The sequence below is a fragment of the Centroberyx affinis genome, unplaced genomic scaffold (genome assembly GCF_046629955.1).
Source record: "Centroberyx affinis isolate AG114_WGS23_722 - 3 ecotype Tasmania unplaced genomic scaffold, CSIRO-AGI_Caff_v1 ptg005445l_1, whole genome shotgun sequence".
In the NCBI taxonomy this organism is placed as follows: Eukaryota; Metazoa; Chordata; class Actinopteri; order Beryciformes; family Berycidae; genus Centroberyx; species Centroberyx affinis.
In genome coordinates this window covers 24139-312496 of record NW_027282725.1, presented here as the reverse complement: position 1 = coordinate 312496, position 288358 = coordinate 24139, and the positions used below count along the sequence as shown (strand labels likewise).

At 41.2% G+C, this 288358-nt stretch overlaps 10 protein-coding genes across 19 annotated transcripts in view; 3 read left to right on the top strand and 7 right to left on the bottom strand.

Annotated features, from left to right (window-relative positions):
• ctnnd2a (catenin (cadherin-associated protein), delta 2a) overlaps nucleotides 1–37622 on the bottom strand; it is a 241785-nt gene extending 204163 nt beyond the window's left edge. Inside the window, exon 1 of the mRNA XM_071546768.1 lies at nucleotides 37494–37622. Coding sequence (XP_071402869.1) covers nucleotides 37494–37622 — 129 coding nt within the window. The remainder of the gene's footprint in view (nucleotides 1–37493) is intronic.
• A 75528-nt stretch (nucleotides 37623–113150) lies between these two features.
• On the bottom strand, nucleotides 113151–125282 carry zc2hc1a (zinc finger, C2HC-type containing 1A). The gene is made up of 10 exons (XM_071546788.1): nucleotides 125190–125282; nucleotides 124317–124390; nucleotides 122996–123112; nucleotides 122325–122351; nucleotides 120202–120343; nucleotides 119776–119918; nucleotides 118659–118764; nucleotides 116778–116853; nucleotides 116309–116413; nucleotides 113151–115092 (listed from the first exon to the last, which is right to left on the bottom strand). The coding sequence occupies exons 1-10, from the start codon at nucleotides 125209–125211 to the stop codon at nucleotides 114957–114959; spliced, it is 948 nt and encodes a 315-aa protein (XP_071402889.1). The 5' UTR covers nucleotides 125212–125282; the 3' UTR covers nucleotides 113151–114956.
• A 3012-nt stretch (nucleotides 125283–128294) lies between these two features.
• pkia (cAMP-dependent protein kinase inhibitor alpha) lies at nucleotides 128295–134549 on the top strand. Its single transcript, XM_071546767.1, has 3 exons — nucleotides 128295–128392; nucleotides 131321–131498; nucleotides 134349–134549. The coding sequence occupies exons 2-3, from the start codon at nucleotides 131348–131350 to the stop codon at nucleotides 134423–134425; spliced, it is 228 nt and encodes a 75-aa protein (XP_071402868.1). The 5' UTR covers nucleotides 128295–128392; nucleotides 131321–131347; the 3' UTR covers nucleotides 134426–134549.
• Nucleotides 134550–140250: 5701 nt separating this feature from the next.
• On the bottom strand, nucleotides 140251–147023 carry bco1 (beta-carotene oxygenase 1). The gene is made up of 11 exons (XM_071546787.1): nucleotides 146960–147023; nucleotides 146663–146791; nucleotides 146328–146457; nucleotides 145784–145931; nucleotides 145543–145693; nucleotides 144364–144584; nucleotides 143891–144148; nucleotides 143687–143792; nucleotides 143468–143562; nucleotides 141196–141307; nucleotides 140251–140758 (listed from the first exon to the last, which is right to left on the bottom strand). Exons 1-11 carry the CDS (start codon nucleotides 147021–147023, stop codon nucleotides 140604–140606), a joined length of 1569 nt encoding a protein of 522 aa, XP_071402888.1. The 3' UTR covers nucleotides 140251–140603.
• A 5982-nt stretch (nucleotides 147024–153005) lies between these two features.
• On the bottom strand, nucleotides 153006–174453 carry tlcd4a (TLC domain containing 4a). The gene is made up of 7 exons (XM_071546770.1): nucleotides 174245–174453; nucleotides 166633–166802; nucleotides 164710–164799; nucleotides 164007–164065; nucleotides 163311–163405; nucleotides 158173–158246; nucleotides 153006–157225 (listed from the first exon to the last, which is right to left on the bottom strand). The coding sequence occupies exons 2-7, from the start codon at nucleotides 166785–166787 to the stop codon at nucleotides 156907–156909; spliced, it is 792 nt and encodes a 263-aa protein (XP_071402871.1). The 5' UTR covers nucleotides 166788–166802; nucleotides 174245–174453; the 3' UTR covers nucleotides 153006–156906.
• A 6527-nt stretch (nucleotides 174454–180980) lies between these two features.
• phldb2b (pleckstrin homology-like domain, family B, member 2b) lies at nucleotides 180981–229296 on the bottom strand. The gene is made up of 26 exons (XM_071546781.1): nucleotides 229045–229296; nucleotides 220294–220350; nucleotides 219834–219957; nucleotides 217409–217507; nucleotides 216196–216279; nucleotides 208535–208654; nucleotides 205687–205871; nucleotides 204061–205308; nucleotides 199600–199986; nucleotides 198140–198301; nucleotides 197884–198021; nucleotides 196319–196447; nucleotides 194347–194502; nucleotides 193865–193975; nucleotides 193597–193671; nucleotides 193339–193476; nucleotides 192580–192732; nucleotides 192140–192349; nucleotides 191753–191896; nucleotides 191420–191519; nucleotides 189940–190090; nucleotides 186109–186199; nucleotides 185099–185245; nucleotides 184164–184383; nucleotides 183907–183992; nucleotides 180981–183598 (listed from the first exon to the last, which is right to left on the bottom strand). The coding sequence occupies exons 1-26, from the start codon at nucleotides 229075–229077 to the stop codon at nucleotides 183458–183460; spliced, it is 4689 nt and encodes a 1562-aa protein (XP_071402882.1). The 5' UTR covers nucleotides 229078–229296; the 3' UTR covers nucleotides 180981–183457.
• A 7131-nt stretch (nucleotides 229297–236427) lies between these two features.
• Nucleotides 236428–244011, bottom strand: plcxd2 (phosphatidylinositol-specific phospholipase C, X domain containing 2). Its single transcript, XM_071546789.1, has 8 exons — nucleotides 243909–244011; nucleotides 243387–243523; nucleotides 242386–242505; nucleotides 241568–241621; nucleotides 241265–241420; nucleotides 239162–239272; nucleotides 238263–238393; nucleotides 236428–236578 (listed from the first exon to the last, which is right to left on the bottom strand). The coding sequence occupies exons 1-8, from the start codon at nucleotides 244009–244011 to the stop codon at nucleotides 236428–236430; spliced, it is 963 nt and encodes a 320-aa protein (XP_071402890.1).
• Nucleotides 244012–245889: 1878 nt separating this feature from the next.
• Nucleotides 245890–262369, top strand: mak (male germ cell-associated kinase). Of its 3 annotated transcripts, none has more exons than XM_071546783.1 (15): nucleotides 245890–245906; nucleotides 248359–248721; nucleotides 250009–250063; nucleotides 250412–250533; nucleotides 251191–251270; nucleotides 252525–252657; nucleotides 252762–252933; nucleotides 253955–254122; nucleotides 255370–255612; nucleotides 255912–256117; nucleotides 256759–256898; nucleotides 257808–257954; nucleotides 260151–260270; nucleotides 260707–260802; nucleotides 261150–262369. In XM_071546783.1, the coding sequence occupies exons 2-15, from the start codon at nucleotides 248618–248620 to the stop codon at nucleotides 261308–261310; spliced, it is 1947 nt and encodes a 648-aa protein (XP_071402884.1). In that variant the 5' UTR covers nucleotides 245890–245906; nucleotides 248359–248617; the 3' UTR covers nucleotides 261311–262369. The 3 variants fall into 3 exon arrangements, with proteins under 3 accessions (XP_071402884.1, XP_071402883.1, XP_071402885.1); XM_071546782.1 differs by having other exon boundaries at nucleotides 255909–256117; XM_071546784.1 differs by lacking the exon at nucleotides 260707–260802 and having other exon boundaries at nucleotides 255909–256117.
• Nucleotides 262370–262518: 149 nt separating this feature from the next.
• Nucleotides 262519–271620, bottom strand: tmem14ca (transmembrane protein 14Ca). 4 transcript variants are annotated; one of them, XM_071546777.1, is made up of 5 exons: nucleotides 271522–271620; nucleotides 263996–264080; nucleotides 263405–263506; nucleotides 263144–263231; nucleotides 262519–262765 (listed from the first exon to the last, which is right to left on the bottom strand). In XM_071546777.1, exons 1-5 carry the CDS (start codon nucleotides 271603–271605, stop codon nucleotides 262708–262710), a joined length of 417 nt encoding a protein of 138 aa, XP_071402878.1. In that variant the 5' UTR covers nucleotides 271606–271620; the 3' UTR covers nucleotides 262519–262707. The 4 variants fall into 4 exon arrangements, with proteins under 4 accessions (XP_071402878.1, XP_071402880.1, XP_071402879.1 ...); XM_071546779.1 differs by lacking the exon at nucleotides 271522–271620 and adding an exon at nucleotides 264630–264704; XM_071546778.1 differs by lacking the exon at nucleotides 271522–271620 and adding an exon at nucleotides 264627–264695.
• On the top strand, nucleotides 268833–283298 carry tfap2a (transcription factor AP-2 alpha). 5 transcript variants are annotated; one of them, XM_071546773.1, is made up of 8 exons: nucleotides 271762–271902; nucleotides 272772–272798; nucleotides 273340–273759; nucleotides 275007–275058; nucleotides 276805–277024; nucleotides 278025–278143; nucleotides 279855–279996; nucleotides 281628–283298. In XM_071546773.1, the coding sequence occupies exons 1-8, from the start codon at nucleotides 271789–271791 to the stop codon at nucleotides 281914–281916; spliced, it is 1383 nt and encodes a 460-aa protein (XP_071402874.1). In that variant the 5' UTR covers nucleotides 271762–271788; the 3' UTR covers nucleotides 281917–283298. The 5 variants fall into 5 exon arrangements, with proteins under 5 accessions (XP_071402876.1, XP_071402877.1, XP_071402874.1 ...); XM_071546772.1 differs by having other exon boundaries at nucleotides 276799–277024; XM_071546775.1 differs by lacking the exons at nucleotides 271762–271902; nucleotides 272772–272798 and adding an exon at nucleotides 268833–268867 and having other exon boundaries at nucleotides 276799–277024.
• The last annotated feature ends 5060 nt before the right edge of the window (nucleotides 283299–288358 follow it).

Sequence of the window (288358 nt, the reverse complement as noted above, 5' to 3'; positions counted from 1 at the left end):
CATTCCACCTGGGTGATGTGGCATTTGCAATTAATTATTAGTGTTTTAATTTGCTTAGAGTACAAGATGGGTGGGGTTTACTGCATCAGGACAATTCACATAGTGTTAGGTAACTGCCAAGGTGAGGAAGATATATATATAATGTGATTTTTTACATATTTTCCTGTGATTGTCTAAACTTTCTGGTGCTCAGTGTATTGTATTATGTGGCAAACCCCACCCATCTGGTAGGTAAGTCGTTTAAAAACAAACGATAGAAAATTATTATTATTATTTGCACATGCTATTTCATCCAGGCCTGATATGCAATTATCACGGTCCACACTTGATAAACTTTCTCATTCAGAAATATTCAAATGCATCTCCTCCTAGCTACATGGCCTGCTACTGATCCATTTTGAGCCATTTTCATCTGCAATTTGTTTTTTAATATATACCTTAATTTTGGGGATGAATCCATCAGGTTTCAGTGGTCAGCTTCATATTTTTAACCATCTCTGTAATAAGTCATTAGGTCACTGTGTCATTTGATTTAATGAGTTCTGTAAGTTTGGCTGTAATAACATAGCTCTATCACCCAGGGCCTTTGTTTTAAATATGATTGAGCCCAATTAGTCAGCCTCATTAGAGGAAGTCTCATGCACTGGCTTCACAGATCTTCGCTGCCTTCACCTTGGCAAATTAGCTGAAAATCCTTCGAAAATTATTTTATGGTCTGTCAACACCACTTGTGGTTTAAAAGTCTGATGATTCATTAATTAAGATATATGTGTAGAGGTCTATGTATGGCAAATTATCACATGCCATAAATGACCAGCAGTGAAATCAAGATCTGTACTGTACATCAGGGCTGTGGAAGGGAAAGCATGGTTGACAGGGGGAGTCTTCTCCAATGTCAAGACAGCTTAGAGGATAGAAAAGCAGGATTTTGACTGGTATGGTTGTTAGTTCAAATCCCAAGAATGGCTGGGAAAATCTGACAGGGGGACTGAATGAGTTAAATTAGTGAAGTTAAGTTAGCAAACTGCTCCACGGGGCTGTTCAGCAACCAACAGTAGAAGAATGTGGTTATACTGGCCAGAGAGTGTCTGCCTGAATGAGTTTGAAGCTGAAAAAGAGCATATATGCTCAGCAAATCTCCCTTGGGCAAATGAAGCTGAAAAAAATGTTTAAGGAGACAAATTTCAATGAAAAGTCATGCCTCTGACTGAAAATCCGCTCACCACTACTGCCCTGTTCAACTTTTACTCAGATTATGGATACCTTTTTTTACTTTATATGTTATGAAAAAGAAGTATTCAAAAGATAAGGTTTGAAAACAGAATCTGTTCCTGGGATTTTGTTTCCGTGGACCATCCTAGTAGTCTACGTCAAATATCCTTCTGTGAGAGTGTGTGTGCATGTGTGTGCATGTGTATGTGTGTGTGTGTACATGCGTGCTTGTGCATGCAAGCGTGTGTGTTGGCTGTTAAGTCTCAGGACAGTGGAGGAGACAACATGATTGGGTTCACGCTCAGTGAGTGTGGATTTGGCCACAGACAAAATGTCACTTGGAAAATGTCACCGCCTAAATGCCATTGCAGCTCCATGTCCTTGTGTGTGCATACGTGTGTGTATGCGTGTGCTTGTGCATGCTCACACACATACACACACACAACACACCCAGTGAGCAGGTGTCTACAAGCTATCTACAAACTCAGAGTGTTGTTCAGCTGGCAAGATTGCCTTGTCTGGCAACGTAGCGATGTGCTAATGGTAAAGTGTTTTCCAAATTCACTGATGAATCTGCAGTGCTGTGCATATTGGCAGAGAGGCACAACATCTGGCTTCAATTGACGTCTTGTTGAGCTCGTGCACCAACATTTTGGCACACATTTTACATTTGTACCCAAAAAGACTTGCTAATTTGTTGTCCGTCGTTTCTGAGAGGTGTTTTGATAACTCATAAAAAAGGCTACATTGGCAAACTATGTAATTACTAAATGATTTCTGAGAAAGGCCATCTTGAAAATATTTTAGTGTCTAAAACGAAGGTATTCCATTCCATATTCCAGAGACACAATTTATTCACCCAACTAGGGGTGGTGGTAGCCTAAAGATTAGAGGAGTGGGCTTATGACCAGAAGGTTGCCATTTCAAATTCCCAGACCAGCTGGGAAATTCTGGGCAAGGAAAGTGAATGTGTAAACACTCTGCCCTCCCTCAACAACTACTGGCAATGTGCCCTTGAGCAGGGCACTCCATCCCTATTGGCTCCAGTGGAGCAGCTCAGTGATAAAAAGTAGTAGACTGTGGTTGTACTGGGCAGCTCCCAGGTGAGAATGTGTGCAACTGCATGAATATAAAGCAGGACGGTGTAGAGAAAGAGCAAGCACGCTCAGCAAAACCCTCCCATGAATAACAGTTAAAAAAGCACTTATTCACCCAGGAAGTGTCTTCCCTTCCCTTCTTTGTCAGCTCTCTCCCGCCTCTCCTCAATCTCCACCACATGATGTGACAGGGGGCTCCAGAGAGGCCCCAAAGGTCATCCATCCACTGGCAATCACAAACACTTGTTTTGATAGATTAGCCTGTGCAAGCACACGCAAGCCCTTGCATGCTCACACAGACACACGCAGAAGTACACAGACACACATGCAAGTGCTTGCTCAAACACACACACACACACACACACACACAAGCATGCACGCACAAATACAGTTCATAGGGAGAAAGTGAAAGTTCAGCTGAAATTATAAAGACAACAAAGCATTGTCAGCCTAACTCTGCATTCAACTGAACATAAACATATCGCCATTTTACTGCCTGATGACCAGTTTCAGCTAGCAGTGTGAACACCAGATCATCAACTGTCGAAGCATGTATGGGGAGGGGTGAAGGGGTCGAGTGGTCCGGTTGCCCACATACACACACATGATGTACTCACACCACCAGACACACGCAAACACACACATACAGGGGACACAAGAGGCTATATCAACAGCAGCACTGCATGTTGCAATCCTTTCTAATTCAAAAACTGTCAAGTGTCTGAAGCTTGAAGTCCTACAGTATACCGTATGTTTCTCTCTGTCTTGTAAAAGACAGATAAGACAGCAGTTGACCATCACTCCTTTTCAACTGATTCCAAGGGAGAGCGAGAGAGAGAGCAAGTGAGGCAGAGTAAAGGAGAGATTAGCATGGAAAACATGTTGTGCTTTCTCACAATGTACTCTTTACAAACCTGTGGAGCTGGTGGGAGATGAAGAGTAAGGGCACTCACACATCCATACAGACACACACACACACACACACACACGCATAATGGCCTGTCCTTCACTGTAGTGTTGTTGTCATTTACAGAGGGAGGAAGGAGAGGAAGTCACTGGCTACCCATCAGTGGATAGGTGACTTGAAGTGCATGTGTGTCTACACCTATGTAATTCTATAGGTGTGTGAGCATGAGTGTGTTTATGAGAGAGTCTGGGCCTGAGTGTGTGTGTATCTGTGTTTGTGTGTGAATCTCCTGAAATGTGCTTGTTTTTCTGTTCCAGCGAGTGTCAGTCTCAGTCTGAATGTGGTGTGTGCGTGCGCCTGTGCATGTGTGTATGTGTATGCAGGTACCTGTAAGCATTTAAGTATGTGTGTTTGCGTGTGTGTAAGACAGAGATGCAATTCCCTAAGCCAAACCCAGAGTGACAAGCATGACAATGATAAAATCGCAGACGGGCCCTTCGGCTCCGTTTTCTGTGATGGGTAAAGGGCTTAACAAGCTTCTCTGCCAGCGCCTTTCTTTGGAGTTCATTCACACCGTTAAAATAAAGCATTCACACTTCCAACAAAGCAGGAGTGTGTGGCCCATTAAATGTGAAGCGAATCGTCACAGACACAATGCCACGTGCTGACAGCGACATCGAGCTTGATGCGAGAGAATGGTGTTTGCTTATGTGTTTAGTCTGTGTGAGAGAGAGAGACAGAGTGTGTGTAGACAGTAAACCGGCCTCTTCAGTGAGACGATTAGAAAAAAGGAAACAATTCTTTGTACTTTCTTCTGCACCCCCACCCTCCCGACTGTCTGTGTATGATGATATGATGGCTGGAAGCTGTTATGGCTGTGGCCGTACCCCCGGAAGATTCCCTAGTGTTTCCTTGTGTTTCCCCTTCCCTGTGTTCCCAGTGCTCCCCTGTCTGTCTCTCTCTCTGTCTATGTTTTGTTTGTGTGTGTATTGGTGTGGGTGTGGTCTCTCTTCCTCGTTCTCCTGGATCCCGGCTCTGCTCATCCTGCACACCTGTCTGCAATCGGCTCATCACCTCTCCCAGTCTGCTCACCTGCTTCTCATCAGCTCATCAGCCAGCAGTATATCTACCCCGGCTCTTCAACCATTCGTTGCCAGATTGTTGTTTCAACTACAAGTTACGCTCAAGGCCAAATCTAGTTAAACTCCCAGTGACTTTGTTTCTCCGTGTTTTCTGTGACTAACCAGCCTCTCTTATCCCAGGACCATCACCCGCCTGCCTGTTTTCCTGCTTGTCTCCCTGCCTGCCTGCCTGCCAGCCACCATCACCTGCCTGCCTCTCTTCCTGCTGGTCTCCCTGCCTGCTTGCCAGCCACCTCCTAGCCTCCAAGCTACCCCTGCCTGCCATCAGCTCCTCATCCAGATCCTCCCTTACAATAAACCTTTTCCTTACCCTCACCACCCTGTCCGTGTCCTGCGCTTGGGTCCCACCTGTGTTCATAACGGAAGCGCTACTGATCGTGATTGGAAAATGTCAAGTGCTCCTTTCCATTTTGAAGGTAGCGGCCGTCAGAGGAGCGATCGGTTTTGACGTCAAAATAAATGTCATTTATGTCAAGCTTTAATCCTCCCGTGGGTCCGGCTCAACCGGTTATCTCATTTCTTTTTGATAATGACAAAGGAAGAGCCATCTCACCTGATCTGAGCTTTTGTCGAGCTGCATTTAAAAAAGTACTTTTTTAAGTTGTTTCAGTGTAGGTAGTTTAAATCTTCAGTTCAGTCATGTCTCTGTGACTGCATACAGTTACTACTATTGTATGCGCTACTCAGAAATCTTTAGCACCACTTTGTTTAGCTACTTTTCAAGATCTATATTGCTTGGAGGAAGAATAACATTTCATAATAAAAGATTCACTGATTATTTGCATTCTTTGTCTTTCTATTTTATGTAGTGTTACTGCTGTTTAATAAAAGGAATAAGCCAATTGCTTAAATAGTTCACTATATCTATACATAATAAGATGATCGACAAGATTTTTTTTAAAAATGTGGTTCTGAAGGCATTGGGAGTTTCCACCATCATTCTCGTTCTGATTGTGTTTATCTGTAGTATAGGCTAGTTAAAGAGAAGAGACTGGACCTTATGTATGCAGTACAATGTATTTTATCTGAAACTTTTTCCCTGACATAGACACAACAGCAGCGCTGCTAAGACATTTTTGAGTTTTATAAAACGGGTGGGGAAACCAGATCAACTGCTTTTTTTCAGTGAATTGGAAGTGATGATGATTCACCACTATGAGAGGCGTTATTTTTCTACTGGGACACAGCAATGAACAGATTGCCATTCACCACCACGTGAGCAGGCTCTCATAAATCTGCGACTGGCGGCTGCTGCTGCTGCCCTCACGCATCTCTAAATCAAACAAATTAAACAAATCAAGAGATTTGCTGATGTTATTATACAAACTCAGAAGAGCTGACTAGCAGGCGATGACAGGCGTGCTGGGGACCTTGAGATACATTGAGCAAGTTGTGGGTGTGAGAAAAGGATGCTTAAAAAATTTTGACTGTCTACTCTGGAACTCCAAATTGCTATTCTTCAACTTCCACCAAAACCAGATTACAGGCATCATGAGTCATGCATATGCAGAGCAGCATGTTTTGGTCCACTTTGTAAGAAATGGCCAGATATAAGGTAACATATTGCACAGTAAAATGTAAACACCATATACTGTTTACATTACCCTTATTTCAGCATTATCCCAGCTATTCTATTTTATTCTACACATCAGGATATGAACTTATCCAGGATTTTGAAAACAGAGTATGGCGTTTCCATGCACAACACATTGTGCAGGTAAATGCACTCAGTGTGTTGCATCTGCATTGCAGGCTTTGGCAATGACTGTCCCCTCCTAGATAGCAGCTGCTGACAAATACTGGAAGTCTTCTGCAGGGGTGCATTCATTTAGCTACCACTCTGCACAGCTATGAAGACGACCCTGGAGAGTGTGTGAGCATGTGTGAGTGTGTGTGTGTTTGAGAAAGAGAGAGAGCATGCTTATGTGTATATGTTTTTGTGTATGTTTATTTGCATTCATGTACATTCATTTACAATACAAATAAATGTATAATCTTTTGCTTTTACTTCTTAACAGTCATGTTCCCTGGTTGTATTTATACGTAACTAGTTTCACCAAAGAGTGTGGGAAGTACTCAGTAACTGGAGAATGGAGAATCCGCTTTTTGAATAAAGCAATTGCAGGTTATGTCTGCTCGACCGTTATAGTTCAATTTCTGCTGTTTAAATATACATTTTTTACCAACTGGTCATAAAGGTCAAGTTCAAGGTGGAATATGATTCAATAAAAACAACAGATCAAAACCTCCTTGCTAGACCTGGCTGTAAGCAAGGATGTGTGTCATTGTTAACACGTCTTTAACACACCTAGTGATGAAAGTAACACGTGAAGTGTTGTCCCGTCTAGACATGGAGACGTGTTGAAATGCGGCATGTCCTTTTGAGGAGCGCTCAACTGCTTTAACAAGTGTGATCACAGTGTGGGAGAGTGAGTGATGCGTTTACCTCAACTGCCGCACAATTTCCCCCATGCCAGTTTTGAATGGCGAGAGGCACACAGTAATTCATGTTTTGGGGCCTGCTATTTCTGTCTATTTTTGTCCCATTTTCTCCTCTTTTGATGTAAACACTATGATCAAGGTGGATGAGAGACTATACTGAAAAATGGCATCCAAGGACGCACACGCTCAGATAAACAAACCGGCACACACCCGCAAGGAAAGCCTTCTGCGCTACACACACACAGGCCCGCACACACACACACATATAAACAACACACACAAAGACGCTTGGATAAACACACAAACAAGAGCACACCCACAAGGAATGCCTTCTGTGCTCCCCACCCAACACACACACACATATATATCCACACACACACACCTCCCCATATAGTACATTTGTTGACTAGATCTCCAGCCTTTGAGTGGATTGTCTCATTTGTGGGTTGTGTACACAAACACTGCAGATGTAATCTCCCAAGGCAAACAGAGAGCTGGCGACTCCTCCACTAATTGGCAACAGAGAGGCTGTCACCGAGTGGAGGAAGAACACTGTAGCCATGTCATCTCATTAGAGAGAGAAAGAGGGAGAAAGAGAAGGGGAAGAGAGAAGAGAGAAGGGGAAGAACAAGAAGCGAGAGGGGGAAGAGAGGAGGGAATTAAGCCAGAATGAAAGCTGGGAAAATCTGTATGTAAATTACAGGCACACAAATCACAAGCAAGAACGTAAATACATGCACACATATCCAGGCATGCATGCACACACACACACACACACATAAACACACGTACATGAACGGAAGTCCTATAGAAGTATATAATTAGTCTGTATATCACTGAGTACATTTGCATGTGTTTGAGTCAATCAAAGTCTGAAGCATATGGCAGCCACCAGTGGCATGTGATTTTCTTCTCCATGTTCCATGTAACATCATAGTCTTTCACCTAAACCATTTTACATTTCTTTCTGTCTTCCAGATTTCTTTTTTATTGTTGGCTTTTTAAAGAAAAAGATGACCACACCACAATTTTCAGGTATGACATAATACAACCGATAGAAATCCAATAGGATCCCACCTGCTGAATCCCCCTACCCTTCCCAACGGAACTAGGGGTGCAACGGATCACAAAACTCACGGTTCGGATCGTATCACGGTTTTGAGTCACGGATCAGATCATTTTTCAGATCAGCAAAAAAAAAAAAAGGGTTAAATGCACTTTAAAAGTAGGCAGGTAGCAACACAAAGCAACAAGCACTTTAAAACGAATGTAGCACTTTAGGACTTTATTATATTATGTATGTTTGAATGTATAAATGTGATAACTGTTTTTGCTGTTCTTATTTTATATATTTTATTTACCTATGTATGTGTTTTTAGTATTGACGTATTGAATGCACATTGTAGTATTGAAGTACTGAATTGAATTAATTTAAAAATGTGCTACTTTGGTTCTGATGCAGCCGCCTCTCTCTGTCTGTAGTCTCCACTCTGTAGTCTCGCTCAATGTCCCGCCCACAGCACTCTCTGATTGGTTACACGTCACGAGTAATAGCCTATCAACACTGAAGGCTCTGCCACAGACAGGCAGAGAGACCGGAGTTTCTCTGAGCAGAGCTGTGTGTGAAGGGAAGGCAGCATGTTGCTGAAGTTGAAATAAACATCACAATCTTGCGATCTATTTCAATGATGACAAGCATGTCCAGTTTCCCAGTTCCACCACTGAAAACGCCCGAAGTCAAGTCACAGCCTACGGGATTTCACTCAACGGAGGAGAGAGCAATGGCTTTTAAATCAGTCGCTCGTCCTTTTTTTTTCTTCCCTTACAATATCATTGCGCTTCAGATTAAAACACAGCAGCATCTGTCTGTCTGTATCTTTTCACTGCAACTCTGCATCGAGACTTAGGGAATTATTACTTTAAAAAGTAACAGCGGCAGTAAAACACTATGATGGTTAAACTTTGCAATTAATCCGCGGTTCATATGCTTTCCGAACCGTGGGGGCGGATCCGTACGGATCACGGATCAACTACGGTCCGTTACACCACTAAACGGAACCCTCATGCTGACTTTGACAAGACACTAATTTATTCAACAGGTGAATAAATAAAAATACAGTTTTTGTATTTGCTGAAAAAAACAATTGGACAAACCAGAGGCTCATTGGCATGCTAACCATAAGACCAATCTTTAATTGTATATGAGTGTGACGGATGCAGGGGTTACAAGACTAATGCCGGTTCACGTCATATTGGATTTAACATAAATACAAGCTGCAGACTGGTCAAAATTGTTAACGTCAGCCTCCTGGTGAAAATTACAAGTAGGATATGTGGGAATTGGTTGTACACTCGATATCTCCGACTTGGCATCATGGATTGTGGAAGTGTGTCAACACAGGTGGCAAACATGGCAGCGAATATAACAATGTTGGCAATCAAAATTATGTTATATTCACCCTATAACAGTCAGCTCAACTTGGGAAAAGTGCGCAATATCTGCTGCCGTTTGTTTTCTGGTTGATTTTAAATTCCTAAATAAAAATAACTCTCCCAAGGTGTAGCAACGAGCTGTCATCCCATTCTTCTGCTCCTTCAGATACGATGTGAATGTGGCATTACAGTGTTATTCCGCTTCTATTTGACTCAAGCTCAATTTTATTAAGTATGGGTGATTGCAGAGGGAACTTTATGCTGCACTGCTTGAAGGCACATAGCAATGTTGAATGTTGAATTTATGTATGTATATGAGTGATATGTATAGTCTACGACAGAATGTCTCTTGCTCTTCCCCTTTGTGAGGTCTTGTCTAGTCTTGTACCATATGTGTCAATACATAAACTCAATTAGTTATAAATACTCATAACAATAATTATATATTAACGTCAGTCTTATTTTGTGTGTAAGCCAAAGACCCCATTTACATGTAACTTACATCAGTCTGGTATATACTGTGTTGTTATAATTCATGCACTGAATTTAGATCACATTAAGATCAGTTTAAGAAGGAAAAGGTAATCTCTACTTTCCAAATAAAAATGTGGATAAACTGAAATTCTGTGAGTTTTACCCTCCAGACTAGTTCCACTCCAGCAGCTGAGTGCATAAAGTGCCTTGCTCAGTGGCTGTAAGACTAAAACTACAACTCAAGCCTGCCGATAGGAAAAACACAAATCGCAAACTTTTCTGCATGTTTCGCAGTAAAGTCTGCCTTTTAAGTCGCTGTGAAATCGCCAGTAATTCTGTTGAAGTCGATTCTATTCTGCTGAATCCAAAAGCAGAACGCCAGTTATCATGAAGTTCATTAATCCCTGATCATACAACCCTTCCTCCCCTCATTCTCTGATGTTTCAGATGCAGTTAGCATCCAACACACTCCTTTTTGACAGCTCAGATATTCCCACAGGGGGGAAAGGAGAGTGTGTGTGTGTGCGCGTGTGTCGTTGGTGTGCATACAAATGTGCACCCATGTGTACTTATGTGCGTGCGTATTTGCAGCCATACAGTATGTGCACACTGCCAGCAACTTATGTCAACTGGTCCCCCGAGGCCCATTCATTTCCTATGACATGAGACAAGTTAGTCGATTTGAGAGACGTCATGCAGAGGCTACCGCCAAAAAGCTAGCCGATGCTGACCTTTGGTGCAACACCAGGCTGTGTGACTTTAATGTATCCTTGCCTATATGTGATACATTTGTGTGTATATGTTTAAGTGTGTGTGTGTCCATCTGTGTGTTCGTACGTGCGTGCGTGGGTGCATGCCTGAGAAAAAGCGAGAGGAGGTTGTTAACTGTCAAATTTCCTCTCCTCTCGGCAATGCATCATTAGGTAGAAACATGGCTCGCGGCCCCCCTCTGAGCGAGATGAAGGCTGGGAGGGACTGATGGGAGGAGGGGAGGAGGACGACAGGAAGAGTAGAGGGGAAGAAAAACTGCAGTGGATGACAGCAGGGGGGTTATGTACCCAGATGAGATGCGAGAGAGAAAGGGGAAGAGGGAGAGACGACGAGGGAGAGCCGAGATACAAGAGTAACAGAGAGACAGACAGTGAGAGACAGAGAAATAATTTAAGGGTTTCATTCCAAAAACGCGATATATCCATTTGGAGAAAAAATTGCTACCTGAAATTCAACAGGCAATATTCGAAACACATAAATGATTATGGCCTAAAACAATGAATTACTTTATAATCAAATGTCTTAAGATGACTCCTAACTTCAATACTCACCCATAATGTAATGTATATAACTTGTATGGATATCCAATTTATCCAATTTTGTAACCACACTCTTGATTTATTTCACTTACTTACCAATTTAAACTTTTTATTGTCTCTATAGTTAATAGCAACATAATGCAACTTAGCGTCTATTACCCCCAGGCTTTGAAACCAAGCCAGCCTTTTATATTCTTCCCCTATCGCCCCGTGACCATGCTCGCATCTACTGTATTACCATGCTTGCTGGTTTGCACAACACCCACCACGCCCTCACCATTGCCAAACTGGGTCATGTGTCTCCCGTGTTTGTTAGAACTGACACATTTCAATTTGTCACGCAATTGAATAAAGTGAATAAATCAAAGTGTCACCTCATAAGCACGTGTTGCCTCACGTTGGTTTGTGAGCGCGTGTGTGTGTATGTCTGAAAATATCGCTGCTGTCAGGTAAAACCCTCATGTCTCCAAAATGTCAACTTTTCATAAACTAAGAAATAAAGCCTTGATTTTAGCTTGAACACCATGCATTTTTCAATCTATCCAATGGATTTTTAAAGGTTTTCATAAGCCCAAGGGTCATAGACCTTTCTCAACCCATAAAGGAGCATGTAATCCTTCAATTTAAGTTAAAACTGGAAAATCACAGAAATTGTTGAGGTTATGAGGTTATTGCGAGGTTTTCACAACAACAATACTGTATGTTTGAGTGAGTGTATATGTGGTCTAACTCGTATTTGGGTCTGTATGTATGTACATATATGTATCTGTGCATTTGTGTGTGCGTGTACAGGTGTGTGTGTGCGTATGTGTGCGCACGCACGGGTAAGTGTGTGTGTCCTTCTGTGATGTTGTCCCCCACTGGGAGAGTTGTTCATTCGTGGTGGAGGTTACCCACAGTGCAACGCTCTGTCAGTAATCACAGGGGGTTGATGACTCACTGTCAATGCCTTGATGTGCCGCATCGCTTTCTTTATTTCACTCACTCTCTTTTTATCACTCTGGGAGAAAGAGAAGGGATGAATAAACATGGAAGAGAAGAGAAGAGAAGAGAAGAGAAGAGAAGAGAAGAGAAGAGAAGAGAAGAGAAGAGAAGAGAACCATACTATAAGAACGCTACACATTTCACCACTCAGAATGCTGTACATGTGCAGAGGGGAAGAAGAGATTTGAGAGACAAAGAAGAGAGGAATGGATGGAGCGAGGGGGGGAGGAATGGAGGGAGGGAGGAAAGTTGGAGGGGTGAAGTACCGACTATAAAGGATGTCTGCTTTAGATGCAGTTTGTCCCTTAGATTTGTCAACTGACACCATCCCTCACACTCAGCACTTTTAGGGGAGAGGGACTGCTGAGTGCTTCCCCTCGAGAGGGGGGGAGAGCTCGCACACACACACACACACACACACAAGAATGCACAGGTACCATCTTAAGCATATGCCTCACGTTGAGCTGTATGTTTTGAAAAAGTAATAAAATTGTAAAAATACCTCTTAGGGAATCTTTCCTTTGCTACAGAATCACTTCTGTAATGACATTCTTAAGAAAAGGATGTGTCGTTTCTCTTTTGTCTTTTCTGCTTTAATAAAATATGATACGTTTTATTAGAAACATGTACAGCACATGTAAATAAAACATGAAAACATCACATGATGTGTCATCCCTAACAAGGCAGTCTGAGTTGAGAATGATGCATGTTTTTGAAGAGCGTACAAGCTGCCCATGCTCGGCCAATGACTGACACAAAAAGAGGCCAAGCAGATCCAAACGAGACTCTGGCTTATAGCCAAAGCAGAGCTGAGATCAAGACACTATCTGCCAAAACAAAACACGGAGCATCTGCATGCAAAACAGCAGCCATTACAGGCTTCAACTCCTCAGCTGAGAAATTATCTATTCTCTTTTATGTGAAAAGCAAGAAGTTCCCTCTGCAATCACCCATACTTAATAAAATTGAGCTTGAGTCAAATAGAAGGGGAATAACACTGTAATGCCACACTGAGGCAATAGAGCCTGCCAGAAATGACAAAGGCACACACACACACGTTTGAGAAATGGACTTTGAGGCACACACAGGAGGGAGGACTGAAATACTGCTACACACGTACACACAAAAAAACAAAAAATGACATAATACAAACCAAATACAAGAAAAAGGAGCGAACCAACCGCTAAATATAAACTACTCATCACACACTGTACATTCCTCTCCTCAAGGAAAGACAGTGGGCGAGAGGAACAGTATCAGTGCCAGGACAAACTGTTGACTAATCTATTTGCTTTGTGACTTCTCAGTGTACGCTGTTGGCGATTATGATGTTATTGATCAAAGTTGTCAAACTATACGCACAAATTGCAGTTTGAACACTTCCTGAACCGCCAACCTCTTGTGAGAAGGTGAGCCTCAAAACCATTTCATAGACTTTGGTTCTTTCGCAGTCTCTTTGCAATCTAGTTTGTTCAAACAGTTCAGCCTGTGAGAGGGAGAAATATTTCATAAATCCTCTCTAAATTAAAAACGTGAAGGTGTGGGTATTGACGGAAGCGAGTTAATCCTACTGTGAATAGGGACAGGAGTGGGCTTTGGAAAATATCAATATAGCACAGAATTAAGACACAGTCCACTGTATACACACAGCAGGCTAAACACATGTATACAGTGTTTATAGTCACACACACACTAATACAGTGCAGAGGGATAAATACACACGCACGCATATATGCACATGTATATGCACACATGCACGGACAAACACACACACACACACTTTTAAAGACATCAGTCCAGCACAGCAGTAAGGTACAGTGCTGTGCAGAAGGATAAACAGACTCATATATGCAGATGTATACATACAGACACACACCCATGTTCTCACTGAAAACTGAAAGTATAAGTCTCTCTCCAGTGGTTTTTCTCTGTATATTTCACTCACTTATTCTTCTTTCCAAAATGTCATTTCCTCAAGCCCTAGAAATGCAGTATAACATTCATGAGCCAATGAATGATCTTCAAGAATACTGTAGCTCCACGAGAAAAAAAATGAAAACAAAAGGCAACGCAATAAATCTCTTTTATTCTGAGCAGTCGGCTCATTCTGGTGCTCTGCGCTGGGTTATTGCCTTGCAAAGCCAGGCAGCTGATATATGGAATGGGTGGAGATAGCTGAGGAGTGAGGTCGTTGATAGGCTTATTGAAATGTCACTGTGAGTTGTGTGTGTGTAAGCACATCAGCCTGAAGAGGCCAGCGTGATGAGTCAGCATTAGAGTGTGTGTCTGGACATACCTGCATATGTACCGTGCGCACGCGTGTGTGTGTGTGTTGTGTGTGTGTGTGTGTGTGTGAAAAACCTGGGTTAAATAACATTTGCAAATAATTCATAGTGTTTGTTTTAAATTGCTAGATGACGGCTCTGCCAAATTCTGTAGGACAATACAATGAGTGTCAAGGCAATGGTACACTTGCTGCGTAAGTTAATTTTGGCAGGTTTGTATGGACAACAGGACAAGTTTGCAGAATAAAACGTGATTGGTGATGTTACCTTGTGGAAAGGCCACCTGTGTCGCTCTTTCACCGCCATTGTTGTTGTTGTTGTTCTCAGAGTTATTTTAGCAGCTAATTCCACTTTCCCTAGATCACGGTTACCTGTTTAATCTTCATGTACCCCCATTGGCTTAAACAAACAATGCAAAGCCACAGCGAGAATAGAAGAATTTGTATGCGGCTGCATGTTCGACTGTGTTTCTATTTCAATGCAGTTTGACAGTTGTAAGTAAACCGCCGCCTTCAGAAAGCTTGGACGATCAGTTAACCACTTGAAAGTCATTTTAGTACACTTCTCTCTGAATGTCAACTTACCTGACTGCCTGAATTGCCCTGATGTGGAAAACATGTCTGGTACTCCAGCAAAGTTAACTCAAAATTATTTGAATATACTCTGACCTCTGACTTGCATTCACGTTTAAGCCTACAACGTGCAAAAAAGCCAGACAACATCTATAAAGGCGTTACATTCAGAGAAAATGCCTTGCACCATCCATTTTAGAATATATTTTATGTATTTAGCTTGCTCTAAATAAGAATAAGGTTAAATTCCTTGATCACGTTCCTAGATTAAAGGAATAGTTCACCCAAAAATGAAAATTCAGTCATTATCTACTCACCCCCATGCCGATGGAAAGTCGGGTGAAGTTTCTTAGTCCACAAAACAGTCCTGGAGCTTCACAGCAAAACAGCATTGCAGCATTCTCCTAAACAACCAAAGCTGCTGGGGACCTGTCTTAAAACATAAAAAAACAACCGAAAAAAACGAGAGATCCCGAGATCCCAAGTTGACTTGAAAAGTCGTCATTTACACCCTTTTTTTTTTAGCCGAAATCTTCACTGTACTTCAGTGAAGATTTCGGCTAAAAAAAGGTTGGTTGTTTAGGAGAATGCTGCAACGCTGTTTTGCTGTGAAGCTTCAGGACTAAGAAACTTCACCCGACTTTCCATCGGCATGGGAGTGAGTACATAATGACTGAATTTTCATTTTTGGGTGAACTATTCCTTTGAAAGCAACCAAAATTAAGGAGTTCAAGGGTCAAAGCCACAGTGCCCAGACGATAGATGTAAGAAATATTCCTGCGCCAAATACTACATACTGAAAAGGTGATTAAGGAGGCGGAGGATATGATTACCACCCACCACCCCCCACCTCCCCACTATGTTCCTGGTTTCATGTTAGGTGGGGTTAGGTGCAAAGAGCAGCCTTTTAGGGGCCCTTTTATCTAATTGAGGGCTGGTTAGAAAGCACTTTGGCTTTTAGCATTAGCTCCATAATGGGAAAGGAGGTGAGGGGAGAGGATGAGATTGGAGAGTGCGATTGAGTACGGGTGTATGTATGTGTGTGTGTGTGTGTGTGTGTGTGTGTGTGTGTGTGTGTGGCGCAAACAGCATGGTCAAAATCATTCACACTCCTTCACACCCATCTCACATCTTACCCTCCCTCACTCCCTGTTTCCCTGTGTTTCTTTTCACTCTTAATGTAGTGTCGTACGCTATGCCCTTATGACTTGGTTCCTATGTTCCTCCCCTCTTCCTTGCTCTTTCCTTCCTTCCTTCCCTCTTTCATTCCTTCCAAAACTCATTCCTGCCTTCTTCACACATCATTCACTCTTCTATCTTATGTCTTCAGTTACTTCCTTGTCTCCTTAACTGCTTTCTTTCTCTGTCACACTTCTTTCACCTATCATTTTAAGTCCTAAGCTCCTTCCGTCGTTACTTCCTTCCTTCATCCTTCTAACCATCTTTCTTTCCTTCCTTCCATCAATCCATTCATCTTTTTTTGAGCTTCTGCTTCCTCCCTCTTTCATACTTCTTTCACCCTTCTATCGAACTTATTTCCTTTGCTCTTTTCTTCCCTCAGCAACAGTAGAAAATCCCTTTGGCCTTTTTCCATATTGTTTTTTCAGTACTAAGCTACTACCAGTTTTGTGGGGCCAATTATTGTATGATAAAATATGCTCGAGTCCAGATGTCGCTTTTGCTGCAGTGGATGAGCTACAGTCCCTGGAAGGTTTTCCTCCTAGAGTTTGTGTTGGGGATTATCCATATGTAAACAATGGGGCTAAGCCTAGTAGAGAGAGAGAGAGAGAGAGAGAGAGAGAGAGAGAGAGAGAGAGAGAGAGAGAGAGAGAGAGAGAGAGTGTACATATGTGCATGCTTGTGTTTATGTGTGCAAATGTCTGTAAGTGTGTTTTGGCCAGGGACTCTCAGGAGAGTATGAGCCATAAAAGTCAGAGGCTTCATTAGGGTGTAACAGAGAGAGGAAGAGAGATATGCAACACATTTTATTTTCACACACACAAAATATGTCAACTCATTTGCCTACTGGACACCCACACACATACACACACATGCTTACAGAGCAAATCCAACATTGGATATTGAAAGACAGAGAGACAGAAATGTCAACGAGGCCTTTAGGGAGATACAAATTTCAGCAGGGCATTATGGGTAGCTGAGTGCACCCATGAACAGAGGATAAGTTATTGTCTAGACACACACACGCACACAATAGGAAGCGCTCCTAAGTCGCTAAGGTTGAAGCTCGCCTCCTCCAGAAATAACTTGCCTTCTTGACAAAATGTAGAGTGACACGCTGTGCTGTCTGCTGGCTCACCTCTGGCCAGCCAAACCCACGGGGCAAACACTCAGTCTGCACCTCCACCCCTTCTCTCTGTCTCTGAATCACACTCTGTCACTCTCCTCCTGTTTCCTTCTTCTCAGCCTCCCTCCATTCCTCTCTCTCTCTCTCTCTCTCTCTCCCTTTTTATCCATCTACCTTGCTCTGCCATCTTCCCTTACAGTACTTCATAGCTATCACAACGTTATCTACTCTCTCCTTCTCTCAGCCCACAGCCTTGTTCTCTATTCTATTCTATTCTATTCTATTCTATTCTATTCTATTCCGGCTACAATAAAATACAAAAAGATTAACACCCTTGTCTCTCTTCTATTGTCATTCTCTTCTATTCTACTATGGAATCAAATCTCATCAGGGCCTTTGCTTCCATCTCTGCCGCCGCGTCCCTCTAATTATTCCTGCAGTACCAATGCACTCTCTCTATCTGCACAATGAGCTGGTTGTAATAAAAAATGCTTTATGGCCTTGTCTGTATTTATGGCATGTAACAGCGCTGTGTCTTTCTGTTTGAGCGTGGAAGAAGAGAGGCAGAGAGCGGCGGAGAAGCAGAGAAGAGAGGGAAGGAAGGGAAATGAAGAAGAGGAGAGGTGAGGAGAGCAGAGGCAGAGTCGCGGGCGCAAAGGTGAGGAAATGCAATGGTGAGAGAGGTGAGGAGAGGCGAGGAGGTGCTGACACTGAGCTCAGGTGTTACAGCGCTGTTCTCGCATCCCCGCTGGAAGGAGACATCAGCTCGTTTTAGGATCGAGAGAGTCTTCCGCAAGATGGTCACGCAGCTAACAGGCCTGTACTCCATCCTTTCCATGTGTGTGTTTGTGTGTATGTGGTCAGGGAATGTGAATGCCATTGATTGCTCTACTTCCTCAATGTGCCGTAATTGGCTGTTTCAACAGGCAAATGTCAGCGCAAATTCTAGGTTGGAGTTAATTATCATTGACTGATCAGTGACAGACCGCCAATTACAGCTGGTTCATCAGTGAGGTATGCCATCTGACTAAAAAGCTCCTTTAATCTGCATGATTGCAAAATGCCAACAAAATGTGAGAAAACGCTTGAAATGCAAGCCCACCTGTTAACCGGAGCTATTTGACCTCAAAGCCAGCTGTGTGATGATACAGCCGTAGTTAACAGCTTGTTGAAAATCATCTATCGCGGGGACCACTGACAGCCAATTAACTTGCTCAGAGCTGCTCGTCCTAACCTTAACCAGTTGTACACACAGCACAGCTGTGGTGGGACACTTGTTGAAACCCACCTACTGGAGAACTCTTCTGGAGAGAGTTTGTCCAAAAACACCTGGAGTCTCATTTCTGAAATGTGTACCTTGGCACACAAGAAATATCAACACTAAGAATGATGGCAGTGCGTTATCGAATTTTGTCCAGAAAACCAGTGCTCTCTTCTGCAAGTCTTAATGTGATTTGGTTATGCAGGTGTCTCCTGCTCTCCTTAAATCCCTCATTTCATTCACTTGACTCATCTCTTGCAAATGTAGTCGTGTTATGATTGACTTTGGCAGCAGTGCGTATCAAGCCTCTCTGGCTTAGCATTGGCAATGCTGCATGTTGGCACATTTCTGCCTATTGGATTAAGTCTATTGGCCTATTGGATTAAGTGAAGATTATTAAATGGCCCACTGTTTTTTGGAGGACAGATTTTGGGCTTTATCCATGAAAAGCCAGGGAAAACCCTTTGACAACAAAGCAACAAGTAGCACCTGGGGGATGTATCTCTATTGAATTCTGTTATTGAGAGACTCCACACTAGTCTATTCTTGGTGATTGAGATGGAAAAAATGGCATTGCAACAATACGCGGTCACACCTGTTAGAGATGGGTTGGCTTGGCCCAGAGTAGCAGAAGGGACTATTGTCTCCATTCTGTGTGCCTCCTCTGCCTCCTCTACAGCGATAGCTACTGAGTCTTGTGTCTCACTGTCTCCCAGCGAACGACAGAAAAAGACTTTCTTCTCTCTCACTCTTTATCAGTGTCCCCTGACAGTCTAGCCCTTGTATTCTGTCTTTTCTCTCTGTAGCGGTCTCACAGTTTTCTCTCTCTCCCTCTTCGGTTTCCCTCTGTGTTTCCCAGACTCGAGACTGCTGGCTCCATTGCTATGCTTGGAGGGATTCACAGACAGAGTTTTAAATGTTTAATGCTGCGTTGACAGACCCGGTCCCCAGCCATCCAGCCAGGGGGGCCAAACCAGGCCGGTGTGGGGCGAATGCCTCACCTCTCAAAGGCAGATTACAGATGCACACCGGCCCTGATCAAGAGCTCCAAAAGGTGGGGGAATAAATCTCCCCTGACAGGCAGGTTGTGTTAGCCTTAACACCCCATATCGCACCAGAGGTGAAGGGGCAAAGTTGGTCTGGGCCAGAGCACCCGAGGCAAGAACCGCGAAGCAAAACAGAGAGGTAAATTGACAGAAAAGCACTGCGGTAGGAAAACAGAGTGGGAGAGAAAAAAAGACAGAGAGAGACTGACAAAGGGTAACAAAGGGAGACAAGAAAAGATGACAGGCTAAGACAGATGAAAGGAGAATGAGAAGAACCGAGTTGTGTAGCAAAGAAAGGAAGAGGAAGAGATGAGAAAGAGGAGATGGTGGAAGATGGTTAAGGATATGGAGTCGGATAAGGTCAGGGAAGAGAAAGAACTGTGAGAAAGTGCAGAAAAGTTTCAGGAACTCATTCCACACCATGGGGTAAAATCAAGGGTGGAAAGCAGGAGAAATGGAAATGAGGCTAAGAAATGAAGTTAAAAAAAAAAGGCAACAAAACTGACAGATGACAGACAAGTTACTGGCAGCCCACTCTACCAGAGTTGTACCACAGAGACATAAGACAGATGGAGAGAGATAGACGGGAGGAGAGAGAGGGAGAGAAAGGGAGCAAAGTAAGAGAGGGCAAAAGGAGAGTAGACAAGAGTATGGAGGGAGAGTTGAAGGCTACAAAGCAAAGGAGGGGCAGAGAGGAAGAAACAAAGAGGGAAAGAGATTGAGGGGGGAAAGGAGGGGACAGCCAGGAGTGGGTAAAACAACGAAAAGGGAGGAAAATGGTTGGGAAGGAGGAAGGGGGAGAGGGGGAGTGAGCAGGAGAGAGGGAGAGGGCGTTCTGACAGTCACATCCAGCAACTTTTTTTTTAGAATATCTCGACTGACATTTACATTTAGGCCAGACTGGGTAAAGCTGCTACCTAGGGCATCTCCCACTGACAATATGACATTTCCACCCCAAAGTGCTGGGAAAGAAGAGGAAAAAATAACGAATGAGGTTTCACCCCCTACCACCACTAAAATATTCACCAACCCGTCCAGAAACACAGTTCAAAGGGAATTTCTACGTGATGACACGGCTTGGCAAAATTTGATCGGTCACTCATAGAAGAGAAGACTCTGAAAATAAACCAGACTTTTAAAATGTCCATCTTTGCATTTAATCTTTATTTAATAATTGAATCTCGTTAATCAGTGTTCTTCATCAGAATTTGAATCACTTTATTTGCCAAGTACAATAAATCTGGAATGGACTTGAATATATATATATAAAAAAAATGTAAACACGTGAAATTACATTGGAAATAGTGTATATTATCTTGCACCATCAGAAGATTTTAAGACTGAATATGAGTGTAAATTATTTAACATTGACATTTTTACAGTGCATTATTGTCTTTAGCATAGTGCCTTCAAACAACTTTGATATAAACTAATGGACACAGCAGAGACTTCCAATACACAGTTCCTAGAGAAGTTAATGGAAAAATGATATCAAATCATATTAATCAAATTCCATTTGCCTGCCCGCCTCCAAGCTACTGGCAACGATGGATTTAAGCACAAAGTAATGATGGGCGCATTTAGAAGAGACAATTTCTATGGCAACATCAAATTACTGCTCCGTAAACAACAACAACAACAACAGCGGCAAATGCAACCGAGCTCATTAGAGATGGTTAGATGCACATCTCCAACTGCCGCAAAGCACTATGGGAGAGGGGGGTGATGCATTCGCAACACCAAAACCTCATTTATTCCAGACAGACAGAATGCAATGAGAGAATGAAACACAGGAAGAATGAACGATGGGTGGAGGCGCAATGGAGCAATAAAGGAATAAAGGAAGAGGGAGTGAGAAAACGACAGGAAAGTAAAGAAGACAAAGAGAGGGAGAGAGACGGGGAGAGAGAGAGAGAGAAAGAGAGAGAGAGAGAGAGAGAGAGAGAGAGAGAGAGAGAGAGAGATGGAGTGATCTGCCTTATTTCCGAGACAACTCCAATGACAGAGCCATTCTTCATTAGCCAGTCTCTTTACAGAGTATATGTCAACCCTGGCGGCCAGACAACTGCAGAGGAGTGTGATCATAATTTATCTATTTAGAATGCCAAGGGGGGAAGGCTAGAGTGCCATGCAAAGCTCTTAGCTGAGCTTTCCTGCTGTGCTGTGCATTGCAGTGCAGTGACATATCACACTGAATGTGACTATGGAGATAATTGAAGTCAAAAATAGACTTTGCTGAACAGCATATGGAGATGTAATGTTGCATATATGCCCGACACAAAACCATATATCATATGCTGGGGACATAATGCTATATAATATGCCAGGAATATGGGCATGTGTATGCCTCATAAAAACAACTATACCAGTGCAAGAGATATAGTTTTAGGTGCAGTGTATACCGAAAGACTCTCTTCGTCCAAAGCCACTCACAGCTCAAAGTCATGACTACATCTGCTGGCGAGATTTTTTAAACAACAGCCAGAAATTATGCAATGAATTAATGTAGAACACAGTGAGTAAGATTAAACTCTGTTATCATCAACCTGTCAGTATGACTGCTACATCAGCATTCTGAATAATTACACAGGCTCTATTGCCTACATCATCCCCTTCTCAAGTTGATCCTCTGCAATAAATGCTGTCAATTCCAAGCCTGCACACTAGAAGCCTAAAGGTTAGAAAAACTGGGTAGGCAGGAAAAAACAAATGATTAATGCTCTACCCTCCCTTAACAATTACCGTGGAGGTGCCCTTGAGCAAGGCGCTTAACCCCTAACCGCCCCAGTGGAGCTGCTCAGTGGCCAACAGTAGAGGACTGTTTGTACTGGGCAGCTCCCAGGTGTGACTTTGTGTAACTGTATGAATGTGAAGCGGAGCGCTGCTGAAAAAGAGCATGCACAATCAGCAAGCCTTCCCTGGATAAATAAAGGTTAAAAAATGCCACTGAACTGATAAATACCGGGGCATTTTTTAACCTCTCTGACTCCCCAGCTCTTTAATGGCTCTTTCCATCTCAGAGTAATCTTTCCATTTTCTCATTTTCAGATCGATAGGGACTCAAGGAGAATGAAAGGCCTATTTCCTCTCAATAGGGATAAAGCTTACCCACACGGGGCTGTCTCATGTTTTCTAATCATGCCAGCCAGACTACAGACCCAGATGAAGTGGCACCAAGTGTAAGGAACAAGTCAATCTTTGAACTGTAGTACGCAGACTAAAGCTAAAATGATTCCACTCTGCTAAAAAAAGAAGAACTGTAGTTGTTTCAGGGATATAAATAGCGTTGTATCATCAGCATGGTGCAATTTTAAAGGCAGTGTGGGAGAGACTGTCGACAGAGACGGCAACTTAAGTGAAGTAGAAGCTCACACAAAGTGATGAATATAATGTAGCTAGAAAAGTGGAAGCAGTGAAGAGATCATATGGGAAAGGTACATTCAAACATCCACTCCAACAACATCTGCTATGTCCGAGGTGGGGGTACGTACTGGGGTAGAGGACAATGGAGCAGCTGAAGGATTTAGCAACAATGTTTCTCAATTTCTATCCAACAGGAACATCTCCCCTGGTGCCTGACCCCAACGCTTAGCTTTGCCTGTAAACAAAGGGCCCTGACAGACACGTTCAATTAATCAATGCTTTTCTCACACATCACCCTGCAGTTTTCCAGGCCTCGCTCATAGCCCCGGGGTGCTAGCTAGCTCCAAAATTACCACGGCGCATTACTGTACCGCTTTAGACCTGCTGAGCCCCGGAGAGCTGCTCACGCCATAGACTGCTGGAGTAATAACAAAGGATAAATGGATATCGACCAGAGAAACCGATTTTAAGTCCATCTTACACTGTTCACTACATTGGGCGAGGTTAGGATTTACGGATTCATCTTGGTAAATTCTTGTTTATTGCTTCATGCTGGCCACTATCAAAAAGATCAGTATTGCTTGAGGAACGAGAGCTAACAAACGCTATGTGCAAAATTTGTGTCATTAGTACTGAAGTTACAGTGCTACCTGTAGGTGTTCCTGTTGAAGATGTTATTAGCATTCAGGTTACGCATTAGCCTTTTGGCTATTGCAATATTAGCATTCAAGATATTGCTAACAAGTTCATCAGCATGCAGGAATATGTGCAACCCGGAGTCAGATTTGAGTCTCAGGTAGCATTAGCATGCAGGTAGAGTGGGGGGTGATGGCAGTGGGGATGGAGGGGGGCAGGCTAAGTGATTAGCGGGAAGAGCTCTTACTTCACATGCAGGATCAGCGTTGGGCTCTGACGCAGCGATAAAGGCTAATGAAACAGAGCCCGGGTGAGGGAGAGGGGGAAGGCTGGGGAAGTAAGGGGGGCGTGGAGATGGCACTGATCATACACCAGTGTTTCCCCTACATGCACCTAGCAGCGGCGTTACGCCGCTGCTGAAATATGACCGCCGCTGCTCAGGAGAGGAGAGGAGGAGAGGAGAGGAGAGGAGAGGAGAGGAGAGAGGAGAGGAGAGGAGGGAGAGAGGAGGAGAAGAGAGGAGAGGAGAGGAAACTAACGTTAGGCTATATTATTTTGCGCTACGGACGCTTCATATCCAAGTCAATTTACACACCTGTGAGTGAAGCATATAAACGAGAAACTTCGCGCTTACCTGATAATAGCTGCAGTTACATGAGACTTTTTTTTTCATTCTGAAGGAAGATTGCCATGCAAGTGTTTACATGAGCGAAGCGATACATATAACGATCGCATTAAATGTGCGTTTACATGCTCCACAGTATGTAATCAGAATAAAAGTTTCTGACATGCGCAAAACACAGAATCAGCACTCTAACATGGGCTTACGTTTTTAAGAGATGGATGTCGGTTATTTCTTTACTGCTGTTGTTTCTGATGAAGTGACAGTTTTATCACAACATACGACTCTGTGTCACAAAAAGACGTTTTGTTTTGCCCCCGCAATGATTGGGTCCATTTGTAATTTTCACCGCTGTAAACCGAAACCGGCCCGGAGAGGCGGAGTCAGGACTTGATATAAAAAAAACGGGCTGCACCACCTACATCAAACCCGAGCGCCCCGGGGTTAATAACAAGCACATCCATTCGAATCCTCCCGGAAAAAAGGGTAACGTAATTGACGTTACTTACGTTAAATGCGCAAGCTTGTGCAGAAAGAGGCGAGATAAAGAAAGTGATCGGAATGAGTGTTTACATGACGAAAGTGTATCCATCGACCGGATTATGAAAGAGTTAAACAGCCCTCTCAAACGGAATGAATTTTCATTCGGATCGGCCAGTTTATTCTGATTGAAGCGTTTATATGAGGCATTTTTATTCTGATTGGGCTGCTATTCTGATTAAAAGGCTGCATGTAAACGCATATAATTGAAGCAAGCAATGCTGATGATGGATTCAGGATTACCATTCGCCAAAGGGAAAACATACAAAGATTGTATTCCACATGCACCGATTGTTTTCTTCTTCCTGGAGGCGGGCCTTACTATGCGCGAGGGCCACTGTGACGCGCGAAAGCTGTCAATCTCAAAGACAACTGACAGATTCCCTCCAGAGATATTAACGTTACATATTATTTGGATAGGATTCCCTTAAAGAAACGTCATAAATCTAAGTTATTTTATCATTGAAAATGTCATTACATTTAAGTAAATTAACACTGATAATACAACAGTGTGGTGATGCAAGTTAATTCTGGAAAAAAGGACAGTTAAGAATGAATAATTGGAAGAATGAATGACAGCTAGCTAGCCCCTAGCTAACACCCAATGGATGTAAATGGTCACCCAGTGAGTGATATGGGTCACATAAACTAATAGCTTAGATATCAAATCACGTTTGAATTTTCAGATGAGTTTAAAAGACTGGCTGATCAAAAGAAGAAAGAATTAATAATTGACAATAAATGTCAATTGTTTTAAAGATTATACTTTTATTATGTTCATTAAAAGTGTATTTTCCTAAATCTTGAGACACCTCATATGTAAGCTAGACATACATTTCCCAAATGTACTGTATGTACTTAGGCCTCAAGAGCCCTTCTGGTGCCGGTAGATAGAAACCTCCTGGCAGGGCACACTTTGCAAGCACACAAAAAAAAAATTGTGCAAAAAACATTTTTTAGTGCACAAAACAAAATGTTTCTTTGTGCGCGTGCTTCACCTCCGCTGCTACAACTCCATCCTAGGGGAAACACTGTACACTGATGAGGGGGGGCGCAGAGTTTTCTTCGGGTGAAGTTCAACAACTGTTCACATTTGATATCTGCCAATTAATGTATGTAAAAATAATCACACATTCACAACACAACCACACACAAACCTCATCTCAGGGGGTTATGGTATTTTGGCAGTGAGCAGCTTGTTTATGTGTGGATCTTCCAAGGTCCCAATGATTAAAACAGCTCCAAAGCACTCCTGACACTCCATTACCCAGCATGCCCCGGGTGAGGCAGGATTGTACATATTGATTTCACACCTCATTACACTTCCTGTCTAACGATGTCATTGTTCTTCCTGGTTCTACAGGATTCTGCAACATTCAGAAATGACCAGGTATAATTCTGGGAGGGGACGGCGGACACATAACAAATGAACACATTAATATTGGGTCCAGGCGTATAAGAGCATCATAGGGGAAACCTTTGCAAGCTGCAGACTTTCGACCCAGTTTTCAGTTGTTCATGGTGGTTATAGACATAGCTCAGCATCATAAAACAGGCGGAGCATATATCCCTAAAAACAAACAATCGATATTGAGAAAGTTCTGTTACCCTACTTTGCCTTTAACTTTATTACTGAAGTGGTTGTGCTCCAGCAAAACATCAATAAAAACTGTGGCGGCTAGGTATATCAGAGTAACACAATGGATTTTTTTTTTCCATATAAGTGTGTGTTTTCACACTATTCTGCGTTTGTCAAATTGCTAACACCTCATTTACATGAAAGTCAATGGGAAGCGGCTGCAAGGAAGTCAGAAAGTGTCACTGCGCATGGCATCTTCTTAGGTAGAGCAGAGCGCTTCCTAAAGTTGAGAACAGTTCAGCTTTTTAGAGGACGACGTGGATAGCTTTTTTGTGGGCCGACTAATCTCAAGGTAGAAGAGGACGGGTTTCACAGTACGTAGGCAGCTAACAGTTTACGACAATAACAACCACCACAATGAAAATGGAGAAAGTACTGGTAAATAAGTTGGTTGTAGCTGTTCTAGCTCTTTAGAGTCAGCATGGGGGCACATTGGCTGTGGTACGGGGGTTTCTGCTAAGTGTCTGAGAGTTGTGCCTAAGTTGTGTTTGCTGACAGTGGCAGCTATACTGCAGCTGGTCGTTATAGAAGCAAAGTGCACGTCCTGCAACTCGCTTTTTTCAAATTATCAGCACAAACTGCAGTTGAGGGAGCGCTTCATCTACAAAAAAGCCATATAGTGTGAGTGTACCCTTATTCTTCATCATCTTTGATCGAAAAGTTTTAGTGTTCACTTTATGGTTGTTTTCCCTGAGAACGTTTTTTTTTTTTAGCTTCCCAGCAGTCTTAGCGTGTTGGTATTGGATCATTTATCCCCGCCACAGAGAGTGTACAAACAGCATTGTACTGTGATTCCACTTTCACTGATTGACCTTCAAACGGTAATTGGCAAGTCTGGTTTGTGGTTGTCTCAGAGTGCTGGGTATTGGAAGGCTGCCACTGAAGCTCAGCTCTCTCTCTCTCTCTCTCTCTCTCTCTCTCTTGTTTTTCTCTCAACCCCCTCACCCACCCCTTCCTCCTCTTTCTCATTTCATTTATCCACCTACCAATAACGCTCTCCATTGTCTCCCTCCGTTCCTCTCTCTCTCACCACCTCTCTCCCCCCACCCTTCCATCTCTGTAACTCACAGTGTGCACACTTCCCTCTATCTCTATCTCTCTTCCTCATTCTCTCTCTCCCTACTCCCTCCCTCTCTGGCTCTGACATTCTCTAATGTCTCCCTCTCTTTCTCTGTCTTTTCCCTTTTGCTGCCCTTGTCTCTCTCTCTCTCTCTCTCTCTCTCTCTCTCTCTCTCTCTCTCTCACTCCGGCCCAGAGCGTGGCAGCTGCAGTAGCGTGTAGCCTGCCAGCTGCCAGTACAACAGTGATGATGAGGGTGACAGTACAGTGGGGGTGCTGGCCGGGTGATGTTGACTAAATGGAACATTGCAGCACCGCTGGCAGACACAGACTCAAGCTCAAGCGTGTGCGCACATGCACACTCACACACACACACACACACACACACACACACGCACAGCAACAGTCCCAAAGAGCACAGCAGCCCTCGGGCCAACTTCTAATAATTCTTCCCCAGCCACAACACTTCTGAGCCAGGGTGAGGCAGCTGAACACTTCCCCTCTCTGCCACCGTCTCCTGCAGATGCTCTTTCGGCGAGGAAATGGCAGGGGGATACCATTACCATGACATACCTCCCACTCCCACAAGCTGCATGAAAACCATTACTAGTCACCTCGGCAGCTTTTAGCATCATCTAAAAGCCGCGAATTCATTGGCAGGAATAGGTCTCTTTCATATGAATCCTGCACCTGGCATTTGCGAGTGAATCAGGTGTTTTGAAGGCTGGAGTGACACACTGTAAGAGTGGATGGCACACGGTATTGCTCTCCGCTGAATGAATGATGAATGAAAAAGGCAACCCTGGAAAACTGCTTCACTGCAGTGAGACAGGTTTGGCTACACAGTGTAATCGGATATCTGTGTGTGTGTGTGTGTAAATGGTGTATGTGTATCCCTCTCATCCTCTCCTGCTGGGTGTGTTTACTGGCAGAGCTGGAGGATTTCTCCCCTACCTAACAGACAACCATCTCAAGGATTACACTGTACTTATCCACAGGATACACACACAAACTGAGGTAGGCACGCAAAGGCACATGCACACCCATGTGCACAGATGAACACACACATGTACACATACAAACTGTACAGACACACACACACACAGTATACATGCACACACAGAGTCCAGAATGTATGCCCGCAGGCTAACTGATCTGCTCCCACATTGGCACAGTGAAAGAGGCGGATGTTGAAGGACACTGAGGACACACACAGAGAAAGAGGCACCGAACCCAATTTTCACCCTGAAAACCACTGGCAGAGAGGCTGGCAGATCTTTTCAAAGCACAAAACGCTTTGAACCAGCGCATCCACTCTGAATGTGCTGTCAAAGCGCTAGCTGTAAGGTGGTATGACGGTGTCATTTCAGAGTTAACCGCTGCCACAGCAGAAAAAGTACACTCCCTATTATGCAGGTCAAGAGCAAAGCGCCAGGCACAGGCTTCCTCGATGTTGTTACTGCTGTGAGAAACCTTATAACTTCCAATTTTGGTCCCCCCCCCCCAACATAAATTTATGGTTTACATGGTCCTCTGTGTGTTGAGTAGATTTCGGGACCCGCGGACCTATGAAACCCTTTCAAAACATTGTCGTTAATTTCAAAATTACATGGGTGTCAATTGGAAAATAAAACTTCTACTTTATGAAATATTTCCATTTCAGGAGATACAAGGTTTTCATCAGCTGCCTTATTTGATTGTCATGAGGGAATGGGAGGATTCATTTCTTCCCCCTTCATTCTGACCCTGAGACAGAATTAATTTATACCAGCAGCAAATCAGAGCTGTCATACCTGGCAATAGACAGGGTATTGATAAAGGGGAAAGTAGAGGCAGAAATGGAGGGGGAGACAAGACACACACACACACCTACACAAACTTACTTTCAAAGCAAGTTGTATTAGTATTTGAGAGTGTCGAACCGTTGAGAATATGCATAGTCAATAGCCGGCACAGTAGTCGAGCTTGGTGAAAGCGTATTAGCAGAGGAAAGTTTTCAACTCACTCTAAAGGCCAATGAACTGCACTCAAACTCTAGCGAAGAAAAGGAGTCTGGAGAATAACCCGCGGCCTAGAGTATAGAATACATTACCCCCTCGGCTCTGAAAAAGACCTTGCTGCTTTCAAATACGCAGAATGAAAGCCTCCATCAGTTGTGAACCCTTGATAACTGGAGTGGTTTATGAATAGTTTCAACTCACAGGCAACAACGTTAGAACAGAACCATGAAGGCAGTGTAGAACAATAACATGAGTAGAATGACAAAGGCAATAATGAAGATGAATGATGATGACAATGATGGCAGCAACTACGATTCTTATGACAATGAAAATGTGAAGTTCCTACTGATGACAATGATGATGATATCGCAGAGACTGATGATAACCATGACATGATGATGGAGATTAAGCTGTGGATCACTAGCATACAGCCCCACATTTCCATATGATAGACTTGGGGCCATTGTGAGAAGAGGCTACACACACACATGCACACGCACACACATACACACACTCTCCAGCGTGAGTCATCTCATTATTTGAGTTCATACATCATATGCATGCAGAACACAAGCATACACACACACACACACAAACGCACACACAAGAATATGGTTAAGTTATATATGCTGTGCGTCTCAGGGACATATTGAATCATGTAGCAATTTATCTGTAAAAAGATAGGTTTGAATAGGTTTGAAGAATTTCAAATTCAAAATGTGGTGTGTGTGTGTGTGTGTGTGTGTGTGTATGTGTTTGTATTCTGCATGCATAGGGGTGTGTGAGAAGTAGTTTCCATAATCAATTATTATGTCATCAATGTTCAGAGGTTTAAATGAATGATTAGGATAAATCTAAAAATAAATCACAGAATGCAGCAACAACAATAGGCTAATTCTTTATACATCTGTGCAGATTATGGTATAGTGATAAACTCTGCGGGCATACCATTTAAACAACTAGTCAAATATTTCTACCCTGAATTATGTGAAAATGTCAAAGCAATCAGAATGCTCTTTTCACTCATTTCCAGAGAAAAGCAATGTCTGTTTGTTGGAAGCAATACTGAACACTACAGTCTAACTAAAGACCAAGGTACTAAAATGATGTCTTCCAAAATAAAAATCCCTCCCTGTCTGCGATGACCTCACCCGGGTGATTATCTAACCAATTCCAACAGCCTAAAATGTCACATGACTTAATCCTTCACAGCAATTATGACATTGCCGTCGGCTTCCCAAATGACTCAGCGTCTGATAGCTTAGCGCCATTGTTTCCCACCCTATTACTATATAGCCTTGAAGAATCGTGGAAAAATCTGTGTCCCCGCAAAATGTCTTATCGAAAAAAAATTATGACTTGTTCAAAATTGGTATGGTATTATGGTAAATTTGGTATTTTTTTTAAATTTCACAAAATGCCCCTGTGCCAGGCCCAAAAATGGAATGGAAATGAATCAAACACATGTAAATGGTGCTTTTTCCAGCACAGCCTGCATGTTTTATCACAGCTGGGAGTCTATTGTTTCCGGGTTAGGGAGGGAAAATACACATTTGAAGAGCAGCACTCAAAATGGCAAGGAATGGTAAAAACAGCCAGAGCCCTCTCCAACAATAACTATTAACTACTAATCAAATAACCCACTTGAAAGACAGACCTCATTTCATTCCATTCAAAAGAAATGAGAATGAGCGTCTTACCCCACAAAGCTGCAGTCATGCCTTAGGTCTGCTCCTCCAAGCCACCTAAGGAAACCTCACACACTGGGTCTTAAATAGGCCTAAAAACACTTCTCTACAGAGAGGCATTTTTTGGTAACTGCTCAACAGCTTACCACCGCTTTTACCCCTACTGTTTTCCATTTTCCTGTTGTGTTTTTCTTGCTCTGAAACCGTTTTACTGTCCCATAGCACAAAATAACCATAACATATCAGCGCTGGGTTTGATATGATTGATCAATACTGTGCTGAAATTTCTGGCTGTCAAAAATTCCCCATCCTCATTAACCTCACATACGCCAATTCACATTTTCAACTATCTTTTCAACTCTCAAATGCAGAATTAGTATTATTACAATATTTCTGTAATAATAATACATTTTAAATCAAAGTGCTTAAAGAAAAACACAATTATAGCGCCTATAATTGTGTTTTTCTTTAAGTACTTTGATTTAAAATAAAAATGTGTTATAACAATAATAATAACTGAGCTTTTAGTTGACATCTAAAGCTAAGGATGAGGCTACTTTAAAGAGATAATCCACAAGATTCTTATTTTTCTTCAGTTGGGTTAGGGTTAGGGTGATCATTACTGTGGTGTTTTGCACTGCATTTCCCAGCAACAGTGTGGCCAGTATTCGGCGTTACTGGAGTGACAGCAGCTCCCAAACCCCCAAACAAACAAGCATGGGCTGTTCTACTGAGACTAGTGAAGCAGCTACAAATAACGGAGTGGCAGAATTTCAATATCTACACTATATAGACACATCACAAGTTTTATAATGCAGTGATTAATCTGTTTCTTTTTCCTTGGATCTTCTGTTGATGACATTTGAGTTTCTGTAGGTGGCGCTCTTTGCTTTGTCTGTTAAGTCATGGTGGCTATCACTGCTCATGCTAACCCAGCATGCCCAGTTCTTCTATTTATTTATTCCAAATAAAGCTGTTGCTGCTTCCGTAAACGTGAAATGCATCACTTCCTGAGCACCAGGAAGGTACTACACAGTATAGTGAGTGTTTAGAACAGCAAATGTAAAAGCTTTCCAGAACTGGTTATGAGTTGAATCACTATTTTACAGTATCAATCAGTGGTAAAGAGCAACAAAGTGGACATTTATATGCATAAACAAAGTTGTGGATTATTACTGACAAGAAATTAGGTTAAATAGTCATTACTGATTCCAGGCATCAAAAAAGCAGCCAAATGAAAATATGCAGCACATTGATAGATTGTGGAGCAGATCAGCACTGGTAAAATTGGTCTCTGTGGAGTTTTCTTGAGGCAGGTTGAGGCATGATGCAACATAGTGCAAAGCATCTTGGGCAATTCAAATTAATAGAACTGTAGCAGTAGAAGGTCTATTAAATATGAAACATTAAAATTGCAGAGTTAGCCAGTTGACATTCATCTGAGAGTGTGGAGATTTTGCATGCAGCAGATTTCCTGTCAGGCTCAGTGACTTCTGTTCAATGTGGCCAGAAGCTTCACTCCTGTGGAAGAATTATTGGACTTAAGTGTAACCCACAGAGGACAATCCACAAATATTTGTTGGATACATTTGTATTTTACATTTTTATTTTAAATGACAATGCGTTTACTCAGGGTTAATTGATTTTCTTTTTTTTTTTTAAATAGACAGGAACTCTGGACACAAATAATGTAAAGCTTACATTCCTCCACCATGAAAGGATTATGTGACAAAAGCACAAATTAGACACAGCATTTTTAACTGTTCGTCACGTAAAAAAGGTTAGCTAACGCTTAAGATTTCGCAACTAAAACAGGCTTGAGAAGGATTGAGTTACGGCACAAAGGAGAGGCCTCAACTAAAACAGGACTGTTACGCAAACTGTTACGCAAAGCTCCTTTATTAGCTAAACCTAGTTGTAAATGAAACATTCGCCAGCAAAATATATTTTTTTTTGTCACACATACATTAGCCACTGCACTCGCAAAGCTACGCTACACCTGACTGATCAACTGACTGACCTGAATTTGGCTCCTGATGAACATGTATTGCGCCATGGGAAAAATAACTTCCATCCTTACACAAGTTTATTCCAGTTCCATTATTCAATCTGAGTCAATATTCAATAAGGGACTCAAGGGTTCCATCAAGTTTCAAATTCTATTGGTAGCAGCTTTAAGGTTAGGCAACTAAAACAATTTGGCTAAGGTAAGCATAAGGTTTTGATCATGGTTAAAACTTGTGCAACAACATGAAAACTTCACTAGCAGTAGAAAACTTCCACCACCCTCACTACAACACTTTCACCGTGCTACTGCACCGTCAAACTACTGTCAGTTTCTAGTCATGTCTCCTTCTCATAATCCCTTAATGATGGAAAAACATATTTATCTCCCTTTTCATGCATGGAGCGCAATATTTGCATTTTAAGACATCGTGCTCCTTTCATGAAATTTCAGGAGACCAGGCTCATGCATTTATAGTCTATTAGTGTGTACATACTGTATGTGTGTATGTATGTCTGTATCTTTGCATGCTTGCATAGGTGTGAAGGGACGCGCCAGACAGATATGACAGCTACTGATACGAAAACATATTAACCTCCTGGGCAAACAGTGCTGGGAAATAATTTCACTGATATGAACATATAACATGTCATTGTTACTTCAACCATCGGCCGGCCAAACACACACACACACACACACACACACACACACACACACACACACACAAGCAGACAGATGGCGTTTTCTAAATGGAGGCTAAGCCATGTGTGTATCCTCGCAGGGACAGCCACAGTGGAGAGAGGTGTGTGTTAGGCATGATGATGTGCCGCAGTGGGAGAGTGCCTGCTGGGTTACTGGAGCAACATGCACACGTGCGCCCACACACACACACACACACACACACACACACACACAGGCATACACACCTGGACAGAGACTGTCAGTGTGAAACAGAGACAGGGTGTGACAGTTACATTTAGGCTTACCTTTGATCATACATCTTACATCCATCGATTTACACGCTTGCACATGCAAAACATGCAAATGCAAACACATACACACACACACACACACACACACACACACACACACACACACACCCTGTGGTTCTGGGTAGAGATCAGTTAAGAGTATGTTCTATATTTAAGATATGCTGATAGGAAGCAAACAGATCACAAAATACCACATAACTGAATAGTGCACACCATCCATTATGATTTCTGTGTATGTGTGTGTGTGTATGTGTGTGTGTGTGTGTGTGTGTGTCTCTGTGTGTGTACATGTGTGGCACGTGTGTAAATGTATTATTCATGAAAAACCATGGCGTTGTGCAAGCAGACCTGCTGACAGCGAGTATATCATATACATATAACCTTCCTCATCTACTAGCTGTTGTGTAGGACCACATTCAGAGGGACGATTGGAGGGGGCACAGGCAAGAGATTATTGGGGGAACAAATTGTTAAACGCCTCCTCCTTTGCATCTGTTGTCTTGGTGACATATGACAACAGGACCTCACATACAGTGCAAAGGGAGTGCTGACATACTGTGTGTGAAAAAAACAACAGTTTATCTTCCCATCATCCCCCTTTTCCCATTTATAGAAATCACCCTGCCATATTATAGTGATTATCATTTTCACATTAGTGTTTTTTACACTTAATTTATGCAGAGAAGGGTTTTGCTGAGCATGAATGCTGTTTTTCAGCACTTTCATTCAGCACTCCCTACTTCCTGCTTCTATAGTTACACACATTCATACCTGAGAGCTGCCCGGTACAACCACAGTTTTCTACTGACAGCCACTGATCAGCTCCACTAGAGCAGTTGAGGGTTAAATGTCTTGCTCAAAGATACATCAACAGTAGTTTCTGAGGGAGCAGAGTGTTTCTCATTTACTTTCCCTTCTGCTAAACCTTGAAGCTACTGGTATCATTTTATACTGGATATATACAATAGTAATTCCTCATCTATAAATAATTCTGAATGCAATAGATTCAGGTGGGTGCCTAGAGATGGTGTGTTGGTTGAGACATGTACCTCTGGTTCCACATGTACTCCAGCTGAACTCTCTCTCCTGTGTTTCCCCTTCCTTAACACCCTCTCAGTTTTCCTACTGTCTCAGTAAAGTGAAGAATGAGAATGGACTGTCCAATGTACTTTTTTTTTAACAGTATACATTTACCTTCAACTCCGACAACCCCGATTCAAGAGTTAGTTTTTCTTATTTCACCATGACTCACGCCTTACCCTAACCAAATTGTTTTAGTTGCCTAATCTTAAAGCTGCTACCAGTAGAATTTGAAACTTGAAGACCTTGCGACCACTTGAGTCCTTTAGTGAATATTGAATCAGATTGAATACTGGAACCAGAATACAGCATACAGTGTAACACACCATTCAAATGGCTTCATTAAACTGGTGTTGTTACACTGTTCTAAGTACATTATGTATTTGAGCGATTTTCATCAAGTACCTACACAATACTGTGTACTTACAATATTTTTCCATAGGTTAGTACACAGGTTAATACACTGGAATAAGGCCATTTTAAAGTAAAGTGTTAACAAATCTCCCTTTGTCACAAAACGCTATTGTAGAAGTCTCCCATCGTGCATCTATCCTGCACTAGCACTCCAGCAGCCACTGCAGCCTATTCCTTCCAAAGTGCTGCTATGTACAGCTGATTAGGCTTATTGTAACACAAAACTCATGTCGCTCAAAAAACCTGATCGCCAGAGCACTCCTCATGCTTTCTGATGACCGAACAGAGAACTCATTTTGAATTTTCAAAAAAAAAAAAATTCTTCAGGGGAGAAGTATCAGAGTAGTAGCACTGGAGAAAAAATACATCAAACTTCAACAATGGCTATATTTCTGTGATGTATTCCATGTTGGATAACTTCTGTAGATTTGGTCTCCCACTATGGGGGGCTGCCGGTTCAAATCTGCTCCACTGCATGGATCTGACTAAACCCTGCACGCTTCAATGCCTCAGTAATGTCAGAGCACTGAGAGGTTTTCAGATGGGGAGAAAACCTTCACAAATGAATACCATTTGAAAGAAAAAAAAAAAAGCTTAAATTGCCATCAGCATTTGTCCTTCACCCAGTAAGGGTAAATGGAATATTTTGTGGTATTAAATTAAGGAGAACTTCAGAGTAGATAGGCAAAATGATAAATCTATGTTGTATCTCGCCCCCTGATGAGCTAAATCTAAATGAGACAGTATTCCATTACACAAAGGAATAAGTCCAAGGCTAAACACAAATCACCCAATGCAATTAGTGAGAACTTGAGGGGCTTTTTTTCAGAGGAATTTGGGACTCAAAATGTCTTTTCATCCCAGAGGCAAGCATTGTGTGTGTGGGCGGGGACCTTCACTGAAGTATAAAGTAAAGAAGCTCACAGAAAAATATACTGACTTTATATTGTGCATGCTTCCACACACACACACACACAGACACACACGCCCAACAGTATCTCCAAGGCTATCGATTGTAAATGTGACGTTTCTCTACCAAACTCCCACTCAGACACGTAGAATTGTATTAATCAAACCCACAGCGCTCTCTCTCCCTCTGTCTCTGTTCCTTTTGTTTTATCTCTCTCTCTCTCTCTCTCTATTTCTCAGTATTGCATGCTGTCTCAGCAGCCTCCACTGAAAAATATACTGTTATGAACTGATATGGTCCTGCACCCATCTGGACCCCCTCTACCTCCTCTCCTTACCTCTCCTCACCCACCCACCCTCCCATCCTCCCTTCCTTCTCTCCCCCCTCTCCATCCTTCTTTCCTTCCCATCTTTCCTCTCTGCCATTATCCTCTCCCTCCATCGCTCCTATTCTCTCATCCTCCCTTACCCCTCCCGCTCTTCCATGTCTCCATCCCATTCTCGTATGCTCCCTGCCATGCTGTATCACCTCCGTTTCTCCCCTCCCCCCAGTCATCCAACTAACCTGACAACAGGCAGTATCACGGCCCTGCCTGTCCCCTAGCAGCACTGCAGCTACCTTCCAACGCTCCCCGTTGAGTAATTGCCTTGATTTTAATGACTTTTTCAATTATGTCTACTTGGCTACAGCTCTCGCCCCGTAATCTCCATCATTTCCATCCATTACGCTCTCGCTTTCCCTTGGCACCCATCAATCTCGGGCTTCTTTTAAACACTTTAAAGCGGCGGAGTGCCTGTTCCTCCGAATAACAGTGACAACCTTCTGACCTGCCTCGAAACAAGCTGTTCAAGGGCTACGAGCGATGAGAAGAGGAAAGAACGAGAGAGAGAGAGAGAGAGAGAGAGAGAACAAACTGCCTATGCCTGTGTTTGCTATCAAAGACAAACACAATAGAGGTTGGCCACAGTTAAGTTTGTGAAATATATTTATACACAGACACATACGCAAAAAAACAAAAACAACATAAAAAAACTCACGCGTGTACACACCCACAGGCACATGGGAGAGCACCTACCTGCTCTTTAACAGAAGCGAGGATGGAGGAGGTGGTCTCTGTCTCAGATCCGTCTCCGTTGGAGGCAGGCATCACAGGGGGAACCATGGCCCCCTTCTCCTGCTCCGCAGGCTGCTCTGGCACCGGCATCGCTCCTACACACAGACAATAAACGATTGGTAACCACCTTACAGGTTAAAAAGTACGACGTCAACTATGGAGACAAAGAGGGGACTAAAAGTAGACCAAATCAAAGTACAAACTCCCATCATCCAGTTGGAAATTGAACAAAGCCTACACTTAATTGAAGTGATCTATTTGCTTGTTTAGAGGGAGGCCACTGTAGATCTCCCCTGCAGCCTTGCATCTATGCAGGATTATCCAATCGATTCCACTTGGAGCTGGAGGAATAGAGTAGCAGCAGTTTAACTTGTGACTTCTCCAACGGCATCTGTATCAGCTGGTCCATTTTTGACATGCACCATCAGCCATGTGGGCAGAGCAACATGTGTCAGACATGAAGCTAATTGCATGCTTTTACTCAAATTACCTATTAAAATTAATTCAAAAAAAGTAATCAAAGAATGATACACCAGACTAAACAGTTGCAAGATTTTGCTGGGTGAAAACGATAAAAATAAAACGCTATGCATCCAAGCAGGAGGGAGAGCAATGTTTACCTCTCAGATGTGCAGTCACAGCCACTTGAATCATCATGCATATTAGGTATTGTACACCAAGAAACACCAAAAACAAGCAATCTAAAAAGTTCAGGGACATGCATTTCCTTGGCACAATCCACCACAGTGTGTTGGCTGTGAATTTTCTAATTCAAGTTCTGTTCCAAAATCATAACCTGAATGTCATTCAATTTCATCATCCCATATCTCTAAATTATAGAGAATCCAGTCTGTAAAAGTCAACCATTCATCATTTTGTCATCGACAAGGACTTATAAGTTACCTATTATCCTATAAAAGTACAACACTTTTGTGCTATCAGTCATGCCGTAAGAGAAGTTTCAAATGGGTGATATTTCAATACTCTTCAATTACTGTGTATATAAAGGTTAAATGAATGAATTAAACATTATCATCATCTGTATGTCCTCCCTTCTATTCCCCCGCATCAATGAGTGAGTACTCACTAAACGGCACAGAAAATTCCACTGCCAGTCATGTGCCCAACAACTCAGAACCACCTCAAGACACTGTGGGTAGTTGCTTGTGGCATATGAATGAGCACCTACACTCTATTTACAAACAGCAATTAGCCTGCAACACATACGCACACACACAAACACACACACATATACACCTCTCACCTGTGTTGTGTCAGTGCCAATGTGTCACTACACAAATAGGGGTTCCTTGTAGACTTGTTAAAATGCGACACCCCACTTATCATGATTTTAATTAGTTTAAACAGGATACAGGAAAGCGATGCTCGTCTCTATCTGACAGTGAAGAGGAAAGAGAGTGATGCTCTCTTAACTATTCATTTCAAAAAATAAAAAATAAAAAAAGCCTAACGTTAGGGTCTTCATCAAACGGCACCTCTCCAACTCTAATGAAGTATCAATCTCTCATGGCCAGATCTTTCTTCTCTTTTTGCTGCACTTCATCTTAAAACCTGAATACACTGGAAGCTATAATTGACGCATCATTTGACATTCCTAAAGTGACCCATCTATGACGCACTGCAAGCGGCAAGATTTTAATTGCCAGAAGCACTGGCACCTTTATTTCAACATAACAACATGTAATGTTACTGGATATTTAGACCAGCTAGAGACTATATACAGTAGTCTCCATATTTTGTCCATATATCTTAACAATTAGGCTGTCTTGCTACTAGCTTAATTAACCGCTTAATTTTCAGTCATGTACAGGCTGATTTTAGATTTTACTAATTAGCTTTTCCTAATGCATGACTTGGCTACCTGTATCCAATGAGACTACACTGATAAAAATACACACCATGTCTTTCTGCCTCAAAATACTGTAGGTCATTGGTCACTGCGTTTCCAGATACCTCATAAAAACATACAGTCCTTTTAGTCGTTGCTGAAGCGCCAAATTCGTGGTTTGACATGCCACATGACACTTCAAGTACTAGCTGAAAAGTGTCTGGCCTTTCCAACGTGTTTCTGACTGTCCAGTGGTAATAAAGGTAGAATAAAACTATCCAAAAAAGTATAATTTGTATTTCTTCAAACTATAGTTATCTTAGACAGTATTGAATTACCTGTATACCCATGTGCAATTCAGACATGCTGGGTGAAATGACTGGAAGATATTTACTCCATCACTGACTGTAACATTCATTGTAATTGCTTTTAATCGACATTAAAACCTCCTTTGCCTCTTTCCTGTGTGAGCGCAGAGTACAGACAGAAAAAGAGGAAGAGAGTCAGAGAAATCTGAGGAAATTGGTCTGTGAGTTTAAAAGAGAAGAGACCATGGGGACTGGATTTTGTCAATACAGCGGCCTTGACTTCAGTAAAAGACTAAATAATGAACTGAGGAGAGTGGGACTAGATAATGGAGTCTCTTACTTTACTCTTTACATTTGCTATTCTGTTACTCTCGTCCTCTGACATTTAACACTTGATGTGGAGATCATGTGAGAACCAAATGTGTACTAGACTTGGTTACAGCATGCCTACATGAAAACACCCACTCACTCACTCACTCACTCACACAAACAAACACACACACACTGGTATATGTGCACATCTGCATTGTAGGTTATGAGTTACAAAACATTTAGTCATAGAGTTTATTTATATTTTACCATTTTAGGCAGGTTAATTGAGAACAAGTCTTTATTTACAATGATAATGCGGGCACACAGTCATATTGAGAGCCAATCCGACAGACGCTGAGCGTAAGTGAGCCATTGGCGTCAAATAGCCAGCAAGAGTCAATCAGTTTACAGAGAGACAGTAAACAAGTCAGTCAGGATCCAGACAGCCTGTAAATCAAACATCCAGTCAGTGATTCAGCCAGCTAGCTAGCCAGCAGACAGACAGCGGGCCAGACAGGGTGGTGTCGGTAAATAAAAGATGTTAGCGAGATGGCCTGCAGATGGTTATTTTCACTCTCACTGACAAACACCACTTCTGTGTCTGGCATCTCCCCTCCTGAGTGGAGATGAGTCATCAGAGTTTGGTTCCTGAGCAGCGAGAACCCCAGCAAAGACCATATTACACCAGCTGGCTGGCTGCCGCATTTCTCTTGAATGAGACAGCCAAATGTGCAAGTCAGTGGGCAGAGGAGAGACTCACCTCGCCCGATTTATTGTGGAGCCCAGCAAGTACTTCCTACCTGATTTTGACCGTGATTTTGTGCACTGATATTTGGGCGGAATTTTTGGTTTCAGTTTCATGTCCATCCCAGTTTTGGTTCTAGCAGTAAAACCTACATTATTTTCACAAAAGCACAAATACTGGTGTATACTGTTTTATACTTTTGGTGGAAAAATCAGGTTACAGTGATTTGTTAATTTCACATTTGAACTTTGAATTTGAACTTTACCATCAAAATTTGTGGTGGTAGTTTTATAGTTTTATTACTGTGGTGGCCCATTAATGCTGAATACATATTGAACTTGAAGAAATACTGATTCAATGACACCTTCCAAGAGGCCGTTTTCAATGTAGCACTGAGGGACAGTGCGTTGAGGAAATGACTCACCAGGTTTGGGCTCTTGAGAGCCTGAACTTGAATGTTCAGGACAACAGACATTTACAGGTAGCAAATACAATTACAGTCAGTAAGCAGAGTTTTTCACTTATTTTGAATAGTGCATTTCCAGAATCCAAGGACTGAACCAGAGTCTTGAAAAGTTCCCGACGCAGTAGTAATGCTATTTTTTGAGTCTTTGCATACAGCTACACATCATTGTGTATCATTATGTTCTGAGGAAGCCAGTGATCATCCATGGAGGAGGCACAAAACCTTTGTGATTAGTGCCCAGACAATTCAACTGCAAATAGAAAATTGCAAAGTTGGCTCACAGTATATTGGCTGCTGAAGAGATAAATCCAGTACCAACACATTTGCCATCAAATGTCACAATACTCCACCTCCCCAATATTCTTCCCAGGCTATTGTCGACAGGCACAGTTAAGCTGCTATTGAATAGATGTGTTGTGTCCTGCAGGATACAATGTAACAGGAACCTCAGCTTAGAGGAGGCTTTTGTAGCTCAGGGGACACATTTAATTGCAGCGCATTCTGGCTGATTTGAGTTGTGTGCAGCTTCCTGTTGAACTGGGGAGGAGTGATGGCCTGACATTTCATTTGGCTCAGGTCCAGATAAGACATGAAAAGCTCAGACAAAGCCTCCCGTTTCTGACAGCACAGGAGAGGCCCTGGCGTTTAGCAGAAGTACCCTGGAGAGCCAAAGTGTAAACAACACAAAAGGCCTCCCAACAGAAAGCCTTCTGCACATCACAGTTTTAAAGTTCTACTTCAGTAATCTCTCTCTTCACAAGTTTCAATGGGCAGAGGAGACAGCCAAAAAGGCAGTCAGGAAGTCCAACTATTCAGCTCTTCACACCTTATGGGTACATCTCTTCCATTTAGGTTCAACTACAACTGAACCAGAGAGACCCATGGACATTACAGTGCATCCATATATAGGCTACATTCTATATGGGTAAACCAAGATTATTTCCAAGACCCATATCTCTGCTAGCCTCACTTTAAGCTGTTATGTCTCTGTATTCCTACAATCTACCCATCAATCCATCCATTATGAATCCAACAAATCTAACTTCCATTCATTTGTGTCTGTATCATTCTCTGTGTTGTATTCTGCAGTATTTCAAGAGGAACTTGAAAACAACGTGCGCAAAATTACAGTAGGAATGTGGTGGTAGTTGGACTAGAGGGTTATTTTACTATATATAGGGTATACTGTATTTTAGTTACTATTTCACAGTGGTGTATACTGTTTAATATGTGCTGTTTGAGTGTATCAGTAAGCATTTTCTTTCTGTTGGCCTGTAAAACAACCTTAGGACGACAATGGAAAGAAGTCATGTAAAGTAATGCATCCTGATAATTATAATGTGTGTTGGGAAAATGTATTTTAATTTAGCAAATACATTTGATCAGTCTGTTGATAAAATCAATCTGTTGATAAAATCTGTGAGCAGCAGTAATGTTGGTTGAGGTCTGGAGGGTTTTTGGGTTGAACGTAGGGAAATGCATGAACGTAAGGGAATGCCAGGATGTTTAGTCTGTTTCAAAGTCAATTTCTTTTTCTGTGATTAACAAAACTAACAAATCTGACATTGTCTGAATTGACCTGATCCGGTAAACCCCACCCAACTGGTAGGGCAAGTAGGCTAAAACAGACTGAGAATTATTTGCAAAAACTGTTTGACCTAGGTTTGGTTGACAGTGTCTTGTTGGACATCTCATCTCCCCATTTCCAAGATTTGAGCCAGGTTGTCACTTCACATAAAACTTGGGCATGTTTCCGCTCCTTGGTCTGTTCTCTCAGTTCACAGTCTGAAAAAATAATTCTGCTTTGAACACAAACAAAAACACATGCGCGCTCACACACAAACACTGAGGTTATCCACACCGAGAGTCAAACAGTCAGAGGGTTTGGCAAGAGAGGCATGTTAGTCTCTGATCCGTGTGCTCAGTCTGACCCGACAGGCCTCCACACCTGCTCCCTTCCGACCAAATACACACACGCACACACACACACACATTGTCTTCTGAGGTGCAGTGAGGCGTCGTTTTCTCCCCTTGCCCCATGACCCTTCAGCTGTCTGAGTCTATGCCTTGTTGGCTCTGCTGCATTGCCCTCTTCTACCCTCTACCCTCATCTCCTCTCTTCATCCTCTCTTCTTCTCTCTCTGGGATAAAGGGATAAAGGAAAAACATCCTCCATCTTTCCTCTGCATGGTGGAAACAAAAAATATCTCACTCTCTTTCTCAAATGTAGAGATATCTTCAAAAATCTACAGAAATGTAAGCGACCAGTATTCAAAATGTCAATGTATCTGTTTAATTAGTATTAATAGGTTTCTAATTTTGAGAACTAAAGCGCAGTTTTGCCCCAATCTTTTTCATGATGCCAGTGCTGTGGTCTTCAGGAGGCCCTGACGTCTGTCAGACATCAGACACTTCACTGCTCTATACCTGTGCACTATCAAACTTCATCACGTTACTGAGAAAATAATTTTCTACACATCATACTATCATGTTCTTTGTTGAGCAGTATCTAAATAATAAAAGGGAGTCATTGACTATGAATTGTCACACCTTAGTTGCAAATTCTCACACAGCTCCCACAATGCTCTTCTCATATTCAGAAGGAACTACTCCATCTACTACATATTTGACTTTTTTGTATGCATACTATTGGAGATACATATGTCATCTACCAAAAGGTAGGGCTTTTTGGATACAATTTACAACCTTGTCTGGTGTGGATTCTGGCTGATATTTGTACTTTAAGAATATATTTTGAAATCATTTTTACCTATCCAGCTGTAGCTTGCAAAACCATGAATATGCTGTGGGACTGTACAGAATTTCTACAGGTTTTGTCTCTTTGTTTTTCTCCAATCTCCTGTTCAATCCCCAGGCCAAGTCCAACTATGGCGTGATCACGAAACCATTGTCCTTGGCTTGTTTGAGTGCATGGCTCCTCTGAAGAAGGCAATCAAAAGCATGCTTCTCCCCTCCACGTGGGACGACATCACTAAAATATTAACAAGGCTGACATGGATTTGAAGTGCAATTCAGGTTGGAAGACATGATGGCTGCACAAAAAAAGGAGGTTTTGAAATAGGTGGAGACTGAATGCTCCTGTAGATCTATGGCCAAAAACAAGTTGGCATTAACTGCTTTCAACATGATGCCATGGTTTGTATTTGTGGCCATTTTGTGGTGACCATTCAGCATCAGTCCTAGCAAGAACCAAGAGTTAAATTCAATCAAGGATGCAAAAAAATTGGAAATGTTTCCACAATTACCCATGGATCCATTTTTCAACAGGACAACTGAGGTCATTTTGTTTGTCTGCTGGCCCCGTCTTGTCTATCTGTTTATCTTTCTGTGTACATTTCATTCATTCATTCATTCATTCATTCATCCATCCATCCATCCATCCATTCATCTGCCAATGAATCCATAAATCCATCCACGCATCTACCCATCTGGTGCAGTGGTTCATAAAGTCATAGTAGTTGAATGTCCTGTGTAGCTCAATGGCCGGGGATAGGGAGTTGATTCCCACTGGGGCCACACATTTCACAGCAAGATGGCCTACTGTATAAACATAAAAATACAATAAAATGGAAAATAAAGCATTTTTCAAAAAAGCATCTTTCAGCCTTTAGTCATCTTCCTCATCTACTTCCTCATCATCATCATCATCATCCATAGCCAGATTTTTTAGGGCTTGGTTGATCTGATACTTGTTGCTTTGAACACTGTTTGTTTTTAACTTGGATCCTCCTTAGGCTTTACCGATTTGGGAGGCTTCAACACACAATATGTAATTTTCTGCCGCTAGGGGTCTCTCAATCAAAACAAGCGAGCCGAGCTGTTTGTCCAGACGTCCGATGACTAAAATCCTTCATCCGGTTAAAAGATAGTTAAAAACGACCAAGATCTAAAAAGTGACGGTGACGTGACTTGAAACAGTAAGAAAGTAGTCAGCTGGAAATGTTTTAATGTCCGGCCATCCGGCCGACAGCCAGCGCTTATGGAAAACTCTGCTAAAACCGCATGCAGTAACGGTACTGTAAGGCTTTGGACTAAAGAGCCCACCAAATGGCTTTTGTTACGATTGAATGCCCTTGCTTCTCACTTATTCTGAACAAAATACCATGGATAAATCAATAATGTAATTCATGGCTGGAGGCAAACTGCATTCAGACACAACGATAACTATCTTTGTGTGTCCATCAACAGGGGAGACAAAGCATTCCACCTGCTCACACGGATGATTGCCAACCATTCACTTTTAATTCACTGCACTAATCCTACCCATGATTCTTCTTACCTTCACTCGTGAATAAGACCCCACTAACTCATCCATTTGGAACAGCTGCTCCCCCCTCACCTGGATGGGGCAGGCCACTTTTTTCCGGGAGAGAACCATGGCATCAGACTCAGAGGTGCTGATCCTCATCTCAACCAAATCACACTCCAATGCAAATCACTCTAATGCACATCAGAGATCACGGTCTGATGAAGCCAGAAGGACGACATCATCCGCAAACAGCAGCGATGACACCCTAATGACACCAAACCGGACACTCTCCAGACCTTGACATCCTGTCCTTGAATGTTACAAATGGATGAGGGGACAAGGCACCTACCGATGTCCACCTTGAACAAGCTTGACTTAATGCCAAGAATGCTAACACATCTCCCGCTCTGAGTGTATAGGGACCGAATGGCTCCAGCAGCGACCCCGGCACCCCATACACCTTCAGCACCTCCCACAGGATACCTCGGGGAACACGGCCATAAGCCTTTTCCAAATCCACAAAACACATATACACAGGAGGATTAGCAAATTCCCATGATCCCTCAGTTACCCCGAACATAAAAAGCTGGTCCACTGTTCCACAACCAGGACGGAATCCGTATTCTTTCTCCTGAATCTGAGGTTCTGATCTTTGGCTGGAGTCTCCTCTCTAGTGCCTTGGCATAGGCTTTCCCAAGGATGAAAGAAGGTGTACCTAAGAGCTTTACCATCAATAGACCCAGTTGGGAGCCCACTTGAAATAAAGCCTCACCACAACAGACTATGGGTGAATGTAGGGCTGGGCGATATATCAATATTATATCGATATCGTGATATGAGACTAGATATCGTCTTAGATTTTGGATATCGTAATATCGTGATATGGCATAAGTGTTGTCTTTTCCTGATTTTAAAGGCTGCATTACAATAAAGTGATGTAATTTTCTGAACTTACCAGACTGTTCTAAAACAGGGAAGGAAACCCTGTCTTTGCATTTTATTTTGATCACAGTCTTGTTTTAATAAAAGTGCTTGTGACATCTCACATGTGGCTTTGACTTACAACTGAACATTTAGCCTACTTTGTAGAAAATACTGAGATATATATCGTGTATCGCCATTCAGCCTAAAAATACTGAGATATGATTTTTGGTCCATATCGCCCAGCCCTAGGTGAATGTACACTTCAAGAAACACAACAAAGGAATCGGGCACACCTGAACAAGCTTAATATCCACACCCAATCAATGTCCACAATTAGCAATAAATGGTTGTTGAAACGCCTAATGTTTTCCTGTGTAGTGTTCAATTTCTTACTTATTACTTACTTAGCTTATTCAGTTCTGCCAAGGAATTTGAAATAACACATAGCAGCAAGCCTAAGCTACCAAAGATTGGCCTGCTGTGAAGCTGGTCATTGTGAATGAGATGAGTCCCAAAAAACAGGACAATATTTGTGGGCATTTATTGGCATTACAAATATGAGAAAATATAATATAAGTTTATAAAACACTGTCGCCAAAGTCTATCATAATCTTTCCATAGTGCCAAAGCAAACATTGCTTGTCATTACATGTAAACACAGTGATGTCAATATACAGTAGGTAGACATGTTAGAGCTTATTTGTTATATTTCTTAACAGAGGGTTGCAGTTATGTTGCAGAACAGGAACAATCGTATTAAATATCACCTCAAATAGATTATAGCTTACAGTCAAAGTCAGGGTTTATAAGGTAACAGGGCAACATATAATAAATCCCTCTCTTATTCAATTTTATCACTTAGGCCTGCTGGTTGATATGAATTTAGATTTTAAAAAACAGACAACATAAGATGAAAGTCAAACGATTATACTGAAGCACCACATATATTTCCAGCCACGAATATAATCATCATAAAAGCATTTGAACCTATTAATGTTAAATGAGACTAGATATAAGTAGGCTTCTAGTGGAAAGTAAGGACAGCTGCATTGTACAGTCTGCATTTCTTTTTCGCATCAGACTGACTAACTTTATTGTTCAGCGTAACCATATCATATAACTCAAATCCAAGTGGATGTCGGGATTGCACAGCAGTAGGCATATTTTTGTCAAGTTTGCTTTTTAAAAATCCCAAACTTTGTGTGGACAGCATTCCCTCCTCTTTTTTTTGTTGCATACTTATCATTTATATAAGGCCCCTGGTCGCAAATAATAGCCTGTCCCTTACAGTAGGCTAGGGCATCTTAATGTTTTGACAATTAAATGCCCGGTCAGCACTTTCTTATATTAATGGTGACACAACATACTGCCATGATATCATCACTGCATTGTGTAGTCACTGCAGGCCTTTAAAGGAAAAATACACCCTTGGATACACTGTGATATATATATATATATATATATATATATATATATATATATATATATATATATATATATATATCATCAATCTGTGATGTTCAATGTATTCCAGTTATTTTGTGATTAAATATTTCAATTTACTTTTTTTGGTGCACCCACTTACCCTCAACCTGCCTTGTCTGTCTACCTCTCTACTGCTACTTCAGTTAGTGACTTCCTACATTTCCCAGAATGATTTTCAACAACCCCAGAGAACAGGTGTACACCTATTGCATTCAGCTGTAGGCTATACATGTAGCAGAGCAAGTCATACCTCTTACGCAACATGTCTTGTGGTTGCATTACATTATAGTCTGTTGAGGCCACTGTCGGTGGAGAAATTTGGTCTCCCTGTCAGTAGTTAACAGTGTTAAAGCATTTCTGATATATATTATTCAGCTGTGGCTCCTTTTTACTGTCAGGATAAAACAAAAGACTAGACTCCAAGATATCATAACTCTGATAGATGGCTATTTTAGATGTTGAAAAAAATCCTAACATGTGGGTTAGTATTAGGCTAGAGGTATTACGGCAATCAAGCTCCAACTCGATGCCCCAGACAAATTTTCGCAGTTTAGAAAGCCTCAGAGTTAAATTATGATGTTAGCTTTTTACCCTTGTTTACTAAACTGGTTTGGAATAGCTTAATTGATGTTAAATTTTGTCAAAATGTTCTAATGTGCACTGTGAATACATCTTTAGTCAAAGTCGATATTCAGTTCAATATTCTCTTTGACATGGATGGGTTGGTCTAAGAGGAGCTATTACGCTGTATCACATTTCAAAGACAAATGTTTCTAAAACGGTCCTGTGTGCCATGGGTATTCATGCATATTTTCTGTTGGGGAGACCCCCTGTGGGAAATACATAACATAGAAATAGATAACTTTAGGATAGAATAAGACTGTGTGTATTGTCCTTACCATGTCATACTAAAAAAGCACAAAAGAGTCCTCTACAGCATAGGGCTGGGCGATAATTCAATATTATCGATTATCGTCTTTCAGTGGAATCATATCGTGATGATATGAAGATATTTTGATATCGTGACACACATTTCTGCTGTCTACATTGATGATGGCCAGTAAATTTTACTTAAAAACTGATAAAATGAGGTATGGTAGGAATATTATTTGAAAATTTCAGTTTTGTTTGACACCACACCTAACATTACTATTCAGTTCAATGAGATGAACATTAATTTGATTATTTAACGTGATTTTGCAAACATGAACCATATCGTGATATATATTGATATCAAGTGAACTCCTTATGATTATCATGACATTGATTTCAACCATATCGACCAGCCCTACTACAGCATGTGAAGTGTGTATGGTGTGCAACATGTGAAAGTGGTGATGGGAAGTTACTAGTTTAAGTAATGGCCACAGATGAGAGTGCATCACGAAGTTAAAATGTCAGCTTACTAAAAATTATAACAGTCTAAACCGCAGACTTGTATATATGTGAAGAATCAGTTGAAACCAGTTTATAAAGAGGAACTTAGTCTGGAATATATTATAATCACGCTGTACCCACCTATTTTTATGTTTTTGATTTTTATGTTTGTTACACTGTATAAAAGAAAGTTTTAAGATCCTCTTTCCTTAGAGACTGCTCTACGATTGCATGACTAACATGCTAAAGTCCTCTCTCCATGTACATGTGTAAGGAATAAAGACTTGTATTCCAGGTATTGAGGGGATCATTTTTCCCTGACACCCCCCAACCAGCTAGCAAGGAGGACAAGACATTTGAACAGACATGCATGCGTGCGCACACACACACACAGAAGCACACTGTTGTTAATGACTTATTCTGCTGGGTCTGAGTGCAGGCTGTCCTTCAGTGGTGTGAACCCCCATGCTTTATTAATTGACTTATGCAAATCTTTTCATTTAATTAGAATTTCAAACACAATTGGATGGCTATCAAACCTGCATAGTTTCATAAGAAATTATTTCTCAATCTCATAAGACTCCCGGCTTTAAAAACTGAAAATGAGAAACATTTAAAATAGACTCAATTGAAACATCTGACTTTTTGAGTTTTCAATATGACTCATTAGCAGTGTGTCTTGGTGTACACTTGTGAGCGTCCTCAGGAGCTCATATAACAATCATCCCTAAACATTTGGCTAATAACGCTAATTTCATCAGAATGAGGCAAAGCTTGGAAAATGAAGAAATAATAATTATAATTTCCACACCCAATTTCCCCAGCCAATCACTCCTGATTCCCAGACTGTTTTGCCTTTCAAAAATTATTCCCAAAGTCTGGCACACATGAATGTCTTGGATGATTGATAGCTCCAATTTACCCCCCTGTAATGTCTAATATTAAACTCTGAATAATGCATAATTCAGTTAGCACTGCTGAGAGATGGAGAGAGTGCGTGGGTACACACACACACACACACACACACACACACACACACACACACACACACACACACAGAAATACACACATACACACACACACATATCTCAAAACAAACCTGTCTGAGCAAGCACATAAACATACACCTCTGTGTACAGACAAATAAAAATAGATACTTTTTATTTGCAAGCAGAATTTTCATGAACTCAAATGCTGAACACAAACTAATTTTGTTAACTGCCTATCTACTAAAAAAGAAAATGGCAATGAGAAGTGAGTTAGTATGGGTTAGTAACATCTGGTTCTACATTAGGTTCAGCTCTAGAAGCGAATGAGTCATGGCTACTGCTTAAATGTAAATGAACAGGTAGAAATGTATTTAACACATTCAATGAAAAATAATAATCAAGATGGAAAATCTTGATTATTATTAGTCCCAATGTCACAAAGTCAGTCAATGTTCTTATTTTCAGTGTAAATTTCCACTGATCAGTCAATGTCCCTCCAAGTAGCCTAAATCTGCTTCGGTTCAGTTCACTTTGGTTGGCAAGAATGTTTTGAGCTCAGTCCAGTTTTTTTTTGTGTGTGTGTGTGTGTGTGTGTGTGTTTCAACTACCCAGGTAATGTGTGTGTAAAGTTGGAGATCTCATAAAGCTTATCTGAATCCAAGGGCCTGTCCAAGGGCTCCACTGTTTGGAGGACTTATGAAGAAGCACTGGATGCGGCTCCCACAGGCTCCATGGACAGGAGTCACTGTCAATCATCAGTGGCAGACTTTGCAAAAAAATAAAAATAAACTCTGCACACAGCAGTGTAAAATCTAGTGTTAGTACTGTACAGTAACCTGTTACCATTACTAACATTCCTTTTATAATCACTCTCAGTGTAAATATAATACTGACTCATTTATACCATTTAACAACATAAAATAAATGCAGAGACCAACTATGACTTACAGTCCACAGTCAGTGTGCAAGAAACACCAAGCACCGCATATTTACACTCAAATATAAAACATTAGCCTTCAGAGTTGCGTCTTGGCTGGGAAAATATGTTCTGGCAATTTCCAGGAAAGCACCACTCACTCATTAGCATAACAACATGTACATTACCATAACAACACCTCCTTTGCACAAAGATTTATCTTATAAAACAAAATAAAATATCTTCTGAATTTTTCTCCGATTGGTTTTCAAAACGGTTAACAGAAATACTTCAGCACATCAAAGTTTCTAAATCCACATTTACATAGCAAGTCGAAATGTAGCTAGCTAGCATGCTAGAACCAAGACACTCACCGGGAGATTCACTTCAATTTTGGCCAAACAAAAACTGCAACACGTCGACAGAAAGTCTTCTGGTGATCCTTAGTCACCAAGCTAATGGTAGAAACTAAAAATATAACTCAGCACTTGTTTAAAACAACTTTTATGTGGGTTAGCAAAAAACGTTTTGAGTGGTCATATTCGCTAGCTCTGCAGAGGCTGGCGGCCAAGACGATTAATTCTGCTGAACAAAAAGTAGTGTCAGCTACAAAGTTATATACTGCCCTCTGGTGGAATTGGAGAGGTACAACAAGTTGACTAACAAGTTAACTCTCATGGGGCTGTACAATTTACGTGGGTTACATAACCTTTACATATTTAAGTAGTTTGATAACAATTGCAACTTGTGAGGATCTCATAAATAAAATAATTACAACAAATAAATATGAAACATGAAGATAGAAGGGGCAATTCAGGAATTCAAGCCCTAATGACTTTAAGCCCAACATCAACAATATGTCATTTTTGTGTAGGCCACACCCATATCACCAGCCACAACCAAATTTGACATTTTGACTAATGCTTGTACCTGGAGCATCTACCTGATTAAGAGACACACATTTGTGGCGCCCCCATTGATAGATTTTAAAATCCTTGCAAATATTTGATCCCCAAAGTGCTATGAAATGATGTTTGATGACAGCTGGACAAATGATCATGGAATAATAATATAATTTTGTACCAGACCATGCCATTTTCCAAGTTCATTGGTGTACAGTGGCCATATTATTTTTCCAATTTATCACGTTTATAGTTACGGAGTGTATCTTAGTCCTTTCTTGAAGTGTACCAAGTTTGGTGCTGATATGTCAAAATTAATTATAATGTAAAAATGCAAATTATTAAAAAGAACATCTGGGCAGACTTTCGTGGTCCAATTGGCAAATGTTTAGGGTACACTAAAGAGAATATGTGTAGCAAGTTTCACATCAATCAGACTTACAATGTGGGAGTTATGCCATTTCAAAGGTCTATATTTTAGACCTTTAATTGCAGCACCCCCATCAGGGCAATTTATGACATTTTTGTTGTCAAACTGTGCAAAATTGTAAGTGTCTAGCGTGTAGCATCTCACTGTAAATTGCAAAACGGCAGGCTACAAGCTTGAATTGCTAATAATTAACCAATAAAAAAAAAAATAGGGTTTCAGCCCTGTAGGCTTGAACCCCTAATTACACTTGAAGTCAATCTTATATGCTAATGCTTGACACAATTTACATTTTGAGCTTTTTTACATGTACGTTCATTAAGTCTGGAAGTGTCATCTCTGGAGTGGTTCAAAGCTCAAAGCTCAAGTTCAAAGATGTTACAACAGAGAGAGTGTCAAAGCGAATTTGAAAGTGTGAGGATGCTTCTTAGCCCATCAGTCCTCAACCCTGCGCTGCCTACACTATAAAGACCTTCTCTGTCATTTCCCTTATCAATTTCTAGATTTCAGAAAACAGACCATCTCAAAAACTGCTGTCTGATTACCTCCACCTGTAAATCTCCACCAGATGGTTGTTGAAATGCCCCATAGTCGCCGGTGTAGCGTTCAATTGCTTATTTATTCAGCACATTCAGTGTATAATAACACATAACAGCAAACCTAAACATCTAAAGCTTGTTGGCCAGCTGTGATGTTTATCACAGAGATGACAGTCCCAAACAAAGAGAATATTATTTCAATGCATTTGATCGCAATATACAGTTCAAAGACTCTACAATACAGGGTGAAATGTCAAAGTGAATTTAAAAGCAGGATCTACGTCATAAAGGCCTCCTAATTTCTAATCTTCTATGTGCTTGTTTGGTTGCTCATGCTACTTATTCTCATCTTTTTTTACACTGAATACACATGCACTTAGTAAGTGATACACTGGAGTTTGTTTTTATAGCAAACCAAACATTGCAGTATCAACCACAAATGAAATATCCAGTCTATAGATCTGTCCTTCTTTGGCGTTTTATTTAGTTATGACTCATGTGATGAGAATCATTTATTTTGTTTGTTTTATTTGAAATGAATATATAAGCAATGATACTGCATATATCATCATATATCATCCTCAGGTTTCTGTGCACCCTCCTGACAGACTTCTGCCACTGAACACACACACAAGCGTACACACACACACACACACACACACACACACACACATATGCCATAAATGTAAAGCATTCAATCAATATCCTGACAGTTATATAAAAATTAAATTAGTTACCATTTTCCTAGCCGAGCGAAAGTTATTACTTGCAGCTTTTCCTCTCATATGATCAGTTTTTCTGAAGCTCAGGCACTCCTCCCTTTTTCCCTCAGATAAGGTTAGCAAGATAACATTTTCCCTGATAATTTGCTTAGCACAGATGTATATTGCATTATTGTGTATTATGTTGTTGTCAATGTTGTCAGTGTGTTTGCACTATCAAACAAAAGGGTCTCACGAGTCTCCAAAGGTCTACAGGTTTTCACAGAACATTAACAGAAACAAAGAAAGATGCTTCCACAGGTTAAACACAGTTTATAATGCAGTTTAATCTGCATAAGTGAGGCTAGAAGGCTAAAAGGCCCCAGAATCTAACAGAATACGCGAGCAGGGGAAAATCCAAATCTGACTGGTTAAAGGCTATGTCAAGCAAAAAAAATAAAACCTGCATTTAAAAAAATAGCTGAAATTATTCAATCATAACTGTGAAAGCCTTGGGGAAAGATTTGAGATTGTGTTCTTCACCTTGGGATACCACAGCAAAAAATCTGATTGGATAAGAATACGCTATTTTTGACACAAACATGAGCTCTGAAGGGGAGAGGGAAGCAATGATAATAGACTACCAAGAACAAATACAAAATGCAAAATATACTCATTTTAAGAATCAGAATTAGGAATCTTTCTTGAAAATAAAATTACAATCATTGTATTAAAACAATTAGCAAACAGGAGACCACTTTGCTGGCCTGTCAATCTATAAAAATATACAGTCTCCCCCCTTCTGCTTCCTCTGCCTCTGTTTTTTTGTGTTTGTGAGGGCTGTGCCATGGTGCGTTCAAGACTACTGGGAACTGGGAAACTTCCTACTTGGAATTCCCTTCTTCCCAGCTCAGAGCGTTGAAGGGGTTGAGGTGGGATTACAGTAATATGGATGCCCAAAAGAAAGTTGCGTTTGTTTGGCTGCTTTCAGAGCAGCAAAAGCTTTGGAATAACTATTATACCTGTACATCTCACCCAAAAGCATATTTTATGGTCTTACCATTCACTATGAATGCCGGCATGTTGATTTATGTTTACGGATGTCACAGAACTACATACTCAGAGAAGACTCCCAAGTTCCCAACTGTGAATTACGAGTTGGAGGGCCGTTCAAATGGATTTTTCCTTTTCAGAAGTAGGAAGTTTTCCAGTTCCCCGTTGTCTTGAACGTGGTATAACTGGCGTAGGTATAGCTACCTAACAACGCATTCCTTACAAACAGTGCAGTGTGCTTTTCCAAGAAATGGCAGACTCAGCGAAAAAAAGAATACAGTGAAGCAAACAGTTGCAGACAGGGCTTGTTCAAAAACGAGAGTCAACTTAGGCTTGGCCTTTCCCTGCTGGGGAGAATTAAAAGAAGGAAGGGGATGAAGAGAGATGCACAGTTGGTCTGTAAGGTAACCAAATGGCTATAAGATATCCATCCATGTATTATTATTATGTTGGGTAACATTTTCTGCAAGCCCATATGGCATGAGAAAGTCTCTGTTGCTGTTTCATCCAGCGGAGGCGAGTCCTTCGCACTGGTGGTGGGAGGTGACAGTTTGAATGAACACAGAGACAAAACAACATGTAGCATGGGGGAAATCCTGCATATGCCTTTAAATGACAAATTTATTGAAATATGAACTTTGGGCTTTTGGGGCTCCTGTGGTCTGGGACCCAGGGCTTATAACGGTGCTATAAGGAAAAGAACAGTACCTGACTACCAGTCAAATGTTTGGACACACCTGATTGAATGTACAATGTTTTTCATTCTGTTAAAGTCATTTTGATCTAAAGGCTTATGCTTAAATGCTTGAAATTTGATTTTTAAACAAATCTAAATAGTGAAGTTGATGCCGATGTATGAATTTCTTTGCCTTTCCATCAAGGCAAAGGGTGGCTGCTTTAAACAATCTAAAATATAAGATAGGTTTGATTTGTTTAAAGGAATAGTTCACCCAAAAATGAAAATTCTGTCATCATCTACTCACCCTCATGCCAAATGAAACACAGGTGAAATTTGTTAGTCCATATAACACACAGGGAGGTTGCCAGAACAACTTGGTAGCAGCCTTCTCCAAAACAACTGAAGTCAATGGGGACCAGTTCTTCAGAGTTCCAAAACAAAAACAGCCAAACAATCACACTGTGAATAGAAAGACCATTATTTGTTGCAAATCAATCAGCTGTAGTTAAGATTTGCACTAAAGGATGGTGTAAATATACTGTAGGTCTTTTTGGAACTCTGAAGAACTGGTCCCCACTGACTTCAGTTGTTTTGGAGAAGGCTGCTATGGAGTTGTGCTGGCAACCTCCCTGTGTGTTTTATGGACAAACTTCACCTGTGTTTCAACTGGCATGAGGGGGAGTAGATGATGACAGAATTTTCATTTTTGGGTGAACTATTCCTTTAACACTTTTTTGGTCACTGCGTAATTCCATTTGTGTTATTTCATAGTTTTGATGTCTTTAGTATTATTCTAAAATGTGAAAAATAGTAAAAAAAATAATGCAAATTGTGTGTGTCCAAACTTTTGACTGGTAGTGTATATACAGTCCATTTACTTCGCTTCAAACTGTGTATGATTGGTTTGTCAAACTCATTTCCCCTGGAGGGATCAACAAGCTCAGATAACTTTGCTCAAAGAGAGGCTACACCAGAAAACAGAGACCGAGACTGGAAGTGGGTGTGGTGATTCACTAATCTGATGCCTGAGGCCTGCTTTGCTTGCTTTCAAAAGCACCAATGGAAGCAGTTAGTAGAGACAGCAACATTGATTATTTCAGTCAATATTTCCAGCTATTGCTATTATAGCATTTCTATGATAGACTATACGTGGTTCATCAATTATTTGAAAATCTTCTATAGCGAAAATGAATTTTTAATAGATTTCTCGTAGAGAAAAAAAACATGTTTTCATTTTTTTTTGGTTGTTGTTGCCTGGAGCACTGAAAGAAAGTGCAGCAGGCACATACACACACACACACACACACACACACACACACACACACACACACACACACACACACACACACACACACAGGCAGGCAGGCAGGCAGGCAGGGAGCGGTGAGATGGTTGACCTAGATTGGGCGCTGGGTTTGAAGACATGCAGGAGAAACGATCTGCATACAAAGTCAGGAAACTCTACCCCCACAGTCATAGGGAAATCAGGGTAGAGGCAGAGGAGATAGAGAGACATCATTTCAACTTTTTATGGTACAGGGGAGTGTAAAGTTTACTTTTTTTCTTTATTGAGACAGTAGGAAGGCTGAGAGCGAGAGAAACAGGAGACAGGACACTGACTAGGACAAACACAGGAGAGACAGTGCTGGTGCAACTCAATCCCAGGACAGAAGGGATATACAGAGTGAGGGGTCTTAATCATTATACCATCTTTATGTAGACAGGAGTGCAACTTTTGAATGGTGTGTGTGTAGCCTACATAGAGATGACCTTTCTTGATAAGCTAAGCCACCAGATGCACAACGCACAAACGCACAAACACTCAAATAATTTTGAGGAAAAAGATCAATTTGCAAGTTTGTTTGTTTGATATTAGCAGTTATGTTCTTGAAATGCTGACCTTTAATCATAGCGCTTTCATCAGGCTAATTTGTATAATGTTTTTAAATGTGAGTTAAAAATTTTAACCTTTAATTATGGAGACCCCATTTGGCCAATCAGTGTAATTTTTTAAACACAGTGTGACGTTGCATCATCAAAATGTAATCAAAATCAGACCAGTGACATCTGAGATTTCATCTGAGATATCCATAGTCGCCCCCAACAACTTACTGCAATTCACATAGTAATGATACAGCCTTCATGCTCAAAAAACTTGACTGGATATAAGAACCTTGTTATGCCAGTGTCCAGACGTCCAGCTTTTGAGTTTGGAGGGAAATTCACTTCCCCAAATGACTGAATTGAAAATGAACTGAACTCTGACAGAGACCGAATCTCAGCAGAGAATCAAAGACAATAGACTGGAAAGTGAGATTTTACTTGACCGAATAGCAACAAATGCAACTGGATTACTTGCATTTTAGATCGAAACAATTAAAACTTTCCACTGGTGAGAGAAAAAAAACGAATCAGGTGATTACAAATGCAACATCATGCCCAGCAAAGACAATGGCAGGTCATAAGCAGGTTTCATCACCTTGACTGGCAGACTAATAAATGCTGCAGCTCATTAACACATCTGCAATGATACTGTCACCTCCCGAAGCCAGAACTGTCAACAGAAAGGCGGCGTGTCACAGATCCCACTATCACCTCAGAAAACAAAGCAGCAAGACACAAGCTACCTCAGCCCTCACAGCAACAGCGCACTAAGACAATGAAAGTTAGAGACAAACGGTATGTGAGCAAGAGAGGCTAAGAGATCAAGAGAAGAAGAAGTAAAGAAAGAGCTAAAGACTAGAGGAGGGGAGGGAGGATGAGAAATTGCGATCTTTCGTCTTACACCTCCCCCTGGCTTCCTTCACACCTGTCAGAACAATGTGCACCTGATAATCTGCTTATGATCGGCATGTTGCCAACAGCGCACACGCTCACACACACACACACACACACACACATGCAGGATACAAATAAATATTCTCCTTCCTTCGCAGTTTGACACTCTCCAAACTCTGATTTTCTCAACGTGTAAAAAACCTGACAAGTCTGCGTGCCCGACTGCTTATCCTATTACACACACACACAAGCAAATACACACACACACACACACACACACACACACACACACAAGTATGTACACATGCTTAAAAGTGCTACATGTAGCTTTTTAACATTGACAAATCATTATCACATTAATTTAGAGACATTAGTATAATTACCATAAACAAAAGAGACCATCGCCAAGAACATTGGCAGCCTCTACAATGCATTTTACATTGTGTGCTGCAGGATCGGATTGTGTCTGAAATCTGCTGTACTGCTTTACTGCACAAATAGATGCTGTTTTACAGCACAAAATAGGAAGAGAGCGCTTCCAGCGCAAACGGAGCTAAAGCTTTCAGAGTTTCGTAAAAACAGGTACACATGCCACCTTGAAGTCCACATAATTTTTCTCCCGTTCGCAGTTCATGCCTCATGGTGCAAGTGACTGTGTGATCTGTATGACATGGTTCAGTGGCTGGGTCTACTGCTCCTGGATTAGCCTGGAGTCCTTTGGTCCAACCAATGACTGCCATCAGCCAGGGTCATTTCTCTCAGTCAGTCAGTCAGTCAGTCAGTCATTTATTCTCTCTCTCTCTCTCGCCCTCTCTCAAACATAAAAACATTCACTTACATGTAGAAACACAGCCACCCAACACTCACATATGCACACGTTTCTCTTTCATCCCTCCGCTCTCTCGCTCTCTCTCTCACTCGCTCTCTTGATTGAACAGTACTCCTTCACTTCGGCAGGAGAGCAGTTCACAGGCTTGCTGGTCATTAGCTGTGTTGGTGAGCCACCACTGTAAAGAAAGAATGCATATTGATGTACTGCAGTCCCACTCCTCCCACTCGCTGTCTCGTGTATTAGGAACTGGCCAGATCACATACTGTAGTAATGTGGAGCATTCCCACTGTATTATGTATTGTGCCTTATGTCAGTTCTGGAATTACTGAATTTGTAATGACATATTGCATGAGCAAGTAAAAATAACCCATTTTAAATCATGTTGTACATAGCTTGTGCATTCCAGAAACCACGCAAATGCATGGGTCTGAGCTTGTGCGATATCACCAAATCCATTTACATCTATGGAAATGTGCTCTGTCTTGCAAGAGGGAGAGGGATGAGGGCCTACATCCACAGATGACCATTTCTTACCTAGCAGTGCTAAACAGCTGCTTGGGGTAAGGCTACTCATGGCTCCTACTGTTGCTTTTTAATCACTCAAAGCCAGTTTGAAGTGCAGCAGCTGGAATATTGAGCACTGAGAACATGTTAGGTATATTCAGAAACATGTAACAGTGCATAATTGTCTTTGAAAAATGCAGAAAAACAAACTTCCAATCCTTCAAGGAAACAAGAAGCCTCATATTCATCGCACAGTCTTTACACAGACACCCATAGCCATTTACCAATGCACAGAATCTGTTGTAACTAAACTATTATTCCCTTATTAACTATCCATTCCCAAATTTCCCCTAGGGGATCAATAAAGTGCATCTTTAATTTTATTAGTGGATTGACCTTGGGAAAGACTAACTTTGCAAAAATCACTGGCAGGATATCTGTCAGGATACCTGATACATCATCTAGCCACTGGGATGATGGCAGAAAATCATAGGTTGCTCCAATAATGAATCAAAGTCTAGATGCTCCATATTTCATAATTCTAGCAAGCTAATTGTTGTCCCAGTTCTCCCACTGTCACTGCTAAGTGTGACAATGTTTTCCCTTCCTCCTGATGTGTGTGATCCACGACCAATTTCCTTTTTTCTAACAATGTTGTTGGATTGTGTGATTGTGATTGCTGAACAGCTCCTCCAGAACTTTCCAGTTACACATTGCTTTCCATTTCCACTGCACCAATCAACACTTTTGTGATTCTTTTTACATCCTGCTGCCAGCAGAGATGATCAGTTTCAACTAAACTAACAGTGCGTTTGTCCCTGTGTTCTAAATGTTTTCATTATGCCTCAGGCCCAGCAAGACCCACTTGTCCCTGCTGCAGAAATGTAGCATCATTAGCCCCTTGCCCCACAGCAGAGCCAAGTGGGGCTTGTTAGAGTTGAGACCAACTTAGAAGTTCAAAAGCTTCATTAATGTAATTGAGAGGAGAGTCCAGCTGACAGTTCACTGCTGTAGGCAGTGAGATTCAAAACAAACCTCTGTAATGTTATGTGGGAAATTGAGTGACACTTATAATGAGTAGGCTTTGATTGAGGCCCTGTAGTGGAAATCAGGCTGGTGATTGCCAAAGCTCCTCACATGGATAAACTGACCTAAAATAAACCAACTCCCTACATCAGCTACATTTTCCGTATAGGCAAGCCATAGAACTGTCCATGGTGCTGAAAGCCACTATTCCCTCTATGTCTCTCTCCCTGTGCTTTTGAAACACAGTTGATTCAGTCATATGGGCAAGCACAGGATGCAGGACTTAAGAGATTGAAACAGCAAAGAGGCTCTTCAGGAAAGGAAGCTTCAGTGCTTGATAGAGTGAATGACAACACAAAGTACATGTAAACACTAAACACAGCTCAAACCTCTCTCTTCAGTTACATTCTATTGACTGAGTAAACTAAGTGAGGGGAGTTTTCCCTCTATGAGTAGTACAACACAGTTAGAGGCGTTAAGGGTAGAAATACTGTTAAGAAAACGATGGTATTCCACCTGCAAAAACCTACACAACACTTTGTACATTAGCATACATTAGCACAGTCATCTGTCATGCCTGGAACACCAGGGATGCAAGGAAAATGCCAACATGTTGATCACGTCACTCGATCAAGTCGTCGCTCACCCATGTCTGTGCCGGTGGCTTTTATCAAGCAGTGACCTACTAATGCTGCAGACAGCTGTGTATTCACAGCACCTCTGACAGGTGGAGGGACAGCATGACTGCATTTAAATGAATGTTTTGCACAGCCACACCACCACATCCCACCTTAAACACTTAATGGAGACTTAGAGAGAGAGAAGGAGAAAGTGTGTGACAGAGAACAAGATAGAACACAGACACAGATCAATGAGGGTATACTGGGTTCAGGTGATAACCTTGACCGCCATCGTCATCATACGCTGTCTTGTACGTGAAGATATGATTGGCATTCAAAGGGGATGCGGCCCAACATTTACCTGGTGTTATCTCTGAGACAGCAGGCCTGGGTCGGCCTGTGATCTAATGACAGGGTGCATTCCTCTGTGACAGGACCAAAGAGACAAGCCAGATATAGGACCAAAGAAAAATGGGTGGTCATTTCATATCTGATTGCCTTTTATTGGTTTTACATACTGTAGTAAACATGAGAATGTTAAGATACAAGAGCAGCGGCTTGGTAGTAACCGCTACATACAGACACTTCAATACTTCTGATGCAACTCTCTGTCTGTTCACCTGTCTGCCTCTCAGTCTCCCTGTCTGTCAGATCACAGGAGTCTCAATAATTTAGCCTTTGCTAATTTTCGCCTCCCTCTTTGTTTGTGCTTCCAGTTTTTTTTCCTCGTTTGCATTACCCTCTCCAATCTACGGTATGATGTCATTCTCTTCTCTCTCTCTCTTTCTCTCTCTCACGAAAAAAGTAGGGCAGCTACTTGGAGAACGGGAGATCGAAACTGACAGGTCAGTATTATCAGAGCGCTGGATAGGGAGAAAGAGAGAGAGAGGGAAAGAATAAGAAAGACCAAGAAAGCAAAAGAGCGAGGAGAGCGTGTGAGAAAAGACACGAGAGGACGAGAGAAGGAGAGAAGACTTCACAGACACCCCGCTGCAGTCTTGCTAATCATGTGAGTTTCAAACACAATCTGCTTGCACATGCACACACACACACACACACACACAAACACACACACAGTACATTTAAAGTGGTTTCATAACGTGTTTTGCAAACCATAAAGATACATGCGTGACTGGAGCATAACCAGTTTGAAGTCAAGTCATGGTTACATCTTTGCTTACAAAATAGTCATGTTTTTAAGGATGGCATCATCTGTGGTTTTGAAAAACTGTCTGATGAGTTTTAGAATAGCCATTTTTCTTCCACAATGGATGATATTTTGGAATGAAACCCTTCAAGTTTAAATATAAATACACACACACTCCTAGGGGAAGGGAGATGCCCAAATTGCCACTGTACTTTATCCACAGCAGCTTCTACTTTATTATGTAGCTTATACCACAACATAAAGTATACTTCTATACTGTTCCGTCCATAGCTGTGGCTTCTGCTGCGCTGTATAGCTCACCACAATATGAAGCCTATAAAGCCACAGTATATCGGCGGTGCTATAGCATGACAGGCAGAGTTTTCCTCTGGGAGCTCTCGAGATAAGAGAGGCTGGGAGCTGCTGAGAACATGGCTATATCAACAACCATCCGCATCCATCCCATCCCTCACAGCCCTGACATTTACTACACATACTGTATAATCTACAAGAGGTGACAGCCCACACACACACACACACACACACATGCTGGCATCACCATCGTGTTTTGTGGAAGTAATTCCACATTAACATATGAGTGCAATGAAACCACCTGTAAGCCAAGGCAGACAGAGATAATAACACTGGCTCTCCTCATCAATATATTCATCAAATGCCTGTATAATACTGATAGTTTCATAAAAGGTCAGAAACCTGATTTCTCCACCTGTATTCTTTCTGTAACTGACAGCAGATATCTTCAAAGTCTTGGACAGATCCAAACTTAAAACAGAAAGAGATAGAAAGATATGCTATAAAAAACATGCATGGATGTCAATGGGAAAATCAGTCTGTTCAGGGGGTTGATTCTGCACTTTCTGAATAAGATTTTTTAGACACTAACGAAACATCCCACACTATGGATTGAGGTGTTTTGTGGTCCTGTGTAGCTCACCATAGGAAGGTATTACTGTAATACCAGTATGGTTAAGTGCTAAATTCCCACTGTGGCCTCCAAGTCCAATCAACAGTTAGCATTATGATTGTGGAATGGATGCAGTCTTTCAGTGTATTTTTAGGGATTTCATGCTTTGGAACATCTAACTCCCACTGATTTTTAATGGGAGATTGCTTTTCTCTTGCTATTTGTATTTCTCATTACAAACCTGAGGAGGTCAGTTTTCAAAATGCATTGTATTTCCAGCTGTATCACTATGAAATTGAGACTTGTAGTGTTAATTCATCAAATTCAACTGAGCTTGATGTATGTAAGGCAAGCTACAAGAAAAGAGAATATATGGAAAACATGTTGTGAAGTGAATCTCTGTAGATGGCAATTGTGCTGCTTTTTGTACAGTTAACACACACACACACACACACACACACACACACACACAAAGGCACAAACGCATGCGCACGCAAGACTCGGATGTTATTTTCACACTCCTCGCTGCTCTGAGCTGAAAGTCTTCCTGCCGGTTGTGTTTGATCCCTCCGAGATGCCGTACATCTGTCAAAGGAAGGGGAAATCCCACTGGGACCCTGCTGCCTCTGCCCCATCAGCATGACGTCATCCTCTCCCTCACCTCTCCCTGTCTGTCTCTGTCAACACCCCCCCCCCCATCCCTCCCTCCCTTCCTTCATTTATTGGTCTTCATCGCCCCTCTGCCTCTCTCTCTCTTTCCCTCTTCTCTCTCCCTCCTCTCCCTTTCTTTCGTGTTTTTAAACCTGTTTTCATGTCTCCTCTTTACAGACAAAGACAGTGAACTGTTCTGTTGGAATTGTTCTATTTGGATGCCTTTAGATGTGGTTTTGTAGTGGAAATCAATGGACATCTATCAGACAGACTGTAATTTGTTTCTTAGCTCCATAGCATCCTTTTGTTTGCTGCCACGCCCATCATGCTGAGTCTCTGCCATCATTTAAAATAATAAGAGGATTCTACAGGCCTGAAGTGTGAATGTGTGAGTGTATGTGTGCATGAAGTGTTCAGGTGGGTGTGTGTGTGTGTGTGTGTGTGTGTGTGTGTGTGTGTGTGAAAGAGCTGTCGCTGCACTGGCATTTCTGTTCTAATGCTGTTGTCCCATTCTCCTCCTTATCAGCCGCTGAACACATTCCTCCAGACAAATGCATGGACGCTGTGTGTATGTGTGTCCGTGTGTGTGTGTGTGTGTGTGTGTGCGCGCGCACGCACCGTATCTATTATTCCATAATTGTGACTGTTTGCATGGAAGTGCTTGAATAAGTATGTAACAACATGTGCGAGTATGTGTGTGTTTGTCAGAGAGAGAGAGAGAGAGAGAGAGAGAGAGAGAGAGAGAGAGAGAGAGGGAGAGAGAGAGAGGCTTTCAGTGCTTGCTCTCTCTGGGTCCAAAGCCCTTGGGTGTCACAGAGGAGTTCCACTGTGTTAATCTCTGTGTAATGACTGAATCACAGAGAAAACAAATAGAGCTCTCTGTCCCTTTTCACAAGCCAAAAGGCCTTGGGGCAGCTGGTTAGTCTGTCTAACTGTGTGCGTGTGTGTGTGCGTGTGTGTGCGTGTGTGTGCGTGTGTGTGCGCGTGCGTGTGCCCGAAAATTGAGAGCCAGACACAGACAGAGCGCTCTGTCTGATCTGAATAAAGCGAGCGAGGTTAGGAGCTGTTTCTCCCCGAATCCTGACTCATCCTTTTTAAACGAGTCAAAACAAAGACACACAAACACGGACAGACAGAACATTCAATTCATTATAAAACCAAATAGACTGTGTGAAAAAAAAAGACAAGATCAGAGGAACAGTGTGCGCAATGTGACTTTTCGAGATGCTGTTCAATCCCTGCTACTCCATCGTCACTCTTTAAAAAGCATTCAGGAGATTCTCTCTCTCTCTCTCTCTCTCTCTCTCTCTCTCTCTTCTCTCTCTCTCTCTCACTCTCACACACACACACACACACACACACACACACACACACACACAGTTCTGCCTTCCTCCCTCCATCCCTCCATTCTGCCTCTTTTCCTCAGAGGTGTGATCAGGCTTTTGGTATCTGCTGTTGCTGCAGGAGACATATGGGGCCTCAGTGAGTTGTTAACCTCCTGGCTTGACTCTGCCCTCCACCAGTGTGTGCGTAACGTGTGTGTGTATGTGTGTGTGTGTGTGTGTGTGTGTAAGGGATGCACGGCATGCAATTAAACTGTTGAAAGTGGAGCCAAGAATTAGTAAAAAAAAGAAAAACATAAGTACATAAAGAAGAAGCAAATAAACATGTGAGTACAGGAAGAAGTAGTAAAAAGTAATAGTGTGCAGCTCCTTGTATGGCTCATAACGATAAGCTTCACCTTGGACCTGCTGTCAACAGCCTTACTCCAAGCAGTGCATCCATTACCAACTTCAAAGGAGGTGTTACAGAGCCAGCCAACGGTTAATGACATTGTTTGTGTTTGGCACCATGTGTGTCTTTGCCAGACGAGCCACGCCAGTCAGACTGTGAGGGTGAGAATTGGAGAGCTAGCATGAGAAAGCTGTTTGGGTGTGGGAGAGATCCAAATTGCCTTTCTGCAGTTTGTCCTTGCTCTTTGTCCTTTCTTGTCGACAGGACAAAAACTGCTGCAGCTGGGAAACACTTTCACACAAAGAAGAAGAAGAGGAGGAGGATGGAGAGGAAGACAGTGAAGAAGAAAAAGCAGAGGAAAAACAATGAGACTAACACTGATAGTTCCACTTGAATAGCAGCGTGCATTTGTAGGTGCAATAAAGTGCTTAAAAATCGCTCAATCACCACTTTCTCTTTCATGATCTCTTACCCTTTGTCTCCCTCTGTCCTATTGTTTTCTGTCACCTATCATTTTAATTGATTCTCTCGCTCTCTCTTCCTCCTGTCTCTCTCTCTCTCTCTCACACACACACACACACACACACACACACACACAAACCCAGACATACACAAACATACATGCATTCATGCAATCACAAACATAATGCATTACACTCTCATACACACAGCCATGCGCTCGCTGCCTCACTCTATCACTGTGACTAAATTACTGCTGGCCACTGCGGGCAAACATCTCACAGTCGTAAAGCCAACAACAGTAATCAATAGGAAAAATTAATTCAACAACATGATGAATTAAATACCACACACTAATTTAATTTTAATCAACTCAGCTCCTACCGTGTATACTTCATTTTTATTTTACAGAGTAATGAATATCTAACCATGTACCATGGCCTGCGAGAATAATCAATTGTGATTGGCTGGAGGGTGCCCATTATGTTGGTTTAACATAAAGTATAATTGGACACCTCTAAATGAATGCCATAGCAAGATTTACATCAAGAAGGAGATGGATATTGGCTTTTGCCTGCCTTGTTGTCCTGTTCATAGGATGGCGACAAAGCAGTACTGCACAGCGCCATAATAACGCTGAATATACACATTCCATATATCACACAACACCCATCTACTGTTTTCCCTGATCCAATGCTACTCTACTTCAAGTGAAACCGACTGGGAAACTTCTTTACTGTCGCCGACAAATCAGAGTCAGTACAACGACAAGGTTGATTTTGCTTTGATTGGAGGACTGCCTCTGAGAATAAAGCAATCACAGGTCAGGCTGTTGTATTTACTCTGTCATACCTGCCCCCACTGTGCATGACAAGCAGCCACTATTAAAATTAAAATTTCAAATTCATATCCCCCCCCCCACCCCAACTAGTCATACTGATCCAGCTTTGAATGATAGATCACTCCCCTCCTTGCTAAGCCATGCGCTTAATGAGGTCTAACCTGCTAGGGTAGTCCTGTACCTACGTTTGTCACATGAATTAATACATTTGAAATAAATATGAATATGAAAAATAGATAGCAGCCATGTCATGAGAATAGATACCCAGATAGATAGATAGATAGACAGACAGACAGACAGACAGACAGACAGACAGACAGATAGATAGATAGATAGATAGATAGATGCAGTTGTTCCTTTTCATATCCAAACCCCACTACCCCCCCCCACTAACCCAACATTCTGAAACAATTCTGAACATTTTTTTAGTTACAAAATATACTTTTTTTTTTTATAGTAGGCCTATTAGGAATGAAAATTTGAAAACTACAGCCACTTGCACTCCAATAACAAATATAGTTATTTTAGTCTATTATTGATCAAATAGAATTGTTGCTTTTCTTCTTGTACTTTGATGTATGCTCCACAAAGTCTAATTCCCTCCCTCTACCAGCCCATTATATCACTCTAACCCAACAGTGGGCCAGTGATCTATATGCTGTCATAGCAACCACAGCAACCCGGCTAATAGTTGCCATGGTTTCTCTGCAACTGGACCTCATTGGCACCCTGGGCTCTCGCTGGTAACCCGCTGACCCTCGCTTCGCCCTGTAGTGTATGTGACAGAGACAGAGAACAAGGGTGTCTGTGTGTGTCTCTATGTGTGTGTATGTGTGTGTGTGCGGTCAACTGAACGTGTGCACACTTGGATGCATTCATCCCTGGATATGTTTGATTGTGTGTCTGTGTGTGTGTGTGTGTGTGTATGTGTGTGTGTGTGTGTACATATGGGTGCACCTACAGTGTGTGTGAGCATGTCTCGCAGCACGGAGCCACCTCCACTCTGCCCCCACCAGTTCCCCCGCCAGTCAGCCTAGAAAGGGTGTCTACCGCTGGGCTAGATGCTGAGGGCAGGAGGGGGGGGGGGGGGGGGGAGCCTCCGCTTGGAGAAGCTGGTGCAGACCTTTTTCTCTCTCTGGCCTCCTGCTGCGTTAGTGAATGTACCATAATGGGAGAAACAGTAACAACTGCCTGACTAACCATGAGAGAATGGAAATTCAATTCGTTGCACAGTATGACTGCAAACCAGCCTACGCCGAATACAAAATGTTTGTGTGTGTGTGTGCGAATGTGTACAAGTGAGATTGTGTTCCCACATCCATGCTCACATTTTGTGTGTGTGTGTGTGTGTGTGCATATGTCCTACCTACCTGCGCCTCCTTCACAAAATGAACTTTGCTGCCCCTTCAAAATTACACTAATGATATAGAGGGGGGGAAGGAAGTGAGTCATTTTAAAAGCAGAGTTTGTTGCAATACTTTCCTGGTGGAAGACATGGAAATGATGTAACACTTTGAAACGCTCGACAGGATCTAAAGACCTACCCTCCCGGCTCATCGCCCGTCATAACAGTTTAAGGCTGGCGTGCTGGCGGGCTAAGAACTTCCAAAAGATCAAAGTCGGACACCTCGCTCTGCCTTTGGTTTCATTAGACCTAGTGATCCCAGATTATTCAACAGTTCAGCAAACTTGCCACGCATCAGTAGAGGAGAGGCTGAAATCAGTGTTCCATTTTTTAACTGGAGCAGCACAAAATTGAGTATAACTTTTATTTTTATTTTTTTATTTTTTTAAGTGAGATTTCTCCTCATGAATACACACACTTTCCAAACTATTAGGAACAAATGGGGAGCAGGGTGGCCTAGTGAGTATAGAGTAGGTCTTTCAAATGGAGAGGGTCACTGACACTGACTTCTGACCTTCTTGGACAGCAGTGAAATGATAGTGATAAAAATCTACCATCTGATAGTTATTCCAGACAAGACACACAAATGGGCCTCACAAATGGGTAAATGTCATACAGTAAACGGCATGAAAAGCTGACCTTTTGAATCCGGTAATACTAATATTGACCGTTTACTCAGAATAAGGGTGCAAATAAGGTAACCTGCTCACAGTGGAATGTAGTCCCCAGTCTTGTTTCCTTTGTCAGTGAAATCAATATTATCTTATTTCTGCTGGAGAGACCCATATAGTCCATTTCTCTATTATAAACTCTTTGATCCGTCGCCCAGCTTATTAGTTACTTTGCAGCGACACACTGAGAAAACATCTTCCATCATTTCATATCTATGTTTCAGGTCAAATTAGCTGAATTAATATCACATAAGCAAACTGATATGTACAGTGGGGAGCTGCAAGCTCAAACCCCCCACCCCCATGGTTTTCTGGCAGCGGCTCACTCTTTCCTGCTGTGCGTGTGTGTGTGTGTGTGAGTATATGTGCGTGTGTGTACAATTCCCTGGCTGCAAAGTGGATTTCTGTTGAAACGAGGGCGTATATAATCAATTGTTTCTCGCTGGGTTTTAGAATAAGTGTAGTCTTGTCTATCTGCAGTCCACAGAGAGAGAGAGAGAGAGAGAGAGAGTGAGGGGAAAAGAGAGAGATGAGTGACAGAAAGTGTGTGTGTGTGAGAGAGACAGAGAGAGACATAGACGGCGAGAGAGAGAGAGGGAGAGTTGTGTTGGTTCTATGTATTCCTAAGAATCCCTTTCGAAGGCCTAATGAAACAAAAATTCACTGTCTGAGATATAAAGACTTTCACTCGAAATCTCTGGCACATACCCAAACCCAGCAGATTCTGAGCCTAATTGGCCTAAACAACAGTGAGGGGTATCTTGTCTTTGCAAATGTCTGCAACGTTTTGTAAAAAGCCTGAGAGCCACACTTGTTTGGCCTATTTCAAACTGAAAACCTTCCCCACACAGAATGGTTACTCAACAACGGTAAGTGCAGATATGACACATGAATGCATATATAAGCCAAAAGAAATTATTTGTAATTATAAAATAACTGACAGAACAAATTGAAGACCAGGCAGCAATTTGAAAATACCAAGCCACCATCACTTTGTTAAATTTGAGCAAACTGAACGCCGTCGGTGACCCGCGCCTGACCTGTTTTTTCTAATCAATCCCTTTTGCTCAGCTTGTAGCCAGTTGTTGGTTCAAAAGACCAAACCTCCTCCGCACTGATCTTTTTTTAACAGGCTTCTGGTCAGTGTAGCTTCAATGAAGGCCATACAACCCAACAGTATTGATACAGACACGCCCAGATAGTTCTATTCTTTTTTTTTTATGTTGTTGTTGTTTCTGCCACTGAGAATCTGCTGTTTGTTGGAGATATGCTGGATATATCTCCAACAAACCCAGCAGATTCCAGTCCTAATTGGTATACACAACAGTGAGGGGTAGCTTGGCTTCGCAAAAGGTCTGCAACATTTCGTGAAAAGCCCCTGGGCCACTTTCTTTTTACCCATTTCACAATTGAAAAGATTCCAAAATACAAAATGTTTTTCACTCCATTTCTCACAAGCCAGAGACAGCAGAGTTGATGTACTGTGGTGCCACTGTGTACATACGGCATTGGAAATTCATGAGCTGCACAATATCTAAGTTAATTTATATGCGGATATCAACAGAGAGTTGCTTGATGAATTATACATAGCAGATGCAACCCACAGAAGACAGATGAGTGAAATTAATGTGCACTTGCAGTTCTAGAGCCTGGTTACAGTTGGGATCTGTACAGTATACCCACGCCGTCAATATCACAGAGAATGAACAAGTAACATCAAATGCAATTTATGAGGCAATTTGATCCCGAATGGGTAACCATGGCATTCCCCTTGCTTGCAAAAAATGTCAGAAAACATCCCTATTAAAAACTATACATTTTGGAGAAAAATAGGGATAACAAGGTGGCCATTCCCCCTTTTAGCTAATACCATTTGAATGCAGACACACTGGAAACTAGAGAAAATGGAGGGGTTAGAAAAGGGGTACTGTACTTCCCCATCATCCGCCTTGTTGAATTTGAACAAATTGCCAAGTATCTCCAGCACCTATTACATGCTTACTTGGGGATCTTAACATGAAGGCATTTCTCTCGCAGATGTCTGTGATTTATAATTCATAGCCCACCAGCAGCAACACAACAAAAATAAAACATGTACCTTCATCTTCGCCATTCTTTATTCTTGAATAAGTTTGTGTTTTTGCCGCACTGTGCAGCACAACAGTCCACAGGAGATCCATTTCCAATTTGATCTGAAAATCCCCTCAAGAAGTAACCTCTTCTACATACTGCTAAGTTAAAAAAAAACATTTTGTAGTCAGACATGCTCTACAGCGAAGCACGCCTGGAGAGGCACTGAGCATAAATAAAAATGCTGAATATTGGGATAGACCCTATACAGCTTGCATTGACACATGAGCTTTACTTGGAACAAGTGCAATGTGCAGCTAGACAGAAAAAACGCCTTTGTTAGCTCAGGGACTGTGAAATGAAATCGAATAATGCGGACAGCGGGAGCTGAGGCTACACTGTGGATGTCTAATAAAACGCCCCATGGCCAAAACATTATTTCAGCAGTCGTTCTCCGGCAGTCGCGCCAAAGAGACTCGCAGCTAAAACCTCGCTCACCATCTTCCTTAAAAAATCGTACTGCGTGGACCGCTTCCTACAGGTGGCTGCTGCAACTTCATAGTCAGCATGTGCTGCATTATTCCCATTCTCTCAAGAAGCACCTCTCCCTTTCCATTGTCTTCCCCTCCTCTCTTTTACTGCCTCTGATCTATGATGTCATCCTCTCTCTCTCTCTCTCTCGCCCTCTCTCTCTCTTTCTCTCTCTCTCTCTCTCTCTCTCTCTCTCTCCATCCATTGATGTATACAGCCACAAATTTGCGCACACACATAAACCCTACACACCAAGCCAATAATATAAGATGGCTCGAGCCATAAATGGGCCTTATTTGTCTGACCTCTATCTCTCTCTCTGTGTGTCTTCTTTCCCATCATTCCCATCAAATCGTTTTCTCCAGATGTGAGAGAGCGTTTGATTGACAGGTGGAAGCAGCCACAGCAATACACGGCTGATAAGGATCAGTGTGTGCCGCTGATAGGCTGTCTGCTGATCCGACCACAGGCATCTGGTATGGCGTTTATACCACTTGGCTGGCCTCAAGCTTTTGAGATAGAAATACTGGTGTGTGTGTGTGTGTGTGTGTGTGTGTGTGCGCACGCGCGTGTGTGTGCTGGTTGGGGATCAAGGATTCCCAAGAGGTGCTGAAAAGACAGAGAAAAGTAAAGAAAAGCAAGTGGAGTTTTGGAAAGAAACTAATGAACGGAGGAGATAGGTTATACTCTGTACAGCAGCCCATTCATTATTGACTAATAGTGTTGGAACAGTTCACAAAATTCATGGTTCGGTGCGTACCATGGCCACATTTTCAATACAGTGGGCTAAAAAAAAATGTATTCTGGAGTACTATCCAATTTTAGTACTTTCACATTTTAAATTACCTACATTGACATATTATAAAATAATATGAGAGTAGCATATTTTGGGGGTAATGACATCAAGCTCAAGTTAAAAATGCTGTTATATTAATGTGACATGAAGTTGGCTTTGTAGTTGCAGTTAACAGCCACACTAGTGAAGGAAAAATAAGTTCATGGCAGGGTTTTACATTAATATCGGAAAATGTTATTTGTGGCGCTTCTTAAACATAGTTTAGCTATCATTACTGCTTCACTACTGGGGAGCAGCAACATTCAGGAATTAACTTCTCCCATTTTTAAAAGAGTAAACATTTTGACACACCCACTAGTTTAGTTATTTTGACAGTTCCACTGGTTTATAATGTTAACTACACCTTGCAGAAAATACGATTTTTAGTGGTGTAACAAATAGTTACACAGTTGGTGTAACAATGTTCATTCAGCTCGACAGACAGCCAGGGAGTGGTTTAACGTTTAGCATGTAGTTTTAGAAAGTCCTTCCATGTATCCTGAATCGAGGGTGTTATACCAAATGGGACATTTTTTTAACACGTCCATTCCCTTCCTAAGGTTTAACCTTAGTGGGAAGGTTCAGGATCTTTAGAAACCTATCCTATTGATTACTAATCAGCCCCCCTTAGTGTATTCAAAAACTGTAAGTGAGTGGGCTATGAAGTCATTTACTTATTGCAAGCAATTTAAGCAATTAAAAGTATTTTTTGTTACTTTACAATTATCAGTAATATGAGTTAGGAAAAAAAGAAACCTGTTTGAACACCAACAGTGATAATGGATTATCAGGGCAGGTAATTCCGAATTAATTTAAAAAATGTTCTACTGAAGTGAAATGTCTCTGTATTTCATCAGAAAACATACATTCATTTTGACATCATTCAGAAGAGTCAGACTGCCAATTACAGGTGTCAATTATAATGTAGAATGGCAAAATGAAATTTTGAATTGCTAATATCTAAAATATTTCAACTGCACTGTAAAAACTCATAGTGCATTTTAGTGAAATCAACTCATCTTTATCCATTAACACAATGTATATAGATGTGTTTGCCAATTTCAACTTAAAAGTGCTAGTTATGAGCTTCATGACGTAAAATCATGAGTTCACGTCTTGTGACTTGTGACTGAAAATTATGAGTTGAAGTTGAAGTTGAAGTTTATTAGCAGACTTCCCAGTATGCATTGCATTTGGTTTAACTATCCAGAAACTCTTCCTTCTTCTGGTTTGAATGAAGTTACAGGATAGAGACTTGTTATGCATGTTTGGTGAATCATAGGTCAATTTCTGATTAAAAAATAAAAAATAAAAAACCATGATAAAATCTACTATCTATCTTATCTATGTATCTGGGAATTCACAATTAAGTAAGTTTCTCTCTAATGCACATGGCAAGTACAATCCCCTACAAGTAAGTGTATTGCAGCTGCATACTATATGCTGAACTGTGTATTAATCATATGATACAAGAGGAACCCAAACTCAAACCTTGTGAAAAATTAAATAACACTGGATTTCACTTCATCAATTAATGCATTCAACTTGGAAACATGAATCAGCATGACTAGACATTTGTTGATTGAACTTATTGTCTTAAGTTCACTCAGTTAGCTTTTCTACATTAGAACAACTAACTAATGATCTTTGACCTAACTATTCAGTACTACTTCAGTCAACTCACAATTTTAAGGCAGCAAGGAAACATATGTTTTTAAGTTGAACTGCCTTAATAATTTTTGCAGTGTGCCAAAATAGACAGTAGACCAAGTTTTCTAAGTTTTCAATAGATTTTTTGATAGCCGCATGGAATCATGGAATTCTGAATTAGAAATGCAGTGTACAACTTGAAACATACCGTATGTATATTATTGATGCTGTTTTGAACTGGCCAAGGATTTCAGTGCCTTTTAATCTTTCCAAACATTCTGAAATACTAATAAGCTTGAGCCAACTAATTCTGAATCTTCCCTGGTATTTCCCTGATACTGCCAGTAGTGGGGATTTACAAGGGAACAGGGGCTTCGAGAGCCTTTAGGACCAAACATAGTCCCTTCAGAGACCATATGCAAGGAAAATACACCACTGGACATCATTTGGATGGTTACATAAAAGATGTATGTTAAAATACACCCATTTTATCAGCCCAAATCACTAAGTGGGGCTATAATAGAGAAGAGCGTCCCTTCCCTACTGATTGAGACCCCACAGATTCACCCTACTAGCCCAGATGAAATTCTGGTGTTGGGAATGTATACTTCTCCACCCACAAGAAGTGATGACTTGAAAATGAAGACTGAAATACAAACTGTCCCCTAAACAGCAGTGAGCGAGCGCTCGGTCCTGAGAAAGCTAGACTCATCAATGCTACATCGTTTGTCTCTCTCATCCCTTTGGTATCCCTTGATATAAAGTGATCAAAGACCGGCTGGTTGGTAAACAGGTTGTGTGCAGTTTACTGACATTAACGTGATTTCTGCGTATTAAAATTCAAACAATTCAACAATTACCTCTCACTGCCTTTGGACCCACCAACAAGCATTGCCTAGTGCAGCTTTCAAGGAAAAATCCAACCTAAAGCACTTGAACACGGTTAAAAAACAGATACTGCTGATGTGCCTTTAATTTCTGGGCACAGTTTGTTGTTTGGTGGTGTACTTTCCTTATTCCTGCGGATAACTGGACAAACACAGACGATGTGACATCACATCAAGATATTCTAGCGCAGCTACAATGTTATTTGATGGCAGAAATGTTTTCCGCTATCCAAGAGATCAACAGTAAACATCAGGTTTTGCTGTCAGCCCCTCAGAATCAAACAGCAACACCGACAGGAGCGTCAACAGACCAGAATGCAATGCAGCCACAAGACATGTTGTGTTTTGTTGTGTTTTGAGTAAGAGGTGCAACTCCCATTTTTCTCCACTGGGAAAAATCTCACTCTGCTATCGCTATTGCTCCCTCCACTTACACATGTAACACAGCTGAATGTATCAAGTTCATGTCCATTCTGAGAAATATAGGAAATTACAAACTGAAGGTGAAGTAAACAAGGTAGGTTGAGACAAAGTGAGCATACCCGAAAAGTAAATTACAACACTTCATCACAACATACTGTAACTGCTGGAATGAATTGAACATAACAGATTGATGATATGTACTGTTTGAGTGTCCGGGGGTGAATGTTTCCTTTAAGTTACATTAGATACAATATATTGTGCATGACATTTTTGGGGTTTAAAGTTTCCTTTTGTCAGACACAGAAACCAGTGACATGGAGTGTAACAGACAGAAAAAAACATACATACAAACACACATACACACTCACACACACACACACACACACACACACAAACGCATCCTGGCACAGGTGTTCATATCCCATCCAACACGCTATTTCCTACTTGACCAGCCAGGTAGATAATACCATGTTGCGGTGCAAAGAGATTATATATATACTATGCTGCCTGCCAGGTAACATGTCATTATGCCAAATCTCTTCCTCTCTCTCTTTCACTTCAGCTCTACAATTTTCTCCTGTGAGGCATCTCTCTGATCTGAGAGAGCGGGGTCCTTATTCTTGCAGCACTTATTGTAAATCCTTCTCTAGCATCTTTGGGTATCAGACCACTCAGCCATATTGGAAACTGTGTAATTACCCTTTAAGACACACGTGCACGTATGGATTCTAGTAGCAGGGTCAGAGGTCAGGTTCAGCCAGGAGCAGCACCCTGGGAAAAGGTCAGGGGTCAATGTTTTGGTCAAGGACACTTCAACAGGAATGGACAGGCATCAAGCCTTTTGCTCTCTGCTAGAGACTCTCTCTAATCGCCCCGCCGCCCTACTGCACCACTATGTTAGAAGGGTGGTGAGCGGTAAATGCAGACAATGCTGTTAACAGAGCGACTGACAACAAAGAACTGGAGCCTGACAACAGAGATGCACAGAGATGTGTCTGAGGTAATCGCTCTTGCCGCATCCGCCTTCCCCTCTCGGTTCAGTGTGAGCGCACACACATGCACATGCATTCAAAGAACACACACAGAGACACACACATGCACATTAAGACACACATAGCCGCAAAAAGAAGAAAACACACGTGTTCTCATACATGCACATACAAAGGACACAACCACACACACACACAAACAGATGAACAAACATGCACACTTAACACACTCACTCACACATGCATAAGCCAACTCCGGGCTACACTTTCGCCCGGGGAAATCAAGATGATCTGTGCTCCAGCTATGGCTTTTCTTTGATGCTCAATTAACTCTGGCAGACCTGGCTAGCCGAGCCAATTATTAATTCAGCTTAGCCTAGCAAGTACGGAGTGTGGCAGGCACAGACGTGATGTTGTGGCTAGGCAACCACAGACATATTGCTCTCATGTGCCCTTGTAGGGCCTGAACCAATGCATACCATTAGGTTTGAAAATGTGCTATTTAAAATCTTGACACCGGTAATTTTTTCCCACTGATTACTGTTTTTTGTCTCTTCACACCTTTCCCTCCACTCCTTGCATTTGATGTTTCTTGTTCTCTCTCTCTCTCTCACTCTCACTCCACCTCTTACATCTCTCTCTCTTCCCAACGTATTTCCGTTTAATTTCTCCCTCTTCTCTAGTATTCTCTCCACTCCTTAAGCCTCTCTCACTCCCCAACGCGCTCTGTCACCAGCTCTCCATTTATCACTTCTCTCTCTCTTTCTCTTTACACCCCATCTCCCTTCTCATTCTCACCATTTACCCCTTCCTGCGAATCCCTTTTTCTTGCACCTGTATCCTTAACCCCCTTTCCCTCTCATCAACACCCCCCCCTCCTCTCTCTCTGTGCTTCTTTTCCACCAACCTTTCCCCCTTCTCTCTCTCACGCTTTCTCTCTTCCCTTGTTTGAAAGACTGAGACTAAGGGAAGGGAAGGGTAATGGAGGGGAGGGAGGAGAGGAGGGCAGTGGGCTGACAGAGGGAGTCCCATCTGCAGCGAGCTCATTAGGAGACGGGAGGAGAATCGGCAGCAGATTCTCCCCTCTAGAAACACACTGGTAGGCATCTACGCACTCCCGCTTCCTCTCTCTCACACCCACACACACACACACACCCACACACACACATACATACATATACAGGCCACAGCAGCTTGAGCGCTGACAAGTCCGCTGCTGCTGCTTTGCTGGACACATTCCAACACTGACACATAGCTACCTCCCCCCTCTCCTTGTCTTCTTCCTGCTGTGCCCCTCCAAGACCTCCGCTCATTAATCACGGAAATATACAATACACAGCAAATGGTGGATGCTTTTACCTTTTGCCACCTGGCAGAACGATGAGCCCATATATTTTTAGTATGGGTGGCCTTAGTGGGAATCGAGCCATAAACCCTGGCATTGTTAGTGCCACTACTGTCTAAAAAAGAAACAGAAGAGGTGTGTGATGCTTTACTGATAGGGGAATTTTCCTTTCTGTTGCCCCCCTACACAGGGAGGTCAGAGGTCACCAAAATACCAAGCAGTGGAGTACATGACAGATGTTTAGTGGGAATTACCATCAATCTCGTCCACCTTTTTTATCTATGAAAGCTGCACTAGGTTTAAAAAAAATCTGGTCCAGGCTGCCATGATGTGATGACACTGTCCACTACTTTGACCTCTACACTACAGGTAATTTTCCCCATCTTTTCTGGCTTTCATCCGAAGGTCAGCAGAAGGTGATGATACACTAATGGTGCACAGGGAGGGACGTGAATAAAGGAGGTTGTGTCGTATCAGGAGAAAGCCCGACTCTCCTCTCTTGAAAGGTCCTTTGCAGGGTTCCATCTCCTTCTCCCATAGTGTCAATCAGCTTCATGTGCACTGTATCAAACAACATTTTTTTGTGTGATGCTCAATTGATCCCCCAAAGGGAAAATTTGTCTTTTTGCTTCCCCCTCTTCACAGGGAGGTCAAAGGTCAGGCTCAGCTACAGAATAGCATACCTGGTGCTGGTAGAGATTCAGTGTGCTGCTCAAGGACATTTGAACATGGTGGTGCCTCAAGCATGCCATTAGTTTTCATTCAACAAGAATGAAAATATTTTCTTAGTTTGACATTAATTTCATCAAAATGCAATGAGATCAACCCATGATGTGACTTTCTCAACCGCAATGCAATTGATCATTGTTAAATGTCTGAGCAATCAATAATTATTTACTAGTGCCTTGGAAAGTTGAGCCTCAATATAGTGTGGAATGGCGTTGAAAAAGCAGACAAGTAAACTGTGAATCAGGCTTATTGCTTAATTTATGTGCATGTTTCATGATTTCTATTAGTTTAGTTTATTTTCAAGGGTTTGTAACAAGTTTTCATTTTGTTTTTATTTTTCATAAATGTTCAGCTCTTAATGTCTTCCTTTGAAATGTGTTGCCAGTCCAGTATTTTCCACTGGACTGGACACTGGATATAAAAGAAGTAAAAAGGCAGACTCATCAACCAACTCACTGCAGCATCACTGGCAGGGCTGAATGAACCGCTGATGGCGCAAGGTGCTGATGTATTTCATTGTCACTCTGATAAATAGTAGTAAAGAAAACAGAACAAGCAAACAGCTGTTACTCTATAAAAAGTTAACATTGATAATTAGACTTGGTTCGTGCCTGACTTATGTGCATGCATGCTGGCACAGACTCGTACACACACACACACACACACACACACACACACACACACACACACACACACTGACGCACTATAACAACTATAATATTGCCTTTAGCCATTTGGACATATCCTCATAAGATAGTTTTGTACGGCAGTGTGTAGCACCCTTAAGAGAAAGAAGAGTGATATCACATGTTTAATGGTCCATAACATGTATGTAATCTTGTAACAATCTCACTGTAATGGGGTAACTGTACAATTGACCATTAGCAGTGGCACATCAATGTCTTTTATGTCATTAACCAAGCTCATAAGCATCTAATCACCTACATAAGCATCAACTCAGCTGATTGATGAGCGCACTGTGGCTGTCAATTAGCGCCTCGCTGTGCCCATGAATATGCAATCAATAGGATCGGCAAGTATAGATCAAATGTCAGCCATTTGCCTGAAGCCCATTCAAATTGAGGTTTGATGATCAGTGGAGAACATATAGAAGATAATACGGCCCAAGGACGTCAAAGCGTTAACTCAAACCATTTTCTTCTTTAACCTGTTTTTCATCCTATTTCATTTTGCCTCATATGTTCTACAGTTGTCTCTTTTCTCAGGAAGTTGCTGTTTCACGCCCCCATCGTGTAGTGATCTATCTTATATTTTAGATTCTTTAAAGTAGCCACCCTTTGCCTTGATGGAAAGGCAAAGACTTTGGAAAGAAATTCATAGACATCAACTTCACTATTTATATTTGTCTAAAAAACAAATTTCAAGCATTTAAGCATAAGCTTTTAGATCAAAATGGCTTTAAGATAATGAAAGATATTAAATCAGGTGTGTCCAAACTTTTGACTGGTAGTGTATATATATATAATCACCAAGCACTTTATTAGGAACACCTGTACACCTGCTTATTCATGCAATTATCCATTCAGCCAATCATGTGGCAGCAGTGCAATGCATAAGATCATGCAGATACAGGTCAGCAGCTTCAGTTCATGTTCACATCAAACATCAGAATGGGGAAAACATGTGATCTCAGTGACTTTGACCGTGGCACGGTTGTTGGTGCCAGACAGGCTGGTTTGAGTATTTCTGAAACTGCTGATCTCCTGGGATTTTCACACACAACAGTCTCTAGAGTTTACACAGAATGGTGCGAAAAACAAAAAACATCCAGTGAGCGGCAGTTCTGCGGACGGAAACGCCTTGTTGATGAGAGAGGTCAGAGGAGAATGACCAGACTGGTTGGAGCTGACAGAAAGGCTTCAGTAACTCAGATAACCTCTCCAACTGTGGTGAGCAGAAAAGCATTTCAGAATGCAACACGTCAAACCTTGATGCGGGTGGCACTTTGGTAGCCAGTTGACACTGAGCTGAAAGCTGATACCTACCCACTAAGGTGTTCCTAATAAAGTGCTTGGTGAGTGTATATATAAATGTATATTTAAACGTGACTGATTATATAGGCACTTGCTATGTCAGACCCTCCACTTGATATCACCTCAAATCCTGACAATAACCAGTAAACAGGATCTGATGTTGCCTCTGGCCTTGTGTCTTTCAGAAGTACTTACCACCAGGAGTAATAACTCTGGAGGACCCTGATCCCTGATCATCATTCTTTATGCAAAAATGTCCATTTTCAACAGTCATTTAATCTTGTATTCAGTTTGTACAAAACAAATGAAAATCATCTGCCAGCGGGGTGAGATATTCTCACTTGTTTCTGGAACTTTTTTGAATCAAATGTCATTATCTTGGGACATGTGGAGTGATCTTCCGTAGGCTATTTCAATATAATAAATGCATAATGTGACACTTAATTGATCCCTGTAGGGAATAAACTTTGGTTCTTGCCACCTTTGATGGGAGGTCAGAGGTCAGGCTCAGCTACAGAGCAGCACTCCTGGAACTGGTAGAGAGTCAATGACTTGCTCGAGGACACTTTAGCAGGCTGGCTGCTTGCCAACATGGGGCTTTGAACCTGGGTTCTCCAGTTGAAGGACAGTCTCCCTGCTCACTATGCCACCCTGCTGCCCATAATAATTTTTCTCTTCTTTACAGAAAAATAACATCTTAGACAAAGTATGACTTGTTAAGATGGACATGTTTGCAATGCTCAACATCAATAGGCTACTGAGACAGGTGACACTGCTGGTTTGAAACAACATTTACCACAAAGTAATCCAGATATATTAATTTTTAATTTAATTTAAACTTTATTTGTATAGCACCTTTCATACAAGAAATGCAGCTCAAAGTGCTTAGAAATGCAGCTCAAAGTGCTTGATAGTGCTTATTAGAAATATATATTAATATAGTAAAGGCCTATAGGATACATATTACAGTATACGACCTTGGACGCAGGGGGTGGTGTGTTTACATTGCCTAAGGGGAGATTGGCAACACAAAATATTTTGTATGATATTTTCTTTAAAATATATGCATAACAAGGTGTGGAAGGACTACACTAACTTTTTGGCCCATTGGTCACCTTGCCTTATATCCGACAAGAGGATTGTATAAGATGCCATTGAAAGTGCAACTTCCAAAGAGTGCATTCATTTTACCAATCCCCTAAACACGCGTGGCAGGTTTAGATGTGTGTCATTAAAATGAACTGACCATCCAGCCTTAGAGCTGCTACAACTTCTCATTTTCTCACCTTCAGGATAACAGTCACCTATGATCACTTACCATACCATACTATATGCTAAAGTTTTAGCATACACACACTGGACAGAACTATCTACCAGAGACACAGAAATTATTTTGGTGCTAATCATCTCATCACATATTAGGTAAGGTGACCAATGGGCCAGTGAAACAGTATTTGCAAATACTTTACATGGTTTGTTTTGGCCTGCTTGGGGTGCCAGGTGCATGGAGTTTGTCACATAGGACAACAAAGTTTGACAATTACAGAAAAGTATTTGAAAGTTTATTTAGTATGCTTTTCTATGATTTACAACTTACCTGACACTATTTAGTGCAGGTGATGCAGTAAACCGCACCCATCTTGCACTCTATGATGATAAAGAAAAAAAAACCCAAATGCAATACAGTTATTTCCAAATACTCCCTGACCCTGGCCTGCTGCAGGGAGCACAGCTATAATTCAAACTCTTCACTTCTCATCAGCGCTACAATATAGGGCGACTGCCGGGCCAGCTCATCTCGCCAGCTCTTTGGACTGTCGTCAGCACTCCATCCTGTGGATGTCTGCCAGTAGCCCCTCCGTCCGATCAATAGGCACCGGCGGCTAGCTTTCCCTCTCTACCTCTCTCTCTCTCCCCCTCTCTTTCTCTTCCTCTCTCAGCTCCCACAGTAGAAAGACTGGCCTGTTCTGCCAGCGCAGCATAGTGATTAGGCATTAGGCCCGCGCTGCTGTGTGAATTAGCTTAATCTGTGTCCGCGATGAAGGACAAGGCTTTTCATGCCCACTGGAGACATTCAGTGGACATAAAAGAAGCTAATCTTTAGGAAATTTAGAGAGGGGATGGAGGGTGTGTGTGTGTGCATGTGTGTTTGAGAGAGAGAGACAGAGTGAGAGGGAGAGAAAGAGAGAGACAGAGAGAGAGAGAGAGAGAGAGATAGCACAAGAATTAGCCGATGAAGACAGTTCCCACAGTGATAGGCCTTTGATGATGATGCTTAATCCTCCAACAATAAATCAAAAATCTATTGAAACTCTTGAAAATGTATGGCTCATGGGCAAGGAAGGCACTTGTACTGTCATCACTTAAACTACTGGAAAAGTGGATAACATGGTGGTTGAAATAGACAGAGCAGTGGTCCTCTCTGGAGGAAATGGGAGGGGAAGAAAATCTATATCCCCCGATCCCTGTACGTCTAGGCTTTATACCCAGAGGGCAATTTGAGGGGAATTAGAGGGGATGGTGTTCTCCTTGTTACCCACCATCACCAATAAATTTTAGCAATAAAATGGGGAATGAGGGGGGGGGGGATTACCTGTCCACAGAGGCACCTGCCCATCCCACAGTGGCAAATCTCAAGATAAAGTGTTCGCCGTCTACCAGACATGTTTGACATGACTTGGACACTGCTATCATGTTGACCAGAACAATATCACAATGTGTGGAGTGGAAGCAGATGTACTGCGTGGAAGCAACAGAGACCAAATGGCACATGGTTTATTGCGATATAGACCTAAGCATACAGTGGTACTAATACCATTTCTTTCTTTCTCTCTCTCTCTCTCTCTCTCTCTCTCCAAATGCCTCATTCCACTTTGCTTTCCATCATGCACCTGTCCAAGTGTTAAGATGCAATAGGCTTAACATGTTCCCACAATTTGAGAGCATGCCCTAACAGCATTTCCCATAGTACATGGTCATAAGAATTTTGTAATCGTTTACCATAAGGTAGGCTACTGTTTATGATAGAATTTGGCTGTCCAGTGATAAATCAAGTACCATGGGGAAAACCCATACGCACATTTCCAAGTACCACAGGATATTTTTAGGGTATCCCAACAGCTATCCTGCTGCATGCTGTTGTGAATGGAGTTGGCAAAACAAAATAATTAGTCTATATCTGGCAATGAAGGGCTAGCGTATCTCCTTTGTTTACAAGGGAATGTACTTTTCCCCCCTTTAAGGCACTTTTACGCACAGTCTATAGTGAATTTGGGTCAGCAGTCAGCTGGAGCCAAAGATCTGTCTTGGGTGATCTGATCACAGTCGGGCGCTTGTTTCTGTAAAGAGCTTCGCAGCAAGCTTATTATCAAAACCAGAGCATCATTTTTAAACCAGCAGTTTCCCGAAATCATCCTCGATGCATGAACCAGAAGTCCTAACCACGTTTACATTTCCTGCGCATCTCCAAATTGCACGACCACGTCCCGTTCTAATAAATGATAATGGACAAAAAAAAGCACGGGCGTTTGAAGACTTGTCATCCTCTCGTCCTCCGCACGATCATAATAAGTCAAGAGGAAGAATAAAGCGATGACTTAGTGACTTACCGAAATGAGATCCTGGCCACTGTCAGCGACCGGCTTATCCTCGTTTCCCTTTTCCCCTCGTCCGCCTCTCTTTCAAGTCAATCCGCAGTATGCTCAGATCAGATCAGAACGGAGCGGTGCGCCTTTTCGCTGCGTCCTGCGTCCCGAGTTGCTGGGGATGGAGCGACCATTTGCCGGGATGCTGGGCCGGGGGTGCAAGGCTGAGGCATCCGCAGGGAGGAGAGAAGAAGGAGGTGGAAGAGGTGGAGGAGGAAGAGGAAGAGGCGAAGCGCTGGGTAACAAAAGCGAGAGAGAAAGAAAGAGAGAAAGAGAGAGAGAGAGAAGAGGAGCAAAGCACTGCAGCGACGGGGAGGCAACACCGCCGGAGAGGAGGCAGACAGCAGCTCTCTCTCCCTCGCTCGCTCTCTCTCACTCACACACACACACACGCGCGCGCGCGCGCGCACACACACACACACACGCACACCGCAGCATCCCCATCATTTGAGCGCTCATACAAGAATACAGAGCGCCATCTTCAGGTGTTGTGTGGTGAGGTGAGATTGGGAGTTGCCTCTGATACACCAATGTGATATATATGGTATATTCAGTGTTCAGTGTGTGCATATTCACATTGTGGTTTCTGTGTGTGTGTGTGTGTGTGTGTGTGTGTGTGTGTGTGTGTGTGTGTGTGTGTGTGTGTAATTGAACATGGTTGAATCTGTCATTGAAGTATCTCTTGGGTTTACTGAGGGCTTCACCAATGGCACCAATTTCTCCCCTGTGTTTATCCTTTCATTCTCTCTCTCTCTCTCTCTCTCTGTTGTGTCCCCCCTCTGTCTCTCTCCTTCGCCCACACACACACACACACACACACAATCCATGGTAACCAGATCCCTAGGGGGTCTGATGACATCACCTACAATCCATCTCGCCTGCCTGCCTTTCTCTCTCTCTCTCCCGTTCTCTTTTGCTTACACACACACATACACACAAACACACACACACACCTTTTGAGACTGGTTTCCCAAGGTCAGGAAATGCTGAGTGTTTCAGATATTGTGGCGCTACGTCATATTTGGTCTGTCCTGTCGGCTCAACTGAGATACAGTCTTAAGAGGATTGCATCCTTTTTGCCTCCTTTCTTTCCTTATTTCTATTGTTTACACTGAGTGAACCTCCTTGACTGATGGTAGAAAACATTAGAAACATCTTTCTTATGTTAACTTATGCCCTTTGTTCACAATCTGTGTCTCCATTGTCTCAAGGCTTCCTTCTTTAACTTGCCCTTCATGGGCTTGTTATTGGTATGTGCTATGTGTAGCATTTTTAAACAAATCATCAATACATCATTGTCAAATTAATTGTGGTCCCTTGGTATAACTACTGCAAACAAATGAGACCATGGTCAAGATGATTTGTAGCCTCTGTCTTAACCCAGAAGTGTTGTTAGAGCTAGTGTTTAAAATTAAGAACACATTTCCCATTTGCTTCCTGTCGCAAATGGGATGTTTTCTTCTTCAGTTTTCTGAAGAAGATAATCATGCTGGAAGTGAATCTTCCTTTCACTCCTTCCACCATCTGCCATTGCGAGAAACTCTGAAAGCTTTAGCTCTGCTGCTCTGGAAGAACAGCGCCCTCTTCCTGTTTTGTGCCGTCAAGCGTGCTGCCTTTGTGCTGTGCAGCAGTACAGATGATTTCCCACAAAATTCAATCCGATAGCTTCTCAGCAATGGTATTGTTTGTTTATGATAATTATACTACAGTCTGAAAATTAATGTGGTAATGATTTTTTTATGTTAAAATTCTATGTGTAGCATCTTTAATAGGTGAAATCAACAAGGAATCATTGTTTGTAGCTAGATTATTATTATCAGATCAGTTTGAAACGAAAAAAAAGCAGGTGTAATATTTTGGAATATTTTTTTGAGTTTTAAAAACTCATGTTTTTTGCAACAGTTGATGGACAGTTTGGATTTCTATCTGAACACCAGAAAAAGCATATTTAACTACCCAAATTTCCAAATTAGTTTGTTGTGTTGGATAAAATATTAATATATTGGTGCGATAGCAGAGATGCTGCAGGGGTTGAAAACGTAATGATGAGCCATGGGACACTGGATAAGCAACCAGAACTGGGTCTTTAATGTCCCTTCTTGTAGACTGGAAAGGTTTTAGGAGGAAGCCCCAAAATACTAATGCTGAGAGGGAGAACCTCAAATGGCACTGGTTTGGGCTTGAATTTAGCAACACCAGCCTCCCTGGTCAGAGGGAGTGAATGAGGCAGTGTCATAGGGAGTTAACACAATGGGGAAACTTTATTGATCCAAACATCCACAGATGGAACATATATGGGTTTGTGTGCTACAAAAACAGACGGACATGCAATCATAAATGACTATTATTATAATGAATAATGTGGCATAACATGCATTATCAATAATAACTGGAAACCTTATTGCTCTAACAGCGATATAACAGAGGTAGATTGTGAAATGTAATAAGAGCAAATGGGAAGAACTGTGATAGAAAATAAACTGCTGTAGACTGTCATATGGGCATATGCAACAAGAGTGGCCAACAATGACTGCAGTGATTAAAATGGGGGGTTATAATCAGCTGGGTTTTTTCCAGGACATCATTGATATGTATTTGACAGCGGCCTCATTGCAGAGGAAATCACTAAGTGAAGTAGAAGTAGACGCGACAGGTTGAGACAAAGTGGGTACACCGAAAAAGTAAATTACAACACTTCATCACGAAAGAACTCCTGGAATGCACTGAACATCACAGATTGATGATATATAACAGCGTAAGAGTATCCGAGGGTGGATTTTTCCTTAAATGGGGTCCACTGATAACAAGCAGCCATTTCCACCATCGTTTTCCTGAATTTTAGAATCAATACAGAGCGGTTCCTAAACACAGGAGGGACATTTTAGGAAAATAACCTGATTAATTTGTGCACAGTACACTTATACAGACTTTATATTATAAAGAAATATAGAGACGATTTACACACAGAAAATTGTTGTGTCTAATAAGTAGTGACAGGTACAAATTAAGTGAATCAGATGGGTGAAGTATCAAAGGTGAATCATCTGACTAGTCTGAAATAAACCCAGTTGCAAGAATTCACATTTGGAATATAGAAAACCTGCTGTTTGTCTTGCTGTTTTGGCACACGCATGCCGCTTTTCATGTTTTTACGTTTGCTGATTTGGCATGCTACAGGGGGGAAAGGGCCTAAATATGCCATTCATCAAAGACTGCAGTACAGGCCTATGAACACACACACACACACACACACACACACACTCACAATGAGACCCATATTCGCTTAGGTTGGTGTGCAATGTATGACACACACATTAGCAAGATTTTGATGTTGATTCCATAAGTGTCCTAGGTCTAGGTGTTTCTCTGTCATAGAGACATGCTGTTGTACCAGTATTTCAAAGTAATAATCCACAACCTTTTCACATAAATAAATGTCCACTACTCTCTATTGCTATTGATATTGATAACATACAACCTATACGAAGTTCATGAAAGCTTTTACATTTGCTGTTCTAAACACCTGTTTAGAACACCAGAGAGTGGAGTTGGGATGAAATTCATAAGATGGCTTTTCCTTGGAGTGAGTTTGGCCTTGTGAATAAAATGAAAGTGCCTCACTTGATGATTGGGGTTCTTAGATGCAAAAGATTTCATTTCTTTTTTTCCAATTCAATGAGCAAGCTCCCTAGCCCAAACCTGTGTGATGGGGAGAGGTTTACATGAAGAGAATGAAAAAAAAAAAATTGCTGGTCAGGTCTCTAGTTTGGCCTGGTGTTTCCAGTATAGAGGGCAAGGAGTGTGCAGTAAGTGGTCTGTTCCAAGGAACGCCATATGCTTTCACAGATGACCTTAGTTGGAGATACAGAAATCATCATATGTAGTCTGTAAGTCATTAAAAGAGCGAAGACCATTATCATTAAAGATATCTGCCAAGACATGAGTACCTCAATAACACCTTGCTGGAAATGAAAATGTGACACCTTCAGAGAGCAGTGAGTAATTATGAAAGATTGGGCTGTTAAGATGCCATTTTAGTGTGGTGTTGGTTTGTTTTTCTGCAGTACGCCACACACATAAGAGAAAGGATACATTAAGGCCAAGGCAGAGCTTTGTGTGCCTCAATGGGAGAGCAGAATAAACCAAGTTCTCTTCAGTGGGTTTCCATGAGCTTCAGGTTTGAGCCATGTCGAGAGCGGTCTCTACGCAAATGACCAAAAATAATGTTTGAGGTTTGGATTTGAAAGACCACCTGTCATTTTGTGGCTTTATAATATGAACATTCTGACCCGTGGTTGTTTACCTCCCAAATCAGTCACAACCAAGTCAGGCCAATGTTCAAACCAAAGCAAGATGTTTCCACTGTAAAATGAAAAGAGATTAAAGCTAGATTTTACACAATTGCGGCTTTGCTGGGAGTAACTCGTAATACAGACAGCATTTATCTCAAAATACTTACTTTGAAAAACAGCTAAGAGAGGAAAAATAAATATCTCATAACATGATAAAAGCTCTGGACAGTAAGGGAATGCAGGAAATGATCAAAAACTTCCAATCATGTGAGAATTGTCCTTTAAGAAGCAATGATCTATGGGTACTGGTTTACCAAAATGTTCATGTTTTGGCTGGGTAGAGCAGGAAGGGATCCTAACCTTGTTTCCCAGCCATGGGTTAGGGTTTGGCTTGCGAAAACACCCAGCAACCTTTCACCTAGTTGCGGTCATCAACCAAAAAGCAAATCTCTTTGCTGGGCAACTTGAATGAGGTTGTTCTGGATGCCTTCAGGATGTGGTCTTGATAAGGCAGCATCAGATCAAGGTTAGGGGACGTTCTTGTCCAATGCGATGGGCTCTCATCACCTCCAGCTTATCTTCAGCTAAGCTAGGAAACCACTTTGGAAGTGAAGATGTGATGTTTGTTGTTTCATTTGACAGACAAACCAAACACTACACCAGGGGCCTATACTACGAAGCAAGTTCAACAAAGTCAGGGTATCTTTGAGTTAGTTCACTGAGTTCACTAAACCTAACATTGACGATCCTGATAACCGGTCTCACGTAGCTGATTATCACCATCATCATTTACCTATGAGCGCGTTCATATGAAAGAGGCGGGGTTTGTAACAAATAGCCAATCACATGCAACATGGACAGATCTAGATCAGACAATTCGGATAAGATGAGATGAAACTATTGATCCCCGTGGGGAAATTAGATTGTTGCACAGCAAAAGTAATATGATTCAGCGGGGAAAAGGACATAGAATAGGCCTATAAGCGCAAAACTAATAGTCTAAAAATAGGCGAAAATAATAAAATAGGCTAATCAAACAATAAAAGCCATAGAGAATAGACCTAATTATAGGATGATATAAGCCCTAATATTTCCTGCTGACATTTTCAATCGAAAAGAAATGGATAGCAACTAACATTGGGTTCTTCTCTCAAGAACAACAAATTCTTATAGCCTAGGTGAATAACTGTCAGCATTACAAAACATAACCGCGAAAACCCTAAAAGTTGTTTCTGCTTCCAAGCTAGAGAGGATTACTGGATGAACTGCCCCGTCATTAGGACACAGTGGGCATATTTTTCATTGATAAAATAGTTTGTGGCACACTGAGGCTGTAAAAAGATTTTCTATTGATAAAGTCGGCCTCATGTTCTTCGGGGCTGCGGTAATGGAATATGAAATAGCCTACATTGAACCAAACACTGTCGGGAACCCAGTTAAATAAAGTCAGCGCAATTAATTATGCAACAGTAACTTCCATTAATAATATGGTCAATTAAGTAACCTACCTGCTATATCTCCGAATAAATTATCATGGAAAACAACGTCATTCTACTGGTCTGTAAACACGTCGCCCTGCGAACAGCACTTCTTACTGTCTGTTAATTCGAAAATAGCCTAACAGTTTTCCGTTTTTTATTGTGATTTCCATTTGTATATTTGTCCATATCGGGATCCAGTAGGAATGGTGACTCCCCGTTTCCAGAGAGCTGATTGGTCAGAAGGCGGGCCTTTCATATATTTTGATCCGATACCCTGAACCTAACCTTAGCCGTGCAGCATAAGTTGCCATGGCGATCTACCCCGGTAAGAAGTGAACCACCTTCGTGAGACTGAAAACCCAGGGTTAAACCTGAAGTTACCTCGCTAACCCCAAATCCTGCTTCGTAGTACAGGCCCCAGGTGGTTTCACTGATCAGCACACCTTCAACCAGAGAGGACGGAATTAATCAGGGATATCACCTGCCCTGCGTTCAGCCCCGACAAAGCGTAGCAAAACGTTTATTTAAACGGAAACGGTGGTGCGTTGAACACCCTGTTGTGTTACGCAAGCATAAAAGAAAAAAGCAGAAAAAAGCATCCGTACTATGATAAGTGTATGTGTACGCATGCAACTTGCAGTTAACATATTTACCCAAATACATATTTCATTACGAAAGGGTACAAAGATTTATATCAATTCTAAAAGCATAAAAGGATAAACAAATTTATAAAGATTAGGAAGGCACATTGACCAAATTTCATAACATTATATTTACACTTGCACTGGCAGAGATGACTGTATGAAATCTACTCATCAAGAAACATTGATCCCTCATAATTGGCCATTAAACAGCAGTTGAACCACATTTGGTCTGCGGCCCAGAGGCACACAGTGGTACAGGGACGTCCCAAATGTGATACTCCTCGATGGCAAACCAAATCCAAAGCCTGGCGATGGCTTGTGTTTGCTCAGTCTCCTCCTTTGTGAGCTGAGCACTTCGTGGGATGATCAGCCTGGCTCCAACTGTCATCACCATGTCTTCAATAGTGAAACCCCAGAATAACTTGCTCTTCATAGTCAGTCCAGTCTAAAAGAACAAAGTGTAGAACCTGCACACTATTTAGAGACCCGGTGGGGTTGAAACATCAGTTTCAGATTTGCAAAAGTGTACTGGAGTGTAGTGTGTGGGCTCTTCACTTCATTCTTCTAATCCAACTTCCCACCTTCCTTGCCCAGCAGAATAGATCAATCAACTGGCCAGAAAGTTAATGGTTTGTTTTTATTGAACATAGGAAACATCTAAAAGCTTACCTTATCAGCCATCATAATGATCACATCACCTCCTAGTTGGAGCCTGGCCACAATCCCAGAGTGCCTGGTGATTTCCTGTGTATAGCTCTGAGATGAAGGTGATGATGAGGCCGCATGGAGCAGCGCCAATCAGTGCCTTGGAAGTGGTCTTGTACTTGTATTGAGCGAAGGTCTCAGTCACATCATCCATGTGCCTTAGTGTTGATATGTGAAACTTCAAGCTGTTATTAATTATAATCAATTACAAAAAAAATCCCCCTATGGGAAAAGGAATGGAATGGTGATTTTTTTTTTTTTTGAATGCAGCCAGCAGATGGCGCAAGTTGATGCTTTCCCCCTTTCCTCTCTTTGCTTGTACCAAGTTCAGGTGGATTGAAGACTCTAAATTGCCCCTAGGTGTGAATGTGAGCGTTAATGTGTTTGTCTGTCTATGTGTGTTTGTCTGTCTATGTCTGTGAAGGACTGCCGACCCATCCACAGTGTTTCCCTACCTTCCGCCCAGTGCATGCTGGGATAGGCTCCTGCCCCCCCATTTAAGTTTCACTGATTTACTGTAGCAGGTTTCACAGTCTGCTCTCACTACCTGTTTGAATCTATTTTTTCTGCTATGTGGTGTTGATAAATGTGTCGTATTTCTTCAAATGGAAATGTTTGTGTTTGTTGTTTGGTGGGTTTTTTTTTTGTTTTATCTATATCACCAGTCATATTTCACTTCATTATTTCATGATATCACTCATCCCATATTCTAGCATCATTACAGGTAAACGGAAATTTGAAAAATAAATATGGACATGTTATCAGGCCTGATCCCCCATTATACAAATGAGTGCACCAAACATCTCTGCCATCAATATCACTCTCTTTCATTCAGAGATATTCCTATTTCATCTGCTATTTTCCAACCTGTTTTGATTCAGCGTTGATTTCTTTCAGGCTTGACAGAAGCAAAAGGAAATGAAAGGTGAAATGAAATGAGATCGACTTGAGTTTGCTCCAATAAATATGTTTGCATGTTTCACGGTGCCATTCAGTAATGGTTTTTAATATTTGTAATTTCTGCTTTTGTATACTGTACTAAAAGTACCTTCATTTTCCAATTGTGTGTGTGTATGTGAGTGTGTGTGTGCATGAGTGCATGTTTGAAGAATAACCACTAGATGGTGCCATTGGATTTAGATTGGTTTTGTTATCCCAGTCAGTTGGTAGAGCCATGTAAAACCAAAAGCATCTACATCATTTTGGATTGGAAATTAAAAAAAAACATTGCCAACAAATTTCATGATATTTTCCACACTTTACTGTGATTTCTGTGTGTGCTTTCCAACTCCTGGAAATAGACAAAATATTTCTTCCTTATAAAAGTCTAAAGTCAAATAGACAAATAGCCATTGTTTACAATTGTGTTTTTTTTATTTTTTTTTCTATCATTGTGTGATTGCTGAGTCAGCAGCAATCACAGGTATAATATTCTCACTCTTTATTTTTATTATTCCGTACGTTTTTTGGCACTTAACTACTTCTGCATACTTTCACCTAGAGACTCCATTCAAACTTACTTTTCTCAGTGATCTGACTTTTATTTTTTAAGATATTCTACTTTTTTCTGCTTTTTTTTATAATGGGAGTCTATGGGCGGAATGTTCAAACCATGCCCTCTTTGAAATCTAACTACTCCTTCATACCTTAAGCTAGAAATGCCATTCAAACTTTAAACAGGTCATCACTTTTAGTACTTTATCACTTTAATTCAGCTTTTTGATATCTTTTGTACTTTTTTGAGTAGTCACAGTTTAAGTTTTTTACTTTTTTCAACCTATATAATGGCAGCCTATGGAGCCACGGTAGAGCACGTGATGTCATCACTCTACAGACTGTAGAGGCTGTGATTTTCACTAAATATTCAATTTTCTTAAACTGTTATGACTCCCACAACTTTCACACTACATCCACATATTACATATCAAACTGTTCTGCTACTTCTTGTGCCACTCACAATGTGAATATCTAACTCATAGCTTTTATACTTTTTGAGTTAGGGACGTTTGTTCAACACTATTGCAAAACTGTGTTTTACAGTACTTTTCTCTCCTTTGAACAGCCTTGTCTTCTACACATATTTAAACTGTCACTATTCCCACAATTTTCACACTACAGACATATATTTTACATCAAACTCTTTGGCTATTTCTTCTGTCACTCACAATGTAAATCTAAGTGATACCACTTGTAGTTTTTGAGTTAGGGATGTTTGTTCAACACTACTGCTTTACAGTAATTTTGCCTACACCTGCAGTATTTAAACTGTAGTACTTCCCACAATTTCACACTACATACATATATTATATCAAACTCTTCACATACTTATTATCTCTCTCACAATGTAAATATCTAAGTGATGGGATTTGTAGTTTTTGAGATATGGATGTTTGTTCGACACCAGTGCTATACCGTCTGTGTCTATTTTGAACAGGTTTTTGCTTTTAAACTTCAATCACTTCCACAACTTTAACATTACATACATATATTATATATTAAACTCTTCAGCTACTTCTGCTCTCACCCACAATGTAAATATATAAGCAATATGATGTATAGTTTTTGAGTTATTACCGTTTGTTCGACACTAGTGCTCCACTCTGTCACACTACTTTCTGTTCCACTGCTGCTGTCTTACACATGCAGCTCTTCTCCACTTCTCCTTTTTTCACTCTTCTCCATTTTAACATGTCTTTTACATATTTTCATACTTGTCACTTCCTTACTTTCAGTTTTATTCTACTCAAGATATACCTTATACTCAACATTTGTACTCCCTATACCTCAAGCTTTTACACATAAGCGTTCCTAAATATTTTATTCCTGCTGATCGGCTGCTTACACTGGCTCCACTACCTCTCTCTCTCTGTCTCTGTGTCTCTTCTCTCTCTTTCTCTCTCATGTTGCTGGGAGACTTTACACTTCTAATACTTCAGAATCAGAATCAGAATCAGAAATACTTTATTGATCCCCAAGGGGAAATTGGGTTACATTGCAGTTGCTCACATTGTAGAAGAGAATATATATAAGCATAGAGAAATTATAAGAAATTATAAGAAAAATAGAAATAAGAAAGTAAGAAATATGTAAAATATGTGCATTATACTACAATATATAACAGTGATAATAATAATAATAATAATATAGAAATAAGAGAAATAAGAATTATGTACAATATGTGCATCATACTCCAATATATACACCAGTGTAAATAATTAAATAATTAAATAATTATTGCACAGTTGAATTATTGCACAAAAAATCGGTATTGCACAGTTTAAATATAAGTTATAAGTTATGGGGTTATAAACTGCTGACAGGAGTGAAATAAGTCCAAGAGCCAGTCTATTGACTCAGAGTGTCTGACACTCTGAGGGAGGAGTTGAAAATTTTGATGGCCACAGGCAGGAATGAGTTCCTGTGACGCTCTGTGGTGCATCTCAGTGGAATGAGTCTTGCAGCTTTCTACTGCTACTACTGCTACTACTCCAGCTACTGCTACTACTACAGCTTACTACTACTAAATACTTTTCATTCTCTGTCTCTCTCTCTGTCTGTCTCTCTCTATCTATCTATATCTCTATCTATCTGTATCTGTGTCTCTCTTCTCTCTCTTTCTCTTTCTTTCTCACATTGTTGGGAGACTATACTTCTAATACTTCTGTTGCTACTACAGCTACTTCTACAGCTACTACTATAGCTACTACTACTTCAAATACTTCTGTCTGTCTGTCTGTCTCTCTCTCTCTCTCTCTCTCTCTCTCTCTCACTTATATATTTTCTTATGCTTTTCTTCTCACTATTGTTACATTTTAATACATTTCTAACATTATTAGGCTTGTCACTTCCTTACTTTCATTTTTTTTAAACTCAAAATACACCTACTCTTCATACTATTTATAATCTTGCCACCTCCCAGCTTTTACAAATAAGCCTTCCTACATATTTTAGTACATTTCTCACATTATTACTCATCACTTGGACACTCATTACGGCTCCTTCACAGAAGTGGTTTAAACTGCCACATTTCCCACAGTTTTAACATTAAATTCACATATTACACTGTGTTTCAGCCACTTCAGTTTGTACAGACAATCCACGGTCAGTCATGTTCAGAAACACGCCCACACACACACACCCATAGTTTGCACTCTCAGCAATCACACACATTTTCTCCAGAAAATGCACCTTTCTAGTTACACAATAAAAGTCTCTGTTCCTTCTGGAAACATGTATCTGCGTAACCCAACTAGGAATTTCTCCAGTACCCTCAATACTGTTTTTTGCCAGTTTATTGTTTCATGTAATTCATTACTCCCACCCACTCTGTTCCCACCCGTAATTGTAGACTGTGAGTGTATCTGTGAGTGTGTGTGAGAAGGTCTGTCCGTTGAGATGCCCTTACATAAAGCTTTTGTCCCTTCACCTCGATGTCTGCGCAACCACTTTATTGGCAAGCCTACCAACTGATCATTTCCTCTGCCCCTGTTTTCAACTGAAATGAGAACTGAGTTGTTGTTTTTTTCTCAATAGAAAGATCCCATTAAGCATGAGCAAAGGGAAACTATTATGAACATGGACACTGCCATGCTTTCTGCACCCTCTGTTTAGTATGCTGGCGGAAAAAGTGAGTACTATTGGAAAAGTGGGCTATTTGGAAATGTATTGTTCTTGTCCTGAAGCCATTTGTCATTAGTAACAATAACAATAACAGAGAAAGAAAAGAGACCGCTTTCACTCAGTAAAGGCAGAGTAGTCCTACACCTTCTAGAACCTTCTCTGCAAAATAAAATGTATAGTAAAGTCCATTTGTTGGTGGGAATGATTCGTTATAGCACAGTTGTGTTTGGATGTGTTCAACATTTTTGGCTGGACCGCAACAGCGGGGCCAGCCCTACAAACGCGAATGTCTGTCACTGACTGACTGACTGACTGACTGACTGACTGACTGAGTGATCAAGTTACACCATTGGTCGGCCGTGGCACGTGGCACAACACAGTATCACAGAGCCAGAAATTTAAGTTTCGTTTTCTCCGCCGTCTAGTTTCTCCGCTGAGATCAGGAGCCCGTTTCTCCCACACAGTCAGCAGGCTGACCAATATCATGCATGTAAGCTGAAGCTAAAGTAGAATCTATACAATTATATCATATCACCGTTTATGTCGATGCATATGCGCGAGCTCAGTCCACCTGAAGTCCTCTGTCGGGGGAGAGAGACACACAAACAAGCATGGAGGTTTCATCACGCCGAGGGCTTATTGCCGACCTTCCCGAAGTTTCCCGGGGCCACGGTTCCGGCCAGTGCCACTAGCTGGGCGCCGATTTGTTCCCGATGATCCGGCCGAGATTTCAGCCGGGGTCCCGACGACGATGCCCCGCCAGGGTCCGGCGAACAGCGTTTTCGGCACCGATGGGTAACAGAGCGCCTGGCGCTTGGATCGACAGGATCAATGCGGGCCGTGGGTGCGGTGGAGACGACAGCGGTGGAGAGAGAGACGGGACGCGCTGGAACGATCAGTATAGATGTATGGACTATTATTCTGTATTAGCAGTCTACAGCCAGGGGTTAAAGTGGGCCGGAATGATCTGGAACGGCGTTCCGGCACCTTCGATTAATAAGTAAATAAATCTGATTGGCAGTTTCATATATAATAATGACAAGCGAGTTCACAGGGCTGCCAACTCTCACGCATTGACCGTGAGACTCACGCAATTGACATTTTTCACACGCTCTCACGCCACAAGTCTATTTTCTCACGCAGTGAAAAACAAATTCATAACTGATAACGTTGTGACGTGAAAAAAGGAAACTGACAGCAGGACAGACGAGACAGAGCAGCACCGTGCAGCAGAGAGTTATTCAGACCATCTGAATAGCGAGAAATATACACAAATTATTATATTATATTATTATATATATTATATTATTATAAAATTATTATATTGTAATTTATTCCCATACATGCTGCTCAGAGTAATCTCAGTCAGCGGCTCTTCTGTGTCTCTCCCTCTCCTCTCGCGCCGTGCGCACGCAGGCAGGAGTGAGAGTGAGTTGCTATGGTTACGGGGATGCTCTGTGTCTGTCGCTCTGAAACTTTCTCATGATTCCCAATAATAGGTTTTTAGGTTAGTATGCCTATGCAAAATCATGAATGTAAGCACCTCAATGCTGAAATGTAGTAATATAACATAATCTTTACATTTTTGGTTAACATTATACAGGGTTGCTGTTTCTTGACTTAATCCAAGAGGTTAGGTGGTGTAGAAATGCAAGAAATTTGTTTTAAATTACTATTTTTTTCTGACCCCCCCCCCCCCCCCTCTGAAACAGGGTTCCCCCACCTGCCAAATCCCACTTTAACCCCTGTCAACAGCGGAGTCAGTGACAGTTACATGTCTGTCACTGACTGACTGACTGACTGACTGACTGACTGACTGAGTGATCAAGTTACACCATTGGTCGGCCGTGGCACGTGGCACACTCATACACGGTCCAGCCATATACTAGGTTTTGACCTAGTCTTGTTTACCCAGAGCTTTGACCGCCAGAAGAACTTTGTTTTGGAAGTCATACCATAGTCTATAAAACACACACACACACACACACACACACACACACACACTGGGGTTTGTGAATTTTTACAAAACAAGTCACAGCACATTTCTGTATTTCATTTTAAGTTACACAAGCATGAAAGGATAGATTCACAAAATACATCTTTGTGTCTTTCGCAATATAATTTACAGGAATTCCTCACAGTAACGTGATTTTCTATCAAGGATATGATGCAATGATCTATGCTAGGGTGTGTTTCCCAGTCACGCCCTCCCTTCTGTTTGTCTTGCCGTAAGTGTGTGTGTGGGTGTGTGTGTGTGTGTGTGTGTGTGTGTGTGTGTGAGTTCTGCACACAAAATTTCATTTTGACTGCAACAGCAAAAATGAATGAATAAATGAATTTGTCAGTAAGTCACTACCAGACAGCCAAACCTCCACTCATGTTTCTCATATTAGGCAATCAATTTGAGATCAAGTGATTGATAATTCTGATGTAAGATGAATGGTGCGTTCTGCTGACTGAATAACAGGCATCAGGAACTTTAATATCCACAAATTGTGAAACGTGGGACACAGGCTCCAACACATTTCTCTGAGTTATCTACGCAGTAAAAGAAACAAATGAGGGGAATCTATCAATAAAACTTTACATGCTATACTGAGTGTTTCAATGCTGGTTTCAGTGTGTTTAGTACACACTTCAGAAAATGACGGTTTAACAGGGATTGTGAATAGAGCAACCGAAAAGTTTCATCCCAAAATGAGATATCCACCATTTGACAAGTGTGACGCCTAATCTGATAAAACGATTGCTGGCACGAAGTTAAATATCTATAGGAACATTTTAGAGGACGTAATCATTCGTGTTTTTTAAATATCGGAGTGAACTTCATGCAATATTTTTCCCTCAACAATGGATAAATAGTGTTTTCGAATGAAACCCTTCAAAACTTCCAGAATTTGAACTAACTTCAAGCTACAAAAGCTTTTATTTGGTTGTCTTTAATATAAAAAAAAAAAAAAAACGTAAGATATTTTCATAAATAAAGCTTATAGATGGAAGCGCAACATAGCAATAAGAATCAAACTTAGATTTTATTTTAAATGTTTTCAATGTTCTTCCTTTACTTTGTTTTTATTTACAAAAAAAGCGTTTAGTGCCATAAATGACTATAAAATTAATGCAGGCCTTGAAAAATATGTAATTACAAAATAAACCGCAACCGCAACCGACCTGTCGTGAAGACAAACCATGTGGAAGCCTGTGTTAACCTGCATGCAAATCTGTCGGTTCATGCCACTATCCTGCCCCACCCCCCTTTCCAAAGTGCCACTGGAGTGGACTGGCAGCAAAAAGTTAACTGTTGCTAACTGGTGATTGTAATTGAATGTGTTTTTTATGCTCACAAGCTTCACTAAGTAAATTAGGGTTTTCTAAGCTAAGTTAGAGTACATGTAAATTTGACATGGATTTCCCATGGTTTAGGACCATACACCCAGATCAAGGGTTGTAGCAACTGAGAATGTAATAACTGATGGAAAATGTAAGAACATGTTAGAACGTAATAAAATGTCCTTCTAAATGGGCTGAAAATGTAATAAAACCAGTCGACGTAATCAATTTCTGGATAATGTATCAATATTCCCTACCATGGCTCAATAATGACACTCAGGCCTTAAGGAGAGAATTTTGAAAAGAACAACGGAAATGGAAGACCAACAAAGTCCATTATGACATGATGAAAGATTGAATGTTAAATTACCAAGGAACAGTTAAGGAAGCTTCAGGAAGGAAGAGTGTCATTCTTCTCTGATCATAATTATTTCCAAGAATCATAACTACAGGATACTATTCAATGTCATCAATTCTGTCACTGACCCCTCACCTAGCTTTTATTCAGTCCATCCTCAGTTAGGAGGAGACTGTTTCTCATATGAAATCATCTGCCAGTCCCATAGACATTCTTGCCACAACATTTTTAAAGACGTTTTTGACATTGTTAGCCCTTGTATTCCCTCATATATCATCAACAGCCCACTGACCACTGGCTTCTTTCCATCTGTTTAAGACAGTCCTGCCTCTCCTGAAGAAACCCAACCTAGATTCCATATGCCTCAGTAACTACAGGCCTGTTTCAAAACTGCCATTCCAATCAAATGTTTTAGAGGAAGGTGTTTCAACTCAGCTGCTTTTTAAAAAAAAATTTTTTAACCACAACATTTTTGAGTAATTTCTCAGCACAGAGACTGCTCTGATCAAAGTAACTCATGACCTTCTATTAGTAGCAGATGCAGGTGATTGCGCAATTGTAATTGTTTCAGACGCAAGCACTGCCTTTGAAACAGTTGATCATGCAACTTCAATGGACCGTCTGAGGCACTGAGCTAGTATCACAGTGCTGAACTGGTTCAACTCCTGCCTCACCAGCAGAACTTTCTCTGCCAGGTAACTCATCATCATAATCAGCTCATTTTACCTGCGGGGTTCCCCACGGCTCAATTTTAGGTCCCATCTTATTTTTCTTGTACATGCTCCCACATTATCCAGAAACATAACGTTTCTTTTCACTGCTATGCTGATATTGACCTAACAACCCAAACTGCCTCAACACCCTCCGTTCAGGGTGACTGAAATTTTTCTTTTCAGTCCCTGTAGCTCCACTATCTTAATCCAAAATAACTAGGTAGACTATCTTCAAATGTGAAGCCAGTGGCCAGAAATTTAGAGGTGTATTTTGACTTTGACCATAGCTTTGAAGAGCATGTAAAGTCCTAGTTTCTTTCAGCTGAGAAATATTTCCAAAGTCAAACCATTCCTATCTACCACCGACCTGGAGAAGGTCATCCATGCCTTTGTGGCACATTGAAAGTGTATGTATGCAATAGTGCTGCATTATTTCATTCCTAAACATACACCCCCCCATGTTCCTTTTTTATTTTATTTTCCGTGAGAGGCAGACTCGGCCGTAGATGTTACATGTGTAGCCCGGCCCTGATGATGTTGATGATGTGGTGGTATCCTGTTGTTTTTGCTTCCTCTTCGTTCTCTTTGCTTCTCGGTGTTGAGCAAAGGTGGTTTCGTATGTCAGCAATCCACTGCGGAGTGCCTACTGCCATTGAAGACGGTCCTGAGCGGCATCTTTCCAGGTGACAGGGTTGATGTTGAAGGACTTGAGGTCTTGCTTGCAGACATCCTTATAGCGTAGCTGTGGGCGGCCAGTTGGCCTCTTGCCAGATGACAGTTCCGTGTAGAGAATGTCCTTCGGGATTCGTCTGTCGTCCATCCACCGGACATGGCCCAGCCAGCGGAGACGTCGCTGCCTCAGAAGAGAGTACATGCTGGGAAGCTGTGCTCTCTCCAGGACTGCTGTAGGTGTGATCCTGTCCCTCCAGGTGATGCCCAGTATGCACCTCAGGCAGCGCAGGTGGAAGCTGTTAAGCCTCCGCTCTTGATGTGAGTATGGGGTCCAAGTTTCACTGCCATACAGGAGTGTGCTGATGACACAAGCTCTGTACACCTGTATCTTCGTGTGGGCTGTGAGTTTGCCATTATCCCATTCTCTAGCTGTGAGCTTCCCAAAAGTAGAGGCTGCTTTTCCGATGTGGCTGCTGAGTTCAGTGTCGAGTGACAGGTTGTTGGTGATGGTGGACCCAAGGTAAGTGAAAATGCTTCCAGCTTCCAGTGTGTAGTTGTTGATGGTGATGGAGGGGGGGTTTTCAGTGCCCTGTCCCATTGTCTTGGTTTTGTTCAGGCTGATGGTCAGGCTGAAGCCCTGGCATGCTTGGGTGAACCGGTCCATGAGGGTTTGCAGGTGCTCCTGGGAGTGTGCTGTCACTGCTGCATCATCAACGAACAGCATGTCCCGGATGATGAGTGGTCTGACCTTTGTTTTGGCTTTCAGTCGAGCGAGGTTGAATAGTTTTCCGTCTGTCCTTGTGTGTAGGTAGACTCCCTCAGTTGATGTTCTGAAGGCTTGCCGCAGGAGGAGGGAAAAGAATATCCCAAACAAGGTGGGCACCAACATGCATCCCTGCTTGACACCACAACAGATTTTGAAGGGGTCTGAGGTGGACCCATCAAACTGGATGGTGCCTTTCATGTCGGTGTCGAAGGACTGGAGAATGCGGAGGAGTTTTGGGGGCAACCTGTCCGTTCAACCATCTGGAAGAGGCCGCTCCTGCTCACAAGGTCGAAAGCTTTCGTGAGGTCAATGAAGGCCATGTAGAGTGGTTTTCTCTGCTCTCTGCACTTCTCCTGCAGCTGTCTCAGAGAGAAGATCATGTCCGTAGTAGATCTTCCTGCTCTGAACCCTGCCTGTGACTCTGTGACTTAGTGTAATTCAGGGATGTTTTATGAATCTAATGTAATTATAATTTTCTATTGTTGTTGATATTTTGATTATTTTTGTATTAGTAATCACAATGATTTGTACAGTATTTGTTTGTCAGTTGTCAGTTATCAGCAGAGAGAGTACTATATTACCAGCTACCAGCCGACTCACTTCACCATTTAATTGTTATTTTCAGAATAAACACCATTCACAAAATATGCCACTCTGAGTCCAGTTCTGAGGTTCATGAGTGCAACACCTTCATCTTCTCTCATTTAGACTACTGCAACTCCCTCTACTCCTGTCTCAGTCCAAAGTCCTTCTCATATTTCCAACTCATACAAAACGCTGCCGCCAGTGTTTTAACAGGTGCCAAACATAGAGACCACAGCATTCAAATCCTTGCAACCTTGAAATAAATTCTGAAAGGGACAGGTAACTAGTAAAGTTCCTATTCCTCTTACCAGTTAACTGGTTACCTGTCACTTTCAGAATTGATTTCAAGGTTGGCCGTTCCTCATGCTAGACTGAAAACAAAAGATGATTGGGCATTTGCCTGCCGGAGGAAATTAGGTTAGCAAAGTCAGTGTCTCCTTTTAAATCACTTCTCAATACACACTTTTATAGGCTGGCCTTCATGTAATTGTTTCTTTTGTTTTTAATCTTGTGTTGTTGCCCTTATTGTTTATTCTGTGTTTTGTTTCTCTCACTCTCTGTAAAGTAATTTGTAAACTGATTTTAGAAACGTGCTATATGAGTAAAGTTTATTGTTATTACTATTAGTAGTATTAGTATTAGTATTATTGCAGCTTAATCTGTAATCACATTATCAAAGAATTTATTACATTAACAGGTTTTATTACATTTTCGACCCATTTAGAGGGACATTTTTCTTTTTTGATAACTTATTACATCATCCATCGTTTATGACATTATCAGTTGCTACTAGCCCTGACTTCAGACCTGGGTCAAGTAGTATTTGGAAATACACTTCAACGTTTGTTTGTATCCTACTGAGGGGGTCAGATGAGAGGGGTTTGTTACATACAATGCAATCCAGAAAAAGATAATCACAAAGTATAAAGCAAATTTGTTGTATTTGACAACCTAGACATACTTGACAACATTCCTGACAACACATGGTAAACCCCACCCATCTGGTACTCCACACTACTAAACAAACACTAAACACTAACACTGTTTCACCCAGGTCTGCCTAGTACCCCTGTTCTTCTTTATGTGTTATATGTAACCTCAACAATGCAGAATGATACATAGAATGAAATGCAACATCTAAAACAGAGGGCAAGTTTGGGGAAATTGACACATAAATAAATAAGTAAATAAATGAAGATAAAAATACAATCAACAATAATGAAATGTAACAACTAAAACACTTCACCTTCTACCAGTAAATAGTTGATAAGTGAATCACAACCCACCAGGAAATAGTTGATAAGTGAATCACAACCCACCAGGAGACAAGAGAAATCAAAATCTTGCTGTGTAACTTCACCTGGGTGTTTGATATTGCTGTTGTCACGGTTACTCTGGTCACGTTCCTATCCCAACAGGACGCAACATTTCCCAGCACCACTGTCATAGTCTGATGGATGTCTTTAATTAGGCTCCAACACTTTAACACACATGCACACACACACACACACACACACAAATGACATGAAGTGTGATTTGTTAGTCCCAATGCTGGTGACTATGACATTCAGCTTCAGTTTTCTGCACTGTGAAAGAAGGAACTAAGAGTACTTTGCTGTTTCCCATAAACCTCACAGCAGTATCACATGCACATCTCTTGCTCCTGTCAAAATGACAGGCAATTTGCCATGCACTGACTCACATTATGACATTGACAAACATGTCAGTTACACTAGCCTATTGTAACCTCAGTCACTGAATATTCAATTAGACATTTTCCTTTTTTACGCAAATGACAATACATGTTTACATCACTTTTCATCCATGTCTTCCACATTTTCTTAGGCTTGCAGTGACAGCCTTGCAGACACCAAGTGCTGCTGGTCAAATGTGGGATGTGTCAGTGACAGGCCCCTAGGATCCACTCAAAGTCCAAGGCCAAGCCTTGGTTGTGTGCAATACTGAGCTTCATTCAATGGTGCTGGACACTGCTTACAGTATGGACTAGTAAGAACACAAGTTTAAATGATTTCAAACAGAGGAAACAGAAAGTCAGGAAAAAAACAACTGACAGAATGATTAGACAGAATTTCAGTAAAAACGAAAGTTAAAAATGAAGTTTATTATGTGAGCTGATTGCCTCTGCTTTTCAGCAGATTTCAGAACAAACTAGATTATATCTCTTATCAATTGCTCATTTTGGTCCTTTGACGTTTTGCTGTCCATACTACTAAGGGAGGTCATTACAACTATTTGCCTGTTTATTCTTGACATCATAAACAGCTCATTGGTCACTGGCACTGTTGCCTTCTACTTTAAACACACACTTGCCCAGCCCCTTCTTAAAAAGCCTGGTCATGTCCAGTAATTTAAGACCAATGTCCATTTTTGGTTGAAGTTCTACACAACGTTGTGTATAAACAATTAATTGATAATTTAAGCAGTAACAATTTATTTGAAAAATTCCTGTCTGGTTTCCATTCAAAACATAGTACAGCATTAGCACAGACTGCATTACTCAGAGTCACAAATGATCATTTCGCTGGTGAATGTCCAAACCCAGTCCTATTTGATCTTAGTGCTGCTTTTGACACCGTTTATCACAAAATCCTAATTGTCTAAGAGACTATGTGGCAGTCACGGACATCGCTCTTAATTGGTTTATCTCATATCTCTCTGACAGGTAGTTCTCTGTTGCTATGGGCGATTTTATATCTTCTGCTGCACAATTTAGTACCTCAAGGTTCCATTCTGGATCCTAACCTCGTTTCTCTCTACATGCTTCCTCTTGGTCATTTCATTCATAGACATAACATTTCCTTTCGTTGCTATGCTTACAATACACAGCTGTACGGTAAATCCTAACACTAGTAGCCTTGACACTCTTAAAGATTGTCAAGCTTTATCTCATCTTCAATTTGTTCAGAATGCAGCAGCCAGGCTTTTAAAAGCATTGGTGTACATACTCTTGATCCCCAAAAGGAGAAATTTGTCATTTCGTGTCTCCCTTCATGGGGAGATGAGAGGCCAGGGTCAGCTACTAAATAGCGAACGTAGAGCTGGTGGGGATTCAGTGTCTTGCTCAAGGACACTGCAGGGTGGGTGCTCACCCCCCTACTTACTACACCACCCTGCTGACTTTGCAGATGATTTTAATTCAAGCTGAGTGAGCAGACATGGTCAGGAGCAGAAGATTTTCATTACAAAATATTATAGCTATATCCATGAGGAAAAACGTTCGCTTTGAAATTCATTGGTCACTAATGTTTAGTTAACATGTAGTCAGCATTTGAAAAAGGTATGTACTTTTTTACGAAGGTAAATAACTTAACATTTCTCCTTAAAAGGGTACTTGTTCTTGCCAACAATCATTTTGTTAGTTGCATGTGTTTTCCTATGCTGAAAGGCAGCGTCCATGTGGTTTAAGCGTACTATAAGAAAGGTTACATACAAACATCCGTCTTTCATACAGCCTGCCATGTGCTGACAGAATGAATGAGTGAAATACGGAACTAGTGAGTGAGGCAATTGGCAAGTAGCCGAACAGTTAAGTCTATGAATGCAGTCAATCAATCGATGAATCAATCAATCAAGAAATACACCAATCAATCTGAATAAATCAATGAGGGCCATGCAATGGTCTAATCTGTTTCAGGCCCACATGCCTTTTCTAGAGCTATCCTAAACCGGGACATAGACTTATAGGCTGGCACGGAAAACTGTCCCACAAATGACATTTTCTTCTCTGTTTAAGAGGGACAGGGACGCCAAATGACGCGCTGGGCTCATATGACCACCATTTATCACAATACAGCCTGGTATCAGCAGTTGATGAATCCCCCGCAGCATGGCTCCACATGCTGCTTTTTGCACGTTAATTCCTGACACCAGCCCGGTAAAGTGAAACCTCTTGTCGTGAGGACGGAAGTTAAATCACATGCTGCGGTTTCGGAGCTGCGTTACGCAGGACGTGGGACAGGGCTGTAATCCCTACGCGCAAAATCTGTAAGGACTGTGGGAACAGTGAGAGGACGACACCATCTGTTCAAGACACCATCCAAGTATCAAACCTGATAAATTATGCAATTGAGCAGCTATGAAGACAAAACTGAGAGTGTCACTTTCCAGATTTAGCTCGCAGTGAATATGAATAAAGAATGACCAATGGTAAGTAATGAAATCTTACTAGATGTAGCTCCAGTCGCCTAACTGGTGACGCACTGTATTAAACCGCCATTAAATCCAATAATTTAGAGCCTAATTGAAACCAAGACTACAGCAGTGTTAGTACAAAGGTGGAAAAGCATAGATGCGTGGCCTGAACTATTGTACCATGTAAATCAGCGTAGGGCTACTGCATCTAAATCTTACCGGGAGCCTGTCTCCTTGCCTTCTGCGCCGACTGACTGACTGAATGGTTGCCGATTCATATGTTCGTCCAAGGGGGAAATCCCGAGTTTATAATTTCCCAACTGCTAGTCAGAAGGAAAGTGAAATACTTTGGGGATTTACGGGAACTGCTTGTCTTTCGTTTACGGGAATTGGGAGTCTCTCTTAGAAGCGCTTACAGGTTGTGTGCCTGCTGTATTGCAAAGAAAGTCCAGGAAAAGGTAATAATATTCCTATAACGTTCTTATAGGGTCTTGTAATATGTCTGTGGCACTCAGTAATTAATTTATAGTGACCTTATCGTACTTTATGGTGTTTGTAGTATCACTGTAATATTCATATAGGAATATCACAGTGTATAGTTAATGTATAGCACGTATAGCTTTGCTGTGATATTTGTATAGTACCCTTATAACATTTATTATAGGATTACTGTAGTTCATTTTCGAAAGGGGAAATCTGCACGTGAGCCTCTCTCATGTCAACGCTAATCTCTGTGGGTGTGGGTGTGTGTGAGTGAAGGAGTGAGTGAGATAGATAGATAGATAGATAGATAGATAGATAGATAGATAGATAGAACGAAAATGACATATGGGCAGTTTACTACTAGCTTCGTCATATTGTGGCTGTTTGTATTAGATCAGAGGTTCCAAAGTGAGGTCCAGACCCCCACTGGGGGGTCCTTAGCAAAATGAATGACAAAAAATTAGTACAATTAGAGAATGTATAAGAATGATTATTTTGATCATGTTTCACTCACCACTGTTAGTTCATCCACCATGAAATAAGCTACAATCTTCCCATATGGGGGTCCCAGGGACAAAATCGTATTATTTAGGGTCCTTAACATGAAAGATTGGAAACTCTTGTATTAGATGTAAATGCACAGTTGGTCTTTGTGTGATTAGTAAACTGACCTCTCTGTCTCGCTGTCTCCCTTTGTCTCTCACACTGTGACATGACCACACACACACACACACACACAGCCTCTTCTTTGCATCACTCTCCTTGCTCTTCTGCTTCTGCCTCTAGCTCTCTCCTGTGACAGCGAAAAGTCTCGCAGCATCACGGACGACTATGAGTTCCTCGTGTCCGGGGACATTGAAGTTGTTGTAAGTAAGGCACCAATTCCCGTGCTGATGAGGTGAATAGTACTTTTTTGTACCAGTTGTGCACACAAGGGCAGTAGGTATTTATTGTTAATCAACAAGGAGCAAGCATCACAGCTAGGCAATGAAAGCTCAAGGAGCGAAGGATGCATACTGTCTAATGTAAACAGGATGCATGCTGGTCCTAAACCACAGGATGTACACTGTATGATGCCCCGTTCCCAAAAGTACAGCAAGAAAAACAACAAAACTACAGCAAGAAAAACAACAAAACTACATCAAGACAAGGAAACTAGTGACAAACTGGTTCCCAAGTTTACATGAAGTCGGAAAGAGATGAAACAAATTTAAAGAGTTTTGCGTTATGGCAGCTGTCTGCTTCACCTGTAGGCCATAGATACATAAAGAAAGAAAGACACAATAAGTGCAGCAAAGCTAGAATACATCTGAATATCACATATCCGTACACACGCATAATGCCACGCACATATCTATTTTATTAGAGGTCAGAACACACGGTTTGCCACAGTGCTGCACGTCATTGAGTGTCTTGCTTAAAGCAAAGGTTCAGCCCCTAAATGAAAACTCCCATAGTTCCATCTCAACCTTTTCCCAAACTATTGAAGTTAACAGAGGCATCTTTTTGCAGCTCCAAAAGAAGCAGAAAATCACATTTCTCCAAAGAGCTTGTGCAGCAAAGTGTTAAACTTCAGTAGTTTTGGGGAAGTCTGACATGAGACTACGGGCGCTAACTCGCCATGTGTTCGGTGGTCCTACCAACTTCAGCGGAGTTTCTACTGACATGGGAGTGAATAGGTAATGACTGTATTTTCACTTTGGGATGACATATTTCTTTAAGCACACCTCAGCCGCCCCTCAACTGCCAGCTCACAGCTGAAACACACTCCCTGTTGGTGTCAGAAATTGAACCAATGGTCTTTTAACCAGTGGTCGGTTACTACACCCTCAAAGTCAGACAGCTGTCCAAAATACCCCCAATGGTACATGAAGCATATTAGATATAAGCCTATTTGGGTAAAATAATTCTTAGCATTTGTTATAACGTAATTGGAGTGCCAGGTGGTTTTCTATATTGACTTTCAAATACTTGCCAGTGATTTTACTCCTTGTATTGTCCTGTACTGACCCCACCTATCGGGTACAACAAGCAGGTTGAAGCAAACTAGATTTATTTGTGAATGGAGTGTGACTCCAGTCTGGATATAAGTCATAGGAATTGTGTTTATGGACACCCTGGTGGCTCAGTGAGCAAACCTAACCCAACCTAACCCTACCTCTTCACCACCTTTGAAATGCCCTAAAAAAAGAACCTTTGAAAGTAAAATAAAAGAACTGTGTTAACATTCCATTATCAATAGAGTAATACCCTCAAATGTATTAAACATACTTTATATTAATATAATTAACAAAGCTTAGACTAGGAAATAGCTGCCCCTTGCGGACCTGATTACCTCATGAATAACTAGTAGATGTATTGGTCCGTCTTCGAAATCTTGAATTGTATCACTGATATTTACCACTGTAATGTCTTTATCCTCTAGGAGAGAAATATCACAACAATGCTGCAAAACTCGACCTGCCCAAAATTGAAACAGATGCTACCTAACTGCACACAAAACAAGGTGAGTAATGAGTATTCTGCAGCTCTCAGCTGACATGCAGGCTGGCTCTACATGTTGCTTTCCTGCATTAACTGAGGGTATGAAACTAACTTTTTGGTCAACTGGGCACAGTGGCTGATGGATTCAAAATTGCACTAGCCAACTTAATCATTTAGCAGCACATGTTTGGTCACGCCTGCTTGAATGTACTATGTTTTTCATTATCTTAAAGCATTTTTAAATACTTTTTTGGTCAATGCATAATTCCATTTGTGTTATTTCATAGTTTTGATGTCTTTACTATTATTCTGAAATGTGGAAAATGGTAAAAATAAAGAAAAGTGTGGTGTGTCCAAGCTTTTGACTGGTAGCATATATATATGTTAGTTAGTTAGTCAAAAGTTGCAAAGGACTCATATACCCTCTGTTTTGCAGAACATAGTCCATTCCATCTACAGTATGACCTGCAAATTGCAGGATCTGAATGTGACAACCCCCCTGACCAACACGGTCCTGTCCTTGCTGGGTTGCAGGTGTCCGGTAAGGACCCAGACAGCTGCACAACTGATCAAACCGGTGAGAGCAGACACATAAATTGGTAGACTGTGGCTGTGACAGCAAGGCATGCCAGCAGGGTTTTTATTAGGCTGGGCATCTCACTATGAAAGTGTTACGGACCACACTGTCAGACATGTGTAGCCACCACTTGAAAGTTGTTAAAATGTAGAAAATTACATTCTAATTATTGTTGCTATTGTAAATAAATATCTTAACATGGTCAATATTCAATAACTTTTTTCATGCTGGCAATCATGTTTTAAAAGTGGGTGGATGTCTTTTTGGAATAAAACTCTTCTTAGCTCTCCAGAAGGGGCAGCAACAAGGTGGCCATGGTAGAACTTGGCATAAACTCATTCTTTTGATTTCTCAGGGTGAGATCTTGGCATATTCATTAATTGACTAAGATAGTGGAATGTTGACAGGCAGGGCAAGTGTTTCCTTCAAACAGTGCGTGACTCATTAATAGGTAACACAGCCGGTCTGCTCCCTGAGAGTATCCAAACACAAGCACATTTGTTTTTTAATCTCATTAAATTGGTGCCATGCAGAGACAAGCTACTGCAAAAGATGTACAGTACATGTGGAAGGTGAGATGGACTGGCTCTACAGGTTTATGTCTGAAGAAGAGCAGTAGCTCGAAACGTCACATGTGGGATGTTTAATTAAAAGAACTAAAGGGAGCTACAGTGTACGGACCTGCCTCTTTCTTTCATGCTGTCTTCTATTGGTCCAGCACCTGCCTTGAATTTTTGGATGTGCGCGACTACTTCACAGTATTTATGGACTGGCTCTATTCACATTATGCTTCTGAGTTTGTACATCGTATTGAACTTAAGGAATCACTTGTACCTTGTTTGGAGGTTTGGAAGCAGGAACTAGAAAAGAACGTAGACATTTGGCTGATTTTGATTACTCAGGTTGAAAAATGGTATGAACTCAGAAAGCTGGTCCTTTCAATTCAGTCTTTCCTGTCTCTCTACTCTCTAGAAAGCAGAAATGTAAAAAAAAAAAAGGTAAGATGTAGACTAAATAAAAACAAACTGGAATGTGAATGGCACTTTCCCAAAATTCCACGTAAAATCTCACATCCTCCCTACCGATGACATGTGTTGCGTATGTATTCTGTTAACCACTAGGTAATTTATTTTGAACATTAGTGGACCTTTTCCTGCTCCTCATAACACATCTAATTCAGGTTATACCAGGCTCATGGTTAAAGTTTGAGTCATAAGGCAGAGCAAAACAAGGGCCTTGTTAGAGGTTAAGGTCTCACCACACAGGCATGCACTTGCTACAGGTTTTGAGCAGACAGACCTTGTTCAAACTGCCCATATAGTGGCAGAATGGTATTCGGTGATTACAATTAGGATTGACAGATTGGGAGTATCTTAGACCAGCCTTGGATTTGGCCCAGTTTCAGACTTGGAGTAAGCCTAGTTTGAGTTGCGTGTATTTGTTATAGGTATGTACCCATACTGTATACTGTATATGGCAGTGATGGCATATATGTGTACCATCACCGAGAGGCACCTTTTAATCTAGGGCTGTGTCTAATCCATGTCTGTAAAATCAGCCCAAATGAATACATGTATGAATGTATATATTTATATTTACTGTATATAAATACAATGCTCCTTGTCTGATTATACCAATTGACAGAAAGCTTAGGGCTAAACTAGGCTCCATACACTAATTAACCAGCTTTGTCTATTGACTTCCATTGACTAGACGAGACATCCAAAGAGGAAGGAGAAGAGGAAGGTGAAAAAACTGTGCAAAGCCAAGGAGATCCTGACTACACTGACTACATGCTTCCAGATGTTGAGTGTTAAAAATAAGTCTCAAACTGACCTGGCAAACTGAGACAAAACCAGTGAAAACTGTGAAGCCACTGAGAGAAAAAGAAAACTTTCTGAAGCAAGTCCTGCTAAACCTTCATTGGATTACACAAGAGGAAGTCTCCACTTTGTTTAAGCTATCCAGTCAAGTACCAGTTTATCTCTCCTGCAGCTGTTTTGGATGTTGTATGACCACTCACTCTTCTGATGAGTTTCCAAGCTACGTAGAAACCAGCCATTAAGCCAACTGGAGAAAAATAAGTTCAAGTCCCTCCAACACATTGGGGTCAATGTGGTCAGGACCTACTGTACAGCATTATACCAGCTCCGATCATGCTGAATTCACAATAATGTCTTATAGACTCCATGAAAGCAGCTGAATATACAAAGATGCTCTGAGACTGATGAAGATGGTGCATTAAAGTGCATTAGAGTTGATGTGTGCAGCTAAAAGGGATGTTTTTTTGCCATTCTTGAGGGATATGCTGTGACTATTGCTTGCACTTGGCATTGACTGCACAAGTATGACCAGGGATTATGAAGGTGCTCAAATGCAGTTTTGCTTTCACTTTGGATAAGAATAACTAGTCCTGGCACATCTTTCTTATCTTGGTTATCCAAAGCTCCGCTGTTCTTTTTGTTTGGGGAGTTGTTTTAGGCTGTGTGTCAGCTCGTTGGTACTCTCATACATCGTGTTGATTAGTCATTGAGTATGATTGACATTTTAAAAGCACATTCCTTCACAGATGGCTGATTTCAGCCAGCAGATCTGGCTCTGCTCTGTGATACATCTAAGATGCTTCCTCGTCGCTTTCATTTGGTGCTTTGATTAATGGTACCTGTCTATTTTTTGAAAACCTTATCAGGGATATAGCTTGGTGAGCTGAAATGCTCCACTGCCACATTTGTTACCTTACATCACCTTTTAAGCATGCCATTTTGTTGGTTTACGTAACAAAAAAATGGATAAGCATGCTGCCTTTGCCCCCAGTTTCAGCTATCATAATTAATGTAGCAGCCATTTTCTGTTTCCTCCAGGGACTATGCAAAACACATAGCCATGTAACTAATTTCTGTATGTAAAATGGATATTTTTTTCAGCATAGTAAGCATCATATATTGTTACTCATACCTATCTAAACTAATGTATAACCCATGATACATAAATTCCAAATATATTTATATATAAAACCAAGTAAAGGCTTCTGTGCAATGCATTGTATTTACTTATTTCCCTAATTTACCTACTAACAGTGTAGACTGACTCTCTCCCACAGACACTCTCACAATTGCATCACAGCTCTCTTCATAGAAGTTTATTGAGGGTGGATATACAGTACATGGCAATAAGTGCACAACCGTATCTGGGCTAACAACCGCTGTATCCAGTATAGGCAAATGCACCTATCCAGTACATGAAAGCAGTTTGCTTCTGGGGGTGCTGGGGGAGGGAGGGGGTCTCACACAAATGTCTTGCTCCTCAAAGTACTCAAGTACTACAATACTCAAAGTAATATGACTGACAGTTTAGTGAGTGACTGATCATTACCCATACACCTCAAGTAGAGGCACTATCCCCACTCAGTTTCCCGTGTCTAAATAGACTGTGTGGGTGTAAACGATTGCCGTTGTGGTGATGGGAAATAGTGTCGTTCCGAGGAAGTATCTCAACAGGAAACACCTGGCACCTGGTTTTCCAGATAAATGTGATGTCTGTGGTCTGTGGTAACTTTGTTTTTTGGAAAGAAAAATGTCAGCAACAACGGGTGCTACTGGATTGGAGTTCTTATCCCCTAACAAAGTACCTCTGAATAAGATGTGGAAGCTTAGATAGTATGTTCCATGTGCCTTAGGCTATGTGAAGTTACTGCAGTACCAGTAGCATAGTTAAAAGTATAAGCAAGGAAACTGACTATACTTAAGCGCCACAGGGGGATGCCTATACGAAGTCACTGAAACAATTCTGAACAAAATCCTGAATAGCCAAGGTTTTGAATAAACCTGTGGGCAAGAGAAGGCATGCCTAAAATCTTTAGCGGACACATCACATGGACCAAGTCAGAATAGCAAGAGAACAACCATTCATATCTCGAGTCACACAAGACCCATGTAACTGAATCATGCCAATGCAAAACAGTTAAAAAGGACTCTAGCAGAACTCCACTAATGATCCTAAACACCTGCCATGTCCAACTGAATACTGACTCAATAGAAACACTGTAAAGGGAAAAAAAAATGCAACATATCCAGGTGCATTAAAGTTTCATACAAATCCAAATAAAACATTTAAATTCTGTAGATAACATAAAAAAACGATGCAGAGTCATTGTTCATTCAGTAAAAATCAAATGGAAAAGAATATGAAAATAAATAAGCCATTCATTGTATAAAATGAGGGGGAATAAAAGGGTTTGAGTAATGCTACATTTCAAAACACCTGTATAGAAATGTTAGGCCTATAATGGTAGCAATAAGGGAGTTGGAAACAAACATTGCTTTTAAAGTAATGTACAAAAACTGAACAGGTAGCACTGAGATTTAACAGCGATTTCAGCGACCGGTCCCTGTCAAAGGGATGTGAAACCTTTCCCAAATTCCAAAACCTTTTCTTTACAATAACACATTGTCTTTTTCAGTAGTCAATCATATTGCACTTCAATAGGAATATATTTTGTATGTGAGGGAGCGGAGGGCGATGGGAGAAAGGAATTCAGGATTTCAGATTACGGTTGATTGGGGATCGGGATAAAAGGGCACAAGCACTATCCACCTCTACCAAGTCCCCCACATCTTTCCTTTATCTCCTTTTTCACATTTGAACCCATTTCCTAGCTTTATTTCCTCTCCACCTCCTCTACTCTCGTATTCTTTCATCTAAGGATGCACCAATAGTAGTGTTTAACTACTGACTCTGAGTACTGAACTCTTAATTATTGACCAATCTGATCCGGAGTTGGACCATGTTAGTGTTCTGGACAAAAAACGAAAAAAACATATTTTCTCCATTTCAGATGATACATCAGTACGTATCGGAGTTTAGGTTTGGGGAAATTCTAATGCCAGTGTCAGTATCGGTGCACCCCTACTCTCTTCTATTCTGTGCTCCTTCAGATACACATCCTCCTGATCCCGCACTCGCAGCAGAATTTCGCGGACTCTACAGGATACTTGGTCCCACACGCGTGACAGAACTTGCTCTTCGTTCCACCGTTGTCCACTTCGTTCCCACTATTGGCATCATTCCTGAGAGGTTAGAGACAGAAGACAAAGCGCTGGTGATGCATAATAATAATGTTAGCAAATCATAAAATGCTTTGTTTATGTAGGGCTTTTTAAGCTACTCAAAGACACCTAACAGAAAATGTATTTCAAAGACTACTACCGCTGAATATTATCATGAAAATCGCAATCAAAAAGTCATTGAGTCATAGAGATTCCAGTCTGAGGAAAGTTTTTTCACAAAGCTTGGCAAAGACATTTTCTGAGAAAAAGTGAAACAAGTGTGAATAATGAAAGGACATTGTTCAGTGGGAGTGTCTCGAAAAGATGAGGAATATTTGTGATACAGCGTACAAATAGAACACCACTAACCCCAAAATGTGTGCAACTGGAGGGAACTGGGAAGTGTACTGCAGGTAATATTGCCAATTTGTAGTTATTGAATTTCCAGGGCTATGTTTGCTGACTCAGTACTGGAGATAAAATGATTGCCTGTGATAATAGCTTTTTTTTCCCCATTCTTATTTTGAGATATTACAGATTTTTTTAAACTTAATTTAATTAAAGCTGGGTTATGGTTTGGCTCTACTTGGACATTTGTTGCTGGTGGGATGAGATAAGAGAGGCAAGACTGTGTAATTATTTTCCAAATCATAACTATCATTTAAATAAAGAACAGAGCCTACAGCTGTATAGCATACATGATTATTTAAATAAAGGCAGACCGTATATAATAATATTCATAATGTGTTTGTCCTATTTTGGGAACCATTCTACTCTAATATGCCCATAAGTATCAGTCATAACTTGCAGGAAATGCCCGATTTTTGGGGAAAAAACAGAAACTAGAACAAAAAAAAAAGGGCCATTGTTTTTTTAAGTGACTTAAGTGCTATTTTAGAACAGAAATATGCCTAATGAACATATATTTTGTTTCATTAACATGAGTGGAGGTGAATTGTGGAAACCATTTGCATCCTTACTAGAGTGTGTTTGCTAGTTAAATTACCAAATGGGAATAGAACAGATTTTGAATTTACAGCTGCATGCAATACAGCAACAAGCCACAAGAGGCCAGGATACTAACAAACAACTTCACTCTCACAAAGCCTTCTCCTGTTGTGTGTCTTTATAAAATGATTCATTGTCTTGTGACCCTCGTGGCTGCTCTAGCAGATGTCTTAGAAAGTTGTCAAAGGATTTAGCAAGGAGGGGCTAAAAAATCTGAATGTTGGCTTACCTAGAGTTGTAGTTGTCTACTCTCCTCTTGTTGAGTCCTACTCCAGACTGAGTGTTCTTCACAGAGCCATAGCCAGAGCTCATTGCTCGGGTCTTACCCCCCACACTGACGAGACAGATGAGAGGGAGGGGAGGGACGAGTCAAATGTATAGTTACGTGGAGGGCTGGGTTTGTAAAGATGAAGCAAGCTTTAAAGCTGCAATGTGCAAGTTCAAAACAAGAGGCACTTGAGCTGCCTACTGACCCGCCATAATCACCATGATATATTAAACATATCCAGTTATGTTTAGGTCATTAATTAATTAGCAAATATTTCTGTGTCGACATACTTGTCTTCACATAACACATGGGTGGTATTAATATGAGCCCTGTTTCGTAAGGTATATTAAAAAGTAAAGTAAGGAGTTATAGCAGTTTCAAACAAATCTGTTTTGCTGTGCTGTGTGTTTGTGTGTGTGTGTGCACTGACCCTGACGGAGGGCTTGTGAGGCCGGAGGGAATACTCCTCACCGAACCTGCAGAGGAGACCTTACTAGATGGGATTCCTACAGAAAGAGAAGGAGAGAGAGAGGGGGAGACAGAGAGAGAAGGAGAAAGAGAGGGGGAGAGAGAGAGAGAGAGAGAGAGAGAGACAACACACATTCAATGCGTCATTGTAGTCCATGTGATAATCTCAGTCATTAAACAGAGTCTGAAATAGCTGATCCAGCCCAGCCTGAGGGAAGGTCTTTGAGGTCTTTTCACATTCACTCATTCATAATGCACTTTTTATTACAAGCAAATGTCAAAGTGCAACAGCAAAGGGCTAATTAAAAGCAGACAAAACATACAGGAAAGAAAACTGTTCTACTGTTGCACTCACTGTAAGCTGTGCTGACTGGATAAGATTGTCAGTTAAATACCTAAACTATCAAAAATTAAAATAAGGTATGATGGTAGAAGTCTGTTAGAAATGAATGGAGGTTGGGCTGAAACAAACTGAAAAACCAAAGCACCCAAGTCAGAAGTGAACATGGAACAAGCTTCACTATCACGGCTTCTTGCAACTCATTCCAAAGCATTTTAAAGTTGAATGATTTGTACCCATTAAGAAATGTAACTGGGTTATGAATGCTCTGGTGACAAACTACAATGGATTATAATGTGTTTTCTTGATATTAGACACTCATGAAGTAAGTAACTAATTGCCCCCTTTACAGTTTGGGTATTTTACAACAGCTTCAAACACAACTCTGTCAATCAGAACTTAGGAAGTGTCCGTTTAACTAACTTTATCACACAGCTTTGTTGAATGCCCAATTCTGATTGGCCAATGAATGCATTCTGAAGGTTTGTTATTTCTGAATAATAGATGGCTGTTTAACATCTAATCACATCACTCTGCAGTCAAGAAGTCCGGTTGATTTTGTTGATTTATAATCAAATACGCCACGACACATTTTTCCAAAAAGAAAAACAAAAGTTGCCTACTGCAGACAGTCCTCCTGGATTATTTTTGGTGTAGGCTTGCAAATTACTTTAGCTTGTACCAAAATCATTTAAAATAAATATTTTGTGTCAAATGATTAACGTCTTTGGTAAGTAGGCGTGCAATAAGTGGGATAATGTACAGCAAGCTGGCCATAATTGCAAAATAAGATGCTTCGGGGTCATCAAGATCTTGACGAATTCACCCTGTTGGAGCTTATGTAAGGGATAATGTACAGCGAGCCGGTCATTTACGCAAAATAAGCCCCAACACAAAGCGGATCAGGGTCTTGATTCACCCTGCTTTTTCTGCAACGATGGCCGGCTTGCTGTACATTATCCCACTTATTACATGGCTACTTACCAAAGACAATCATTTGACACAAAGCAGTAATTTAACATGATTTTTAAGATACACTGTACTACTTTATCTTGTATTTAAGACTCTCTCTTTATAATAAGATAATAAAAGGTTAAAATAAAATAATGCAGTGGAGAACAAATTCTGCTCTCTGTCTGTCTGAATTTGTTGAATTTGTAGACGGTGTAAAAATGAGAAATGCCTGTAGCCCTCAGGCTCGCCCAAGATATCCTTGTTGTCATCTGACTGACAGAGAATGAGAGCGAGAGACAGGAACAGAGTCTGTGTGTGTGTGTGTGTGTGTGTGCCAGTAATTGTCGCTGTGGTTGAGTGGATGAATGTGTTTGACTGAGCTGTCCCGAAACTCAAAAAACACATAAGTTAAAATGTCTTCCCTTTCTGCACTACACTGAAAAGCAACAAAAACATGTAGGAGGAAGTTGGATGGTCAACTAAAGAACCACCAAGTAACCCACCAAATAAACAAGTACCGCAAATGTAAACAATGCAGATCCAGCTTACCAGTGGACTGTCCAGAGCCGGATCTCTGGGGTAAACGAGAGGAGGCAGAGGGGATGGTGGACGCAACAGGGGAGTTTACCTTCTTCACGGGAGTAGGAGCCTTGTACTGAAGAGCGAGAGAGAGCCAGTGTTAGACAAATTAGGGGTGCCAAGAGGGCACAACACAAGAGGGAAGCCATGGAAGCATGGGGTGGGGAGCTGGAAAATTGGTATTCTCATTAGAAACTAAATGGTGTCCAAGATTGATTTTTAAAAAGGCTGAGCGTTACGTAGCAGGCAAATTTTGGAATCCAATCACCACTTTTGAAGGTGAACAAAAAAGATTTCCTTCCTTGCACAAGAAAAACTTTGTACGCTGTTGTTTTCCATGAGTCATACCATACCTGTGTCTACAATGTGCAATAAAAATGAGCCTGTGTGTTCGTGTGTGTGTGCGTGACCGCGGCCATGTCATACCCTGTGGTGCGGTTGTGCCTGTGCGCACAAGTTTACGATGCAGTATTTTGCTCTGTGTTTCGGTGTATTCATACAGGTTTTAAGCTACTGTGAAAGCTATACAAATGAACAGTTGAATGAATTGCAGAGATACATAGCAAATATCAAGTCGCAATTTTACTCCATCATGGCACAGTGGGTAAACTCAACAGATATAATGAAGGCAGGTACATTCAGAGTTCTTAGCCAAAATAGTTTGGACCCCGCTGTTTTTATTGGCAGACATGTTAACTCCCAAGTCATGCATCATAGCTGTTGCTAAGTAGCTGGCAATCCGATGCCTGCCACATAGTGGGTGTGTCACAATGGAAAACACATAGAGGGAATTGTTATGGGTTTATTAACAACACTAGAGAAGGAACAACATTGTATTGAGAATAGCCCTACAAGATTTTGCAGTAATATATTTTGTATATTTATGTTTATAAATGGTGTAGGGTTTTACACACTACCAGATTTTGCAATATGTCATGATGCTTCCCGATTTGGAAAATGTGGCTATGATGGCAGCTTTGCACTTATCTAATACAAATATTATTTTTCCACCAAAAGCCGGGTCCTCCAGATCCCTCTCTTTGTGTGTGTGTGCGCGTGTGTGCAGTCTGAGCATGTCAGCTACTACCTGTGTGCGAGCAGGAGGTTTCTTTGCATCTCCTAACTTGCCCTTGTTGGGCATTCGGGCGGCCTGCTCCCGGCAGAACTTGATGTGTCTGTCCGCTGCATTCTCGCCGAACCTCCTCTGACAGTACGGACACTGGATATAGTCTAAACACAAAAGAGGCGGTGAAAAGATACGCTCGTAACTGGATCTTAACGCTCTACAGTGCCAGAAATCCTGCATATTGTTAAGAGACAGCTTTAAGGACTGCTGCATGAGGGAGATTTGATTTGTACTGATCTTTTTTTCTTGTCAGTGGGGTTTCCCACATGTTAAGGCCAAGCCATTCCGCTCCATCTTCCTTTCAAATTTTACAATGCTGCAAATAAATGTATCTAAATTGTTTTTAGTTTCTTGATCAAGTCCAATTGCCCTGTACCTATGTGTTACCTGGGTCATAAGAGGGAGGGGGCGGTGGGGGTAATGGTCCCCCATCCTTTAAGACCTGGTCGATGCCCTTGGCGGCCCGGATAGTGGCGATGAACTCTTCATGTTTTCTGCGCCAGTTGGATGGCTTCTTAGGGGGCTCCGCCTGGCGGGAGGCAACACAGAGGAGATGCTCCGTTACACCAGGCGCCCCCCCCCCACCCTTTTCAGCCCAGGATCCAAATTAGAAAGCCGTTGCTGCCAATGCAGTAAACTTCGTCACTGCAATCTTGATGTGTTATATTATTTGCATATACAGTATAAAAAGAAACAGCCTACAATTGCTTGTCCCTTGTCTTCCCACTAGGGTTGCAAAATTCCGGGAATTTTCAAAGTTGGAAACTTTCCATGGGAATTAACGGGAATTTATGGGAATAAACGGGAATAAACCAGGAATTTACGAAATTGAAGGTATGCTCTTAATAGGGAACTTAAATATAGTTGGGGAAAATATATTTTAGCATAATCCTGACTAAAACAACCAGATATCATGCAAGTACAGTTGAATATCTATGCTATTCCTCAATCACATGCACACATAGCACACTGCTTACTGCAGGGCTATTGAGACCACGCCCCCTACCTGCACTGTGCATTCCTGTGCATTTTTGTTAATTTTTGAATGGGTTGGGTTGGGGGGATGAGTAATATTTAACTCAACATTCATGTTTTTGTTCTTCAATGAAAGAATTGATTGTTCAATAAAATATTTAACACTTGATAAAGTTCTACTTACAAATAAATCTGTTTTAATTGTATTATTTTGGATGGATGTCTGCTTATAACAAAACAAATATTTATGCTTGGATATGATACCTTTCCATTAAATTACCCTCAATTCCCAGTTAATTCCCATAAATTCCCATTAATTCCCATAAATTCCCATGGAAAGTTTCCAATTTGGAATATTTCCAAAATTCCCCAGCTTAACTTCCCATGGAAATTTACCGGAAACTTTCCGGAAATTTACCGGAAATTTTCCACCCCTTTGCAACCCTACTTCCCACAGTGGCAGTGTGAGTGGCATCTACAGCTAATGACTTCTGACAGAAGTAGTCCACTGTCATCGGAGTTGCTTCCTTGGCAACAAGATAGCCTCATTGACTTCCTACTTCCTCCTATTTGGTTACAGTCCTCAAGTTCAGCAAGCCTGTCTGTCTGCCAAGCACAGGGTGAAACATGATTTCAATGGAACTGAAGCGATTTTTATTTTTCATTCCTTTTTAGAACACATCATGTATGTCCCTCATATGACAGAAAAGTTTGATTGCATGATATATTTCTATACATCATCTATACATTCTGTCACCTCCATCACCATATTTTGATTAAGAATGATTACTTACAAAGAACTTATTACCCATACTGCTAAGTGATGTGATTGTGAGACATATGACACCTAGAGCTGATGTTCTATTCAGGCCACTAATCTGAAGCTATTTTTATTCCAGCAGTAGAGAGAGAGAGAGAGAGAGAGTTGACAGCAGTTAGTTGAAGCCAAGACAACAGAAAGCATAATTTCCTTGTTTGAGTTGCCATCCAAACAACTGTCAGGCAGTGCAGTTCAAACTGGGCAGGGAAGGACTGCGGACTCTGTTACTCAGTCTGAGTGACCTACTTTGGGACTACATGGCAACCTCTACAGAGGTAGTGCCATACACTAAGCTCTGCAATTTAAAAGTGGATTGTCAAGAAGTCATCTGAGTCAAAGATAGCAATTAGCTCAGCCGCACAAACCAGAAGTAAGACTGTCACCCAGTGCAAGTTTAAGAAATTGCTAAAATAACTGTATATGCTTGAATATTCTCAATAGCAGAAATGGGGTACAAGAGTAATAGTGGAAAATACCACTGATCAATTTATTTTTTACTAAGAATGCCAGTGTGAGTCCACACACAGTTCCAGACCAGTCAGCTCAGTGACTCTTGTGAAGGAAAGCAGTATTAACAAAGCAAGAAACACTGAGGGTAAATACCTTTTGGCCTTCTGTAGATTAATTAGTAGGCCTAGGCATACAGAAAAGCTGTGCCACTAAATTGCATGAATATAGACCATAAAGACAAATGAAATAAGATGAATCAACTTACTTTCTCAGTGGAGGATGAACTGTGCGACTAAAATACAATTGAAAGTGGTTTAAATTGTATAAGAACTTGCCAACACAAATTACTGAATGTCATGAATAGAACAGCCGAGCTGCAAAACGTGGGCTGTTCATTACAGGGATCATCATTATGTTCCCTCAAAATGACAGGTCCTATACAGCAGCTAGCAACATTTTAACAGCTGACCCACTTCTGGCTTCCAGTGACTCAAGTCAAAATAAGAATGTTTCTTGTCGGACGGACCAAGACACACAAAGCTATTCATGACAGTAGCTCCGCTGTTTTGAGCTGTGTGGAGTGTGTTATGGAAATTTAAATTAGAGCTGTCCAAAGCATTAGGTTAGATTTTGTGTCTTAAATATTTAGTGGATGAATGAATGCATGATCTCAAGTTGATGATACATGGACAACATTTAAGGCAAATGGGAATAGGAATAGAAATTTGTAAATGACAGATCATAAGTGTAATGGAAAAAAAAAAATATTCATGACAGCATGTACAATTTAGCTTCAATTCATCAAGTTTCTGAAACAGAGCTTCAAAACTGGGAATTACAACTTTTAGTAGTTTCTTCTCCCTGTTCATTTTCCTATTGAACTCTGTGGTTTGGGTCTTGGTTCGCTTTGTGTCTGCTCATCAGGTGTAGTCTTACCTTTGCTTTGATGGGTTTGACAGTAGAAATGTCTGTGCCCTCCGCTCTCTGTCTACTGGAGTCAAAAGCCTTCCTCTTTTTGGCCGCTGCCTTCTGGCAGATGGGTATATGCTTCTTCTGCAGGCAGGGAAAGAGATGGCAATGGCTAAATACAATGCAAGTTAAATCAGTTTCGACACACACATTTTAGAAACACCTGCCATTACTTGAGAAATGCAGCTTTCTATTATGCTAGCTCTCAAATTGTTTAAAATCACATTTCCTTGTTTACAAGAGCCAGAAAGAAAACACAATTTCTGTAGCAATAATTGTTTTGTAATTCTAACCAAACATGATTTTTCAACAAGTCTCATTCAGGGAGTTGCTAATGGTATATTAATAATGACTCCAGCTGTGATGAGTGGGTCCAATACTTGTTTGCATTCTACCTAGTGTCACAATTTCATTGAACCTCCTAACTGCACACGCACACGGGCCTAGAAAAACATTAAGCATCAAGCATTAATGCATCAAGCATTAGCATAGCATTAACAACTAATGATCTGTGTGTGTGTGTGTGTGTGTGTGTGTGTGTTTGCATTACAAGCAAACACTATGTTCCTATAACTTATTGCAGTCACATTAGCAACCCAAAGGCTGTGTGCAAAGTTTCTCATAATGGGTGAGCAGATCTAGCATCAGTAGTTACATAACCACAGTAACATAATCACAAACAGTAATAATAATGATAATCTTTGTGTATATAGTACTTTGCAGTTTAACAAAATGCTTACATAACAATAAAACTATTATAAATAAATAAGAGTTGTAAGTCCTTTTCTATAGTGCATTAATCTCATAGTGAGACATGGCTCTTTTATAATGGCTACATGTGAATATTGCCTCCGTTCTGTGGTTAGATGCCTTGGCAAATCCAGAAAGTTCACTTATCTGCCCCCAAAAAGCTACAGCACTTGGGTAAGAATTTCTCACCTTCCCTACAAAGTGCCTTTCACAGGTCCCTACTGGCTGGTTGGAATGTAGCCAGTGACACACGATTATCCAAAGAGCTGATATGCTGTCAGCTCATAATCACTGTGGGAAATATCACCAATACACTGGCCTAAACATGGCCAACAGCATACTCAACATACCAAATTTATCCTCTCAGCACAATACCATATACCACAATGACCATAAAATCAATGCATCATTGGCCGTTCTGTGTATCATACTATTTCTGAATCCTTTCTGTGTTGTTGTTGGTAACAGAGGTGCTTGTGAATACAGGCATTTTGGCCTGTGACAAATGACCCAAAACCAGAGAGCGCTTGTTTTTTACCAGGACTTTGGGGAAGAAGCTTCTTCCACAGATTTTGCATGGACACAGTTCCTCGGCAGGAGGAGCTTCACCGTCTGCAGTAGTCAGATAGAGGGGCAGTAGAGAATAGAGTGTATAAAGTGATCAAAATGTAGTGATAGGGGTGAATGTTGTGATGAACAGTGAAGGTCAATAGCTTGGCTGTCTTTGTCTGTCTTTCATACTGATGAGGGAGGGAAGGACAGTTAGGGCATGACACAGGCAACATTATAAGACAGTGTAACCTAAATGAGTAGTTTTGCCTCCAAAACTACTATTTTGGTCATAGCTGTTGGCACAATGACCCAGCCACAATGTCCCAACACGTTGCCAATTAATGCTTTCAGATGGCTCCAGTAATAACTTTCATTCATTACAAGATAATTAACTTTATGCTGCATCTGTGGCAAGCTTTATCATTAGGCTACATATAATGAAAGAAATTGGGAGGAGGGAGGGTCATACAGTAAGGTTGTGTGGACTGTAAGGACTTAAAATACTCATATAACATTCAAGACAGCAAACTTCTGGCTGCAGCTAGCTACTGTAATTAGCAAGACAGCCACAAACAGGCTCATTCGCAGCAAGCTAACACAGGCTAACGTTAGCTCCGGTAGCTAACACTGATTGTAGGGATCACACCCAGTCAGAGACAGCGAAGCTATAGCCTCATCCTCGGCCCTGCCTAGCATTACTTAGGCTAAACACCAAACAATAAAAAGAGGTCGCTGTAAAAAAGAGCGACCTCAAGCAGCAATAAATCCCCCAAAACAGGAGGATGAAACGGAAAGGCTGGGGACTTGATTTTGCAAACAATACGTAAAAATAACACCCTGAACCCACAATATATCTCACCTTCAAATTCTTCCATCATCATCCCTTGTCTGATGCTGCCAGTGCCACAAGCAACCAGAAAGTAGCCGAGCGAAGAGAGAGGATTCACGTCTGCGTACTTCCGCCGTCGTTTAAACACCGTTGAAGACTACAACGCTTTTTTGGCTAGGAGTCAAACAGAGTGTCCCAAATTATATTTAACGGTCTGTGCTCAAATTCGGCGCACTTTCTCTTTCTTCATCGATAGGCTTACTCTGTTTCCCAAATACAATAATGTTTAGGGTCTAGTAAGCTACTGAAAGTGTTGTGAGACCTAGTACACATGTTGTTTGGCAGGTGTTACTCGCCTGATGTCAGTGATGGACATTCACGAAGGTTCTTGCGTAAATTAGCTGCTGTATACATTAGCTAGATATCCTCCTGGCTGATTATTCATTGATATTGTAATTTTAGTCGGTTGTACCTGTGTGAGACATGATTTCCGGTCTTTACATAGTGAACGATCTTGACATAATATCATCTTTGGTTGCCAATAGCAACTTGCTTGTCTCGGAAACCGCCTCACATGGTAACATCCGAGTATTTCATTGGGTGATACTGTGCGGCTTGCAAAGAGGGGGTGGGTGCATTGTTTACTTTGAACAGCAGGTGGGGCGTGGGAGGCAACCGCCTACCCTCCGTAGAGCCCAGTATTATTCCCAAATATGGGAATAAAGTACATGTATTTGCGCTTTCTACTTTGCAGTAGTTTAGATATCAGTTGTTAGGAATGAGAAATGTGGCATGGCTCATTTTCATTGAAACCTAATAAATTTCAGTGTTGCCTGAGCTGAATAATAATAGTTTATCTTTAGATCTGGTCCAGTGGTGCAGTGATATATAAAAAGGTGAGTAAACAAGACCTATGACCTCCAGTAAGTCATAAGGCAAACAAACACCACTATAGATAACAATGATTAATGTCATCATTTAATCAGTTAGGCTATATCAGCAGAAAAGTGTTTTATGTTTTTACCCCGTCATCACATAACTTACATCAGTTTGGTACTACTTTGTAGCCTATAATGACATCATAAAGATTTATTTCAGCAGCAAAAGGTGGGTAAAGTGAGTTTAAGTGGGTTTACCCGCCACTTCATCCCTGGTTTAGTATGTATCTCCCTTATATGACAGACCTCATTTAGAGGTGACTGTTATTGTAGCCTCCAAACACTGAAACAAGTGTATGCCCCTGCCTTTGTGAGCTCAAAGACTTGACCAAAGCAAACACACTGAAGCTCCCAGATTGTCCATATTGAACACATGTGTCAGTTGAATGGACTGATTCACAGCCAGATGCTATGAGACTGCAGTAAACGTGTTGCTGAATGGCTACAGCCTCCACGCCTCCACCACAACAAGATCACTGTTTGTCAGACAGACCCACAGACAGTTTGGTGTGTGCTCTCTCTCTCTCTCTCTCTCTCTCTCTCTCTCTCTCTCACACACACACACACACACACACACACACACACACACACACACACACCCCAGACAGTAAACAATAACTGCTCTGTCTGTACTGACATCTGACCATTCAGCTTTCATTGCAAATTGGTGTGTTGGCCTTGTGAGAGCAAGTGGTTCTCATGGGTTCATCTCAAGTATTATCATTCATTTTTAGCACAGCCCCGATGATGACCTAGTGGGAACATTGGGTGATATGCTGGTTCTGTTGCATAAAATGAAATGATGATGTATGTACTATTGATGTTGCTTACTTAATGGGACTTTAGCACTGCAAATATAAGCGTATCTAAGCCTATATCCCTAATCATACTGGAAGACTTTGTTCATCTCAAGGATACCAGGTCTGGTCTGGTCTGGATAAGACTCCAGTGATGTTTACTTTTAATTTCACCCTATCCATAGTCAAATAATACTATATGACTTCACATAACACTTGGGTGTTATTAATGTGAACTCTGTTTCTTGCAGCATTAAGGAGTAATAGTACTTTCAAGAAAATCAATTTTTCCTCATTAATATGCAAATGTATGCATCAAAGTGCTCCAAAAATCGAATCAAATCATCTACTCTATATGTGGAAACCTGTGGTGTCAGTACAAAGTCATGTATTGTTCTTGAGTTATTGTGTTCACAAGAATGTATACAGGCAGACAGACAGAGAGACAGACAGATAGCATTTGTAAAGTAGACCTTGTTATTCCCTATAGGCCCATTTTGATTGATCTCAAACTACATATAATTATCAGAATGGTGTTATTCAGAGAGAGGACAGTGGTGACTATTTTCCTCTGTGAAATATATTTTACCTGCCCTTACTAATATCTTTCTGTTAGAAATTCATAGTAAGTGCAGTATTATCCTTAGTTAAGTTAGGCCACTTGTACATACATGAAAATTGTTTTTTTTTTCCTTCTACCTAGTTGAGCCCCTGATATTTGGGCGTAGACACTGTAGGGTCAGACCATTCCCACCTTTTGATACAACTGTGCCGGGAATTAAATGCAGGAAAGATTTGGCAAATCTTAATTTTCCAGTCAATGCCTTGAATTGCCTTGTATGGTATTTTTGCTCAGGGGAAGTCAAAAAGTTTCCACCATAGAGATTAAACTGTTTAATTGATATGCTTTCTACATAGGACAGAGCTTAGGAAGAACTATTGTAAATGCTATAATACATTTAAAAGGATACTATACAAGTATCACAGCAAGTCCCTATGGCAATATTATAGGAATATTTTTGTTTGACAGCCCATATGACACCAGCTGCGCACTTTACGCACATTGCGTTTTTTGCGTCCCGTTCATCTGCCTGCCTGAAAGCCAGCTGAGTCAAGTTAGCCAATGATAGCAAGGGTAAAATCAGAAGTTAGGCTATTTTGCCTTCAAAATAAAAACGCAAAATCTGTGGCTTTTGAAAACAAAACTATGTATTGTGGTGTAGGTATTGGTTACAGAGCATTTTGAGAAAAATATAGTCTAAATTGCGTTTTCATTTACCACAGACTACTCTTTAAATATATGCTCTATCAAAAGTGGTTGTAACGTATGCTCGTCAATCAGGTCTTTATTCTGAAATTTGTTATCCGGAAGTGGTTTTATTCTAGCTAGCTTGACACTGGTGGTAAACACTCCGTGAGCGCAACGGGAAAACCGAAGTAGCTTTCATGCTGATGTGATTGACCCCCGCGAATATTTGGAAGTCCTCAACCCAAACAGGTACACTAGTGATGATATTGATTACCATAGCAAAACATGAATGGAGGTAAAATGTCTTCTACTCCCTGTATAACGTTAATATCCAGTGCTGCGTTTACTGGCACTGACTCCATGGGGGTCTTTATCAACAGAATAAGACATATGGCTGATGATTTATTATTGAAATCGATTGAAAGATGTCGATCTCCTCCTCCATCATTACTGGCATGTCTGTACTAGGCCTGGACCAGGTCTGTGTCAACACTGAAACAATGATTTATTAGGACAGCATTGCGCACGACTGTTTATATTAGGTGCACCGCAGCGCCTCCATTTATTACTAATGGGAAGATAAAGGCTGGAAGACACCAATGATTTAGAACATACCCTACCAAATCAATACAAACACACTCTATAGCCTAAATCCCTATAGGAATTTTGATGATGATAGGAATGATTTTTTTTTTTGGTAGGACAGTGTGAATTCAATTCAGCATTATCATTTCAACATTGTATATGCACGCCCAGAAACTAATGGAACTTATTTAAATAACTGAAATAGGTGTAACTTATGCAATTCTGGGCTCAAAAGTTCATATGTAATGTACCTTCTTGCATGTAAATTGAACACCTTTGTACACGGTTGTCAGACATGACAGGCCTATCCAGAGATGGATCCTGTGTGTGTGTGTGTGTGTGTGTGTGTGTGTGTGTGAGTGAGAGAAAGCGATGGGCATCATGCAGTCTCAGTTATGCCCAGCCTACCTCGAATAACACTGGCATGAGCTGCTGACTGCCTCAACGGGACTCCATGCCTTTACTTCCCTGATCATTACCACATTCAGTACCGTCACGACTGATTTTCTGTTTGGCAGCACAACAAATGGTTGCAAAGCAGACAACCTTTTAACTTTTTCCAGTTTTAAGTCAGTGACAGAGAGGGTATAGCACATTGGCCTGCTGTATTATTCAGTGATTGTCATTTGTTTGGAGTCTATTTTAGGAATATTGTTGTCCTGACCAGCTGAGCTCTAGTGGCCACTTGGGAGCAATGCCATAAGGACAAGCTTCAGCTTCAGCATGCCTCTACAGTAAAAGCAGTAGAGCAGAGTGGTTTCTGAAACACACACACACACACACACACACACACACACACACACACACATACATTGATGAACTGCTGATGTTCTGCTCCATGGGTGTAACAGTGTGAGTAAATTATGTAAGCTGCCAATTAATATGTCATAGAATATGAGGATATATGACACATTTGCAAAGAATGTTCCATCACTGTCAGCTCTAACTGAAACAATCTCTTCAGTGTAAAATATCTACATTCACCTGCAATAGTAACAGACACTGAATTAATTAATAATGATATAAATATCCTCAAAAATATATTGATATTTGTTCACTGGCTGGCTAAATGGTAAAAGCATACAGCTCTACCGGTTCTAAAATTCTTTATTAAACATATATTTTTTAATGTAGGCCAATTTATTATTGGTACAGTAGAAATGCTTAAAAAGTAGGACCTATAGACAGAAGTATTTTGCCCTTGTCTCATTTGACTGCAACTCAAAATTAAGGCCTGACTTACTCAGATGTTTACAAATGCAAATAAATGACTTATGACATTTATGACATTTCATAATATCCATTTATTTTCTAATTAAAAGTAATTGTTTTTTGACTACCCAGATATCTACTAACTGTAAAAACACTTTTGGAAAACTCCAATCATATAAAGCCTAATAGTAAGTAATAATCAGATTGATCTTCGGCAGGTCTTTATGCTGCTGTCTTCTTTTTGCCTCTCTTGCTTCCCTATGTTGAGCCTGATAATTGTACATGAAGTAACGTCTGTCAGGTCTTGCCCATCCTGACACCATTTTGAGAGCGCCAGCTGAACGGGAGCGTGCTCAGATGATGACAGAGGGGTGTGGGGCGGGGTGTTTGTGGGGGGGGGGTCCAAAAATAGCTGTGGCCAATCACAGCTTGCGCAGCACTGAATATAGCCACAAATGGAAGTGGGGGCTGAGGTCAGTTTTGCAACTTCCTCATTAGTTAAAAGCCCAATCGTTAATCATGAAATAGACAAAACTGTTGCCACAGAAAACCAACATACTGGAATTTTTTGAATGATGAGCTTTTTATACTGCAGATAACAGTATCAGCAAAAAAATGTTTTGGCCATTGGAGCAAAGCCAACCCATAGGCTATTTTGAGCTAGGATAGATACAGGAAGTTGCAAAAACCTCTGCAAGTCAAAGTCTTCCAGAATCTCTGTGCACATACTCAAAATTGATCAGCTCAAAGATAACTTGGACTGAGCCTTTCATTTCAGAAAATGGGGCAGGGAAGCCGGAACCTAGGCAGTGCTCAAGGGCAGCCTCACCCAGGCAGATTGATACAGAGCGTTAGTATGTCAACAGAGGGGGCTTATCCTAAATCTCCATGGCAACGTAGCTCCCATCATGCTTTACGGTTACATCAAGTGGGATGACATTTGAAAACAATACCATCCTCCTTTGTTCCCTAATTGTCCTTTTGATTTGTTTTTTGGTTGCTTCACTGCTATGCCTCAGTTCAACTGCAACATCCTCATTGTTTCCATTCCACTGCCCCAGTATTGTTTTTTCAGCATTTATCTCCCCCTGTGTCACTGGTGTAGCCCATACCCTAGACTGAGATTAAAATGGATTAGTCGGGGATTATGTCATAAATTAAAAGGAGGGAGGGGTGCACTGTATGGGTGCAGGGGGAACCCATTGTGTCATTTTCTTCATGCCATCACATTGTGGCATTGTGTCCAGTGGGTGAACCTTCTTGTAGCTGCAAGCTGCACAAACTCTCTGTGTCTCAGACGTAGCGTGGGTTCATCTCTGTGTCTGTGTCCATGTACACGTGTGTGTGTGTGTGTTAAGTGTGTGTTGCTGTGCGTGCCAGGTCCTGCTATGGTGAGGTGTGTCAGCTATGACGGATGTGGAGGCGACCTATGAGGACTTCATCGCCTCCCGACGGTCTGGACGCAGGAACGCCATCCACGAACTCCCAGCAGCCCCCGGAGTGCAGGGACCCACTGACCTGTCACAGGGTCTGGCTCAGCTCAACATCAACACATCAGGTGAGAAACGACAACAATCGTCAATCAGATCAAGATCAATAATGAATTAATCAATAAATAGATAAATGCAATAACAAATAAAGCATTAAATTAATGATTGCATGAATGAATCAATGAATAAGGAATAAATCAATCAATAAATAATAATAATGAATTAATAAATGGTCAAATAAATGTGGGAATATTTATAGAAATCAGTAAATTAATGAATCAATAAATGAATAAATAACATTTTCATTCATTCATTCATTCATTTCTTGCTGCAAATTTGATTTCCATTTCCTCAAGCATATGCTAATGAGCAAGAGAGCAAAGGACAGCAAGGCAAGTTGCAATCGATGACTCACTGCACCCTGACATGGATCAGCCAGTGGTGGTCGCTCTCTGCTGGTGGGTAGTACAACAGCCCCAAGTTTTTATTAGACTTATAACTGTAACCCACAGAACGTGTGTAGGCTGCCATGTTCCACAAATAGTTAACAAACAACAATAATTGTATTTCATTAGCATATGCTTGAGGAAATGGAAATCAAACGCGTGGCAAGAAATGAATGAATGAATGACTGAATGAATGAATGAATGATAAATAATAAATACAAATGTTAGGTATTCATTCATTTATTGACTTATTTTTTAAATCATGTTAATTTATGGATTTCTATAAATATTCCCACATTTATTTGACCATTTATTGATTATTTTATTTATTGATTTATTTATTCCTTTATTTGTTATTGCATTTATTTATTTATTGATTGATTGATTGATTCATTACTTAATATGACAGACCTGGCCCTCCATATTTGCATAGTCTTGAAAAGTATGACTTGTAGCCTACTCCAAATAGAAATAAAGTTCTACGTAATAGGCTAAATATAATTTCAAATAATCCAAACTCATTTTTGCCATTCAATCAGCGGCTTATAGCCCGCTGTTTGTCCTCCACCAATCAGAACACGGCTCCTCTTCCATTCTGAACCTCTTTAAAGAATTACAATAAATTATGAATGATCTTGTATTCTGAGATGGTACACTGCTAGAAGACAAGAGATTCAGATATCGTGTTTGTTAGATGTGAGATGTGATATAATTTTTGAGAGCTTTGCAAAGTATACTTGGGGCTATATGTTCAATGTACGCTAAATGGCATCAACTCTAAAACTCTGCAGTGTACATGGGGATTGGAATAGAATTTGAAAGGAGTGGCAGAGAGATAACTAAAGCAAACAGCCAGTAAACACAGTGTGTTACCTGTTTCATTAAGCAGGCAATGGTGCTTTGCCAGTATCCTCTCTTATCCTCCGAACGGAAGTCTGGCAGGACCTCTCACAGAAGAAGAAATTCTCTCCTCTCTCATTTTTTTTTTTGATAGGGTTGTAGGCCCTTGTCCAAGTCCACAGTAAGAGCTTTACTAGGGCTCCGGGGAACGTGGTGGGTGCTGCCGCTGCTGCTCCTGCTGCTGCAGTAGTACTGTTAAGCCTGGTGGTAGTAGTCAAGTAGTGGCAAGCAACAACATTGCTGCCCCTGCTGCTACTTCTACAGCTGCTGCAGCAGTGTAGGCCTAGTAGTGGCAGTTCTGTAATTACATCTCTAATTAGCCTACATTATGACTTGTCAAAATGCTAATTTAAGATATCTCTAATTACGTCATGACTGGTCAAAATGCTAATTTAGGATATCTTTAATTACATTATGACTAGCCAAAACTAAAGTGAAGATATCTCCAATTCGAGATATCAGACACACACACACACACACACACACACTTAAGAAGCATGTCACATCCTAATACACATACATTTTTAATTTTGACTCATTTTACGTACATTAGTCTTGAAAAGTTTCACTTGTAAATGGAAAATAAGCGTTGTGCATCCTAATGCATTGTATCTCAACCATAGACTGTAAAAAAACGACCTCACAAACATTACCAACAGAGCCAAAATGCTCCTGTTTAGTTATCACATACTGTCAGCCTTTCTTTCCACAGCTCAGTCAATCAATCCGAGTCAGAAAATGTCTGAACAGTGACATAGAGACATAAATAGAGACAGTCGTGTTTTCAACAGGGAGCAACATACTGCTATCACAAATTGGGTCTCTAATGTATTTAAACTGCAAAAAATGTCAATTGGGGTAAGAGGGATGTTAGGATGAAGAAGTTTTTTGCAGTGTAACAAATGACACCTAAACTTTTCAGGGGTTCAGCATTTGGTTTCAGAACCTCAGCCTATTGAATTATTCATAAAATTCATATTCTTATGATCTAGGGCGTAAATGAGTTGGTGTAAATGCTGCTGTACTCTGTTTTGATAATGTGAATCATGCCAATAAAGCAACAGAGACAAATAGAGATAAATACACATTCACTATAATATTCTATATAAGGGAAAAGAGGTTGATAACAACATAGACAACACCGCCATCTGGTGATTCATTAAGACATTGCAGCCTCTCAGGACTCCTTTGTTTAGGTGGTAGTAGTAATAGCAGCAGTAGTAGCAGTTGTAGCAGTAGTAGCAGTAGTAGTAGCAGTAGTAGTAGGTAGTAGCAGTAGTAGTAGTAGTAGCAGTAGCAGTTGTAGCAGTAGTAGTAGGCTAGTAGTAGTACTTTCCTCAGTCTCCCCTATACTTGATGAGTTGAATTGTTCTGGTTTCACCTTGGCGACTTCTGTTCCTGGTGTTTTCTTGGTCACTGGACAGAGGATTCAACCGACCTCAGGCACGTCGCTCATGATATATAAAAGTCAAACAACTTCACCAGCAGTCTCATAACTTATGCATTAAACTCTCTGTCTGTCTCTTTTTCTGTTTTCCTGTCTCTCTCTCTCTGTCTCTCCCCATCTGTCAGGTGATGAGGAAGACGATACTGAGAAAAGCCAGGATTCTCCGGCCAAAGAGGAGGAGAGTCAGGCAGAGGGCAGCTAACTGGCTAAAGGCAGCAGACATTTATGGACAAAAGGAGCCGCTCCGACTACCTGATCCCTGAATGCTAGACCCCTAACTGGCCAGTAGAATCCCCTCCCACAGCTCTACTCCGAGCCAGTGACATGATCGGACACAGCAGAATCCTCTACTGCCATTGGTCCAAGGACAGGAAGTGCAAAGCATCACTATGGCAATCATGGTGCAGCCTACCCTCTGTACTTGTGCGTGTTCCAATTTTCTTAAAAGGCCTTCTTTCCTCACCACCTTTCCTTTGAGATTGGATGTGATGGTATGCTGGGTGAATGCAGCGTGGCGTCAACAACCAATCCAATACCAACCCCACTCACCCATCAGTGGTCCGGAGAGGAAAGGAGAGAAGGGAAAGGAGGCCATTCAAGGTTTTTGGGGCAAGCTCAAGTGCTTCCACAGAACCAGAACCCCCCCCCCCCGCCTATAGGATTCCATCACCATGGATACAGCCGCACTTCTAGGCAACACTTCTAGGGAACCGAGGACAATGATTGGACACTAACTCTTCCTCTGTTCTTCTTGTAACAACGCCATTGGGAGAACACTTGCCAATCAGATGTACCCAAACTATCAATGCTCACTTTTGAATCCACTCTCTCTCTTGTTTGTTTGTTTGTCCATCTGTCTCAGACACCACTGATCAAATTTTGAGGGAGCTTGGGGATGAATGATGCATCTCACCGCTGCACTCAGGCATTTTCAAAATTACACTGATTGGGCCAAGGGGGCGCTATATTGTTTGGTCGTCTGTTAGTTTATCCATGTGTTTTGCGCAATAGCTCAGACACCACTGATTTTGACAAGACCTAGGGAAATTATGCCTCTCACCGCTGCTTTTTTAAAATTACACTGATTGGCCCAAGAGGGCCGCTGCAATTACAGGTGAAAACAAGGTGACATATTGGTTACTGATTGGCCCAGAGGGGGACTGCATCATTCAAGGGGTACGACATGTTTACTGTTGCCTTGTTGATGTTGTTGGACTATGGGAACTTTATTGATGCGCTCTTTTACTTTGTCCAGGTGATCCAGGCTGAATGCAGCTACTGTGTTCCATTGACATGACTGGCTACACGCTTCCTGGTTTTGCTCTCACATGCCGGTCCATAGTCTAAGCTGACTTAAAGAAAGTATGCACTAACCTGGTGTCCACTGCAGGGCCTCATAGACAGATTATATACATTATAATACACATACAGTACAACATTTTTATATTTTTTTTAGATTTTGTTGCCAAAAGAGGTGATTTCACAGCTGTGCTGGAATTTCTGATAAATTATTTTGATTTAATATTGTAAATGTTTATAGGGTTTCATTTCCAAATGCTATCCATTTTGAGAAGAATTTGTTTTGTGATATTGATGATCAAATATTTCAAAAATACAGATGTTCCTGCTCTAATTTCCATGTTACAGTTTTTGCTAGCAAAGGTTGTAAGAAAGTGAGGATTGCTATGATAGTGAGTTTTACTTAAATGCTAGCAATCATTTTTTGTCAGGAGTCAAGTTTTCCAAAAAGTGATTTTTGGAAAGTACATTTTTGTACATTAACACAACTCTTCATTTGTGGTGAATCACCAGCCTTGGCAAGGCCAAAAGTAGCTATTTACAGTAAAGTGACTTGATAAGTAAATTACTATCTGATACTGATTAAAAAATGCAACTTACATATCATCCAATATGTTACTACTTTGTGACCAAAAGCCTTTAGTAAGCCAATAATTTCAATGATAATCCATTGTTAGTTTTACTTTCATGCCAACAGTTACTCAAATAGTTGCTATCTGATTTTGGAATGAAAACTCTTCAATTCTACCCTTTCTACTGCTCTGCCCCTTTCAATTCTTCAATTCTTATTTGGTTAATAAGTATAGTTCTTCATATTTAATAATCCATTTCATTGTCTATGGGCAGTAGTAGTATCTTTGGTCTTGTAGTATGTAATGATCAAGTTATGGATGCAGGAGTTTGGAAGGTTGGAAGATTTCACAGACTACATACAAAAAAGTGTGGTGTGTGTGTGTGTGTGTGTGTGTACCTATTTAGAAAATGTCATTTGGTTTACAGTAGTACAATACTGATTGCACTCAAATACACTGGTGTATTATTCATACTATATATTGAATTAAGATCTGTTTATTATAGACATGCGTGTGTGTGTGTGTGTGTGTGTGTGTGTGTGTGTGTGTGTGTGTGTGTGTGTTTCTCACACATCATAGTGTGTCTGTTATCATCTGCTGATTGTGGTCATTGTAAAGACTACCTTTGAATTCTGCATTTATCTTGTGAGTCAACCTCTCATCATTAACCTCAGAGAGAAAGCACCTTCTAAATACTCCATGGTATTGGTAGCTACAGTACACCGCCTTGTTCCAAGCTGTACTCCTATGGTAAAAATACCTACAGATGTGCTGCACCAATTGAATATGTGGGATATACACTCCAAAAGCATCCATCTTTATTGTTGTATTCAGTCTTTAAATGTTCTTTTCCTTAAAACAATGAGAAAAAATCTGCTATTATTTTATGTGGTAATTTTCTTTAATCAACTGACATTAGCTTGACATAAGACTGATCACTCAACTTGTTTCACTTCACTGAGAAAACATGAGATTTTAAGGATGAATATGAAATTAAATGACTTGTTGAGGGGGGCATTTTAGCCATGTATTTACAGGTCAAGAATAACTTGTGCATTTATCCAAGCATGTGACCTACAACACCTAATTCCTGCATTTATCTGCAACTCCATCACAAGTGCTTTTCCTTTCATTGTGTCTTCCATGACTATTTATTGACCTTATATTTGACTTTGTTGTTGACTTTTTAGTTTTGATGTGCAATTAAATTCCGCCAGTGAGAAATGAAACGACCACATGAAGTGATATTGGAGTGGCACTGCTAGTGTTTTCCATTGGCACTGTGTGTGTGTGTGTGTGTGTGTGTGGTTGAGAACCACTTCTGTAGTGAGTGATTAAGTAAAGACAGTCATTGCCTCCCTCAGACCCTGCACTCAGCCGCAGAAAAAACACATCAATGATAATTGATAATACCCGAAAGGGAATTTATTATTGTGATTATAATGTGTAGCAATAGTTGCTGTGATTATCATTGATACAATAAGTACTGTGATTATAGGCCTATATACGTATATATTTTGTTTTTAACTCTAGGCCACCCTGCCACCTAGTCGGGTCAGGTCAGGTCAGTCTCAGATGGTGCAGGCCTTCCTTATGATCTGCCTGCTGTAAATATCTTGCAAGCCACTCTACCAGTAATGTTCTTGTTGGGCAAGTGAAGGTTCCCAAGCCATATTATTATTATTATTATTATTATTATTATTATTATTATTATTATTATTATTATTATTATTAATAAACCTTTATTTAACCAGGTGAGTCCCATTGAGATTACAAGATCTCTTTTTTGAGGGAGCCCCGGCCAAGATAGCAGCAATACAGAGTTTCAAACAACATACAAGCAAACATTAAAAGCACATAAAACAAAACATACAGTAGCAACTCACAGAATCATATGCCTTAAAGACAGACAGGAGGAAATGGGTCTAGCTAAGGAAGCAATTACAAATTCCAATTGAATTTACCTCCAAAACCTTCACTACATTTTTGAATGCCCTAATTGGGATCAGCTCATCTAGCTGCAAATCTGTCTGCAAGTGGTTCCAGGCTGCAGGGGCGGAGAACATAAAGGCCTGTTTGCCAAATTCAGTGCGAACCTTAGGGATGGACAGTAAGAGGGTGTCATTTGATCGCAAACAATAATTACTAGTTTTGAGTGAGATATAACCACAAAGGTAAGAGGGGAGCAGACCAACTATAAGAAGAAGAATATAAGAAGAAGCCCTGACCTCTTGACTGTCATTTTGACTTCACAATAGCTTGTTCTTTCACATAGGGAAGAGCAGGAAACCATTGAAGATGCCGTGGTTATTATAACCCTGTGATGTAGGAACTATTCAAGGCCCTTCTTTTCCATAAACAGGGACTAAAAGGTCTTTAATGTTTGCAGCAAATACACTAGATTTTTTTTAATTCACCACTGTATGTGGTTACAAAGCAGGTTTTGTTGATATATGTGTAGCCTGGGGGGAAAAACACCACACTAACTACAGGGCACTAACTTTATTCCTGACTACTTCGCAAAATTTATTTGTAGAATAACAGATTCATCTTGAAAATGTGGCAGACTGATATTTGTATGGAAGAACACTGGATACTCACCTACTGTACAGTACATTGACACATGGTGTAGTGGTAAAGCTGGGGTAACACCACAGGGATTTGAATCTTACATATGTTTTCACATTATGTTGCCTCAAAGAAAATATGTTTTTCCTTTTAAATTGAATTTTTATTTCATTTAAAAGGAAGTTTATTTACAGTTATACAAGTTAAGATGGAGCGTCTTGTAGTAAATTGATAATGTATCTGTGAATAACTCTCCAGTAGGGGTCAAATAATTTTGCATCCTGTCCTGTGTAATTATAGGACCCTCATTTCATTTTTCATATTTTTTTAATCTTCTCTCAACCTATTCTTTCCTAAAATTCCACAATATGCATTTTGTTGTTATTGTTTTTTACACATTGCTGTAAAACTCTGCATTTACATATGGTGTACATAAATGAAGTTTATTATCATGAAGAAACTAACATACTCACTCATTCACTCACTCATTCACTGTTAGCCTATCTGCCCCTAGTGGTCATTAGGAGGCATGGCATACAGGATGCTGAGTATCACTGTTTGGTCTGCAGCACTGCTGTAGTGTGTAGGCTGCTTTGCATCTATGACACTGCATGTCCTTGTTTACATTCTAGACTTTGGAACAGTTCATTGAACCTTGCCTGATGATGTAAGACGGTAGCTACGGTAGGTAGCTTATAAACTGATAACACCTGAAACTCAATGTAAAACATGGAACAGCAGCCAGTAATGAGGCTAAAATTGTGTGTTGTGTTGTTTTCATTTCCCCTGATTCTGGGCAAAACACTTGATGGTAAAGTATGTAACAAATAAATGATTTACAATAAAGTAAACAAGATGATATATGGGCATGGATGACCTGGATATGGATAAATACCCTTCAGTCAATTTGTCTCTAAACTCCTACAGGAACAAAAACCAGCAGTTAACTAGTTGTGTTTTTTTCCTGAAAAATAACAAAACTATTCCTTTTTCCATAGATACCTACCAGATAATTTCTCATAAATAGCTGACTGCATGAATTTAACAAGAACTGTCATTTTTAACAGATAACACATAAGATTATAAACTGTGCTCTATAATGAACTTCATTGTGAGAAAACATTGTAATAATTTTGTCTTCAGCAGCTTGACAAATAAATAAAGGAAGAATGCTTGTTTTCTTCAATGCACTCTGAAAAATCATTTTAGATAAAAACCCCTATGGAGAAGTCAAGCCTTTCTCACTGAACTTTGAACTCAAAGACCTCAAGACAACACAGCAACTTCCACCCGCCAGTGAGGCTCAAAGTGTCCCTTCAGCGCACCACGTATGTTGAGACACAATTCTCCTCAGGTAGGAAGAGAGCTATTAAGCTGTAAAAAGAATTTCTCGGTGCTGTACTCCGAGATAAGTGAGAGAACTCTTTCCTTGAGTTAAATTAGTTTAAGTTAGATTAGGTGTTAGATTGAAGACCTACTTTATTGATCACACTCTGGGGCTTTGTCAACAGATAAACTGAAGAGTGAGAATAAATCTTTGAACATTTAATCTTTTACCTTTTAATGAAAAGGATGAGTACAAGTACAGTAATAGCAGTAGTAGTACAATAGTTATATAGACGCAATAAACAGTAATATATAAACGTGCTTAAGCTACACGTTAAGCCATACAAAATCAATATCCTTGCTTTTTTATTCATAAACACGGTATGAAAAGAATTCTTTAAAGGCAATCCCTTTAATTTCCCAGAGATGACGCACCATCTAATACTGTAGTAAATGGATCCGTGCATGACCCCATCACACTTTTGTCTAAAAGAATAAGACTACACACCAATGTAATTTGGAATGTACAAATCAAATCCCGTGCCGTACTATTTGGACATTTGGAAGTTACATATTTGAGAGTTCTGCAAAGGGATTTTTCTTCTTCATATCAGACTAATTTCCATGTGGGATGAAGAATCCGTGCATATCCTTGTGGAGCTCAGTATTCACGTATGCTCGAGCTACTTCCTTGAACGTTTTGCCATCCAGCAGCAGGATGAAGCCAGACTTCCCGGGGTTGGAGTTGATCACTGATGTTAAAACCACACCTGCAAATGGGAGGGAAAAGGCTTTTGTGAGACTGCACAGCAGACATTGAAAATCTGTGGAAGTCCGATGATTACAAGTTTTCTAAATTCTTTTCTGTCCCAAATACAGTAAACATAGTCACAATTTCCAAAACATACTTGTAAGAACGCAAAAGAATCATATCAATATTAGGAACACCTTCCTAATATTGATCCCCTTTTCCCCAATTCATGTCTCAACTGATACAGGTCTAAAATGTCTTCATTAATCTGTCTCTAAATCTCTCCATCATGGCTGAAGTGGATTTAATGACTGAAATCATTAAGGGATCTTGATTTTACCTGGATTTGCATGGTTGTTCGACTTCAAAAGAGCAGGTATTCCTGATTATTTTGTACTGTCAGTGTATAGTTTAAGAAATGTTGTCAAATGCCACACAAAAGCCACATATTCTCACCGTCATCCTCTGTCTCTCCATTGGGCCTGGGGATGAACACAGGCTCCGAAGGCCAGCAGTTGTCCTCGCTCCACTTGATCATCTGCTTGGTTTCTGTGTCAAACTTTGTGATCTAAACGAACAGATTGAGAATTAGTCCCTGACCCCAGATTTGTTGTGAACAGCAATAATTTACACACATCACATAAATCCCTTTATGTATGTTATGCCTGCCTGTTTCACGTATATAAACTGTGATATAAAGTTTTCAACCAGTAGACACATTTACATGCACAACAAAATGCAATTTTAATGCGATTAAGGCAATAATGCAATTAAAGCAATAATGGGATAATGTAAGACAGAGTCTACTGGACCAGACTTCTTTCTTTCCACCTCATCATGTTTATCTTTCTGTTGTTTGTTTTCTTATCTCATCTCATCAGCATTGTTTTGTCCCGGCACTTGTTGCACGCTGCTTGGCTGGTTTTTGCAAAGTGTTTGGTCTTACCCTAGAAGAAACTGCCAAATAATGTCTTTCCTCATTCTTTGCATAAGTGTTTATCTTTTATTTTAGCTTACAGAAATAGAACCTATCATAAAGGCTGCTATCTTGGCACCAAAGATTGTGTGGCCATGTAATGCACTCAGTACTTTGTACCAACGTCTTTGCCTTTCTAAAAAGTCATAAACTTGGAATTGAGCTATAAAGTTGTAAAAAGACTTTCTCAGTACTCAGGACACTAAATCAAAGAAACTGGCTGAACTCTTTCCTGGCATTAGCTGGGTGGAACTGAGTCAGGCTAGATCCGGCCAGGTGTTGGGTTGATGATCTACTTTATAGTTAATAATATATACCTCAGTACTACGTAATAGCAAGAATATCAACATCTCAGTACTAGATAGGAGTAGTAGACTGACATTCATTAATACAAATGTTTTGAATGGGTGTAGGATGACTTCACTTCACAATTCAGTTTATAGCCGTGATTGAATGGGTGAATGATTTGCAACAACAGTTGTTGTGAATTCTCAGCTAAATGGTTGGTAGAATTTTGTGAAGCTTTATCTGACACTATATGAAGAGAAATCTCACTGAATAAAGTTTTTCACAGAATTCAAAGTCAGTGACTGGCCCAACTATATTTTAGAGACTGGACAAGAGGTTTCATCCATTTTTGTGTTCCTCTTTGTTTCCTCAAAAGTTGCATTGAACTGCATGAATAACAAAGCCAAAAAGGTCAATAGAACACATATCCATATTTTGAGCTCATCTCAGAAAAAAAGAGGGAAAACTATTTCTAGAAATTAAACTGGTGCAATGTATGTTGGGATGTACGCAAATAAGCTATTCTCAGTTCCCACATCAAATGTCTGTATGCAACTTTTCTAAAATTATACCTAGAAGTTAATACAACTTGATCTGTAAGATGAGTGTCAGTATATCTCATGTATCAAGACATTTTCTTAGTTGATGCAACAACTAATTGCATGTGTCCTGTGGGGTTATTCTTTTCAGTAAATATTGTGTTTTTTTCATAACTAATTAAAACTAATGATATACTCATTTAAACAATGAATAAACTCCATTATATGTTTCAATTCAAAGTACCCACTGTGCCATGACAGAGTGAAATTTCGCCTTGAAATGTTCTATACACCTTTAAATTTTCCAAATATTTGTACAATTCAAAGGAAACTTGGGGCTGTAGTTCTCCACTATAGTTCATCCCCTGTGTCTACTGGTAAAGAATAAAAATATCTAATTGTCTGAGTCACGCCAAGATGTTTCCTCTTGTGTCTTCCTCTCTGCCACAGTTTAACCTTTCAACTATGTCTATGCAGTCAGCAGCATGAGACGCTCCCAGCCATTTGCCTATTTGCTATCTGTGAGAGGAAAGTAATTCAGCTCTTTGAAGCCTTCCTAACTTTCCATAGTGTGTGGCAGCTTGATGTACAAGTGCTCCCCATGGACGGCATATTATAGCCAGAGTTATTATGTGGCTTTGTCTCTGTTACAACAATTGGTAATTCTCGCTTCAGCAAACTGCTTCCCGTCTTCTGTTACGTCAATTGGTGATTCTCAATTCTGCAAATTGCTTCCTACATCTGGAAAAAAACACAATGCTGGCAGGAACAATCTGTTTCCCATTTGATCTATATTTGAAAGCTATATACTTCAAGAGTCTCCTTTGGCACATAACACTTATGAAACTGTAAGGAATCACACAGACGGATGTTCCCACCAATACTATACAGCAACAGTTGTATAATAAACAATACTGAATTTCACCTCGGTTGCCACCGCAGATGTCTCCACACAGTTCCCGTAGACAAACCGGTGTCTCTTGCCATTGTTGTCATAGTTGATCCTGGGTAATTCAAAACCTGTTGGAAATAATATGACATACGGACAAATCATAAACTCATCGAGACACAAGGTGAGGAATATGACTTGAACAGTGACAACTTGGATCATTGTAAATGTCTGTTTGACTGGTTTGGGTTTTACCTTCACAAAGCACCTCTGCCTGGCACATGAGCTTGCCGTCTTTCTCCTTCACAGCGCTGGCTGTGGTGCATTTGATTTTCACCAGATCCTCTCCCACCTCAGCACCCTACAGACCAGGTCAAACAGGGAAACAGGATTGTAAGAGGAACTGCTTCTCTCTTGTTCAGGGTGACTTTACAGTAATTTGTACTTCTCGAGTCCCACCTTGTCAGACTGCAAGGGAAGAGCAAATCTCTTGTAGGTCGGTTTACTGTAGCTCTCATTGTGGACTTCTGCGTTTTCTTTCAGCTTGTTCAGGTAGAACATCTCATAAAGGCTGTTGTCGTCGTAGGCGATGACATCGAAGACCACGTGACCGTCGACCTCGAAGGCGTTCACGTGGTGGTAGACGACCATCGCTCCTGTGTAGTACTTTGTCTCAACCTGTTTGCCGGTCTTCCTGTCGATCAGGTGAATCAGAGTCTGTTCAAGGAATAAACATATAGAAAAACAATATATTAATGCATGAAGATATAATTAGTGTTAATCCCTTGGCATCCATTCAGCCTTTCTACTACCCATAACACTGGTACACTGGATTCTTGCACTACAGACCCTCTCCCCAATGAGTTGAGTAGTAAAGGTTTGAGTAAATGAAACAAAGAAAGCAAGAATACGAGAATCAGTGACCCCCTTACATTGTCTTCAGGGTGGTATTTCAGGCAGCTGGCCCAGTTGACTCCCCTCATGTACGCGGTGGCCATCTTGAGGATGTCCAGTTTGAAAGGCTGCTCGATGAAGATGAAGTAGTTGTCCGTCATGCCGAAGCTGTGGTAGTAGCTGGGGGTGAGGAGGGAGCGGCAGGGCACCGTGCAGATCACCTCCACATTCTTCAGCGCAGGGCCCTTCTTGGCTTTGTCTAGTGACGGGAGAGAAAGAAAGAAAGAAAGAAAGAAAGAAACAAACAAACAAACAAACAAACAAACAAACAAAATCGGTTTCCATTCAACCCATCATCATTTGTTGGCGTGTAAATGATAAAGCAAATGTCTTAATAATGAGGAATACAATATTTAGTTAAGGCATATTGCATGGGCTATCCTGCTATACACTGATATTGCTGCATATGTATTTGAATGGTACATGTGACAATAACATCTTTACAATAACATCACTGTACAGAAAAACATTGCAAAGTCCTAGAGCAAAAGAAAATGTGTGTGTGTGTGTGTGTGTGTGTGTGTGTTTGGGGGCAGCTGAGATCCATGATGAAATTATACTATTACATAATACTAAATGCAGTTTGACTCATGAGGTCTTGACTCTGAAAGTCATACCTAGATACTCTGTATCTTCTTTAAGACACAACTGAAAACTTGTTGTTATAAACAAGCAACTACACGAGAACTTATTACTTTGTTATACTGTAGTAGTATTGTTGATTTAGTGATGATAGTTTCTGAATTTTGCTGAGCGGAAGAGCCAGCAGTAACAGATATCATTTTAAGTTTGATTTGATGCTGTACTAATTGTGAAATGACTTTTCCTAGAGTTATTATTTGTATGTAAATTTGTATTAGCAACTTGTAGCAAATAACTACAAAATGTTGAAATTTGCACCTAGCAAAAAACATGGGTGCCCAAGATGTGTCACTCTTTGAGTAAATAAAGAGTGTGTACTGCATTGCACGCAAGTCCAAGGAAGGAACCAACACCAGCAGACACAGTTCACTCTGTCCAGTGGTTTCTCCTGTTCTAATCTACATTTGCATAAACTTGCTGTATTCTAACTTTGACATGAAGTAGTCCAGCTGATACGGAGAGCATGCCCTGAGGAGTCAGGACAAAGCAGATAGCAGGCAGCGTCGTTCACATACCTGTCTCAGAAACAGCAGGCACTTTGAACAGCGTGTATTTAGTCTTGCCCTTTTCTGCTATAGAAGTCCCAATGTTGAAGGCATTGCCCTCCTTGTCATAGTGCGGATGGGACGTCACCACGTTCACAGCAATGTACTTAAGGTAATCCACCTGGGTAAAACAGATCATAAACTTATGAGCGCTAAACAAATATACAATTAATTTGGATGTGTGGTGATGAGAGAGATCAGAAGATATTACCTTCTCCTGAGTTTCCAGAGTCACAGGATCAATCTTGCGGATGTAGTTTGTTTCAGAAGTGGCATAATAGTCGTTCCCATATTTGATGAAGTTGCTTGCACCGTTGTCAGTGAAGTCAGGCACTGTGTGGTTAAGAAAGGTAATTGCCCTGAAAATTGAGGAGAAATTTTGTTAAATGATGTAGATCGGAAATATTATCCAACACAAAAAACTGTTTATCCTCATACTGTAGGTTCTATAGATATTTCTGGGTTACTTGCATTTCAATGATAAATCCATAAACAAAACAGCAACATGCGATACATGTTTTGGAGATCACAGGAGGTTTTGAAATGAAAGTTTGCACCCTTACAAAAAACAACAATGGTAATAAATTGTGGATGAATACAATACAAATATCACAGCAAAACTATAAGTGTGTATAGGAACATGATAGAAATGTTATAGTGCTATGATTGGTGATAAAAACAACATGAAGTATGATGAGGTTTTGTTAATTCTGGGTAAATCAGTCAATTCTGGGTAAAGTTAAGAATAAAGTTACTTGACAATGAAGTTCTTGCTTGGGTCCGGATAGGCCATTGTCCCCATTTCAGACACAACTATTCTTTTAGCAGCCATGTTAGCTTGATAGGTGTCACCTCTCAGGTATCTGCTCCTGTAGGTCACTTCACCTGCAACAGAATGGGCTCATTAATCTACAATAACACTTTACATGTCGGGCATTTAGACTGTCGAGTTCAACAGTAGAATAATCTTAACTTCCTAGATCAGCAAAATTACAAGCAACTCAGAATAAGTAGTAGAGCGTTTTATAGCTGCTAAAACCACAGAACAATCTAAAGTGCTAATCTGAGATTTAGGACCATGCACACTAACCATCTTTGAAGGTGAAGCTGTGCATGATGGCCATCCCATCAAACCAGTGGTTGTAGGTGGTTTCCCCCACAGTGAATATGCCGGGGCCATTGCGCAGCAGCGTGCCTTGCAGCCAGCTGGGAAGGTTCCCTACAGCACACAAACAAAAACAGTATTAAAAAAAGAATAAAAGAACAAAATAAAATACCCATCTTTTTCTCCTCACTGCTGAAGAAGTGTTTCCCTCTTAGAGATATGCAGTTGCAGAAGTCACAAAATTTTTCTGACCCTATAATAAAGATAGACTACTGGACTTACCTTGGACTTCTGCCTTGTAAGGCTCGGGTCTCTCGTCAGTGTTCTTGGCGAAGTCAGGGGCCATGTCTGCAGCTGTGAAGAACCCCCGGAGCTGTCTGCATATATACTGCGGGCAAACCACTCCCCTTTATGTAATTGTCTTTCAGAGAAAGAGGGGGGTTGGTCAATACGCATTATCTTATCTCTCTGGCCCGCGATTACCATCGTCTCTGTGGATGGCATTGAAATCCTCACGACCATCATACTAATTTAATTTGTTCCATGGAAAACATTAACCAAGTTTTCTTTGTGTAATGCATTTTAAGGTGATTCCTAATAACTTAGATTAGATAATAACCTAACTAAGATTTTAAGAAAAACAAAAACGCAGCTTTTTTAAATTGAAAACCAAATTGAGGTTTCAGTCGTGATCTTTCTCACATTTTGTCCCTATGTTGGAAGATAGCTGCACTCAATAATTCTTACCTCTTATTGTTGGATTGATGTTTTATTAAAAACGTGTAAACCGCAATCTAGAACCGACCTTTATAGGCTGCCACGTGTGGTTTTTGATTTCGGTCGGTCACTAGACTGACGCTCATTTTAAAGCCTTGGCCTATAAAAAGATATATATATATTTTGAGATATGTCCAACTGAACCCCTACGAAGTCACTATCACTGCATATAAATTGATAAGTTCATATAAGGTCACTACAGAGACCTTGTATGCACTCAATTTCCTTTAGTATGACTAAGCTGTAAGGCCTAACATCACTCACTGGTGCATTTATAGCGACCTTATCTACTTTATGTTGTTTTTTTTTTTTTTATCTCGTCATTACTTTTCTGTGGCATAATATTTCTTGGAAGGACCAGCTGTTCCACTGTTCGCACCTTCTCTCTCAGAAAAGCATTTCTTTAGAAAATCCTTCAATGTGTAATGGATGTCTTCACCTTGACATACTAATTGCCCTATTACCTTTCCACATGGCCAGCTGGTAACACTTTACAATAAGGTACACAAAAACGTGCGTAGTTACCAAGGAACGAGTAAGGAACAAATCAGGAACGAACTGCTAGTTAACGAATAGTTAACAGGGAGTTCCTGAATGACTGAATCAAATGACAAATTACAACAGACTATTAGATACCATGTTAATGAACCAGTATCTAATGATTAGTTTCTTGATATCTGTGAATGCACATTATGACCACTAACTAAGATCTTCTCAGAACGGGGTTCCTTCAGACAACATAAAAATCAATTTGGGGATCTTTGACATGAAAAGATTTGTGAGTGTTACTCTGACACTGCTCAGCTGAACTGAGGCACTTCACCCTGCAAGATTTCATTTCAATAAAATAAGAAACATCCTCTCTCCTCTAGTCCCGGAGTGTTTTACACATGGCACAGCCTACAGCAAACATGTCTCCATTTGCCTCATTTCAGTCCAGATAGAAAAGGCTTGGGCTTATTTTTGAGCGATCGCTTGGTAGTGAGCGGAAAGAACAGAAAGTGTGACTAAGGTCCTTTAGTATTATGTTAGTACTCACTTTCCATGGCTTTATTTTCAAATATAGTGTTTGTTTTTCAAGCAAATGTGTAAGTAAAGTACTATCTCTTACATGAATCGGAGGATTAAACTCCTACTATAGTTGCAATGCTGGATTCTGACCGGCAGACATGTTTGTTTCATTGTTATCAGCATATTTATTTGTTAAGGGACTGCCAACAAGACTATGTTCTCTGATAGGTGATAATCTGACATTTTCTGGAAACCAGACAACAGATGGACCGTTCTGCAAATTGGGGACCTATTGGAAGTTCGTGACAGGGTCAACTTCATCTTTAATTCACACAGACGTACTTTAGTGACGATAGTTCCCTTCTCCTCCTTCTCTCACTGACTTTGCTCCCTTCCTTTCCTCGCCTCAGTGTTACCTCCCGGTGGGAAACGAGCGGTAGTGAAGGAAGAGAGGAAACCAGCTGGCGTAAAGACAAACGGCACGCAGCCACTGAATCCCTTCCGGCTCCAGGGTTTGGCCCTGACCTCTGACCTCAAGCAGAGCAAGAGAAATGAGAATTTACCTCTGTTTCTCTTTGTCTTATCTGCTTTCTGCATATATCTTTTGCATACATCTCATGTTATTGTCCATTGCATTGTTTTGTCCCGGCTCTCACTCAGCCGTAGCAAAAGGTAGCAGCAAAAAGGACCAGACTCATTTATTTAATCAGCAATGTGCTTCATTTGCACATGAAATAAGTCACTGGAATTATGTGGTTTCTAATTGCACTTTTGCACTTTACTATCAGCATTTTATTTGCATAGTGTTCAATTAGTTGGATTCTCTCTGTAGTTTTATCATTTGAATGTCAGGTATTTATCTTTTTTATATTGTTGCTGTTTTGTCTTGTATATTGGGCTTCATGGTCTGTGTCAGTGTGTGTTTTTAAAACCCTCTGTATTGGGTTGAAATTGAATTGAATGCAGTTGCATTATGTATTGCATAATTTTGTTTTGTGATTGATTGTTGATTAACTAGGTCTAGGTAGGCTCGTTCCCTGAACAGTCCTTCGAGACATGCTTTTGTAATTAAGAGCTATATAAATAAACTTAATCTCACTTCACATGACCTATCGGGATCAATAAAGTGTTTAATTTGGAATCGTTCCATATTGTGCTGTTGTTCTAGATTACAGTACAGTATTATAGCACCAATAGTAGCCTGGAGAATTATGTCAGTAGGGGAAGACTTGTCTGATGGTGCAGTCAAAGTAATAATACTCCAAATCTATGCCTTAAAGTCCAAATCCATATCACATCTGAGGGAAAATATCTTTATTCTTTTATGACAACAAGCCCATTTCTTTCCTAGAATCACCAGCTGCTGACATAAGTAGTTGACTGAGTTGACCAGCGGCCGGTCACAGACTGTTTACCGGTTTGCAGCCTGGTTAAGAAGGACATGACACTATGGACAACAAAACGGAATTTATCACTTTTCAACATAATGGCAGACAGTGGAGTGTAAGTGAGCCTTTAATGGCGCCATAGTTGCTCTTCATGTTAATATTCATTCAGATCTTCTCATTGAAGCAGAAAGCATTTTGACACCCTAACACAGTGATTCTCAACCTTTTTCATATCAAGGACCCCAAATTCAGTCCACATTAGAGCCACAGACCCCCATTTGATGAGATTTTGTCTCTCGGACCCAAATCTATTTTTATTGTCAGATATGATTTTGTCCAGAACTCCATGACTGTCTGTATTGTAGGTAGAGAGATAACAGCGAAACTATGATCAGAACAGTCATTCTTCTACATTCTCTAACTGTGTTAACTTCTTGTAAATTAAATAATGCTGAAGTTTAACAATTCATCAGTTTGCTGGGGAGCCTCTGGAACCCCCTCAAGGACCCCTGGTGGTCCCCGGACCCACTTTGAGAACCACTGCCCTAACACATCATCCTAACATATGCTAATGTTGGGCAGGATGTGGGCATTTACACTTACATTGACTTACAGGCCCAGGCTAGACTTAATGTAATACTTTAAGTGTTATACTGTGTTACATGTTTGTTATATGTTTCTTTGTTTGTTAATATTATACTTCATTAATTAATAATGGGTTGTACCAATACGTTATTTTCAATATGTTCAGTTGGTGTGATTAGGCTATTTGTCTACCTCTATTTGTCATTTCGTATCTATATCCTATTCTTTGCTGCTTGACGACCCAGTTTCCTTGTGGAGATCAAACCTAATACAAATAAAAAGACTAATATTAAAATCAGTAATTGCAGCATAGCACCACCTATTGGAGCGCTCCATGACTGGCAAACAGTGGATATAAGGGCTGACGCTACGTGACAGGTAAACATGGGTTTAGCTATATTTAAGCATGTAAAAGGTTTGGTAACATGTAACACTGGTAAACACTAGAATGAAATAGCTTGAGCTAAGATAAATGACAAAAATGTGTCAAACACTGAAAATACTGTCTTGTGGAAATGTGTGGATCAAGTCCAATGCATTTTAACAGCGTGTGTCACAGTTAGTCACAGATAAAGAGGTGTGTGTCGTTCAACCGGTTCAGTCCCTCAAGGTAGGAAGCATCTGCCCTGATAACGATCCTGCACCTTGACCAGCCTGTGGAGACAGGCAAGCAAGATGATGAATCTCTCCTTCAGGGGATAAGAACATTATCCCAAGAAAGCATTTGAATGTGGATTTGATATATTTTTCTGTGATTGCTAACTAATCTGACAGTGAATCTCAATGCTTCTGATGCAGTAAAGCTCTCCCATCAGGTACTCCAAGCAAGTAAAAAAAATAAATAAAAAAAGGCTCAGTTTGAATGCAGGACAAGGTTCTCTGGTGGCTCATTTAAGACACTGTCTGTTATGGACATGAAGCATCACATGGAGTTTCATACATTGGCCGTAATTTAATTAGGACAACATGTTGTTCTTGTTGTTGTGAATAAAATTGATTAATTATGACAAAAACTACATACATGTTATTCAGTGCTGTAATAGATGTACTCAAAATATATTGAGCTAAAATGAAACACTGTCATTAAATTATCAAGTTAATTACATCCAGTTATGGTGTTTGAGAATAACTTTATTTGAAGTGTCTTTTGTAGCAAGCTTGCAAGTGAAATAATACATATCAAGTCCAACGTGTGATGCCCCAAATTTAGCTATAGTGCTGGGATTACAGAACCTAACAACTTTGGTATATTAACCAGAAAAGATTATGGTTAAAAAGTAGAATTTAAGAGAAAGAGTTTTAAAGACTGTAATGGTGACATAGCAGAAACATCTTGAAAAGTATCAGAAGAAGTAGTAGTAGTAATGTTTCAAGCAGAATACATTTAAAACTGTAGTAGTATAGTAGTAGTGGCAGTAGTGGTAGAAGTAGTAGCAGCAGCAGCAGCAGTAGTGTTTTATTGGAATACATTTGAACGGTTGAATGGCATTGCTAGCTTCAACAGTACAAACATTTATGCCCCAAAAAGTGCATATAAGTGCAATAATAAGTAGGAATTTAAGAGTGTTCTTAAATATATTAATTGCAAATGCTTGTACTAATTAGTATGCTAAAATTCATTGTACTTAAACAGACTTTCTTGAGTCAAGTCCATTTGTGACTGAACGCAACAATACTATCTGCTCCTTTTTCCTTCAAGGGCCACAGCTGGTAGTCCAGCTTGCTGCACATTGTCATGTAGGGTCTTTTATAGATCCATCCCTCATCTTTGCCCCCTCAGTTTTATCTACACCAGCGTATTTGTAACTATTAGCCAAGACCTAAATTTTGATTGCCTTAAATCTTTTTCACTTTCATTTGGAACCAACAGGATCAAGGTAAAAACAAAAGGCTGCTCACTTCTAACAATGTTTTCTCTGATCAAACGTGCAGCACAGAGTGACGACAGCAGGCCAGCTGATGTGTGGAATACTGCAAACACTGTCACTAACTAAAATGCTATTACAGCAAAATAGTAAAATTAAAAGTTTGAATAAAAGGTGGTGGCGAATGAGAGTGGCTAATTGGAATTCAGATATGATGTAGACTTGTTTTCCCAGCAGGGGGCAGCATTGATCCTGTCCACTCAAAAATGTATCATTCTTTGCCATGTCCTTGGTAACAAACCTTTTAGGGATAAATCTCAAAACTGCACTTTATAGGGCATTTTTGAGTGAAGGATTTAGAATAATATGTAGAATTTGTGAAAACAGAATATATGGATCATTGATAGCGAAATCTAAACATCAGTGTTTTGTCAGCTATTTTTTTTTTAATTGTTTATTAGCTATAATGTTAGTTAGCCATGTCAAATTTTAAATTTTTGGTTGTCTCCAGTGTCAGTAGCACACACTATAAACTGGTAAGAGTTTTTTTTAATGCAAACATATGGAGACAGATATTTCCAGTGTTGTACAGGCCTTAAATTAGGACATTAATATATCAAACTATGGACTTCAACAAATGCCAGAGACAAAAGTCAGCACAAAAATTACCAAAGCAAATTTCACTCTAAATATTTATTGACATTGAAAATATTCTGCATATTGCTTTATTGAGGCAAATGGTATCATGTGAGTAAAATTAAGACAAACAAAAGTGACCTCATTTAGTACTTTCAAATATGGTTCATAAGAGCAGTGAGGCTCTTATGTTGACGTGTCCCTTGATGCGAAAGCGATTTTGATCATGCTCTTGGTAGGATACTGGATTCCACATCTAATACAGCATGGGCTCACTTCATCCGATACCCAAGTGTATTAAAAAAATGACATCTTCAAAATGATGATACACCTCAGTTAATTTGGCATTTATTGTAAAGGATAAATGAAAATGTAAATGACCAATATTTTCTCTTCTCCAATACATTCATAGAATGGCAGGGTATACAGACCAAACACTCCCCCTGCTTAAACCTCTCTGCCATAAAACATTCAGAGCAGAAACTATATCAAAGCATTGACTGGCTAGTAATTGCACCAAGTTCTATAACCATGGCACCTACTTTGTATTATGTGTAGTTTTCTTGGATTAATAAATTAAAGACAATGGTATGCATATAATGCAAGATGCACATAAGAGTAATGTTTATTTGCACTGCCCAGATTGTTATAAACTGTGCTGATTAGTATTCAAGTATTCCCTTACCGGATATTTATGTGCTGGGTATTATACTAAATATCTCTGCTTTATCATGTTCTCACCATCTCATTGTCATCATCTGTGGATTACATTAGGTGGCACAGTACAAGAATACGTTTAAGTAAACATTATGTACATGTACCCAGAAAAAGAAAACAAAACAATGAACAAAATACATCTTGCAAATGTATATGCTATTTTGTTTACAGTGCAATCCCCATGCAATACCACATGCAGTTATAGAGGGTGCATGAAGACGACCATATTCCATGCATAACCTTGCATACAGAGCCACTTCTGTTTCTACCAGAAGAGTCCTACTGTCCTGAAACTTTAATGATTTGCTTTTGGTTTCTATGAAACACTGACAGACATCACATCCACTGGCATTATACCCTGACTCTTTTATCTAAGATACAGGTCTGTAGTGATATCCATTGCAGATGGCATCCACCCATAATCAGTTGCCACGTCCATCCTGTTCCAAACACATTGTAATTAGTGAGCATAACTGAAAGGAGTCTTTCACACTTGTTGTACCAAGCCAAACTGAACTGAGCCTAGTCATGCTGTGCCTGTTTAGTTAGCCACAGCATGTGGAAACTGTAATGTGAACAGAATTGATCTGAATTGATCGGTTGCAGGTTGGCACTCTTGTGTGAAAATGCTCATGGACTTGACACAGAAACGCATTAGGACAGGGTGTCATCCCATGATGACACCATGTTGACATTTCCACACCACTGAGCAATAATAGCCTACGTACTGGCACAAGTGTTAGCCACATTAACCTTAGCAAAACTATAACCCTAACAAAACACAAAGTTAAACTCAAACTCCCCTCCTGAACAAGCATCTTGGTTTTTGTAATTGTCGTCCTTTTGAATCTGGTCTATTACAAAGGCCTCACAATCACATTAAACAGGCATCAGAAATGGAAAACACACAACAAAAAGCACATTGAAAACGGCACATTTTTTCAGTATTGTGAGGAGTTAGATGTAGCAAAAATATTTACTGTGCAATCAAAACTCGTTTTAAAAAGGCAACAAAGCACAAAAAGAAATGCTTAACATGGCAAGGCCTACCTTAAAGACTGGAGTTCCCTGTTTCTGTCTCACAAACCATCTGAAAGAATCTTTTGATGTATAGTATAAAGATAAAACTACACTGATTCAAGTACATGTTTATGAAACAAGTTATGAAAGTTTTACTTTGATTTTGTTAAAAACTTTTGAACTGAATTGTTCCTATGCTCAGTGTATTCTGTGTTGTTCAACACTAAAACTGCTTAGACAGATTGATGCATAAAAAAAACTGACTTTGCTTGCAACCTTTTCCACATATTTATATCCACTGAAACCCACATAGAGTTCCCAAGTCGTGCATAATAAATCCATCTGATGAATGAATAACAACGTACACAAGCAGAGTGGTGGTAGTATATTACACATGATGCAGAGGCTCTTTGCATCAAACTGCTACAAAACATGTCTTTTACCATCTGAAACACGGTTAAATGTTTTGAGAAAAAGTTCAATATCAAATAGATTCCTAGCATGTACTGAAATCAATTTGCTGGCAAAAATTTCAAATCCCTTCATAGAAAACACAAATGTCTGAAGAAAATAGCAGCATGCAGCTTGTTGGCAAATGTCATACAGGAGTAAAATTAACAGTGTGTGCCCCAAAAAAGACAAAAAAGACATCATATATAGTATATATGTATATGACATAAACCTCAAGTTAATACATTATCTGCATCAGGCCTAATAATAGATAATGAATAGAAGAATGTCAGAATCCTGCTAACACCTCCCACTGTAATCTCTTGGCGCAGATGTAGGATGTGAAGCAGTCGCCCTTTATCACAAATCTGGGTTCAATTTTTTGCTTTTGTTTTCCCACAAATGGGTACAATTTGGGTCTATGATGCTGACTCAGAGTCAGCACTCAAGCTCGGTTTCACCCCAGAACAGAAAAACATAATGCCATCTCCCGCTAAAACAGCAAGTCAACAATATATCTTTGTGTATGCAATGTGATATTTTGTGACTTGTACAGTCATTGGGCGAAATCTCAGGTTGTATACACGTTACATCATGTGACGTTACAAAACTGATGTAAACTGTTGCCTCAGCATTTATTTTAGTTGGACGAGTGCTTATCCTTGCATTACTTTTCTCAGTGTACAGCAGCGTTGACATTCAGTTTCCCTTTCAACATTCCCTCTAACAGATGGGCAGACCGCTGGCTCAGCCTCAGCATCCTAAGGTACAGTATGCCAGGCAATTGCACATCAGTCTCCTGTTGATTAAAAACACATATCTTTAATCGTGTGAATTCTTAAAAACTCATTTGCCTGGACCCCAGCAAGACAAAAGGAAAATAAACTATACATACAGTGTGCCAATGCCCTGCATCTTTCAAGTTTACCATTTAACGCAATGGAGACCGGGACACATATTGTTAATTTCAACAAACACCTTCAAGATCGGCTGTGTGGAAGAACCTCTTTAGTGACTGACAGTAGGTGGGCAATGAACTGGTTTATTTCAGTCATGCTTATTCCTCTCTGTGATTGCGCTTGATGTAATCCAATCCCGTCTCAGTCCAGTCCCTGGCAATTAGCTCATGATTTACTGAGGAAAATGGGGTGCTGGAGCCTTCTCCCTCAAAAGGGCATTTGACAAGAATTTTATGGCACTGACCATTACTGAAGAATCACCAAGTACCTTTGAGGTCCCCTCAAATCTTTGCTATGTCATCAGCTTGAACTTGTGTTTCATCATTTAAACTCTGGGACTCAGGCAGCAGTAATAATACGAAAAGAAAACTTAATTAAAGCGAGAGGTCCATAAAGTTCTCCCAGGAACAATATATTGTGTTACGTATGATAAAGAACAGTAAACTTTTTTGACAATTTGTGTTTGGGATAACAGTCCATTGTCCCAGACCGACCTCTTATTTCGAGAGGTACATTGTTAAAGAGAACAAAAACAATTGGCCATGCACACAGAGTATTGCTAAGAGGCCATTTCATGGCTTAGAGATGGCCGGTTTAATGGTCCATCAGGTCACATCTCAGTGCACTGCTCCTGCTTTTCAGAAAAAAAACAAACATTTTCCCTCATTATCCTCAGTCCTTTAACATAGTACTTCCCAAGTTTTGCTGCCACCGAAGCGGCCTGGCAGGTAAGGGTCCAAGTCGGTGCCGACTGGTGCACTGAGAGTGACGTCTCCTTGGCTCTATTGAGGTGTTTCTTCACCACCGACACCCTGGCTCTCTTAATCTGTCTTCCCGTTCTCCTGAGGTGTATCTGCTTTGCTCCGCCGTCCCGAGCGCAGCACCTTGTAGCAGCCGCGGGCTATCTTGTGCATCCACATAACGTTCATGATATCCAAGCAGATACTGGAGCAGATCCAGGCTACACGGCCACCCCAGGGCACCAGGTAGAAGGCCTCGGTGCCGTAGACAGCGTACATGCGGCTGTAGTAGACCGGCATGACGGCGATGCGAACCAGGAAAAAGACCGCCGCCATGGCAACGCCGTTAGCCATGTTGGGTCGGGAGGACTTGGGGTAACCTAGTACCTCAAAGAACCAGCTGAAACACAACACAGAGTCAAGACAACAGTGCAGAGCAGGACGGAAAGACGGTAACAAAATGAGTGTTAGACAACCTGGAATGACTTCACAAAAACCAGCTGACACACATCAGGACATAGTTTCCCTTTGTTTGTGATAGCAAATTAATTTATGGTAAACTAGGCAGAGTTGCACTGACACATAGTTGTTTGATGCAGCATGCAATAAATATATATTGACACGTCCTTGCAGTGACTAAGATTTTCTAATGTAAGTGAATGGGACAAAAACTCACTGCCAATTTGCTTTGGAGCCTTGGCTAGATGACTATTTTCTAAACTATTTTAAGAATGACAAACTTGAATTCAGATAAACCAGTTTAAACCTCAAATCATCTTGTAGAACCAGCTGAAACACATAGCGACAGTGACTCATGATTGACTCGTTGCCTGCTCAAATCTTTTCCTCCACTTGTGTGACACAGATTAAGGGCAAATACTCCAGTCATCTATTTGCTCTTTAGCTGGCTTTGAGTCACATCTAAGAGTTGTGAATTTCTTCTCATAAACACAGAAACCACTGAGCATGTGCTGCAATAATCTGTTTTGCAAAGCACCACTGTAATAATCATTACTGTCTTGAGGCCACACAATATGAATGACTGTCAAAGAAAAAAAGGCATTACATTACACTGTAGGGGACGCTATGTAAAAAGGACGCTTATGCTTTTTGGCCATAGATGTAACAGTGACTCAAGTCTTTTAAAACATGCAACCTATTATCATCAAACCTTTGCTCTCATAAGATTTGGTCTTCTAAACTGTAGATTACCTACTTGAATTTAAAGTGTAAAGGAAACATACAAAAAAAGAAGACAACATGGCTGGCTAAATAAGCAAAACATCAATTGACCCCAACCCTGACTACGAGGACCTGATGCCCGGGTCGTGGTATCGAGGTACGTACCGCTGGTTCACACATGGAGTGGAAAACTCGGCAAGCAGACGGAAGTTAGCAAAATAAGGCAACATTCCTTGGCCCTGGAAGAACAAGGTGAGAACAGGAAGACAACGAAACAGGAAAGGGACAAAAACAAGACACTGAGTCACTTGGGTCGGGAGTGGGTATGATGAGCATGAAGCCATCTCTGACCCGCGGAGGAACATGGACACAAATACAAATCAGTGTCTCAGGAAGAACAACAGCAGAGTTAGTTTCAAACATCAGCCCATGTACGAAATGTGAAAATCATCACAGGTAGTGGGAGATTTGCCCGTAATCCCAGTGCTTCTGAGGACATAACCTTATGATGGTTCATATTTTATCATGCAGTTCAGAAGATTAAGGAGACTTTTGGGGTGGGGGGGGGGAAATCAAGTCTAAAATTAGATGAAGCCCTCGCCGAATATAGGCCTGCTCCTTTGCAGGTCTAACAAAAGAGGCTTCTCCTTCAGGGCACAGAATTATTCCTTCAAGTTTCACAGGCCAAATTTAGACTGCGCCCTCTCAATTAATTTCTAATGATCCATTCGCATGTCATTTACTGAGCACGGACATCAAGAAATTCAACTGACTTTATGAAAAGAGCACAAAAGGAATTGGTGAACTAGATCTAGCATTAGATCTTCAGATTACTATTATTTATTTCCATTTATTTCCATTAAGTTGCTACGCACAAAATTTAAAAGTGGGTTAAAAAAAATAGCCACAGTTTTACTTAAGAGGCTTTCTTGGAACAAAATTAGTGATGGATGGCAAATTTTGTGGTTGATTAATTAACCATCTGCCCTAAAGAAACTCCAAAAACGGCAAAATACCCATATAAATTGAAACATTTCTGCATTAAAGAGGAACTACTCACTAACGATGTACTAGAAAGGAACTCTATTACTAACTCACAGTTTTATATAGTAAAAGTGAAGTGTATTCTCATCAAGACAGCAACAACACAGTAAGAACATACACCAAGACAATACATCTCTGACACCTAACAAAAGATACTGAGCAAATATCAACATAGCACAGCCTTGGATACACACACAACCAGCCAGCCACTAGTTGAAGGAGCAATTAATAGCCATGCAGAGTAGAAAGCATTAAGTTCAACTTCCATACATGTCATCGCTTAGCAGACCAGGGCCTGGTTTCCACAGTTTCTTAGTTATGAGATCATCTTCAAAGTCAACATGACCCCATATGAACATGAGATCAAAATCAAACTTTGTGTTTTTTCCAATGGTGTGTTCATAGGGATTTTCAGGCCTCATTGAGGTGTCAACTGTGGTGAAAAGGTTGGGATCCCTTGTTTGACAGAATGAAGATGATTTCAACACCAAGATGCTTTCAGGAAACCCAGCCTTGCTCTAAACAGCCATGACCACTGTGATGACCTGGCCTACCTTGCCAGAATCAACTGACAGTGGAACATCACACACACACACACACACACACACACACACACACACAAACTAAAAGGAGACTTACCTTCAGGGCTGAAACAAAAGCTGGTCAGTGAAACATACTTACTAGGTGATACAGACAGGGTACATCTGGGTTGGAGTTTATATACCATATGATATGAACGTTCCACCTAGCATGAGCATGCTAGTACCTCTAGGAACTGGTAAGTCCATACTGTGACTGGGCATCATATCTGCTCAGTGCAGCGCAACAGCAATAACAGCAGACAAGACAGGAATGAAGGGAGTCCCCATCTAGATCAAGACCTGCTCTGGTTTTCTAAATGACACACAACCCTTTTGGTAGTTTTTGCATGAACGGGGATGATACAACCTGAGTTGATTTTGGTAATTTTTGCATGAAGGGTTTGAAGAGGGACAATTTATGTTAAAGTCATATTAGCGGAGGACACAGAGACAGACAGACAGATATATTAGAAGAAAATAAAGATGCCACCGCAGTTGGAAGCAAATAAGAAGCAACACTGACAACACTGAGAGTAGAGCATGCATCCAATATTCACACAGCAGTCAAATATTACATCTCCGTCCCTTGGATTAACCTATATTTGATTGTTAAAATGAAATAGCTATAAAAATGTATTATGCTGACATAAAACACCTTTCATAAAATGACTTGAAGACTAATTGACCAAGACACTACTGACTGTACTGACCTAAACTACAATACACCTAAAACATGCCAACAGGCTCACAAATTAAAACTGATGTTAAAAAAAAACAAAAAAACTTTGAGATTAAGTTTAACTAGGCCTGACTCTTGCTGTATGCCGAAAGATCTTCCCACATCCTCATAATATTCAAAAATTGTTGCCTAATCGACCATGAACACTTCAACATAAACATGCTCAACACATTAACTAATAAGACTTTGACAAAATACAACAAATTAACTGGGTACAAAACCAAATCAAATGAAAAAAACATCTTTAAGCGGTACTAAATCATCATTCAGAAAGTTGGCCAATTTAGTTGCTTTTACTACAAATGGGCAACATGGCTAGTCAGATAGTTTCTCTATGGCATGTGACTAATGTGGAACATTAATTCTGTTATCCCACATGTATTTCAGGCCTGGTCTGAAGAAACAGTCATGAGTGTCCAGTAACAGTATGGCCTACTTCATCTCATTTATCTCATGATTTTAGATACAGGCGCTTGCTTTGTTTCTCCAATTGAAAGGTTGGATTTACACTGTTAGTTCAAATCATATTTTTATTCCACCTATGTGACACGGAATTGATCTTACTATTACTGTGTAAACACAGAAGAAAAAAAAGCATATGGAATGTGATTTTCCTCGTTAACACTGCAATGAAGACAGACAAAAAAGATGCAAAAATGATGCGTGTCACATTAGGGAGGAAAAAATTATGCAAATCCAGCCAGTGACTGGAGAGAAGGCAGTGGTAAGACAGGGAGAGATGTGAATCTGGACTGCACCACAGCAATTAAAGTACACTAAGCATGTGGTTCTGAACAAACATCCACAGTGCTTTGCTGCTTTTTACCCACAGATTGTTATTAATTTGCCAATGGCAATGTTTGATAAAAAGTATAATTCTTGATGTACCAAAGAGCTGTGGAGCGTAATGCATATTTTTATTTTATCCAAGAATAGTTTAGGAAGTATGTTGGAGCTCAAATGGAGAGTTAAGCAAAGCACACTGTATGCCTCTTTGTGTTTTTCTACATACAAAATAGAGACATATATTCTCAAGCATTTATAGCAGAGGAACAAAGTTAATTCCCCACAAGTAGGCCCAACTAAAATAAAATGGTTACAGAGGAGGAGCCTGGCTTTTAAGAAAAGTAATAAGAGACATTCTATATTTGTCTTGAGGTAATACACTCAATACGGCATTAGACAGAGGGCCTGTCTATTTGGTAATGAACTTTAGCATCTTGGGATCATGTGGATGACAGTATTTGAATGGCTCTGTCTGCGCCCATGGCCCAAACTGTATTCACGCAGGAAGGAGCCACAGGAAGAGTGTAAGAAAGAGAGAGAGGAGGCAGAACTAGGCTCTGGCACAACAGATAGGTGGAAGGTAGATAGACAGGTAGGTAATTAGGAAGGTTAAAAGTTGTTTGTTGGCATGCACAGTAACAAGAGAGATTGACTCCTCCTCTCCATAACAACTCCAGAGCTTTTCAGAAATGTAAGCATGCACACAGTGGTTACAGCTCAGCATTCAGCTCAGCTAAGCTCAGAAAAGTTCAGCTTAGTTCAGATTCACACAACACTGAAGGGAGGGGGGGGGAGGAGGGGGGTCAGTAAAACAAACAAAAAGCACAGAAATTGTAAGGGCAGGGTGAAAGGGGGGGGGGGGGGGGGGGCATCGGCCATTACCATCATTGAGCATTCCATGCAAAAAATACCATAGTCATTCATTTCCATAATTCTGCCACAGAACCTGGCGACCTAGAGGGTTACAGATGCTTGGAACCAAGAGTGAACAGCACTGCCCCTTAATGCTGGGCATATACTTCTATTTCCATATCTAGATGAGAGCCAACTGTGTGCTGACAGTTCAGCAGTGACCAATGTGCTAATGAGTACTGGCAAATTAGATGACTTGAGAAATTAGTGTCAGGCGCACGCTACATGTTAATACCCATAGCTGGTAGGATAACAGCTTGTATGTTAGCCCTTGATTCTGGCCTTATACTAATGTGAGTCATACCCCTTTCACACCAGACTACTGACCTGGGAAATAAGGAGGGTCGACCGTCAGAGTGAAAGGGTTCACCCGGGTAAGTCGACCCCACATAACAACCCTGATCAGTGCTAGGAGCTGGGTAAAACTCTGCTCTGCTCAGTGTGAAAGTTCAGGCCTGGAGCATCATGCCATCTGCCATGTTGATGTGTCTGCTCTTGATGACATTTTTAAAGTAAAGTGTGTGAAAGAGGTATCATGTTTACAGGGAAAGTGTGTTAAGGTGACTATCTGACAACCGGCATGAACTAGGGTCATTACCACTGTCCCGGAAAACAAGACATGTTGTTTGGTAAGATGGTTAGAACTGAATGAATTGTCAAACCAAATCACACTACCTCTGCTGAGAATCATTATCAATACTGCACCAGCAATCCAAATAACACTAAGTTTCAACTTTTATTTTTTTCCAAACAACCAGTTATTTCCAGGCAAGCTAGATAACACAACAACCAAACAAACAGCAAACCTCTTCATATATGCTTAAAAAATCTCCAATTCCGGCAGGCAAACAATAAATCCTACTGTAACAAATCTCTCAAAAACCATGGCAAAAATCTAACCCCATGATGGATGTAATGTATATAATGTATGGATTTTAGACATCTATAAGCTTTCCTTCTCAGCCCTGTCCTCTCTGCAAATACCCAGTGTAATGGTGTAATTGAAGGTATATAAGGAGCGCAGATACAGATTATTATGACCTCTCTCTGGGCATATAGAGTACACCTATGAGCCTTTTCATCATTGAGATACAACAGTGGGTAGTTGGGGACATGATGGACACCTCAGCGGCCGATAAACCAGTTTAAACACCCAGCTTCACAGGACACAGCTGTTCACCCTTGGTTGTCTCTTTCCCATCTTGCCTGCACGTTCTGCTATTGGACAATAGGGAACTCACCAGTACATAGTAGTAAGCATACAACGCTGCCAGATGGTGAACTACAAAAAACTTGTCGCCTATCGCCTTCCAATAGTAAAATATTAGCAGCAGATCTGGAAAAAAAAAAAACAGGGGAAAGAGAAAGAAAGAGAGAGAACATGTAAAAGGTGGACAGTGCAATCAAAATATTCTCAGACATGTAAATGAGTTTGACCACCCAATAAAATGAATAGAGACTGATAAAACTTCATGGTACAGACCATCTCTCTCTTAAATAATACAGAGTAAGGTGATGAATTTCTAGGCCTATCTTTTTAATCAAATCTAACAATAGTTTAAATCATGTTTCCACACTGCATAGGAAGCCTGTTCCTATTCAGTTGGTGTCACTGTGACTCCAGTTAGTTAAAATTGAGCTGAAGGTTGAAGCTGACATTTTGTTGCTAAAAAACATCTTATCATTGTCATGTGTTCTAAGTTTGATATAAAATATCGAAACAGCCTTGGCTGCCTCCGAGGCTCGTCTGACAAAGAGACAAAGTGACCTGAGGACGTCACGCTCACTGGTTCTCTTGGGTAAGCACTTCTGTGTCTAGGTTCAAACTGAATTTTATCTCCTCCAGTTTTCTTGTTCCTATCAAACCTCTTAAAATGACTTATTTTCTTTTGGTCTCACCTCAACAACAGTATACGGAAACTTTAGGTTTCTCTCACCAGATATGAGGTAGCCTGTTGTGATGGCAACATTGATCTTCACCAGTGTGGGATCCCCCCTGTTAACATAAAAGCACATACAATTCGGTTGTGTTTGCGTGATTACATTTAAAAAAAAAATTCAAATTAACTCCAGTAAACGCATCACAATTGTACTTGGTCTTGATTGGCTCCCCTTCCTAAACAAATACTGAAATCCTTACAATCAGGCCAGTTTACAGCACTTTAACTGGGAAGCCTCCACTCAGCAGGTTTACCTCACTTGAATTAGAGGAGCTGCTGTTGTCAGCCAATCAGGGTCCAGTATTCTGTGAGGATATAGTCTTCAAATTCATTTGAGAATTACCGCTTTAACTAAACTAGCAATTCTTGTGGCGCAAAGGTCAAATTCAAATCAAATTATACTTCATTCAACATTAAGCTTTTTATAGGTTTTGCAGTTTGCATAATTAAAGCGCTACCAAACATGGACTAGATTTCCCATTTCTTTGATGCAAAGGGGATTAACATCACTGTGAAATTTAACTCATAACACCTCCAAAATTATGACCTTGGCTAAGGCACTTAAATGCCCAGAGTGGGCAATAATGTGCGAGTGTGTGATGGGCCTTTTCTGACAGAAAAAAAAACAGGCATCAACAGTCAGCCGAGATGTGGAAAATAAAGGTTAAAAATAAAATGTGATTCACAGCCGAGCTCTCACCAGACTGGGTCTTCATTGACGGCGTCGTCAAAGAACAAGATGTAGAGACAAAAGATTCCAACCAGCAGTGCGTGAAACGTTGACACCGTCCTGTAATGAAAACCAAAACACACACACAGCAGAGATGATCTACTCCTCTCAGACAAGGGCAGATGCCGAAACATGTCAGTTTTATCCTGTTGAATGACAAAGATAAAGGAATAAGTGCATTTGTCTTTATTTGTGAAGAGTGCCTTGCAGCTCCTTTGTTTTTTTCCTAATGGAGCATAAACATCACCTCTTCAATCAAAGATACAGAGCGCTGAGTTGTTAGTACCTGCAGTGAATCAGCTGATTGCCTGCCAGGACTGCACACAGATTCAGACCAATTAGACTAAGAGATTAAACACTGCTGAAGGGTCAGGCAGAAAGACCGACAGTCCCAGTCAGTCATTCAAGCAGTTAAGACAGTCACACAGTTCTTGGCAGTCAGTCAGTAAGACAGAATGACAGCCAAACAGGACTTGGCATTCAGTAAGTCAGACTGGCAGTCAGACAGTTTGTTAGTCAGACTAGCAGTCTGTTTAAATACAATCTCTGAAGTCCTGTGGCCATACAGAGATCCCCCACAGCCTGGATCCATCCCCATTAATCACTAATTTTCATTTCCATTTGTATTTGCTCCTAAACCATGTGACCATTTCAATTTCACAAATGCTCCCATGAGTAATGAGTGAATGTGAGAGCAAATGAAAATGAGCGATTCACGTGAGTGGGTCCGGGCTAGATCCCTCCGACAGCTCATCTCTATACTGGACATCCCTAATCAACTCTCCTCCCCGGTCGCCGCTCTATAGCTTTCACTGTTCACATGGCGCTCAAAGACTGTGGGGGCACGTCTCTGTCTCTCATGGACTTACACAAGCAGAAACACAAAGACTGCCCTTCTGTTCCAAACCAGCAGTTCCAGCCAGAATCTGGGTTCCCATAACAAATCAATAGATAAAATACAAACAGATGACATCTGGTTGTTGTGTTATCAACAGCCCAATTTATCAGCCTGGGACAGCCTGTCCATTTTACATCCGTGGTATGGAATGATACACACTATGATGTAACTACGACACTTTTATGCACAGTATTTGTCTATGGTGCAAAGTACATGACAGTGTTTTGTTGTTTGGTGAACTGGCAAAATAAGATGGCTGGTGGAACACAAAACACCATTCCATTAAATTCTCCATCATGCTGCTGGCACCCTGGGGCAGTGGCAAGCCAAGTAAGCGCTGAAAGAGCATGGTAACAGAGGATCATAGGAAATCTCATTCAACTGTCACAGCTGCTGTACATTGACAGAAAATGGTATATTGCTTGGTTGTTGAATGAGCATCATTCTCCTTAGGGTCGACATGAGAAATGCACATCAGACATCCTGCTCACTCTCTCTAGTGACGCAGGAAATATGCAGGTTGACTGTCAGTGTGAAAGGGCTGACCCGAATAAATCGACCCCGCAAAATGACTCTGGTCAAGATCAGGAGTTGAGAGCCGGGTCACACTCTGCTTTACTTGATGTGAAAGTTCAGTGCTTAACCCCTGCCACTCCGTGTCTGGACCATAATGTTATCATGTAAGGATGTCTAGTTTTAATTGTGTTAGCAGTGTGAATTGTCTCCTACACAGGATGGACCTGGATCAGCATACCATAGTAGTCCCGAGTCGTGTGTGTGTGGGTGTATGTGTATGTGTGTGAAAAAGGGGCATAACTCTCCCTCTCTCTCCCCTCTTTCCCTTCCTCCTCCTTTCTTTCCCTCTCTCTCTTGCACATTCACCCACAAATCTATGACAAAAATAACATGAAAGTTCCTGATGATGATCTACAGGGCATCACCATCATCACCACCATCATCATCATCATCATCATCATCAGTTAACGTCGGGTCACCTTGAGTTCCACTCCACTTTCTGCTTGTTGCTGAGGCTGAGGAAGCCGGTGCTGACGCGTATGGACATCCAGGGGCTGACTCTATGGAAGAGCCACTGGAAGGAGAGGAAACTGGTCACCGAGATGGTGAGGATCAGCTGGCTGAATGGGTCCATGGCCACCCAACCCCACTGTGGGAGGGAGAGAGGGGAGAGGGAGAGAGAGAGAGGGGGGGGGGAGAGAGGGGAGAGGGAGGGAGAGAGAGAGAGAGGGAGAGAGAGGGAGAGGAGGGAGAGAGGGGAGAGGGAGGGAGGAACGGGGGAGAAAGAAGAGCGAGAAAGTCAGACATGCTGTTCAATTAAACTATTTTAGCTTCACCCAAAGACTTTTACTGAAGTCGGTGTATCCAGAAAATGTTCAGTATCAGACTCTTTCAATTTCAACTCTTCAAATTTCAACACAAGGTTCCAAGAATAGACATCCTGGAAAGGAATCTACTTACCCCACAAAGAGGTAATATCAGTCGGTATCAGTGAGTACGTTTATCCACTGAATCACACAACGGGCCAGCCAAACCAGAGAGGTACAGCAGCTAGTAAGCTGCTGATGTAGTAGTATCTGGTGAGCTATGACAATAGCTAACACTGAGTCAGAAAGATCACATCTGCCAACGGTGGCCCAGTCAATGTTTAACTCAGCTCCAGTAGGAGAACTCCTACTAACCTTAACCAGAGAAAGTGGAGAAAACAAATATTTTGACAATGATTGGTCAGTAACTCTACTCCATCACCTACTTTACAAACCCAAACATTGTTCAGAGCCTCTATTCTGTATAAAAAATCTAATCAGCTGAAAAATGATTGAAAGTGAATACCAGCATTACCAGCATCTGTCTCCTGCGAACAAACACCTTGGTTCTTTTGCGAACATGAGAAACTCCTTTTGTCTCAACCTGCAAATGATGTGTCAACCTTTCAGGCTGTTAAGGTTTCTAGCAAAGTAAACTAACTGTACCTGAGGTTCAAAGAGATGAAATGATAATCCACTGTATTACTGTCTGGGTCTGTGGCAGAGAGGAAGTGTGACCCATTAGGCAGCAGAAAAAAGTAGCATGACACACTACATGTGCTATGGTAGGGATATGAATCTGTTCCAGCTTTGGTCAGAAAATATTGATGGTATTTGAGTTGATTTTTTACCTGACCAGAAACTGCAAATGAATCTGCAAATTTTACACCAAACCTACACAAATTTACAAAAATGCTAACTGATGAAAACCTAAACCAAATATATATAAATAAAATGTAGAGTTTGTAAGTGCTTTGTGAGAAGGTTGCTGGTTCTAATCTTTAAGAAAATCTGGGCAAAGAAGTTGAATGAGTATCATTCTACCACCAATATGTATTGAGTACGGCATTTATCCACCAGCTGCCACATTAATGTTGCACCATGGCCAACAGTAGAAGACTGTACTTGCAGTGAGCTGCACCCAAGTGTGAATGTGTAAAACTGTCCATCTGTAGCAGTGTGTTGGGTAAAAAGAGGACACTGGCAGAGAGCATTGATAGATAAAAACCTAGAATATTTTCGATGATTAATAACAAATAGAAAAACTGAGCAAATACTTAAAGATTTCTTGAGTGAGTTTTGCAGACTTAGCAGATTTGCATTCTGCAATCCTGTATATCTCACTGCCATGGCAGATAACCAAACGATATGAGAACTTTGCTTTCTGAATCACTATGCTCAGCAGTTGACTGGGTCGCAGTGTACTTTACATGCCTTATCAAAGTCACTGCCAAAACAACCTCATCACACTGTTTGCCAGTGAAGGTCTACTGTAAAACGGGCATGTAGTTGGCCAGGATTACAAGCCTAACAAGATTAGCTGTCATGTGTGGCGACAGGCTAAATTATTAGGGAATATCCTGATTACTACATCAAGAGCTTCTACAAAAAAAGTTAATCTATCCTATCCTCATCACCAGAGACAGAGACTCAGTGAAGTGCTGCCAAATAACTTCCTTTTTACCCCCTAGACTTTATTGAGCTGATGGGGTTTTTGGAAACGGGTGACATTTCATAATGACTATCACCTGTTAATTAAATTATACAGAAAACAAACATCCAGAACACACAGCACTGGCTTTGCCTTTCATCTTGATAGGTGTAGGTAAGCTAATGTGCAGAGTAGTGGATGACAGCTTCTTTGTTCATCAGGGGGCAATGTCCTGTAATTAAGTTATGAGTTTTCTCACATCTCACATTTCCAAAAAATAGCCTGAAAACTGACATTTAACACGTTGGTGAACAGATTCAACAATAGATGCCGCTACTGTGATTTTCAACTGACGTTTGGTCTTACTTTTAGAACGTCATTTTGCCAAATAGCATTTTTATTGATAGAAGAGAACATAGCGCAGGGATACCATTTAGGACAGATAGTTCCTGTTTGGGAGACCGGATCTACTTTTATTTTTAAATACTAATTTTAGTGTAAAGCAAGAATAGAATTATGTTAAAGTTTATTTCTGTATTTATTTTCTGCCCATTACGGACATTTTTTCGGGGGGGGGGGGGGGGTTAAATGTCTGATGCTGTTTGTATTGATTGCCTTGTATCATTTCTTTGTGGGAAAAAAAAGAAAAACTCAATAAATATATTGTTTAAAAAAAAAAAAAGCAAGAATAGAAATGCAAAATGACTAAGGACCCAAGATTGCTTTGTTGTCTTACAAGAAGGATCTGTTGTTGAAAAATTCGAACGCTACAAACTCGTCCAGCCGCATCCAATCTTGTCAGTAGTTTATATTCTGGTTTTCATGGTGGTCAAGTGCCAAACAACCCCCATGTTAAAACTAAGTGGAATATTGCTTTAAACCAAAGCTATGAGTAACTGAATGCTGAGTGACGCAAAACTTAGGTTTTCCCTCAGTGCACTGTAAGCCAGAAAGTATCTCACATTTCCAGTCTACATGAAATGAAGAACCTTATAAATATATATACGCATGTCTTCTAATTTGCTTCTGTCATCATGGTGCCATACATCTGTCACTAGGCCATATCGGTCCTTCCTTGTCAGCAGTTGCTATCAGATCTAACAACTTCTCTGGGTGGAAAACCTGAAACATGAAAATTAAACCAGCACATAGGAATACAGCTCCCTTCCTTTAGTTCCTTTAATAATATTCTAAGCACAAGGTCTTCATCATGCAGTCCTGCTGTCAGATGAGGACACTGTGGTTGAAACGCTACAATATTATGCTGGACCGTTTTTAATTTTCCCTCAAGGTTTTATACTCAGCACCTGGTCTGAGTTGTTCTGATCTACTAAATGCAGTGCGATGGAAACTTAAGACAGATTGTTCCAGGGTGGACCTGGACCAGGTCACGACTTAAAATGGATACGATTACTTTTCAGGGATTTACTGATTGCACCTGGGATAAAAGCAAGCAGAAAGAATTGCATGTTATACTTCCTCATCAGTAGGCTTTAATAGTAGGGCTTTAATAGTAGGGCTTTAAAGTCCCCATGAAATGAACTCCCATTTTACTTCCTGGAAAACAGAGCATCTTTAATGGTGACCTCATGCTGCACCAGTAGGCGTAAATATAAATTCCAACCAATAAAACCATCACAGATGTTTGAACAATCCCACCCCTCGCCCCTGCCTTTCTCTCCTTGACTGATATTCCATTGGTTTAGACTTTTGAATGATCCCGCACTGTGTTATGTCCCACCCCCCAATATCCTGTTTCAACAGGATCAAATCAAGGAAGTAAAGATGCCATTTCATGAGGTCTTTAATAGTAAAATACATTTTAAATGGTTTGGCAACATCTGTACAGTCAACATATGATGTTATACTGTTTCCAGGTATGAATGAATAGACATCAACAAAATATTTACCAGAAATTAGTAGAATAAAAAAGAACTACCCACACTGGCAAATGGTTCAAAACAAGACTTGCTAGAGCTTCAGTATGGTTTGAATAGGATAGGTTTGAAATTGCCAAAGCTAATACTATAGTATAATATACTATAATAGTATAATAATATAATACTATATACTATTTAATACTATAGTTTTCAGTATGGTCATTATACTGTAAGGATAGCACATGCACTGAAAAGAAACCGTATACAGTCACTGTCTCAGATTCACACACGACCGGTGCACTCACATGTTGCGAATTGTTCTGAAAGCTGCGGTCGGACATGCTGTTAAACATTCACCTCCTCGATCTGGTTTTGTTTCCTGTCAGTGACTCACATTATGAAGACTCACTTTTACAATGACAGATAGAGCATGCCCTGTATCTTGGCTTGGGCTTCAGTGTTCATAAGTGTCAAAAGCAGTACTGCCCAATGCACAGAGAAACATCTTATTTATGCCTTCAAGAACCTTTCAAAGTGTGTATACAAACTGGATGTGTGTAGAGCAATAGAGAGATATCTACAAAGAGCATGGTGGACCATAAACAACTATTTTTAATATGTGTACATACTTAACAACCCTACAAGGTACAGTGTGTCCTTCCAAGGTGTGTGTGTGTGCTAGGACTCGACATGATGCCACTCACAATGGGACTCAGCAATGCACTGCAGAAGGCACACACACATGCAGCATGCACACACACAAAGCCAAGGGAGGGATGTGTCGGTGTACACATACATATGAGCTCGAGCAAGCGCAAGCCTACGCACATGCACGCACACACACACACACACACACACACACACACACACACACACACACACACACACACACACACACACACACACACAAACACACACACACACACACACACACAAACACACACACACACACACACACACACACACACACACACACAGAGTCCTGTAACATTTGATTACTATCTGAGTGAGCTAGTTCAATCACTGTGGTTTACAATCAAACAAGAGAGGGAGAACTGCATTTTTCTTAGCCTGTCATGATGTCAGCCACGTCAACTCTTACATTTTTGACCTCCTCCACTTGTGAAGTAGTAAGAACTCACTGCTTCACTTTGTAATACTAGCAGACATAAAAAGAAACTGTTAGCATCACTCGACAGTTACCTGTACCTTGCAAGTACCCAGATAGCCTGTGTATGTCTATGAGCCCTTGACCATTATCTCTTGGAATTAAAATGTGTCTTCATTTAGTCATTTTATGAAGGACAAGTAGTAGGTGATCTCTTGGAACGCTGTCATGCATGGCAAGCGAGCATGTCAGTGGTAGAATGCATTGTGTGAACGGAGATGGTGATCAAGATGCTATTCTGATAAGCATTTGCTATGTCTAACTAAATACAAGAGGTACTTGTGTCTAACAGGCCATGTAAGCTACTGGTCAAGAATTACTGGCCAATAATGTAGGCGAATTCACAAAAGAGGCTAAGTTGTTCTGCCATTACAGTCTGATGGCCTTTAAAATCAGAGAGGGACGATTTGATACAATTAATTTCAATTTCATAGACTTTAATCATTCGATTAAAAATCAACGCCTTAATGTAATATGATGTGTAGCAGTTTTATATCCATGACCTAAAACTACTTATAGCCCCAAAAAGCTATTCGGCCTATCTATATTTGGATCAAAAAGTGAGTGTTCTCCATAAAACAACAACAATCCAAAATTAGCAGCTCTGCATGCACACTCGCTTACAGCCAGCCAATGTATGTCAGTGGCAGCGGTCTACTGCAGCCAGTGTGGAAGTCCAGACCACACTGCTCTGAGAGTGTGTGTGTATGTGTATGTATGTCGCACTGGGCTATTTGCATATGGGCTGATTTGACTGTGCCAGCCCTTGGGGTAAGGCCAAGCTAGGCCAACAGTTAACTTAACAGCACATATTTACATCTCCCAAGCAATAAAATGCAGCATTATCTTCCAGGCAGATGTAAAGACAGACACACACACACAACACACACACACACACACACACACACCTCCCATTCCCTCCCAGGCTCGCTATAATTTCAGATATTGTGGATTCCAGGTCATTCTCAGGTCCTAGATTCATGAGAAAAGTGGTCTTAGTGATATGAATTTATATCTGTCTTGGCTCTTGAACTACAAAGAAATGCTCCAGGACAGAGAGTGTGCACTTCACCGAAACACCAGTGAACTGAATAGACCATTCCACAGAGCCCTATCCTTTGGCCTACCTATAATGCATTAGTGGGCATCAGTAGTTTTATGTAGCATGGCTGTAGGGCAGAAAGACTCTTTTGTTGTAAGAGGGCCACTTCAAGAGGAGAGTGAACATGGTGGGATGGGGATTGAATAGATATCTGGATAGGCAAGTGAGTCCAAAACCTTCAGCCATGCTTGCAAAGAAGGGGAGGGGGCATTCTTGAAACACAGTGCATTGTTTTTAGTGCATACACAGACATGTGTGTCCTGTACGGCTGCATGCAGGAGCCTGTTGCCAAGGGCAAACGGCCACTGAGGTCGACTCAAACATATGGAAAGGAAACAGCTGAGGCACAATGGAGAACACAGCAGTGCTAGTGTACATAGCTTTTCTTACAGAACCAGCTTATTACAAGCCTATTTCTGCTGAGTCTTCAGCGTGCCTCTATGGTAAACACTTATTGATTCTAAAGCCCATACAATAACAGTCTGTGGATCTGCTACGGTTCTTAGGAGCCGGAGAAGTTGATCCGACATGAATATCGATGTTAATGAAATGAAAGCAAAAGGGCAGATTGTGAAGATGTCAACAAGGGAGGAATCACAAAAGAAGCTTTGTGGAGGTAAAAGAAACCAACCTCCTCACACGTGTGGAGTGCTTCCTGATATACCTGTTCAGGCTTTATCAGACTGGCTTTCTGATGCCCACGCAGGTTAGTTCAAGACAGCGATGTAGTGGTAAAAAAAACAAAAAACTATATCCTCCAATCAAGTCACCATAAGGCATCACTACCACTACAATAAACAGAAATCAAGTGTATTTTCAGCAACGCATTGCTTTCTTTTTTCTTAAAATACCCCATCCTCATGACTTACATCAGTTTCATATGAATTACTATGATGTACAGTCTGAATTTACATCTGGTAGTAGATTTATATCAGAATGAACATATGCGAATGACCTTAACAGAGATGTCTCCATTTGGACAGAGTGGTATTTACAAAACAATGGCATGTGAGGGCCCGCCTTATAGAGTATGGTCTATATTTTCTTGGTAATGATTTGTGTGCTGGACTGTGTAGGACTGAAACAGGTTTCTGTCTTTGTTGTGTATTTGGCCAGCCTCATATGCCCCTATAATGTTTTGGTAGGTAGCGTTAAAATGCGCTTGCGTAAGACGGGTGGATCGTTTTTAACCAGCGAGGAAATTATAGCCTTACGAAAATAACTTGGCTGCATCATTAGATCGCATTTCAGAGATCCTGTACAGAATACTAAACGTGCTATTCAACGAAATATCTTGCTGGGGTTTTACAACAAAATACGATATCAACAGCACATGCAAGGCCAGCTCACGCCGCATTGCCTGGCCAGCTGCTATTGCAATGCTGTGTGAAAATAACACTGGCCTGGTCGTCTTTCTACCTACCAGCCATGGATATGAAAAAAAACCAAAACCAATCAAAATATAAGATTACGGCTGGACTTACCTTATGACTTTCATTAAGATGATCTGCGCCTGACACTCTCAACTGGTTATGGTTTCGAGGGTCGGTCGAAAGCCATATGTTGAGTCAAAGCCCAAGCCATGTTGAGTCATTTTTGATAAACAAGACAGCCCGCCTCCACCTAAACAGACATGCTAACAACTTGTGGGGAACGGGCTGGAACCGGAGCCCCGTGCACGGTTTGCAGTGTTTACTAATAATCGCATCCAACGCAAAACATGCATAATTGCAGCGGTGCGGATCACGCAGCTCGACGCTCGATTATGGAGATGATGGAGGGGGGGTTACTGTAGGGTAACACTCTCTCTCTCTCTCTCTCTCTCTCTCTCTCTCTCTCTCTCTCTCTCTTTCTCTCTCTCTCCCTCTCTCTCTTTCGCTCTCGCCTATAGGGATCGAATTACAGCGGAATTCTTAAAGACACACACACACACACACACACACACACACACACACACACACACACACACACACACACACACACACACACACAGTGGTCTGCCCAGGAAGACTCAATTGTGCCTATTTTTAGCCAAGGCCTAGTCTTCTTGTTGAACTGATCCAGGATAAATCAGACAAAAAAAGCAAACTGCAGCTAACCAAGTCCCACTGGTCTTAACATAAATGAATAATATAAATGAATTAATTAGGCTTTTAATCTATACCTTTACTTTGATCATCAACCCATTTGTACATTAGTCTCAGTAGCCCATGTGAATATTTGCCACAAATAATCACTACACTACAATGGTACTTGGCCTTGGGATTAATCATTTGCCCAAAGGGACCTGATAAGGATTAGTGTGTAAATGTATGGAAGATGGAGTTGGTAGATCCTTCCTGAAATATCCTGGCCATTCAGTGAAATGTTTTATTGGCTTAACATCATAAATATGAAAAATCCCTCAAAACAAAACAAAACAAAACACAAAAAAGCTTATAGAAAATGTATATTAAATTACATTCATTTAATACATTTTGGAAATTGCTTCCAGGGTGAGTTGGTGAGTTTATATAGACCTAATGTGCATGGTATAGGTAGACAGCGTAAGGAAATATAAAACAAGATTAAAGAGGATGAAGCATAGTGACAAAGCACTACTAGCTGTCTGTAAACTCAGCCTGCTCACTCTCATGGAGTTGGGAATTCTCCAGATGAATGAGAGGCTTCATTGTTATGCCACAGTCTATGCAATGATATGATTCCACTAGGCATTTGACATTGGTCTTTGTGACATCACACAATCAACAGTGGACTCACCACTGACAAAGACAATCTGAAAGTTGTCTCATCCCCAAATCAGAATTCATCCCAACCCCTCAGTATACCCTTTACCTCAACTACCACTATACCACTGTTGTAAATCATTAACTCAGACATATGCAAGGACGGGTTGACAAAGTTTCTGAGAATCACCACATGTCCAACAGACTCAACAAACATCCATAGGGGTATGAGCAAAGACAGCGCAGACAGGTGCCTCACTGCTTATTTACTGTACAAGGTCTGCTGCTTTGTCACTGTACATTTTATGAAATTCCTTATTTGGTCATGATTTGAGGAGGACATTCGGCCAGTTAGATGCTGGAAAGTTTTGGGTGTATGTGGCTGATAAGTTTGTGTACTGAGTTAACCTTCAGAGGTAAATGTCAGCAAAATGCCTCCTTCCTTAAAACACCTCTTGTATCATCTCTTTATAGTATCATACGTATATCATAATCATAAAGATACAATACAGCCTAATTCAAGTCGTGTTAAGGAAGACCTCTAGGAAACCTTATTAACTCATCTGTGACCTCATAATCACTCTTTGAACTCATAAAAACTTTTTTCTTTGACCTCATAAAACCTCTACTGACATTACAGGAACCCAGTAACATCACAGTGCAAGCTGTATTTAAAATGTTCAGTCAATGTGACTTGGTAATATTTCTTGGTAATATTTCCTTTTGAGTCTTGCACACCTGCATCAAAAGTAATAGACGTCAATAGAGAAAAATAAAGTATAAAAAGCAAGACAACAATGAAAAACAATGGAAGATAAAACAATAAAGCAATAAAACAATGTATATAATGTGTAAATGTGCATTGAATTCACATTTACAGTCTGCAGAGGGCCATATGTAAACAAAGTGTTGTGGCTTGCAGACTAGCGCAGTAAATAATCTATATGCCTTTATTAAATACATAAGAGAATGTGCCTTCTAGATACATGCGTTAGCAGATGTCCTATGTAAAAAGGCTCTAGGGTGGAGGTGCCATTGTTCAGAAAAAAGGGAAGTGTGCAAAACATATGTGCATTATTATTTGTTCACTGTATCACTATATCATTAGAAGAACAAACATGAAAAGTGTCATATGTGCCATCTCATATGCAGAGAGTGTGCAGTAGAGCCAGTGGCATATAGGATTTTAACACCAGCGTAAAACAGACATTAAATTTGATGGAAAAACAATGTTATTTATATATAACATCAATATCAATGGATCAAAAATAGACCATTGTGGAACACCTTTCCAGATTTCAAGAGAGCTTGATTTGATTTAATACCATCAGCAATAATACCTTGAAATCTTACATGCAGTATCTTTCAGTCCAATAGAAAGCAGCTTGTTCGGTAAAATATTATGATCTACAGTATCAAATGCCTTTGATGGGTCAAAGAAGAGAGCAGCACAATGTTGTTTTTTATCCAAAGATGTATCGATATCATCCGTTACAAGGGGTGCAGCAGTTACTGTACTGTGGCCTGGTCTAAACTCTGATTGTTGTGGCTGTAGTGAATTATTCACATCCAAGAAGGAACACAGTTGAGAATTAACCATTGATTCTAAGATTTTGGCTATGAAAGCTTTGATATTAGACAATAATTGTCGAAGTTGCTGATATCACCAACCTTGTGTAAGCAACCTGAGCTGATTTCCATACCGCTGGAATTTTACCAGTTATAAAACTTCATTTTAAAATGTTTATATTTTAGTTTATTTTTTTATATTCATAAAAAACAATATAATCTTAAATATCAATAAAAGTAATGGGTCTACAAGTTAATTTATTGTTCATTGTTTATTTGGATCCCCATTAGTTGTTACCAACGCAACAGCTACTCTTTACTGTCAATACTGACCCGACTGACCAGATAAAGCTCCCTCTGCTGGACCAGTGGTGGAACTACATACTACACTACAAATAAAAAGCCAGAGGAAATAAAATTGATTAAAAGTTTATTGTCCTTAACATGAAAACGTTTGGGAAACCCTTAAACATAGCCTATGAACTTATATCAGAAAGATTTAGGTCAGCCTAAAAAAAAAGTAGGTACATTGTATTCTGCATAGGGTTAGAAAGGAAGAAGGTAGGGTAAACTTGGTCTACTCTCCACTGCATCGCTGACCACTGCAGGAGAAGGCAGCCCAGCTACTTTCACTATTTTGTGCTATGCATCCCTTATTGATTCAGTTACTGTTTGTTTTCCAATGAGCATGGTGTTGTGTGGTTCAGCCTGTAGTATCACCGTGTCACCGGATGGGGGCAGAGTTACTTCACCTGCTGAAACAGTTTGTTGACGCTGCCATGAGGTCCGACTCTGCTTCAGGTAATTGAAGCCAAAGGTTAAGGTTTCGTCGTTAGTTTACGATGTATTTGTGAAAAATGATATTGTAGCTTTATATTATTAAGAGTACAGGGATGATAACAGTGTTTTCAGACTATTTGAAAACGCCAAGGTAATGTCTTTCTAACTTTCCTCTGTTTCACCGCCGTTCCACATTGGCTCGTTCAGGAAGTGAGTTTTCTTTTTGTTAACCTATGACCTAAACTCAGTTTTGAAAACTGTTATATTCTCATAAATGTAAATGTTTTGTCAAATATCTCAAAAAACGAATGCTACATCATTCGTTAACGTTAATGAATTGCAGGTTATTCCTTGAATTTATATTCTTAGATGATTTAAATGGAAGTTAACTGTATTCAGCCTGTAGCCGAAGTGATACATGTCGGACATAACGTTTGATAGCAGAAATTGAATCGGAATAGTACGTTAACGTTTACAGGTAGATTTGTGTGTTGTAGGTCTGTATTTTTTATTCCCACAGACCAAGAATAGGCTACTAACTTAGTTGTGCGTTTGAAGAACTTTGGCCCCCGGACTGCACTGTAGCATGTTTACTGTAGTCCTTCACTTATGAAGTTATTGGTAGGCTGATGTTATGGTGTCGAAAGAAGTGGAGACAAGAGAGGTGTCAGGCGCCATAGTAGGCATTCAATCAATCTTTTGTTTTGAATCAGTAAGAAAGTGCTTTAATAATAGTTAATGATTTCTGCAAGGCAGTGTAGTAAATTGCAAAGTGGTTAAGCGACATCTAAACAGCGGCATGAATGGTGATTTTCGGCTGGCGCATTAATATTTGAATCAACTTCCAGGCGGTGCGGTGTGCGTTTACCGGGTATTTTACAACGAATTTAAATGTGACTGCCAGTCAGAGACTAGTACAAGGATGATCTGTAAAAGGCTAGTCGAGGCCGGCAGTGGGAGAGGGGAGAGAAACAAGGAGTTCTGTAACTGACTGTAGCAATCATTTGTGATCCCACTGCCTTCGGACCAACCGATATTGTTATGAGTGCACAGCATTTAAATAGGTCCCGGTCGATATGTGACAGTGAGTAAGGGTGTCATCGTTAATTTAGACTACCATTCCCCGCTTTACCATAGACTCGACTTTTAATCACTTCTATGCTCGAACACACCGAGAAAAGTAATTTGAATTGACAAGTTGCATATTTGTTTACAGTTCCAATCACAGCTTTATAGTCGCAATGCACCATGGGTAAGATGCAAGACGAGGTAGGCGTGTCAAATCAAATCTTGCTCTACAATATAAACACGGTCAGTCGAGTTTCATTATGTTCAGTTTTAGTATAGGCGTGAACTATAATAGTAGTATTCGTCGGTAAGTAAGCTATAGAGGCATTAGACGGGGCGGTGTCTGCATGCGTTATCATTTGTACAATTAATAAATCCATCCTGCTGACAAAAGACTAGTCAAATTGCGTAGTGTGCGGGAAAGGGTAACAATCAAGGGCTGTAGTTAAACTGTCTGAGAGAAGTATCAATCATTGGAGCGCACTACGGTCGGACCAGTCAGAAAAGCATATTAAACTGAGGTGTATATACCTCACTACATCTGCATAAATGTCCCAGTCATGGTGGTTAAACGATGCAACCCTGCCTAATATATACAGCCTATATACCACAAGAATTGCATTTCTGAGAGTTTATAATATGTAGGCTATTATTTATTTTTTAATATAAATATTTTGGTATTTACTTGCTAAAATTGCAAAGCATGATGGGATATTCCTGCTAAACCTCACTGGCTGTCAGTCAGTACAATCTAGAAAAAAAAGGTATAAAAATAACAAAAGAAAACATAACAAAAAAACACCAGTATCCCCCGCTCAAAATAGGCCAAGATCTTTGTATGAAGGAAATCTGCATGTAATTGTTGCCACATCTGAGGTTCATAAAGAAGATGAATTGTTGTGATGCTGGATGGATACAGTAATTATACAAGGTCGCTGTCCTGCTGCAGTACCGACTTCTACCACATGGAGGAGCTCCACGCCCATGTTGTTTGGCCTAACTGGATAGATAGATCAGTTAATTCTGTCCTAGAGGGAATTCCTTTGGGATCCAGGTATGACATTAATTCGAAAATGGTTTGGTGGATGCCCTACAAGTATTGTATTAAATCCAAATCCAAAGAAGTTCATTTCAAAATACTGCATTAGATACAGTATATCCTTGTAAATCCATGGTGATGATTCTGCTATTTTTCTCTTTTTCTATTCTATTCCAATGGTTTTCATCAGGTCTTCAGGACCCAGAACCCTGCTGGTTGTCATTCTAGCCATCTAATCAGTGACTAATTTACACCTGGGATGCCAGGTGAATGCAATTAACTGCAATTAACTAGCTGGTAGGACAGAAAACCAACAGTACTCTGGTCCTGAAGACCAAAAGCCACTGTTCTATTCCTATTAAGTGCTGGATGGCTTCTGAGAAAAACTTACTCATGTCTTTAATTTTATAAATACTTCATACTGCTTTAAGTAAGTCCACTGAAACGTGTGTTTATTTTATCTTTGCCTCTAAATGTTTATGCACAAACACGTTTTCAAAGAAATGTTTTCTTAATATCTTACAGAATAATTACAAATGGTCAAGAAGAAGAATGTTATCATTGTTAAACCCCTGTAATGGTATTTTCATTGTGAAACTGATTGTCTATATTTTGTTTCATTTTCCCTGCAGTTGTTTTCCTTATTACTGTGGTGAAGGTGTATGTACTTGTTGAACTTTCTATACCTGTGATGCATTGATTTCTGTCAATAAAAACAGACATTGATGGGACATTACTGTTTTCCTGATTTTTTTGTGTTCCTGATCACATTCCTGTGGAGGGAACTCCAGAAGTTCAGAATCAGAATTTCTCTTTTTCACCTTGTACAACGGGTGCACTAGAAATTTGACTTGTCCTGTGGTGCTGACACGTTACAAGATGGTTACACAATATTAGGAATCCTATACTATATATATATATATATATATATAGTAAAGAATCAAATGACAGTGGTATTCTAGTTTATTTCAGGACTTAAGGAGGAAGTACACTCACTGGAGCTCACTTATTCAGACACAAACACTAAATATATCGGTAAAATATATCATTTTTTATTATCCATATGGAAATACAAAATTAAGGTACATGCATTGGTAATGGCATAAATATAGTGTGATCTAAATAGAAATGAGCTATTCATACAATTAAAAAAACAAAAACAACCTTAATGACAATTTTGATTTGAGACATTCCACAATATGACAACATTTGGAGAAGAAGCAGTCAAAGCAAAGAAACCAAATATAAATACATTTTGCCGCATGAACATATGCTTTGGTCAGAAGAACAGAACCAAGAACCAAGAACCAATGCCAAGAGCCAAGGAGATGAAAACAAATTGATGACCAGTGGGCTGCCTCCCACCCTGAAATATTGGGATGTAGGATGAAAACATAGTTTACAAAAAAGCACAAAAAGCATATCTTTCAAATAATACACCAATATTACATGACTATCTGATGATATACAGCACAAAACCGGCATTACTGATCAATGTGGAATAGTCAATTTAGCAAATACATTAAAGTGAAGTAGTGGTAATCAAAGCAATGAGACCTAGTGGACCAAAGCAGCATAATAATCAGTTTTATATGATTAGAGCAGAAGCCATTAAGTGTTTATGTGTACCATAGATTTTGTCTGTCTGACATCTCAAAAGACCTAATCCTATGAAGCTATTTTCTCACAGAAACAATGTGGACCATGTTTTTGTATTTGCTTTTTTTCTTCTTACCACAGACAGTTTGGCATTGGATATACAGATACATCTAGCTCTGGGGAAATAATGGATAATATTCATGTCAAAACATACTGTCACACAAAACACAAAAAATGATATGAAAAAGGCACTGTGGAGCTGACAATGTATCATGATATAATAATCTATTACATAACTACAACTGGGAAACAAAATTTACAAACAAATATCACAATTTTGTGCTGAAGTAACAAGTCATTGTTCTCCATTGTTCTCCTTGCTCATTTAATTCCTTGTAATGGAAAGTCACCCGACTCTTTTGTTTACGCCGCTGTTTCACAGTTTCAGCTTCGTTTCTGATACTGTGGCTTGTAAACCCAGCATGGCAATCAATCTTCGTCATGAGTCGAGCATATCATTACACCCAAGTTTAAACTGTTAGTGTATATCAGGGTGTTATTGGCTTGGAGTATGAGTGTAGTTCACTGTGGAAGAATAGCACCTTGGAGCTACATCTGTGACAAAGTCACAGTAAATGGAGGTGCATACATAAGGGAACTTCTTAGCACATATGTATATAAATACACACACGATCACGTGGTGCATGCATTATGTGCACGCACAGTTAAGACCTGAGGATGTGACAGTAACATTTCTCTCCATGATATAACTGCAATGAAATCAAGCTGAAAAAAGTATCAAACTATAATACAATGTTCTTTCAATTACATTTCTGGTAAAACATTATGCATTATGTAGTCTACACACACTTGAAATTGTCTAAAAAATAAAAACCATCAAATGTTTACCATAAGTCCTTACATGACACATGTTCGGAGGAACCTGTGTAGGCTCTTATATGGCACTTATCTTTTCTAAAAACAACTATTCATTCACTGTAATGTTTTTCTTAAAATGTTGATAATGACTAACCCTCATGCAACGTCAGCATAATATAGAACTCAAAACAACTGGCCAAGTTCAGCATTGCTATTTTTCAAAGGCACCTTGGCATAAAAATTCCTTATGAAAAAACAAAGAAAATGAGACTTAGTCTGAAAAGTCACAAATATGAGGAGTAAGAGCTTGTCCCAGCCAGAGCAATCATCTACAAAGAATTATGCTGTTGAACAGTAAGGCCCTGGAACAAATATGGGATTATTAACCCTTTTGGTGCTGCTGTGGACTTCAGCAAGTTAAACAATTCATGGCACAGCCATGTTTTTAAATTGGGGAAAAAACCCTCAAAAACATTCTTAATCACATAAAGCGTGTGTGGCCCAAAAAATGATCTGCTAAACCAAAGACAATGTGTTGTAATAAGCTTATCTGTTTGAATAAGAGTGAAGTCAGGGAAACCTTTTTAATGTCCTTTACACTTGAGCAAAATCTCAAGGTACACCTGAGCTCACTCCAAGGCACACTGGTGGACCACAGCACCATTTCAGAACCCCTGAACTCTTACTTTTCGAGAATTGACTGCTCTTGCCTGGCCACAATGGAAGCAGATTGCCTAAAACACTATAATTATCTTTTATCTGCCTACAATTTCACCTGAACACATCACATACAATTGTCAACCCTGCCCATCTTGCAATAAAATGATGAAAGTGGCTTGACAGACTCAAGGCTGCTCTTTCTACACACCAACAAATGAGTAAATCCCTCGGTGCAGATGACAAAAATGTCCATCCGGATACTTAAAAAAAATCCAAGAATGAAGAAGGAAAATAAAGCTCAGTAAAACCACAAAGACAGCGATTGGAAGCTTGTCCTGCAGTGCGTTGGCCATATCCCGCCGCCCATGGCCTCATCGCTACACCATGAACTGGGTGTATCCTTCCGCACCGGTGACGATGACGTCCATCCAGATCCTCATGGCCTCGGGAGAGGGAGCAACCATGTAGTAAACCCTGTCGTGGGTCTTTACACTGAAGGTCAGGGACGGGTTGGGGCTCTGATGGAGAGAAAGGAGGGAGAGGGAGAGGGAGAGAGAAGGAAGGGAGAAGGTAGTGAGGGAAGAAAAAAGGAAGGAGAGAGGAAGATAGGGAAAGGGATGGAGAAAAGAAGGAGGAACAGGGAGAGAGTGTAGGAGAAAGCGAAAGTGAGGGAATGCAGAATGATGAGTGGGTGATAGAAAGAGGAAGGGAAGAAGGAGAGTTGGTAGGTGGAAGATATTGAAATATTGCATTTTTTAATGGCACAGGACTATCATGCATCACTCTCCTTTATCTCTTACACACCCACACACATGCACACACATACCTTATGTGCGTTCTTCAAGTGGTCGTAATACACTTCCTCAATGGCTTGGAAGTAGATGACTCCTTTCAGCTTGGCTTCATGCTTGTCTGCAGGAAAGAAAATCACAACAATAGATATAACACCGCACACAATGGTGGAAACAGAGAGGAGAGAAATGCACTGTAGCCGTGGGTGTGTATTCTGTGTCTATACATGTACAATATACAGTATTGTACAGTACAGTATAGTACATACTGTATGCCCTCGGTCGGTCCTACCTGCGTAGTAGGAGAGTGTGCGTCGGTTGCGGTCGAAGACGAACCAGCGTTTCTTCCAGGTCTTGATCTTGCCTCCCATCTTGACCAGGTAGCCTCGGCAGGTCTTTTCGGTGATGGACAGGTGGAAGCATGTGTCTGCGCTGTGGCCCGCCGACTCGATGTGAGCCCGCAGGTCAAAATCGTCCTTTCGCACCGGCAGGTAGCGGGTTAGTGGCCGGGACTGGAGAGGAAAGAGTTAACGAGTACAGTGAGGAAATGGTTCAGATTACAACAGAGCAATATTTTTGGAGGAACAGAAATGTAACCAGGAACAATGCCATTACTCTAAAAGTCTTGAAACAGATTAAGAATTTTCTTTTATGTTTATATAATTAATATAATGCATATAGTTTTATATCATATATAAATCTGAATTAAAGCGTATGATAATGCGTACTTGTTCTCTTTCTTCTACTGCCAAGAGAGCAATAGATGATGAATGTAGCTTATACTGAATACTGTCAGCAGGGTAGGGATCAGAGTCATACAAAAAGGAGGAAATAATAAATCAAGCAGAAAAATGAGTTGCCGAAATGAAAGGGAATGCTGTGCGGGAATGCTCCAAAAAAAAAAAACATGAAAAAGTTGACATCAAATTCCTGTGTGCATAATGAGAGGACAATGGAGGAAAGGGGTTCAAAATTGTCTAGTAAAACTAGTAAAATATATGATAAAATGCTCCTTATACTGTTGAGAAAAAACATAATTCTTAATTCTGTACTTTTGGCACTTCTCTACTTGCAGACTAGCTGCAATGATAGTCATGCAATATGAGTGAGCCTATAGATGGACTAAAAATAACTCTGCTATACCACAAAATATTTCATTTGACTGTAATAGAAGCACATAGAAGCGCATCTTCCAAGCCTCTTTCCTTCCCTCTCTTTCTCTCTCACCTGTGCCCTCTGCTTCTCTCGCAGCTTCACCTCGCGGTCGATGAGTTTCTGTCGTCTGCTCGTCTCCTCCTGCAGCCTTTTCTCCAGCTCCTCCCTTCTTTTCCTCTCCTCATCCAAGGCATGCTTTCGAACCTCCATCTCTCGCTCCTGAGGGATGATCGAAACATTACAATGCATTGCAAAACACTCAATCATGTAATGTTTTATGAAAACGGCAATCCCTGACCATTTTTAAAGGATGTTATGAGGTAAGGTAGTGCCTCTACAGTATAAGTGTGGGCATTTATCAAAATGGCATGTCCTTGTACATGTGAAAGGGACTTTCACATGTACAAAACATTTAATTGGGGATAAGAAAAAGGAAAAAACAAACAGGAAGAAGCATGATAGCACATTGTAAACAAGTTTTACTGTACTTCTTTTGTAGCCTATTGTGTTGTTAGCCATGCTGACTTTTACATATTTGGCTCTTCTGTCAACAGGCTGTAAAGAGTAACAATAAAAAGATCTTAAGTACTAACAGGCATGATGCTATAAAAGCTCACAGTCTGTTCTTTTGTCTAACATTTGTATTTTACACAAGAGGATTCAACAGTATAATACCAATTTTAGCTTACTATCCCAATGCTTGACTGTACATTTGACTTATTCTGTATGGACACAAACTTATTATGTATGGACACATTCTGCCTTACAATAGGTGTGTTACAATCAGGCAGAACAGAGTGTGTGTGTGTGTGTGTGTGTGTGCGTGTGTGTGCGTGTGTGTGTGTGTGTGTGTGTGTGTTTGTGTGTGAGAGTGAGTGAGAGAGTGAGTGAGTGAGTGTGAGCATGAGTGAGCAAGAGAGTGATTTGATCAGAATATATAAATGTATAAACTTTAAAATATCATGCTTATCTGTACCCAGGGGATACACATGAAACGCGCTCATTCACTATGTGGTCTTCAGTGGAGAGAGTGAGAGTGTGCACATGTGTATGTATGTACTGTGTGTGTGTGTGTTAGTGACCTTGTGTTCAAGGAGGCGGTTCTTCTCAGCCTGGGCTTCTCTCAGCAGACGCTCCATCTCCTCCAGCTTGGCCACATTTGAGGTACTGGCACTGCAACACACACACACACACGCACACACACACACATTAAAACATGTAAAATGTGTCTTGTACAATCAACCACTCAGTTTATATTCAAGCCAACACAAACAACTAAAGCAACTTTCCAGAGGTTGACTATGAGACACACACACTATGTTCTTCTGTATTCCAGCAGGCATGTATTACATTCCTGATGTATTCCAGCAGGCCTGAAAACTTTGCGTAATGTTATGAGTGTGTGTGTGTGCTGGCTAGAGTCTAGACTAAAAGAATTCTGCTGCTGTTCATTTCACTTTCATTTCACTTCAAAGGAACACCTGGAACAAGTCGGATGGTAACCTCATACACTCCCCCCTCCCCCCCACCTCCTCTCTTCCTTCATCCACCTCACCTCCTGTCTCTTCTTCTGTCCACCCCACCTCCTCTCTCCCTCCATCTGCCTCCGCCTTCTTTCCCTGTATCATTCCCTCAATCTGACTACTGGACTGTATGAAAAAACTCTGGCATTAAGAGGTCTGGAACTTTTTCCAAGCTTCCAGTGATTCAGGTTTTGCTTCCTGGCGCTGGAGCTATGCTGTGCTGGTAAGAAATTAGCCCAAAACGGCTTACTGGCAGTGACTGTATGTGGAATTTTATCTTACCGGACTTGTGTGTGCTTACTGGCTCTATCAGCTTACTGAACAGGATGCACAGGGAACTATCAGGGCCTCACAGATTCCAGTGTCAAATATATAGTAAATAACAGTTCTGCCTCACCTTCATTCCCTTTGCCCCTACTTTCCACTTCACTCCCTCTCTCACACTCATCCTATGTGTATGCGTATACAAATTGTTTATTTCTACAAAGGCAGATATAGCCAGCCACAATGATATATTGCAAGCAACTACCCAACTGTTGTGCTGCCTGTCATCATCATAATATATAATATAAGCTTTGCAAATGTAGCTACCGTTGCTTTCTCACACAAATCATTTTTTTCTTATTTTTTTAGTGTCTGTTTTTTCAGGTGTTGTTGTTTCTAGGAATCTCTGGGCCAGTTTCAGAGTTCTGGAGGATTTATTGAATATTGGTTTCTGACAAGGCTTAATCCATGTCTGAGAAACAGGCCCTCAGTCTGTGTGATAACTGCCACGTAATCACACACTCACACACACACACACACACACGCACACGCACACACACACACACGGCTTAATAAAGCATTCCGTTTGGCATTCCAACCCCAAAGCTACTCTCTCCTGAGAATACTCTGATTATTCTATCAAAGAGGAAATTCATTAGGAATGGCAGCCTGGATGTCAAGGCAACTTAAGGATCACACCATCTTTCTCTTCCTCTCGCTCTCTCTCTCTCTCTCTCTCTCTCTCGTAGGTTTTTTTGACACTCTGCTGTGTCACTGTCTAGTTCCAGGACTCCCAGACTGCAGACAGCTGGTATACACATGGTATACATTCTCAATTGACGCTACATCACAGGGAAGGGATGTGTGTGTGTGTGTGTCTGTGTGCGTCTTTGTCATAACAAATCTAATTTCTACCTCTCCCTCATTTTCTCTTTTCACTCCATTACCCCTCTCTCTCTCTCTTTATCTCTCTTTCATCCAGAGCCAGAGGCAAACAGATATCCAGTGTGTTTCTGTGCTGATGTCACAACATTGTTCAGATGAATGGTCCACATTAGACTCAGTCTAAACAAACCAGGGAGGGATGGAGGGAGAGAAGTAGATTAAGTAAAGGAGAGAGGGAGACAGGTTGGGAGAGAGAGAGGGAAGAGAGAAAACCAAAAAAAGAAAGGAACGAGAGGAGAAGGGTTTCCCGCTCTCTTGTAATTCTTCCTAATCGGCTTCAACAGTTGACAGTTTCATAAGCTAAATCATCCCCACACCTCTCACTCTATACTTTGCCATGGCTTAAAATTAACACCAACCACCAACTACATTGTAGGAAATTTTTGATTGAGTTAGCCACTTTGGCAGGTAGCCAGCCTGTTCATCATCATTCCCTTTCATTATAAAAACTACTCTGGAGGGTGCAAAATTCTTCATTCCACAAGCCAATGTAGTCGTTTGACTTGAAATAATTTTAATGCCCTCATCTGCAATATCTGCTATATTTCAGTCTAGTAGTTAACTGTAAAATCAGAACATTGCACTGTCAATCACAAAGAGTTAGATTTTTCAGCACAAGAGTCATATACGTATTTAAACCAAAGTACCTGGAAGTAATCAGATTACATCACTGTTTAAGTTTGTATACTACAATGTATTATCCCGCTGATTAAAATATATTAGTGGCCTTTCCTAAACCAGCTTATGCCAGTCAAACTTCCCCTATCTCCCTCCCATCACTCACACCAGTATTTATTCATCCTATTTTATCTTTAACATCCATCCATCCTTCCCTCCCTTCCTCCCCCTCATCCCCTCATCCCACTATGATTCCCTTACCTCAGTCGATGAGAGGGAATTGCGCTCATAGTCATCGTAGACCAGCTCAGTTAAAATCTGTATTTGACTCCGGCTTCAAATATTTGGACTACTTGAGGAGCGCTTGGTTTGTCTTGTTCCGACACTTGTACCTCCTCAAAACTGGACACATCACTGGCAAGATGAGACGAATCAAGTCCTCTGCATGTATTTTCAAGCCTTCAAAATGTATTTTGCTACTATTCTGTCCAGCACTGATCCAGTTACTCCCACACATTAATTCCAGTCCAATCCAATCCAGCCGAGTGTAACGCAATCCAAATGGAGCAAGCTATTCCAGGCAAACTTTTACAATGCAGAGAGGTCAACCTGCAAATGGTTTGGGACCATACAAAATCTATCTGCAGAAACAAGACTGTACCATTCAGGGAAACAAGGGGAGGGGAGAAAAAAGGACTCAACCACTGTAAATAGGAGAGAAGGAAGAGCACCACACATGGTTTTAGTCCAGATGGGGGGCTGGACCCCCGAATCTACCTCCACATTCATGCTGGTTTGCTCAGTTCATCTGAACCTGAGGGGGTTGAATGTACACACACACACACACACACACACACACACACACAGCTTCGTGTTTTCCTTGTTCCGTAACCTGACCCCTAGAACACTAATCAAGACTTCCCCACAACACACACACACACACACACACACAGCTCTACGTATCCTATTCTCAGAGGAGAGACCATGAAAGGCGGGAAACCTCTGCTTTGCAGCTCCACACACTTTTTACATTAACTCACTTTCTCCTCTCTCTTTGTTGCCCCCCCTCCCCCTTCCTTCTATAGTCAATGTTTCATATTATAAAAACAAAGGGACTTTTTCTCTATTGTGTGGTCTATCTTGTGTCTGTCCACAAATGTGCTCTTTCAGGGTTTTCACAAGATAATATTTTTTTTTTTTCAACATTCAACTTCCATTCACTGAGACTGTTTCCTTGCTTTGTCTGTCATCCTGATCACAATCTCTCTTTCTGTCTCTCCTCTCTGTCTGTCTGTCTCTCGGCTCCATTTTTCACATCATACAAAGAGAGGAAATGATGAGTGAGAGCACTGTAAGTTCATCGGTACATACTGGCACACACAGAAAAATACAGGCTAAACAACTTTTCATTTTTCTTTGTGATGATTGGTAATGTCCACTTGTACACACAACGCAGAAACACTCACACCACACACAGCCTTCATCTTTCTTTCTACTAGTACCACTATTAATACCCACAGATGTGCACACATTTGCATATACACACACACCACAATCACTCACCTGGAGACGTTGTCGGGGGAGCAGGCGGAGATGCTGGTTTCTATGGAGTCTGAGCTGTCCACACTCATTGTGTCAAAGGCCTGGTTGTCACGGTAACCAAAGGCATCGAGGTAAACGTTGGTCTGGGAGGCTGCCCGCGAGCTAGGCTGACCTGAACACACACACACACACACACACACACACAAACACACACACAGAAAGAGAAAAGAAAATCTGCTTCAGTAACATGCAGTAACTTACTCTTTAAGTTTGTGTGTGTGTGTGTGTGTGTGTTTTTTACCTGTCTGCGCCCCTCCCTCTGGGACTACAGTTTGCCCAGAGGGCACCAACTTCGGATCACAATGCCCCGCCACCGTGAAAAACACTCACACACCAATTAACACTTCACACACCTGAGAGATGCAACTGCTTCAGGTTCAAAATGTGTCCAAATGGCAGGACTCACAAAAAAATACACTGTATCAAACAGTATGATACATGTAATTCAAAAAGGAGGTAGGAGAAATCTGTGCAATCCACACATCATAACCACAACAACATTAACAAAAAAGTAGTCCAGAAAGAAAATGACATATCCTTAGAAATAGACAGAGGGGCGACAAAATCACGGCCCAGATACTTTGGAGAGAGAAGCTCATCTACTGGCTACAGGAAACACACACACATACGTGTGATACCATCTACCCCAGAAGGCAGACCCACCCATCTGATGACCCAGCTCAAGGGACCAAAGGGACCACCAGATAAATGTGCCAGTGCCAGGAACTAAAGATACAAAAATACTCTGCAAATATTTCAAAACACTGATCTTCTTTCTGAATATCTGTCTCATAGAAATACTGTAATAAAACAATTATCTAGAAATAGACAACACTGATGGGAAACGCTAAAAAGCTAAAAAAAAAATTGTATTAATTGTATTAACAATACAGTTGTTTCCCACTCATTTCAGCACCTAGAGTGAATGTGCTTGCATATTTCTGCTTTTCAGAGATTTGGATAAACACCCCACACACACACACACACACACACACACACCATACTGAAACCGCTTGATGGAGTTGCCCTCCTCCACTCATTCCTACGCTATCTCCACAGACAAATAAACAAATGAGACACAGTCTAATCCACCAAAACACACAAACACACACACACACACACACACACACAAGGAGGCATATGCATGTGGGCACACCCACACTCACACACAAAACCTCAAATAGGGAATGATGTGACCATATATGGGACATTTTGATATTACAGAAATGAGTTGATGTGTGCGTTGGAGAGTCGAGTGTATGTCGAGAGAGAGAGAAACAGAATGTGAGAGAGCCAGAGAAAGAGTCTGAGTATGTCTATTTGAGTCTGTATATATGCGTCTTTGTGTGTGAAGTTACATGCCTCTCAGTGTGTGTATGTTCGTAAGTGTGAGCACTTTGTGTATGTGTGCACTGGTGAGTGCTGCTGTGTGTGTGTGTACCTTTATGCAGACGTCGAGATTCTGTTTCCTTGTTGGATATAGAGAGCATTCTGGGTAGAATACTGCCACAGCTGGAGCTCTGCATCAGGGGCTGATGGGACTGCAGAGGACCATGGAGAGAGAAAGCCTCAAATCAGTATTTCCATGCTTCTTTTATTACAATTTTTTTGGCTCTATATTAAAGCATCTTGCAACTTTGTACATACAGTCAAATGGGAAAATAGACTATAGAATACAGACAGACCAACAGAAAGTCAAAGTATGACATCGGGTGAGTTATGTTGTTTTGTGTCATGTACTGTATGTTGTGTGTGTGTGTGTGTGTGTGTGTACCTTGTTAGGGAAGCTGCGTCCCAGTGTTGCACAGGTGAACTGGGGGGGCATGGTGGGTGTGGTTTTCTTTCGGGGTAATGTGTCACTCAGATGAGACCCGCCTTCTTTCTCACACCTCTTCCTCTCCTCCAGCAGACGGAAGTGCTGATCACACACACACACATCACAACAACAACACAGGGTACAATTTTCAGATTTAGTCACACTCTTTCTACATTGTCCCTGCCCACACAATTCCGTACACACACACACACACACACACTCTCTTACAGATATTTCTACTACTCTGTTCTCAGCCACATATGTAAAGACAGACAGACAAATAAACACATACATACTGACTGACACACACACACACACACACACACACACACACACACACTTTACCTGCCTGTGTCGGTGATGGTGTTTTTTGACAGGAAGGGGGGGAGGAGGGGAGTCGGGGAGGGGGGAGGGGTCTCGGTACGTCACCATGTTCTCTGGCCAATGAACGGAGGGTGTTTTGGGGAGGGGGCGGGGATTCAGATGGCAGGAGGAAGAGGAGGAGGAGGAAGAGGAAGAGGAGTGACAGTCGGCATGAGAGGAGGAATGACAGAGCTTTGAAAAGAAGAGAGGAATACTGTCAGAAAACTGAAAGAGTGTAAGAGAACTGAGAAAAAGGGAGAAAAAAGCAGAGAGGGAAGATTACAACGTACTATGTAGGAAGGAAAATTAAAATGAACAAGAATCTGTACTGGATAACAACACTCTCATACACACACTTTACATGTATGTAGGTTTGCGTACTAAAATACACACGCAAGCCCTTAACACCCCTACACACACACCTCATCCTCCGCTGGTTTGGGGGTGCTGTCGTCAGGGGAGGGGCTAGGCTCGGGTGCAGGGGAGGGATTGGCCAGAATGGGGCGAGGGGCGGGTTTAGGGTCCCCCCCAAGCTGTGAGTAAAGCTCATTGATTTCACTGACTGTGACATAGCCCTGGAACATAGCATGTGGAGAAACAGGGAGAAAGACAGGGTGAGGCATAGCATGGAGTGATTCAGCCATATTAAGACATGTTATTTCAGCAATTTGGTAGTGAGTGGAAACTTTAGAATTAGTTGTTAGATCGATGCAGCATTTGTTTGCGTTCTTATCAGTTTCAAAGCAAAAATCAGAACAAAAACAGTCATATTATAAACAGCAGTAATAAACAAGTTACTTTGACACCATACTGTTAACATTAAATGAAAGGAGCACACAAGACAATGAGGTTACTCTTGCAGAACATTCTTACATGGTTATCTCAATGTTAAGACACATGTGTGAGTATGAGCTGTAGTTAGGGTGAGCGGATCAAGGAAATGAAAAGTCTCTGCCCAAATTCCTAGAACTGTATCATTCACCCTTTCCTTCCGGGCTTCCTGTGACTGGCACTTGAACAGGCAATTGGATTTAAATTCCAGTCCCTTCAATTAAGAGATGGAAGAAAAGAGGAGAAGACAGGAAGGAAGGAAGGAAGGAAGGAAGGAAAGAAGGAAGGAAGGAAGGAAGGCTTGATTTAAACAGAACATCTGCGAGGAAAAAGAGATAAAGAGAGGGTACCTCAACGCTCTTGATAGAAAGAGAGGAAAGGAGGGACGAGAGGGCCCGCAAGTTGGCAGGAGGAGAGAAAGCGGCAGAGGTGGTGCCACAGCAACGATCGCTAGGGGACCGACACACATCAGCCAGTGAGGCTGTATCCTAGGAAGCAGAGAAGGAAATCCCACCCAGGTGTGAGGGGCTTGCCATCTTTAGGAGTCTTCAAGAGTCCAAAGAGTAGGACAGGACTCGTTGTAACTGACAGCTGTCAACCAAACGTACCTCCTTCAGAGTGAAACCCCGCCCACCAGTAAGGTCAGCGTATTTTCGTTCCAGAGTGCCAAGATTTTCTTTCTCCTAAAAGACAGAAAAAGGGAGTTATTCTTGACATTCATATGCACAATATATTTATTGCATTTTGAAATGTAGTAAATTAAACTAAAGTAGACAGCGAACATACACAAGCATGGGCACACACACACACACACACACACACACACACACACACACACACACACACACACGCATGCAAAGACACATGCCCTCATACCCTCTGCAGCATCACTTCGAGGTTGCTCCTCTCCTTCAGGAAGCTGTCCTTCTCTCGCTGAGCCTGCTGGGAAATCTGTGCTGCCTGCTTCTTCAGAGTCAGCAACCGCTCCTGCAGCAATAGTGATATAGTGCTTATTATGCGGTTCTGTGTAGCTCACTGGATAGAGCATGGCAATGGCACTACTGGAAATGTTGGGAAACCAAATGGGTTTGGATGCTTTCAGATATTTAAAACTATTTCAAACATAGCGTTTCAACCGAAACAACAGTTCAAACTAGTCTGTGGCACCACAGCCAGTCCTTCTTAGCAATTAGGAGAAGGCTGAACATAGTTAAAAATATGCCATGATTGGAATTTTTATGGATTTCAGAGGATTATGGATTTCCCATAAACCAAATATTGTAATACTGTACTGTATACAGTTTTTGCCCAGGTTTGACACACATGCGCGTGCACACACACGCACATATAGCTGTTACCTTGCGTGTGACGGTGCTGCGCTGGTAGTCTGCGATCTCCCGGAGAAGCTGCTGTGTGTGGATCTCCTTCTCCTCGTCCTGCCTGCTCTCTCTCTCCAGCTGCTGGAACTCCAGGTCCTCAAAACGCTTTGTCTCTGCCTCCAGCACCTCGCAGTCCTGACACACACACACAAATGCAGGCATAAACAAAGGTAAGACAAAGAGAGAAATGCATGTATACACGCGCACAAGCGTATAGACACACACACATAAGGAAACATGCAGGCAGACTGATACAGGAAGATAAACAAGAACATATACAAGCCCAAAGGACCTGTGCACACACACACACAGAATTATTGGACACATGCAAATACAGGGCCAATACAGGATACAAACATGACAATAACATGCATGCAAACACAAACACACAGAAACACAGACCGTTTGACTAAATGTTTAGTAAGACCCTATCCTAAGGCATAAATGAGGAGAAGCTCGTGAACACTTAATCTCTCATGTGAAACAAATCATATGAATTATCTCGTGGAGCACTTTAAAATAGGACAGACTCGCATACAAAAGTGCAGAAAAACCTTTTCAACTCACAAAATGATGAAGATGTAGAAAATATCACTGTTGGGTGAAAACCTCACAACGCCAATTTTAATTTCTGAAAAACTTCATAGTAGTATGAGATTTATGCTCAAAGGGGTGATATGATTGTCTGAGTAGGTGCATTTTGTATGTCTTGTAAAAACCCTGTGAGAGAAAATGAAACTACTTGGGACACAAAGGAATATGTCTGAAATCAGATATTAAAAAGCACCATCTCATCCCAAAATGCACAGACACAGACAGCAAACCAGACACACAGATCCATGATGTTTCTGAACAGTCATGCAGAGAACACCACCACAACAAAACCAGCATTTGAGTCAACATGCAACATGTTGCATAAGCATTCCCCCAGAATAGAGACATTTTATTGGTGCAGTTTCTCCAAAACAATATAAGCTACTACTGGTCTAGAATTACTGGTCAATGATCACAAAATCCTCAAGGAATACACTGACTTTTTGACAAATTAAGTAATTGATCAACTTATTGTGTGTCGAGAAGATTAGTGGCAGTTTCACTTCTTTGTGTTCAGTATTTGGTATGTTATGGTGCACTGTCCACTTAACATACACAGTGTGCAGTAAAGCTTTAGCAGACACTGCAGCAAACTAAATGAAATCTGGAAACACACATGGTGAATTTGCCACTAATCCTGTTGTGGGTATGGTGATCAAAGAGCAGTGATAGGCCAATCATAGAGCTCATTTGTCCAAAAGTCAGTGTATTACTATAACAGGCAAATAGGTCTCAGACCTTAACTCTGAGATACTTTATGAAAATCTCTGGTGAAATAATGATCAGACGTGTATCAAAATTAAAGGGAAAGTGATAGAGAGAAGAGAGGGAATGAAGGAAGTGTAAGATCAAAGACAGCAGTGAGCAGAGAGTTAGCTCAGTAAAAAAAAACACATTTTCATGCAAATGTGTGCATGTTCACATGCATGTTCAACTATAACAAGTATAATATTATAATAGCGTATTTCTTTGTTCGAGTCGGTTCATGTGAACATGAACCTGTGTGTTTGTACTGTGTTTTGAGTGGGTGTGTACTGTGTTTTGAGTGTGTGTGTATGTATTTGTAAGTGTGATTACATATGCATGTATTTATGTTTACGTACCAGTTTTTCATGTGTGAGTGTGTACTTGTGTGTCCATGCATGCCTGTGTGTGTTTCCCTGTATATATGTACATGTGTATATGTGTGTGTGTGTGTGTGTGTGTGTGTGTGTGTGTGTGTGAGTGTGTTTTTGCATGCCTACCTACATTTTGTCTGCATGGATACGCATTTGTGTGTTCACACATGCAGGTGCGTATCTTCCTGTGCATGTGCGTGCCTGTGTGTGTGTGTGTGTGTGTGCGCACGTGTACTGACCCTGGCTAGCTGCTCCTGCAGGGGTTCCTTGGTGGCCTCAGGGCAGCTGTCCAGCTGGGAGCGCTGCTCACACACACTCTGAGCCAACCTCTCTACCCTGCCCTTCTCTGCCCGCAGCAACTCGCACGCCTGGCATAGGCACGCACACATCCATATGTGCACACGTAAACACACATACATGCATGTACACATTTGTTTATGTGTACATGCAAACACACACACACACACAAATACGCACACACAGGACAGAGAGAGGATGGCAGCGTTAGTGGGACTAGGGAGCCACAGTTAGTTACTACGGCGACCAGGGCTGCAAGATTGGCCTAGAGGGAAGGGAGGGAGGGAGGTTGAGCTTGAGGGAAAAAATAAAAGGATGGAGAAGGGGAGAGGAACAGGGAATAAAGGCAGGAGGGATGTAAGAAAAGTATCCTGAGTCCTGCCTCCTGCCTTCATTTCCTCTATCTGTTCCAGGAGGGCGATGGAAAGGAGGGAGGGAAGGGTAGAAGAAGGGAAGGGTTAGGGAGGGAGAGGGGGGAGATGTCGAATGGTTCAATGGAGGGTGGACTAATGGACACGTTAATGGTCCTCTCTACATATATTACAACAGACACAGTCGTCCAAATTCCGTACAAGCACACAACTTCGCCTACTCTATGGTAGCATTTTGAAGAATCAGCGCAACACCATCTAATCAAATCATTCTTGCTCTCTCACCCTCTCTCTCAGTAGCATGGTGGTGTTTTATCATGTATCTACCAGCTGTGGGGTCGATGGAAATTTCAGAAGCAGGCCAGGACTCAATCCAACAGAGGAGAAGGTGCCAACCCAAAACACACACACACACAAAATTCCACCCATTTATCCACTTACACCTCCCACACTGTCATTGATATTCTATATTGGTATAAATGCAGACACACACCCCACACACACACAAGGCTCTCTCACTGCAGTGAGTGTAAGATAGGATGGCTTGGTGACCGCTATACCCTGGGCAGTATTAGCAGTTATATATTTGGAGCAGCAGGGACAGCATGAGAAGGATTAACACCTACCAGTTAGTCACATGACCCTTCAATGTATGTGGTGTGTGTGTGTGTGTGTGTGTGTGTGTGTGTGTGTGTGTGTCACACACACACACACACATACACATATACAAATGCGCTGGTTGCGTCCTTTGTTAACTGTACATGTTTAAAGATGAGATGGTATGTAGGGTTTTAAAGACTTTTTAAAGACTTTTTTAAAGACCTTTTTCCCTCATCGGGAGCAGTGTGTTTCTCTTCTCTGCTTGATTATAAACACCACTTACCAGTCTATTGGAAAAAAATTCAAACAATTTGCAGAAAATGCATCATTAAACACCTTAGTCTGTTATGGGCCCTCTTGGTGTGAAGCATCTCAAGTGTCCTCTCACCCTTGAATGTTAACCCAACAGTGTAAACTCTCTTTCCTACCTTCTCTTTCTTGCTGGGTCTTGGTCTCCATGTTAGCCATTTTGTCATTCAGTGTTTGAAGGGTTAGTTCACTGTGTTTAAGATACTTTAACGCATACTGTTCAATACCTTGTCTTTTTCCTGTTGGGACTTGGTCTCTAGGTCAGCCATCTTGTTGTGGAGTGTCTCCAGAGTGTCTTTTTCCTGCTGGAGAGCAGCTAGCTCAGAATCCTGTTCAGCCTCCACCAGAGCTCGCTCAACCTCCACCTTGGATACACACCAGTCAGATTTCAAGACTCAACATGAGACTAAATGAATTTGCAGTGTGCTTCTCTATGTAACTTTCCATACTGCCTCCATCCCTCCCTTTATCTTATCTCTCTACCTCTCGGACAGATTCCTCCATCTGGTTGTCCAGTTCTTTGATCTTTTGCTCCAGCTCCTCCATGTTGTTCAGCACCTGGATCCTCTCTTCCTCCACGCGCCTCACTTCCTCCTCTGCACGCCTCATTTCCTCTCCCCGACGACGAACTCCATCCTCAAGCACCTGTTGATGACATCATCAGCAAAGGTTGTAATAGTACTGATAACTTTATGAGACGGGATACTGGGGATTCATGGTAAAGCATTAGTTGTGATAACCACTGACAACTTTCTGTCTGTCATTGTTTTCTTAAAATTAATTTGATTGGCCTTGGTCCGTCTACTTTGCCCTGAATGGTTTAGCTTGATTGCATGATTAGCATGGTGGTGTTGGTCTATATAGTTTACCAGTGCTTGTGTGCTTTTACTCTTGATCGTGAAGAAGGCCGCAAGGCCGAAACATTATCCAATAAAGAGTATTTTCTATGGAGCTGGAGTGTGCAACACACCTTTTCTTGTTTTCTCCTGTTGACCTCCAGTGATCAGCACCTCTCAACATATTTTTGGTGTGTGTTACCTCTCTATTATAATCACTGACAACTTGACATCATCAACTCAATAATGTGGTGATCTGAAGAGGAATGGTTGTGGGAATGGTATCTCTATAGTATACCGTTGGCATAAGTTAAGACATAAGAAATGCCCCCACCTTTATTACCAACTAATTCATGAGTGAAATCTGATTAGGAAAAATGACAATTCACCTGCCCATCTTCTCCCTTGTTACTTTTCAACAGTTTGCCCACTGGACACATTCACTGCAATATGTCTAAACCTTAAATAATAGCAAGACAAGAACCAAGTGCAAATACACGCATTCGCTCCCACATACAAGCACGTACACACACACGCTCACACATGAACGCCAGCTGTCAATTCTAAATGGCCACTCTTAGCCCTCTCTAATCTAATAAGTGGACTGTAAATATCTCCCATCTGTGTACGCATCTGTGTATGTGAAAGATGTGTGTGTAGTTGCATTGGAAGTATCAATAGGAGTGATCCTTGTCACTCTCATCTCTCCAAGAAAGAAGAGCGTATCACTTACCACATTAAGTCTGATTAAGCTTTGATAAAGCTGTCCAAAGGTGCTACTCTAGCAGTCTTGTTAACATGAAGGTAGGTGATGAGCTGGCAACTCTGCACTCTGCACTTCACTTTACACTCACATCCATTAAAGGTGTGAAGCTGGACAAGAGCTCTGTATGTATGTGTGTTTGTATAAAGTACAATTTTCTGCACATTCATTACATTTTGTAAAGCGATTCTGATTCTGACTTACCAATAACCTGTCTCTGACTGTGACTGCTTAAAATGTTACAATAAATAAAGCTTTGATACTACACAATATTTGATATTGTATCATTGTATCAGCACAATAGTGACATTCACATTTGAGGAAGTAAGCACCGTATTTCTTACCTCATTGGTCCTCTGTGCACGTGGAGAGGGAGAGGGGCCAGAGCTTCGCAGACTGATGGCTGGCGACTCCGCCCTGTTGTCACGGTTTCCGCTGCTGCGCCTCCGTCGTACCTGCAGATCATCATCATAGTAACCGTTCTCTGAACCGGTAGAGGTGATGTGTCCATTCCTGGTCGTTCCATTAATGGCTGAAGAATCGGAGAAGACAGACTCCGGTGCGTCATCGTCGTCATCATTCAGTTGGAGCTTCTCAAGCTCCCGGTTGATCTTTTGGAGGTCTGCCACGGCAGAACCAGGACTCCGCTCAGTACCCGTGCCCCCTCCGTCCCTCTCAGCCCGGCCCAACTCTGAACACAGAGACAAGATGGTCTCTAGCCGCTGGCGCTCCTGAGATGAACACACACACAAGAGTTACAGCAAGTAGAGATGTAATCCTGTATCATTCAATAGCACTGACACTATAAGAGAAACAATTTTGATTTGCACTGCAGCCAAAATCCAGGCGGTTATAATACCATAAAGTGCTGGATGTATCCCCTGAATGGCATATATTACAAGGTGTGACAAATCAAGCACAACTCAGAAGAATAATGGGAGATCATATTCAAATTAAAATGCATTTTTGCCCAAGTCAAAACTAAGCTATACAAAACAATTTGTATGCAACTTTTTCATAGTATCCTTGACATTTTTTCTATGTGTTTTTGAATTGGTCAAATAAATACAAAGAACTAAATTAACAAAATACCCAAAAACTTTCTACTACATTGCATATTAGAATGGAAGAATCACAGTAACTGAGCCACAGGGTATTATCCTCAAGTTTCCATTACTCAGGTTACCTGAGGAAGCATCGCAGCAGTCAATTCCTCTGGTTAAAATGTCCTTGTTTACTCTGACATACACTCAGTAACAGTCCTTCAAAATCCCTCTATATGGTCTAAATAATCTAGTAATTAATCTGTGTAATCTAGAAAGTGTGTTTTTCCCTCACTGAGAACCCCTGTAAGAAGAGCTCACTCTCCTTGCCACGATTCTGCCTGCTGCCCCCAACACAAGCTTTAGAGGGGGTGAGCTACGGAGGCTGCAAAGTGTCAAAATACTGCCCTATAGGTTCAGCTGTAGGTTCAGGGAAATATAAGCCACACAGCAAGCCTGTGTGTGTAATATTAGAGAGGGAAAGATAAGGGAATGAGAGAGAAGGAAAGAAGGAGGGGGTTAAAAAAAAAGGAACGAGAACAGAGATGTGACAGAGGGGGAGAGAGAGAGAGAGAGAGAGAGAGAGAGAGAGAGAGAGAGAGAGAGAGAGAGAGAGAGAGAGAGAGAGAGAGAGAGAGAGAGTGCTAATGAGAAGGTGGACAACTGTCAACTGTGATCGGAAGTGTGCATGAGAACAAGCCGTGTCTCCAAATACAGGAATGTGGATGTGTATGTGCCTGTGTGTGTGTGTGTGTGTGTGTGTGTGTGTGTGTGTGTGTGTGTGTATTGGCACTTAGGCAACAAGAGACTTTCCAGGGAATCCTGCTCTAGGATGGAATCTGAACCGGATGGAGTCTGGACCATTAAAAGTTTAAAAAAACTCAGAAACTAACAGAGACTAACTGTACAGTCTTCTGTCCTATCAGACAGGCTGATAAGAGAGAAATCTTATTAAGGAAAAACACCATAGCCCTATACATATTTGGCTTAATCAATTTTAACACAATATTTTAGTATACAGAATTTAACTTGCACTCAGAATGTGAGAAGAATGAGTAAAGAAGGGAGGAGTGTTGGGATCAGAAACAGGGAAGGAGAGAAAGTTTGCTATAGTCGATCATAACTTAACTCATTCAAGTCAATATATGTAATAGTATAAGCGACACACAATTTTCCAAGGCACAAATCGTTGATCAAATGAGTAGGCCTAATTTAATTCCTTTCATAGTGTATAATGCAGACCAGCAGTGGTAGCCTGTGTCAGTTTGTCACCTTGTTCTATTCTAATGGGCACAAGCCTCTGTAGAGCCGTTATAGTAATCAGCTGTCAAATAGAGAGAGCAAGACCAAGCGCACACAAGAGAGAGTGAGAGAGAGAGAAAGAGAGAGAGAGAGAAAGAGAGAAAGAGAGAAAGAGAGAGAGAGAGAGAGAGAGAGAGAGAGAGAGAGAGAAGAGAGAGAGAGAGAGAGAGAGAGAGAGAGAGAGAGAGACTGAAACATCAAGAAAGACCGCAACTAGAGAAAGACGGGATGGACAGAAAGCCGGAGAGAAAGCGAGAAAGAGAGGAAGAGAGAGGGAAAGAGAGGGTGTGTGTGAGGAAGGAGAGAGTGAGAGAGGAAACAACTGGAGAAATATGAGCTGGTGCTTTAGCAGCCTGGCACATAGTGGACTAATATAGGAGCATGGAGATTAAAGCATTCTGCTCTCTCTCTCCTTGTGCTTTTTAAGTGAGATGTTTCATTAAAGAGCATCACATCTAGAAAATATTTCCCTAGAGTGAGGGTAGACATTCCTCTCTCTCCACCTCTTCATCTCTCAACCTCTTTATCTCTCTTTCTCCCTCTCTAGCCTGTCTTTCCCCTCTTGACGTCTTTTCTGTGCTCCCTTGTTTGTAGCAAACATTACATTTCTCTTCTATTTCCCTTTCTAAAGATAAACCTGTTTCCATTAGCAAGCCAAGCTACTTTCCATTTTCAGAATTAAGTACCCCTTTATGTTTCTTTGTTCACTACCAACTTGTAGATATGGACTGATGGAGAACAATACTGTAATCCAGGAAAAACCTAACAATGCTAACCCCAAACCTAACCAAATGTATCTAACCTACATCCTAAAGGCATCACAGTTTAGAGTGTTGGTTCCCACTTTAAGCCTAAACTTTTTGCATCTGTGTGTCAATCAATCTATAAGCATCTGGATGCATCCTGGCACATGTCGCAGAAATGGAAACAAGCAACACACACACACACATATCTTGGCATGGATAGAATGCAGTTTACCTATCCAACCACTTGAGGGCAGACTAAGTTAAGAAAACTCAGAGAAGCTTTCTCTGATTTGTTAGGGCCAAAGCATACATGAGTTTGAGCCAGAGATGCTTGTATCTTGCTCACAAAGATCAGTGCCCAGCCCATATTTGCTTGTAAAAGCAAAAAAAAAAAATTATTTAAAAATTAAAAACAATTAAAAACATACTAGCTCTCATCACATGGGGATTCACCAGAAACAGACCGAGGCCCAATTCTAGGTCCTGGTCCTAAAACACTGATGTTGAATGGGTCAGCCCCATAACCACAGATTTATATACAATTTGGGGGGAATTGGGCAAACTCATAAGAAGAGCAAAAGCTGTGCAGGCGGTTGAAACCAAATTTATTTAAGTTTGCTGAAATCAGAACCTTGCGGAGTGTTGCTGGGTTTAGAACAGTATTTTATCTCCTTGATATTGGGTTGGGTGGGAGAGGATTGGCTCTCAAAAGATGCCAAGTTTCTCATAACTACAGTTCAAACCTTCTGGAAACTGGATAAAAGCCACTTTGTAGCTCACTAAAGGCAATTTGGATTGTGCAGCACTTGTACAAAAACTACTTGTTATAGTTAACCGAACACCAAACATTATCTAATTTCGAACTTCCAAAGTTCAATTTGCATGCGTCAGAACATAGCTATGTGAAAGAGAGACAAACAAAGAGAAAAGGATAGAGCGATTATGAGTCCAAGACTCAGTATAAGCTGAGCATTTGTATGTGCAGGCATGCGTGTGTGTGTGCGGGCATCTGTGTGTTTTTCCACCTGCTATACTATAGTTCTGCTCTCTAATCTACTTGCTTTCTCTAGCCCACATCTGACTGATGTGTTCTGTGGCTCTTCAGTGGTCCGAACCACGCTGGGAGGACCTCCAGATGACTGACATAAACACACACACACACACACACACACACACACACACAACCCAATCACGGGGGTAAGAATAGCCCTGTTAGTACGGGCTAGCAGCCAGAGGCATCTGCCTAGTGGTGAACCTCCCTTCGTGTATATGTGTGTGTGTGTGTGTGTTAATCTCCCTGAGAGAGTATGTTTAGGAGGACAAGGAGGTTAGAGTGAAGGAAGGCATTCCTGTATTCACTCCCTCTCCTTTTCTGTGTGTGTGCGTGAGTGTGTGTAAAATTGTCCTCGGTGATGTTATCAGCAACACAAAAAAGGTGGAAAAACGTGAAGCAACAGTAATCTCCCATTGCAAATGAAAAATCACATTCCTGTCTCTGTTCTTTTAGTAATTTTTACAGTCTAACCATCAGTAAACTTCATTGATAGACATAGGTTACAACATGGGACACAGGCAAGATGTATAATGCCAACATATTATCATTTGATTGAAATGACAATATGTTGCATTATGATTCAAATGAGGCCATTGGCAAATGCTTGGGGGGAAAATTATGATGGCCTGTATATAAAGACAGACAAACACACAAACTCACCAGTCTCTCCACCTCCTGCTCACGGAGCCTCTCATCTCTCTGGTGTTGGTGGTAGTCGGTCAGTTCCTCCTTCCCACTCAGCGAGCTGATGCTCCCCCTTCTTTCCCTGAAACCCCCTGGTGGGGTCATTCCCGCCTTTCCGAATGACTGCCTCCTCTCCCCCAGCCCCAGCCCAGGCTCCAGGCCCCCCTTGCCAAATGAAGACCTCCTCTCTCCGAGTCCAAGCCCCATGGTGTTGCTGAGCTCCAGGCCCACCCCACGCCGCTCCCTCTCCCCCAGAGAGAGCTCCGTTCCTGCGGACACTCCGCGGCTGGCCGGCCTTTCCGGTTCTGGAGGGCTGGAACCCGTGGAGCTGAGGGAGCCCACTGAGCTGGTGGAGGTCAGGCTGAGTTTTTTGGCCACGCGAGGGGAAGAGGAGCCCCCTGCCCTAGATGGGATGGTCACATCAGGTGGGGCGGAGGTAGAGGAGATGGAGGAGGTGGGGGAGGAGATGGTCTTAGGGGAGGAGAGGGAGATGGACACGACCCCTTCTCCCTGTGTCGTGTTCTGGATTTGATTCCTGTTGGAATTACTAGAGCTGTGATTGAGGTCTGGACTGGCATTTTGGCTACAGCTGCTGCTGTTATTGTAGTTGTAATGGTCTTTGCTGAGTTTGTAACCCCCGATGATATCGGACCGTCGCGGGGGCAGTGTCGTCAGTGTCATCACTCCTTTGTTGTGGTCACGGGGAGAAGGGGAGGGGCAGAGGCGTGGCAGAGAGCGACTGTGCCCCCCTCCCACCATCCCACTCAGCGAACCTGCTGAGTACTTCCGGGTTCGGCTGCTGGGTGACGGCTCTTGGTTGCCGTAGCTACGGCGTCCAAGACGGGGGCTTGAGGGCATGCTGGTCGCGCCTCCTGCCGACGGAGTGCGGGATGAGGAGGAGGGAGGAGGAGAGAGGAGGAAGCTTTCACTACCAGAAACAGAAGTTGAAGAGCCTCCGCCATTCCACATGGACAGTAAAGGGGAGGAGCTCAGGTTGTGTGGCCGCCGGCCATCGCTGAGGCCAAGCAGGAAGCTATCCTGGTTGCGGCCTACAGAGGAGCGGGAGGTCAGAGATGAGGAGTGGTCTGAGCGCCGGGAAGGGGAGGGAGGGGCGGCAGATTTGATGGACAGGGGCGGGCGATCAGAACCATAGAAACGCCTCGCCTGTTCCTGATAGGCTGACGAGGATGAGGCAGGAGTTGTGATAGGTGTGGTGGGAGGAGACTGAGAGACAGAAAAAGAGAGAGGAAGATGTGGGAACAAATTACTAGGAAATATTTTAATATTTTGTCATAATATAATATCTAGTGAATATAAAATTAAATAAGACAGAAATAAACAGAACATTGAAAAGACAACACTAAAAGGCAATTTGAAAACCCTGGGAGCCCTATTTGACCCTGTAGCAGAAACCAGGATAATGGGTGAGCCCTGGTTAGGCCCTGTAATGGAAAATCAGGTAATGAATACACCCTGGTTATCCCTGTTTGGCCCTGCAATGGAAACCAGGCTAATGAAAAAGGTCTGTAAGCCCTGTGTGTAGTAGAAACCAGGATAATAAGCCCTGTAGTGGAGCCAAGTGATGAGCTGAATGATCCTGACCTGTGTCATGCTGAAGTAGGAGGGGTTTGCGTCCCCGTTGGCTCTCAGGCTGTTCTCCAGGGCGATCTTCTTCCGCTGCAGGGTGTCCATCAAATCCCGGAGCTCGGAGGCTGATCGCATGCCCCTAGCGCTGCTGGCTCCACCCACCACCGCATGGCTGTAGTCACTGCTAAACTTCAGGTAGTCTGGAGGGGAAAGAGAGAGAGAGAATGGAATAGAAAATGGAGAGCAGAGGAAAGTGGAGATACATACACGAGAGCAATCATGGGTAAGAGGAGGGGAAAAAGAGAGGGAAGAGTATGGAGGGGAAATGGAGAGAAGGAAGGAAATTGAAGTGGTAATAAATGGATAAAGCAGAGTGTTTGTGTAAAGAGAAAGAGAGACAGAAAGGCAAAAGAAAAAAGAGTCAAATGAACAATGAAAATGAAAAAAAGAGGACGACAGTAGACATGAAGGGAGGGAGGAAGAGAAACCAAAATAAAACCATTATGAACAGTGGGAGCAACCGTACTCTAGCAATTACATTATCCATCCATTTTCTATTTAGTTTGTGGAAAACGGTTGAGAGATCAGCAACAGGAAAAGAGCAACAGAGATGGTGGAAAAGAGGGAGGGGAGGAAGAGTAATAAAGGGTGAATGAGAGAGAGAGAGAGACAGAGAGAGGAAGTCAAAAATTTGAGGCTTGGTGAGTGTACCTGAAGCCGAAGCTATTCATAGATGGGGCCCTTGGCAGAACAAACCCAACCCAAACAACTGGCAGCAAATCACCCAGAATAGGAGCCAACGTGCGCACCACACACACACACTGCATGCAAATACATACTCGCACAAAACCATCCCTCTGATCCAAAACAAACACACATGTGGCAGTTTAAGTCTAACTCGAGTCCAGTTCCTTAGTTTGGGATTTTGGGAAATGAAAAAGACCACAGAACACTCTGGAATTCCCTCAAGAGGCCCCCCGCCCTGCCCAAAGACTTGTTTTTAAAACGGTTGCAACAGTGAGCTTTTACTTAGATACATTTTACTAAGCAATATTAGCCAAAACTATTTTTTGCTTGGCACCATTAGCTTATTGAACATTCAAGTAGGTGTTGGGAACTGTTAAGGCCTTGCTGATTTCAGCAGCAGAACATTAGATTGATGGCTCCAGTCCAGTCCCACCTTCCTGTGCAGGATTCCAAAAGGCCCTCCCTAAATACCATCTCTATCATCACAGATGTAAAAATACATGGGTAGGTGAAAGCAATATGTGAAAAACCTATCCAGGTTTTGTACTTATCAGTGGTTTTATGTGGAAAAAGAGCTATTACAATGTTAAGACTTAGACCACCCAGCGTTTAACTACCACACACACACACACACACACACACACACACATAGAGCTTTAACACTGACACATGTGGCTCTGCCTGAGACTGACATACAAATGTGTATGTTCCATGTACACATGCCAAGATTGCATACGTGTTAAAGAATCTAGGCAGGAGTGAGAGCAGTGTGTGTGTGTGTGTGTGTGTATGTGCACATTTGAATTGCATGCAAAGCTACTTTAGAAGAGCAAAGCTACTGTAGGTAACAGTGTGTGTATTAAAAGGAGTTTGCTTGTTTATAAGAATATAAGAGTGTGTGTTACAGCTGAGTCTTAATGTGTGTGAGAGAACGTCAACCTTACATGGTGGAGAGAAATGGGGCAGAAACTAAAGATCTGGAAACCCACACACACACACACGCACACACATACAGACACACACACACACTCACAGGGTGTTTGTGTCCATACATGGGCAGATTTATGCTTGAGGCCTGGCTTGTATCAACTCTCTTCTATCAAGACTATTTCTCTCTTCTCCTCTATGCTCAACTAGTCTCGCTGTGTGAGGAAGTCTTTCCCACAAGTGTGTGCTGCAGTGTGTGTGTCTTGTTTATCTATGGGATAAAGGTAAAAACCTTTGAGTATCTGTAAAAACCGTGTTGGTGTGTGTGTGGTTGTGTGTGTGTGAGGGAGAGTGAGTGAGTGAGAGAGAGAGAGAGAGAGAGAGAGAGAGGACAGTCATCTCTAAGAAAATATCAGAGAAAGAGGGAGAGAGACCGGTGCATTCCTGCTGTCTAGCAGCTTAAAGAGCAAGGATCCCACTGATATATGGCACACACACACCTTGCTCACACAGCCCGATCAATCACCAAGGAGACAGCAGAATCCAGCTGTATCACCATGGCAATCGAGAGGCACCAGATGACAAAAACATTCCAATACGCTTTGAATTTAAGTGTGAGTATGTGTGCATCAGTGAGTATGTCTTTAACAAAGATTTAGGAGAGGGCTAAAACAAAACTCCTCACTTTAATATGATAACTGTGTCACATCCGCCTTCATTCTGTCTCTCTAACACACACACACACACACACTCAACACCGACATCCCAATCTCACACACCTGTCTGGGTTGTGTCTACCTGTAACTTTACCCTGACATCCATATCAGCAAAGGGTTCGCAGATGGGGGGGCATATGTATTACATTAGGGGGAGAAAGTGGTGAGGGAATGAGTGTGGTAGGAGGAGCCAAAAGCAGATAGATGGAGGAGGAGAGGATGATGAGGGATGGAGGTGGAGAGGGGGGAGGGAGGGAGAGAGAGAGAGAGAGAGAGAGAGAGAGAGAGAGAGAGAGAGAGAGAGAGAGAGAGAGAGAGAGAGAGAGAGATGGTGATATGGCAGAACAGAGGCAGAGAGGAGGAACAGAGAAAAAAGGCCTGGGATCAAGTGCAGTTCAGGGGTCAGAGAAAGGGTTCAAGAGTTCACGCCACGTAGGGCGACTGTGTGTGTGTGTGTGTGTGTGTGTGTGTACCTGTGTTGTAGGCTAGCGGGGACACAGGACTCTTTTGTGGAAGCATGCTCTTCATTCTGCTGGCCTCCTCAGGATGGTTGAAGCGGAAGAAATAGGACTTACCCAGACACAGGGAGTAACCTGGAGAGAAAACACACACAAACACACACACAAATGTCACAGTCAAATTAGTGATACAATGCAAATTCACTGTGACAGAGGGTAAAATAGATCATTATATGTACATACACTCAGGCCTGGGACAAAAAGTATTTGCATGTAATTCTTAGTGTTTGTATTAGCCGACATTCACATGGGACATTTGGCATCTGACAAATTCTGCGTTGTATGGGTTGAAACCACCTAGGCTGCATTGTTGAGGGCGTGTCAACCAAATTTGATGCACTTGATGTCCTATGAAAGTGTGCGTATATTAGCCTTTGGTTTTATGTGTACAGATTGTAATTCCTTCACAACTGTATGAATGCCTACAGGTGCTTCTTGCTTGAAGAACTACACATGCACACATGCACACTGTCAGATTCAGGCACACAGAAAAAGGATTCTTGCAAAGAATATGGACAAAGTAATTAGACCATGGTCATACATACAGTATATTGTATACACATCCACATGTAATGTATGCACAAGCAGGTATAAGTACAGCTTCACATTTGTATGAGCCTGGATATTTATCCACGGTAAAAGACACACACACACACACACACACACACACCCTCACGCGCAGTCAGCCATTCCAGACCACAGTGTTTGCTCTGGCCATCAATTAGGCTGAGAGGGCCAGGCATTAAACAAGATGTCAGGGTCACAACCTCTATAATACACACAGACAGCCGCAGCTGTCCAAATACCTCAGAAAGGACGGGAGAGAGTGAGCGAAGCCGACACACACACACACACACACACACACACACAGCAGGCCTGACACCAAAAAAGTGAAAAACAGAGAGAGACAAAGAAAGATGGCAAAACAGAGATGAAAAGAGGAAAATGCTGATACATTGTGAAAGAGAGAGGGATGGACAGACAGAGAAGAGGAGAGAGAATGACAACACTGGCTGATAAACATAAAGAATCATTTCTGTCTTCTCTCTCTCTCACACACACACAGACACACACACACACACACACACACTCACTGCACTCTCAGTTCTTTCAACTCCATCCCTGGGGGTAGGGGGTTCAGATAAGCATTACAGTAAAGCCCCACAACGTTAGCGTGTGTGTGTAAAACACTAAAAAATCTCCTTAATAGCGCCCTTCCAGTTACATCAGATTCCTTGGACCTGAAGTCAGACACACAACCACTGAGGCAAGAGGGGGATGGAGAGAGAGGGAATGGAAAAAGACTGAATGGAAAAATGTCAGAATCCATTTTCTTTCTTTTTCCTCCTCTCTCTCACTCTCTCTAACCCTCTAACATTCTCAGTGTAAGATGACAGACTGGGATGCCTTTAATTAAAAAGTCCAGTTTCACCAACATCTCCACTGAAAAATCATGTTTATGCCTTAGCTTTGTCGATGTCAGTGAAAATGGCCCAATGTGTTATGAGTACATTGGTTAGAACACAGGTCATATCTGTCTAGACATTGCCTTAGTGAATGTGTGTGTGTGTGTGTGTGTGTGTGTATCCAGCTGAAGCAGATTTTTTGGCTTCATAGCGGTCTTTTCTCAGGACTAAAAGCCAGGACACACACACACACACACACACACACACAAAAACAGTGAAAGAAATGTTTAGTCTACACAGCTGGACTGCGAACTTCCCAAATACACGCTCGCGTAAACACTATCTTGCAGGTTCGGGCACACACCGTGAGGAAGTGGCATCATGACACACAGATAGATCAAAAGATTATAGTGTGTCTGTGTGAGAGAAAGAGAAGACCAACACACACACAGAAAGAAAGAGAGCGAGAAAGGGAGAGAGGGCAGGAGGGGGGTGTTCATGTATGCTTGTGTGAGCAAGTTCTAATAATATGTGTGTTTCATTGCCAGACATGAGTAATGTGTGTATGTCTTCAAAAATGGAGTGTATGCTGTGTGTGTGTGTGTGTGTGTGTGTACTTGTAACAGTGATGGCCTAATGACTCACATTACCTTTCAGTATTTAGCATGACACCAACATTCATGCAGGCACACACTCACACACACACACTCTTCCAGCAGTCTACTCTTGTAAAAATCTAATTTCCTACCCTCAACAGTCTCGCCATGTGCCACTTTTAAAGAGGAGGGCAAAGTGTGCCGTCGTTATTTGTTCAGACCCCCCACCCCTCCCCCTTTCTAATTTCCTCTCAGCTCCTTAGCTAACAAATAACTACAAGCTAATCCTCTCCTCCTTCCCATCCTCAACACAAACACACACAAGGAGCGTGTGTGTGTGACAGAGAAAAAGAGACAAAGAGAGAGAAATAGTGTGTCAAAATGGAAAATAGTTAGCTCTCTCTCTCTCTCTCTCCCTCTCTCTCATTATTGTGCTTGTGAGGAAATTCCCTGACCTTATCTTAATCCTCACCCCAAAAACTGCCATTGGTGCTAAAAGTACAAGATAACACACACACACACACACACAGCCTCCCCTGCATCCCACCAAACAACTCCAATCTTATCTGCTTGTATATAGACGAACCTTAAGTTTCCTTTCCACAATAACTTACGTAAAAACACATGTCCACTCCCCCATACACACACATAAACACATACCATCCACAACAAAAACGTTCACATCTCATTCATCGGTTTACTCATTTATTAGCAAATTTAAAGTTTGCCTCCCACGACGAAACATGTAGCGTATCCTCCCAAACACACACATACACACATGCACATGCCCTCTCCAACAACAACAAAACTTGAAATTAGTCTGTATATACATTTATAGGCTAATTTAAAGTTTGCCATCTAAGTCAGACCTCAGAGTCTTTGAGGACCCAGATGGAGGAGCTGTATCGCGTCTGGAGCCAATTTCTCTCCCTATACAGATCTAAGAGAACCAAACTACGCTCTCACCACAATGTTATGGGAGGGGAAACTCAAAACTGTTTCTCTATTTGGTTAACTTAAGTAGAGGAACTGCCAAATTGGGACCATTATGTTAGAATGAAAAATAAACCAATTACAAAGATCCAATGTTGGACATGTGATTGGATGAAGACCGGTTACCTACCAATGGTCAGGCTTAGCGTGCATAGCAACCACGCTGCAAAATTCCCAGGGTAGTCAGAAAAAAAGATTCTTATTTTATTTTATCAAAATATCTAAAAATTAATCAAGAATCTGGTCACCTTCAAAATGTTGAGAGTTGTTGCTCTGTATGCTAAAATCTGCATGTCACTGGATGTAACCTGAATTTACTCATACATGCAAAGACACACACACACACACACACACACCAGTGGGAGTATAAATTGGCCCCAAAACCACAAATTAACCCTCTGTGGGCCACGAGGGTCTGGCAATAACATCATAAAAAAACAAACTGGTCTTTCTCAGGGGAGTCGGTGTAGATTAGTTCATCAATCACTCACATCGTCTCTCTCTCTTTTGCACACTCACACACACACACAGCCCTCTCTGGGGGCTCAATATAGATTAGATATCTTCTCTCTATCTCTCTCTCTCACACACACACACACTGGTGTCCCAACTGAATCCTGAATCATCAAATCTCATACATAAAGCCTCCACCTATCCATCCCACTTCTGGAAGATTGGAAGTCTGTGGAGTCAACCACATGTATAAACTTTTGATCTATCAATAACCAGGTAATACAGGTCCAACAGACAGACAGAAAGAGAGATAGACAGATATGGGGACATACAAAAACAGTTTAAAAATCCTGCATTTCTCATTTCTTAACAATAAAGTGTGAGGTTGGAATAAAAGCCTGCATGCACTAGAGGCTGGCAGGGGCAAGACTTGTGAATACAAAAACATTCAGAACAATGGGCCAGGTATTGTTTTCAGGTGTCAGGTAGCCTAACCGCCGAGCCTGTCTTTATAACTGCGGGCTATTTCTCTTTGTCACATGCATTCACACCAGTCTGTGAACTTGCCGGCTAATTTAGACCCCGAGGTATGCCATCAAACAGTGCAGACAATATGCTCCACCCAGTTGGAGCCTAGTTGTGACTAAAGACTCCCAAACTTTGGTCGTAAATCAGAAATTTAATTTATTCTATTCGGTGGCTATTGCAATAGCAGCACTGACGCAAGCCTCCTATTTGGCTGAAGCAATAAGCCATGTGAGGCTGTGCTGTGCAGTGATTTTATGAAAGCTAAAAGTCGTTAGAGAAGCACGATGTCGAATGGCTTATAAAACAGCCATAACACACAATTATATTAAAAAGTTTTGAAAGCAATTTTTCAAAAAAATCTTACATTTTTAACTTAGAAAAAAATGATACCAGTTAAGTGTTATTCTTTCGTCAAGCAATGTTGTTAATAGTAGATAAACCAAGTGTGATTGCTAAGTACCAGCACGAGAGGTGATATCTGGTCAGCGCATTAATATCTAAATGCAGCCACAGGTGTGAGTATATTATGTATTTTACAACGGCTTCCAATCAGAACTCAGGACCAGAATTATCTGATTTATAAAGGGAAATAATTAAGGTCAGCTGATGAACAAATGCTGTTTATCCATCCAAACGGTTTGTTATGACGCAAAGGTAACCTGAAACTATATCGATTCGAGGTGATAACTGGGGAAATAAGACTGTGACAACAGAACAATGTCCAACCTGTTGAAAGAGCATGTGAGGTTGTTTTGAAAACAGCAATGTTCACACAACTCAAAAGAGTGGGATGTCTGGTGGGAAGCTGAATCAGCCAAAAGCATCACAGCCGTATTACAGTGAGAGAGAGAGAGAGAGAGAGAGAGAGAGAGAGAGAGAGAGAGAGACCACTGAGATTTCAGCTAGCTAGTCACTGAATTTTAAGAGATCCGTTACAAACCTTTTAACGAGTCCCATTCAGTGAATACATATGACGGCAGAGGAAAAAAAAAACACCTTTTCTTCTTTCTTTACGTCTGACAAATTACCATGAGAAGAGCTCAAAAAGACTATTACTAAGACGGAAAAATGAAAAAGTCAACACTATTGTCGGTCGTATCCCTGCTGTTGTTTTCCTCCCTCCTCAACGGTCACAAGCCTCCTAGCTAGTCTTGACTCCGTCTCGAAGTTCACTGATTTACCATCCACGAGACTGTGGCCAGGACCGCACCAACTGATCTTAAAAAGGGGGGAGGGGCTCTGAATTTAACAAGAGCAGTTGGTTCAAAGACTGACGAGGAAAACAAATAACCCTGCTCACAGTTTATACGACCGAAGACAATGAAAAGAAAACTAACTTGAGTGTGAATAACAAAAAATGCATACCCAAATCAAATGCTCACTACGCCAGTACCCCTATCTGTAAATGGTAGGTTCAAAGTCTATTAGACAGTGAGGTATTTGGTAGACGCCCCCCTCACTTTTCTTTCTTTGTCTACCTACCTATTTCCCCCCTCTCTTCTTTGAATACCTAGTTGGAATGGACCTCAGACCAGTTGGAGTATGTGCTGGCTGAAAAAGAATAACCTTACACAAATGGTGATTTCATTCCATTAAATCCACAACCTAACTGATTTTAAATGTACTCAGTTTCACTTTTGAAACAAAAAGCACTAGGGGGAGAAAGAGAAAGAAGGGGGTAAAAGAGATTTGGATGGTATGAGACAGGGGGGAAGCAGACAGACAGACTGAGCTAGAGAGAAAGCAGAAGAATGAAGGAAGGAAAGATAGGAAAGATGACCTGAGAGAGAGAAGAAGAAAAACATCATCTCTGTTTTTTCAGGGAGAACTTTGCCCTTGGCCCTCTCTCTCTCTCTCTCTTTCTCTCTCTCTCTCTTGTCAGTAGTAATGTCCAATATTCTTATCAAATAAATTTGATAAGATGTGAGTTCTTTGTTTCCACCTGTATGTGTGAGTGGTAAGTGTGTGTGTGTGTGTGTGTGTGTGTGTGTGTGTGTGTGAGATTAAGTATGTGTGGCTATTAGAGCAGTGATGTTTTATCCATTGGCTAGATTTCCCTTTGACTCACACCAATCTGAAGTTAAGAATGAGTTTTAGATTCACTCTCTATGGGATATTAACACAGCAAAGAAATGTATATGAATAAGTTAATGAATCCCTATGATTGTAGGATTCAGTGGATTCATTCACATGCAAAAATACACTTCTCATACCTATACACTATCCTGTTCACTGTTTTTGTAATCCCTCTCTCTCTCTCTCTCTCTCTCTCGCTCTCTCTCTCTCTGCAACCTCTTGTTTATTTGACCCTCCACAACGTTCCAAACCATCTTGCCCTCTTGACCTGCCCTGACTTTTACCTTCTGTCTCTTTCTCTCCTTCTCTCTGCCCCCACCTGCTGCTCCTTCACAATGCCCTGGCCTCGTGTGTGTAGACACACCAAGATGTTGTCAATATTTGAATCGGCCGGCCACAGCGGGGAGATAAATAGGCCTGTCAATATTTAACTGAAAGTGGCCAGGCCACACATGGGACACACAAGACAAAATAGAAAGGACAGATAGAAAGGAGGGACATATGGAGGAAGAAAGGTAAGAATGGAGGTGGAGAGATACTGTACATCCTCTGAAATGAGAGAGGTATAGGAGAAGGAAACAAAATGCAGTGGAAAGCATTGAAGAGGGCAGAGAGAGAGGGAGAGGTTTGTAATTTAGTGAGATACAGAGAAAGGGAAATAGGGGAGAGGAGAGAAGAAGGAGAGAAAGGACAGACAGACAATAGATAGACAGATAAACAGACTGTCAGACAGAAAAACATAGACAGAGACGTGAAGGCAGGGAGAAGATAAAGATAAGAAAAGAAAGACGAGTTATCAAACAAACTTTAGAATTTGTGTGGCTAGTGTGTGTGTGTGTGTGTGTTCTATAATCTATGGTCGTGGAGTTTGGAGACTAGTGTGTGCTCTGCAGTTGTTGGAAGCTGTGACTCATTGTAGCAGCTAGCTGTTCCAAACCGCTACTAATGAAACTAACCCTAAAGGATAGGAGGCCAAACCAGGGAAGACGTATGTGCACACACACACACACACACACACACACTAAAGCAAATGCTCACGCACACATAGGCCTGTACATATCATATATACTTACATACAACACACACACACACACACACGCACACACAAACAAACATACACATAGCCGTTTCCATGCAGAATGTCAGCCATATAACTGTACTCATGTGACTCATACACACATTGAGAGGAATGCAAGTTAACCAAACCACAAACTAACCACTCTCTCTCTCTCTCTCACACACACACACACACAATGGTTATGAAATACTGAAAGTATGCAAACCACAAACTAACCACTCTCTCTCTCTCTCTCACACACACACACACACACACACACACACACACAAAGGTTATGAAATACTGAAAGTATGTACACTCCATGCAGTGCAGTTTACTGCAGTAGGCACAAACACTCACTCACTCATCTTTCATTCCAACTCCATACTATTATTGTCCAGTAGGTGGCAATATATCAACACTTGCATGGTTTGTTTGCCTTCAAATTGTGTGTGTGTGTGTGTGTGTGTGTGTGTGTGTGTGTGTGTGTGTGTGTGTGTATTTTACCTTGTGTGAGTGGTGTGGGCACAGCGACCTGCACTCCGTCCAGACTGCAGAGGTGACCGCAGGGGTCCAGAGTCACCACCCCTCCTGTGTTAGTGTGTTAGTATTCAACATTAAAATTAAAACTGCACATCGCTGCATTATATTAAACCACTCTTTCCAAATTGTTTCCTTCTTTTGAATTGACTGGCAGGAGCATGTGCAAATAAATTACACACTCCTGGTTTCACTACCCATTTTAAGACACAGAGAGACAAGAAATGTTTGCACACAAAAAGCCATGCAATTTTCATCTTTATTGCTGCACTTTTGGTCTGAGAGCTTAGTGTAGCAGTTATACAGAATCTACCACAAAGGAATATGGACAACAGGGAGAGTGCAATCTGAAGTACAGTGTTTATTTTGTTCCTTTCAGAGTTGCAATCAACCTATGCACTACAATAAAACAGTCTTGTGTATCAGTCTTCTGGCTCACCAGCAACTCAGTCACTCAGCTTCTCCTTGTCTCTTCCTAAGCTCATCTACCTACTGATAGTGACCATAGAATATTTATGTACTGCAAAATATTTCTACCTTAAGAAGTCACAGTCTCATATTCAGTCTTAAAATTGTATTTTCTTAAAACAAGTGAAAAATCCTGCCAATGCGTTTCTTTCCAACACTGTTTGACTTGTTTGAAGAATTTCTTGTTTGAAGAGTTATTATCTTGAAACAAAGCAGAACAAGGCAAATCCTCCACTAGTATCAAGAAAATGATAATTGATTGAAAAATATTCTTGAAATAATTACATTTACACTGGTGGCAAGTGAAATAATCTCTCTCCCATGGCAGATATTTTCACTTAAGAAAAGTAAGATTCAATACTAGATTAAATTACTTTTTCAGGGTGATATATTTTGCATGGGTTTAATGTGCTGCTTGATGTCTCAACAGGCTGTTCCTCATCTGTCTCTGCTCCCAAATGTCCCCAATGTCTCCCAATGTTCCACCTCCACTTGCCAATGTTAGCAACAAAGATGTAAGCTGGAGCTGGATCTAAGTGTAACTCTGTATAGACTCTACTGAACCCCAAGGAAACCAAGCAAAGTTCAGCTTGGTTTGTGGTATAATTCTACAGACTTGCCAGTTCAGAAACGCAAAGAGGACTCAGTGATGTCATTTCAGAAGACTGCCATCTTTTTGAACTTGGTCCATAGAAAGTGAACTGACACCAACCTTCATTGACAATGAGACAGTGCTCTGCCTCGATGCCGGGCCCCTGGATAGTGATGTCCTGTGGGACTGGGGCGTCCTCACGACCAATACGGGTTACACCTGGAACATCAAATAATGCATATGTGATCAGCAGCGTAGTATAAACAAACTGGTGAAGAAAAAGTTTGAATAAAGACACACACACATGCACACACTTGAATACACACACTCATGCTCCAAACACTGAATTCTGGTTGTGATCTATACTTAAAAACCTAGTACTGTAGGATATAGGATTAAAATCAGCTAGTGTTGATATCTCTGCATAATTGCCTTTAGAATGTTGCTCTGCCAATATAACCCTAAGAACCATAATTTCTAAAGTCAACCAATGTGTATTACTATGACATTTATTTACTGCAGGCAATAGAATTATAATCAGCCCTATACAGTATGTGTGCTATCCATTTTATATATCTCCATAGACCTAGACTGCAACCCCAGTTTAACTTAACCAACTGTTTACAGGGAAACTTAAACAGATGCATTTTGACCCATATGGGTGGTCTGGGATCCATGCTTTATAAAGGGATATCTCAGTATTTCATTTCCCTTAAAATGGCTTATTCACATTGCCGGCATTCCTCACTGAAATCAAGGGGCACATTAAGATGGGACATGTTTCTCAAGTGTCATGTGAAGAAAAATAATAAACAAAATTTCAAAATGTCAAAATATAATTTTACTGTTGGCCATAGGATAACAATCAGCCTTATGCATGTGTCAGTGCGTAGCTAGTTGCCTTTAGCCTCTATCACTAAAAATCCGAGCCTAACCCATCCTTTTATAATGCCATTCACTGTGTATTGCTATTTCATTTATTGTCTGTAAGCTATAGAGTTACACTTAGCCTTATCCAGTAACTGTGCCAACCAGTTTATCACTACGTAGATCTAACAATTTCTTTGTACAGACTGCAACTCTACCACTCTGAAATCCATCCATTTAAAGCATAGTCCCAGTATAATTTTACACTACACTGTAATGCTCGTGGCTGAAAGGAGACAAGTAAGCAACGTGTCTCTGTCTCTTTATGTTATTAGGAATAGAATGAGAGAGACGTGTGATAAAGACAAGAGATGTTAACAAGTGTGTATGTGAAAGTCACCAGTGTTTTTCCTACTAGCACTAACTGATATTTCCAATGAGACAAAAGCAAATGCTTGCTATCCTTTAATGCTATCCTTTACTGTCAGTCAGTATGCATTACTATTCCATGTATTATCCGCAGGCTAGAGAATTATAATGACTTTTATAAGTGTGTCTCTCAGCTTATCATGGTGTAGATCTCTCTATCTCTGCTCTCATCTCTTCTCTATTAGTGTCTGTTAGTGAGTTGGCCCAGCTGACTGGAATAGTAATGATGCTACAGCACCTGTGGTCTGCTGATGAATGTGTATGTGTGTATGTGTGTGTGAGAGAGAGAGAGTGAGAGACAGAAGGAGAGAGTTCAAGACACCTGTGGATTACTGATGACAGAGAAACTGTATATAACTATAAATACACCACCGTTATGTCACCAACAGGAAACTATAATCATGCTGTATAAGTGTGTGTGTGTGTGTGTGTGTGTGTGTGTGTGTGTGTGTGTGTCCAGGATGTGTGTATGCACCATGTATGCCAGTATGTGTAAGTGTATTATGTGTTCATATGGACATTATACACATATACTCATATACATTCTCTATGCATGACTTTGTACAGGTGTGTGGATTTATGCATATACATATGTGAATGTGTGTGTAGGCGAATATGTGTGTGTGTGTGTATGTGTGTGTGTATGTGTGTGTGTGTGTGTGTGTGTGTTCACCCCTATGTAAGCGGCCCTGAGGGAGGAAGTGGTCTTGGCTCCTTGTCATGACTCTATTGTGACCCCGCATCCTCTTAGAGTATCACATTCCCTAGCCCCCCCACCCCACCCCGTCTCACCTCACCAGTAACCATGGAAACAGAGCAAAGGGGGGGGGGACTGGGAAGATGGGAAGGGAAGGGAAGGAAGGCCAGGGAGGGATAAGTGTGGAAAGGTACAGTGGAGGTCTGGTTTGACTCAAGGTAACAAAAAGTGTAACAAAACCTTTACATGAGGGTAAGGAAATACATTCAGACTCCCTTTAAGAATCCTTGATCCAGGGCATTGGGGAGGGAAGGGGGGATGAAGGAAGGGGAAAGGAGAGAAAGATAAGTGGCTTGTATGCACAGGTGCAAGGGCATTGTTCGCTGTGTAATCTAACCCCATGGAGTATGTGTGTGTGTGTGTGTGTAAGCGTGTACGGATCTATGTAGCATGTATGAGTATGTTTGTGCATGTGTACATGTGGGTAAGTATGTATACATGCCTCTGCCTATAGTACGCAGGTGTGAGTGTGTGTGTATGTGTGTGTGTTACCTTCTTTAAGTGGCAGCAGGGTAATCGCAACACTCAGCCTCCCACTGCCCAGGCTGACCAGGTGGGGCGTGGCTGTCTGGACCTTCAGCCCTTTCCCCGTGTCAATCAAGTCCAGAGGCGGAGACTATAGGCAACAGACAGAAGTGGGGAAGATCAATTTCAGAAATGTATTCAGTTTCTCTACAACAGCAACAAACCTCCATGAAATTATTTTTGGCCCTTAAAAGGATTATGTGGAATCATAAATTATTTGGTTTATGCTTTGGAAAATGTAATTACAGGTCATGAGTGAGTTTGAGATAACTTGGTTAGTATAGAGTAAAGAGGTATTAAACAACATTAAGTAATCTATGTACTAAGTAAGTAATCTAGTAATCTACCTGAAAGTAATCTACCTGTATCGGCGAACAGTGTGTGTGTGTGTGTGTGTGTGTGTGTGTGTGTGTGTGTATTTCCTCACCTTAAGTTCAGCTGGACTCATCTGATCTGACTCTGGCTGGAACATCATTTCAGAGTCCTGCAGGAAAGACAGAGAGAGAAGGGAAAGCTTAGACCACACACATACACACATACACACACAAACACACAAACAAAGATGATTATATACATATATGTAGATACTCGCAAATACACACACATACACACACACTCACATACACACAGAAAAAAACTGTTCTTTGCATGCACAGCTGCCACATGAGAGGGACTGTCCGTGTGAAAGTGTTCCAGGGGGAAAATACCACTTTGGGGGAAAAACACCACACACACTCACACTCTCTCACACACACAAACACACACACACACACACGCACACACAAAGGCTGGTTTGCAGTGGGAGGAACTGGTAGGAATGTTCCATGAAGGCAGATTTCCCACGAGTTCTTGGGCACGGTCTGCCATTGCACTGCCCGGCACTTTGAGAGTGTGTGTGTGTGTGTGTGTGTGTGTGAGAGAGAGAGAGAGAGTAAGAGAGAGATAGAGAGCATGTTAAGTGTATGAGGTACGTGTGTGTTTGTGGGTGTGTGTGCCCATAAGTGGTGAGGTTTAACCAGAAGAACCATAGAGAATGACCTCCGAATCATCAAACCATAACTTGACATCAGAGAACCTAATCATGGTGGCTTTATTTTTAAATTTACCATTCCTCAGCTATAGGCCTTCAGAGGTAGATAGTATTTATTTCAAATACTACAGCTATGTACTGCAGTAAGTTTAATTAGTCTAATTCTTTTTTTGCATTGGCTTCAGAAATTGGATACTTGAGTAACTATTTTAGGGTTTGAGTAAATGTAGACTTTGTCAGTACAATGGTATCAATCTTTTAGTCTTACACAATCATGCTGGGCCTTTCCTAATGCAACAGATAGAAATGCTGCTGATATGAACAAAGTGTATTCTTCCCCAACACTAGTGTTGCACATGATAACATAGTTATAACATAGTGACTTATGCCTTATGGGTTAGGGTCTTTTACTGTTCATAATTTCCTGCATGTACGTATATTCCTGCAAGTATTTTCTATTTCTTTCTGACTAAAATTTAGTATTTCTCCTGAAGTAAAATATAACACTCTTACCACCTTTGTCTGTTTCAAGTAAAAGTCAAGTAAAAAGGTTTTCAGGTGACTGTGGGAATAAATAAGAAAAAATTAGAAAACTCTGTTTAAAGTAACAGTACAGGATTAGACTGAAAGCATGAGAGCATTTGTGAGAGAGAAGAATGAGAAACCAGAAAAAGGAATGAAAACAGAGCGAGACAGATAAAGAGAAAGATATCAAAAATGCTTCAAGCTTGTGTACATTTGTGTGTGTGTGTGTGTGTGTGTGTGTGTGTGTGTGTGTGTGATTTGAGTAAACATACTCAGATCCAGTGCCAAGGACAATCCATGCAGAACCCTACAATTCAATGGAGTAAAAACAATCTTGCTTGTTTGTGAATGTGCGTGCACCGACACACACACACACACACACACACACACACAAACACACACACACACACACGCACACACACGCCCATATGGATGACTGAAATGCCTCTCACAAAAGCAGAGATGATTAGAGTGTATGGGAAACCACACCGACCACATCTCCTCCTCCACCTTCTGTCATCTCTCCTTCCTCTCTTCCTCCTCTGTCATCCTCCCTTTCCTCTTCATTTTCCTGTCATAACCTACATTTCCTCTACTCACCATCAACCTCACTCATTGTTTTCACCATTAGCATCTTATTTGTTTTTGTTTTACTTTATCTTACGTTCTTCTCTTCCCTTCCCTTCTCTTGTTTTCTCATCTCTTCTCTAAGTTGCTCTCACTTCTTTTTCCTCTCCTCCTGCTATTCTGTTTTCACTCCTTCTCTACTTCCTTCGTCTCCTCCTTTCTTTTCTCCATCTCCTCCTCCCTTTTAATCTTGCTTTCCTCTCCTTTCCTTTCTTTCCTCTCCTCACTAGCAGAGGAAACGCAAATCAAAGTCAGTTCCCGACCGCTTCCTCTAATTCAGCGCTCACTTCCTTTCTGAGGTCACTTCCTGAGCTGCTTTGACACCCTCATTGCCTCTAGACGCACAAACTCCCTCACACACACACACACACACACACACACACACACCACACATAGGCACAAATTCAGACACCCTCATATCCCCTATGCACACACAAATATCCACAAATATAGTCACACATCAGCTCTTTACCTTATCGCACAAAGATATGGGGCCCCACATTCCAGTATGTATGACACACACACACACACACACACACACACACACACTGATTTCAGAGCTTTTTCATCACTGGTGTAGACAAAGCAAACACACAGTGTATGTTGGCAACATAGGCTGGACAAAAGCCTAAATGTTACGGAGACAAGGAGAGAAATGGAGGTCAGAGCCAAACTTCAAAGTTCAAGAGGATCTCTTTTCAGTATAGTGACATGTTTTCCTTCTTTCCTCTTTTCTCCTCCCTTTTCATCCCTTCTTCTCTCTCCTTCCCTACCCCCCACCTTTTCTCCTCTCCCCTTCCCTGCCATGTCTTTCTCCTTCTCCTCTTCCATCATTCCTCGATCTCTCTGTTGTTTTTAATCAAGAAAGTTCATCAAAGTACACCAAGTCTCTCTTCTCTCCTTCCCTCCCCCTTCCCTCTCTTTCTCTCTCTCTACCCCCGACCCCCCCCCCCCCCCCCCCCTCCCCTCCCCTCTTTCACCAGGTGAGCTACAATATGGGCAGGTCCAGACATGTCTTTGGCCTCGTTATGCTCTAGCTAAAAGCAGAGCCCCCAGGGATAAAAAAAAAACAAAAAAACACCAAGCATGGCTTTCTAGATTTCAAAATTCCAGCTCTGGCATTCCGAGGTTTTCCACAACCTCTCCTCCAGTCACCAATCCTGATCTTATCAGGGAGTCTGGTTGGATCGGCGAGCTAAAGTCAGAGCTTGCACACACGCAAACACACACAAACACACAAATGCGTTTGTATTACAATGCTTGTGAAGATATTTCACGTCTATATTTCATCATTTTAGCATCCATGTTCTCATCACTTAAAGAGAAAATCCACCCTAAACATTTTACCACTGTTAAAAAAGCAGCTATTGGCGATGTACCTTGCATTGTTGGGTCCATTTTGTTGTTTGCTGTTGTATTTTATTCTGAAATATATACTGAACATGACAGATTGATGATATACAGATGCAGACAGTGTAATCCAAGGGTGGATTTTTCTTTTGATGGGAAAGTTGACCAACAAAACAATTGGCCAAAAATGCACCATAACGTAATCCTAATTCTAATTTTAACGCTAAATCAAAGTCATAACTAGCCCCTTGAAGAAGTGAGGACCAGCCAAAATGACCTCACTTCACAAAAACTCAAACTGGTTCTCAATTATTACAAGGACAGAAGTACAAGAATGGCTGCACACACACACACACACACACACACACACTCTCTCTTTGATCCCATCTGTAGAACAGCTGAGTGTCTCCCCAAAATACCCCCTCTCCCCTGCATCTGGAGACAGAGAGAGAAAGAGTTATGAGAGAGAGAGAAATGGGGTGAGGGAGAAAGAAAGAGTGATGGGAGATAGAAAACAGGAAGAAATATCCTGCAGCATTCTCCCAGACGGTTTCATCTCATCCCTTCATTTTCTCCATCCTCTCCTTTTATCCCTTTCTTAAAGTTCCCTCTCTCTGGTCCCCTGTCTTTTTGTATTTCCTCTCCATCTGTTCCTTCTTTTCCTCTTTTTCATTGACTTTCTGTTTCACTGTTTCTTTCTGTCTCTGTCGCAGTCTGAATTCTTGTAACCACATCTCAGGACAAATTTAATTGTCTTTAATTTGACTGATTTGGAACAGATTTTTCTTAAAGTTTACTAGCTATGACAGTTCAATTACTTGGTCTCTGTATACACTATGTGCATGTGTGTGAATGTGTTTGTGTGTGTGTTCTTGTACCAAATGTCCTCACATGGATAGAAAGATGAGGAAAATGAGGAAAGTGAGAACATTTTGCTGGTCTTTACTTCTACAATGGGGCTACTTTAGGGTTAGGGCTTGGGTTAAAGCTGCAATATGCAACTTTGTTTCATGTTAAAATAACAATAATAGGACATATTAAACATTATCAGTCTCTGCTTGTCTGTGTACAAATATAAATCCCCCCGTTTGTCTGAAATTGGCTTTTCAATGATGTTTGGGACATCATCACCACCTGCTGTGGGCTGAGTTGGGTTGTGACTATCAAAGTGAGGCTAATTGTCTTAGTGCAGGGAAGTCATAACAACAACAACAATGGTGGAAAGCAGAAAGTACAGTGAAGCTAAATATGCAACAGACAAGGCCTGTTCAAAAACCCAGTGACTATTAGCATTGCTTTTTTAATTGCAGATTGGCTGTGTTTACCGTCGGCTTCTTCAGCGCCTGTGGTGGCTTTACAGATGCTGATTAGCTCAGCCTCAGGCTAGAAGTGGTTTGAAGGTAGACAGCTCATTAAGATAAGTAATAAGTGCTGGGGTGTGAACTTGACCAACTGATGGGGAGGAGGGCGGGACTGATACACCCTTAGCTGCCTCAAGGTGAAAAGCTGCAGACTGTAACTTTAAGGTTAGCATTAGAATTAGGTTTAGGTTCGGGAATGAATGTCAAGGTTAAGGTTGGGGCCATGTCTATCTGTCTATGCTTGTGTGTGTGTTGTTTTGGAAAGCCCATACTTGTGATGAGATACTATGTGGTTGTGGAGCAGGAATGAAGAGGTTTCAGGACGTGTTCCAGTATGTGTGTGTTGTAGTGTGTGTGAGTGTGTTCGCATGCATACGAAAGCGATCATGTGTGTGCAAGTGGATGCAAACTCCCTCATTTAATCTGTCAATCATCCCATTTCCAAAAGTGATATTAAAGAGACACATGAAAAACACAATCCTCTTCAAGATGCAACTTAATCACTTGCAATTGTTGGTCATGACTACTTTTCACTACAGATTTATTACAACTGAATAGATCTTTTGTGTGCAGCACTGATTCATCATAGGATCTCATTCGACTCTATATTCCTCTGATTCTCTCTCTCTCTCTTCCTCTCTCTCTGTTCATTTATCTAAGTAAAGTCAAAAGTCTAAACAAGTCTCTCTCCTCATTCTCTCAGCCCCCATAGCTATCATTTTATTTTTTCATTATCTTTTGTATCTTATTCATAAAAAAAATCAAATGCTTACATTCCCATCTGATTTACTTGTCTTTCTCATCTGATATTTAATGAAAAATTAAAAATCAAGTCTCCCTTTGCCTTCGCTTTTTTCTCTGCTTTCCCTTACTTGCACTCCTCTCTCTTTCTCTCTCTCTTCCTCCATCTCTCTGTCTCTCACCCCCCTCCCTTACATTCCAGCGTTGTCCTCTCCTCCCACCTGACAAAGCCAGCATTGTATCACAGATGCTGTTTAATATGGAGTCCCTCTCTCTGAGTGTCCCTCATATAGCACAACACACGGGGCTAAATGGGGTTATCTTCCTCTTCTCTCCTCTCCTCTCCTCTCTGCACTCCGCTCCCTGGTTCGCCTCCAAAAATGTCTTCAAGGAGACTTTAACAAGTTTAGTCTATGCCTGACACACACACACACACACACACACGCACACACACACACGCACACACAAACTGACATTTGGGACACAACTACTTCTCTGTCTCTGATCCATGCAAGAACGTCTATAATTTGACTTCAGTGTGTGCATGCATGTGTGTCTCTGAGTGTGTGTGTGTGTGTGTGTGTGTGTGTGTACATGTGTGTGTGTGTGTGTGTGTGTGTGTTTTGGTGACAACTGAAAAAGCTGATTAATACAGCTTGACCTTGAAAAACCCCCTTCAAACCCAACAAACATCCACCAGCATTGTCCACCTCAATCTCTCTCACACTCACTATTAGTATTTTTCATATCCCTATGATATCGCGAACAATTGAGAAATCCACACAGGAAAGAATGTTCATTGTTATCACAGCTGAGTCGAAGGTGGCGGAAATCTAAGTTGAATTTCAGTCGAGGGTGTGCGTGTCTGTTTTGGGTGTGTGTGTCTTTGGAAAAGCCCAGGTTACCTAAACGGCCATATGTAGGGGATCAACCGGTGTTTGGGTTTCCAATGGGCCGGATATGACAGAGAGAAGGAGGGACAATGAATTAGTAGAAAGACATATGACCCAGATTAGCAAGATAGGTCACATGGCGAGATGAACTGGGACAGTGAAATGGACGAGGGGAGAGGGAGACAGATGGAAAGAAAGAGAGAGAGACAGAGACAGATAAGAAAATGAAATGGATAAGAACTTAAAGAATCCAGTGAAAGAGAGTCATGGTTGAATGAGCCAAAAAAAATACTTCCACAAGTTGCACCATTGGTCCGCCAAACAAAATGTGATCCCATTGTGCACTGATAACACTTTTTCATTGCCGACACCTAGTGCATTACCTTTGCTGAAAAATATAAACATAGACTATTCCCAGCAACCTTTGACAGACAGAGAAGTGCAGGACATGGCCAAGTTCAATTTATATTAAAATAGCTTTGGAAACTGTTTTGAACGGATATTAGAAAGATATTTACGTCCTGATTTCACAATGCAGGTAGCAGCTATGGATGATGTCTCAACTTTCATTTTGATGCTATATTTACACAAGTTTTCAACTCTGCTGCAGCCTGTCATATCAACATCTATTCAATGTAAAATGTTTGCTGGGTTAATTTGGATTCGCTGAATGAAAATGATTGAGACAGAATTGTCACAATGCCAGAATTTTGCTTTGGCATCAATACTAAGTTTAATATCTAAATTTTGACACTGCATACCATCGCAAACAAGAAAAAAGCATCAAGCAAGTTATTACTGCACTGGACTTGGACTGACTTGCAGAAACTTTTGCACAGGGGTTTTCATATGTCAGTTGGGTGTCCGTCTATGTCAGGTCTGTAAGCAAAATCCTTCCATATTCCTCTCCTGGCAGCAGTTTTGTCAACCAGTTTAAGGGGGCTGGGATTCAGTTCAAGACGTGGTGGACTGTTTAATGCTGTTGCCATGTTTTTTTGCTGTTTGACTCTGACTGCTGCAGTCCACTGTCAAGAGATGGATTTTCAGCTTGCATAACCTTCGGTGAAAGTATCAGACATTCATACAGTTCAATATTCAATTCAATCTTTCGCAATGGTATCTAACTAGTATTGAAATTTCAGTTATCCTAGAGTGGGACAGAATTTGTTTTTGTCCAAAAACTATCCTTATTCTCCAGGATACAATACTCTTTTTTAGTATGATATCAGTCGAATAGCTGATACCAGTATCTGTATCTTGAGTCCTTGCAACACATACTGCAGTATCTTCCTGGTTTCTACATCATGGCCAGAGCCAACTTGACAGGTAATGGCTTTAACACAGGCTAACATTCTGATTATGACTTATTCCTGTTATGAAACCACATCTGGAGGTACAAAAACTGTAAGGAGTATCACATGTTCAAATTTGACTGAAATCTCTGATGTTACCTCCTGTGGAGAAGTTTTAAGCCTGGGACATAAATGAGGAGGCCAGGCTATTCAAAACATACTAGTCCTCTGGCTGGACCCACCAAAGACAAACCCACAACCCAATTACAGTAAGGTCCAGACCCATAAGAAACCAAAATATACAGCATTCAGCTGGTTTCCACATCACAAACAGGGCCAGCTTGACATGTGAAATCTGTAAGACAGGTTGAACATTTTAGTGGTGTCATTCCATAGCTAGGGAATCAAATCGAATAGTACTGAGATTTAAGATCGGTTCAAATACAGGACTAATTTAACACCATCCCACCACACACATGCATGCACACACCCTAAAGACACACTTAGAAACCTCACTCAGATGCTAAAGGGGAAGGAGGTGATGCGACCAAAATCTCTGATGTGGCCCTTTGGTCCAATTTGTTCAAGATCCAAGTTAGGTCACACACTGGATTGTATTGGATCCCCACATAACAGGAGAAGCAATAGACTTAAATTAACCTACAAGAGTAGACTTCTCATTTGAGTCACGATGGAGTAGTCTAAGAGTGCCTGCTCCTGTGGCTTGGACTGACTGAGTGGTTGGTCTGCCTCTCTGGAATGAGGCTCCCTCACTCACACACCAGTACAAAATACCATTCAGAATCAGTCAAAACACTTCTCTGATACCACAAGCACACAATATCACTAGGATTTATAGTGTTGCAGTTGTACTCAATGGTCGGATTATAGAGACTTTACCTTATGGTTTGATCTCTCATGATTCCTATAGGGATTTTTTAGTACCTGTGGTCCTCAGTAGTGAGTTTATAGTGGCATTATCGTCCTTTTTATGTTTTATCTCCAATGGAATCACTATAATATTCCTAAGATATGCCTATTACAGGAACTTAAAATCAGTACCAGAAGTACTTCAGTACCTGAAACAAACAAATCTGTCCCTGTTTTTATTTGTTGACAACGAAATCTGCAATTAAAGCCGGATAAGGTTTACTAATCCGACACTAACACTATCAAATATCTCACTTAGGAAATAAACTCTGAAAAGAACTGGAGCCCTGTGTTGCGGCTGAATTGAGTGTATAATGTACTATATAATAGCCTATTATTATAGGCTAATAGGCTACCTCATCTAAAAACATACAAATGGATCATAAAAATTGGTAATTCTTTAATATTCCCATACATAAACACCCTTACCATTATTGAAGCGGGACTGGCCACTTCTGTCATGGTGGAGAAAAGGACGCAAACACAATTACCCAGTTGCTCCACCAAAGTCGCTCAAGTCCTAGAATTTGTAGCTTGTAAAAAAAAAAAAATCCGAAAATATTCTTGTCACTTTGCTGTCATCACAGTCTCCTCCTTGGCATCGGACACATTCCCTGTGCGTCCAGCTCTACTGGAACTTGTGGATGTCTAGGAGAGACTTTTGACGCGTAATCCTCTGACATAAACACACACATACACACACCAAACACACACACGCGCGTAAAAGCCGGCTGCCCCCGCCAATGGCGACGTGTAGTGGAGAGGAATGCAGCAACAGCTGGAAGTAGAGCTGGAAAGAAAGACGGAACAAGGGGAGGGAGTTCTCTCTCTCTCTGTGTCTCTCTCTCTCTCTCTCTCTCTCTCTCTCTCTCACTGACGCAAACACACACGTACACACACATACATAAACACAAAATATTTACTTAATACAATGAATATACTCTCTCTCTCTCTCTCTCTCTCTCTCTCTCTCTCTCTCTCTCTCTCTCTCTCTCTCGCACACACACACACACACACACACACACACACACACACACAGTATAGGTCTAATATGCAGGTGTGAACAGATCACCTATACGCTTGACCTCTCATTTTCGCCGGTTCAAAGCCAGAAACCTTTCAGTGGGGAAATGACAGAGAGAGAGAGGGAGGGAGAGAGAGGGAGAGAGAGAGAGAGAGAGAGAGAGAGAGAGAGAGAGAGAGAGAGAGAGAGAGAGAGAGTCCAACATTCTTCTGACTCAATCTAATTTATTTCACTTCCAGGAGAGCTGGGTTGGCCGATAAGAAGTTGTGTTTAGCTAATGATATTACAGCAGGAATGTCGTCTAAATGTAGTCTCCTCTCACAGGGAACAAACCAGCCCATAGCTTTTGATTTATCACTTAGTCTACAAGTCAAGACGATGATGAAAAGATCCAGATGTAGGCGCTCTGAGAAATTGACACAATCATATTCAGCAGGCAATTTGAAGAGGTGATAAAGACACATAAAGTTAAAGAGATTTCCTTCCTTTGCGACAAAGGACTGTACATTTTAGAGGGATACCATTCAAATACAGCAAAACAACTCCCTACAGCAATATTATAGGAATATAGTGACACCATAGGAGAAAAAATTGCATAAACTACTAACTAGAAATCTCAATGTCAATTACCACAGATACGCTATAATCCCCTTAGGCTTTTATAGCAATATAACTGGGATTTTTGTTTGGGTTTGAGAATAAATCTGAGGGAGAAAATGTCTCCACACAAATCACCCACTGTCGGCAAGTCAACCAACAGCTTTGAAAAAGTCTTTATAATGAAACTGTTGTCCCCCACTATAGGGTAGAGACAGGCTATATCGTTATGCATAAGATAATCGCTTCATCGCATACCATAGGCGCGCAGGTGCGAGACAAGAATTTGCGCTTCTGGGCACAGAACCGGCACGGACGCGCCATACATGAGCGCGCCGATGTGCCAATGAGAGCGCGCATTTGGTAAGACAATTTGCCCATTGTGAGAGTGCGCATGTGGTAAACCAACACTGGCTGCTTCAATTCAGACTTGTATTACGTGGGATTTCAGAGATGCGTGAACACTCATGAATGAATGTAGGAAGGAAGGAAGGAAGGAAGGAAGACACAGACAGAAAGAAAGAAAGAAAGAAAGAAAGAAAGAAAGTGACAATGACACCCAAAAAAAGCCAAAGGGGTTCCCATAACCCACCTGCTCCTTCTCTGGAGAAATTTCGACTTTTTAGTGATTTTTGGGACAATGTCCATTCAGATGCACCTCACTCTGCACCATAGGCCTGTCACTTTCGACTTTGTCACAATACATGTTGACAAATCCTGTGTGTCTATTAAAACACAGTGGAAATGTAAGTCAATTTACATTTTATTTGTTCTGTGTAGTGCTGCACACAGGGAGTTGTGGGTATCTGTGATGGCAGCTCTTTGTATAAGTTATGTGCAACCTCCCAAAAGATTTAACTGCATGTACGGTCATGCATCTTGCAGACAACGTGCAGACATGAGTCGTTGCCAGCAGTTGTGTGTCAAAACTAGGTAATCTGATTGGCCAGATACTCCTGCATTCTGCACATTTCAAAGCAGAAAAACACTTTACATTCCAACATGCTCACTACAACACTAACAACATGGATCACGTAGCAGTATAAACCAAGCCGAAGTCACACAGAGGTTTGCTTAGGTTATGTACACCAACCGCAAATGAAGGCTAATGTAAGATGTGCTGTTCCTTACGAGACAGATGTATGGTTTGGAAAATGACATCCTTTTGAAGCTTGAAGTCTCCCAGATGGTCCTCTGGTTAGGACTGAGGCCAAGGAGGGTTTGCCTGCACACACACACACACACACACACACACACACACACACACACATATCCAGGGCAGCAGGATTATCTTATCTCTCAGGCACCAGGAGGATCTCTGTGTGGATAAACAGGAAGAGATCTTGTGCACCCAGCCCTGCTCCACTTTCTCCCTTGCTTCTCAGACTAGCTCTGCATGACACCCGGTATGTCTGGATAGCTCTGCTGGCCAAGGAGCATCTCTTCTAAAATCACATCCTAACCATATGTCTGTTTCAGAATGTTTTGAACCATCAAAATGATCACAAAGATTTGGTCCATCCAAATCATTTGGAGTGTAAATGCTCTCTATCAACCTCTGCTGTCTGTCCTCTGTGAACCTGGTGGACTCTGAAGGAATTTTATTTGGCAGGATACACTAAAGCGTGACAGGAATGATAGGAGAGGGAGGAGATGACATGCAACAAAAGGCAACGGCCAGACCTGAATGCATAATGTCACCAGAAAGATGGTATGAACCTTAGAATGCCCTTAAAGACTTCTGCAGGCTTAAAGGATTGTCCGTTGGCTGACTGGTTGTCTACTCCCTACGTCCAATGACTATATATTGATCATTTTATCATTCCTTGACATCATGTCACATCATTATTGTCACCTAATGCAACCAACAGTCCTAAAGCAAGGTTCATAATCTTTGTGGTTTAGCCCTGGACCTAGGAAATTTCAGAAATGTACTCTTTCTCTGGGACTGTTACAATGGAAACATACAAGCACACTTGCCATAGGCTTTTGACCCATTTGAGGCCATGATTCATAGTTTAAAAAGACTTCTAAGTGTAAACAGTCTCGAAATGGCAATAGCCAAATGCTATCAGAAAAACACTCCGTGAAAATTGCCTTGCAGTTGCTTTCAACTTGCTTTCAAGTCAAGTGTTTCCAGCAGCCATTAAGTTATTATGATTCCACGGTTGCTTGCTTGCATGAGCACTGCTAAGCTTTCCCAGTGACATCATCCATACAAACACTCGCAGAGCCCCTTGGGCCCGATATGGCCACCGAATGTTTGACAGCATTCCCGAGTGAATTCCACAATTCCCATGTGATCCTGGGAGGCTGAGCAGGAACTCCGGAGCTGTTTGGAAAGGGATTCCACCTGGCGTTAGGAGCCGTTGTGTCAAGAGATGCGGTTTCATTCGGACAAATCCTCAAGCTTAGGTCTGGGAATAATTTAGATGTTCTTATTCTTTTTAACTAATTTACTTTCTCTGTTTCTATCTTGGAGGGGCAGAAAAGCTTCTGAAACAGTATGTACACCACCTAACACCAATACTCTAAACTGAAACTATAATTGAAAATCTTTTGGATTAAGTGACAGCTCATTTAATCCCAGGGGAATCCCTCATATTTCATCATTGATGTAGGGCTTTAGGTATATGTGGAAGAATTATTCAGCCAGAATTCAATCCACATGCTTTTACTTATCTCTTAATGACAGATAATTTGATGAAATTGACACTGTTTTTGGCTTAAGGTTAAGCTTTGTGCATTTTCATCTGTTTAGCAATGGATTGCTGAGGCAGCTCTAAACATGTTTCCTCAGGTCTCTCTCTCGCTCTCTCTCTCTCTCACTCTATGTTATGATCGTCATAAGATGCAGGTCATTTGCTTTTACAGCTGTCCTAATACCATGGTCACCGTGGTCTAATAGAGAACACAAACAAAGCTGTGAGTAATTGCTGTTACTGGTCTGCTCAGGTCTGATCACTGACATCAGTTAACACCAGGGATGTAGCGGAGGTGAAACCCACTGAATCTCAGTTTACTCACTATTTTATTTGTAGAACAGTGTTTACCCACCTTTTTAGGCTGACATAAATGTGTATGATGTAAGTCATAGTACACATCATACTAAGTAGTGTCACACTGATGTAATTTAATAAACAAAAACAATTCTTTACCGAAAATATAATTGATTTTTGGTAATATTTGTGGTTTGCCTTGTGATGGTCGCTGTGTATCAACCTTTTTACTTAGCACTATATCACCGGGTTACACAAACATGACATGGAAGCAAACAACCCATAGTGCAAGTCCACAATTATACGTAACTGAAACTTCACTTGTTTGACATTCTTCATATTAAAGACTGGAAATGAAAAGTCTTTGGCTCTGACGCAGCAGAGTGAAGTCAGATCAAGTTGTGCCAAAACACCCCCACTCGACTGACTGTATTTGCTATAATTAAAGATGAGGATGGAGAGATGATGGTGGTGTTGATTTTAGGAGGAGAAAAGGGAGGTGTTGGGATGTAAAAGGCGACAACACTGATGTGGAGAGGAGTGTAGATGGTGATCTACCCAAACAGAGACTGTGGTGATTGCATGTCAGAGAGCTGTGTGTAAAAGTTCGCACCACTGTGGGGAAAGTAGATTTGTAGAATATGAGAATCTCTGCTGCCAAAGTTTAATCATGAGCAACAAATGCATGCGGGCACACACACACGATGCAGAGGAACAAATACCGTTTTTATTGCTTTAGGACAAGTAACATCTTCGTTAACAAGATCATAAAGCTTATGCTCGAGTTGTCATCTTCTCCTTCGAAACCTGGGAAGCCAACTGGAATACAATGGAGAGACAGAGAGAGAGAGAGAGAGAGAGAGAGAGAGAGAGAGAGAGAGGGGACCAAACCAAACAACAGAGGAATGTGGCTGGCTCTCCATGCATCGGAGCTGCTCCTCTCTGCTCTCCCACTTGCCTGCCGTGGTATGTGTAATTACTCCACAATTAAAGTGCCTGCGCTTGTGAGTGTGTGTGTTTGTGTGTGTGCATCGTAGCGCTCGGTGACCACGCTAGACCGTGTCAACACTGTGGCCTGGCCAGAACAGACAATTTCACACAAGAAGCAACGGCAGCGAGGGAGTGAGAGAAGAAGGGGAGGGTGGATATGAAAAGAAAACATTTTACTTTCTTGTTAGATGAGGGAGCTGAAGGCAAAAACAGCTGTTCAGATAACTCTCTCTGCCTCCGCTGCTTCTTTCTCTGTCAGTCTTTTCTGAGCTACAGTTCCAGCAGATTCTGAATCTCTCAATTTTTCTCTTCATGTTATTCCTCTCTCATCAACTACAGAGACAACATTTCCAAGTCTTTCTTTCTTGTCGTTCGTTCTTTCTTGCTTTGCTCTGCTCTGTAAATCAGAATTTTCATCCATTTCATTTTCCTCTGCTTTCTCTCTCTCTCTCTCTCTCCTTTTGTCTTTCTGTTGTGAGACCACAGGAATGCCGGATGACTGTCAGCGCTACTGTCTATGTCATGCATAGTAATCACTGGGCCCACAAGACACAGTCAGGTTTCCACCTCCTCAGTGCGTTTCCCCTGCATATTTTGACTGGAGAGTGTTTCCATTTCTGCATCTCCAGCCAAAGTATGGCTCTGAAAAAAATAGAATATACTATAAACATAAACACATACAGCTGTGTATGTGTGTGTGTGTAAAGTGTGTAAAGTGTGCAATGTGAATTGTGGCACAGGCTTCATACATATTTCCCCCCTTGACGGTGCCTCTGTCTGCATCTCTAGTTAAGTAGTGAGACAGCGTTGGCACCGTGGGCTTAAGTTGCCCTCTTTCACAACAGCTGTAATGACTGATTTTGCTTAAACATAGAAGCAAAAATACCCAGAAATAAAATAAAAAAAACACAGTCTGTACTTTTGCCTCATGCTCATTAGTGTTGTGTCCAGCTAAAAAGCCAACTTTACCTCTATGGCCCAATGCTTACACTGAATGTATGTGAAAATCATGCTAAGCGAGTTCCGTTGCCAAGTGAAAAATCATACTGAGTAATTTCCTTCGTCAACTCCCTATTCCCTTAAGAAAACTTTTGAATGTATTAGCAGTCTGTAGACATAATATTTGTCCCAATCCTTTTTCATCCCAATACTTAATCATCCAGTACACAAATTCCTATGAAGTCAATGCTTAAAATACATATTACATTGCATGTTAAACATATTTCAAAAAGCAAAATCCTATGCCCCGCAAAACAAGTTCCTCATGATCACCAAAATAGTAAATTTGCAATTTGGAAAGTCATTAATGTGATCAAACCATGACAAAGATAATTCAGAGATGTGATCAGCAACATGAAAAAAGAAACCGGAAATATTTGGAAACAACAAGGAACAAATGGAACAAAAGCAGGAGAGTTGGACCCTCCACTAGAGCTCTGATCGAGCATCTGAAATACTGCTGAAACCTGAAAAATTAAATCCCTGATAATGACATGTTACCAATGTCCAATAATGCCATGATCACAGGTAACTGTGAGTCTCTGGTTAGGTGATCTGTGCTGCAGCTGCCATTGTATAATAGTGATGTGATGTGTTTCAAGTCCCTTCTGCAAGGGAACATGGGAGAAGGACACACAAGGGGAAGCCAGAGCTGCAGTACGGCATGATTTGGTCAACCTTATTTGTACTAAGGTTAAAAGAAGCCACTGCTCATGCTCTGTACTGCCTGGTCTGAGCTCTGGTTCCTCTCTGTTAGTCTTTGAGTGTGATGCCGCTGTTGGGAGAGTCGGCTGCACCCAAAAATCAGAGATTCAAAATGTCAGAAGTTAGTCGATGAATTCCTGAAAGCTTACAAAAAGGCTTTGTCCCGGGATGTCATTTATAAAAAGGTTCTTATGCTCATATTTTGCGCTCATGCCTAAACTGTGTCAATGTTCTGTTTCAAGAAATGTTGGTCTTGATGCCAAACACAGTGACGTACATTGATTTTCTTCAGTTTTTTTTATAAAAATTTCCCTACAGGGTTCAATAATGTATTACATTATTATCCAATATATGAACATAATATATGACATAATTGTATTTTTTTCATAGAATGTTTTTATAAATGAAGCCCCATAAAACTCATCTGGGTGGTGAGACCTAACCCTTTCAACCTCCACCATACATCTGCACACCTTAATCCTGCTGTGTGGACATGCGTCATGTGGGTTTGTCAGTCAACAGCAGGTTGTTGAGTTTGATGACGGTGTTGGCAAAGTCGGTGAGCTCCACAAAGTCAGAGGTGATGATGTTGACCCCGTCCACCCCTGGCCTCTGGGCCTCGACCCACGTCATGATGGTCGGCAGGTTTCTGGTTCAGAGAGGGAGAACAGGGGAGAAGAGAGATTAGATTGGATGTGTGATTAGGTTAGATTAGATACAACTGGGAGAGAGAGTTGAATGAAGAGGCAGTAGAGAGAAAAAGAATAGGTGGTGAAATAGAGGTGAAGATGAAACTGGATGAGGAAAATTTATACTAGAAGGACCAACGCTGAACCATTCTCCAACTTGCTGTTATACCCAAACACATCATTTCTCTCACTTAAATTTTAAGTTAAATTGATTTCTTGACCCTGCAAACATACCTTTAGGACTTGAAATCAAGTTTCTATCTCTGTTAGTTTCAGAGTTATGGCTAAAAAACAATAGTTGTCTTATGACAGAAATCCCAGAACCGGATCACAACCAAAATCTAATCAATTGACCCTTGGCCTAAGGCTTATCTGAGATATCCTGCTGATAAACAAACAAACAAACTGGTTTGGTGGAGGAAATATAAAGAAATGTGGGTTACAGTGGAAGAGAAACTGAACCACATAGAAAAGAGTTAAAGGAAGTGATGTTCGTGTCTGTCTGCCTGTCTGACCACTATGCCACTATTGTCTCAAAATCACTGCTTTGCTTTCAGACACTTTCTGTTTTGGGTCTAGGCACAGACACACACACAAACAAACACACACACACCATGACTCTGTAACTGTATCATTTCTAACGCTCCTAAACACCAAGTTTCAGGCGCTGGCAGAACAAAACCAGGAAGTCAGAATGTTTAGCCAGCGATGATAAACAATCCCATTTCCTCGGAAGTGCAAAATTAGGCCGCTTCCTGTCTCGCCAGAGTGTCCGCTCAGGAGTTTTACACCCCAGCATCAGCGGCCGATTCGCTGAGATTCAACAAGGGAGCATGGTGGGTAGGTAAACTGTGGTTTCCGCTGTCATTTCCACTTAAATCTAGGCTAGATGACTGCAAATATTTGCGCAGATAATTCACTCCTTGCGTCGGACATAAGATCTCTTGTCAGAGAGATGAGAAGTGTTTCAGTTTGATCCTCTGTAGTTTAGATTTGGATAAAGGGGAGTTAGGCTAATCCCTGGTGGAATAAACCTATGAGATGACAGTATTGTCACAGGGGAGCTAGAAATGTGGATACATGCTTAGTTGTTTTTTTTTTTTTCAAATGTGGTCAATCTGCTTTCATTCTAAGTGGATGAAACACACTCACTCATCCACTCTGACATTCTTGCTACTTTACATTCATGTATAAGATAAGTTATAAATTATAATGTCAGTTATAAGTTATAATAATGATTTACTGAGTCTTTACTCTGGTGATCTGGAGCTTTCTAAAGCTCTATCATATCCACATTTCTTTTCCCCCATAACAATACTGTCCATTCCCTCCTTTTTCCTCAAGGATGTGTGCAAAGAGGGGAATCCTCTTTCTTCAAGGTGAGTTTAGCAGCATTTACTCTAGTGCCCTCTGCTGGCTACAGAACAAAGAAAATAAATAGAGCTGCAGTTGAGAGGAGGACAAAGATTTTGCCATGCATGAGCACAAACACACAAACAAAGAAAAAATTTAAACTCTTGGGCTCAATTCATAGAAAAATCTACTTGAACCGCCTGGGTTAAGTTATGTATCAAAACCAGTGGGGAAGGAAAGTAATGAAATATGTTAACAGAACACAGTACACAGAGTTGCCCAGTCACTGACCTCTCCACCAGGAAGTTGCGCAGCCCCCAGAGCAGGCCCTTGGCCACAGTGTTGACCCTGGGGGTGAGGATGGCCTGGGACACGTGGAAGGAGCCCTGCTTGGTTCTCTCCTTCAGAGTAGTCTCCAGGAACTAGACAGGAAAATGTCAAACACAACTTTAAATACATAAAAATATGATCTAAATAGCCCTTTACGCTAAGATATATTCCTACATTTGGTGTTTTGTTGTGGTAAAATAGCCCATGTAGCTCTATTACAAATGTCCTTAAGGAATACATATGTAAAACCTCACAAAAATATTGAACAAAATAATTGGGTTGGTTGGGATTTGACCCTGGTGTTGAGGATAGACTAGGACATGTAGAGGGAGACCTGCTTGGTCTTCAGAGTGATTTCCAGTAAATGTAGAATTACTTAAACTGCAAAGAATCAGATCATCATGCCAGACAACTGATCAAAAACCTTGGTGCTAAAGGGTTGACAGGAAGAGGTTCCTTTCAAAATTGAAAAAAGTGACACCTACAATAAAAAATGATTAATAAAACAAGAATGAAAACAAATTACAGGTACTTTCCAAAGGGTAGAAGGTAACTTAAGTCCAGGGTTGACAAAATGATAAAGCCATCTATATTTTATGAATGATAAGCTTTAGGAAATTATTCCCCCACCCAAAATGCATGCATAGTGTTTTGAAAATCTACAAATATGTTGAAGTAATTTTGTGTCTGGGAAATCTTTATGCAAATAAGCATTATATTGTATGTTGTCGCACATGACAATAGATTTGAATTTGAACTTGAAATTAAATTTTGCTCCCTAGATATCAGTTCTGGCATCCGATCTAAAAACTCCTTGGTCTTGGTATTTGACAGCATGTGTATGTATGCTGCCTGCTGACCTTTATGAGCTTGATGGGTTCGGTGGTGTTGGCCCAGGGAGCGGGGATCTTGTTGCCGGGCCACATGACCGGACAGCTGTCAGCTGAAGGATGATGGTAGAACACTATCACCTGAGGATGGAGAGAAAAAGGAAAGAGTGGAAATGTGGGTTTGAAAGAATGTTTAGGAAACCTGTGCAGGCTGGGTTAAGTTCAGATTAGATTTGGGGCTGAATTTAGCTTTGACAGAAATACCTAACTATTAAACAAAATTTAGGTAACGTTTAAGATGCTTCTGGTACAGTCAGTTTAAAGGAATACCAAAATAGGGTATTCTCTCCTCTCCTCTCCTCTCCTCTCCTCTCCTCTCCTCTCCTCTCCTCTCCTCTCCTCTCCTCTACTCTACTCTACTAGGTCATTTAACTCCCTCTTATCCCTTCATTAGTTTGTCCTTTCTCTTCTACTCCCTCTACCCTTTCTTCTCCTCTGTCTTCTCCGCCCTCCCTCTCTCTCTCTCTCTCTCTCTCCCTCTCTCCTCTGCCCTCTGCCAACTAAGCTAGTCACAGATTAGGGTCATAGGAACAGGAAATCACTTGATAGTATCTGAATGAGACACAGACATGCACGTGTGAGCTCAAACACGCAGAGGCTTACACACCTGCAGCGGTGCAGGCATGCACACACACACGCACACACACACACACTGCCGAGCTTCTTGTCTCTCTCTCTGTGTGTGTGTGTTTAGTATAAAAGTAGAAGAAGAATGAAAAAAGAACAGAAATAAGTCAGAGGGTGTGAGATGAGAAAAATGGGAGATAGGAAACATCAAATCAAATCAATGGCAGAGAAAGAGAGGACAGAAGAAACTTAGCAGGAGAGAGACAGAAGATAGACAGAAAAAGAGAGAAAGAGAAACTGAAAGAAAGAGAGAGCGGCAAGGGGATGAAAGCGACAGAGTGAAAGAGAGAGAGATGGTGGGACAAGAGATAATGGGATGACGTTAACCACTAAGTACTGACCAGGAGAGTCACAGGCAGCAGGGATTACCTGACCACAGCCTTCAGCAGCACATTCACTACAACACACACACACACACACACACACACACACACAACGATACAATCACACACACTCATATGAATGTGCAAACGGACATATTAAAAAAATGTGCTCTCCAACACACACACGCTTATTACTGCTCTTTCTTAAACACATGCACATACTGTATGCACACATGTTCACAGATTCACTCATACATGCACGTGCACACACATCCACACACACACAAACACACACACAAGCACAAACAACAGAGTACACCCTACAGCGCCTGGGCGCTGGCTGTAATCTTCTAACCATCTTCTACTAAGACTTGCAAACTACCTGCAGTGCTTACAGACAGCAATAGCAGAACATTGGAATGTGTATGCGCACATGTGAGAGAGAAAGAAAGCAACAGAGAGTCACAGAGAAAGTGCCGGTGAGAGTGTGTGATTGATGTTTGTGTGTGCGTGGGCATATGTGCATGGATGAGCTTGTGTGTGTATGTATATGTGAGAAAAACACTGTATCTTTATCAGTTGTATCACCAAGTGACGTTAAACAAAATATGCACAGTATAACTACAAATACAAGTAATTTAAAACACTGGAATTTGTGTCTCCAGTGCCAATAGATCCCTGTGCAATTTCTCCTCAAAAATATTCCAATGCTGGATGCAAAGATGCAGGGCTGAAGTCCTTGACCTTTCTTCCCCTGGGCCCCTGATAAAATTTGTTACAAATTAACCACCTCTAATACCTCAACCACGAAACCAGAATTAAAAAAAAAGGAATAATTTAATAATAATGAATAATTGAATCATTGATTTAGCTATTCTACTCCAAGCATGCCAAAATCATTGCATTACCCTTATTTTGTTGAAAATCCTCAATCTGTCTTTAATATGATTCCTTGGCCTTAAATTGTCTGAAGCTTCACACAGTGATCAGCTGATATGGTAAAAGCTATTCTAGTGCTTGTGGGGGAAGAGTGCATCCTGGACAGTAAACACCCATGTGTGTTGTTTGACAGGGGTTTCTCACAATTCAGTTCACCATATTTGCTGATGCCATCTGACCTCACCTGGTATTTCTTGTCCCAGAGGAAGTCCAGTGTGATGGTCTCCGCGACACTGATGCAACACAGCTTGTTGCCGAATACTTCCTGGATCATGCTGATGAGGTAAGCATGGTGCTCCGCCTCCATAGCGTAGTGGTGGTTGAAGTCCAGAAACACCACCTTAATCAATCAATCAATCAATCAATCAATCAATCAATCAATCAATCAATCAATCAATCAATCTATCTATCTATCTATCTATCTATCTATCTATCTATCTGTCTATCTATCTATCTATCTATCTATCTATCTATATATCTATCTCACCTCTTTCTTGTGTCTGTTCAGGAAGGAGTTGATGTCTATCAGTCCGTCTCTCACCTTGGCAGAGAAAGAGAGAGAGAGAGAATGTGGAAAACAGTACAAATATCTAAAAATCTCAAAATCTTACAGTACACACTACCTAAACACCATGAAAAAAATATTACATGACATTTCATATGAAGTCACTGTCCCTGCCATCAGCCAAGCCTATCCAAACTGTAAACCTTCATCTAATAATTTGCAGCAAGAATTTAAGAGAAGCTCCAACGCTGCTGGTGGCAAAACACTGTGCTGTATTTTAGGCCTAGCTTGGGGTGACAGACCCATGTCAAAATGACCCATGTTAGAAGTGGGATGTTTACAACAAAACACACAACCTTTGATCTCTGTTCAAGGTCATTTCTATCCCACTACCCACAAAGTCAGTTAGAAACTTGAACACAATAGTAGCTGAATGCATTTTGAGCACTTTTTGAGCAGTTTCACGACTTTTCATGCTTTTGTGTCTGAGGAAATAAATGTAAGGCGCTGCAACATTTGTTGGGGGGGACTAACCTGTGACAACATTACATAAATAAGATACATCTCGACTAGCTCTGATATGTGAAACTACATTTAAACCTAATTTTACTCATGTCTTGTCTTTTTATTTATTTTAACTTTAATCAGCTGAGTCTATTAAGAATGCATTCCCTCTCCACAAGGACACCCTGGCAAGAGGTTCAGCTCTTAAGAGAAAGGGAAAGAGAGAGGATAAATTGGTCTAGAAAGACAAAAACATTCAACATTCAAGGTCAGTAAGTGATTTCTCTTCTGCCCACCTTGTGTCCAAACAGGCCGTGGATGAAGTAGATCTCGTTTCCAGGCTCACCAGGTTTGGAGGAGACCCGGAGGTCAAAGTAGCGAATGCCTGCATCCAGCTGCTCCTTAAATGTCAGATTCTGAGAAGGTTAGACAGAATACAGAAACATCAGGGGAAGACACATTATGTTTTATTTATTTTTTATTTTATTAAGCACTTTGTGACAAACTTGTTTGTTTAAAGCACTTGACTTAACTGTATTTAGATACAGTGTTAAATGTCATCAAGTTTTTCTATGGGAAGCTATAAGCTGATAAATAGCCTGCTACAACTGTTGATGTAATAACATACCATTAATGTAATAAACCATTAAAGTAATAAGAATTTGTATTTAATGGTGTAATAATCCTCAAGATCAAAGTAATCCAGCGCATACCAGGAGTGTTCAAATCGACTTTTTAGTTTAATTCATATAAAATATTGGGGCGAACAACACGTTTCGCATTGTAGCTTCCTCAGGTTCCCTCTTCACTTGATTGGCATCAGGTGTGGGTTTACAAAGAGTGTAATAATCCTGTTAATAAATACCCTTTTTTCTGTAACATTTATTACATTAATGGGAAATGTGTTATATTAACATGATTATTACACTATTAGCTGCAAATTATTATTATGTTAATGGTTTATTAAGTTTATCAGAAATATCACATTAACAGCTGTAACACAGGAATCAGGTCAAAGAAATTAGTGATTAGCACAATCTTATATCTAGAGAATCTGTAGTGAAGTAGTGAAGCATGGGTACGGATATTTTTTGGCCCAACACAACTGATCCAACTGGGACACGACATGAACCCAGTCAAGCCACAGTAATCTTTTAAACTGCCAAACACAACTGCTACACTTTTTTTTTCAGGACTGCAAAATTTGCAGACTTCCAAAATTTGTCTTGACTGGGTATCTCAAAAATGGGCCCCAAACTGCATGTCCCCCCAGACTCTCAGGTCTCTGTGGCTGTACCTGGGTCATGGACCACTTCACCATGACCTTCTTGGCGATGTCTCTGAAGATGGTGGCCAGGTACTGGACAAAAACCTTCTGATCTGGACCCACAGGAGCCTGCACATCCACCCAGAAGGTAAAAGAATCATGGGACCCTGGGAGAGAGATGATGATGATGATGTTAATAATGATGGTGGTGATGGTGGTTAAGCTGATGATGACGATACAAATGATAATAATGATGATGATAATTATCAATGGAAAGTTATAAAAACAGAGAAAAGAGAAGAAAATAAAAGGGTATGGGAGAGTGAATGAATGTGGAGCATCAACACACACACACACACACACACACACACACACACACACATACACATACACACACTTTCACAATCAGGTCACACTCAGGTAACTCTCAGGTAATGAAAGATTAGGCCGAACACCAAGAGGCCAGTGCAAAACAAACAGGGTCACAAATACACACACAGACACACACACACACACACACACACACACACACTTCACGCACAACAAGCTCACCTGGCACCGCAAGGTATTTGAGCGGCATGGCAGTGAGCTTGGGAGCGAGCGAACCCATCCAGTCAGCATTGTAGCTGCCGATGCCCGCAGGTCGCGTCTTCATATCAGGCTGTGACGCTCAGCAGACAGCCTCACTGGTCACAAGTAAGCAACCGGGTGCAGATGTAAATCCCGGTGACGGATTCCCATGCGCTCCCGAGATGTGGAAGCTACCGGAGATCATCTTGGAATGTGGAAATTACAGAGCTTCCACCACTGACCCGGTAAAACGGTCCCTCACCGGGTGAGTGTGACCCGTGTTCCCCCCTTTCCTCGTGGTGTGCAGTGGTGTGGTTTCCCAACCGGCCGACCGACGACAAGCCTCGCTGTGGCTAATGAGCGTGATAATCCTCTTAGACCGTAATTATACTCGTTATCCCCCCTCCCTCTGCGACTTGGCACGGGTTTATAGCCTACCTGGTTCAAGTGTACGCAGACTACCCCCCCCCCCCCCTTCACACACACGCACACACACACGCACACACACGCACACACGGGCGAAAAAAAGGCGACAGTGACAGATGGGAAGGACGTCTTGACCAGGTTGGAATTTACAGTGGTCCTGGGTCAGTCAGGCATGAGGAGTGAAAGGTTTAATGCTCATAGAACATAAAACAGGTCAAAAGATCATAATTTCAGTGAACCACCGAAGACTCTCAGCTCGACCACATCCCGTAACATTGCTTCTACACCAGGGGTGACGTGATTATATTTTTATATTTTTATATCATAGGCCTATTGTTTCTCTCAGTTGACGAATAGGATATTCAGTTTCGCAAGTTAGTGGTTAAGGCTATTCTATTCTATTCTATGTTGAACAACTGACTTGGGTAAAATAATATTTGAACAGCTTCAAATGTTTGAACTTCTTGAGATGTATTTGGTTTACATGTCTTCACGTGTTCATTAATCGCTATGTAGCCCTGCAGCTCCATCTATTGGTAAAGCCCTTGACTTGCTACTGAGACCAGAGAGGCGGTGGCCTACAGTAGAGAGCACTCACTCTGCCTCTATTTCCGGGGACCACAAACGTCATCGAAACACTGCGACCAGAGTCTGCTTTGGAAAAGTGGTGAGATATAGCCAACTGTGGCAGACATCTTCCATTAAAAACATCTAAGCTTCATTTGGACCAAATTGCACACAAGAAGTTGATAAAAACAACTTTGTTTCGGGTCGGTTGCTATGGTAACGGATATGCTGATGTGGCCTAGATGATAAACTGCAGGAGGAGAGTGTTAATCAGACCTAAAGATGGGCTAGTTTTTCAGAATCAAAATCAAAATCAGAAAAGTTGTATTAGTATGACAGATAGTATAGGCGACTGTTGCTAACGCCGCCATGGATATAGGAGTTTATATGTATGCAGGTAAAATCACGTTTGTACATGGATGACAGAATAGGCCTATTAACAGATAGACTTTAACAGAACAAAATAAATCAAAATAAACAAACACACACAAAAACACTGGTCAATATTCATCTTCATCAGCTACTTTGTTACATAAATAGCCTAGGCTATATCATTTGCATAGGCTATCAATTGTATGGATCTTTTCTTAATCTGTTTGGGCCTGGAAGCTATTGATTCTGTCAATTCTTTGGGAAATGGGCCTTCAGGAAATATTGGACAGGGAGAGATTGATGTCAATGTAAAAGACAAAATAATCAAATTTTCAATCTCATTTGTGTGCAGTGCGAAATTTTCACACTCCATCAATCCCATCCACTGAAACACAGATTATGCTAGGACAACAAATCCCACAAAGCATTGCGCCCTCACACACGGTCACCTGGAAGCTTGTAGCGTCTCGTTTGTGTGTCTGTTTCCATGGGGAGCAGTCACACGCACGCACACACCTTATCGCAGCAGCTAGATTACTACTTGAATTTTATCTGAAGAAACTTTATGCTATCAGCAGGCCCAGACAACAGCCGAGGAGAGGAACACCCGAAACGGTGAGTTGAAGAAAATGAGAGAAATAATGAAGTGAGGGCGAAAGAGATGAATTGTTTACAGAAAGATCGTTGAGGAACAGAACTGTCAAAGCCGAGACGTCAAACACAAATGCCTCTTTTACGTTTCTGTTTTCTTATTTTCTGATAGGCTACACTGCTAATATAATTTAGATAGCCTATCATTATAGTTACTATAATAGTAGCCTACGCCTCTACAATACTGCATGTTTGTTTTATGAATACTTGTGTAAATAGTTTGATCCAAGTGGATTAATGGCTACTGTGCTTGATATGTTATTTATATGAGTTTCTATCATATGGGACATTGAAGATGTTATATGGCTAGTATTGGGTAGAACAAAAATGTATTCTTTTATTTATTTTACCTTACAGTGAAAAACAAAAAACAAACAAACCAACAAAACATCTTTCCCTACAGTTGCAAATATCTGGTTTACAAGTAGCCTAATCATATTTTAAAGTTGATAGTTAAATCTAAATGACTAGCCTGTTACTTCCCCCTGTGTGGGTCCATGTGTGTATATGTGTGACTATAGCTGACCTTGAATAGCTTCTTAATGTCATGTGGCCTGGATTCAATTTAGTAATTCCCTTTAAGTCCCTCCACAACAGCTTGCCATATGTGAAAGCTGAGTGGGGGTCAGCAATCTGTTACACTGGCCTCACTACTTTCCTTATTGTCTCAATGAGCCCCGGCTATCAAGCAGGTACTAAAATGTAGGGAAAGCATTTCTAATATGCAATGAAAATAAAGATGAATGTAAAAATCTATGTAGTGCAGTGTGTGAAAAGGATTAGCAATCATTAAATCAAACATCAAACAATTAATCTACATGAGTTTAATGGCTGTAACGGATGTTTCATTTATTGCATAAGGATGAAGACTCATAAACAGCACAGTCCAGTTTGTGTCTGGAGATTCTGTTTGGAAGGGTATTCCTGGCCCAATTTAATTAAAAAGCACTAATCTCATTTGTCTAGCTTGCCTTGGCTGTCCTCGACTGTATTTACTTTGCCTTCAATACAGCAGGCTGATACTCAAGGATAGAAACTCAGCTTGATTGAAACGGTATGCAGATGGAAGACAAACCCTGACATCCTAATGCACTAAATCTTGAAGGTGCATCGCTACCTATATTGCTTAAACCAGTTCTATATATTTCATTATTATTTGCAACTGATGCTCATAACCATTAACCTTTGTTGTAAAAGCCAAATGGCCAAAGCAAATATTGTCCAGTGGGATTAATCACAGAAAGACTTCATGTATTCAACTTTAACAATTAGAAACTGCATGTGTTATGGGTATGGAATGTACACAGTATCACAGTGTGAATGCTGTGGTCCAGGGTCTAATACCCCATTGCTGGAGTGTCCTGGAGTACAATTTTGGGTGCCACCACAACTGTTCATATTCAGCCTGGGACTCCCATGTCATTCCAAGATGAAGATAGAAGATAGAAGCTGTAGATAGCTTTCCAGTCTAAACAATGTGCAGCAGATTTCCATACCAGACACAACATTTGTGCAGGAATTGAGAAACCTGTCCCAAGGTTCAATTAATCGAAAAGTATCAAAATCACAATATTGACTACTTCAATTTTCATGTTGCAAGAGATTGCATTTTTTTCCCCAAAAGGTGTGTCAGATAGTCTCCTAAGCATAATATCCTGTTGAAATGTAAAATGTAAAGAATGCATCTATCTATCTATCTATCTATCTATCTGTCGGTCTGTCTGTCTGTCTGTCTGTCTGTCTGTCTGTCTGTCTGTCTGTCTATCTAACAAAGTATTAAAATACATATTGCTAAGTAAGTAAGAAAAAACTATAGACTATAAGAAAAAACATAAAACTAATAGTAAGATTTCTATTAGGCCCCAACATGACTGTCCACATTTGTCCTTGGTGTCTCATGCACAAACAAAACATGCAGTAAGCTCTAAAAGCCAGCTCCACCTTAACCAAGTCTGTTTTTTCCCAAAGTTCTCCGGCAGGGTCATTTGGCTAAACACGTAACACAACAGTCTGATCACTGTGCCCCGTGGCGTCAATCAGATCCTATTGCCAGGCACTGGGCAGGGCGCTTGGGGAGGTAGCGGGTGCCGGTAAGCATGACGGTGATGTAACATCCTATTTACATCCCCGTTGGCCTAATCTGCCTGTGTCATCTCCCTTGGGTGGCCATGTCGGAGCCTCCGACTAGTATAACACACACACATCTAATCCTGCTCACCGCTTGTTCACTGAGGAAAAATAGGGAGCATTCCTAGTTTTTCTTTGTCCTCAGATCTCTAAACACGCTTGCTTTTTGTGAGGATTTTCAGAAGTGGGTAAGGCCTCCAACTGGAATCAGTTGTGTGATTTTGTGCATTTCTAGTTGAAATGTCTGTATCTGCTGCTGATGATGTTCATTTCTTCACTATCATTGAAGGTTTGTAAGGACACAGTGTCCGGCTGACCTGTCAGGATCAGGAGTGAAGAATGGATCAGTTACCTACAAGATGTTTTCTGAACTTCAAGAATTAATGGCCATTTCGACATATTGATCAACTTAAAATCCTCTCTCCTTGGAAAGAACAATCAGAGACAAACGGAGACAGAACACTTCCTTCAGCAAAAGAGGAACAACTGGAACTGAACAGTCGATCAATGAATCAAACATCGATGAGCTGATAGCACCGTCCTGAGAGATGATGAACCGCTACACCACCCTGAAGCAGCTGGGTGACGGCACCTACGGCAGCGTGCTAATGGGGAGAAGCAACGAGTCTGGAGAACTGGTGGCTATCAAGAGGTGAGGAGGCTGAATACCATCCAACCCATTAGACTTTAGGTTTTTATCAGTTTCTCTCCCAGTGTATGGAACCATTGCAGCTTGATATAAAATGCAATGAGATCTTTGTATATACACATTTGTATATACACAAATGTATGTGTATTTGGGTAAGTGAATGCTTAAAAAATTGAAATTTGAACTGTAGAAGGTCAAATCATGGTATGAAGTGGAGTAAATCTGGTCATTCTTGCCTAATGAACATCCCATGTATTTATGATTTTCTGGGTTTGAGTCTGTCTCAAACTTTTTTTTTTCAAATTTCATCTCCAATCTTTGCTCCCTCTCTCCACTACATGCTATTTTGCAAAGCAGAGGTGCGTTAAAAACTATTAAAAAAATGGAAATGTGTTGCACTTGCAGTACTTTCCCTGGATAATACGTAAAGTGTCTTAGCCACTAAATTAACTGACATAATAAAAACAAACAAGGTCAAAGCGAAGTCTAACCTTACTTCAGGTTTCCACCCCCATCACCAAGGCAAACAAACTGGCTTACAAGCCTTTGTTTCAACAGCGTGGCAGCAGGGTTCAATAATGGATGAGGTGCCTGGGAGATGCCTCCACCGGCTGATAGGTTGGTTACCATGCAAGACAATGCGTGTGGTGACGGTGAAAGGGAGTGAAAGTGCAGGGGCGTGTCGGGTTGCCGCCGGTGCGGACGGGACGAGCGAAGCTGGCAGCGTCCCAGAGAGGAGGAAGAAGATATCAGCATGTTACTCTTACATAATTCCAGATGGAGGTGGAATAATGTTGCTCAGAGAAGATTAGCTTTCGCAAAGGTGTCCCATATACCAGGTGGCGTGTTTGTGTGAGTGTGTGTGTATGTGGGTGTGTGTTTTTAATGTACATAGCAACACACACTGTTATGAAATGGACATGTCAATCTCAAGTGCCAAGCCATATATTTTCACTGCATTCAAGGGGAATGTATTGATGGTAAAGCTATACATTTTGGAATACAAAAGAGATGTTATAATTATTACCATTTCATTACCAAAGAAGAAGATCTAAAGGGGGGACTACAAGCTATGGGGCTTTCCTCATGAAATGAAATAAGATGAAATTACATATGACTCAAAGGAGGTGAATTATTAATGGAGACACACAAAGGAATTTAGTAAAGATAGCTCCATTATGTTGGGTGAGGTGTAATGTATACGGCCCGCAAATGTGATCTCTTTTATCTCTTCAGTTTCTGTATGTCTGATGTATTCTATGCACTGATGACCGCCTTTGTCTTTCATAGGATGAAGAGGAAGTTTTACTCATGGGAAGAGTGTATGAACTTGAGAGAGGTGAAGGTAAGGATGGTGATTCATTGGGCAGTTTGGGGGGAAATGTATATGGACCCTTATTATGTAATAGCAATGCAATAATGAGATGTTACATTATCCAGTAATGTATTACATTATGAGGTTTTATTACATTTTCAACTAATTTAGAGGGACATGTTATTATATTTTGAAGTTACTACATTATCCAACAGATATTACAATACCGTTTCATCTTAAACAGTATTCCTGCTATCTGGCCTTTTTGAGTCATAACTATAATATTGTAATGGCATTGTGTAATAAACCTGCAATTACATGTACAACATTGCATATAGCACCATTCATCTTGCCTTTTCCCATGATGTGCTGCACCAGTCGCTGAAGAAGCTGAACCATGCGAATGTGGTGAAACTGAAGGAGGTGATCAGGGAGAACGATCACCTCTACTTTGTCTTTGAGTACATGAAGGAGAACCTCTACCAGCTTATGAAAGACAGGTAGGAAGAGGAAAATCACACTTCTCACTGCAAAGCTTTGGACAAGGTGCAGAAACACAGTGGCTTTCTGGTTTGGCATCATTCCCATGGCACAGAGTGTCCGAATGTCAACATCAGGTCAGGACTTCCCCCAACTGGATCAAAAGCTAGACAAACAAACTGGGTGAATTTACCTCCCTACCTTGAACAGACACCGTCAAAACAAATAACAAGTATCAAGCCTTACTAGCATTGTCAAGGCTGGCTGGATATTTCTGTAACATGGAGAACCCAGATAACATAATCATGTTTTCACATTCCCACAGGCCTGCGTCTCCTTTGTACACAGCTACTACCTAACTAACGGCTTCTCTTGGGGGAAGCCCTGCTGGTTTTGCCAGTTTGGGAACTGTTGGAAACACTGGGTGCACACTGCACATGCACACTGCTGGGTTTCTCCTGTGGGAGAAGGCAAGAAGCAGGAGGGGTGAAAGATATCAGTCGAGGAAGCCACAATGTTTTACACCTAGTCCATTTCATTGTTATATGCACTTTTTCATGTATGCTTTGCTTTTTTTTTGCATATTTATCCAATTGATGTATGTTGTAGACAAACAAATTATTATTTATTTGAAGATTAGCAGGCTCATGAGGACTCTGTCGATTTTATATTTGCAGAAACAAATTGTTCCCTGAATCAGTGATAAGAAACATAAGCTTTCAGATTTTACAAGGCCTGTCATTTATTCATAAACATGGTAGGTACACCGGTCGCTTTACGCCTCACAGTCGCATGAGAGTGGATGCACACTACAAGATTCCCTGAACGATTATCAAATATCAAATTACTGTCCAATATTTAAGTTCAGAATTCTGTGAATTTATATGGGATGGCCAAATTGGGGATAAATAAATCTTGTAGTTTGTGAACTCTCCATAACTGTCCTGTCTCAACAATCTCACCTTATTCTCTGGCTTGTATTGTTGCGGTGAATGGATGTGTGGATACCTCATATGTATGCAAGTTTCTGCTGAAAACACAAATAACAGTCTTCAGAATAAATTGAATCAGATGCGATAGTATTGGATCAGAAGAAAAAGATGCATAGACCAGGAAGTTTAAAAAAGAAAAAGAAAACTGTGGATGGTGGTTCACGAGCCCATGCCCATGTTTCCACACGTCCAATGGGAATGCATGTACTTTTCCGGGCTCCTCTTTCTTATAACTGGTTTTCTTTCCTTTCTGTTTCTTTACCATTTTCCCTCCTACTTTTTCTCATTTGGTCTGCTGTTAGGGAGAATAAGATGTTCACAGAGAATGAAATTAGGAACATCTTGTTTCAAGTGCTCTCTGGGTTGGCTTTTGTACACAAGCATGGTAAGCTGCTTTGCTCTGTCCTTTATCTGTTCAATAGAGTAGCATGACTTGTAGCTTGTTGGTCTGGGCATGTTTCATGTTGCAAAACGTCTTTTCTGTTTCTACAGTTGAGTGTGTGCATGTATAGTATAGTAGCCTATATATAATATGCTTGTGTAACGCATGTACTGTATATGGGACTCTATTTCACTCTGTATGACCACTTACAGTATGTGTGTTCATGTGCTTACATACATTCAAGTGAAACCTGGCTCAAAATATATTTGAATATGACTTCAAACATTCCAACATCATGAGGTATACTTGATTTATTATCCCAGACATTTCAACAGCTAATGCTTTTCACTGAAAAAGAAAGAGGAAATTTGCGTTTTTGCTAGTAGTCATGCAAATGCAAGTTATTCAAATCATGTTTTGCACAATCCTGTTCATCAGTGTTTCTCCCAAAAATGTTTTGAAGCAGAGGAAAAGACTTTAAAATAGCATTTCGACTATATGACATTAAGATGCTCCTTTAAAACCAATTGAAACAAAATTGCTTTAGGACAGGTGGCAGCTTCTCTATGGACAGTGGTCCACCTTCTGCTATGCAGTAGTGGCAGAAACACTAACATGCATGTTACCCTTTCTCCAGGTTTCTTCCACCGGGACATGAAGCCAGAGAATCTGCTGTGTATGGGTCCAGAACTGGTCAAAATAGCAGATTTCGGTCTGGCCAGGGAGATCCGCTCCAGACCCCCCTACACAGACTACGTCTCAACCAGATGGTGAGCATCTCAGTCTCATTTTCCTGTGTGCATGTAAGTGTGTATGCATGCTGCTGTGTGCCTGTATGTATTTGTTAATATTCATGTGTGTGTTCTCTGTGCAGGTACCGTGCTCCAGAGGTCCTGCTCAGGTCGTCTACCTACAGCTCTCCCATTGACCTGTGGGCCGTGGGCTGCATCATGGCCGAGCTCTACACTCTCCGACCGCTCTTCCCTGGGAACAGCGAAGTGGACGAGATCTTTAAGATCTGCCAGGTCCTGGGCACTGTCAAGAAGGTGAGAGGTAGAAATGAAAACAAAATCATCTTGACTTTAGCAGTTGATGCCTCTTATTGAGGGGAAAAAATGGCTTAAATTTTTGCATTTAGGGTTTGAATGATACATATTCCAAACTTAGACTTCGAATGAATAGGACCAGAGAATAAAAGGACCAACTTACTGCACAAAAAGCAAGTCGTCTACCTCTGAGTCTCTAACTTATTGAAGCCATGCGGTGCTCAAATGTTAGAGACAAATGTGTGATAGGTTTATCATACATAAGTAAGTAGCAAGTGAGCCTTGTTGAGCTGATGTTGCTCATAGGACAGGACCATGGCTCCTCTGTCTGTGGTGTGAATTCAAGGCCAGTGATCTGTTCTTTATAGTACACATAGGTCATGAAATTTGCATTTCAGATACATTATTGTGCATGGATCATGAAAAATTCATTAACCTACAAGAGGTGGCAAGTCTCATGTAGGTTTATGAATATTTTATGATCTATGTTTATAATTGTATTGGTGGCTCATCCATCAAAGCAACCATTGATGCTGATCAGCTGTGTTCAGATGGCTGGTGTTGGATTTCTCCTGCATCGTTATACATCGTCTACACAGAGCGGGCATATGTTATGTACACTCACAGGGCAAAATGATCTGTCTGAAACAAAGATATCTAATCTAGACCTATGTTACTCTAATTGCCATTGATCTATGGTTGCAAAGTGTCTTCTTTTACACCGATCCACAAGCCTGATCTACTCTGTTTTCTCGTTTGATTGCCATGTTCTACATTGGTCTTAAACAGCACAGAATAAACTATTTCTCTTTACTGAGGAGATGCTTTAAAAACCACTTATAAAGTTGAGCATCCCATACATTTACTTTTTTCTGAACTTTAACAGTGGCATGGAAGCTTAAAATTAGAAAACATTTCCAAAATGTAAATATTCTAAACACAAATGGTAGCCAAACAAACAAACAAACAAACGGCTCAATCTGTAAATTTAAAATAAACATCTGAATGTCTCTTCTGTCAGTCCGATTGGCCGGAGGGCTACCAGTTGGCTTCAGCTATGAACTTTCGCTTCCCCCAATGTGTGCCCACCCACCTGAAGACCCTCATCCCTAACGCCAGCAACGAGGCTATCGCCCTGATGAAGGACCTGCTGCAGTGGGACCCCAAAAAAAGACCCACCGCTGTGCAGGTAGGCTACATCAGCAGTGGGGTCTATCACTGAAAGTCAAGCTAAATTCCTAAGAAATGAAAACAGAATAATGAATATTCTTTGATTCCTTGTGAGTAGCCACAGCGATAAATGATTTTCAACTTTTGCACATTAAGTGCTTTGGCTTATTTTCTTTAAAACTGACTCTACCCTTGACTCCAATGGGCACCTTCTTTAGCCCACAATTGTTTTTAGATAGTTACTGTAAAATAAAGCAATGGCACATTCTGGTACCCTCTCCCAACTTACTAGGGTCTGGGGATCCTTAGATTGTGGTTGAGAAAGAGTTTTTCTCTTTCTGTTGAGCTAAATGTTGTTTTTTCCACTTAAAGGCGAAGTAGCAAGAATGTCAGTGTGCTTGTACTTGTGATTCTTTTTCAAGTTTTTCTTTCAAGTGTACTTGAAAGGGGAAACCTGGGAACCTGGGACAACCAAGGGTGTCTAAGCTAGTAATTCTACTATTTCATCTGCCAGTTTGCAGAATCAGGGGAATTCATCTTTAAGGATCCTCTGCAAAATCCTTCACCATTTGGACATATATCTGTAGACTTTTAGACTAACACTTAAGAAACGTCTCTGACCTTAGAGAAGCAATTTTCATTGCAGTACAGCACACTCCACAACAGATAGGCTGTAGTCCCAGTCCTGAGATTGCATCAGCATCCTAATTCCAATCATTTTAAGTGGTGCTAAAGCCATGCTTCATCCCCTGTCCTACATGGGGCCAGTGCGTCATGATCTACCTCTGCTGGTGAGTCATTCACGCATATTATAGCCTGAACCATCACATGGTTATTACACATTATATAATTATACATAATTTCCACACCAGTAAGACAGTTTGATTACTCTGTGGGCCTTGAGTAGGAAACACCTTTCCAGTGGGAGTGACCGGGCTTTTCCATCCTCTACTTACCAGGTCCTCAGGTGTCTTGGTTCTGTTAGGATCAACATCTAATTTAGCTTATTTTTAGGAATCAATTTTGCTTCATTCCATCTACATAGGGAGTAATCAAGCCCTTGATTCTAGTTTTATTGAAGATTGAAGATATCTCATTTGTGCTCAGAATATTTAAAGTGATCACAGAACATTACATCACCAGAGAATTGCTGTTTTTGAAAGTTACCTTCACACTCCTCTCCTCTCCTCTCCTCTCCTCTCCTCTCCTCTCCTCTCCTCTCCTCTCCTCTCCTCTCCTCTCCTCTCCTCTCTGCTGTGTTTCTAGGCCCTGCGTTACCCGTACTTCCAGGTAGGCCAGGTGTTAGGGCCTCGCCCTCAGAGCCAGGAGGTCAGGAAGGTCCAGGCCAAGCCCCTGGCCCAGAGCCAGGCCTCCGAGCCCAAGGCAGAAATCCAGCTTTCTTCATCGGAGTCCAAAGCCTCCTCTTCCTCCTCCAGACTCCACCAGCAGCCCCTTCAGCAGATCCCCTTACCCCAAGAGGAGGGTAAACTGGGGGGTCATAGCCAAACGGTGAGTGTCTCTACACCAAGCAGAGCCTGATTGATTGTGTTTCATTTTCATTTAAACTTTGGAGGGACCCTGGCTCATGAAAACATACAGGCTCTCTTGTCAGGATCCGCCAGAAATAGAAATAGGCCATTTTGGCTTCTGACCGAAATTGTAGACTGGATGTATCCTCTCCTGAGAAGTCAGAGTTGTTGGACAAAGCGAGAAGCGAGGGAGAGGGAGTTAAGTAGAAAAAGCGGATTTTATTATTCCAAACTTGACCGTGTTTTGCGCACTTAATGTACCGTCTTGTTCTACAGAAGGCGGTGTCGCTGGGCAGTGAGAACAGCGTTGGCGGCGGTGGGACAGGGGGGCTGAAGAGCGGCCGTCGTCGCTGGGGCCAGACGGTGGCCAGGACCTCAGACAGCTGGGAGGAATCCGACCCCTCGGAAACCGCCGCCTCCCACTCCAAGAAACCCAGCCTGGGGAACGCAGAGGAGGAGAGGAGCCACAAGGAGCACCGCCCACAGTAAGGCCTGTAATATCTTGGCAGGAGTACATTGGCAATTTGACAAATATTCAAGTATCCACTCACGAGAAAGTTTTTACTGATTAGTGTATTTTTTGTATTAGTTGTTGCTGTTTATTAAAAATAATTCAGTGTTGGATCTATATGTCTCGTGCATTCTGCATAATTCAGTAGTAGGTAGTGAGTAGTGGAGCATGTTTTACGGTCATATTTTTTATACATCTACATATTGCTACTTTTATACATTTACATATGCACATGCTACTTTTTTCTTTCCTTTTAGTCCTTCCCCTTGTTCACAGGCCCAGCCTGAAAAAGAGAGCTTCACCTGTGTTTTGGGCTTCATGTCCACCAGGCTTCCATTACAGTGTCCACCTTTTTTTTCAGATTCTTTACAATGGAGGGGATGCATTGTTGACAACCCAGAAAGCAAATCATGTTTTCAGTAATCTAAAAGAGTTTAAACGTGTTTCAAATGTAGCAATAGACTGACTTGCTTTAAACAAAGTTTGATATTGTCCTATAGAACAGCAGGAGTCACAGTTAGGATTTTCCCAGGCAGCTGCTAAATACTGTTTGCTAAAAATGAGGTGCTTGGTGGGCACAGGCTCTTAACCGTCTGGTTCCTCCTTCTTTTTCAGATCTAAAGAGCAGAAACCGCTGTATTCCTTCAGCACAGTTACCAAGCTACCCAGCAATGTCAAGATCGGCCAAACAGACTGCAGTCTCCCAGGATCCTCTGCACGGCAGCACTATCTCAGTCAGTCACGATACCTGCCTGGTAGGACTGCATGACTAATAAAAGCCTATAAGGTTATGTTTATGATTGCAAAAAGATCACTTTAACTTACAGTTTGCATAATGTGATTTATATTCACCGTTTTTGCATCTCTATTTCTGGTTATGTCATTTTTCCCCTCTTAAGTTCAGCCTCTATTCTGTTGGGTTCATACAGTCATGGGAAACCTGAAAACAATGTGTTTTCCATGGTAACTGGAAATGATACACATCCAAAACATTTTGAAAATCCCATGAAAATGTATTCATAATCTTTGTTTTAGCTGGGTCAGCTGGTTTAATATCAAGCTTGGCTGCTGGTAGATGTAATTGCCTTAGAAAACATAGCCTTTATAACAAATTTCCTAAATGATAGTTGTTGCTAGCACAAAAAAACCTCAGAAATTCAAACCAGCTGTTCAACAATAGTAATTGAACTATTTGTAATGGAATAATCGTGGCTAATTATGGAAATTGATGGTAAAATGTGTAGGAATCCTAATGGAGAGGCATTAGGGGGCATTTAACGCCCACTTTCATATGATCCTTCAGTTTTTCCTTTCTCTCAGTTGCCCTCTAATTCTATTATTAAATGCCTCATTGCTAATTTCAAATCCCCTGTAGTGATTTGTAATGCAACCAGCACTGTAAATGATCCCATTTACATCCACCACATAAGGACCACCATCCTAATATCAAGTTGCACCCCTTTTTGAAAAATCCATGTCAACTGTCTCAAGGCTTAAAATGCCTTATTCAACCTGCCTCCTCCCCTTTGTCTACATTCTCTTTTAATGATTTAAATTTATTCAATCACCTGCAGTCACCTGGTCAGTCAGTTTCATGAAAAAGCTGGTGGTTCTAGTATGTTGTACACTCAGCTTTTCATCACATCATGTCTGTTGCCTCAAAGGGTTGATTGGAAAGAACCAGACTCCTTCAGCGGATAAAGAGTTGAGTGGTGTCACACTGCGAGACCTGTGGGACAGCTCCTCCACCACTATAAATAAACCTCTTGCTCCTATTGGGGGAGGATTATCAGTCACCAGAGCCAACCCAGGTAAGCACTGCTGCTGTCTGATGCAGAGGACTGAGCCCCGGTTTGCCCTCAGATTTGGCTCACGTTAACAAAATCATATCAAACAAAACTACTGACTTATTTAAAATCTAAATTGTGTGTTCCCCTCAAGACTAAAGGGTAATTGCACAGCAGGGCTTGTTGAGTCTCCCCAGTGTAGGAAAGTGAAAGAATTGAGCAACTTCTGTCCCAGCATATTCAAGAAAATAATTTTGCCTCCCAGTTTTCCCTGAGTAAGGAAGAACTACAAGTAGCCTTAAAAACAGACCCAGAACACAAGATAATTAAGATAAATGAAGAGGTTCTTGTAAAGTATTCTAATAAACAGTATTTACCTACTATATTGCCCAGTTAGGTGTATGAGTATTTCACTCTATTTCATGTCTATTTTACCCCTAAATTTAGGTTGGGCAGTATTAATTCAGCGACATAAATTATGAGTAATCCCCATTTTGCCCTGTAGGAGAAACTGGGCTACTGTCAGTGTCACGTATTGTTGCATAATTTGACACTGCGCTCCGGTGTGACACAAAGGCCCTAAATGCTAATGATGCGGCTAATGCCTTTGGTTTGACTGATCAGTAGTTACGGGGCCACGGACAAAGCAGTGTTTGGAGTGAGCCTAAGTGTCTGCGACTTTGGAGACGGGAGACCTCTATAATTCATTTGTCATGTAGACTGTCACACAATACGGGCCCCTGCCGTGCTCCCTCCTTCTCTCTCTCTTATTCTGTGTCTCTGTCTCTTTCTTTCTCTCTGTCGCTCCCTCTCCATGGCTTATTCATGAGGTTAAGACTGTTGGTGTAAGATCAAGTGTCCCTTAAATGGCTCCCGACTGCCCCCCCCTGCGCACACTCGTCCCACCCCACCACACCGATGTTTGTTTTGAGTTAACTTATTACTCATGAATACGAGTTATCATGAAAATCTTTAGGCCATCCTCTACTTTGTCTTTTCCCTCTTTCTCTTAGCAAATAAGATCTTTTCCATTGAGACGATAAGACTGGTAGCAGCTTCATCTGTGTGCCATGTGTTTAATTAATGTGAAACAGTGCATGCAAAATGTCAGTTTATCCCTATCATATTTGTGACAAGTCTGCTCTATATATCTGCTCTTTTCCTCTGTAAGTTTTTCTCATCCATTTCTATTTTCCTTATTCTTCTTTCCTTTCTGATTGCATGCACATCCCCACCTCTTCTTTCTTCTGCTACACTAGAAGAGAGTGCCTCTAAAGCTATGGATAGCCCATCAGAGAAAACTGTTGTTAAAGAGAGAATACTGGAGAAAATTGATCCCTCCAAAGGTATTTCAATGAGATGACTGCATGTTAACTGTCATTTATCAACCTGTTATCATAATTAACTCGTTTTCATTGTTAGCTGTCATATTGCTTTGTTCCTATTAGAAATGGACATCATTCATAATATAAACATTGTATTTGTACAATGTGTTATAGTTTATTGCATTGGTACAGTTTTTAATTTCCCTGCTTCGTCTTCTATGAGATATTACTCATGCAAAAGCACTTTTCTGAGCAAAACATTGCAGTTAATTGCCAGTAGAATTGCTTGAGGGTAAAGGGAGATAAACTAACAACCAGCATGGCGGCTGATGCAACAGGCTCCAGGTATTCAGCCAACAAGTTAACATGTGAAAGAAGCCAGCTGGTTAAGCCTCTGCAGGAGAGGAGAGTCCAAATACACACTTTAACCTGAGAACTAAGAACCCCAGTTGCTAAATAGATGGTAAATTGCACTAGAACCTCAATGTCTTCATAAGGGAACAATGGGGCATTTGACTAATTATACTGATAACCATCTGTGACCGTTGGGTGAGTTGGATCGATGGTGTCGCTTGGCGAAGCTGAATGACTTAAATCACTTAGCTATTCATCTGTTGGGATCCTCATTAGCTGTTGCACACACAGTAGCTACCTGACACAAATTCACATAAATTACTACTATCAATCAAGCCGTGCATTTATGTATGAGTGCATAAGTGTGGGAACATCTGCTGTTAGGTGTGTGTTTCATTTTTATTCATTTGTATGATTTCATATCCTAAATATTTCACATGATTTTAGTTTAGATGAAGTGCATTGTAAGCCCATGCTGTCTGAGGGTGTGACATTGAAATAAAAAAATAAAATAACAGACTCACTCTATCTTTTCTTTCAGGGAACTTTGTGAGCACCAAGTACAACCTCTCCAGTGGTTTAATCCCCTCTTTCCAAAAGAAAGAGGTGGGATCAGTGGGGCAGAGGATCCAGCTTGCCCCTTTGGCTGGCCAGCACACAAGTAAGCTTTTATTTCATCGATGTAAATCCAAGAAAATTACGTGTTTATCAATTCCCCAGATGATGCTTTTAGCCAGATAACTTCAAAAATACATTGGTGCTTTCAGTGGAAAATCTCAAAAAAAATATGACAAGCATTTTTTAAATATACAATGTATTTGGCATGGATCTTCTCACCTTTCAGAACAGCTAACACCAATAATGAAAAAAAATGCCTTTCATACATTTTCCCAGTATCTGTTCGATTGCACTCTGTATTTGCATTACTGCTCAGTGATTGATCGTCTGCACCTAGACCATAATGCCATGTCTGAGTAGTCTTTCTGCTTCCTGCTATTCTGTTTCCCATCCATTCAAATCTATTTCTCTCTTGGAATATTTCCATCCGAACCCTCACTCGCTGTCACTACATTTTTCCTCTCTCGTCATCCTTTCAGTCAATCTTTCTTCTTCTCCTGATAACATAAAAGACAAACCAAAGTCTACAAAGCCCAAGTCCTTAACCAACTCATCTTTGAGTGAAAATAATGAAGGTAATGTGTGTTTATGTGTGTGTGTGTGTGTGTGTGTGTGAAGCTATATGCATCTGTCAACTAATTACTCTGTTTTTTTTAAGCAAAACAAAATACTTTTTTGACTTTGCTTTTACTAAAAATAGGAACCTCTGTTTTATCACTAGTTTTGCAATGCTTCTCCTTTGTTTTATCTTGACTTTTGGTGCTTTTATTTTGAAGTGTGTCTCCTTATTTTTAGTTATTATGAAAATGCCTTCAACTGCTTATAAAACATGTTGTTAAACCAGATAGATGGATAAATAGATGGATATGTAGATATATAGACAGACTGATTGATTGACTGACTGGTTGCCATGTTGTTCCAGACTATGAGGGGTGGAAGAGGAGGGCAGACCGGACCCAGATGAAGGGGAGCAGCTACTCTGCGCTGGGGAAAACCTCTGGGAACCTCCTGACCCGAGCTCCTGCCATACAGCCCGTCCACGGCAGGGTGGACTGGGCATCCAAATACGGCGGCAATCGGTAGTCCAGGGAGGAAAATAACGCAAACCCAGCTGCTTGTCGCATTATGCTGCCTAACTATAAGCATCTTGAGTTAAGAAAGATAATCCTGAGCGAGGAGGAATAACCACGTTCAGCTCAAATCTGGAGGAAATGACGTAAACATAGTTTCCTGTCCAGATGTGTTGCCTGAAGCACATTACATCAAGAAACATGTGAAGCAAAACCAGAAGGCTCTATGGTTCAAACTCAAATATGGTGGCAACTGGTAGTTCATGGAGGAAATGATGCAAGGAAATGATGAACCTTTACTGACTGCAGCAAATACTGTGACTGTGAGAGTCTCTTACTGGTCCAGTAACCAGGTTAACATAGACCTAGCTTCATGTTTATCAAATGTATTGCCTCCCTCAAATTACATAGAAATGGATTATTTAATCCTACTGTTAGGAGTTTCAAACTTTTTCAACTCAAGTATGAATGCAAGATGATGTAGTTTTGGATGCGTTACAATGATTTAAACCTAACCAGCATGGGAGCAGACCTAACCAGTGTATGAACATTTAGAAAGTACTGATGCCTGCCATTGAAATCATCTTTGGGAAAGATGTGATGCATGTTCTTTGAAGATCAGCAGGAGACATTTTTCATGACTTTGACACACTTGCATTATTTTGTTTTGTGAGCAAACCTAATGTGTAGGATCTCCTGTACATATACTGTACATGGAACATCTACATTTGGAGATGTCATGGTTGACATGATGCTGAATCAAGATTGACACTGTGTAAGACAATCCCACTGTATTCCTGAGGGCAACTGAGCTCACTGGATCTGGTGGGAGCCAATTCTAGTGTAGTGACTAGATATTCTTCCTAGATTTTAAATATAAGCATAGCTCATACATTTTTTTTTTACTCTAGTACTCTTTTTATTGTCAGGTGTGCTATTGTTTTACTACCCATGACAAAGCATAAAAAGTCATTAATTCACTGTTCCTGCCCCGCTATTTTCCTTCTGCTTTTATTTACCATAGATGAGGCAAAAAAAAACTTGTTTAATGGCTTTGAGAATGATTATTTAGTTACACTGCTGTTGTAAATTGCAAACTTCTTTGTATTATGGAATGAATAAACAGAACATTTTGTAAACATTTTATAAAACCTTAAAAAGTTCATAGTGCTTAATTCATGGTCAAAAAAAGACAAGACAACCATTTTATGATATAAACATGGTATTATATTTCATTCTCAATTATACACTTCTTCTTTTTTTTTTTACAAAATGACATCAACATTCAACAATACATGACAAGTGCTGACAGGCTGTTCCTGAAGCAGAGAGAAGATGGGATCCATGTGAGAAAATGGCAATTGCTTTTTTATTTTTTTACATCCTGAGTTTGTGGAAATCTTCCCTTCATTAGGACTCCTGGGGTTTCTGGAGCATTGCCACACCAAGCTTCCCCAGCATCAGAAGACTGGAAACAAGCAGATAACAGACACTTTTTACATTCACAGAGCATAAATTTGCTTTAGATATATATACCCTGTTGGCAGGAATGTTATCTGAAACACAAGAAAAGGAAAAGGCAAAACAAAAAAAAGACAGAAAAACTAATCTCCCATTAGAAGTCACTGGGAGTTGTGTGCTCCCCAAAAATCTCCTCAAATTCCGAAAAAAAAAAGAAATGTCACATCCCTATTCTTGCCTTCTAGCTCGGGGACGTAGAGGTTTTGAGTCATTTTGGAATAAAAGTGGTCGTTACCTTGAACGTGATATCTCTTATGTCACCTGGAATCCTCCCTGCATGTAAACGCACTGTGTGATCTTTTAATAATGTGGATAAGATGGATACCTTGCTCCAGCCACCAAGCCAGCTGGCATGAACTTCCTGGATCCGTAGAACCTCTTTCCCATGACGCCAGTCAGAGCTCCTGATGTAGCTGGAAGACACCATGTGGGGTGAAGGTACAGTGTTAAGAACTTCATAGGGAAGGGTTGAAAATTAGGATGCAAGAGTGTGCCAACCTTTCGGGTAGCTTAATATCCTTAGTTACAAATGCATTTTCTTAGTTTACCCCCATGCAATACATTAAGACATTCTTAGTTTACTAACCGAGGGACACCCATATGTTTTTGGGGTCGTTGGAGATCTGGTAGGCACCTAAACCAGCGAGGCCACCGAAGAGAAGACCAGCAGCCAGTGAGGGGACACTGCCTGAAAGCACACAAGCACATTTACAGACCATAAATGGCTGTATTAACTTTCCTAACTTACACTGACATGTAAACAAAACTGTAAAGCAGCAAAGATGAGGTGAGACCAGACCCATGTCAACAACTCATGACGGCTAGATTTCCAATGCATGAAGAAATCACCCAGCCCTATTTGAAACCCTCGTTCTAAAACCACCAGGATTTCTACAAATAGAGGTGGTGGATATCTGCTTTGTAGCTGCCACCCTGTGAAAGTTTCCTCTAGGGATGTAGTGGTAAATAAAAGGGAGTGTAAACTATGTAACATCAGAAGGCAAACGACCACCAAAATAAAATCCCATTACATTTTCAGAAAAGCAGTGATGTAGCCTATGGATTTACGTTAGAAAGATTCAGGGCAGCTTAAAATGTAGAACAGTATTAGGCTATGGGTATATCTGTGGGTTTACCCTCCACTGCATCCCTGGTTCTCACCAAATAAAACTCATACCTGCTTTCACATAACCCATGACTCCCCCGGATGCGACGAGGGCTGCGTATCCATATCCTACCCAATCCACAGACATGTTGGACACCTGTCAGAGGCCACAACGTGTGGGACAAAGTTGATAAGCAAGTTAGCTTCGTGTTAACAAACTGAACATTTAAGCCAGTGCAAAGCAAACTAGCCTAATTCAGACAAGTCCCTGGTGAGTACAGCGCCTACTTACAGCCGCAAAAATAGTTGAAGGACTATCTAAGTGCGCCAACACAGAACAATTATTACAGAGCATTAAGTGAGCAAACAAAAGATTTGGAAACATTGTAGCACCGAAGAGCTTCCTTTCGCACAATACTGCTAATCAGAAATCGTTACATTGTGGCTTCAGAGAGGAGGGGTGTGTGTCTGTCTGGTTCACTAGATAAGAGAAACTGGGTGACAGGCTCCCAAATGCCTTAGCATAAGCACCATGACCATAACCTAGCATCACTGTTACAACACATGCAGGGCAGTATGTGTTTACATGGACGCATGTATACTGTTATTGAATGCACACCATTGGTTTGTACGAAAATGACGACTAGGTCTACTACAAATGTCACATATAAAAACATTCAAATTAAAACGCAGGCTTACGTACAACCTTGCTCTCTCAGTTTGTCCTTTGCCACAATAAAGACTGGCACTGCTGCTGCTTGTTCTCTACCGAGCACATATCACTGGGACACATTTGATTCGGCGAAGTGCTCGACGGGAAATGTAGTTCTCGTTACTGGTGAGATCCGTGCTGCATTCCAGAGAGGTCGGGAATTCTGGCTTCCTACAAGGCAAAATTCCAAGGCACATATTTCAGTGTGCAGACTCTACTTTTCTACTAAACATATTAATTTGAAATGTTAATTTGCACTTGCAGTTGCTAACATTTTATGCTACCGAGCTAGCTGACGGTGCCAATATCATTGACATAACATTATCTGTTGCATATTTTATGTTGGGCAGATTAAATCCCTCGGGTGTCTATGTTTCTACCTACCTCAGATTTTTTTTCCCCTAGGTGGGCCACTGGATCGCACAGAGGTCGTAATTACGTCCAACCAGCTGGGAATTTCCCACTTTAACTTGAACGCAGCATCAATGCAAAACCCGTCTCCACCTCCTAAGGGTAGACTGACACATTATATGATTATATGTGCCTGCCTGTGCAGATAGCAGATAATAGGAGAATTTACAACAATAATATACAGTGTTGTGTGATCTTTACACTATTATGTTTAACAGTATATGTCGTTATGTGACACTAGCTATACATCCTTATAATTATCTTAGATTATAAACAGTATGGTTGTCATAATTAATACTAGTACAACTTGGTGCTGCCCTCTCCCCCAACAACTACTGATAAACTGCCCACTGTGGTTTCACTGACGTCACTCTGCTCTGACTGCATGTCGCCTGGATGAATGTGAAGCAGGGCATTTACTTAAAAAAAAAGAGAAAGTGTGGGCAATAAACATACCCAAGGTCAGGGATTCCCAAACCTTTTCATCTGAAGGACTCCCAAATAGACCTGCATTAGACCACAGACCCCCCATCTGAGAAGTTTTTGGTACTGTCTCTGGGGAAGACACAGTGGGGAGAGTGAAACCTATTAACAAAACAGTCATCGTTGTACATCGTCTATTTGTGCTAACTTGTGGGTTATGACATAATATTGAAACTAAACTCCCTCATTTTGCTGGGGACCCCTGGAACAGCTTGTGAAGCAGTTGTATCTTTACAGCCACGAGATGGCACCACAGGATCAGAATAAGATTTGTTTCAAGCTGCTACGCCTCAGCATCTCCAAGCTTTTATTGGACTTTTTGAATTCTCTCCCACTGCTATTCCAAACATGTTTTCCTTTGCGTGTGGAAAAAAATAGTCTGTACAAAGGCACGACAAAGCACACAATATATCCCCCTGCGTCGGAATGTGTGTTTTCAACAGTGGAGCCCAATTGGGTCAAAGGTGATTACCATGAAAATGGGCAGGATTACGCTTGGAAGGCTGATTAAAGTTTTCATCTACAGGAGGATCGGTCTATTAAGACTGAACCAAGTGCTATGAATGGCGTCTATTTTGGTTTTTGGTGAAGGACTAAACAAATCTGACATTTGAGTTTAACCCGTGACCATAGTATATCATATTTCAACTCAATTGACTTATGTTAGTTTTGACCACCTGCTTTCTTGACTGGCACCGATTTGGCACTTTCATTTACTGGAATGCTGCTAGCGCACACACATTCTCATTTGGTTTCAATTACCTCAATATATCAGCTATTTGAGATCCACTGGTGGCGAGTCCTCTCTCTAATCCTGAAGCAAGATGGCGCTAGAATACAATTTATCCTCCTCGGGGAGTAGCATTTGATACAATGGACCTCAACCCTTCCCACTCAACAGACACAAATTTAATTAATTTCACAAAGGTATATGGGACTTTAGTGTCTTGGATTCTGGTAACGGGATAGTTACTGGCTCCAGCAGTCAGGTGTGATCAACTGGATTGAGAGTGTAGTCAGATAACTTCATTGCACATCAAGGTGAGCATATTTGCCATGATGATTTTCCAACTTCTGCTTGACTGGGGGCTGACGGACCGATCAATATTTCAAAACAATGAAACAAAGAGGAAACGACTTCCCGGAAAGTTTCACAACATTTATTGGAAATAAGAATTACACGCAAATTACGCACGAAGGTGTGCGTCAGTTTGTGTCTACATTTTCAGCATTTTGCATTTTCAAGTAAGACATGGACCTAACATTACCACCACCAATAATAATAATAACAATAATAATAATAACAACAACAACAACAACAACAACAACAATAATAATAATAATAATAATAATAATAATAATAATAATAATATGACTGTATTTGATCTGCTTAATATTAATAGGTCTACAAAGTGCCCAAGGTGCAGTCATCATTGCCGACGCCTATTAAACACAGCGCACACTTTTATGAAGCTTAGCTGAAATGATGCCGGAGGCCTCGTGCTACGGTGGAAGTGGTTGAAACCAAGCCCTAGACAAACAGGCTGGATATTCAAATGGGACCCCGCTCTTGTCTAAGTAACCCACTCTCAGACAGATCTGCTGTATAACTTACGCTACTCCTCCCTTAGTGCGCAGAGCCCCAAACAATATTCTGATCCCCCACCTCTCTCTTTTGTCCAGGCCCAGGAAGGTCTATATAGCTGCAGGTATTGTGTGTGCAGTTAATATCGACTGTGTGTTCGCCTTTGAAGTCAAACACGAAGGCTTGTTTTAAATATTTTATTGAAAATAACACAAGAAAAAAAAAAAAAAAAAAAATCTATAGATTCTATGTGGAATTATGCAATTGCAAATAATACAACTAAAGAATTCATTGGGAAAAATAACAAAAATGAAAGAGTATTTTCCTTTGAAAAGTTTGTCCAATACTCCCAGTGCATCCATCAAATATATTTAATAAAAGTGTTTAATGCAGTGAGAAAGAAGAACTGTCTGCCTTTAGTTGTGCGCACACTTTGCAGTCAATGTGCACGTGCTCCGTCAGAAAGTTGGGAGAGAGAAGGGGTTTGGACTAATAGCTGAGACCATTATCACCTATAGGTTAGCGCACGTGTTGCTGTCCTCTCTCTCTCTCTCTCTGTGTGTGTGTGTGTGTGTGTGTGAGTGTGTGAGGGAGAGAGGGAGAGAGAGAGAGAGAGAGAGAGAGAGAGAGAGAGAGAGAGAGAGAGAGAGAGAGAGAGAGAGAGAGAGATCGGAGCTCATTCACTCTCTTGGCCCGAGGGGTCTACATAAGTATGTATTAGAAATAAACAGTGGATAAATAAATAATGACCCTCACAATGCGCGGGGAAGCCTTTTGTGTTAAAGTAATGATGTTGGCTGTTAACCTTCAAGTTTTTAACTTGACACAGTTTCATTTGCAGTGAGAACTCATGTTTTTCACTAAGATAGAACGGTATAGAAAAAAAATGAATGGGCATGTTAATTGGCTTATAGGAGGAACATATCTGCTCCTTTTACTTTTATGTTACTTGAAGCTAAAGTATAGTATAGTATTTTTTTTTAAATATTATATATATGTATACTTGGGTTTTATATATATATAGCCTACTATTTTTTTCTCCTTGCTCATACATTTTGAACTTATTTTAAAATTGTAATTTATAGAAGTGTTAACACCATATTTCCTGACAAGTTGTGTATTTATTTATATATATTTTATGGGGGGTTATCCCACCTGAACCTTAACTTTATTTGTGGAATAGACATTACCCATTTTTTATGATGACATTAATCTTTGACATAAATTCATAGTATACATCATAGAAAGTATAGTATCAAAATCATTTAAATTATATGACGACATGGTTTTTAAAGTGGAAAAAGCATAAATGAATGCTTTTCTAAAAATACAGTTAGTTTTTGTTTATATTAGTGTTTGTGATGCCTTATCATCACCACCTTGAAGTCATATGTTTAGTGACTTAATAATAATAATTTATCACTACCATTATATTTTTTTTCATTTAACACACCTCATTTTATTCTAACTATAAACCAAAGAAAGACAACTTATCCCAGAATATTTCACTTTTTTCCCAGGTAGGTATAGTTTCTCCATTATAGTCCACACCCGGCGCAGTGCGCATGCGTCACCAGGTAGTCCCGCACCGTTTTTATGGCCAGGTGAGTCGATCCGGTCCAGGTAAAAAGTAACGACTGACTCTGGGACCGAAGGCTCAATGAGATAACACGGCGCCACATCAACCCAAAAAACCACCAAAGGCAGCAGAAGACAAAGAATGTCAATTATGGGCAAAATGGGGGAATGGCAGGTATGTGCTGCTTACTTAGAGACAAAGACACGGCTGTGAAAATCTGTAAAAACTGTCAAAGTGTCGACTTGTTGTAGGATAAGACTTCATAGGGAGCGTAGAAACCTCCCAAACGAGATGGTATAGGTTAATACTCTTCTATGTAGTCTGTATCACAGTTGATTTTTTATTAGACAATAGATCATATGACGAAGTTACAGATGTTTTATTTTGGGAAGCCCTGTTTGGCGGTGTTAGAGCCCTACACGTCAAACTGGCAATCCCCCTTGTTTTGCTCTGAAAAAAACGCTAAGAGGGTTGATCGCATGTTGCTATAGGCCGTAGACTCCATGGTCATTTCAGGTACATTGGAAAATATACGTATAATTTTTCACAGAAATTGGTAATCGAGTGAAAAGACACGTGACGACATGTGTAGTTGTTTTGGTCAACAGTGGAGTATTGACGAAATATGTAACTTTTCATAAATGAACGCGTATATTTATGGCTATTCCAAGCCTATTAATGTAAAGTTAGAGAAAACATCACATTATGGGTTTTGTCCAGCTGTAATGGTTTGCCTGGGATTAACTGAAATGATGGCCTTGTTTTTGGTTTTGGAGGATTTCACCATCGAACTGAGATCCTTTGCTGAAATCAAACACTTTGCTTTCATTCCTAAAAAAAAAAAAAAAGATCACCACCACAGACAACCAGGCCAAATCTCTCAAACAGGCACATGCATAGTTGTCATCGCTCCTCTCTCATTAATAACAACTGGCCGTAAAGGTACCCCACCAAAAATGGTAATCCAGGTTTTAAAGGAGAGGGGCCAACGCCTTAAAGAGCTGGCGACCTGTCTGCTGACCCACGACCTGCTGAGGTGAAGGCTGGGCCGGCGACAGGGCAGAGCCAGGCTCCCCTAGCCGGTCATTCAAATGAAACGAGCCCATGTTGTTGTGTTAATTATTTACATTCCTCCAAACCCTGTGCCCTTACAGGTAGTCAATGGACCTGTATGGCCGCTTCGAATGGGTCACCTTTTTAACATAACACTGAAAGAATAGCCTCTCAAGGTCTCCAGTCTCAATGGGATTAAAATAACAGTTTAGGAAAAATCAGGGTTGGCAACAAAGTGTGTGTAAAAATAAAAGAAACAAACAGCTTAATCGATAAGAGGTTGGAATCTGTAGCGCTGAGCTTGATTTTTGGCAACAAGTTCACAAAAAAGTTATTTAACATTAGCGCAGCTCCAAACACATTGCGCCATTTTATCATATTAATATGACTTAAAATAACATTTCGAGAGGCTGCTTTGTTTTTCTATAGGCTGGGAAATATATGGGAAAAAAAATTAAAAAAAACTCCCAGGTGCATGCAGGTCCCCATGCATGACTATACCCCGCTTTCTCACTGAACAGTAGAAATAATAAGCATGTCTAGTGTCTTGCTGCTTTAGTTTTTACCTGTGTGCTGTCCATTGGTGTTGTGTGAGCAGATGGGGGGAATCAAACGGCTGTTGATATGCTAATGAGGCCCTGTGCCAGTGTTATTACAGTGCTGCTCCAGCCCTTCACTTCCACCATTAGAGGGAGACCTCAGAGCGCAAGACAGACAGCAGCCCACAGCTTCAATAAAACTAGTTTTTCTGAGCGGGGGAGCACAATTCACTGACTGAAAACAAGGCTAAGGCGATACCTATACTCAATATCCACCTCAACAACCCATGAAAATGCTCTGGAAATTAACTGATAACATTAAATATGAAGAATGCGAGGTAAGGGGCTCCTCTTTGATTTTTTTTAAATTTTATTTATATTTTTGAGATATACTAGGATAAGTTTTACAAGGGATATGTTGTGATTTTTTGTCAAAATCTGTCACTGTTTTGACAGTTGTTAGTGAGCACATTTAATTCAGTTGGAGGATGAATATTTCCATGATCTTGATCTTTAATGATTTAAACAGGTTGCTATTTTGTACATATTTGTATATAATAATAATAATAATAATGATAATAATAATAATATCAATAATAATAATAATAATATGACATATGGCAACTGCAACCCTATTTAATGTATTGGCTACATGAATAAAATGAGACTGGTGATTAAAAAAAAAAACAGATGCTTATTTTTATCTTCAAGTTCAGAGAAAAAAATAGTGTCCAAAAAAATTAAATGTCATGTGGTAAATAACTGAAGATAAAAAAAATTATAAACATGTAGCCTACATTTTAACATACATTTCATTAAACTTAATTATTGGAGTATATGGCAAATGTAACGCTTGTGAAGCCTATTTTATTCAGTGTTTAAAAGGGCATGGAAATTTACCCCTTTAGTTTTATATGTCTTTGCAATTTGAGCCGTTAGATTTGTGCAGCGTGTGAGTGTGTGTGCAGTGCATACGCTGAGTGATTGTTGTTATGGGCATAGACAGAAAGTTTGGCAGTAATATCAGGGACTTGTTTAGGAGTGGAGAAGCCAGTCGGACGTGTTTTCACCCGCGTCTGGAGAGGACAGGGACGTCCAGGAGCAGGAAAACAAACGCGTCCCACGTTATGGTGGCTTTTAGCTCTACAGGCTTATTTTTCCGCTGGTGTAAATGCAAAAAAAGCAATATTTGCTATCGAAATCAAGTCCCAACCCAGCGTTTCATAATTGCATAACGCGTAAATAGGTAAGAAGGGCAGTGGAGCTTTTAGCCGTGCGTAAAAGTTGGTTGGAGCTTTCGGATCCGAGCGGCCCTATCATAGACTTTGGGAATCTATTTATTTTTTTTTTTTGCTCTGTCTTTCCGAGTGAAAGTTAAAAGTTAGCCGGCGTGGCGGTGGGATTTGGAGTCGAGGAAAAACCCGTGGATTAATTCGGTGGAGAGAGAGAAAGAAAGAAAGAAAGAGAGAGAGAGAGAGGGAGAAAGAGAGAGAGAGGAGCCCCATGGAGGAAGGCTCGCCGCCGGAGTCTGAGGTGGAAAACAAAGGGACGGGCCGTAAAAATGTGCCGGTCGGGATGCCCTTAGCGTCGTCTGCTGGATTTTCACCCAATTCAGAGGTGCACATTGTTTCCTTCCACGGCTTCTTCCTTCTTTCCCTCTCACTCTCTCTCTTTCCCTCTCTCTCTCTCTCTGGTCCTCCTCCCTTCATTCCTATGTCTTTCTTTCACTTTTGCGCTTTGGCCCTGGGACCCTTTTAAAATGCCCCCCCTCCAACCCCCCAACACCCCCCCCCCCACCTCCCTCTCTCTCTGATTCGTCAGACGAGAGTGAATGTCCCTCTTTTTGTCTCTCTCTCTCCACTCCCTCCTCACTCACTCCCTCTTTCTCTCTCTCCCTCTCTCTCTCGCTCTCTCTCTCTCTCCATCTGATTAGATATACTGATTCCTCCTTTCAATGGACGTCATTTAAGCGCAGACTCCTGCCTTGAGTTGCGTCCTCCGCTTCACGCCCGATTTCCGACCATTCTTTTCCTTATTATTAAGTATTCCTGTAATATTAATAGTCATGAATACCTTCTATTAGGAGTCCAAGAGGGAAGAAGAAGAAGCGGCTCTTTTTTGCTAATATGAGCTCAAGCGAGGGGACGGCAGCACTGTGATAGAAACCAGGAGAACGGGGGAAAAGGGGGATACCAAGAAAAACTTTTCAACCCAAATCCGCCAGCACGGCCGCATATCTGCATTTTTAGACTCAAATGAAGGGCAGCGGGGATCTAACCAATTATTTCTGATGGATTATCGTCCTGCTGCTGTGGCGCATATCTGACCGCCGGGGCCACCGTGATCTTGCAGTAGAGAAGAGTCATTTCTGGGGGCTTAATTTTTTGTTTTGCTCGTAAATTCCCTTTGCTTCCCCCCTCCCTGCACACTCAACGTGTTTTTGAACTGATTATTCTTTTCTTGAATCGCTCCAAAAATCCGTACAGATGTTAGTGCACAGTTTTTCCGCGATGGTAAGTTGTAACGAGCCTCACCGTGCTCAGATACTTCGACTTTTGTTCCTAATAGGCATTTGCCTATGGCATTATGTTTTTTTTGTTTGTTTTTTTTTGTCCGCTGAAAATTGTTTTGCCAAGCTTGCATGCTTACAAACTGTGGGCCTTCTTGTGAAAAATGCAGAAAAAAGCATGGTTCAGTATTTGTTTGAGGGCATTTTCACCTCCGAAATTTCGATGCATCCTTTCATTATTTACTTTGAGCATTTTAACGTCATGTTTTGTTATTTCTAAGAACTTTGTGGTCATGTGATCTGTGTGTGGCTTTTTTATTATTTATAATCCGTTTGAGAGATAATAGTTTTAATTTGATATAGTCCACTCTTGATCTAATTCCTGTCATCCACTTGGGCAATACACTAGATAATGTCCCACTATTAGCCCGCAGAGCATTCAGCAGTGAAAACAAAAAAAAATCTCATTCTTTTATGGCTCCATCTTTTTCAACGCCGTGTTATTATCTAAAACACCCTCGTTCTGATGTGTCTCTCCCCGCCAGGATCGCCATGACGGCACCAGCAACGGGACAGCCAGGCTACCTCAGCTGGGCGGCGTGGGCCAGAGTCCCTACACCAGCGCCCCTCCGCTCTCCCACACTCCGAACTCGGACTTCCAGCCGCCGTACTTCCCCCCGCCCTACCAGCCCATCTACCCGCAGTCTCAGGACCCTTACTCGCACGTCAACGACCCGTACTCCCTCAACTCCCTGCACGCCCAGCCGCAGCCGCAGCACCCGGGCTGGCCGGGCCAGAGGCAGGGTCAGGAGAGCGGCCTGCTGCACCAGCACCGCGGCCTGCCCCACCAGCTGTGCCGGGAGTACCGCAGGGAGGTGCTCCTACCGTCCGGCCACGGCATCGATACGGGACTGTCGGACTCTATCCCTATCCATGGAATACCTCACTCTTTAGAAGACGTTCAGGTAAGGCAACATTCAGCTGGTTTACTTTTTTATTTGAGCCTACTCGTTGTTGTTGTTGTTGTTGTTGTTGTTGTTTTTTAATTTAATACTGTTGTCATTATGAATTTTAGGCCCAGGAGGTATTATTATATATATTTTAATTATTATCATTAGGATTATTGTTATTAGCCTATAAGTAGCAGTAGTGGTGGTGGTGATATATATATATATTTTTTAATATTATTATTACTACCCGCCTATTAATAATTGCTATTAGTAGTATTAGTATTAATATTAGTATTAGTAAAATAATAGTATTAGTAGCCTACTATTATTATTACTATACAATGGCAGTGTAGAGAGCCGCATGAAATTAGCTAGGTTCGGATAGGTCATAATAACTCTTAATACACCCAGTTTTTTCAGATAAAAAAAAAATAACATGTAAAAAATATTTAAAATGTTGTCAGGATTAAATCAAGTATCATAATTATGAATCGTTATTTTCACCTATAAAAGACCAGTATTATCACTCCAAAAATGCTGGTAATTGCCACAGTAAATTTGATATGGCTGATCAAATATGATTTAATTAAAAATAAATTTAAAAAATACGTTTCTATTAGATCCTCTGATTTTATTTGTGTTCTCTATTCAAAAACCCTCGGTCAAACACAGATTAAGTGAGCCGTGCTGTGCGAGCAATAATATTATAATACATACAGAACAGAATTACAATACACAGTACAGAAAGCGCTTTGTACATACAGTAGGCTATAGGCACCATTTATTGAAGTTGAATCGCTGTGTGAATCCTGAAATTGTCAATAACCCTCAGTCTTATTGAGAGAATTCTTCCCAGTTTTTCGTCAGAAACAAACACCAATAATGCCTAATTAGTTCATAGGCCTTTAATAGGCTGCGCTGCCGTAATTACTATCCAATCTAGATTAGTAGTTTCCTTGTGAGTAGAGCCAATCTGAGGGCGAAATTAGGTCAAGATTATGGGGCGACACAGCTTCGTTATTTAAGTCTGTGTTGTGATCTAATGTAATGTGTCCATCAGTGTAACTCATTGAAAACACTGATGGGCAATAATAACAGGTATAGGCCTACAGAGCCTCCATGTTGGATGATTGTGGCCGATAATTGTGTCAGGCTTTGTTCGTGCACAACACCCTGACGTGCGTTCACTTATACACGACTGAGCCTAATATCCTTTTGTGTTTTCATACTAAAATTTGTCCATTTTTGCGTTTGTGTCTTAGCATGTCGAGGACCAAGGAATTCACATTCCCGACCAGACTGTAATTAAAAAAGGTAAGCAATTTCCTCCGAGATATCATGCATGTTTCTGCAAGCTGCACACCACTACGCTAGACACACACGCACGCACACACACACACACACACACACACACACACACACACACACACACACACACACACACACACACACACACATACACACACACACGCACACCATTCTGCTCGAGAGAACTCGATGCAATGCGGTAATGCCTGACTGATCCTAATACGCAGTAGCCTATTTTTCATTACATGGTTTCCAAGTGCATCAAACTGGCTGCACCTTTTTTTTTCTCGATGATGGAATTTACTGTCAGCGTTTCAGAGCAGTGGAGAGATGAGTAGAGCTGGTGGGCTTTGTGGGCCTTGTTGTATTGATGGTCAAAGATATATAGGCCTAGACGATACTCGCACTTCAATGGTGGAAGCCAATAGCTGCAATCACGCTGCATGGTCAAATCTAAAATGGAAGTTGGTACCGCTGGATGGAGCATAGGCCTGCTCTGTGCGAGATGATAGTCTGTCTCTTATAGAGGGAGTGAAAACTCGGCGTGGAAAAACCAGGGGCTCTTTCTGAATATTTCAAAATGTAGCATTTCATATTTAGGGTATTTTAGTTACGGTTGTTGGGCTATTGCTTCTGTATTTTTCTCCTTCTTTCTTCGAGATATATTTGCTATCAGAAATTCAGAATGATTTTTTTTATTGTTTAGGGTACAGCACGATGAGGCCTTTTCCACGGTCAGGTTTAAGAGCGTTTTGTCAGGTCAAATTAGATGCGCACCAGATAGATCTTGAGAGATGCTCGCCCTTTCTTTCTTTCTTTCTTTCTTTCTTTCTTTCTTTCTTTCTTTCTTTCTTTCTTTCTTTTCCGTCCGCACATCAACATGATAATTGGCTTCTTATATTAGTAATCTCAAGAGTTCGTTTAACTCCTATTGTCTCTATTAGGCTCCCCTGAGCCATTAATGTCACAAGTGATCTATCCAAAGGCGCACAGTCCCCTTTGTCTCCGGTTACTGCACACCAAAACGGTGTAAAGCCCAGCGCCGAGCCCCCCCGATGTGAAATCACACACGGGCGACGGTGTTTTGCTGGATACTGAGGATATGTCAAAATAGGTAGACTTTACCATCTCCCGCGGTTGGTGCTGGTGCTTTGTGCACAGTGGATTCATAGCGTGGCGAGCGCCTTGGATAAAATGTAGGCTGCACGTTTGAGCGCTCAAATACTGGAGGTTTTGGTTCTCTGTTGTTGAGCCCTAAACATAAAAAATAAGTAGTGTATTTTGGACAAAGACCAGACGAATGGAAATATTCAGCATTTAATAAAGCTGTTATTGAACGAGAATTAGCCTATTACACCTAATTATGTGGCTACTTCTGCTACTATGGAATACAAACCTAGTGGCCATTATTATTATTATTATTATTATTATTATTATTATTATTATTATTATTATTATTATTATTATTATTATTATTATTATTATTATTATCGTTAGCCTATGTATTTCTTGTTGAAGTAGCTTTTGGTCTGTCCTTGTTGCTGAAAGTGTACACATGTGGTGCTGAACTCTAAATCCGGGGCCTAAATCCCCCCTTCTCATTTAGTTAAGGCTCTGCATTGCATGAAATTCACTGAGCACGGTCTCTCTCTCTTTCTCACCCCCTCCACCTCCTCTCTCCCTCCCTCCCTCCCTCCTCTCTCTCTCTCTACCCCACCATCCCGCTCTCTCTCCCTCCCTTGCTAGGTCCAGTGTCTTTATCCAAGAACAACAACGTCTCCGCCATCCCCATAAATAAGGACGGTCTTTTCGGAGGAGTGGTAAACCCCAACGAGGTGTTCTGCTCGGTTCCGGGTCGCCTGTCCCTCCTCAGCTCCACATCAAAGTACAAGGTCACGGTGGCGGAGGTGCAGAGACGCCTCTCGCCGCCCGAGTGCCTCAACGCCTCTCTGCTGGGCGGGGTGCTGAGGAGGTGAGCCTGAGCCTGACTGGAAGGCTGCAAAATCTCCCTCTACCTCTGTCTCTGTACTCTTTCTCTCTCTCTGTGTGTGTATGTGTGCATCTCTCTCTCTTTCTCTCTCTCTCTCTCTCTCTCTCTCTCTCCTCTGTACCAAGAATAATTAAAATCGACCAACCATGACACCTAGCTCCTGCATTTAAAGCAGGAGGGGTCTGTTAAATTCCATATTAACTTCTCTAGCGCACTGGATCTCTCTCTCTCTCTCTCTCTCTCTCTCTCTCTCTCTCTCTCTCTCTCTCTCTCTCCCTCTCTCTCTCTCTCTCTCTCTCAAATTAATGTAGGCCTAGTCTGTTTCAACCCCAGCTCTATAGGCCCAGTGAAGGCATTACACATGAAAACATTGGTCTCCAGTGAACTGTCTATTGAAGTGCTGCAGACATGCAGCCAGTAATAGTGCTGCCTATTAAGTAGCGCTTTATTTATTCATTTTGTACAGTATTTGTCTGCTGGTAACCACGGGTTCAGTAGGCTGGCGCTCCTTTTGGTATTATTTATAACTTCTATCAGGGATGTAACCCACCCAAACTCTATTTAGCCACCTTTTAATTTGTGGAATAGAGTTACCACCTTTTTTAAGCTGGTGTAAATCTATATGACATTAATTTTAGAGAATAAATCATACTAACTAGCACCAAATTGATATTATAGCCTACAATTTGATATTATACAAAGACATGGTCCTAAAAATCAAACAAAACATAATTTATTTTTTGACGAAATCATGTTGTTTATATTGGTGGTTGTTTGCCTGGAGACCATAGTTTACTCATGTTTTTATTTATCACTACATCACTAGTCAATATTATTATATATTTTGGATTAGGCTTCACATAGGCATATTTCCCTTAATGTCCATTTCAAGGGAAAATATGCCACTTCATGGCCCACTCAGACGAATTCCTACACATGAGCAATACTACAATGAATTTCTCCCTTTTTTTTATTGTCACAGGGCAAAGTCTAAGAACGGAGGAAGGTCCTTAAGGGAGAAGTTGGATAAAATCGGCTTGAATCTACCTGCAGGCAGACGCAAGGCAGCGAACGTCACCTTGCTGACGTCACTAGTCGAAGGTAAGTCGGTGCCGTAAATCACGTTCTCACTCTCTTGCTCCCGCGATATCAGGTGCCTGCGAACGGGGTTTTTTCTTCTCTCTCTCTGTGTTGGAAATCAGCATATGCGCTCATCCGTGTAATTTGGACCGACTTTGCCTCGCAAGTAATAAAGCATGAAGGATATGTGTGTGTGTGTGTGTGTGTGTGTGTAGAGAGAGAGACAGAGAGAGAGAGAGAGAGAGAGAGAGAGAGAGAGAGAGAGAGAAAGAATGGTGCTGATAATTCTAGTGGCTTTGCAGCGTTGGCCTTCGCTTTCAGTAGCACACTTGCAGGTCCACGGCTGGCCTAGTTTATACACTCGATGAATTTGTGTTGAAGTCAAGTTAATTATTGAGTGCTGCTTGTTTATTGGGCAGTGTTGAGTTGTTTCACCTCATGGGTGAGATGTCGATTGATTTATTAACCCTGTATTGTTCCAAACATTATTGCAGCCTGAATGTCACGGTATAGGCCTGCTTTTGTAATGGTAGCTTAATTCTTTCGTTAATAGCTTACCGTGCTGTGGTTTTCAGTGAGGATTTCTGTTGCATGCAAATGGCATGGCGCTGACCTATTGAGAGCTATATGTTTCGGGCCTATTAAAGAATAAATTAGTCAATTATGGTGCGGTGCAAAGATGCCTTTTTTCGCGACTGGATAAATCCATTTTGCTTGCAAAGTTGAACCTTATTATTCAGTGCAGTGGTATTTGGTGTGAGTGGGTTTCAAAAGGTGAAAGCCTGCGATGGTTCATTGGTCCCTGTTAATCATTATTGCAGACGAGGACCGAATGCAATATTCATTGTGCTTCGTTGAAATTTGGTGCCGTATTGTAATGAGCCTGGAGAAATGTATGATTCTCGGTGATAAGGGGGCGGTGGGATGCGGGGACGGGGGGGGTGGGGGGGTGGGGGGTGGGATAGGAAGGCAGCCGGTTATTTAGTGAAGGGACACTGCGTTTTCTGAAGTGCTGTTATTGTTTATGATCCGCTCCATTTTATGGAAACGAGTTTACTGGACTTGAGCTTTGATGCTAATTGGCGCATGCGTTCTTCCGGAGCAGAGGCTTATGGGCAGGAAGCCCCGCAGTAAAAACCCAACTGGTTCAGGAAATTAAAACCAAAAGACTTGAAAAAATTCAACAACAAAAAAAAAGAAAAAAAAGAAGAGAGACGAGCTCAGACTCCGATGGAATGAAACCTGTAATTCTCATAGCTGAAGTATGTAAAGGGGGACCGAGCTTTAGGTATAGCCCTTTAAAATTGCTTCCCCATGCCTCTGTGATCTGCTGGACTTTCAATAATGTGCAGGCATTGGTAATCAATGACATGGTGTTAAGCATGACGCTCCGTCTAATATTTCATATCCACTTATTGTCTCTCCCTCCATGTTGAGCCGTTCTCACGGTATGAAGGATGGGGCTTGACGTGTATTGACAACTCGTGGGCCCGTGTTTTATTATTATTTTTTATTATTATTGTTATTATATTATTATTATTATTATAAGAGTGTGTTGTTGGGAAGGTAGCCAGGTGCCATAGCCTTGCTGTCTGACTGGATAAATCAGAGTGGACCCTCTCTTCGGTTTAGATTAATCATGTGTTAAGCAGCGAGTGTTAACTGCTCTGTATTTGATGTCACTATATTTATTACGCAAACACATTCAACCCCATTTTTTTCCCTTTCTCAGGCGAAGCGGTACATCTTGCCAGGGATTTTGGTTATGTATGCGAGACTGAGTTTCCAGCCAAGGCAGTAGCTGAATATGTAAACCGTCAGCATTCCGACCCAAACGAACAAGTCCAAAGAAAAAACATGCTATTGGCAACGAAGTAAGTGCTATTATCACATTTCATTGTATCACACCAAATGGATCCGAGTCGGTGCCAATATAGGCTATGTGTTTATTGTGACAGTTTGCACGACACGCACGCAGAGGCACGCACGCACGAGCGCACACACACACGCACGCACGCACGCACGCACGCACAATTACATATTTTCAGCTTTATTAAAAATAATCTACTACAGTTGATAGACTTCACATGTAACCAAAGTTGATGTTAAGTTCTTAAGTGCTTTTTAAACAAATAAGAGCAATTTTATCTGTCAGGTGTGTGGCCATGGTATTTAGTTTGGCCAAACATTGGGTCTGCTTTGTTTTATTCCATCTCAATTCGCTAACACTATTGGTTAATATTAATTTACGTAGCCTACTTACTTTTTTATCTGCCACACACTTCCACATGTTTTTTGACATCTCTGCTAAATATGCATTTCATTCAAACCCTTCATTTCCCTTCTCTTACATAAGCGCTGATTCAAACACGTGCATGGATATATTATTAGATATGTTGCAGTGAAGCCTGCTGCTGTTGGTATGTCGACTAGGCCTCTGCCTCATCCACACGCAAAGCATTTTGTTTACCTGTGATTTCACTGACACTGACACATTGCTGGGTCCCATCCAACGCCAACCTCCTTATTGTCTCGAAGATTGGTGTTGGTTATTTTTACTATGCGTTGCTGAAACATGGGAACTCCGGTGCAGAAACTTGCAAGGCATATAGAGGCACAAAGGCCTGCGTTTAATATTGATGATGGACCTCTATAATCAAACAGCTGTCAGCTATAACCACCTATTAGAAGCTTTTTGAGTTTGATTGAGGCACAACTAGGGATGACGTGGAGGGTAAGCTACCTAAACTAACTTTACAAAGCTTTTTTATTCGCGGAATAGAGTTTATTCGCCGTTTTAAGCTGATATAAATATTTATAACTCAAGTTCATCGAATGCATCATTAAGTAGGATCAAACTGATGTACTGTACGTTAGCCTATATGAAGATATGGTAGCCTATTTCAAAGGGGGGAAAAAAGCATACATTCATGTTTATTTTTTCTGAAAGTAGCCTATATATTTCTATTAGTGGATGTTTGCATTTTGATGATCAGCAACTGGAGCTCATAGTTTACACTGCAAAAAAATGTCCACCTTACGTTATTAACGGGTCGTTTGTTCTCACATTCACTCTTAAAATTTTATTTTTCTTAAAACAAGTGAAATATTGTGCCACTGGAGTGGGATAATTCCACTTGTTTCCAGTGTAGCTTCAGGACTTTTTCCAGAAACAAGTGTTAATATCATGAAACAAGGCAGAATAAGAATAAGGCGAATCACTCCACTAGCATCTAGACTGTTCAAAATTCTTGAAAACAAGTTGATTTGCAAAAGGAAATAGGGGGAAATCTTTTACTTGTTTAAAAAAAAAAAATAATAATAAGATTTTAAAACCCAACAGGCCTGTACAGGATTAACTGACTTGTTTAAGATGGACATGTTTGCAGTGTGCTTTCCACTTTATTTTGTACCACGACATGACTGGACACCAGCGTGCGTGCAGGGCTTTCCGGGGCTGTGGTTTTGGTCATTAACACGCCGCTGTCTTCGCCTCTGTTTTTAGGCAAATCTGCAAAGAGTTCACAGACCTGCTGTCCCAGGACCGCTCGCCGCTGGGAAACTCTCGACCGCAGCCTATTCTTGAACCGGGGATCCAGAGCTGTTTGACCCACTTCAGTCTAATCTCGCACGGTTTCGGGACCCCGGCCATGTGCGCGGCCATCACGGCCCTCCAGAACTATCTGACCGAGGCTATCAAAGCCATGGACAAAATGTACCTCAACAACAACCCCAACAGTCACTCAGACAGCGGCACTAAAGGCGGAGACAAAGACGAGAAGCACAGAAAGTGATTTTTTTTTCTCTCTCTCCATCCCACCTTCACCTGAGGGCCCAGACCCCCTCACCCGCCCCCCACTACCACCCCCCACCCCCCCACCCACCCCCGACGCCCCGGCCCCCCCCCCACCCATCCAATATAAATATTATAAATACCTTATAAATACTATTGATCAAGTTAAACGTGCCACTTCTTCCTGATCTTGCGCGGTTTTACATGTTTTTTTTTTTTTTTGTTTTTACTACACCATCCCATTTTGGATTCACGGGGAAAAACGACGCAAGAATCTTCTTCTTCTACTTCTTCTTCTTCTTCCACCGCCATCACCACCACCACCACCACCCCAACCGTAAGAAATGTTATTATTAAAAAAAAAAAAGAAAGAGAAAAAAGCTGCAGAGGAACAGCTCCAGGGAGAGGAAAAGGTGTCTTGCCTCAGCCAGAGGACTTTTTATGTACTCCCCTTATTTTTTATGAGCTGCAACGAACGGACTGAAATCCAGCGACCCCTCTATATCTCAATTTTACGATTGTGAACCGTATGACAAAAAAGAAGCTTAAAAAGAGGATGAATTCTTATCAGTATTGTGAATAATAAACTTGAAAAAAACAAAAAGAGAAAATCCACAGAGCTCCATGCCATGACTTCAGTTGTAGACTCTCTCTCACACACACTCTTCTCCAAGCGACCAACTTGAACTTTTTGAATTTCAACACGATTCACGGTTATATAAGGGAATCAGTGTTCATGTATGTATATATTTATTTATGTGTAATTTAATGGGAATTGTAAATATGGTGCGTCTGTTGAAACTTCTTTTTTTATTTATCTGGTGCCTCCTGTTTTAGTGGGTTTGAATATTCGGTTAGTTCTTCATGTGATTTTATGGTTCTTAGAAAACAGAAGTTTGGGGTATTTTTATTTCTCTGGGATATTTCAATTCAGCCCTCTTGTAGCATGTTGAGGCGACATTGAAGCAAGTGAACAAATTTAATAGAAATAAACTTCCATTTCTCTCTCTATATATCATCCTTATTCAGTTTTTTTTTTTTTGAGACAGAGCATAAGTGAGACCCTGACGAGAACTGTTTTTTGTGTTTCTATTTTCTTGTTTTTATACAAGCTTTTATGTGTTGTGCCAATCAGAATACGTTTCACCTCTTGTTCTCTCCTTGAAGCACCATAAAAGCAATAAATGGAATATTGTCTTTTTTTTAAATGTTCGAAGACATTCAAAAGAAAACATTTTTTGGGACCACCTGATATCTTGTTATGTCCGATAATGTCCAAAAATTGGAGGCGGTTTTAGCTGTATTGTATAGACATGTGCTGGCAATAGTTCCCATGCCTGTCAATGTATTATAGTCCTTTGTTGCCCAGAAAAAAAATAAATATTTGATACGCTTCATGTCGATTTTTATTCATATCTTTTAATTTTTTATTCACTGGTTGATTTCGCCCGGGTGTTTTTTTTTTGTCTTGGCAGTTTTTTTTCCTATTCAGTACGGTTACAGTAATTGAGTTTAAGTCTCCCCTGACGATTGCTCCTTGCAATAAGCAGCTGAACTCATTGTTTCCCTCAAGTATAATAAAAAAAATCTTACTTTAAACTCCCTAGTTCAGAGCACAGGATCTTATGCAGGCCAAATGACACACAACAATGAATCTATTCGCGTTTGAAGTGTGCAAGCAGCGCCAGCCCTGCAGCTAGAGCCTTCTTTAAAATCACTGAGATGTATATAGACTATCGGCCTATACTGTGTAATGTTTGGTTGTTATAGGCTATATTTGGCTCTCCCCCGTTTATTGTGTGCTGGTGCCTTACTCAAAGACATGCAGCAAATATTTGTTATGTTGTTTGCCTCCCTGTAATCAATGATCACACGTCGTTCAGCAACATGCTGGAATGCAATTTGAGAAAACCTTTTTTTTTTTTTTTTAACAAACTGTATTTCATGATATAACCATAATACTTTCATATCGAATTTGTTTCTCCCCCTGTGTTTAGTCTGCTGTCTATGTGGCTGGGTGATTGAGTCTGTAAATGTGATTATCAGGTTGGCTGTAATAGCAGATGTGATGCTGGCCTTAGCTGTAGTTTGCGTGCAGAGCTGCAGAGAGCAAGCCGTTGCATAACATTTGAATTGAGTTTGATTGTATATTGATGGCGTGGCACCTATATAGCTCGAAATCAATCTCGTCTGGAGCATGAATCAGTCTGTTGATATATGTATCTTGGTATTGTTTTCTGCTTTCCCTATTTCACTGTCTGGTAACCATGCAGTTTAAATATATTGTAACACTGGGACATAGAGCGCTGGGCGCCCCCCCCCCCCCCCTTCCCCCTCACCCCCCTCCTCCTCTTCCCCTAGTCTCTCTCCAATCTCCTCAGCAGCCATATTTATTATCTGCATGATTTTCGGGCCCTGGTTTAATTCTGAGGCAGTTGTTTTGCAAGAGGGTGAATGAAGCCTAACTGTACATGTCCTTGGCATAATTGCGATGCACAGTGCTGGAGCAGGTGAAGCGAGGCATTGTCTGTCAGGCCCTGTTTTTGTTGGCTCAGTCCTCAGATTGTGTGTGGGATCCTGTCCTCAGGCACAATAGCTCACTCATAAAGGGGAGAGACTACCCGGCTGCTCCTGCTATGGTGGATGTGAGGGGGGAATCGCATAAATAGTCACTTTAAGGGAAAACAATCGTATTAAAACAGCATTCATTGGTATTAGGGAGAAAGGAAGCCCCTCACGTGTGTCATTAATGCTAATGTTGTTTAATAATGAATGTATCGGGGTTTGGCTGAATGAAAACAGGTTTTTGAGTGCGAAACGAAAGCATTAGAAATAGTGGTATCTGTGACAATGGTGGATATCGAAAGCTTGTGTGTATTATGGGTGTAAGATGAGAGAGAGGATCGCAAGGCCTGTAATTGCGTCTTTCTGTGTAATGGAATTGGAGTGCTAAAGAAACTCCAAATCCCATTGTCTGTCGTTTGTTTACACTGATACTAGCCTATAATTTGCATACCTTTTTAATACAAAATTGTAATTTTACCCTAATTTGATCTTAAACAGGTAGAGCTGGTTTTGCATAATGCCTCTCAGCTAAAGTCATTTGCAAAAAACGAGGAGGTCTGAAATTTGAAGAGCCAGTCAGCAATACCCAACTGAATTTGGCTAATTCAATCCATAACTGCTGCTTGTCTCAACTAAACCAATTACAGCTGATTCCCGTATAGTAATTAATAAGTGCGCCTGTTGTTATCAAATATTCTGGAGAATAGGCGAAATAAAATAGATTCCGGGACTTGGAGCGATATATTCTGTGTCTGATTGAGCGTCTACAAGCAGCAGATGTTATGTGCAGGGATGTAGTGGAGGGTCAACCACCTAAACTCAGGTTGCCCACTTAAGTAGCGCTTTATTTATTCATTTTGTACAGTATTTGCTGGTAACAACGGTAGGCTGGCGCTCCTTTGGTATTATAGTCTCTATCAGGGATGAAACCCACCCAAACTCTATTTAGACCTTTTAATTTGTGGAATAGAGTTTACGCGCCTTTTTAGGCTGATATAAATCTTTAAGCCATAAATCGATAGTACAAATAATCGTAAGCAGCACCAAACTAATGTAATCTATATGTAGAAAAAGCATGAATTAATGCCTCTCTGGAAATATAATTGTTTTTCTTATGTTGGTGTTTGTTTGCCTTATGTTAATCGCCGTCTGTAGGTCATAGCTAACCCACCTTTTTATTTACCACGACAGTTCATAGTTAGCCTCATCAATCCTGTGCACACGTGTCCTATACACTTCACACGCTCGCAGCCATGTTGATGTGGTCAGAAAGTATTTAGTTGATGCTGCTGAGATCATTGCTTGGTGAATGGAGTGTCTGCATGGCCTAATTACCCCGTAGCACCATCACTACAACAGTCTGCACTGTAACGCTTGCAGGCAATACTTTGGAGTTGCTTGCCTGCATGGGAAGATATAGGGCAATAGCCTACGAGGCCCAGATTTGTTCACTGTACAGCGAGAAATATTACATTGCTATGACTGGAATTTGATTCAAGCCCAGCTGTCCTCTTGACATTTAAACAGAGGGAGCTGATGCTGATGGAGATTGAAATGATTGTGTATAGATGATCAGTTACTGCGTTGCACTGTGGAAAAAAAAAGATCTCCGCTTTTGCAAGGGATTAGTGTTCACAAAAACGCCGGAAAATGTTTGGCATATTGGTGGAGCTTTGTACTTCATGTTTTGATGTAGGGTTTCGATTCCTATGGGCTAAACGTGTTGGTGTGATACAAATACTATGAGAGTAAATCCTGAATGATAGAAAACATATGGTCAGTGTATCGATACAGTTTCTGCAAACGTATTGTCAATTAGGCCTAGTTGTATCATATTTTTATTAAACGGCACATTTCAATCTGACGGCTTAATAAAAAGTGGCTTGGACTAGATGCGGGGTTCCTCTAAATGACATTTGATACGGTGATTGGCGCAATCGAATTATGTGACTTTAAAGTTTGCAATGAAGCGCAAAATGGCTAATTGTCCTCAAGTCTGACATCAGCCGTCATTTGGGGCTTTGGCCCCCCGCCTGCCGCTGACCCACTATGGGCCCCTTGCCCACTGTGCGAGCCGGGGCTCAGAAGCCAAGAGAGGTCAATGACTCCACCAAATCGCCCTTGATTACTTGAGACATTAGGTAATCGATTAGAAAACATTAACTGACTTTGAATAAACAAAGGGACTCCTGATAGGCGGAGGGGCTCGATAGTTCGACCGCAATATGGCTCATTCACAAAAAATGAGAAATGAGAGGTGTTTGATTAGTTTTTTAGTTGACATATGCATGGGAAAACACGTGCACGCGCGCGCACACTTATTCTCTCTCTCTCTCTCTCTCTCTCTCTCTCTCTCTCTCTCTCTTTCTCTCACTCTCACACACGCGCGCACACACACACACACACACTTCTAAATAGCCCTACTCAGCAATTTAGAATGACATGCAGCTACTCCGTAATGATCACAAATTATTATATATACACCAAAATATATACACTATATATAATATATATGTAATGTAGACATTTAGAATAATCATAGGCTACATGCCAAAGAAACGAATTTACATAGGCTACTAATAAAATATGGGCACATGATGCTTAGATTAAATTATCCAATTTCACAATGTAAACAAATATGGACGGGAATAACATTAAATCTGTGCCAACACAACTCGGGATATAAATGAGTCGGTAATAGCCAATGGTCAAAGTTGGTGTTGTAAAGTTGAAATAGGTTTAATGCATGTTTTATGGTTTCTCTTCGCCACTTTGAACCAGGCACCGCCATATAAATAATGTTTGTGTGCTGTGACAGCGCACATCAGAAATCATTGTTGTCCTCCAGTCACCTATCAAGCACTGAGGTCTGCCAATTTCATGGGCTTGTGTATCCCCAAATATATGAAAAAAGAGCGGATTAAAATTGTGTTAATGTTTCCCCTCTCGGTTAATGCAGTTTATATTCTAGTTTTAGTCATTCTCTCTCTCTCTCTCTGTGTCTCTCCCTGCATCCTCTGCAGTCAGCCAGGGGGGGAGTGTCGCCCCGGGCCAAACATATGCTTCTTTCCATTGCACTAATCCAAATGCAGCGTGGAGGAATAATTGCTCGAGTGGCCGTGGCTTCGCAGGGGCTTTGTCCCTCACTGGCTCCCGTCAGCCAGGCACACGCCATTTCAATCAACTCTCTCTCTCGCTCTTCTCTCTCTCTCTCTCTCTCTCTCTCTCTCTCTCTCTATCAAACCTCAGACCTTTTATCAAACCAGACCCTCACGCTTCATAAGCAAAGCCGCATCCCTAAATTAAGGGGGTTTCAATTTCCACCCTTTCTTTTATGTTGTGTTTATTTATGTTTTTCGTTTTTCTTTTATTTTGTCCCTGTGTGTGTGTGTGTGTGTGTGTGTGTGTGTGTGTGTGTGTGTGTGTGGTGTGCGACCAATGTTGTTGCTGCTGTCAGGTCATCATATTTGGCATTGGTGCGTATATGTTCGTTAATATAGACAGATCACCAGGTTGGCAGGCATTATTGGCAATAGGGCTGCATGTGCAGCGATTACAGCTGAAAGTGACTTTTTGGTGACTTTTTGCCAGCGCCTCAAGACTATTTCAGACAGTATTTACAGTTTTCGTTCGAGAAGGAAAAAAAATCCTCCTAGTCATCCAACCAGAAAGTTGACACAATGGCTTATTACTTTCTTTGGTTTCTGTTGGACAATATTGACACTAATACATTGCTAGAAATTGACAGAAATGAAGTGGCAAATAACAAGGTCTGTGTTACAACTGCTCTACTCAAACCCTGAAGCAGTATAGGGAGCCTAACATGCTCAGGGGTTTAGCATGCTAATATGTTGTTGATTGTGTGAATAATAATAATA

Coding starts and splice junctions, on each gene's coding strand:
- tfap2a (XM_071546772.1), top strand. CDS start 271,789: ATGGAGGAAGGCTCGCCGCCGGAGTCTGAGGTGGAAAACAAAGGGACG. Junction 275,059..276,798: donor CCAGACTGTAATTAAAAAAG/GTAAGCAATTTC, acceptor CTCCCTTGCTAG/GTCCAGTGTCTTTATCCAAG. Junction 279,997..281,627: donor AACATGCTATTGGCAACGAA/GTAAGTGCTATT, acceptor CTCTGTTTTTAG/GCAAATCTGCAAAGAGTTCA.
- bco1 (XM_071546787.1), bottom strand. CDS start 147,023: ATGGCCCCTGACTTCGCCAAGAACACTGACGAGAGACCCGAGCCTTAC. Junction 143,793..143,890: donor TTCCCTTGCAGTCTGACAAG/GTGGGACTCGAG, acceptor CCTGGTCTGTAG/GGTGCTGAGGTGGGAGAGGA. Junction 143,563..143,686: donor GGCAGAGGTGCTTTGTGAAG/GTAAAACCCAAA, acceptor TATTTCCAACAG/GTTTTGAATTACCCAGGATC.
- plcxd2 (XM_071546789.1), bottom strand. CDS start 244,011: ATGAAGACGCGACCTGCGGGCATCGGCAGCTACAATGCTGACTGGATG. Junction 242,506..243,386: donor TGAAGTGGTCCATGACCCAG/GTACAGCCACAG, acceptor TAACCTTCTCAG/AATCTGACATTTAAGGAGCA. Junction 236,579..238,262: donor CGCAACTTCCTGGTGGAGAG/GTCAGTGACTGG, acceptor TCTCTGAACCAG/AAACCTGCCGACCATCATGA.
- tlcd4a (XM_071546770.1), bottom strand. CDS start 166,787: ATGGACCCATTCAGCCAGCTGATCCTCACCATCTCGGTGACCAGTTTC. Junction 164,066..164,709: donor GTCAATGAAGACCCAGTCTG/GTGAGAGCTCGG, acceptor TTATGTTAACAG/GGGGGATCCCACACTGGTGA. Junction 157,226..158,172: donor ACTCCATGTGTGAACCAGCG/GTACGTACCTCG, acceptor GTTGTGTTTCAG/CTGGTTCTTTGAGGTACTAG.
- phldb2b (XM_071546781.1), bottom strand. CDS start 229,077: ATGACAGAAGTGGCCAGTCCCGCTTCAATAATG. Junction 217,508..219,833: donor CCTGCTGCCACTTAAAGAAG/GTAACACACACA, acceptor TTGATGTTCCAG/GTGTAACCCGTATTGGTCGT. Junction 190,091..191,419: donor ATCTCGACGTCTGCATAAAG/GTACACACACAC, acceptor GTGTGTGTTCAG/GTCAGCCTAGCTCGCGGGCA.
- pkia (XM_071546767.1), top strand. CDS start 131,348: ATGACGGATGTGGAGGCGACCTATGAGGACTTCATCGCCTCCCGACGG. Junction 131,499..134,348: donor GCTCAACATCAACACATCAG/GTGAGAAACGAC, acceptor CCCATCTGTCAG/GTGATGAGGAAGACGATACT.
- tmem14ca (XM_071546777.1), bottom strand. CDS start 271,605: ATGATAGGGCCGCTCGGATCCGAAAGCTCCAACCAACTTTTACGCACG. Junction 264,081..271,521: donor CCCTTCTTACCTATTTACGC/GTTATGCAATTA, acceptor GGCCTCTGACAG/GTGTCCAACATGTCTGTGGA. Junction 262,766..263,143: donor GGCTTGGTGGCTGGAGCAAG/GTATCCATCTTA, acceptor GCTTGTTTCCAG/TCTTCTGATGCTGGGGAAGC.
- zc2hc1a (XM_071546788.1), bottom strand. CDS start 125,211: ATGATGATGGAAGAATTTGAAG. Junction 120,344..122,324: donor GTTCATCCTCCACTGAGAAA/GTAAGTTGATTC, acceptor GCCTCCCGCCAG/GCGGAGCCCCCTAAGAAGCC. Junction 115,093..116,308: donor GTAGACAACTACAACTCTAG/GTAAGCCAACAT, acceptor CTAACCTCTCAG/GAATGATGCCAATAGTGGGA.
- mak (XM_071546782.1), top strand. CDS start 248,618: ATGATGAACCGCTACACCACCCTGAAGCAGCTGGGTGACGGCACCTAC. Junction 250,534..251,190: donor TACCAGCTTATGAAAGACAG/GTAGGAAGAGGA, acceptor TTATATTTGCAG/AAACAAATTGTTCCCTGAAT. Junction 252,934..253,954: donor TCCTGGGCACTGTCAAGAAG/GTGAGAGGTAGA, acceptor CTCTTCTGTCAG/TCCGATTGGCCGGAGGGCTA.